The following is a 288,358-nucleotide window of genomic DNA, read 5'->3' as shown; positions in this document are numbered from 1 at the left end:
TCTGACAACAGCCTCTCTATCAGGCTATCGTCTGTCTCACTGTCCTCATCCTCCGTACTTTTCCTCTGTGCATCCCCTGTATTTTCCAGCAACGGGTACAACCTATCCCCTTCAATGGTCTGTACCCTCCATCTCTTGGCCATGGCATCCCATCTCGCATCTTGGACCGCCCTAACTGATCGTTTCACTCTTTCTTGTCTCCTATCTCTGTTCTTTTCATGGGCTGCCCTGATCCATGCGTTTAACGCTTCAAACTGTGTTGGTCTGGGCAAAGGTCGCAACGCAGCCATAATCGCTTTCAGCTGATACAGCACCTCTAGTCTAAATGTTCCATATTTAGGGAATGTCAATTCTTCCTTTCCGTCTGTCATCTTACACCAATTGTCAAGCCACAATATGGTATGTAACCCAACGTTCATTGCCATATAATAAGCTGGAGTATCCTCGGGTGGAGCCTCCTCCCCACCCCGAGGTTCTATCATGTTTTCCCCCTTGAAACATTTTCGCAACACTTTAAAACATTTCATGATGAACCCACAACGTTTCCTTGTTTTACAGCGCTTGTTTACTTCCTGATGACAATCCGCCAATCTCAGCGCGGCTTCACACTAACCGCCCTATCCCAGCGTGGCTCCACGCCAACCGACCAATCCCAGCGCGGCTCATTCAGACGTCACTCGCCTCCGTTTCGCAGCAGTTCCCCTCCTCTCTCCGTTTGTCTCGCGGTCTCGCATGCGTCCCAATCATACCCTGGAATGGATTACTTCCGACCAAGCAACCACTTCTTTGACTGTACGTCCACAGTCTGACTGTAATTGTCACCTGTACCGGCAAATGTCTGCCCGCTAACGGCTAGACAATCGCCTCAACTGATAGGTTACAAACTCACGGCAACTTCCGACCAGCGTCCGTTGCCCACGCTCTCACACATTCGTTCCCCCTATCTCGGTCCTGCGGGCGATCAATGGTACCTCATGACCCCCTTAACAACAGTCGACAATTACTATGGGTGTTCGATACACCCGGACCACTTAGACTCCCCTTGAGCCTAAGATTTTCACTGGTTGCGCGCGCTCACAACCTGTTCCTCTTTCACACTACAGGCACTCAACTCCGTATGACAATACAACACACAATACAACATAACACCGCAATCTAGCAACGCATGACCCTTTTCATGCTCACTCTCCTTCGACCTGCTGCTTTCTGCCGCACTGTCACTCTTCGTCAGTTTCCGTGGAACGCCATCCTCCGTTCGCGATTCTCTGGACACTCATCATTGGTTCTCTATGGGCCTCGGGCAAATCTCAACCTACTTCTAGATTACCCTCACTCCAGAAGGTAAACCATCCTACTCTGCTACCAACTGGAAAGGCGGGATTTTTTCTCTAGAGCCTGCTTACCATTCTCCAGAATCCCGTCACTGGTCGACTGAACCTTTTTACCTGTCATAGAGTGAATTAGGCAACCTATTTACCAATCATCAATACTTGCAACAATTCCCATTTACTTTACCCCAAAAGACCACTGACTAAGAACCAAGTTTAAAGGTTTATTACAGAAATGAAAACAGCTGAAGATACAGACACCTCAACACGAGGTTCAAAATGTAAACGGGCACTAATACAAACATAATCCTACGGAAAAGTCTTAGGCGGATTATGAATAATACGAGAATCAGTTCCAAAACCATCAGGCTAACAAAAATTGCTGTAACTTGGATTCTAGTATGCATTAGAAAGAAAAGTCAAGTTAATCTGTCCCTACACTATACTAAGTGACATCCCTACTCAACAATAGCCCATCCTAACAAAAGGTGTCAGCCGTGGTGACTTCCCAAAGAAGTTCGCCCACTCCTCTCTTAGACTAGAGTTCCTCATCCATGCTACGCTCCTTGCCCAACACGACCGCTCTCTCTAACTCCTCAGCCCATCCGCTCTGCCTCCACCCTCGGGGTGCTGTCCCTAATACGAAACCCCACAATGTGAGCGACACGCCTTCAGGCACGCCCCTCTCGAAGGTGTTACTTCTGGAAATTTTCACCATGGCACTTGTCCATCCTTGTCCGTTAAAACGTCCTTGGGTCTCAGACTCTCCGTCTCTTCAAGTTGTATCTTCAAATTTCTGGTCTACTCCTCCATGTCTGAGTCTAACATTTCTACCACTCTTACACAATGGGCCCTTCTACTCTACTGTCTACTTGGTGGTGCACCTGCAAAGGAATACATACTATTCGGCTCACATTCTATCAATGTTGCAATATTTTCTAAAAGCATCTTCTTTTACCAAACATTTCTACAGTTAAATGCTAAGCAAGACATTTTCGATCAGGCCTGCACAATTTCCATGAACTAGGCCTCTGCTTGGTTATAGGCCCAACGTTTACATGAACACTTTGCTCTGATTCTCTTAGGCCTCTTACTTTAGGCAAATGCATTTCCTAACCTAAACTAGTTATCAAGTACATAAAACACGGATATATATTTCAATAAATGCAGCCTCTATATGCACACTAGTGCTCATTTAAACATGCTTCTTATTAGTGAACCATTTCAATTCAACTATCTCTCTACGTTAAACAGCAAGTGTGGATTTGCACTTTGGAACATTGGTTCTGCACATTTTCTGATACCAATTTCTCTAGTACTCTATCCCACCGTGCATCTAAACATGATTAAAATCCTCTATGCATATACGGGTGCTGACTACTTGAACATATGATGCACCCCTACAAAATTTCACTGTAAATGGCGCTCTCTCAGGCTAACTAACTCCATTTTCAAGCTGTGCTTGCACGTAGCTGCAAAATGGGGAGGACATGATCTGCTCTTCCTTCTGTTTTTCACACTTTACTGACTAGAGAAAACCGGTTCTTATCAGTGGAATGTACATGGTCCGTCCCGAAGCCATAGCAAAGGCCTGATCAACCGATGCCGTGGCCTTGGAGCAGAGAGGTACGGCTCTCATGAGAACGAGGGGGCGAGGCTTGCTAGAAGCTTCGTTATGTCCGGATTTGTATTAAGAAGGGGAGTCTCCACTGGTATGGTGGGAGTTTGGGTGTTTGGATTCCGAGCGAGGGCAGACGTGTCTATCTCATATTGAACCCTGATTGCTGATCTCTGATCCCAGGGTGTGTGAAGGCTTCCCCGGCCAGAAGTGGGCAGTGTATGCATCAGGTGATGTATTGAGTTTTGTGGTTATTGCCATTTTGATGTGAGCCAGTGGCTGTGATTGTTTGAGGTGTTTTCTTTGCGGTGTGGGAGGTGCACATCCAGAGTGATCCTCTACTGTGTGTGTATATATATCTTTCTGATCTCTTGCAGGACATCCAGTGTATCTTATCTTATATCAGTTAATGCTTATTTATTAATCAGTATTATAGTTTGATCAGTTATTTACTCATGCCTTTAGATTATAAATGTGCTACATACATTTGAATCTTAGGAATCTGGTATCTGAGATAGCCTTTGTTTAGAGAGTATTGTGTAATAAACCCCAAGCCTTATTCTGAGAGTGATAGAGTCTTTGCATTTTGTTAAATAAAACCTCTTTTCAAAAGTTGCTGTTTGTTTTGTGTTGAAGGCTTGCTGTGCCAGGGGTGGTAAGACATGATCAAAAGTGTATATTATTCAAAGGTGCAGTGGTATATTTGCCTCCCAGGTGGGAGTGCAGGGATTGGGTGTGGCTTAATGGTGAGAAGTCACATTCAAAACAGTCTCCTCAATACGTTTTGGGCCGTTTCATGTCGCGGGCACTTGGACTACCCACACAAGTGAGGACCATTTTTCTTGGAAGACTTTGTGGAATGTGGAATGAATGGAATTTTGTGGATCCACACAGATTCCAGAACTTTCTGCCACAGAAATGTGAGGAAAATGTGTTTTTTTTTACAAAGTTTGAGGTTTGCAAGGGATTCTGGGTCACAGAACCTGGTGAGACACAGAAAAGTCTCCCAATACTGGATTTCCATGCGTATCTAGTTTTAAAAAATGTACAGGGTTGCTAGGTTTCCCTAGGTGCCGGCTGACCTAGGATTTAAAAACTACAGCTAGGCACTTTTCAAAAAAAGTGTCAGTTTTCACTCTGAAAATGTGGCGTGGCCATTTGCGTTTTTTGGCCGTTTCCTGTCGCGGGTACCTGGCCTCCCCACACAAGTGAGGTACCATTTTTATCGGGATTCTTAGGGTAACACAGAATTAGTAGAACAACTGTTATTACCTATTGATTTTCGATGCATTTCTGCCTTCCAAATGAAAGACAATGTGTAAAAAAGATGTCACTTTGAAAAATGTCCTATAATTCTCATGCTAATGTGGGTACTCGCAATTTCAGAAATGCGCAAATAGTTACGGTTTCTAAACTCTATATTTAGTTCTAATTTCAGAAATACATAGGTGTCTTCCTCGCAATTTTCCATTATATATATTTTCCCAAATTAATTGCTATATACCCGGTACATAATAAAAAACCATTGCAAGACACTGCTCAGGTATTGGCTCTGGATTCATCAGGTTCTTTGTGAACCTACAAGTCCTATATATCCGCACAACCAAAAAAGTCCAGTGGATGTAACGGTATATTGCTTTCAAACATCTGTCATAACTAGAAGAAGTTACAGGTAAAAACGTTGGCACAAATGGCTGTTTTTTTCAACTAATTTTCAATTTTTCCTATTTTCAACTGTTAGTTTCTATAAAGAAACCTTGAAGGATCTACTCAAATGACCCCTTACTGAATGCAGAATCTTGTCTACGTTTCTAAAATTGTATAGCTTTCCATGATCCATTATTGCTTTCATATCCATTTCTACCATTAGCTGGAAGAAGGTTGAAAGCACAAAAAATAGCAAAAATAGGCTCTGTCCCAGTAAAATGCCAAAACTGGTAAAAAATGTTGCTTTTCTGTCAAATGTCTGTCAGTCCTTGAAAGCTAGGAAAATTGTGATTGCAGCCCCACAAACCCTTTGTCGATACAATTTGCAGGGAAAAAACAGATGCTTTCATTTGCAGCTCTTTTTTCCAATTTCCCCTCCCCCCAAAAAAAGTTGACATAGTTTTATATAGCACAAACTTGACCCGAAGGTATCAGGTATCAGAGCGATTTAAGTATCACCAGTTGTGTTACATGAAGATACATTCATTTTTGTTAGGCACAGGGATATTAAGTAATAGGCCCAGAATCACAGGATGTTCAGCGTCATTGCAGAGACTCGAACCGAGTTCCTCAGGCTCGAGGTCGACCCCCTTAGCCGTTAGGTCAACCCCTCTCTTTTGGCTAATATCTGCGCCCCCTCTAGGGGAATCCACAAACCATTGGCACCTTTAGAATACCTGTGATGTTGGAAGAAATGGACTCAAATTTGGCGTGGATACCTTATGTGGTCAAAATGTTACAGGGTCCTAAGAGCAAACTGCCGTAAATAGCCAAATAAAGGCTTAGCACTGGGGGGAAAGGCCTAACAGCGAAGGGGCCAATCTCCCTTTGCCTACCAAAAAATGAATGTGTCCTTTGTAATATTACTAGTGCTCATGTTAAGTGTGCCAATTCCTTCTGGTCCAGTTCGCGCTGTATAAAACTGCAAAAAATGTAAACATTTGCAATGCAAAAGGTCTTGCATTTACGCGAGTTTACGCTATTGGCATTGTAAATCACAATCATGCACATATGGAAAGCAGATGCACACCTTGTTATACTATTTTCTCTTATTTTGCTGTTGTTAATCCTGTTTGCGTGCAGACTGTGGCGTGCCTTACCTCGTGGCACGTATGAATATGCAAACAATGATTGCAGCACTTCTGTGCTGCTTAACCAATCGCACAGCTCCGAAAGAAATAGCTTGTAGACTTTTCACAGTTCCAATTCTTATTTATTCTTTTTCATTCGTAAGTTTTCACAGTTCATTCAGCTTGACTGATTTAATTCACGATAGAACTGTCCAAACTCCCATTGCTTCACACGAGGTGGTTGTGCCAATCCAGGCCTCTTACCATGTCGCGTACGGGACATTTTAATTCATGAAGCACATTTTTAATTTTCTTATTCCCAATGCATTTCGGGCCTTCTTTTTTTAGCCCTTCTTCAGGGAAAGCTGTTAAAATTTAAACGTGACATAAAGACCCAAATTAGTCTTGCATGATACTACATTACACTCTCCAATGATTATATCAATATTTTACACTTGTGAACACATCATATTCCCTAAATAACATTCAAACTCTACCCAGAGCTTACTGCCGCGATAACCTCCCCCACTCCTTCCTCGATGTTAAGCCTACCTATGTACCCGCGTAGCTAAGTAAACAATCTACCCTCCCTCTTCCTGTCTATGAGCACTGAGTGATGTATGTTCCTTGAGTCCCAGCAGCCAAACTTTATGCAATATGCCCGAGCACGGTATCCTCAAAGCTAAACCAGGTAATATCCCACGGTTCCATTATATCTAATTTACCTGCTGATCTTTCATTGCTATTCGCGTCCGCTCTAGATGTGCCCCTCTTTTCGGCTGCCATTACAACCGACTACTCGAACGTATCAAAACACGTGATTTTAAACTATTCATCTGGCTCCAAAACCCAGCTGCTTAATTAACCTCAACGGCATCCAATTAAGGACTTGCAAATGCTTTGTTCCCAATTCGTTCTCCGTTCCCTTTTTACACTACAAATTCCATTATCCCTTGTCCTGGAAAGAATCTCGTCCCAAAACATTTTTACATGGAAATTGTCATCCCTTACATTTTGTTGTGTGTAAACCTTGTATAATGAACCACAAGCTTGCAAAAAACAACTATGTTTTCATGCTAAACACAGCATGCAAATGTCCTTGTATCTATGTAATGTCTGCATTAAAAACCAATGTTAGAACGACAAAGGTCGAACAAACAGTCCATGGGTCCCTTGTATTTCTCCATAAAGTAAGACAGTTTTTCTCGTGAAGATGTTACATGTAAGTTCGAAGGTTGTCCTTTTCATCATTTGTTGGTGCGGGTGCAAAACTGCGTACCCCGCGACTTTAAAAAAAAAAAAAGAAAATGTTTGCCTTGGGGGTCCTTGTGGGACCCCCTGAGCAGGCCTAGGGGGTCAGGGTGCTTCTACTCTGGCCCCTTTGCGAGTTTCACACCTTTGTTTCACTGCTTTCTTGTGCCTTGGTTCCAACAAGGCACAAGATGGCTGCCAACACTTCCTGGCTTTGAGTGTTGACAGACAGTGGCAGCCAATCAGCATGCCTTCCCGAGAAAGCTTCATGGTCATTGGCTGTCAACACTTCGAACCAGGAGGTGTTGGCATCCATCTTGTGCTAGTGTTGACAGACAGTGACAGTCAATCAGCATGCCTTCCCGAGAAAGCTGTATGCTCATTGGCTGTCAACACTTCTAACCAGGAAGTGTTGGCATCCATCTTGGGTCTTAGTAGACTGAGGCACAAGAAAGCCGAAAAACAAATGTGTAGAACAAAAAAAGGGGGCAGGGTAGAAACACCCTGACTCCTAGGGCTGCTCAGGTGGTCCCACTAGGACATTAATATATTTAAACGTTATCCGCTAATAGAATTAGCATTCAAAAAACCTTGCAAATTCACTGAAAAAACTATAGGTTTAAGGCCTTTTATAGTTAGAAATTAGCATTTAAAAAACCTTTGAAATTCACTGAAAGAACCATAGGTTTCAGGCCTTATATAGTTAGGAATTAGCATTAAAAAAACGTTTGAATATATAAAAACGTTATCCGCTAATAGAATTAGAATTTAAAAACCTTGTGAATTCAATGAAAAAACCATAGGTTTCAGGCCTGATATAGTTAGGAATTAGCATTTAAAAAACCTTTGAAATTCACTGAAAAAACCATAGGTTTCAGGCCTTATATAGTTAGGAATTAGCATTTAAAAAAGCCTTGCAAATTCACTGAAAAAACCATAGGTTTCAGGCCTATATAGTTAGGAATTAGCATTTAAAAAGCCTTGCAAATTCACTGAAAAAACCATAGGTTTCTGGCCTTATATAGTTAGGAAATAGCATTTAAAAAACCTTGCAACTTCACTGAAAAAACCATAGGTTTCAGGCCTTATATAGTTAGGAATTAGCATTTTTTTTAAACCTTTGAAATTCACTGAAAAAAACATAGGTTTCAGGAGTTATATAGTTAGGAATTAGCTTTTACAAAACCTTTGAAATTCACTCAAAAAACTATACGTTTTAGTGGTGTTATAGTTAGCTGGACATTTTACTCATACAAAACCATTGAAATTGCTCCTATATAGTTAGTTGTACTAACTATATTTCGAGCACCCGCAATCCACTGCTAATGATGTCACATATTAGATCATTCATGACATGGTCAGTGACATCACTGATGACATGAGTAAAATGTCCAGCTAACTATAACACCACTAAAACTTATAGTTTTTTGAGTAAATTTCAAAGGTTTTGTAAAAGCTAATTCCTAACTATATAACTCCTGAAACCTATGGTTTTTTCAGTGAATATATATATATATATATATATATATATATATATATATATATATATATATATATATATATAAAGAAAAAGAAAAAGAAAAATGACAAAATGCTCAGTGAAAACCAAAAAAAAAGGTTGATCAAAATACCAAAAGTTTAATTTCCTTTACTGTAAATAATGCACCAAAATATCGCCCTGTCTGACAATATACCTGTGAAAAACACAACATATCCACCCATACAAAACAAATAAACCAAAAATATTACATACAAAAAACATTTATTATAAAACAACAAACATATAATATAAATAACTAAGAAACTATGCTATAATACACATAATACATGAAGGCCTGCCACACTTCACTAGGAAAACTCTAACTACAATAGAAGGCAAAACTAGTAAACCATAACAGTATTATAACTTCACTAACCCCAACCACATCCCCTTTGCTCCCAAAATTCCAAAAAGGAATTTAAAAGTAGTCTTACCTGAGCCATAGAGCAGCAGCAGGGAACTGCGACTGACAGGAACCAGGAACGACCCAAATGAAGATAAAAGACTAACAATAAAGGTACCAGTGAAAAAAATGGCCCCTAAATGTAAATAAAAGCAAAACTAATCAAACATAGAAGTCAATGGAAAGCAAAAAATAAATGGTATTTTGTTTTTTATATTAAAAAAACAATTACAAAAGTTTTAACAATGTTCTTAAAAGTATACCAGTACAAAGATGTAGAACATATATATTACAAATTATTACAAAAATATATTATTTATTTTTGGTCACTGAAGGGGTTCTATTTACCATTCCCAGTCCAATCTAAGCTACATTGAGGACAGTGTGGCCATCAAGTAGGTCAGATTCACTAGTTTCACTGCAATATAAGTGCATTGGAGAAGGTGTTGGTCATTGAAGGGGTTAGATTCACAATTTCTTCTCCAATCTGAGCTACATTGAGGTAGGTTTTAGGCATTAAAGGGTTTGAGTTACTATTCCCTCTTCAATCTAAGCTAAATTGAGGAAAGTGCTTGACAGTAAATGTGTTAGATTTACTACTCACACTCCATTTTAATCTGTCCTGTTGTACATTAAACAGGACAGATTAACTTTTCCACTTCAATCTAAACTACACGGGGAAGGTCTTGGACATTAAAGGTGTTACATTTACTGTTCACATTCCAATCTAAACTACATTGGTGAAGAAATTGGGCACTACACATTTTGCCTTTACTACCCACCCCCCTACAATCTAAGCTACATTGAGGAAGATGTTGGACACTAAAAAGGTTAGATTTACTAATCTTACTCCAATTTAAGCTGCACCGGGGAAGGTCTCGGACATTAAAGGGGTTACATTTACTAACCCCAATCCAATCAAAGCTACATTGGGAAAGGGCTTGGGCATTAAAAGGATAACTTTACTATTCCCATTATAATTTAAGCTACTTTGGGAAGGTATTTGGACAATACAAGGGTTAGATTAATATTCCCACTCCAATCTAAGCTGCACTGAGGAAGGTGTTGCACATCGAAGACGTTAGAGTTACTATTCCCACTCCAATATAATCTACATTGGGGAAGGTGTTAGTGATTGAAATGATTACATTTACTATTCACGCTACAATCTAGCCACATGTGAAAAGGTCTTCGACATTGAAGAGGTTATACCTACTATACCAACTCCAATCTAAGCTACATTGGATAAGGTACTAAACATTAAACAGATTACATTAATTGGTAAAAATGTTGTACAATAAAAGGGTTACATTGGACACTAAAGGGCTTACATTTTACTAATCTCACTCTTATCTAACATTTATTTCTGAAGGCGTTAGACATTGAAAGGGACATCATTCCTATTTCCATTCCAAACTAAGCACGTTGGACATTGAAGGGGTAAGATCAGTGCCACTGGAATTGTGTGGCAGAGGACCAAATATGTAGAAGGGTTGACTAAATTATGTAGCAATAAAAAGTCAATTATGTGGCACATTTTGTGATAGTATTACTTCATTATCTTGGCATTTGCACCTCTGGTAACAGTTTCTGGGATGAGAGTTCATGTTATTAGTACCAGAATGACCAGTCAACCATTGTGAAAGGTCTTCTGGTGTGCAGGAACCAGAGTAGCCATATTTTTTTGAATTTTTGATCCATTTGAACTAGAAAAATAATGTTCGTCAACATTTTCAGATTATGCAGTTGATGGTGGATTATGTGGCAAATGCGTCAAATCCAGAACTATGCCAAAGTTGCTGCAGCCACACAATCACATATTTTAGTGGCACTGGATAAGTTTTACCATTCACACTCCAATCTAAGCTACATTAGTGGTGGTAGACATTGAAGGAGTTAGGTTTACTGTTGGTTTCCACTACAATTTAAGCTACTGTTGGAGTCCTGGGCTTAAAAAGGGTTATGTTTAACATTCCTACTCCAATCTAAGCTACATTGGGAAAGATGTTGAACATTAAACAATCACTACAAACATAGGGGCGTATTGACGCCCCTGTCTGGACGCACAGCGTTAATAAGTGCATACCAAAGATGCCAAACTTAATCTATTTTTTCAAATGCTTTTTTCAAATGTTTTATTTTTATTTTTATGTATTTATTTTTTTTGGGTTAAAAACTTTTATTGAGCAACCAAATAAGGAGTACAAGGATGGGCCTACAACCACACGGGCCGGCCGCTAAAATCAAGGCACCTTGCAAAAGCATATGATCACTTCCGTGGTCAGGCACAAATCAAATACCAGATTTACTCAAATATAGAACAGGACACAACAATTTTCTGTTATATATACATAAAAACAACGAACTAAAAAAAAGGCGAATGCATACTGATCAAAGTCAGCCCAAAAGGCGGAGGGGAATCCATTAATCAGGAACACTAAATCACAATCAATGGAACACGGCAAGGCGCGGGGGGGGGACAGCGAGGAGGATAGGCAAATCATACAACAGCATAAAAACTTTCGGGAACACCAGCCTAGGGAGAAAGGGTAACTTCGGGTGTGTCAACCAAGGGAGGAGTACAAATATTCCCACGATATCCGTTCCACTGACCCCAAATCTTCGTCCACGCCCTGGGTCTGCCCCTAGCTACATAGACGGTCTTCTCGCGGAACATGGACCAATCCATGTTGTCCTCCCACACCGAGACGTCGGGAGGTTTAGATGCGCCCCAGCGTTGCGCAATATCTCGCTTTGCAACCATATATCCCAAGGTCGCCCATCTGGTCTGGGCCACAGAATAGTCGGTGGGTTCCCACACATTCAACAGGCATCGTCGGGCCTCAGGCCGTAGGGCAATTCCAGTCACATCAGTCATCACCGCAAGCACCTCAGTCCAGTAGGCCGCCACCCCCGGGCACTCCCAAATAATATGCAGAAATGTAGCACTCATCCCGCATCCACGTTTGCATAGACCGTCCGGGGAAAAACCCATCACAACCAGACGCGGACCAGTAACATACACCCGGTGGAGGATCTTAAGCTGTACCAAACGGAGACGGGCGGGGATGGCGACCTCTTTCGGAGAAGAGAGTGCCGATTGCCAATCCTCGTCATCTAATTCAAGCCAGTCGCCGACCCAAGCCTCCCGAAGTCGGGCAAGTAAGTCAGCGCGATTATTAACCAGCTTTTTGTAAATCAGGGAGATAGTGCTATCGGGAAGGTGGCCATCCAGAATGCGATCCTCGAGGGGGGAGGACTCGGGGAGGGCCACACCAGGCGTCAGAACCGAGGCCAGGGCATGTCTGACTTGCAGATACCGAAAAAATTCCCTATCACTCAGGTCATATTCGGTCTGAAGGGCCTCAAAGGACTTCACTCTACCATTCACACAGACATCACCCACTCTACAAATACCAATCATATCCCAACGGTCAAAGCCCTTGGTAGACCAAAGACATCCCAAACGCTCGGAAGCATAAAGCGGAGTCGCCAGTGTCAGTCGATTGTCCCAGCCCAAACTCACAGTCGCGGCGCGCCACACACTGACTGCAATCCTGGACGGGCCCGTAAGATGGCGACCAGCCGACCTGGAATAAAGCGCTCTATTAAAATCCCCACCCGGCAGCTGGAGTCTATCCATTTCAAAGGCCGGATCCCGACCCGGGGAATACATTGCGTGATTAATGGCGGACAGTTGGGTATCCCAATAATATCTCTTGATATCAGGGAGTGCCATGCCCCCGTCATACCAAGGGATGGTGAGCTTCGCAAGGGCGATACGCGGACGCCCGTCCCAAATCAGTTGCCTCTGGAGACTCTCAATCTCTCGGAAGTAGGCAGCGGGCACGTCATCATAGTAATTCTGAAGTGCGTATAGAAATCGCGGCAAAGACATCATTTTGAAAAGGGCAGCCCTGCCCAGAGGAGACAGGGGTAGCTTACGCCAGCGAGCCACATCCAGTCGCAGTCTAAGAAGCGGGGGGAGAAGATTACGTTCAAACCTAAGTGAGGAGTCCAGCGTGATAAAGATCCCCAAATATTTGAAGCCAGACTGAGCGACCTGGATAGGAAACTTGTCTGGCAACGGGGGCAAAACACCCGAAAGAACATACACACAGGATTTCGCCCAATTAATGACCAGGCCAGAGTTAGCGCCAAACGAAGTGAGAACGTCAAATAAAACATTTAAAGATTTACGCGGGGAAGTAAGGTAAAGAAGAATATCATCCGCATAAAGCGAGACGCGATCCTCAAAATCTGGTGACCAACGGATCCCTTTGAGTGAAGGTTCCCATCGAAGCCACGCAGCTAATGGCTCCAAAGCAAGAGCAAAAAGTAGCGGAGACAAGGGGCACCCCTGTCTGGTCCCCCTACCGAGGGAAAAGGGAACAGAAACCCGACCGTTAACCACCACCTGCGCCAAGGGTTCGGTGTATAACAACTTCACCCAGCCAATAAACCCAGGGCCGAAACCAAATTTCTCAAGAGCCGCCCAAAGATAGGGCCACTCTACCGTATCAAAGGCCATCGAGGCATCCAGCGAAGCCAAAATGGCCGGCTCCGCCAGAAGCCCCGCCCTCGCAATGGCGCCGTGGAGACGACGCAGGTTCAGAGCCGTATTACGATGCGGGATAAATCCGGATTGGTCCGGATGAATCAGGCTGCTAATAACCGTCAGGAGACGGGTAGCCAGGAGCTTAGCCAGGACCTTGGGCTCAACATTCAACAGGGAAATGGGTCTATAAGACGCACAAAGGTCCCAGGGTTTACCTTCTTTAGGAATGACCACGATCGTGGCCAAACGCTGATCATACGGGAGAATACCCCGCTCCCGGGATTCCAAAAACATAGTACGAAGATAGGGCGCCACCTTATCAGGACGTAGCTTATACAACTCAATGGGCAATCCATTCGGGCCCAAAGCCTTGCCCGAACGGAGTGAGCGAATGGCAGTCGCTATCTCGTCCGTAGAGAAAGGAGACTCCAAAGAGACTCGGTCTAAATCGGAGACACAGGGAAGAGCTATATCACGCAACAAGAGGCGAGAGTCCTCAACATCTCGCTCAGACACAGGGGAATAAACCACACGAAAATAGTCCGCAAAACATTCCACTATTCCAACCGGGTCAGTCACTCTCACACCATTCAAAGTCTGAATCACTGGTACCACACGATTCGCCCTCTCCTTCTTGTCCAACCACACCAGCAATTTACCCGCTTTGTCCCCCACATCATACAAACGACCCTGTTGCTCCCGAAACATCATTTTAGCCGCGTTCGTAACCAGAGACCTATAAGCAAACTGTTTCAGACCCAGGGCGTGGAGTCTATCAGGAGTAACGGTCGATTCTAATTCTGCCTCTATCTCAACAATTTCCCTCTCAAGCTCCACCACCTCCCGATTCCTCGCCTTTTTTGATTCAGCAATAAGGGAAAGGGCCTGCCCGCGAATCACTGTCTTAAAGGCCTCCCATAGGGACACCGCAGAGGAGACGAACCCCTCGTTGTCTAGAAAATAATTGTCTAACGACTTAATCAAGAGACCACGGGTCTCGGGGGAGGTCAGGTAGCATGGATTGATAGGAGCCACCCGGCCCGCAGCCTCCACCCCCACCTCAAAACAAAGCCAAAGCGGAGAATGGTCGGAGATGCCCCGGGGGAGGTGTCTAATCTCCCGAACGGCCGTCGATTGTGCCGCTGGCATCAGGAAATAATCCAGCCTAGACAGACTCCCATGGGCCCCGGAATGGAAAGTGTATTGAAGCTGAGTAGGATGCATGAGTCTCCAACAATCCACCAAACGAAAAGTATCCAGGAACCCACCCAGCCACTGTTGGGCCGAAGGGGTGTCCCTAGGGGGGTGACGATCATGTAGACTGGAGAACACCGAATTGAAGTCACCTGCAATGAAAAGACTACCATCTGGGAGGCTCAACAACACTCGGCCCAAATCGGAAAAGGTAGAAGTCTGTAGACCGGGGGGCACGTAGACAGCAAACAGGGAAAGGGTCCGACCCTCATAGCGTCCCACGAGGACGGCGTAACGCCCCCGGTCATCAAGGATCACATCATCAATCGCCAGGGGGAGGGAAGCCCGGACAAGGATGCCCACCCCCCTGGAACCGGTGGTAAACCCCGAATGTGCAACGAGGCGATAGCCCCACCTGTTCATTGCACGACAAGTATTGCCCACCAGATGAGTCTCCTGCAGAAAGACAATATCGGGAGACAAACGTCGTAAACATCGCAACACCACACCCCGCTTTATACGATCCCCTAGACCATTGACATTCCACGAAATAAACCTCAACCCGCTACCCCCCATCCCACACAGTAATGCCGGAACCCTCCCCCAATGAGCATGACATCGAAAGTACCATTAGTAGGATAGAATCGCCTTGAAAAAACAAAACACAAACATCAAACTTCCCATCAACCCACCCCCCAACTACCAAGAAAACACCCCCCACCCTGCACCCCTGCAAAAAGCTGAAAAGCCACCCCAACATGCAGTGTGCCTGTCGCCCAAGAACCCCCATTCTACAAAAAGACCCCGGAGGAGGAAGGCCCCTTCCCACCCGCCACCCCGATCAAGATAAAGAAGAGAAGAACACACAGAAAATAGAGGCACTAAGGCAGAAAATCCCTGAGGAAGTTACGTGACACGGAGACCGGGGCATAGACAATAAGTTCAGCTCTCTACACCACCCTCGGCACCACCCGGGCGTTCGGCAGGTTCAGACCCAGGAGGTCGGTCCGGCACAGAGTCCAGCCAGTCATTCACGGAGTCTGGCCGATCAAAGAAAAAGGTCCGGTCATTGTATTCAACTCGCAGTCTGGTTGGAAAAAGCATAGCGTAGCGCAGTCCCATGTCCCGGAGACGCTTCTTGGCACCACGGAAGCCCATACGCTGTTTCTGCACCAATTGAGAAAAGTCCGGGTAGAAGTTCACCGTGGTATTCTCAAAGGCCACAGGGCCCTTCACTTGCGATGCCTGCAGGATAGCGTCTCGGTCCCTATAGTGAAAAAGTTTCGCAACAATAGGCCTCCGCGGGGCGCCCGGCTTGCCCTGGCCTCCCGGAACACGATGGGCACGTTCCACTGCGAAGAATTTACTCAGCCCAGATGGAGAGAGGTAGTTCTGTATCAGGTCCTCGACCAGAAGATCAACAGAATGCGGGTCCGGATTTTCCGCAACGCCAACCACCCGCACGTTACAACGACGTGCTCTGTTCTCAAAGTCCTCCAAGCGCCGGGTCATGAAATCGTTCACCCTTCGGAGATTGCCAATCTCCGTCTGTATCTCCGAGACGTCGGCCATGAGGCTGGATGACTTGAGATCCAATGACTTCACCTTCTCATTGGTTTTAGATAGGTCGGCCCGAATCAAGTTCACATCAATGGCCACGGTGTCAATTTTGTGAGCCAAAGCTTCGTACTGTTGGCCTATTGTTTCCTTCATGCCAGAAATGGCGGCCATGATGTCCTGCAAGGACGGTTCCGTCGACGAATCCACCACATGGTCAACTGCACTCGGGCCAGGCAAGGCGGCTCCAGGGGACCCCTTCGAATGGGTGTACCGGTCCATGACGTTAGACTGGACCGGGCCCCCGCGAAGGGGCGCTTTGGTCTTCCGAGTCTCTCGGTCCCCTCTGCCCGCCATGATGGAGATCACGTCCCAGGGGGCTCACTCGACCCGGTGAAATGGCCGCAGGAGAGCAAGGCGTTGGAGCCAAAAACCAGTTGCGAGGGCACCTCTAGATGTGAACAAGCCCGGAAGGACAGTAAACCAGCGAAAGGCACAACAGCAGTCCCGAGCCTCTGAACCCAGCAAGGGCCAGACTCCTCTGCCCAACGTCGCAGTCTGAGGGAGAATCGAAACCGAAACTTAAGAGGGGGACCCAAGAGTCGAATCCCCCTGCCGCTGTTGTTCAACTCAGACACGGCAACAGTGCCTCACCCAGTCCCGGGCGCACCTCCAGGGCGGACCCCGAAAGTTCGGGTCTTCGTATCTTCGGTGCCCCTGGTCCAAAACAAAATCCGAAAACAACGGGAAGATCAGCCCAGTGTCCTCCAAACAAATCCTCGTGAAGAATCAGGTTATGTTCAGGATATTATGCCGGGAGTGGCGGGGGTCCGGAGAGCGCTGTGCTCACGCGGCCATCACGGATGCCCGCCAAGCTCCTCCCCCCTCAGATGCTTTTTTATTCCGAATTACTCCACAAATTTTACATTTAGTTCATGTTGATCCGTTACATGTAAGACAGTTATGAATACATGAATTCCTTTAAACACTGTAGGTATGCGTGTAGCCTTGTCCTAAAGCACGGGCTGTAACATAAGTGTTCCTCTAAAGATAATCCTTATCACCCAATGCATTTCGAGCCGTCTCGGCTCTTCGTCAGGGGTTTATCTGTAAGTTTTAAAACATATCTGTTAGACTATGCATTCACAAAATGTTGCCAGTCAACTGCTGTCCGAAGATGAACCAAAGGTAAAACCAATACGATTAATACATATGTACAACTTTCGTTCTTCCCACCATCAACGTTTTGCCCGCTGAATTCAATTACCACTGACTAAATGCTGGTTTCCTACTATTCCCGACTAGCGCATTCAAAATGTATTTAATTAAATGTATGTTTGTTACTTACTTTGCTGAGGGATTTTGGGTGATAGGTGCTTCATTGGAGGAAGAGTAGGGTGGGGTTTGTTACTTTTGGAGAGTGTTTGGTGGGTTTATGTTCTAAATGTATCATTTTCTTTTGTTATTATTGCTCCCATGTATGCCCTACGACATTCATCTTGACTTCTCCGATGGACCCGCTCGCCCTCTCTAATGAACCCCTGTACTGTCCCCCTGAATGAGTTTAGTCTTATCTCCTCCTACTCAACCGTATCAAACGCACTGCAGTCCTCAGGTTTCTCTGTTATCACCAGCTGGATGTTGTGGTCCTGCAAGAGACTCACCTCCAAGGTACCCCTTGCCCCTTCCTGAATCAGTTTTGTTATAACAGTGTTTATCATTTAGGCTTTAGTAGGGGTTCCAGAGGGGTAGTGATCTTCCTCCACATACACTCCCCCTTGGTGGTTACATAGATCATACATGACCTTCAGGACCTCTATGTTGGAGTGGTTGTGACCCTGGAGGGGAAACCCTACAATCTTTTATGCATTTATACCCCTCCCCATTTCCATAAACAGACCTTCCAATATGTCACCGGGGTTGTTGCTTTGTTGCTAAAGCTGATGCTGCTCCTTGGGGGGGGGGGTTATGCCAATCCAGATCCTGACATGGAGGTATGTGGCCCCCCTCACGCAGTCACTGGGATCTGCTGAGGATCGTTGGATCCTGTGTGGACTCCTTGGGATTATGTGACATTTGGCGGGTGTGGCGCCCATGAGAGGTATTCACTCATACTCTGACTTCCACGAAAATTCTATTGTTAATTGACCACATATTTCTCCCAGCTACAGACGCAAACTCCACCTCGGCTGTTACCATAGTTCCTCATGGAATTTCGGATCATTCCACCATACTACTTCATCACGGAGGTCCAATGTGACATACAAGACCCATGTGGTGCCTAAAGGCCTGTTTTCTCACAGATGATAACCTCCTAGACCACATGTCAGTGAAATTCATCCCTATTTTGATACCATTTAGGGGACAGTCCAAAAGGCTGGCAACCTATGGGCTGCAAGCAAGCCCTCAATCTGGGATGTGGCCAAAGCGTACCTCTAGAGCATAGACAGCAACAGTCACAAGCACGTAACAAAGCTTGAGGCCGCATAATCCAGCTAGAGACTGAGGTGGTGCCGCTATGTGTGAGTGGTTGGGACACTGGAGGGGAATTTTTTAAAAGACCGCCCTTCCAAGACATCACCGGAGTTGTTGCCTCATTGCCATATGGGATGTTGTTCCTTAGGGGGGATTTAATTGCCACGCCATATCCGAACGTGTCTGGCCCCCTCTCAGCTGTTGTCGGGATCTGTCCAGCATCCTTGGATCCTGGGTGCATTCCTTGGGATTATATGACATTTGGCAGGTGCTGCACCCCTCGCCCATTTCCCTGATCACTACTGATGTTAAAATCTATGCTAAGATCTTGGCAACTAGGTTGCAACCAGTAACCCAGTCATTGATCCACCTGGATCAATGTGGCTTTATGTCTAACTGCAGCACCAGACACTGTATCCGGCGATTCCAAGAGGCCATGATATTGAGGATGCAACAGCCTTACTCGTGAACTTTAAAAAAGGCTTTTGACAGCGTGGATTGGAATTAACTTGATTCAGTGCTGGAACAGATGGGTTTTGGTTCCCACTTCTTTAATCTAGTGACTTTCCTATAGTTGCAACCCTCGCCCAAGTGCTCACCATTTGGTGTGTTATCTTGTAAATTCCTTATCCACCACGGGACTAAACAAGGTTCCTCTTTTCCCCCGCTCCTCCTCACCCTGGCTAGAGAACCCCCTGGCTCGTATAATCCACTGCGATGCTCAGATTCATTGTTGGAGATGGATTGTGACGCTGGAGGACAGAATCACACTTTATTCAGATAATGTCCTCCTGTTTCTCGCTGGCCCCGCATATCCTTGAAATTCTACGACTTTTCAAAAATGCATTGGACTCCGGGTGAACCAAGGGAAATCACTCCTAGTCCCTCTAAGGTGAGATAATGCTGTCTTCCAATGGCAGTCTGATAATAACCGTCTTAGCTTCAAATATCTGGGGGTTCGTATAAGAATGGTGCCAGAGCTTATGCATAGCCTTAACCTTACCTCCCTACTTAAGGGGACCAAGACTAGCCTAGCTATCTGGTCCGCTCTCCCTCTTAATATCCTGGTATAAGTCACATTGGTCATAAAGATGATACTCCCCTATATCATTTACACCCTGCAGAACTTCCTGCTCCACATTCCCAATGCTTGGTTTACTGAGGTGACAGTATTGCTTAGGTCCTTCCTTTGCTGGGGTCAGCCCATTTCCATTCCTCAAGTTCAATGTTCTCGTTCTGTGTACGACGGTGGATTGGGAGAGGTAGATCTCCATCTCTATTACTGGGTGTCCCAAATTCTATTATTAATGATTGCTGGACTGGTGATTGGAATGATCCTGCATACCAGCTCGAGTTGGCCTGCCGTGGTGTAGATGGGGTGATGCACTATGTCTACGACCAACCGGTTCCCCTTGATATCCCAAAGGTCACCAGAACTATATTTCCGGTATTGTAGGCTGTCAACAGATGTAAAGACAGGGACAGGAAACTGACCCAGAAAGCCATTCTCTGGAAGGGGTGCTGGCTGGAGCACACAGTGCGGTTGGAGGGCTTTCCGATACTGGGGCCTGATTGGTGTCACTGTGCAGGGGGATGCGTGGCATGGTTTTCACATGCACTCCTTTGCAGACCTGCAAACTCATTATACCCCCTCCCAAACCCAATTCCACAAATACATGCAGGTGGGGCACGCACTTGGGCACTACCACACCCGATTAGCTTGCCCAACTTTAGCCCCCTGGAGACACGATTACTAATGGGAAACCTAGGACGAGGAGGTTTTTCCCATCCAAACCCTTCCCTAATCTGTAATACCCGTGAGACACTAGCTCCACTCAGATGGAGATGTGAGCAGGGCCGGACTAGGAACACAAACCAGCCCTTGCAATTCTGCTGGACTGGCATGGGTGGGGGGAATGGGTGTGCTAGCGAGAAGCAGCACTGCTTCCGCTTTAGCATTGCTGCCAGTGTTGTTATAGCAGGCCAATATTGCAGCACTGTTGCAAAACCGGCACCCATTACTTGAAAACCAGCACGCCCTTCTGGCCCACTGGGAAAATGCTTGGTGCCCGCTACAGCCAGTCTGGCCCTGGATGAGAGGGATGGGTGGGAGAGCTGGTGGATGGGGAGTGGCGTGAGGCATGCATCAATCAATCAATCAGGGGAATTGTAAGTGTGCTATTTACCCATGAGGGTCTCAATGGGCTGAGGTGGGGGGTCTGCAGATCTGTTTAGTTGAAGAGCCAGGTCTTGAGGGTCATCCTGAAGGTGTTCAGGGAGGGGGCACGTCTGATGTCTGCCGGTAGTGCCTGCTCTGGCTCTATGGATGCGCGGGGTTTCGGCCAGTGCAAGGCTGGAGGATCGGAGGTTTCTTTTGGGTACGTCGAAGTTGATTCTGTCGTTGAGGTATTTGGGTCTGTTATTGTGTAGGCATTTGTAGGCGTGAGTGAGGATTTTGAAGGTGGCTGTTTTCTCTTCGGGAAGCCAGTGGAGTCTTCGTAGATGTTGGCTTATGTGTGCGTGCCGGGGGATGTCAAGGACAAGTCTGGCGGCGGTTTTCTGTATTGTTTGGAGTTTACGGAGTAGGGACTTGTTGGTGCCGGCGTTTAGTGTGTTTCCATAGTCCAGTCTGCTGTTGATGAGTGCGTGGGTGACCGTCTTCCTTGACTCAAGGGGGATCCATTTGAAGGTCTTACGAAGGATGCGGATGGTGTTCAAGCTGATGAAGGTGACAGCGTTGACCTGTCGATTCATGGTGAGTGATGAGTCGAGTACGATGCTGAGGTTTTTGACGTGGTCTGAGGGGGCAGGTGGGCTTTCGAGGGCTGTTGGCCATCAGGTGTCTTATGTTGAAGGGGTGGTTCCAAGGACGAGGGCTTCTGTGTTTTCGGCATTGAGCTTTAGGCAGCTGTTGGTCCTCCAGACTGCGATGTCTTGCAGTCCTTTCTGGAAGTTGAATTTGGAAGTGGTGGGGTCTTTGGTAAGGGAGAGGATGAGCTGGGTGTCGTCAGTGTAGGATATGATGTTGAGCCCTTGTTGTCGGACAATGGCTGCAAGGGGGTCCATTTAGATGTTGATGACCCCTGTGGGACTCCACAGGTGATTTTCGTGAGATCGGAGAGGAAGGGTGGCACTCTGATCCTTTGGCTTCTTCCAGTGAGAAATGATCGGATCCAATCCAGGGCTGTTCCTTGTACACCGGCGTCGTGTAGTCTGGTGACTAGTGTGCGTTGGGTGACGGTGTTGAAGGTCGCTGATAGGTCGAGAGGAATGAGGGCTGCGGAGTGGCCTTGGTCCAGGAGGGTGTGGATGTCATCTGTAGCGGTGAATAGGACAGTGTTGGTGCTGTGGTTGCATCTGGATCGAGACAGGTTGAGGACAGCGCTCTCTTCGATGAATCGTGCCAGTTCCTTGTTGACTGTTTTCTCTGCAACTTTGGCTGCAAAGGGGAGGAGCGAGATGGGACGGTAGTTCTGGAGGTTGGTGGGGTCAGTTGTGGGCTTCTTGAGCAGGAGCCTGACTTCTGCGTGCTTCCAGTCATCTGGGAAGGTGCCTGTTTTTAAGGTGTTGATGGTGCGTTGTAGTTTGGGTGCGATGGCGGCTGCGGCTCTGTGGTAGATGTGAGGTGTGCAGGGGTTGGTGGAGGCCCCCGAGTGTATGCCTTTCATGGTCAAGGAGGTGTCTTTGGTCATGACTGGTGACCAGTTGGAGATGGTGGGCTGGCTGGTGTCTCTGGGGGGCAGGGAGCCGGCTGTGGTGTCTGGTGGATGGTCGACAAAGTTGTCGTAGAGGTTTCTGATCTTGAAGTGGAAGTAGGTTCCAAGCTTGTCGCAGAGGTCTTGGGACGGGGTGATGTCAGTGGCTTCGCTGCGTGGGTTGGTGAAATCCTGAATGACCCTGAAGAGTTCCTTGAAGTTGGTGGAGTTGGCGAGGATTTTGTTGTGGATGAAGTTCCTGTTGGTGGTTCTGATTTGGTTGTGGTAGTCCGTCATGGCGTCCTTGTAGGTGGTGTAGTTTTCTGTTCTCTTGGTGTTTCTCCAATTCTTCTCCAGGCATCTGCAGGTGCGCCTGGCTTCTTGGAGATTGGTGGTGAACGAGGCGGCTTTCTTGGGGTGCAGTTTGTCGGGGTTGCGTAGCTGGGTGAGCTTGTCTGCACAGTTGGAGACCCAAGTGTGGAGTCCTCTGGCTGCGACGTTTGTGTCAGACCCCAGGTGTGGTTGTCTCAGGTAAGGGTGGAATTAAGTTGCTCGTTGGTGACCTTGCTCCAGTTCCTTCATGGTGGGCGTGGGGCTGGTTTGGGTGTCTTGGGTTTGTCAACGGCGAAGTGAACGCAGTGGTGGTCGGTCCATGGCAGTTGCGTAGTGTGGCTGAAGTGAGCACTGTTTCTTGCAGCGAATATGGGGTCGAGGGTGTGTCCTGCTCTGTGGGTCGATGTGGTGATGAGTTGTTTAAGTCCGATGTTGACGAGGTTGTCACGAAGGATGGTGGAGTTGGGGTCGCTGGGTTTGTCGAGGTGGAAGTGCCGATTTCCAATGAGTATGTAGTTCATTAAGGCGATGGCGTGGAGTGCGATGAAGTCGGTGATGGTGGTGGCAAAGGGTATCTGGGGGCCAGGGGGTCTGTAGACGAGGGTCCCTTGGAGTATGGTGTTGGGGCTGGTCTGGATCTGGATGTGTAGGTGTTCGGCGGAGGGGAAGGTTTCGCTGGAGTTGCACAGCTAAAGTTCATCCAGTTACACTACCTACATTTAACCGACATGACACCTCAAAGACTCTGGCATGCGGGCATTCTCCCTGAGCCTAATTGCACTCAATGCTCCCCCCCGAGCAGATTTTTTCCATATGGTATGGCAATAACCAGCGATCGCCCAGTATTGGAATCAGATATATAGGGTTCTGAACGGTCCTGTTAAGCTGATCCTGAAAGTTGCCCTGCTGGGTCTTAGTGATGATTTTGGAGGAGGTGAGAGGGGATAGGACATTGGTCGGCCTGGCAGCATTAGTGGCAAAAAGAAACATAGCAAGTATCTGGAAATTGCAACGACTGCCTAGTCTGACAGTGTGGAGATCTGACATGGACTGGCGTGCCAAAAAAGAGGAACCAATCTTTTTCACCATGGTTTCTCCAAGGAAGTTCTATAAATGAGTAATACCCTTGTTCCCATCTTAACCATCAACATCAATTCGTATCATTATGTTACAAACCAGTTCTTTAGGCTTTGGAGAAACTGTAATGACATTGAAAATTGTAAACAATAGTCAGGAGAGCTAGCCATAAAATTGAAGCATAGAGATTATCCACACTGGATCTTCTCAAGGAGCTGCAAGCAAGACAAGAATCATAACAGAAAAGGTATTCTTGACTAGACATCTGTGATCCAAGAGACCAATCCCTTAATATGCATCCCACATATACAACATAGCCTCGAATTACTTCAAAAGAATAATCAATAGGTATTAGTGTATCATCAACTCCGGGTCATTAAATCTTGAAATACCAAGGTTTGCCCATAGAAGAGACCATAACATATGAGTTCACTTGGTTAATACTCGTCCACATACACCTTTGAAGAGACCCAGCACGGTTTCTCAATTATGGGGTTTGCAACCAGTCTTGGGGCATTTCGAGTAATGTGTGCCACTTGACTACTCCTACCATGACTATCAATCTAGATTTAGAAAAGCAATGGGTACTGTGAAAACGTATCAATTGCAACACATTGCACTTAGATCACATGACCACTTGGCCATGTGACATGAGATACATTGAGAGGACCGGTAGAAAGATCAGGTTTCGGATAGTAGAAGATAGAAGCAACATTTGGTGTAAAAGGGTTACAACTTAGGGGTCAATTGTGATGTGGTTGGAGAAAAGCATTCCAACTGAATCGGTTCCGGAATGCTTTCTGAACGGCTCGGATCAGGGGAGTCCGACCGTGCAATTTTGATACATCCGGATGCTTCCGGATACGATTCGGTCAGACTACCATTGACTTCAATGGGAGCCTGTGTTCCGAACGAGAACACAGGCTCCCATTGAAAAAATGGGTGTAGGTGAAAACCATGCATCCTGTGACGGGCACCCCATGGTGCCTACAACACTAGGCATCGTTATAAAGGGGGTCCCATGGACCCGATTCGGATGGCCCCTAGTGAAGGAGGGGACTGCTACGGGCCCCCAAAGTCAGATTCCAATAGCTGATCTGTTTTGGAACAACCGATTTGGAAAGGCTGTCCAATTCTGACATCCTAATCGCTCGGCTGAAAACGTGCTCCGTAGACAGCTACGATTCGGATCCGACCGAGTCGGACAGTTCAAACACTTTCCAGCCAACATAATCGCTCATAAGGAAACGTGTCCGAGTCAGTTGGAAAGGCGGATTCTAAATCGGATTCATACAAATCGAATGCCGTTCGAAGTCTTTCCTCTCGACATCATAATGAACCCCATAGATGAGCAATCCTTATTTGACACAAACCACGCCATAAATGACCTACATTGAGTTATCCTTGACAACTCAAATAAGTTGGTAAATGAAATGCTCTTTAAATAGAAAAAACGTTGGATTTACCGCCTCCAGACATTGAAAGCAGGATTCAATGATAATATCCCATGGTTAGCCTTAACGTGATGATTACTAATAGTTTTGCATATTTTTTAGAACATTTTCTAATATTTACCGTACATTTTTTTTACATCTTCAATCAGTAGATTTGGGATGTCTCCCTACAGAATAAGACGAGACTGAAATTAACCGATATTGACATAAAATTAAAAAGATATATATTTCTATACCAAAATATTGTGGCCAAAAAATGGTGAAATGGAAATAGCGGCAGCAAGAATATTGTTGTCAAGAATATAAATTTTAAGTAGGTAATATTGACTTTTTAAAATATCAAAGTCATTAATATTGTTTGTCAAAATATAGTTGTTTGAAATATCGGTTATTAAATATTGTTTTGTATAGATTTTAAATGCATATGATGTACTTTTTATGTTTATGTTTTTTAATATATTTGTTAAATTTTTATTAATTATCAAATGTAATTAATGTTGTGATTTTTAGTGCCGTTGTGGGTTTATAGAGGCAGAGGGTGGGAAGTAATTTAATTATAATACATATAATGATTTTTAGTGATTATTATTTTACTTAATTGATATTTAATTATCCTAATTGTGCTAATATTTTTTTTGTAAATGTGCGGGTTGTGGGGTTTTTAGGGTGAAAGAATGGTAAGTCATTTGTTTTAATTAATTAATAATTAGTTATAAATTAATTAACTAATTGATCATTAATTATATTAATTGTGTAAAAAATGTGGTACAGGTTGTGGGGTTCGTAGGGTATAGAGTAGGAAGTTTCTTTATTTTTGATTAAGTAATAATTAGTTGTTAATATTAATTAATTGACAATTCATTATGTTATTTTGTGTAAAAATAATTTTAGGTATGGGTTGTGGGGTTTATATAGTAAAGGGTGGGAAGTCAAATAATTATAAATGAATTAATAATTAGGGGTCGATTAGGATGTCGGTCAGAAAGCCTATGACTGCTAGTTAGAAGCATTCCGACTGCATTTGGAGGCTTTTTGTACTGTCATGGTCAGTGTGCGGTCCGACCGCAGAATTACAATGTCGGCGGTTGGAGCATAAAATGGCCAGTCATTCCAACGTGTTTCTGACTGACTCTTGGAGTCTTCCGGCTGTTAGGACCCACACCGTAATCCCCCACGGACAGGGTTTCTGGAGTCGGCATTACGTTGTAGGTTTCCAACAGCCTTTTCATGCCGTCCTATTCTGACACAGAAAGGCTGTCAGAAAGTGAATTTGGGGGCCCCTAGCATGTCCCTCTTGCATCTGCTGCCTATGGTTGGTAGGCGAGGGGTTACCTAGGGTGCCCCCCTGTAAATCCCTGTACTGTGGGGTGCCTGCCACAGGGTGCAGGGTTTTACACACACACCCATTTCTTTATGGGAGCCTCTATTACGGCTGATTTACAGCCGTAGCTTAAGCTCCCATACAGAAATGGGAGTATGTGACCGAACAGTATTTCGGTTGCACCCTAATCAGGTGGTCGGGACCGCTGGCGAGAGGTCAGTCGGTCCCCCTTCAGCCATGGTGTCGATTGGAGGAAACTCACCCACATCGTAATAGGCCCTTTAGGGGTCAATTCCGATCTCGGTCGAAAGGGCTCTGGATCAGATTCAGCTTGGCCGAATCTGCTCTGAACCCCTTGTTTCCGACCGACTTGTTCCCAGTTCTGAATGACCAAGTACGATGCCTGGAAACCATTAGGGCTGACTGAATCCATTTCGGAAGGCATTCGGACAGGACAAGCTTTTCCGGAGATGATTCGTACAGTCCTATGGACTTGGTTCCCGAACAAGCGAGTACGATGACCAATTTGGACAGACTTTCCAAATCGGTTTGCCAGGAATGAAACAGCTGTTGGAATCAGTCTTTGGGGGCCCGTAGCAGGCCCTCTTCACCCGAGTCCCTCCTCCAAATCAGGCCCGTGGGGGTACCCATGGGTCCCCCTTTCCAACCATGCACAGGGTGCATGATTTTCCCCAACCACCTAGTTCTTCAATGGGAGTCTGTGTTCAGGTTCGGGACACAGGCTCCTATTGAAGTCAATGGGAGTCTGACGGAATCGTATTAGAATGCATACAGATGCACTGTACTCCTTCAGTCAGACTCCCCCGATCCGAGTTGTTTAAAAAGTATTCCGGAACCTAGTCGGTCGGTATGCTTTCCGAACGAGATCGGAATCGGGGCCTAAGTTGTCAAGTACTTTAAGATTTAATTGACAATTAATTAATTTAATTGTGTAATTACATTTTTTGTAACTTTGATTTTAGGGGTGGGTGGGGCGGGGTTTATTTATAGGGGTAAAGAGTGGGAAATTAATTAGACTTAATGAATTAATATTTTTTTTAATGTAGATGTGGGTTGTGGGTGTTTTTAAGGGTATGGGGGAAGTACATTAATTTAAAGTCATTAATAATTACTTTTTAGATTTAAATTAATTATTAAATTGGTAATTAATTATGTTAATTGTATGAATAATTTCAGTTAAATTTCATGTGTGTGTTTTGTGGGGGTATACTGTGGTAAGTAAATTAATTATAATGAATTATTAATTAGTGATCATTTGATAAATATTTATGTTAATAGTGTAAATATTTTGCTTTTTAAAGTTACGTTAAGGTGCAGTAATAAATATTTGTCATTAATAAATAATTTCTAAATAAAAATATTTATTTGTATAAAAAATATTTTTGGATTTCATTTTGTAATAATATTTGAAGTGATTTGTGATATGTATTTAACATTGTAAAATGTTTTTTTATCATTTTTAATATTAAATATATTTGTAGTTTCTTTGTACATATGTATGTACACATTTTACTTTATTTACTTTGTTTTCTAAATAAGTTTACTTAGGTCAACACATTTTGTTTGTTTTTAATGTTGCTCTGACTTGAGAGGGAATTGTAAATTTAACCCTCTTGAATCCAACACTTTCCCTACTGTTGTACTGACTGGAGTGGGAATAGTAAATATTACCCCTTGACTATCCAACACTTTCCCTACCGTTGTACTGACAGGAGTGGGATTAGTAAGTTTTACCTCTCCGCAATCCAACATTTTCCCTACTTTTGCACTAATTGGAGTGGTAATGGTATATTCTACCCCTCCGCTAGCGCACACTTCCCCTATTGTTGTACTGGCTGAAGTGGGAATAGGAAATTTTACAACTCCGCAATCCAACACTTTCCCTACTGTTTTACTGTCTTGAGTGGTAATAGTAAATGTTACTCCTCCACAACCCAATACTTTTCCTACTGTTGTACTGATTGGAGTGGAATTAGTAAATTTTACCCCTCTGCACTCCTACATTTTACCTACTGTTGTACTGGCTGGAGTGGGAATAGTAAATTTTGCCTATCTGCAATCCAACACTTTTACTACTGTTGCTTTACTGGAGAGAGATTTGTAAGTTTTACCCATTTCTATTATTTTTGGGTTCCATGAAGTGGGATTAGGATTTTTTTATATATTTACTACACTAGTTTGCGTAGTGTTGTATAAATTTAAGTGGGAATAGTATATTTATTACATTTTTTATTTGATCATTTATTTTATTTTTTTATATATTGTATTATTATGTTTTTGTTTATTTACAATTATATTTGTAATTAATAATGTGTTTAATGTATAAAATATTTTAAAATAAATTTCAAGTCGCTTCCTTTTTTAATTTAATTAGAATGGTTTGTTTTTTGAAGATTTTATGCTATTGGAATATGTATATTTATATATATCTTAATTTGTTATATTTTGAAATTAGATAAAAAAAATTGAAATTAAGATATACATTTGAAATATTAGTTTAATATTTGTTTTAAGTAGATATATGTAAATATGAATATTAATTATATATGTGTGTTTAACTTTTTAAATTACGTTTATTTGTTATAATTGTTCAAATATATATGAAATCTATTTTATTGATTTAATTAATGTTAATATTTAATATATTTATCATTTATTATTTTATTTTATATATACTTTAAAATCGCTATTTAATACAACGATATTTATTATAACAATATTTTTTCTCAATATTTCTATACTTACTGGAGTTGGAGGCTTTTTTTACTGTCCTGGTCGGTGTGCGGTCCGACCGCAGAATTACAATGTCGGCGGTTGGAGTCATTCCAACGTGTTTCTGACTGACTCTTGGAGTTTTTTTATATATTTTTTTATTGAAATTTTTTATTTAATTGAAACATTACAACATAGGTCTGCACCCAAACCTCTTCTGCCTTTGGTGCCGGGGATTATAGAGCCAGTCATGGACGTCTTTTTAACCCCAGCGACGGTCAAAGCGGCTCCGGCAAGGATTCTTAAAAAATACAAATCTCCAGAGGAGGATCTGGATATATATAAAATATAACATGTGGAAAAAATACAGTATATTTTGACCGATATTTTGGTATGGGAATATTTTGAGGGTTGATATTCTGTCAGTGAACCAAATTAACCTCTCACTTTCTTTGTGATCTTCTTTTGCCCCCCTTTTTTTCTTTAAAGAAATTGATTCCTACACTGATTACAGCCATGCTATTATAAGTACCATTTTTATGTTAAGTATGTTTTTCTATTAAATTCTCAGTATATGTGGGTATTCCATTACCCCTATGTTGTCCTTTTCACCTCTCTGGTCTTATTGTTGCCTCCTTTAAGTCAACAAAGTATATTTTGAACACAGATTATTATTATTATTATTATTCGGAAGATTTGTCCTCTTTCAGAGAAGGTTTAACCCACCAGTTTGCCAGAAATATAGATTGTTTTTTCTCTTACCTTTTCCTTTCCGGCAGACCACTGTGGTCCTTTGTCTATTTTGATGGACATCTGGATGGCACGCTCACCAAACATATAATGTAACTGATGTATGGACTCATGTCAGGGGCATGGGACAGGTTGCACATGCTGCACTGGTATTTTTTAAGCTCCAGGTGTGTAGCCTTATATGCAGAGCTTGGAGGTCTAGGTCAGACGACCGTGATGGCACCTTTGATAAGACGACTACACCCGTAGGGGGTTGAACACTGTCTTTGAGTGGACAGTTGCTTTACTTAAAACCTTGTCTGTTATGATCCCCGCAGTGCACGACTGCAGAGTTTGCCGGCCTTCATTGTTGCCCTATGGGGCCATAACGGCGCACCCCCGCCCCTATAGAGGTACCATTTTTCTTTTCCGTTTGTCACAATATAAGTCAGTGTCCATGTGCATGAGCATATTTCTCATGTAGCTGAAGTATCAATACCACTTTGGGCATCCTATTTGGTCAACACAGAAATAGTATCTGTAAGCTCTATGTCTATCTTTTTCACCTCATAGGGACCGATTCCGATCTTGTTCGGGAAGCATTCCTACTGAATTGGTACTAGAATGCTTTCTGAACGACTCGGATCGGGGGAGTCCGACCGAGCAATTTGGATGCATCTGGGTGCTTCCGGATACGATTCGGTCAGACTCATATTGACTTCAATGGAAGTCTGTGATCCAAACGAGAACACAGTCTCCCATTGACAAAATCGGTGGTTGGGGAAAATCATGCACCCTGTTGCAGGCACCCCATGGGGCCTGCCATATTGTGCATGGTTGGAAAGGGGGGTCCCGTGGGTACCCCCACAGATCTGATTCGGAAGGCCGTGGGTGAAGAGGGGCCTGCTACGCGCTCCCAAAGACAGACTCCGGCAGCTGATTCATCTGGAGAAGCCAAATCGAAACGCCTGTCCCAATCGGTCATCTAACTCACTCATTCGGAAACCGAGTCCATACAGCTGTACGATTCGGCTAAAAGAGACGCGAGCTGTCTGAATGCCTTTCAGAACTGCCGCATTCCAGGAATCTTACTCGGTCATTTGGAAGTGTGTAGGATTCGGTTAAAATCAAAGGCTCAGGATCGAATTCGGCAAACACGAACCCGATTCGGAGCCCTTCCGTATGACATCGAAATCAACCCCTTAGGTGAAAAATGTGCAGTGTTCATTAGGGGTGGAATGAGTTCATATTTATTGAACGAATTACCAGAGATATTGTATGTTCTATATTTTGTTTATATTATCGCCTGTGCTTCTATTCATTTTTTGCATGTATTGGACAAATGTGCCCTAAGAAGCTGTAAGTTAATTACTTCAATGAGTGATAAGATTCATTCTAGAATTTACATTTAGGTCACTAATATGGATCACTGACACTCTAGGTATTGGACACTTTTTCCATACTTATACTAGGGGTCTGCTTAGAAAGGTCCTGTGGAAAGCCAAGAGACCCGGTTGGGCCTATGTGGCTAAAACATTTATTGTAGCTGTAAGGGAGTATTGATATGTGACCAATTTACATCCTGCCTTATTTTTAACATTACACTGATTCCAGAGAATGAAATAAATCTGATAGGGAACATGAGGTAATTTTAAGACACCCTACACAGATCCAACAAGAAGTGCTCCCTCGCAAGGAGGTCGAGCACACTTAGTCATACTAGGTGTCTCATGTGCCCACCCGATTAAGAAGCATTCCACTAATGAATTCTAGTGGGCGAGTGTTGGACTAGGCCCTTTATGTACGGTCATCCCTGAACTTTTTGCCTTCCTCCTGTATTTTGTCTGACCTGTTTTTGTTGCTTTTATGACTGTGGGAACTTTTTCACTGCTGATCAGTGCTAAAGTGCATATGCTCTCCCTATTATAAATTGATGTATGGATTAGTGATTCCATGATTGGTTGGTTTGGTTTACTTGTCAGTACAGTGCACTGAGTATGCCCAGGGCTTGTAAACCAATTGCTACTGGTGGGCTTGCAGCACTGGCTGTGCCACCCACAGAAGCAGCCTGTAAAAGTGTGTCTCAGGTCTGCCATTGCAGAGCCTGTGTGCAGTCTGGTACTGCCATGTTGAATAGGCAAGTACACCCACTTGCCAGTCCCTAAACCTTCCCTTTTATACATATTAGTCACCCCTAAGGTAGGCCCAATGGCAGGGTGCATTGTAGGTAAAAGGTAGGACATGCCCTGAATGTGTGGCATGTCCTGATAGTGAATTACAGCCATTTTCGTTTTTCACTATTGCAAGGCTACCTGTTCCCCATAGGCCAGAATGGGCAGTTTGAGTATAACATCTTATAATCCTAAATGACCCAGGGAACATGGTAGAAATTCGAGTTTAGTATGCCTGAACTCAGAATGATAAAATGCATCTTTTACTGAAGTTGGTTTTAACATTCTGTGTTTGAAAATACAACTTTTAGAAAGTAGGTATTTTCTTGTCTAACCATCCAAGCCTGTCTCTGCTAGGTTGTGAATTCCTTGTCTGTGTTTTGAGTGACAGGGGCTGGGAGATTCTATGAGACAGGGTGAGTCAGCACAGGGCTGAATAGAGAGATCTGCATGTAGATGTGTGAGAGGAGTTGCACCCAGGACCTGAATAGGGCTGTGCCTTCCCTCCACAATGCTGGCTCCACCTCCTGTGGTGCGTCTGATTTCCCTAGCCTACACTGTGAAAGGAAAGAAGGAGTCTTGTCAACAAAGTGCTCCAGAACTGACCAGAACTGGTTCGGACTAGGCAAAGGCCTCTCTGCCTCCAAATAACAAAGAGAAGATGAGTATAAAAGAGGGGACCCAGACCACAGAACTTTAGATCACTTTTGGGAAACAAGAAGAAACCTTTGCTGAGGAGAGGAACCAGAGAGACTGAGGAGAGATTATCCCGAAGCGTGAGGGATTGGCCTGCAGTGGGTGCCTGACTGCCAAAGGGAGGAGAAAATACTTTGTGCTACTTTCATTCAACTTGTGAAGTATCTCCAAGGGCTTGAGATAGAGCTTGCCTCCTGCTAAAGTCTCAGGGACAACAGACTTCATACACCAGCTCCCCAAGAGTTCTTTGGAAGCGCCTGCAGTTGTGTTGGGCTTTCTGAGGAACTGCGTGTCGCAAGGATCTGGAAGCGCGATTCACGTAGAAGAAGCGTGCCGCCGAACTGCCGCTGTCGCTTCACAATGCGAAAGCGCCTCGCATCGCCAGAGAAGAGGATTGACGTCATACCAGACACCGCTGCATCATCGGAGAAGCGCGTCGCAGCCGCAGCTGCTGTCGTCGCATCGCTGGGAAACCGTGTCACTGTTGCAGCTGTTGCATCATTGCCGAAGCGCATCACATCGCCGGAGAAGAGGATCGCCGTCGCACCAGATGCCGCCGCATCACCGGGAAGCGTGTCACAGGGCCTGTTGCGGCTCAGAAGAATTGTTGAGTCACCGCACGGCCACCCGGCTTGCACGTATTGTGTCGCATCAAGGAGAAGACGCCATTTTTGTTCATTGCACCGGATTTTCATCGCATCACAGCGCTGCTGGTTGCATTGCCACGGAAGCGCAGTAAGAAACCGACGCATCACCTCCCCACGCCGAGAAGAACCGAAGCATCCCCTATGCATCAGTAGGAACCCGACGAATCACCGTTCTTGCGTGTAAGGAACCGACACATCACCTTCCCTGCAACACTTTCATTGTATAGCGTTACGCATCCAAAGGTCCATTTTACAGCTTAAGAGAACTAAGCTAATTCTCCCAATTTTAAAGTACAGTATTGTGGATTTTTGTTGTTTGTAGTCTTGTTTTAAGTCTATATAAAAATACTTCTTTTTATACTACAACTTCTGTGGTGTCCATCTGTAGTGTTGTCACTGGGTTACTGTAAGTGTTCACAAATGCTTTACACACTGCCTCTGAGATAAGCCTGTCTGCTCGTGCCAAGCTACCAAGGGGGTGAGCAGGGGTTATTTTAGGAGTGTACCCCCTTACCCTGACTAGAAGCAAGGGTCCCTATTTGGTCAAAGGTACCTAACTCTGCCAACTAGAGACCCCCAAATCTAACAGTGAAGGTCTATAAAAAAAAAACTAGAGCCTCCTGGTCAACACCGGAATTTCTGCGACCCCCTTTTTAAAAAAATATTTTTAAAATGGAGGGGCCTGTCCCCTCTAGGCCAGCCTGCCCTGATAGCTAGATATAAATTGCATTGCTATTAAAGAATTGTTCCCTCTTTCTTGGGCATATTGTCATTACGCTTGCACCAACAGACCCGTCGAAAACAAATATTGACTACCAGTTGATTGTTGTTAATACGGGTTTATGACTGGAGCAAAACTGTCTAGCACCAGTGCAATATTCACTATTACTTAAACAATTTATGTGAGCTGGTACCTGGGATAATTTTCACTAGATGTTATTGTGAGCAAGTAACACAGTTCAGCAAATTATGGGGTGCCGACAGATCCTAGTTCCAGAAGATATTTCAGAGCTGAATGTATGATCCGACCGACCCAGTGAATGTGTCCACTGTCTGACACCGGGCCACATTTCAGCGGTGCTCGCACGTTGTCTGCTTCCTGTTCAGCGAAGCAACCTGCAGGCGATGAGGGGACTATCTTATTCGCTCTTCCAGCAGGTCTAAGAACAAAGCCTGATTTAAAGTATCGCCAGCCCTCTTTTTGATCGATTATTATACTAGCTCGGAGCCATTTGTAGCCTCACAACTAGATGGCAATGTGATGGGAAGAAACAGGGGCACACAGCTTGTTATCAGTTCACAAGTACCTAGCATAAACTATCATTTGAAGGCTGGTTTTTAACTTTGTTCAACCCCCTTCATATAAGATATGTGCTTGCGCTCTAAGACTCCCAGATGTATGTGTGCGCGAGTAATTACACAAATATTGATTTAAAGGGCACTCACTAGTTTTTTTTTCATTGTTTAATAGCGCTACGCATCGAAGTGTAGGGTGTCAGGGCACTTTTCATCACACTCACAGACAGTAAATCAATGTATGGAAAATGTTACATTTAAAAATGACGGTAATGGGCAAGACGTAGCGCTATCTAGCGCGCGCCGCCATTATGGCGGTCGCGCCAGACCCCGACAGTGAACCAGAAGCCCTTTAAGTGCTTCCGGTTCACACAAACGTCGGACATGGCGGAGGGCTGGTTTAGACAAGTCTGCCTGGGGGGCGGTGGGCGCGGGAACAGTCTCTTGTTCCTCGCGCCCCACCGGAACACACCTGGGCCATCGGCGGCCCGTAATTTGTGTCCCCACCCACCATCCCCTAGGTCAGGCAGTTTAAATGTGCATTACAGGAATAAGTGTTGTGCTTAACTTTTGTTGCAGGTATCTATAATATATTTCAAGGTGAATTGTGATATGTTTGGCAATTTGGTAATAAAAGTGTGTGTTATATGATTATTGTTGTTACAGGTAACTTTAGTGGAATACGTTTGTTAATATGTAATGTGATATCACTTCAATATCGTAGTAATATGGGAAGTTTATAGGTCTATGTTGCAAGCAATTTTGTCGTATTTTAGTAATGTGTCCCTGCTCAGCGGTAAGGTTATGATTGGTATGCATAGTCTTCGGGCCTTAGCGGCCAGCACCATGTAACTCCAGGGGCAGTGACAGCCGGCATGGGCGTCCGCAGGGGGGGGGGCAAGGAGGGGCACTTGCCCCCCCCCTGGAGCGCCTCTCCTTGCCCCCCCCCACCCCCCTGCACAAGCCCATCTGTACAAATGCATCCAGGAGTGAGGCCTGACGCCGGGGCTTTTAAGCATTGCAGGGAACAGAGCTGTTCCCCTGCAAAAGGCCTCAGCTCCCTGATGGGGCGCCTCGCACTCCTCTGAGCACAAGAGCAGCCCCACCCCGCCCATTATCATTCTGCGTGGGGCCCCATACAGAATGACAATGGGTCAGTCTGGGCTTGGCACAGCATGTGGTGGCCTCATCCAGCCTCGGTCCAGGGCAGGGCATTCTGTCACATGAAAGTGCAAAAACGCCCATGCTGCTGCTAGGTGAGAATCCAGTTAGCCAAAGGAAGGCGGTGAAAGAAGTTGAAAGGAAAGGATTATAGTTTTTTTATTTTATTCAACTAACTATCAACTAACAACCATTGACAAAGCCAATAGTTCTGGCTTGTTGTAGGTGTAACGTTACTTGTTCCAAGTGTAACGTTACTTGTATTATATATCTGGATGCAATGACAGAAGCAACAAAAATACCAGTCAGGCGGCACATTATATTAAGCACAGAATTTTTAGCTTATGTGTTTTAAGGCACGCATTTTGTTACATCAAACACCCTTTTGAAGAGACCCCCTAGTTTTCTCATCCCACTTAAAGCTCTGGAAACAACACCATGTCACAGTCGCCCCACGTCAAGGCCCTGCGCATCATGCATGACTCATGCCTTCCACTTTTTCAGATTGCCTATGTGCAGGGGCATAGTGAACCCTGCTCTCCACCCCACCCCTTACTTTAGGAACTACAGCGAGGGTGGAGTCCTTGATGGGTCTCATAATTAATGTGACAAGGTGAGTGAGTAAGTAAGTTATGGGATGAGTGGATGGATGGATGGCTGGATAGATGAGTGAAATGATGGATGGATGGATGGATGAGTAAAAGGGTGGATGACGGGCGAGTGAATGGGTGGATGGATGAGTGAAATGATGGATGGATTGATGAATTGATAAGTGAAAGGGTGGATTAATGAATTGATAAGTGAAAGGGTGAATGGATGGACGGATGAGTGAAAGGGTGGATGTAAGGCTGGATGAGTGAGTGAAAGGGCGGGTAGATGGATAGATGAGTGAAGGAGTGAAAGGGTGGGTGGATGAGAGAAAGGATAGATGAATGATAGGTTCAATGGATGGATTCATGAGTGGATGAGTAGATGGATGGGTAGTGGATGGAAGGATGGATGGCTAAGTGAAAGGGGAATTGAAAGAGGAAGGGGGATGTGTAAATGGATGACTGAACAGGTGAATGGCTGGATGGATGAGTTAATGGATGGGTGTGTGGAAGAGTGGATGGATGAGTGTACAGATGGATGGAAGAAAACGTGATGGATAGGTTTGTAAATGGATGAATATGGACATGGATCGGCACACAGATGGAAGGACAGAATGAATCCTGAAAGACTGAATGATGGATGAAAGTATGATTACACATTGTAAGCCCCATTATCTTAAGCAACATTTCCTATATATTGACTTTCTCATTTATATGAGGGATTGTCTCTATATAATATGTGTGTGTTGTAACGCACTCCAAAACTCTGCCCCACATATTTGGGATGAGTAGCACTATACAAGAAATTAAAAACACATGAGAGAGGGTCTATGTGTGTTTTGGGTTGCAAGGGGGGACATTTTAGGGTTCAGGGCGGGTATGGGTTATGGGTTTTGGGGTGCCAGGGGGCTAATTTCAGGGATTAGGGAATTTATGAGTTTTAAGGGGGCAGGGTGTAATATTAGGGTTCATATGTGTGCTCTAATTGTTGTCCAGTTTCAAATGCAGAATTCACCATTTTTTTTTCTCAGCTTGGCCTGAGCATTACCCGATCCTGATTGTCTGCCATTTTAGCCCCGCCCCTATTGATTAACATTAGCCACGCCCCTTCATTTGCCATGTTAGCGCCCCCCCCCTGGAAAAATTTCTGCGGATGCCCATGACAGCCGGTGAGTAGGCTGTCGGGGTGCGGGGGCCAGGGGAGTCACTCTTTCCAGTAGGCCAGTGGTCACCCATGCACGTACATGCGCATCAGGGCGCAAGTATGCAGAATTGCAGCCCCCGTTTACAGTGGCGTAACGAAACTTGAGGGGGGCCCCCTGCAAAGTTCACGAAGGGGGCCCCCACGATGAGGACCAGTCACGGACCACCAGTGAACAGTGCTGAAGAAGCCCCCTGGAGCTGACGCCCCGACACCCACACACACACCGCAGGTCTATTGTTACGCCACTGCTTGATCTATAAATGTATGTCTTTCATACCAGACAAAAGACATAAGATATCTTACATTCGTGACTTCCAAGAGGTCTGGTTCGTAAACTGAAAGTTGAGATTTATGTTTTATCAATGCATTTGTAAGCAATTGTATCAATGCATTTGGAAGCTGAAACAAAAATATTAATAGAATCAAGAATTACTGAATTTTCGGAATTCTGGAAAATCTATCTGTTGGTGAAGTTTCAACTTTAGTAAATGGTGAGAAAAAAAGTTACCAAGTGGATGATTAAGGAAGATGCTACTATAAATGTTTGAAACATCCACACAATCAGAACAATATGAAAAATGATAAATATTTGTAAAAACATTTGCTACTTAAAATGTGCATGTAATTTTGATGGAAGATGGATGAAAAAAAGGGCTGTAGTCTGGAATATGTGTGAGAGGCAGGGGAAACCCAATCAACCCTTGTAGGCTTGGGCAATGAATATTTCAAGTCACAATCTGCTACAAGGGACTTATTTTTTATAAAAAATGAAACTTAGTTGTGAGTTGTACATATGTAACACACTCAAGTGTATCTACAGAATATCACTCTAAATCATTGATTAGAATCAATCAGAGGAAGGATGAGTAAAAAGCAAAAACACGGAGATAGTAGGTTATCTTTATGAAATAAATGTTTAGTATTTAATGATATGACAATCAATTTCCATCTTGGGAGACAAATACAAAGAAATAAATTCAAGCAGAAGCTGAGAACAGAGGTTTAGGTAGCAGTGACCCTTCAGTTAACAGCTAACTCATCAACTCCTGATCAGAATTTGCAAACAACTAAAAATAATTAATATACAATGGTCGTTTGTTGGTGACTACACAACACTTTAGGAGAAGATGAAAGAGTCGACGTTTCTGTCTAATGTGCAGTCGTCTTGTAGACCATCATCAGGACAGAACATTTCATTGCTGAAAAAACTCCCTGAAACTTCGAAAAAGGATATTTTGGAATTGAGTGGACGGCAAAAAACGTAGAGAGAAATCACCAGTTGGTTCAATCAAATCTTTATTCTGGTATTCAGAGGCAACTTCCGATGTATAATTGTCAAGATAGCTCGAGAATAAATAATCAGCGAGGCTTTGAAGTGCAACGTATTCCGTCAGCATACCGGGTCGTTCATCACTCTGGAATATAGCTGAAGGAAAATCGAGTGGTTACAATATCACCACTAAAATATTGAAAACTAAGATATCCAAGAGGTAGGGGCGCAAATAGATATACTATTGTTAAATTCACACGTACGTACCTTGACTACATATCTTCAAGGTACATAGATGTGGAGTTAGGTATGGAAAATCTATGCATACTTACCTGTTGATATTTGGCCATGATATTATGATCACTCACTATTCCTTCCATGATTTTCTAGACCCACACCTGAAAAAAGACTGAAGCTGCATATTTAGTAAAAATCTGTGTCAAAGTAGGTGTTAGGATTCTTAACCCTTCGTTTGTTCTTGTAAAGGAAAACAGAAAAGGCCAACTTGACTTCAGGGAGGACTTCAAGTGTAATGGAACTGCCAAGATTAGAAAGGAGTAGTATTTTTTGTGTCAGTGGGAATTGTAGCAACGGAAGTAGTCCGAGAAGGCATAAACAATTCTTTGTTCCTTCAGCAGAATCATCATTTTCCAAATTACAAATGCCAGACCAAATATCTAATATATATTTAACAAAGTCGTACTTTGATTGCACTACCAAATAAAGTAAGCTTCCATGCTTACTCTTTCTGTATCCCACTCGATCGTTTCAAGGCTGTGTTTTAAGAAACTTGACAAAATTGTAAAACAAAATACTTTCTAAGCCTGAAGGATGCTTGTCCTAAACAAAAATATATACAGCCAGTTAAAAAATAAAAGAGAGGCTTAAAGTATTAAAACGGAACATTAAATAAAAAAATACAATAAATAAAATAATATTGTAGCAAGGTCTATGTAAAATGGAATTAAGCAGTAATTCAACATAAGCAAGTGATGCAATATGAGACATTTAGGCCAAAGTAAAGGACAATTTGAAAAGTTGAATTTTGAAGGGGTGCCGGAATGTTAAGAAATTGAGTATGTAATAAACGCCCCCATAATAAGCTGTGTAGTTTGTAGGAGCCAGTGCAGGCGGACTAACAGTGAGCATTATTTGAGGTTACAGGTGCTGTGAAGAGGTGCACATGGATAATTCTATGACATTTTGGTTGGCTAGGAATTTCCATGGCACGAACAGTCAAGGACATACTGTTAGCTGTTGCCTCTGAGCCTGAAGCAGTTAAGTAGCAGAATATTTATTTTTGCCTTTCGTGGTTTACGTTGCCCCTGACATCGTAAGGATTTTGGGAGCCCTTGGTCAAACGTATTTTGGGGTCCCCTGTTCAGAACAGCTTTCGATATTTGATCCAATTTCAGCTCTTTCATGCACTTTTTGGCCAGGTCACTGACAGTGTACAGATACACTGGTCCATATTTTAAATGTGTTTACATCTAGTATTCAAGGATAGTGTCATGTGATTTCAATATTGTAACACAACAGCAGCTCGCTAACATTTATGCAAATAATCTGTTACACCTTCCCATGTGAGGTCCTATTTTGATCTAAAAGGTTTTTTTAATGCCCGTTGCTTGAAGAATAAACAGATTTCTCTGCAAATTGTCTGTAATAGACTCACATATCATCCACATTAAAAATAAATTAAAGTAAATCGTATTTAAATCAAACAGGGCAAAACTCTCTGCAGAACAGAACTGGGCCTATCAGGGCCCCCCCTGAAAGGCTGTGGTCCTGGGCCACAGCCCACTTTGCCCATGGCTTAAAAAAAACGTCTCTGTGCAATCTCTGGCACCTTTCCTGTTGTTTGAAGCAGTGTACTAGGTCGTAAAAGTGCCCCAAACCCCGAAAACGCTCCCCCTGGGCATTCACCCCTTCGAGGGGAATACCACCAGATCTCACAGCTCATCTGCTGCCAAATGTCTCTTACAATGTAAAAAGCTCTCACGCCATAAACCCTGCCATATCAGGACCTCAGCGCTATGCACAAGGAAGATATTGCAAGCCCTCCCTTACACTCCTTGGCAAACAAAGTGCGGGTGTTGGAGCGAACAGGCCACTGTCTCTACGGCTGCGTCCCCATGCCTTGGCATGTAAACAAGAGCTCTGCACGGCAATAACCGTAGCCCCTGGGGGGGGGGGGGCTGATACTAGACCAAGTGCCTCAGGTTACCTACCACCTTTTGGCAATATTAAAAAGGTAATTTGAATTGCAAACATTTACGAGAATCCCAGCTAATCATCTCACAAACTTGTGCAATCGTCTCCCGCAGAACCTACCGGGCATATATTTCATTTTCATTAACTCCCGGCAGGCAGCCGCAGGCCCCCAAGATGCCAGATCTCATCCCAGATCCCACCCAACCGACCTCTGCCTCGTTCGTACAAACTCACCTGAGGCGGAGGCCTGGCCTGCAGCTTAAGTGGCAGGCAGGCTCGAGCGGGCAGCAGTCCATCAGAAGACAGGGCAAGGCTAGCCAGGCAGGGACTAGTAAGAATTAAATTATGGCCGGCACTGCACCGTCCTTTCAGTTAGTCTCTAGCTGGGTCCTCGGACGCCTCACCGACACCTCAATGGTCACGAAACACGTGCACCTTTAATTGTGCAATGCGCATGCCTGAAAATAGTCACCAACCCACCACCCCCATTCCCCACCATGAAGACTGCGCAGATGCGGCGACATCTGCGCGCCGCGCATAATTTAAATAACTAGGAGAGCCTCAGAGACTGGGCGTGTTCACCTAATTAAGAGGCCGGGCCAGGGCGTGCCCACCATTTAATTAATGAAGAGGTCGTGGCGTGCGCACACCGGCATGTAATTACTGAAGAGGCCCTGCGCACGGTTAATTAATGAAGAGAAGAGGCTTGTGTCTCCGCTGGGTGAGGGGGCCCCTAGAGTGCGGGGGCCCCCAGCAACGCAGGGGCTGCGGGGGCCTGTGTTACGCCCCTGCCCGTTTATGGAGTTTAAAGCTTAGGGTGTAGGGGAGGGCCGGGGAAAGTATCCATCCGATAAGCTGTACCCCCTACGCAAGCTTACTCTGGTGGAGTAGTATTTGTTGCTTTACCAGGATCTGGGGCTGCCAGTGCCCCCGTTATGGATTTAAGGCTTTGGGCGTAGGGGGGCCCGGGGGAAAGTATCCGTCCGATAAGCTGTACCCCCTACGCAGGCTTACTCCGGTGGAGTAGTATTTGTAGTTTACCGGAATCTGGGGCTGCCAGTCATTGACCTTGCCATAGGCTCTAGAGATGACATGCATAAAAGTAAAGTATCTACATTTGTAGATTACGTTAGGAGTGGAATTTGTATTAGAGCATGTTACGGTTAGACAAGTGACATGTATCTATCAATGCATCTGGACTTTCTGCGTAAAGTGTACATAATAAAAATGAATAATCAATGTTTTTAATATGTAATAAAATACGGCCGGGGGGGTCACTCCCCCTAATCCAAGAACAGTGTGGTTTGAAATGCTTGCCCTGGGGGGGGCAGGAGGTACCTATCCATCCAAGGGCGGATTTGGGGATTTCTTCATTAAAAAAAGGGTCTTAGGCAAGTACCAGGCCATATAAGTTGTAGGAGTCACATATCGTCCATATTAAACGTTACATATTGAGTGAACGGGATGGAGAAACAAAGTCGGGATTTAAAACTTAAAACCTTGGTTGAAGTTGTCTGTACTAAAAAGCCTTTATTGCTACCCAAATTACACTTTTTGGGGCAAACTTAGAATAATAACAGGTTGAGAAAGAAAACCAATCAGGACCCAAGCCCATGACTTGCAATTTCCATGCAGTTCCTCGATGACGATTAAACACTGTGTGATATATATATGCCGCACTGAGTTTCTTTCCACTCCCTCAGACTCCTTTCAGGCTCTGTACTTTTCTATTAACTCAACACCTTCCGTCTCTTTTTCTGGCCTCCTGTTTTATAGGCAGCCGGGCCCTAGATCTTCTTTTAGCCAGGACTTAATCAAGCTGTTAGAGCCATTTATTGAGAGGCCCAATATCACTCTCCTTGACGACTTTAATTTCCATCTGGAAAATACGGGATCTAGAGATACCGAGGTACTTCTGGAAACCCTGGACTCCTCCGGTTTGACTCAGTTGGTGGTAGGCCCCACCCACCTGGCTGGTCAAACACTTGATGGAGTCTTTACCAATGAACTTAGGTTGAAGGTGGGACCTCCGGTCCCGCTAGCCTGGTCTGACCACTCTGCCATCCTGCTGGAGTTGTCATATCAGGACGCAGCCCTTTCCCTTCCTGATGCTAGGAAATGGGAACTAAGAAGGAATTTTAAATCTATTAATAATGAGGTTCTCTCTCCCTATTTGAATAAGTTGACGCCCGTTGATTTGCAGGACGCCAACTCTGCTGCTCTTGAACTCGCGAGTATTATTTCAGGGGCTTTGGATATCGTGGTCCCCCTAAATAGCATTATTCCGCGAGAAATAGTCCCTCGGCTCCCTGGTTATCGGACAGACTTAGGCTGCTGAGACAAGGGTGTCGTAAACAGGAGAGGCTCTGGCGGGCCCAGTTAGATCCCTCGGAGAAGGAACAACATAAACTCTGTTTAAAGGAATACAAGCTAGCTATAGTGGAGGAAAAGAGGGCTTATTTCTCCAAGATTACTACTTACCTTAACTCTCCCTAAGATCTATTTAAAATCATAGACTCTCTATTCTCTCCCCAGGTAGCTGATCCTATAGTGGAATCTCAAGAGCTGTGCGACAGTATTTCGGTCTTCTTTCATTCAAAGATCGTGGATATTTATGGCACACTTGAATCTTTAAATCTTGGGATGGGGCCTCCTACTATTACTGCCCTCCCTAAAGTCAGGAGTTTGCCTGGCGGACATCCTCCAAGTTTTTTGTCCTTCCCCCTTCTTACTCTTGAGCTGAAGATTCAGCTTCTGGACAACACCAAATCGGACTCCCCTTTAGACCCCTGCCCGCTTAAAGTCTTGAAGGCCTGCCGGGAAGTGGTTATTCCCCCCTCATGAATGTTATGAATCGTGTGATCTTGGAGGGAGTTTTTCCCTCTCTATGGAAGATGGCGGTTGTTAAACCTCTTCTGAAGAAGTCCACACTGGATCCAGGGGTTCTGAAAAACTTCCGCCCCATTTCACTTCTTCCTGCCCTTGCAAAGATTCTGGAATCTCATCTTAATCGGCACCTTAGTTCTTTACTTGGGGACTCCGCCCTCCTGGACGTCTCCCAGCATGGCTTTAGGACATCTCATAGCACTGAAACCGCCCACACTGTAGTTGTCAACAACATTCGCTCCCAGGTCGATAAGGGCCATACTACTCTTTTGGTCCTGCTAGACCTGACGGCGGCTTTTGATACCCTGTCTCCTGCTATTCTGGTCGCCCGCCTCAGTGAGATAGGGGTCGGAGGCCTTGCACTGAGCCTTCTGGCGTCCTTTCGTAATGAAAGGGAACAGAGAGTGAAGTTGGGCCAGTTTCTATCTGCCCCTAAGCATGTGCATTGTGGGGTCCCCCAGGGCTCTTCATTGAGCCCTACATTGTTTAATATCTATGAGGCCCCACTTGCCAGGGTAGTTAGATCTTTTGGGCTGGAGGTGCTGTCTTATGCTGACAACACCCAAATAATGGTCTCTCTCACGCAGCCCGTGAAGGACTCTGCCCTGAATTTCAGGAACTGCATGGAGGCTGTGTCTCAGTGGATGGTACAGAACTTGCTGAAACTAAACGGGGAGAAAACGGAGGGGTTGATCTTTGGGGGCAGTCAGGATATCTGGTCAAATGATTGGTGGCCGCCCTCACTTGGGGATTGCCCTCCTCCTCGCCAGTTTGCTAAGAACCTAGGGGTGCTAATGGACACCGCGCTCTCTTTTGACCGTCAGGTCAGCAGGACTGTTTCCACCTGCTGTGGCATCATCAGGGTTCTCAGAAAGATTGCCCATTATCTCTCCCCTGATGCCCGGAAACAGGTCACTGTGGCATTAGTCTCCTCAAGACTGGACTATTGCAACGCCCTCTATGTGGGCATAAATAGGAGTCTTATCCACCGTCTTCAAATGGTCCAGAATGCAGCGGCGAAGATGGTTCTAAACCTCCCTAGACTTGCCTCTGCCTCGTCAGCCCGGAGAAGCCTACATTGGCTTCCCATTCATTCCAGGATCTCCTTTATTATTCCCTGTCTTGCTCATGGGGCTCTTCATGGTACAGGCCCAGAGGGGATCAGGTCACTTGTTCACCCTTACCCCTCTAGTCGATCCCTTCGTTCTTCTAACAAAAATCTCCTTGAGGTTTCTAGGTTTGTAAGAGCGAAATGGGGAGGCAGAGCATTTTCCTCGGTTGTACCCAGGTTATGAAATTCCCTCCCTCCCGAACTCTTAGGGCAACCTTCGCTTGCTCTGTTCCGTAAAGCATTGAAAACCTGGCTCTTCTCTGAAGTGTACCTGTAAAAGCCTACCCTGGTGGATTACACATTAGATGATCTGCTTCGGCGCCTTGATGCCTTTGGGCTAAGTTGCGCGATAAAAGATGCCTGTCATTCATTCATATTAAAAAGATTGCAACTTATGAACTGGAAATAACAAAAGGATTTCTGAGTTAAAAGCAGTAACCCACTTGCATAAAATACAAATCTGTGATATGCCTGGCAGTGGTACACCATTTGCTTTGCAACCGGCACATTAACCATTTATGCTACTTTGAATCAAACTGTGACTAGACAAAACACAGATCTCTACAGTAAGTGCATCAACCTCCAGAGTTAGCGAACCACTATTATTCACTGCAGTTTGCTAGATACACAAAGATTGTTGCAGCTGCCAACCCGTAAGATATTTTATAATGCAGCCTGTTTGTGACCAATTCATTAAGCATAACAGATTTACTGTCACGTTTGTCCTGTATATATATATATATATATATATATCTATATATATATATATATATATATATATATATATATGCCACACAGGATTCAAACCGAAGGAAGAATCGGAGGGACACAGCGGGGAGCCAGGTCGGTGGTTTATTTCCCAAACAGCTTCGGCATGACGCGTTTCGTCATAAGTGACTTTTTCAAATGCCTGCTAACATCACAGCTGCGCGCCAGTATACAGCTAATATACACCCACTTGTTCTACCATTGGTGGTTGTCCCTGGGGGCAGGATTAGAGTCTCTCAGAATGCTGTAGCCGCGTCGGCAGACTACAGATCCCAGCATGCACCTCTCACTGCATGCCGGATGAGGTGCTCCTCTCGTGTCACAGTGTCCATCTTTGGGATCCAGGGAACAGTCAGGAACGTGGTGCTGATGTTCTGGCCAGCTGTGTTGCAGAGTCAAAACCACCCGCTGGGTCCCCAGGACGCCTCTACCGCAAAGTGTCCACATCCGGGCAGGTCTGAAACCTCAGAAACAGTGGCCCTTGGTTCCTCCGTGTAAATTCACAGACAATATATATATATATTGACTGTCAGAGTCTGTTTTGGTGGCCCCTGCCCTCCTGACTCCACCCCCTTTCCTCTGCCACACACTGACCCCACATGGGCTCCCACAATAAATTGCTTCCAGTTCCAGTAACATAGGCAGAAGCGGCTGTTGACATTTGAAAGTGGTGAGGCGTAAACTAATTTGCATATTGCACCGCAGCGATCGAGCGCAGCGAGCGAGCCCGAACCACCTTGCATCCATCCATACATCATTCATGCATCCACCCATCTATCCACCCACCCACCCTGCATCCATACATCATTCATTCATGCATCCACCCATCCATCCATCCATCATGCATCCACCCATCATGCATGCATCCATCCATACATCATTCATACATCCACCCATCCATCCACCCACCCATCCTGCATCCATACATCATTCATTCATGCACCCACCAATCCATCCATCATGCATCCACCCATCATGCATGCATCCATCCATACATCATTCATGCATCCATCCGTCCATCCACCCATCCATCCATCATGCATCCACCCATCATGCATGCATCCATGCATCCATCCATCCATACATCCATCCATCATTCATGCATCCACCCATCCATCCACCCATCCTGCATCCATACATCATTCATTAATGCATCCACCCACCCATCCATCCTGCATCCATCATTCATGCATCCATCCACCCATCATGCATGCATGCATCCATGCACCCATCCACCCACCCATCCACCGAACAATCATTAATGCACCCACCCTGCATCCATCCATCATTCATGTATTTTTATGACCATATAAAAATAAATGATGGACTCTAACAAGCCTTTAGGATCGATGTTGAAGGATGTGCCAGTTTACATATTACATCACCCCTACCTTTTTATGCTGGAAACCTTCTACCGCCCATGTATTTTGCCATCCTGTAAGCCCTAGGTATGTACTATACAAATTCACATACAAACATACACCAACATGCATGCAATAATAAATGCATATATCATGCTATTCCGTCTCTACCGTTTGTTAACATTTTGACATTTTATAACCTTAGTTCAAAGAGTACATTATATTTGTGGCGACAAAGTTGTTAACTCGTTTTCTGGAAAATGTTTATAAAATGAAATCTGTTGAAGGCTGTTGTTGCAACTATCAAAATAGAAATTCTGCCGTGAAATAAACGGGTGACCTGGAATAAATAGACGCACACATTTCTGCAGCAGATGCTTTGCCACACTGAACTATCTCAAGTCATTTGTGCAAGCTAGTTTACTGGAACACCGAAAAACACACACTCTTACCTTGCTGCCGGTCCCGGTCCGCGCCACCTCTGGGCTCTGCTCCCCACACGTCACAGGCTCACAGCGCCCCTGGCCAATCCTGGCATAAGTAGTTTGTGCAGCGCCTCGACGACGCTTATGAGGGCCGGAGCTTTCGTAGAAGGTCAGGAAGGTTTCCAGGCGGGGGAGGGAATGAATCACACCTGTCGCCAGGCGGGAGTGGGCGAAGTTGCAGCGATTCTTACTGGCTACTTCCTCCTCCACCCATACCTTTGCTGCTTTGCCGAAGATTCCTGACGGGCGCCAAAAACAAGGAACTGCACCGGCACCATACTAGCGAGACGGAGGAGAATCGCTTCGAGGGGGTCTGCATTGTGCTTCAAGTCGCTTCAGAATCTGTGGATCATGTGCGCCAGAGCAGAGGTTCGGCCCGTTGTTATTTTAAGCATTAGTTCGTTTTGTTTGTTGTTTATGTTTGAGTAGTCAGTGCGCAGGGCATACAAAGGGGATGATTTATAAAACTGGTCGTAGGGAAGGAAGATTTTGTTTTCGGGGCTCCCTGGTTGCTCCGTGACTTCAAGAGTCGCCCCATGAGAAGGCGCGTAAAGCCTGGACGCTTGGACATGCACATTTCTTCAGTGGATGTGGGCTTCGCTGTGCTGGGATTGTTGCTTCAGAGACCGTCTCTTACAATATTTCGGAAGTATACGAAATGTATCGGAGTGTGATTCTAGGCAACAGAAAAAGCTGCATATTAATCTACTTGAACTCATAATGGTCAGATTACTTACCAGCATTCTTTATTAATCCAATTCTCCGTATTTGTCCCAGTACTTACGTCTTGAATTCTGGTTGATACAATGGGGTATAGTAGTGTGTATTTATAGTTATATGAGGGCCCAGCTTAAGAATTAAAGCACTGCTTGTTGTAGTATCTCACTACAAGGAATACACCGACACAGTAGTGATTATTCAACTCCTTTATTCACTACGTCTGCTCGGCTCCCCGTCCCTACTCTAACTGCCCCTTCCTATCCTGTCCCCTCCTCTTCCCCTCTGCCCACCTAGCTCCGCCCACCCCAGCTACTGAACTGCTAACTTCATCACATCTCCCCCTTTCTTAATAAAGTAACAAGTGAAAGAAATAGAGATTAGTCCATTTCTTCAATCAGTCTCTTGGGAGGCCACACGTGACGGCGTGGTCTCGCCGGTGTGGACACGGCGTCTTCAGGTGAGGGCTCTTCAGGAGGTGAGAGTCCGGTGTCGGATGCAACAGTCTCAGGATTGTCCCTGCACACAGGCGTGGGGACTATGGGCGCACTTTCATGGACTTCAGGAGAGCACTTCTTAAAGTGAGAGGCGTTGCGGGTGATCCTTCTTGTCTCTGATTCCGCGGTCACCATGGTGCCCTTTTGTTGGGTGATTGTCAGGGGCTCATCTTTGAAACGACAATCAGTCTTCTGGCGTTGTTCCTGCTTGACGACGACTCTGTCGCCTTCTTTCAGGGAGGGGGACCGGGCCCTTCGTTTGCGGTCCGCATACTCTTTCATCTTGTCCTTGCGGTGTCGATCTGTGATGGCCATGTCTTTGTGTTGTTGATCCGACGGAGGTTTTTTTAGGGCTCCGTCCCATGTGGGGATCCGATTCCTCATGGTCCTCCCAAGCATGAGAGTCGCAGGGCATTGGCCCGTCGTAGAGTGAGGAGTGGTCCTGTAGGCACTAAGGACCTCGTTCAGTGCTGACTGAAGATATTTTCTTTCGGCCGTTGCTTGTTGGAATGTTCTCTTAATGGTGGACATGAATCTTTCCACGGTGCCGTTAGCCTGAGGCCAGAGTGGCGTGACTTTGCGATGTTGGAAGTCCATGTGTTTCGCGAAGTCGCTGAATTCATGACTATTGAATGGGGGCCCGTTGTCCGTCTTGATGACCCTGGGGACACCCCAAGTAGCGAAGACTTCCTCAAGCACCTTGAGGGTGCAGGCGGCACTGGTGGATGATATGAACTGGGCCACTGGGAATCTGGAGTATTTATCCAGGATGACGACTACATACTTCCCAGACTGCAAGGGGCCATAAAAGTCCATGGCAACTTCTTGCCATACCCCATCGGGCAACGGGGTCATCTGTAGAGGTGCAGGTGGATTACTGTGGCTGGTCAGTTGACAGGGGTGGCAGTCTTTCAATGTGTCCTCGACCATCTGGTCGAGAGCTGGGAACCAGACACGTTCTCTCAGTGCTCTTTTGGTGGAGACGACTCCTCGATGACCTTCATGGGCCAAATCGATCACTCCTTGTCTCAGTGTCGCTGGTATAACTAGTCTGTGATCTCTGAGGAGGAGGTCGTCACCGGTTACAGAGAGTTCGTCGGAGACATGCCGGAAGGCTTGTAGTTCTTTCTTGACAGCAGGGCTTTCCTCCTCCTCCTGCGGGTGGTATCTCCATCTGTTGGTTCGGGTGCGCTTTATTACTTCTTGTAGGATGCTGTCTTGGTTGGTCGCTTCCCGAATGGCATGCATGGGGATGGCTGGTGGGCGAGCATGATTGGCCACGAAGTGGATATATTCCTCCGCAATGGAGGGTGCAGTCTCTGATGAGTCTCGGGGGTGGCGAGACATATAGTCAGCTGGATTCTCATCCTTCCCCGGTTTGTGGATAATCGAGAACGTGTACTAATGCAGCCGCAAGCCCCATCTCTCGATCCTGGGGGGCATCTTGCACTTGGGATTTCCATAGATCGTGACAAGTGCCTGATGGTCAGTTACGAGCGTGAAGTGTTTCCCGAATATGAAGACGTGGAAGTGTTTGCACGCCCACACGACAGCCAGGCTCTCCTTTTCCGGTTGGGAATATCGCTTCTCAGGGTCCGTCAGGCTCCGACTGGCATAGGCGATGATCCTCCTCTGATCCGACTCATGGTCGTACTGTGCCAGGATGGCCCCTAAGCCCACGGGGCTTGCGTCCACGGTGATTTCCGTTTTCCTCTTGGGATTGAAATAGGAGAGGCACTTGGCTGATTCCACGGCGTATTTGATGTCTTTGAAGGCACGCTCACACTCCGGGGTCCATACAAATTGCGCGCCAGCTTTCGTGAGGAGCCTCAGAGGGTGACTTACGGTGGCGTAGTCACGAATGTAGCGAGCGCAGTAGCTAGCCATCCCGAGAAAGGAACGCAAGTCGTTGACATCAGCCGGGCTCTTGGTGTTGTTGAGCGTGGCGATTTTGTCCGGGTCCGGTTTCATGCCACTCGCTGAGAAGATGTGCCCGAAAAATTTCAGGGTCGACTGATGAAATTCGCATTTGTCCTTGTTGAGGGTCAACCCAGCTTCCATCAGAGCGAGGCAGACACGATCAAGGGCGGTGTCATGCTCTTGCGTGTCCGAACCGTAGACCAGGATATCATCGCTGTAATTAAGGGCGTTAGGGATGTGGTGGATGACAAGACGTATGGCCTCCTGGAAGATCTCGGCGGCCGATGACACGCCAAAACTGAGACGTTTGTAGCGGAAAAGACCAAGATGGGTGGCAAACGTCGTGATGGGGCGAGAGCTGTCGTCAAGCTCGAGCTGATGGTAGCCCTTGTTCAGGTCCAGTTTAGAGAACACGGTTGCCCCGTTGAGGGCCGTGATCATGTCGCTCAGGAGAGGGCCTGGGTGTCTCTCCCTCTCAATAGCTGTGTTCGGCAGACGCATGTCCACACAGAGACGGACTTTGTTTTGGGATCCTTTCTTGGGGACGATAACCACCGGGGACACCCATGGAGTGGGGCCCGCAGTGCGTTCAATGATGTCAGCGTCCAGAAGCTCCTGTAGTTCACGTTCAACCGCGGATTGCAGGTGAAATGGCACTCTTCGCGGGTGTTGAGCCACTGGTTTGATTTGCTCGTTGATATGCAAGTGAATTTGACGACCCTTCAGCTTCCCCAAACCTCGGAAGAGGGAAGGGAATTTTCCGGCGCAGTCCGAGATATCATGGACGTTGAAGAGGATGTGCACCAGCTGAAGACGTTCCGCCGTCGGGAGGCTCAGCAGACAGTCAGCCTCAGGACCTTTAATTACATGGATAACTGCCGGGATGGAGAGCTTGCCGTGCGTGAGAGTGGTGTCAAACTTGCCCAGGCATTGGAGAGGTTTCTTCGCCATCCAGGTGTAGACACGGACAAGCGCGAAATGCAGACGCGGTTTGGGGTCCATGCGGTCGTGCTCAGCAACAGATATGTAATTGAGCGATGCTCCGCTGTCCATCATGAATTTGGCGGTATGGTTGCCCACTTTGATGTTGAGGCGTGGATAGCGTTTGAACTGATCATGGTCAGCGAAGTTGACATATTCGGTGGTGTAGGATGAATGTCTGGATGAGGACGATCTTGAGTCTCTTGAGGGGGAACGACGGTCCCATCGGGAGCGCCGAGAGTCGTGACTGGAGTGTGACGACGTGGGAGATCTGGGCGGCTCTTCTTGAACTGCTCTGATGTGATGACGCTTGGCCTCCGATTGAGAGGGCCGCTGCGACCCATCGTGTCTGTCACCTTGTTTTTCTTTGTGGTAGTCTCCACACATGGCCTCAAAGTGGTTGGACCGTCCACATTTTCTGCACCGTTGGCCCATGGCAGGGCAAGAGTCGATGTGAGGGTAGTCGTAGCCGCACCTGAAGCAACGCCTCGTGCGTTCAGGTCGACGATCTCTTCTTCCAGATACTTTCCTTCTGTAGTCCGGGCGTCGCCTGGGCGAGTACTTGGAGCGCGGCGATCTGTCACGCGGGTGACGTCTTCCACTGTCGCGCCGATCCTGTCGTCCTTGTCGTTTCTCAGTGATGCGGTTGGCGTGTTCACGGCTGGTGCCAGGTCCTGTTTCAATTTCCGCCGCATTTTCTTCGGCCTGGTCGTACAGTCGGGAGTTTTCTTCGATCTCCGCCAATTCCTGTGGCTTTCTCAGTAGTCGCCGTCTCAGTGACTCCGAGTGATACCCCGTGATTATTTGAGATTTGATTGCTGCATCCGGCGAGAAGTTGGTAAAGTCACAATGTTGGGACTGCCGCCGCAGCCGATGTATGAAAGAGCTCAGTGGTTCTTCTTTTCCCTGGCGCTGCTGGTGGAACTTGTGCCTCTCATAGTCGACGTTCCTCTTGTGCAGAAAACGGTTATTTAGAACAGTTCTTACTTTATCATAGGTGTCACCATCGGTGGCTGGGATCTCTCGGACGATCTTGCTTATTTCGCGTCCCCCTAGGTTGCGAAGAGCTATGATCTTGTCTTTGTCTGGTTCAATTTTGGACCCTTCAATATAGTCCTCAAAGTCCTCTAGCCATTCCTGCCATTTTAGTCCCATGCTGCTTCCTGTTGTGACTGACAGTGGCTCCGGGGCTCGCAGGTGGGTGCCTCCTTTGACGTCCTTCTGCGCGGGATTCTGCGCGGGAGGGTTGGACATCTTGGCGATGAGTTTTGGCGCCCGCGCTCACTTCCTGCGTCAGCGACTGGTATGTGTTTCCAAGGTTCGTTCTCTTGTGGCTAGCAATGCTTGTTTGTTTCTTGTAGCTATCAATGCTTGTTTTCGTTCCAATGCTTGTTCTTTTGTCAGTATTTGCTTTCTCTGTCTCTTTTTTTTTTGGATGCCTGACTTTAAAATGGCCGCCTCAATTTTGCCCAGGGAGGATGTCCCAGAAGTCGCCTGACTTAAAGATGGCCGCTCCCTCTGCCATACACGAGGTTTTCTCCCTCTCTCCAACCACTCACACCCAGGGCTGCTGGACTCACAGGTACAGGTGGCTGCAGCTTCAACTTCACAGGGGTGGTTTGGGGGTCTTCCGACGCTCAGCGCGACTTTCTCGCTGCGCGCGCCGCCCTGATGTTAATCCTCACGCATCAGGCGGTCAGACTTCAATCTCCGGCAATGTTGGTGCCGGCTGGGTGCTTTGCCGCTTGCTGGCGCGGCGCTTCTCTCACTAGCGCAATGCTTTAAGGAGTGATGGGGCAATGTCGGAGTGGGCTCCCGACTCTCACTCACAGTTTTGTTGGGTCTTCGCACCCATTCGTCTCGCGCGTCCCGCGCGGTCAGCTCCTCTTCTTCTGGCGCTTTCTCCGCGCTCTTTCTTTTCCTCGGCCTCAGTGCGCAGCGGAGCTTGGAACGCTCCACGCTGCGGGACGGGGTTCAGTCTGGTGGGTCTGCTGCTGGATCCCGCCCTCTGTCGCCAGTTGTAGTATCTCACTACAAGGAATACACCGACACAGTAGTGATTATTCAACTCCTTTATTCACTACGTCTGCTCGGCTCCCCGTCCCTACTCTAACTGCCCCTTCCTATCCTGTCCCCTCCTCTTCCCCTCTGCCCACCTAGCTCCGCCCACCCCAGCTACTGGACTGCTAACTTCATCACACTTGTTTATATGCATGTCATTATCTTAATATTGCTTTACACACAATAAAAGAGGCTGCAACAAAGTGTACAGAGATTAGGCTCTCATTCAGAATTAGTTGGAATTTTCCAACCCCTGCCCAAACCTCTAATTGCGCAAGGATTGAAATATAAAATGCCTTAAATTTCAAACCCTTGCTTAAATTTCGGCATAATAAACACGCCAGAGTTTAACAGGGAAAAAAAGATTATGATATTTAATGTACCATGAAGATTTTTGTGTGATAAAAAATCTGCATGCATTCCACAAAAACGAATAATTGCTGGATTATTTACTGGTATTCTTCATTAGTCCAGTTCCCCTTACACATCCTATTACTTGCATCTTGAGTGGATATGTGTAATCACTCCCCTTTATCATTACTTTTCAAGCTACTTTTCGCTACTGCATCCTGGGAGACTCTATCTTAAAGCCCTTCACCTCCTCCAGGGCTTCCTGTTCTTGACCAAGCCCAAGATATCGCTGATGAAGGATCCCGAGGAAGGAGGGAGGGAGGGTCATGAGTTCAGGGGTGAGTAAGGGGAATCAGAGTAAAGAAATTACCATTAAGTAATCTAACCATCAACACTCAATCTCCTTCCTCGACCCATTCCTTATATCTTGGGGTCTACCAAAGCTAAATAATCTTTCATCAGATTTAAATATTTAGACCAGAAGACTTGATATAGAGGTAGACATGAATTTATCGTCATGAATGTCACCCCCCACATGATGGGCTGACGCATCTTTGAATAATATTACAAATTGAGCAAATACAAATAACTAGTAACATATCTTGACATGGAACCCAAAGCTATTTGTGAACCAAATGCCAGTTCAGAATTCTGGGCCAGTTGTAATCAATAATATCTAATGAATGTAGAAGTAGAAGCCCAAGTGGCTGCCTTGCAGCTTTTATCTTCAATTGAGACACTTGCCCATTCCGCCCAAAAGGCAGCCATACCCCTAGTGGGCTTAGCCTTAATGGAACCAGGGGTCTCCTGGTCAGTCTTGATAGGTCAATGATATTACTGCCTTAACCCACCTAGCTGATGTGGACAGTTGCTCGTCTTTCTTCATAGGTCTGAAGTTGACAAAAAGGAAATCTGTAACTCAATATTCAGCTGTTCTGTTCAGATAGATGCCATTGTGCAACATTCCGTCCATCATCTTGTGTGTTTTGCTGTTCAGATAGATGCTCATTGCCCTAACTAAATCCAAGAGATGTATCAAAGGATCTACTCTCTCACTGGCAGTTGCGAGAACAGGGAGAATCATTTCCTGACCTCTGGGAAACTTGGAATTTACCTTCTGTAAAAAAGGGAGCAAACTATTTCCTCAAATAGCTTTACGTTTGGATGTCTACAAACAATTGCCCCTAGCTCACCTAAGCATCTATCCATGGTGAAAGTCACTGAGAAAAAAGCCTTGTATTTAAGGAATTTATCTGACATTTTCTCTAAAGGCTAAAATGGATCCTTACCTCTTAACCTCTAAGACGATAGTCTTAACTAGGCCAGAGTCCCTGGAGGAAAAGGAGGAAATGCCAGAGGAGAAGGGGATGGTGGAAAAATATATTCTGGTCCCATGGATAGGCACCCCAGTAAAGAAGACCATGGCCTCCATGTCCAAATAGGAAGAAAGTACACCATGTCTGCTTGTTATGTTATGTTATATTGATTTGTATAGTGTACTAATCATCCAAGAGGATATCCAGGCGCTTGGTCAGGTGTGTAGGTTTGTGCTCTCCAAGGTTCTTATACGGAGAGGCAGGACTACAGCTTCTTGCGGAACTCAAAAAGTGAGGAGAAGGCTCTGATGAGCTGAGGAAGGTCATTCCATATCTTGGTTGCGATGTAGGAGAATGATCAACCTCCAGTTTTGCTTATGCGAATGCAGGAAATGTGTGAGAGTGAGTAAGAGCATAGGTGTCTGGTGGGTTGGTGAAAGTGTATGCAGCCGTTCAGGTATTCTTGTCCTGTATGGTGTAGGGCTTTGTATGTATGCGTGAGAAGTTTGAATTGGCTGCCCTCATGAATGGAGAGCCAGTGAAGTTTCCCAAGGTGCTGTGTGATGTGGGTGCGGCGTGCAAGGTCAAGTATGGGTTTTTCAGTGGTGTTCTGGATGGTCTGTTTGGAGATTCTGACATTGAGTGTTGCCATAGTCCAGCCTACTGGTGATGAGTGCTTGCATGATGGTCCGTCTGGGGTTCGGAGGCAACCATTTGAAGATATTTCGCTGCATGCGTCTGGATGTGGAAGCAGGAAGTGCACTCTGCGATGACTTGAGCTGTCCTGTTGAGCTTGTTATCTAGGATGATCCTTAGATTCTTCTGTGGTCTGTAGGTGTTCTTCCTAGCCCTGACCGTCACCAGTTGGAGTCCCATGGGGAGGTCTTGTTGCTGAAGACCAGTACTTATGTCTTGTCGGAGTAGATCTTCAGGCAGCAGGTTCACATCCAGTCTGGTACCATGGTCATGCAGTTTGTGAAATTGGTTCAGGTAGGGGTTGTTTTGTTCTATAAGGAGAGGATGATTTGGGTCTCATCGGATTACGAGATGATGGTGATGTCTTGCGATCGATGATGTTGGTGAGCGGTTTCATGTATATGTTGAAAAGAGTGGGGCTAAGGGACGGTCCCTGTGGGACTCCTCATATCAATTTCTTGGTCTCTGATGTGAAGGGTGGCAGCCTGACTATTTTGGTTCTTCCTGTGAGAAAGGAACAGATCCATTTGAGAGCAGATCCTTGTACGGTAATCTTATGGGGCCTTCTGATGAGGGTGTTATGGGAGACAGTGTTGAGGCTGCAGAGAGGTCGAGCAGAATAAAGGCGATGTTTCTTCTCAGTCCAGGATTATTTGAATGCCATTGGTGGCCACGATAAGTGCTGTTTTGGTCCTGTCGTTCTTTCTGAATCCTGATTGAGTGTTGTCTAGAAGATGGTGAAGTTCAGGGTGGGTTGTAAGTTGCTTGCTGATGGCCTTATCAATCTCTTTGGCTGAATAGCGAAGCAGGGAGGTGGGTCGAAAGGTGCTCAGTTGATTCGGGTCTGCTGTGGGCCTATTGAGGTGGTTGCTGATTTCTGCAAATTTCTATTTATCCAGGAAAGTGAAAGACGTGATGAAGGTGTTGAAGATGTGGGTCAGGCTGGTGCTAATTGGTGATGTTCCCAGTCTGTAGATGTGGTGGGGGCATGGGTCTATCGAGCCCCCCGAGTAGATAGTTCTCACGATTGACGCTGTGTTGTATCTGGTTAGGGTTGTCCATTTGGTCACATTGCTGTCTTAGTTGGTGGTGGGTAGCTTAGCATAAAGTTCTTTGGGGTTAGATTGGTGTGTGAAGTTGCTGTAGATGTTTACATTTTGGTGTGGAAGAAGTTTAATAGGTTGTCACAGGGATGTTGGGTGTCAGCGATGTTGGTGACAGTGTCTGAGGGCGAGGTGAAATCCTTAACGATCGAGAAGATCTTCTTGCAGCTGCTGGAGTTTGCCTTTGATACAGGCCTGCTTAAATGCTACCAGCCCCCGTGCCACCTGATCTGAAAAAAATGGTTGTCAGCCTAGAAAAACACTATTATACCTATCTATCGTTCCTCCCTACCAAAATAGCCCAATTACGTGTACAGTTGTCAGGACTGTGCCATTAAACCCAAAATAACCTGAGGGACAGATCTCCTCTTGTCGCCGTCCACCAAACCCCTATGAGGAACCTGTGCTCTCTATTTTCTACAGAAGATTGTAAGATATTTAGGGCCCTATTAATAAATGCTGGTAATAGGCACGTTATTCTTTCCACCCAAGTTACTGATACAGAAGCATCAGTGATTTAAGGGGCAGGGAGTTACCTCACATCGTAAGTGAGACATTGAGGGTCTCCTCACACACAAGAGATTAGCAGTTACAACACATTCATCAGGGAACGCATAATGAAGTCTTTAGTAGCTAAATTGGCCAATCTGGATACTGGAACGCTGCTTGCTATCACAGATTCACAACCTGACTCATTGTGTGACTCTGAACACATGTTAGTATATCTGTTGTTGCCCCAGTTACAACTTCTGTGAAAATAAGGTTGGGAAGGATGAAGAAAAATGGCAATAAATAAATGCATATGAAATTTTACATTGTAGCACAGGACTGCTTGTTATTGAAGGTGGAAAAGCGAATAAATTAACAGGGAGAGCCAAGCCCCGTCTAAAGGTTATACATATGCTCTCTCTAGATGGTTCAGATTTCCCCGTGTTTGCTGTTGACTTTTGAGTAATCACCAATACTTGACTATAAATCTCAGCAAAGCAGACCCAGCCTTTCATCGTTCCAAGCCATTAAATTGGTTAATAGTATCATCAGATATGTACAACACCTCCAGGCGTCAAAACAGCTTATCTTCTCCTGTATAAAAATTATTATCCCTGAATAGTATTAATAGGAAAATCATGAGATTTGCTGACTGACCCTACTTTACTCATCGTCCTTTCCTTGACCCTGATAGTCCAGTGTCGGGGCAGGGATATCCTTCCATGGGCCTGACTTGGAGTTTTGCAGACTGGCTACTCTATTACCAAAAAATCTGTCACGTTTGTAACGGTTATAAGGGTCCGAAAGGGTTTTTACTCAGGTTAAAGAAAAGGGCGCACAGCTAAGAGGTAGCGCAAAAATATTACGGGATTCCAGGTAAACGTGAGGTGCAAAAAGGAAGATGGGATGAGCCCTATAACCCCCCAATGTAGTGTCAGCACAGACTAACACTACGTATGATACAAGACAAACACCTATGCACACTCTAATTATTAAACCGTAGTGTCAGTTTAGACATTCGAGACAAATGAGACAAAAAGCTTATCATTTAGAGACAAATAGGTATTCTTGGAAACAGTCGTCAGAAACAAGGTGTCTTTAATGTTCATGAGAACCAGCCGACACGTGTTTCGTCGCGTAAGGGACAGTCTTCCCGCGACTCCTCAGGGCTAAGAAGAATTGAAGTATCGTTGGGAGAGTCGCTCCGTCGGTGATACTTCCGACCCGACAGGGCCCTGGACTGTTAGATAATTCGGTAACATTTTGAAAATTCTCTTAGTATGATGTATCCGCGGTGTGGGAAAAAAAGGGATAATAGAATCCTGTTTGACACTCCTGGTTGCGTTGTATATGAGAAACGCCAGGTCGCGTGGTAATTGGGGTATGTATAATTTGGACTAATTGAAACTGAAGTAAATCCACGGAGTATATGGGCAATAGTATTCAAAATGAGCAGCCTAGGGTAAAAGGACGGGTGCATCCATCTCCAGCTGCTCAGTCATTGTGCCGGGTAAGGTCACGCGTGGATTTACTTCCGTGGTGCAGTCTAATAAATGTGTACAGTATCAGACTGGGAAATACACTTTTCACTAGGCACAGCCCTAACTGTTTATCATGACATTGCCCTATACGAGGCTGTGTTGTGGGGATTCTCAAGGCTGACTACGTTGGCAACTGCCGAAAACATTTTTTTAAGATCCTTGCTGAGCTTGCCTGAGAGTACTCCCTTGCTGTGGGATACAGGTACATTTACACATAGGCCTAATTTTACTGGGCCGCCCTTTCCTTTATCCCCTTTGGTAGTGGGGAGTTACTTAGATATGTCATGGGTGGTTCTTTGTGTAAATTCACAGAGATTTCTCTCTGTTAATAGGTAAACCGAAACTGTGATATTTTGTTATTTGGTGTACGTCGATGGAGCATAAACCTATGCATTTTAGTTGTCTTGAATCACTTTTATGACTCATTTATCCTATTTAGTATAAGATTTGCCCTAGGACAAAGGAGGATTTCCATTAATCCTGTAGGCCCTAAATACAGATGTTTCGCCTTTCCAATCAACTTCTAAGATATGTGTATACACAATGATGGCAGCTAAGGTTTTGTTTTAAGCTTGTCAATTTTTTGTTTTATGTTGATGGTAGTTCTTTTTTTTTTTTTTACTTGTCTGATTATAGTTTTCTTTTAATGAATTTGCTATTTTGCACATTTAACAAATGCTTTTGCTAAATCATCTTCGAATTTTATGTATTTTGTTTGCTAGTTTTGCCAATCCTCGATGCGAAAGCCACTCATTTGTTAAGCATTGTTTGGTCTTATTGTTTTATCTGATTTTGTAATTTGTTTTTCGTTGTAACCTGTTTTTTTGCACTTTTATGGATATTTTAACCAAATAAAGTCATACGTACTATTACTTAGGCACAGACAGGAGAGACATTCTTGTTCTTATAATCATACACACACCTAAGGTTTGACTCTTCGAAAATATGCTGTAGTGCGTCACATGTGCTTCACTTAACAACTTTCATGACCAGCGGACCCAGTTTGGGGACGATGGGGCGAATTGTGCACTTGTTCTTTAGTTATGAAAAGTTATTGAGGCAAACCAAGTTTGCAAAGAACTTGAGTACATTTAATCTAACTTTCTTCCTCAAACAGATACCTCTTGAGAGGTGTCCTTTAATTCAACCTTGTATTTTATAATTCCACTATCGTTGTAACCCTCACCTCCAATTCTTGCCTCTAAAACGTTGGTACTCGCAAACATTATCCCCGGGTCCAAAAAGTTTGGCATGTGGTGTGACCAAGGACCGCGTTGATGTCAGCAAGGTGGAGGTTTTGGGGGGAGGTGTAACATGTCCATAGTGTGTATATATATATGTATATATATATATACATATTTATATATATATATATATATATATATATATACACACACACATTTCTCTCTCTACCTCTGATTTCTTCCACCATAAGCAAATAACTTAATATAGACTTAAGCATGGGTTTCTGACAAATGTAGAAAAAAATTACATTGAAATAGTTTTTTCTGACTCACAGACATAAACCGATAGTGCTAAATGCTAAATCATATTTATCTTCATAGGGACCAGTTGGACTAGAGATGGATGACTGCTGTTTAATGATTGTTGAACACGATGATGACTTCATTTACGTTGAAGGTAAGCTTATTTTATTGCCATCTGTGTATAGCCCTGTGGCGAAACTAGGGTTTACTAAGGTTTATGGCTACTGATGTGAGTCTTACGAAAGTAAGCTCTTTGTGCTTGTAAGTCAGGCTTAAAGACTTAAATAGCCTTATCGTCCAGATAATTTACATACAGAAAAGCTGATATTACACTTGTAAATGGATTTAACCGCATACATATTTTTTTATGAGTACATTTATCTCATGGGTTTGAAGTGGGAATTACAGGAAGGCTAATGAAGGCCCTGTGGGTCTGTGAACATCCTCAAACTTGCACCTTGTGCGTAGTCAGAAATCTGTCGAAGACCCCCTTTGCACCCTGGAAAAGTTTGAACATGTACTACTGCCAAGGACAGAAAAAAAATATTCTTTGCAGTGTGGGAAATGGAAATTTATAAGCCGCACATTTTGTGGGGAGTAGGTGAAGGAGTTTGATCAAGGACAAAAATATTGTTTCCCAATGTGAAAAAACAAAACGTTAGTAGGCGCATTTGCTTTTGCTCGCCGAAAACTGAAGTTGGATAACCTTTCTTGGAGTGCACGTGGAAACCTGGGACTGCTGCAGAGTCACATGTATTACCTAGAAAATACTTGTGAATTACAAAAAGTCTGAAATCGTTTGCGAGGTCGGTAAAAACCTGCTGGTACAGATTTCTGAGCTTTCATGTTAATGTGGCCACTAGTGTTTGAGCCCCTAGTGGTGACCTACAGAGTCTTTTGGATATTTAATATAATGAGTCTTTCATTGATATTGTAAACAACAACATATTGAACAACGTACAGTACAGCCATATATTTAAGTGATGCTGTTGAAAATACATCTATACATTAGCTGAAAGGGTGTCTGTTTGTGCTTGATACATAGTCCACATACAATTCTGCAATGTAACGATTTTCCAAACATAGAAAAAATAAATACAATTATTTCATGTAGAGTTCGTCACCTAACATTATGAGAAAAAGTCCAAACATATAAATGAATAAATCAAGATACAGGCGACAGTTAATAAAGGTGACATGGTATGTCTGAAGGGACATGAAGATGAAACCGGTTGTACAAGATCCATGATTGGTATGTTATATCATTATGTATGGGGGGTTTACCTGGCATGTGAGGGGAGGGTCTCGGGACAAGCATGCTGATAGGACCGGTATTTCAAACACCCTCACGGTGGAGCACCTATTAATCTGGATTCCACTACCTCCAGATATCTTTACTAGTATTGGGGGGGTGGGACGAAGTTGGTCGGCCTGTCCTTCCAGAGTTGTCTGTTCTGCCATGAAGTGAGCATGTAGATCAGAAAGCCACAATCGAATAGGAGAGGTTGCTGCCGATTTCTACGCTTAGCTAAAATCAGTGCCAGGTCGAGAAATGTGTTAGTGGCCTTGTGCGCAACCCTACGGGAGCCTATCCCTAAAAGATAATGGAGATCATCTATTTGTAGTGTAGTATCAAGGGCCTCAGAAAGTACTTCAGTTATTTATACCAGTAGGGAGTCAACAGGGGACATGTCCATACCATAGGAATAAAATAAGCTACAGTATCCGGCAGTGTGGGCAATTGCTTAAGGCCCCTTGATATATGCACGCTAGTCTATGCAGAGGAAGATAAGTATGGTGAAGATAATTAAATTGAGTATACTTGAGGCTGGTGTTCATGGAGATGCACTTTGGAACTCCTAAGCACTGTTTCTATTGTGTACCCGTTAGTGTAGTGGATAGCGCTTACGGATGGCAGTAAGGGGCTCACCTCTCTCCGCACATAGAGTTTTGTATATTAGAGTAACAGCATGGTGACCAACCCCCTGTATGAGCTCCACCTGAATGAGATTGGATATGTCTGGTTCGGCATGTGTTCCGTGCCAAACAGTGTGTAAAGAATGAGTTAGTGAGGTGTCAAAAAGGAAAGAACCTGGTGTACCATAGTCCTCCCACCAATTTTTCAAAAGAACAGATAATTTTATCGGCGAAGAGAACTCCCCATGTTGTGAGACCGAGTTTATCCAAGTGGCAGCCTTTAACCTGGAGTATAGTTTCGTACAACCCTGCTTAGCCCATAGAGGCAATTTTCAGATGAATATCAGGGGTGAGGGCGTCTTTAAGCAAATAATTTTTCCAGCAAACTCCGGCTGTGCGCATAAGAATATTACCAGTTCCTCTGGTGATCACTTCTTCTAACCCCAATAATCACTCCAGCACCGCCTGGGGAGGCGCATCCTATTTGACCAGTGGCCTCGTTTTGATATATTCTGTCCTGCCAGCCAATGAGTGGGCCATTGTAACAGGGCACGTGCATAGTAATATTCATAATTCAGGACATTCAGGCCGCCTTCTGATAGGGGGGCCTATAATTCATTAATTGACACTTGCCTTCTACCAATACCCCATATTATTGCAATTAGGAGCATTTGCATGTTTTGAAAACATTTATGGGACAAAGAAATAGAAAGACCAGAGAAAAAATAGAATAACCTGGAAAGAAGGAGCTTTTTTTTAAATGGCTGAGACCCATAGAGGAGAGCGGTAGTGCAGTCCAGAATAGAAGGGATGATCATTCGTTAGTGATAGCCTTTCCTATGTTCTCGTCTAGTAAATCTCTTTTGGAGTGATAAACCCAGACCCCTAAATATTTCAACGTATCACAGGTCCATGAATGCCTAGTATTTGGGAGTGCCTGTTATTGTGCTGGAGAAAGGAATGTCAGTGGGAATAAATGAGAACTGTCCCAATTCCCCTTTAAACTGGAGGCATCTCCGAATTGTCTCAGTAATTCCATGAGGCGGGGAAACTCTATACATTCTTACGAAGGTACACCAGGGCATTGTCTGAATACATAGATATTATATGCCATTGGTTGTCTGCCAATATACCCCAACTTGTGGTGTGTTGACAAAGTGTGCAAGCCAGAGGTTCCCTTGCAAACGTGAAAATAATTGGGGCTGGGGGGCAACCCTGACGGGTGCCTCGTCCAATATTGAACGAGTCAGAAAACGTGGACTCAGTTTTTACTTGAGTCGTAGGTGAGTTATATTACAGGAAGACCCATTTGAAGAATATTGTCCCCATTCTAAACCATCTAAGAATCTCAATCAAGTAGCGCCAACCCAGGGTGCCTTCTCAGTATCGAGGGACGCTATCCAAGGGTGCGCACCCATCTCGTAAAAGCCCAGTCCATCAACATAAAAAGCCTACAGTGACTCAAAAATGTCTTCCTAACAGGAATGAACCGTTTTGGTCTTGATGTACTACATGTTGCAATATCGGAATTAAACGATTAGCTAGGATTTTCCTTAGAATCTTGTAGTCTGAACTCAGGACCAATAGTGGACGATACGACCCCAAGAGCAATGGGTCTCTATACGGTTTGGGTAGCACAACCAAAACTGCCTCTCTGAGAATGGGGTGGTTAATACCTTTGGTGTATGATGAAATGTAAACCTTGAGTAGGTGGCGGAAAAGTTATTATTTAAAAGTGGAGTAAAACTCCCATGGCCAGCCGTCCGCCCCAGGGGTCTTACCCTGTGCCATTTATTTGATTGCCTCTGAGATTTCGAATTCAGTAAGCGGAGCTTCCAGATCCACCTGCTGGGAAGCCTGTATACGCAGGAGAGTCACACCACCTAAAAAAGATTGTATAAATGCTGTATCCTCCCCTTGTGGGGTTCTGTATAAGGTAGCGTAGTACATGTGGAAAGCCTCGTTAATTCCGTCTTGAGAATTAAGAATATTACCAGAATTATCTCTAATGGCAGTTATTGGGTTCCTTGGTGAAACAGAGCAGAGAAGCCATGCCAAGGGCCTGCCTTCCTTTTCACCCTCTACATGTTTCCTCACCAAGTATTCCCTGTAGCCTAGGGCGCACAACTTCTCTAATGTGGATCTATGTTTGAGTTTGGCTTGAGTTAGTGGGGATACAATTGACTGGTCTGTTGGAGATAATCGCTCATTACGCCATATTTCAGTTTCCAGGGTACTGAGTTCCCTAGGAAGGGTCAGCTTTGTGCTGTGTACTGCCTTGGTTGTATAGCCTCGAAGTACGGCTTTGAAAGCATCCCATTCAATACCAGTTCCCGAAGCTGATACCTCGTTATCTCGAAAATAGGAAGAGATATTATCTGAAAGAGCAGAACAGAATGCAGTATCACAGAATGCGTGTGAGGGGAGGCGGCTTGTGGGTAATTTCGGTTAATTCTTGCCCCAGCCTTCTAGTTGCAGGGGGCAATTGTCTGAAAGAGTGTGTCGTTGAAATTTGGCGCGTGTACTTTTGGAAAGGGCATCTTCACTACAGTAAAAGAGATCTATCCTAGTGTGCGGGTCATGGAGACCCGAGCAATGTTACTACTCCCTGGACATAATGTTCAGGCTGCGCAAGGTATCCCGCACTTGAGTATTGGTGGCCTACCTTTGTAAATGTTGTGTAAGGGAGATTGTGCACAAGGTATTGGGGAGAGGGCGGAAGCAATCAAAGTCTAAGTTTGGGGTGCAGTTCAAATCCCCACCACAGCTACTGGGAACTAGAGTGTCTTGTAAAAATTCCAGAGTGTAACAAAGAAGCCTGGTTAGTATTGGGGGCATATAGCGATATGAGGGATAAGGGGAAGCCCGTCTAGCAGTCCCTCCAACACTACATATCTGCTGTCTGCATTGATCTTGGTATGTACCACCTCAAGGGGCACTCATTGTGCCACCCAGATTAGAACACCCCTTGCATATCTTGAGTATGTGGTCCCTATCAGTATGCCCCACCAACGCTTTTGGGGTGGCAGAGTGGGCTAAAGAACGGTGATCTTTTGACTGGGTGTGAGTGTTTGATTGGTTCAGATGCTCTGTCCATCACCATCCCCTTTTGTACCACCAACGCTTGCACATTGCTTTTAGGTCAGGGGCAGTTAAGTGTGTCTCCTGAGGTTTGCTATTTGAATCTGGCACCTATGTAAGTACTGGTAAACGTGGTACCGCTTTATATAACCTGCCAGTCCATGTACATTCCAGGACAACAACAGAAATTAGTTTGTAGTCGTTACCACTTTGGTGACCATTGTAACGTGTGTATTGATCATTCCAATTCCGTCACTGCATGTCAGCCCTCCCACTTCCTCCCGCCCCAAGTCCCATCACAGGTCACACTGCACACAGATGCATAATGAAAAACTATATGGAAAATAAGTAATAATATATTGAAGAAATTCCCAACACCCATTTCCAAGCCAGTACACCAACGGGCGACTAGCCATTAGCACTTTAATGCAATGAGAACAAAAGTATATAACCATCTATATCAGTAGTAGTTCACAAGTGAGGGAGGCTAGATGCCAGTAGCACTATCCTATTGCAAACATGCACTTGGTTCACAGCCTATGCATAAACATTACCATCGCTTTCCTTGTCAACAGCAATCATAATTGTAAAACATCTATACCAACAGTTTAGCAAGTCCTGAACTGCAACCTGCACCAAGTCTTCAGCTGATTGAGGTGTAATGAGCTGGCATGAGCCTGAGTATGGCCGGTAATTGCAAATCAGATGTAATGCTGTGTTCTTGAAGGCATTGCTTTACTGCTATGAAGGAGAACCTGCTGTGTTGAACCTCTAACGTGTAATCAGGGCAAATGTGTACATGATCATTTTTGACAGTCCATGGACCCTTAGCCCTTGTTATCTGAATAATGTGATCCCTGTCGCTATAATTGAAGAGGCGGGAAACCACTGGTCGTGGGGAGGCACCCAGAGGGGGAGGTCAGATAAGAAGGACAACTGTTTTCCCTGCAATATCATATTTACAAACCAGTCCTCTAGGTATAGTTCCATTTTTGGGCCCTCTGCCTGTTCCTGGTGGCCCACAATCCTCACATTATTCAGCCTTGATCTGTCTTCTTGATCATCTACCCTTCTACAGAGACATTCTATCTCTTCCTGCATAACCTAAAGACCTTTGTTTGAGTTCGCTACCATGGGCCTCAAAGTTGCAAACAATGACTCTCAGTTTAAAACCCGATCCTTCAGTTTCTTGGGATCTTCTTGGAGGAGGCCCACATCTAGACTCAAGGCATCTGTTTTGGGTTTAAGGGTGGATTTAATATCCAATACAAGATATCGTGAAATTGGCGGGGGTGTTCAGTGAGCATGGCCGCAAGGGATGAGCCTGAAGCTTCAGTAATAGTTCTGGTTTATTCGCCCCCTCGGATGTCAGCCATTGTTGCCTGGGTTTTATCGCTCTTCAGAGGCACCATTTCCTGAGTGATATATGGTTGTTTTTTTTTAGTATTCCGTTGAAGAGCGTTGACTACTAGAACAAAGCAGTGCCTGCGCTTCTATGATTAAAAAAAATTAAATCTTTTGTGTGCTCAGCCATGTGTCACAGTTAATCTATCTGCACAAGCGGGGACGCTGGTCAGTATAGGAGGGTCACAATACATCAGGCAACTCGGCAAGGGCAATAGTCATCCAGGAATAGTATTATCCAAGCAATCTGCCTCCTATCAGTTTACCAGAGTCTCAGGGGCCACATTGGGTTGAAGTAGCTGAATGTAAGTTTACTGGTCCTAGTGGGGGGTTACTACAGGGTATATGTACTCCAGAGTGCTGTACAATAGACCGAATCTGCAAACATCACCAAATTTGAGTGGTTAGTAGGTATTGAGAGCAATAGACTGCGGCTTTACCTTGATGTTGTGTAGGGTTCTGCAGGCATCCACTCCCCAGCACAGCTTTGCCCATATTCAGGTAATCCGGGTCCTTGGGAGAAACCAAGCAGGGAGATCATCTGCTTATTCTGTCCTTGTCAGGGCAGACAACAGGCAGTTAAATGGAGCTAAACATGGGGAACCAGCGGATCTGCTGCTGTGTAAAATGCCACTCCCGTAGGAGGGGCCAGAGATGAAGGCTGCCGCGGCCAGGTGGTTTTCCCCCACCTTGCTGCTCTTCTCATTATAGTGCGGGAGCTATTGTGGAAAGGTCAGCCCATAACGCACCGGATGCCCAGGCTGCTGGCGCAAGGCGCCTCTTAGTTCCCATCGTAAATAATTACCAAATAAAGAGACGGGCACTGGAAGCAGGAAGACAAGAATAGAGTTTTATTTCTCATGAGGAGAGCCTGTCATTTCGGACACTCGCATAGTGTCTTCAGGAGGTGCTCTAACAAGTTTCTCTGAGGCTTTGTCTTTTATACACAGGTTTATGGCACACAAACATCCTTCATTACAATCAAGGCATTGTGAAGTATGAAGATATTCCAACACGTGGCTACAGTAGGGGCCCTTATCCTCCATACAATAGGAGGGGGCTGTCACGCAGCTGAGTGTTCTGCTAATTCCTTTGGAATGTGTGCTCCTGATCGAATCTCAGGGGGTGGGGAGGTCATGATCAATAGTAGCTCCCTTTGAAGAGGGGCGAGTGCATACAGTAGTGGGCAATAAACTGTATCCTCAGGCTGAGGGATGACCAGCGGTCCGTGCAGACAATCCGGCTCAGAGGAAGGGGTCATCAAAGGAGGGGTATTCATGGAAAAAAAGGAGGTGTTGGTCAGGCGCGGGGTGTGATTCCCAGAGACAGTCATGCGGGAGGGGAGGGTTCATGACTTGTGCATGTGAGAGCGGGGGCGGTCAGGGTGCATGGGGGATGCTTGCAGGGTCAGGGAAGGGCGCTGATGATCGATCGCGAACAGGGAGACCATGGCACCTAAAATGGCTGTTGTATATATGTGTGCATGGGTCTATGCTGGCGGGATAACACAGTCAGTGTTTTGCAATATCCATTCTGCTTACGACAAGAGGTACAGTGAACACAAATGAACGCCGCTTATGTGCATATACATTGCTATTTTCAACAGTCGCCGCTTTTTAACGTAAGCTAGTTCTTTTGTGTTTACCCTAACTGACGGAGTGTACATATAGCCATGTGTGGCCAATGAAATAACGTTCGTCAATGCTAGCAGATTGAGTATAACCATATGTAGTCACAACGATTGGCGAAATGTGGTACGTATGAATTTACATTTGTTGGGTTATTCATGCAAGTCTACAGATCGGCATAATACTTTAGTCGGGGTCAATCAAGGAAAAATGTTCCGACACATTATAAAATCAAGTTCTTATTTTCTCTCCAGTGACATCAACATACAGTAAAAAGTGCTATATGAGACTTTTGGACTTGAGTGACCGATGAAACATTTTTGAAAGCAATAAAAAAAATAGTTGAGGGAGGAATTCAGTTCGATGTAAGCAACTAGTCAAGGGGTGGGTAGAAAGTTCAGGAAAGGGGGGGGTCTTTGTCGCAATGTCTTTTAACAGAGTCCGTCTTCTTTTGTTGGCGCTGCTGAGCACCGGCGGTGGAGCTATAGGTCCAGCTCGGATTCATCCTTACACGTTGCAGGGTGCGATCAGTCCTCTGCTGTTAGATCACAGTCCTGTTTCCTAACTTATTTTCTTAGGGGTGCCTCAAGCTGGGCACCTGCGTGTCTTTCTTTTTCCGTGGCAAAACCTCATTCTATAGTCAAAAGTTTATGCGAAAAGGGTGATGTTGTTGAATAATCAAGGGAAGAGAGGGAGGAGTGGGATCAGATCTCTGAGCACACCAAGGGACCAAATGGAGCAAAGGATGACGAGCAGGCAGACCCATCAGTCGGGCTCAAAAAGGGACGGGGACTTCAGGCACGAGTGGGTCAGTAAGTCGAGGGCTTCAAGGCAGCCCTTCATTCCTTAATCTGCCGAGTTTTGAGAGTGGTGCCTCGTCCCGCGTCTTGTTGCTCTGTGACTCCACCTTTGGTCGCGGTCACACGTGCTTCATGATCTGTGGCCAGGCTGTGCGGCACGTCCAGCTCCTCTCCTCCGGTGATTGTATCTTTGAATGGGTAGAAAACAAGGTTTAGAAAAACTGGCAGGAGAAGACATTTATACATCTCAATTCCGTCCCCAATCCTATGTAGGTGGGGGATAAGTTCATCGGTCACAGTCAGAAGTCGTCATTTATGGAGTCTGTAGGAGTGCATTGCTATTGAATTCAAAAACCTGTGTGGCGTTCATTCGCGACGTATGGTGAGAGAAATTGGACTTTTATACATGGTGTATTATATCAAACTCAAAATCGAGTCCTTATGTAGAGACTCGCCCTTTTCTTTTTTAACCCAAGTACTGACAATCTTACATTTCCCTTCGGAGTCGGCCAACTCTTGCAAGCAGGGGCGTTATCGTCATGAAGAAGGGGGAGGGGGGGCAGATGTAAAACATGCGTTTCTGGGGGAATGACCGTTAATCAAGGTCATCAATTATGCTTCGAGGGTAGCTGACATGAAGCTGGGGTTAATCGGGGGAAGCGGGGACGCTTTGGACAGGGAGCTGGGGTCAATCGGGAGAAGCGGGGACACTTTGGACATCCGCACTTAAGTGCAGAGGGGTGGGACAATCTGGGCATTGGGGATCGCATTTCTAACGAACTGAAAAACAGAAGACCATTGACGTTATAGTCCCCCTGTAGAAGGCCATATTAGGGGACATCAGTCGTCTCACCTGTCCTTTCTTTTATTACCAACTCGGGTTCTATCGTTTTGCAGAAAGGAGAGGTAGTAATATGGCAAGTTACGATCGTTTTAGTTCCTGTCAATTTTGCCGAACACCTCTGTGTTCGAAGAGACCCAATTAGGTTTGTGCCGGTGGGGCACAACGTTACCACAAGGGAGGAGGGAACAGGGGGACCCTCAGAGAGAGAGAGAGAGTCGCCCGCACTCTAAACGAACCATTTGGTACCCCGTATGACGTGGAGAGAGAGAGAGAGAGAGAGAGAGAGAGAGAGAGAGAGAGAGAAGCGTGTACAATAATGGTCCATTCAGTGCGCACATAACACAGAACAGCGGGGGTTAAGCAATACGGAAACACAGGCAGAGGGATGACGTAGATCTATACATCACGTACACAAACTCAGACGGGGGAGACAGTGCATGCATTATATACAAAAATCCAAGACAAAACATAGAACAGTTATTGGCCAAAATGATCTCTTCCTGTACGCTGCGCATTCCCAGCATCCTAAGCTCTTTTACCTTTTTCTTCTCTTTTATTCGTCGGCTGCCTTTACTGGTGGTTTTGATTGTACACACTTACACCTCTGCCAATTGGTCATGAACTAACCTGGTCGGGCTAATGCTCACGGTGGCATTTTCGAGTCATTTTAGCAAATGTGTTTCCAGGCTGAGACAACAGTTGGTGTCAATTGGAGAACAATGGGGCAGCTTTGAGTTACATGTCTATGAGGATGCGAAAAAGGACGTAGTAGGTTTTTAAATATTGGCAATATTCCTAGTCCTCTCGGCGGAGGATACTTGTGTAAACCTTACCTCGGAATATTCCTTAAACTTTCCCTATTTAGTTAAACGTAGGAATGTATTCATTATTGTACGTCATTTTTGGTTGCATTATTCGGGGTTTGTCGCGGTTAGGTACCATAATCAAACCCTCTTTCCCGTCTCTTCGTCCGCTAGATCACCATTTTCGTACATTAATCGACATTCCGATGTGACCTGCAGAGAGAGGGAAAAAGAAGGGGGCAGGGGCTACATTGATAGACACATTAGCGCGCATAAACCCAGAAAGGCTTTTACTTACTGCATACTCGGCCTATCTCCACAGGATGCAGTCCCTGCCAACTGGGCGTTCAAGCCCAGGTGGACCGTTAGTGTGACTTTTCTTATACAGGTAGCATATAAAGTATAGGCTAAATACTAGGATCTTTAGCGGTTGCTTTTGGCTGTACAAAAAGGGGAAAAATACACAACTAAAACTTGGACCCTTCATATCTGCAATATCGCTATATATTATACCTTTTAACCCTTAACTAATCGAGCTGAGTCATTTCACCTGTATTTTAGTTATATCGGAAATAGTGATCATTTATTCGAAACTTATCAACCTACGCGTGACAACTACGTTTGCTTTTTCCAAAAATCTTTAATAAGAATGTCGGTGCACAAATACGGGCCTACAACCCCGTGGGCCGGCCACGGAGCAGGCTGGAACTGTAGATGTGGGGATACTTTATTAGTGAAAAACTTAATGGAGTCGGTGGTCGTTAATTTCATAAAAAGTGCGACAAGTGCAATAAAAATCATATCGAAACTTTAGTGTGAGCGAGTATCATAAGCATTGAAATTCGAACTTTCAATAATCATGATGCGCCAAAACTTAACAACAATTTATTGTCCGAATGTTCAATCGGTACCCATCTCATGTCAATTCATTGTCCGAACACATAATCAGTACCCATCCCATATCAATTCACTGTCCGAGCTGACAGTATACATCCTATATCAATCCATTGTCCGAACATTTAATCAGTACACATCCTATATCAATCCATATGTTTAAAAACTACATACATATCCCATGACACCAAGGCTGAGCAATCGGGGTACAACAAGGAGTTGAAAGTTTCATTTGTACCGGCGCCATTTTGGGTGCAACCAGGCAGATCCAGGCATAGTCTAAATCTCCACTAACTCGTGGTTGGCCCAGAGCTTCTTTTGGCAGTCCAAAAAGTTCCGTTAAAGGGCAAAAGAAAGGATCGGTGGTCTGAACCATCAGTCAAAGGGGGAGGGAGGCAACAATTTTCCTACCGGGTCATACTGGGTTTTCACCGGAACTGATCCAAACTGTAATCTGCAGGATTCTAGTCATTCAAACTGAAGCTGGCGTCAGCATGGGAGCGTCGACGTCTTGCGGCTACATTTTCATTGTTCCGTGGGCAATCATGGCAGTCATTCCCCATCGGGGGTTTCTGCGGGGGTCGGAGGCCCCCGCGGCTCCCATAGAATCTTCAAGGTCGTGGAGAACTTTTATGATGGTGGAGTCAACAAGTGACCGGGCCATTCCTTCATGCTGGGCCCGCTCTTGCAGGGTCGACCGCCATTTTGAGAGTTCGGCAGCCACCGGCAATCGCGGGGTCAAATGAGCAGACGGGCTCCAACCTGCCGGGCGAGGCGTCGCAGCAACGCCACAGTGGACGAACCCTTTGCCGGGTGCGAGGAGCGTTGGGGGTGCAGCTGGGGAGCCTTCACCTGGGGAGGTGGGAGAGGCTCGTTCGCGCCGCCTCTCCCTCCCGGTGCACCCCACGGCGTCTCGCTTGACATTTGTTATGGCCGGACCAGGTGATGAGGACGGGGGGGGGGCGGAGGCATGTGCAAGCCACCCCCCCCAGTGTTGTCGCAGCCATTATAGAAGAAGTGGCGCCTAGTACGTTTCGGGCCGGGCCTCCGGTTGATGGCGGCCGGACGCTCTTCGCCACGGGCCCAGGAACGGGTCCCTTGGTTCATCCTGGGGACAGACCTTGGCGCGTGGTGCCGTCTTCGGGCTATTCGCATAGTGGCCTCTCCACCCCCAGGCCTCTTATGGAAGCTGGTCCAGACTGTCTGAGAGAGGGGGGGTCGGGGGCATGGACATTCCCCCCTACAACTCTCCAGTGTTGTCGCAGCCGCCACCGCGGCCGGATCCCGTCGGCCCCGGCCTCTCCTCAGGTCCACCTCATGCGATGACCTCCGGCCGACGGCTGGCAGCAGGACCCGCCCTACATGTGTTGAAGATCTCGTCTTCCGGCTGGGCGTAGCCGCAAACCTGTTGCACTTTGGGAGTTTCCAGAATGGGGGCGGATGTCTGCTGACTTGTATCTTTCCCAGGTTGACGTTATTGGGGCGTGGCAGGCGGTGGGACAGACATGTTTGGAGGAGTGAGGGGCGATGAAGCCTCGTTGCCTCGTGGCCGTCGCAATGTCAAGCTTGGCTTCTCTTATCATTTTCATGTTTCTTATTACGGGCTTATTTCTAACGTTTCTTGTTTCTAGGACAATCATATGTTTTATCATTAAGCATTGTTATCGTTTCCTTATTCGTTATTTAATAAAAATTTCATCAGTGGCCTACTGATTTCGTTTTCCTATTCCTTTCTTTCTAGTTTGTTTCATGCTAAAGTTTCTGTTAACAGGATACAGTGATCACTTCGTTATTATTGCATATGTCCTTTTCACTAGGGGTGCTCTCCGGTCGGGCCAGATGACCTACCTCTAGTAAATGGTCCAGGTGGAACTGGTTTATCAATCAGTGGGGAGTAGATAGGCATGACAGATTACAACGGGGGACAAAGGTCCGCATTACCTACCCTTCACTACTTGCAAAGACTAGACAGAGTATTTCTTTTCTATGTTATTTGCAAACAGAGAATACCTCCAAAAAGAACAATTCCAAACAGTCAATGTTCGGACAACCAATCAATCAATGAGGAACGAAATAGGCACGACGGGTTACAATGGGGGCAAAAGCCTGCGTTACCTACCCTTCACTATCTGCAAAGGGAGAGAGAATATTCCTATTCTTCCCCGTTTGTAGGCAGAGAAGATCCTTAAGAGAACCAACTTCGAACAATTCAATGCTCGATCAAACAATCAATCAATGGGGAGAAAAATAGGCATGATGGATTACAATGGGGGACAAAAGTCCGCATTACCTATCCTTCACTATTTGCAAAGAAAGAGAGACGTTCCTATCTGTCGCTGTTTGCAAACAGAGAATGTCTCCAAGAGAACCAATACTTCAAGTAGCACCCAAGGCTAAATGAACCAATCAATGAACAATACCAGTATCTAAATACCGTTTCCAATATCAATAATCAATCAATCAATTAGATGGATAAAGCCATCCTACCAATTAGACGTAAAGACGTCCTACTTAACCTTACCAGGACCGGACCATGTGGGCAATTCTTCGCCTTCCTTTTTCCAGCGCCCGATCGTTCTCTTTCTCCATGTTTTTACCGCAGCATTCCTGTGGGATTCCAGTCAGGACATTAGGTCACTTGAGAGAGGTCCGTTCGGAATCGGTGAAGTTCATTCAATCGGCAGCCGGACGAGGGCCCTCTCAAGGCAGGTATACTCCAATCATTTAGATGTTCACCCCATCGTCTGGACCTCTCTTACCGGACCCTATGTCGCTGATGGACCCCGCGTTGGGCGCCAATTGTGGAAAGGTCAGCCCATAACGCACCGGATGCCCAGGCTGCTGGCGCAAGGCGCCTCCTAGTTCCCATCGTAAATAATTACCAAATAAAGAGACGGGCACTGGAAGCAGGAAGAAAAGAATAGAGTTTTATTTCTCATGAGGAGAGCCTGTCATTTCGGACACTCGAATAGTGTCTTCAGGAGGTGCTCTAACAAGTTTCTCTGAGGCTTCGTCTTTTATACACAGGTTTATGGCACACAAACATCCTTCATTACAATCAAGGCATTGTGAAGTATGAAGATATTCCAACACGTGGCTACAGTAGGGGCCCTTATCCTCCATACAATAGGAGGGGGCTGTCACGCAGCTGAGTGTTCTGCTGATTCCTTTGGAATGTGTGCGCCTGATCGAATCTCAGGGGGTGGGGAGGTCATGATCAATAGTAGCTCCCTTTGAAGAGGGGCGAGTGCATACAGTAGTGGGCAATAAACTGTATCCTCAGGCTGAGGGATGACCAGCGGTCCGTGCAGACAATCAGGCTCAGAGGAAGGGGTCATCAAAGGAGGGGTATTCATGGAAGAAAAGGAGGTGTTGGTCAGGCGCGGGGTGTGATTCCCAGAGACAGAGTCATGCGGGAGGGGAGGGTTCATGACTTGTGCATGTGAGAGCGGGGGCCGTCAGGGTGCATGGGGGATGCTTGCAGGGTCAGGGAAGGGCGCTGATGATCGATCGCGAACAGGGAGACCATGGCACCTAAAATGGCTGTTGTATATATGTGTGCATGGGTCTATGCTGGCGGGATAACACAGTCAGTGTTTTGCAATATCCATTCTGCTTACGACAAGAGGTACAGTGAACACAAATGAACGCCGCTTATGTGCATATACATTGCTATTTTCAACACTGTCAGGTGCTGACAACTCTACATTAAAGTAGGGTGAGGCCTACTGTACACTGGGACAGTCCCAGTATCACACCGCTGCATCTCCGGTGCCACAGATTCACAGCAGCTGTGATCAGCCGCGGGGGAGGGGCACCCGCTATACTGCACAGACTCTCATTGCCCTTGGTAATGTTCAGATTGAAGCAGGAAAGGGTCTCCACATAAGGGGACAGTAAAAGCAGGCCGTCAGGAACCACATGGCCCTCGTCCTCAAGCTGCTTTCTCATATCACAGCCCCGGTCTAGAGCTGTGGTTGCGCCGCAACAGGACCAACTTCTACCTCATACCCCGAGCAGAGCACCTCAGGCCGACAGCACAAAGACGGGGATATCCCTCATGCTGCACCTGCCACCGTCTTCCTACTTGCAAGCAAATGCGGCCTGGCTGGCAATTAATGACGGGACACTGCCAGCGTGACTGTCCCGGTAACTCCACTATTCACCAAAGGCACAATGGTGGGTGGTCAGGGTACATGGGTGCACAGACAGCAAGATGGGTACACAGACAGCAACCCTGGGCTTTCTCCGTCTCCATCTCGCCACAATATTGTCTCTCACCGGACTCCTCCCCACAAATCCAGGCATCCTTAGCTGGGCAGCCTTGGCTCTGATGACGTCACTCAGTGTACAACTCCACCTCTGCGTACACCGGGGCTCGCAATCTCAGGCGACTATAATGTTCAGTGCAGAGGTTTCACCGGGAGGTTACCCCTTATAATGTTGGGTGATTCTGGACCAGGTTGAATTATTATAGCAGATTTCTTGGTAGGCCCAATACTGAGCTCACTAGAGTACGTCTTATATGGCCACCATCTTGGCCACGCCCTTGAACAACCAATACTTAACTTCAAATTGAGGCTGTAGAGCCAATATTACATTAGAATTTCTGCATTTGCTTTGAAGCACTCACATTCTCCATCACACCAAGCAAGCACTTTTACCTCACTGCGTCCTTAAAGTCCAACCACTGGATGTTCTCATGATCTTTAAACACTATGCTTAATGCTACATTTAACTAGTCAATTAATTCTTTGTCCTACTGAAATTAATCCCAGCTGCACTAATGGGCATTGTACATTCTTCATTTTACTTCTACCCTTGAGCACTGGCTATTAGACTAATTTATCTTCCTTGCTTTAAACTGTATTTGTTGCTTGCAGGTCGTCTTATAGAATACAGTGTGGTTCAAACACATAACAGTGCAGTCGATTATCCTTTCTTTGATAGGACAGTTCAACACTGTGTTGACAGCACCCCCAAAACTGTTTTTGATTAATGTATGGTCCATTCACAACAATAAAATCAATCTGCATGATTTTATCATGGAACATAAGCTGATGCACTTTTTAGGTCGAGCCTATACATCTTTTGCGCTGTCTGGAAGATCTGTTGTATGTACTTTGTGTGGGCTTTGGAGCATTGCCCCAGGATTTGTCTGCTTCCTCTTTTGCTTAGGGACAACTTATTTTCTAGCAACTGCCTCTATTTAACCGTCTTGATAGAAAACGACTAGCAGAGGTCAGTAAAATGCCCAAATCGCTTTCTGCTTATGGAGTTTATTTTTTAATTTTTCTAGCAACTGCCTCTGTTTAACTGTCTAGAATGCAAACGACCAGCAGAGGTCAGTAAAATACCAGAATCTCTTTACCCAGGACAATGTGTGTCATAGCTAAAAACTTACAAGGTCCTAAAGGCAGGACCTCCTGCATTGCAAATGCTTGTTCTTACAGATACTCGGCTCCACAAAGCGGTGCTCCCGATCTTGCATAAGCCGTCCCTCATGACTACTTGATTACATTAGGTGACTGCCCACAGGGCAGTGCTGGCGGAATCCCTATGGGGCATATGTAGGAAGGCGTCTGCGATTCGCAAACGCCGGAATTCACAGAATTCTGGCGTTTGCGAATCGCAAACGGCGTTTTGGTATGTAGGTGCCACTTAGCAAAATAAGGAATCGCAAAAATGCAATTCCTTATTTTGCTCAAGCATTTAAGGAATCGCAATTTTGCGATTCCCTAAATGCTATGTAGGGGTGCCTTTAAAATTGCAATTTTGGCTTAAGGAATCGCAAAATACCACCTACTTCAAGTAGATGGTATTTTGCGATTTCATGTCAAAATGCATTTTTTTTTAAATTCAAAGTGTCATGTGGCGCACAGACATGCCCTTAGAGCATGTCTGTGCGCCACATGTACTTACAGGCACATTCCAGGGGTGCAACAGGTGTCCTTTGGACTCCCTGGCACCCTTGGAATTGTGATTCTCAAATTGCGATTTTCTCATAGAAAATCGCAATTTGAGAATGTATCCCCATTCATTCCTATGGTCCTCTTGGCCCATAGGAATGAATGGGACACTCATTCCTTAATTGCGATTCACAATTTGTGAATCGCAATTAAGGAATGTTAGAGATTCGCAAAAAAAATTGCGAAATATTACCTACATTCCATTTTGCAATTCTCAAATAGCGATTCCTTAAAAATCGCTATTTGAGAATCGCAAAATGGAAATTACCTACATATGCCCCTATAATCTTTATTTCCATTTCCTCTTGCCTACTATCAGAGTCAATAACTTTCTGATGTGTGACGGTCTTATATTCAGTCTTCAACTAAGGGTTTCTTCGACCCACTATAAAGCACTAATAAACAGGACTCCTGGCACCACAGCCAATTTCAACTCCTAACCAAATTTCTTGCTCCTTTTATTCTCAAAGCCTCTAATTTTTTTATCCATTGAGACCTTAACTTCCTTCTGGATAACATATCCTCCCACCACCCCATCATGCGTTTCGAATCGGTCATTCGCGGCCTCGCTCAGGTAGTTGTGACTCCTGCCCATGCAGCAAGCCATTTGTTAGGCCATGTTTTACTAACAGCAATCTTACACCCATTCCTCTCCCCTGGTCGGTGCAATACCATGTCAAAACTCCATCCAAGGCACAATTCTCAGCCACTCTATATCGCTGTTGGTTCAAATTTAACAAAAAATGTCTTCTTACTTCACTCCAAACCCCTCCTGAAATTGGACTTGACATTAAAAACGTTGCTGAAAACTGTGATAAGTGGATCACCAATGCCCAAGACGCATCCTTTCGCTCAAGTCACTGAAAGAAGCCTACCACCCTATGGTACTCTGATACCTCATGCACTTCTAAATGCCATTGTGAAGCACTGGAGCGCCTCTGGCGGAAAACATAGTCTCAAATCGAAGTTGAATTCTTAGAAGGACCTTAAATCCTGTCAACATCAGGTCAAGAAGATGTGTTCCTCCTACTACACCTCTGCCTTTGAGACTGCCAAACACTCCTCTAAGACTTGTTTTTCTATTGATGAAGGCCCAGCACTTCCCAGTACCAGTTACATTACATTATACTCCAGGATTGAAGAAAGTAAGTAAATTGTATTATGGTTAATAAAAACCATAAACAACTGCAGATTAAACGTACATAAACCTCTTACTAATGCACCAACAGCCCAAAGCGCCGTGCAATTATCTTTACAGTCGTGTGTAACCCCTGAGCGTCCAATGATATACAATCCCTGCGTCCGGCGAGCTCATAAGGGACATAAAGTCCATTGCATCAATTTAGCATATATATTTAAGATTCTAGCAAAATACCAATGTATGTGCCGTGATATATGACCACTGCAAAAAACACAGTTGATGGACAGAATGTAGAACAATGTCATACATTCACCCCAGTACAAGGATCTGGGCCTAAATCCATCGTTTTTTTGCACCTCCACACCACCCTGGGTTAGACACTGGCTATATGCAAATCAGCTCTGACCCTGTGCCTCATGGGAACAGTCCAGTCCGAACTACCAAGCCATGTCTTTCGCAGACCGGAATCAAGCATCCAAGGACCGGTTTCTGGCTATCAGCCTTCATCAGCCTGGATAGCTTGACTCCAGTGGTGTGGAGAGCCTGGGACTCACGTCTGAGCATACCCAGCCCACTCGAGGTGAAAATTGCAAAAAACACAGTTGATGGACAGAATGTAGAACAATGTCATACATTCACCCCAGTACAAGGATCTGGGCCTAAATCCATAGTTTTTTTGCACTCCATTTGTCACCCCGAGTGAGACGGGTATGCTCAGACGTGAGTCCCGTGCTCTCCATGCCACTGGAATCAAGCTATCCAGGCTGATGAGGGCTGAAAGCCCGAAACCGGTCCTTGGATGCTTGTTTCCACTCCAGGGAGGACCTGGCTTGGCAGTTCGGGCTGGACTGTTCCCATGGGGCACAGGGTCAAGACTGATTTGCATATGGCTGGGTTCAAACTGGAATGGCATGGTGAGCAAAGAAACGATGGATTTAGGCCCAGATCTCTGTACTGGGGTGAATGTATGACATTGTTCTGCATTCTGTCCATCACCTGTTGTTTTTTGCATTTGTCACCCCGAGTGAGACGGGTATGCTCAGACGTGAGTCCCGTGCTCTCTTCCTTATCTCCCAAAAACGAGTCACGCCTAAATTGCTTGTTCGCTGCTTATTTGAACAGATTGGTTTTGGTTCCATATGCCATATACCTGGAGATCTTTCAAGGCAGATGTCAACTCAATCATCCAGGGATTTCTTAAAATCCCTGTCTGCATCTCTTCCCATTTGTATGCTTTAAGGGCCTTATGTATGAACACATTTTCCCATAGACACAGAATGGGCAAAACCCTTTGATACATCTGGCCCTTAGTGTACAATCCTACGCTTTCTACAGACAAAAAACATACTTAATTGGTGAGGCCTTCTGGACTGCCTGTTGATCAATGAGCCCAAATGTATGTGTCACCTGTGCTTGGGAATACATTATTGGAAAGATGAAATAACCAGTATACCTTATTGGGAGACATTTAAAAAATATCCCATCTTCCAGAGGAAAGCTAGAGTCATAAGACAGCGTGGGTATTAATTTTGCCTTAAATTACCTTTAAGAAAGAAGCTAAAGAAGGTTTTGGAAATTAACGCAGAATCTTCTACACCTCGGAAATTAGTGCTGCCGGCTTGGGTTTCATTGCATTCCCTTGCAGCAAGTGTGAAATCACGGTCTTGTAGCCACATTCCCATGTCTTTTGATCTTAGTCTCACCTGGATGCCAAACACCTTTTTTGTTCACGTTTTTCCCAAAGATTACCACATTTGTTTAATCAAAATTAGCTGTCATGAAATTTTCTTTGCAGTATTCATCTATGACATTTGGAGTTTGGCTTCAAACTCTCTATCTTCTTAAGGCTTTTGCGCCCTGCATAATAATGAAGCAGCTTTTTTGGCGACCACTGATAACATTAGAATGACCTTAGATCATGTTGGCTTTACCACCCTGATCTTTTTGGATTTATCAGCCGCTTTTGATTCATTGTTTCACTTTACTCCATTCCCCAGGCTCTTCAACCTGGGAATCAGGAACACAGCTCTTCTCTTTCCTGATAGAAGGAATGCGATCTGTATAAATCGATCCTTTTCTCTCAGATTCTACCCATTTTAACTGTGGGTTACCACAGCTTTCCCCCTGATCCCCATTTTATTTATTCTTATGACTCCCCTTTAGTCTCAGTAGGGCACAGTTATGGTTTCAACACTGTATAATATGCTGGCGACACTCGGATTATCATCTCTTCATCTAATAACCCCTACTCACCAAAGCTCAGTGCCCCAGTTGAATGTCAACCTTAGCCAAGTGGATACAAGAAAACTACTTAAAGCTCAACGCAGATAAAACAGAATTACAAGTTCTCAGAAAGCCATCCGTGCCTCAGGCCCCTGCTTGATGGTCATCAGAACTGGTCCCCACCCAAATTCAAGTCAAATGTGCAGAAAATCTTGCCTTATCCATTTATGATATTTCCTTTTCTAAACAACGCACTTCTTTATCAGCTGTTTGCTTCAAAATCCTGTGCAAGATCTTCACCCTACTCCCACCCACAACTAAGAGAACAATAATCCAGGCACTGATTACTTCTAGACTATTCCATGCTGCATTACAGCAACTCTCCATGTCTGGGTTTACCTGCCTACAATGTACGGCACCTTCAATTGATCCAAAATGCAGTAGCACGTTTCGCTCCCAACCTGCCTCATAAATGTACCAACTTTCATCATCTTGGGAGCTTCTCTGACTGCTGATTCGGCAATGGTCCATTTTTTATTAATCACTTATGGAGCAGTTTGCAGAACAGGACCCATCTACTGATGAAAGAAAATTGAGGTACGCCATCCAGTATGTACTCTCCATTCCTTTTCTTCCCTGCAAATTGTCACTCCATGTGTCAAGTGCACTAGACCAGGGGGATGTACTTTCTCTTATCATACTGCCAAGCTGTGGAATAAACCCCTTCCACAGCTCATACTTGCAGCTCGTTCATTACGTTTTTCGAGAGTAGCTAAAGACCTGGCCTTTGAATCTGTAATCTTCTTCTGAACTCGGGTCTTCAGAGCGACTGCTTCAATATGCAGAAACTTGCACCAAGACACCCTTTTTGGGTATTTTCTTTGCTCTACAAATTTCTAACATAACATATACGACATGTCTCTAAAGGACTTAATCAAGGATTCTCCTTCTGGGCCAAAATACTTTGACGGAGAGGAAAGACAGCACATGCACACACGAAAATTACCCCTGGCCTTCTTTGCAGCTCATAAATTCAAAACTCCTACTTGGATATCAATCAGAAATATCCGAGATGGAGATCTACTTCCAACTTTTACCTTTCCACCTTGGGCTAACAACGCAGCAATCAAAGTGAAAATTACTGCAATACAAAGCAATGCTACAATTACTTACTAGTAATCCAGTTTCTCCATTTCTACTTCCTACTCAGGTGTCCTTAAGTCAAAAGGTATGTCCACATCCTGAGACAGTCTCCCATTGAAAACTAAAAGAAAACAGTTCAAACTCTTCACCAAGTGTTCCTTTCAAGGGCCACTTCTGTCCATAAATCCCCAGAGTCAACTAACAAAGTGTCCTAACAGACCACAAGTTTACTTGTACACTGCAGGAAGGGACATAAGAACTGGGGTGCAGAATCTGTAATGAGATTAGCAAGAAGTAATCGTAGCATTACCTCCTTACCACTTCCTCATACTGATCCTTACATCATCATGATCTACCATAGCAGGCAAACCAGCATTGATCACACTCCAAGATAGCCAATGAGAAAGGGAAAATGTCTAAACACCACAAAGGAAGGACTGACACTGAAGAACAACAAAGTCCCTGTTGCCAGTGCCAAGGAAAGTAAACAAACACTGGAACCCCCATAAGTACAAGGTATTATCACTACACCAGTGGCAGCTCATCCATAGGGGTTGCACATGGGCGCCGACTTACCACCTCCCTCTGCGACTAATTGCTTTGCATGTTGCAGCTTTTACATGAAAACAAATGTTCTCCCTGATCATTTGTTTGTATGTAATAGCTGTAATTTGATCTTGGAAGCTGAAGAAGGATCTACTGGCTTTATTGCCCCTCGTGGACGTCGATTCATAAACATGCCAGAGGTAGCAGAAGTGACATCACATGCCATGTACCCACCTGAAATCAAAGGAAGCGCCATTGCATGACATTTGGCTTCGTGGTATCACAAGACGTGATACATCTAACGTTTAGTTACTGGCATCACATACAGTGGCTAGAAAATCTTGACAGATGAAAAGAAATGCCTTATAAACAGACAAACTTTAAATACTATTGGAAATGCGGCTACATATATTGTTTCGAATAGTATCTTCAGATATACAATTAAGATAATGTAGCATTGATTAAAATAGTGTACAACTATGGAAAAAACACTAGAAATCAGCCATTATCAATATCAAATAACTTTTTTATTGGGAAGGCTGATGGGCCTATAATGTTCAAAACAAGTTCACGTTATCATTTGTTTTGGAAACAAGAATATCATGTAGTTGAATCTCAGTCTTGGAATGTAGAAACACTTTGTTGGTTCCTGGAGGGTCCTTGCTTCATGCTGGTGTCCTGCTGTGCCCTTGTCCTCCCGCCGCCGCACACACCATCGCGGCTGCAGCGAGGAGGACTACGCCTCCCAGGCTCCTCAGCGGATGCCGCGCCCACCAATCCCCGCGCCCGGAGGCGCTTTAAATTGCGCCTGCCTCCGGTGGAGCGGGTTGCTGGAAACACTTTTGGGGGCATTTCTTGCTGTGTCTTTTGGCTCCTGTTGGCTCCTGGAGGGTCCTTGCTTCACGCTGGTGTCCTGCTGTGCCCTTGTCCTCCCGCCGCCACACACACCATCGTGGCCGCAGCGAGGAAGACTACGCCTCCCAGGCTCCTCAGCGGTTGCCGCGCCCACCAATCACCGCGCCCGGAGGTGCTTTAAATCGCGCCTGCCTCCGGTGGAGCGGGTTGCTTGAAACACTTTTAGGGGCATTTCTTGCTGTGTCTTTTGGCTCCTGGAGGGTCCTTGCTTCACGCTGGTGTCCTGCTGTGCCCTTGTCCTCCCGCCGCCGCACACAACATCGCGGCCGCAGCGAGGAGGACTACGCCTCCCAGGCTCCTCAGCGGTTGCCGCGCCCACCAATCACCGCGCCCGGAGGCGCTTTAAATCGCGCCTGCCTCCCGATTCGCGGGAACACGCGTGGGACGCGCCGGGAGAAGCCCGGGACAAGGGCGGGGCCGCCTGTGGCCGTACGGGGTCGGAGGAGGCCGGGACGGGACCCCCTCCCCTTCACCTACGATTCTGGATATTCACCTGTAATGTAAGACTCTACGATATTCTTCTTAGTGGGACTATTGACTGGAACCCTTGCTTCTTTTTTTAGCTTGAGGCTGGGTCACATTCTCGTATGTAATACTAAGTCCTGTGCATTACTCCTGCTCACATTAACGTGTGATCTATTTTGTATGTGTTTTTAAGTAGCTTATTTTTTATATTTTAATACCTACACCCCACGTCCAGCAATGGTGTTACATCTAAGAAATGGGAGGAAGATTGTACAGGGCTGTGTGGGGGGCTCCGTGTCAGGAACGCTCGATCAATTTATGTCAAGACCAGCTGTTGTTCTTGAACACGAAATTGCACTTACAGAAAAAAGGTTGTCTCTAGAGCTATTGGCGAAGAGATCCTCTTTGGGCAAAATTATGGCAGCTGTTTCCCCAAAGACGATGCAGTTAGACAGTGAACCCAGTCCGGGCCCCAGCTCGGAGAGGGTAGGGGAAGATATTTCTAACAACAGTTCTTTTTTAGATTCCACCTCAGATAGTATTTCCATTTTAGGGAATAGATCTTCTGTACCAAATCCCACTGTTATGTCCATTCCGCCACAAGTAGTTACACCATCGGCACCACCAAAAGGGAAAGAGAAACCCATCCCAGTTGACTGCTGGTAAAAGAAAGCGTGGGGGAGGGCCACAAAAGGGGCGAAGTGCCAAAGTCTAAAAAAATACCACCCAGCTACATCCTATTCCTCCCGTAGCACACCACCCATCACCCACAAACGATTCTAGATGTAGGACCCATAAGTCAACACCTTCCCAATCTGTAGAAGTCGATCTACCTACAGGAATACTGGAAACCCTGGAACAATTATTGAAATCATTATTGCTTCCATTACTCGAGAGAGTTAAACAACTAAGTGAGAACGTTGGGAAGTTGGAAAGAATTGTCCTAGCAAGCACGGCTATCTTGGAAAAAGCCGTAGAGTCCCCCTCTGGTCCCAGGGCCCCTCCGCCCCCAGGTATGGTTGTACCTCCTAAGAACATAACGATCGGTACACCCATTACCACTCTACCTAGTCAACTTGTTCAACACCACCATACAGCTACCCCCAAAGGCAGAGAAATCTCCTCTGTCACTGTTTCCACTAGGGAGGCAGCTGTACCTCCTGCCAGAGAAGGCAGGAGGAAGTCGGTTACCACAGTTTGTAGTAGCGATCACAATAGAGAGAATAAGCCCCCTGGGAAAGAGGGATTATCATCAAAGCTCCGATGTATAAACCTACCCCCAGAGTCAGCACCCTATACGGTAATTATGACAGGAGTCCCAGAGATTAAACAAGACCGGCTAGAGTCCCATAGTGAGCTCAAGAATAAGGTCATCTTTTGGCTAAATGAAAACAGGTCTCTCCCTCCCTATATAAGCGCAGAAATTTTGCTCTGTAGAAGGGTGAATTGGTTGGGTACCAGACCAAAGGATTTGGAGGGCGATTGCATAATTATAAACTTCAGGGACCCAAGAGTGGTTAGGCACATCTGTTACCACCCTAGAAATCTGGGTGTTAGAGGAATTCTTACTCTTGATTGGCGCTTTTTTTACCCTAAATCTTTCTGTGGTGAGCATTATGTTCAGAGTGAGGGTTGGGAAACGATCCCTGGACACCCTTTTGGTCCACCCAGACAGGTGTCCCACTTCCCTCTGTTTAACCGATTTGAGCCATTGAGTAATCTGGAGGGGGTGGACTGACTGGCCTATAGCCATGAGCGTATATGCCCTGTTAGGCTTAGGGGGAAAGGTTGTATTGTCGTGGAGGAGAACTTAATTAGTAGCAGCTTGGGGCAATTGTGTGTAGGGAAAGAGTGTCCTAACATTGCTCCGCAACCACACCCTGTGTTGCAATTAAGACTGGGACTTAAATCCAGCCCTGTTCCCTCAGTGAGCGCTCTGGGCACGAACCCACTTTGCTCTTTGTCTCTGAGTCCCGTTATAGCTCCACCGGTCGGGGAGGACCCCTTGGAAATGGGAGAGTGTATGTCCAAGGAACCCAGTTCTTGCGAGTATGGGTGCCCAAATTATGGTAACACCGACGATTCGAATAGTCAACACACTACTTCTCTGCCCCAAGAACTTGTTGACAGGGACACGAATTTGCTCACTGTGGTTTCATGGAACATAGCAGGGTTAAGGAGTAAAATCCCCATAGCCGAGTGGTCTGCCTGGGTGGAGAATTACGACATTCTAGCCTTCCAGGAGACGTGGGCAGTGGATCCCGTGTACCTACCTGGTTTTCTTAACTTCCACAAAGCAGAAGTTAGAGGGGCAAAGGGCAGACCCTCAGGTGGCCTTAGCATATGGGTGAGGCAAAGTATTAACTGCGGACCCACCAAATTAGTCATTGACAGTTTGGATCTCTTAGCTATTCTGTTGCACTTTCAGGATTGTCCTGATATCCTTATTGTCAACGTATACAATAGAGGCCAACCCGGAGGGCGTTGTACTGATACCTTCTTAAAATTGGATGGGTTTTTGGATTCAGTTAGCCCCGATATTAATGTAATATTAGTAGGGGATCTAAATTGCTCTTTTGAGCCTCTGAGTGTAGACGGGGAAACTCTGCAGACCGAAGCGGATGCCCAATGGAACATCCCTATTCTTATACCTATCAAGAAATGGACCGAATCGGCCCTACAGTGGATGGGCCTCGGTTTAGAGCGCGGTTACAGGGCCGACAAAACTGGCAGGAACACCTTTGATAACGGCCTACGTAAAAGCCGAATAGACTACGCCCTCCTAAAAGTTGAATTCTGGTCAACTCTAAGGGATATGGAGATCTTGGACCGCCCGGAAAGTGACCACAACCCGCTTGTAGTTAGCCTTCAGCTAAACAGTGTCCCCAGATGTGTAGCTCATACAGAGTTAGTCACTGCAGATGCCCTACTTACTAACAACTTACGTAGGGTGCGCTGGGCAAGGGTCGCTGTTGACCCTGGGGCATTAGCGGAGATTAGTACGGAAGTCACACGGGCCCTGGAAGTTTTGCGCTCTCTCCCAACCCAGGAAGATATTGATAGAGAGATCACAAAACTCCATGAAGATTTATTTTCTGGCCTTAAAACACACTTTTCCAAACCCATTAACCCAAATAAAAAAATCGGTCAACCAAAGCGCAAACATTGGTACAATAAACTGTGCCGGGATTCCTATGGTAAACTGGCCTCTGCAATTAAATCCAAGAACATGGTCGATATCAGACTTGCTAGGTTTAACTACCGTAAAACTAAAAATCAAGCTAAACTAGAATGGGATAGTGAACACTGGCAGGACCTTCTTGTTGCTAGCAAACAAAAAAACCTGACCAAGTTCTGGCATATTGTTAAATGGGGCAATTCCTCCAACTCTCAGGTTCCCATAAACCATGTCCCGGCGGAGACTTGGGTTGAGCATTTTGAGTCCCAGTTTAGTGGCCCTCAATTGGAAATTGAAGGCTTTCCTTTAGATTCCTGCCCTACGGCTAACACGCACGACCTCGTATTTGACTGTAGAGAAGTCGAGGAAGCCTTGAATAAGATCCCCAGTGGAAAGGCTCCAGGTATTGACTGCATCCCGGCGGACCTCTTCAAACATGATCTAACCAACTGGGTGCCCTACATTGCTTTCTTGGCCACCGCCATTGCCAGGGGGGCCGCTATCCCAGACACATGGAGAGGAGCCGAGATACTGCCAATATATAAGAAGGGTGATCGTTCAAGCCCGGGGAATTATTGCCCAATCAGTCTAATCGACTGTATTAAAAAAACTGTGGCCAGGATGGTCCTGGCACGAATACAGAGTTGGATAGAGTTGGAGGATATCCTATCACCCCTACAGGCTGGGTTTAGATCCTGTATCAGCACCATCGAGCAGGTACTTAGGTTCCAGCTGATATATTGGAAAACAGTCAGCCTAGGTGGTGGCACTCTGTTTGCTGCCTTCGTTGACCTTAGGTCAGCATTTGACCTAGTTCCAAGGGCCAAACTGTGGGGGGTCCTAGAAAGCCTGGGGATGCCTCCGGACCTTCTAAATGTCGTAGTTAGGCTCCATGAGGCAAACTACGCCCAAGTTCGTTGGGGCAAACAAGGGCAGGTAACTAACAGATTTGCAGTGTCTCCGGGTGTAAGGCAAGGATGCGTCTTAGCACCAACCCTTTTTTTGTTATTCATAAACAGGGTTGTGCAGTATTTTTCTACCTTTCCGACGGACGCTCCTTCTTTGGATGGCACAAAGTATCCGGTACTAATGTTTGCGGATGACACCCTCCTACTCTCGCAGACACAGAGGGGCCTGCAAGCTGCCTTGGATAGGTTTGATGTTTTCTGCCAAGACCATGACCTTCAGGTTAATGTCACTAAAACCAAGTTTATGGTCCTTAGTAAGGGGAGACCGGTGGTAGGCCATGTCACGCTGAACATCACCAAGCTTGAACAGACTAATGTAATGACCTACCTTGGGATAGTTTTAGAGAGCAAGATGAGTTGGAAGCCCCAAATTGATACTCTATCCATCAAGTTTTCCCAGCTTTCAGGGTGTTTGGTTAAAGAACAGAGAATGTCCCAGACCAAAAGGATTGGCCCCGCGTTGAAGATTTATAACTCCAGGATAGGTTCAGCGATCCTGTATGGTGCGGACCTTGGGGTTTCGGGGACCTATCCTCTCTGGTCAAAATTCAAAGCAAATTTTTAAGGACTCTCACTGGTCTTCCCTGTTTTAGTCCCACTGGTCCACTATTAATGGATTTAGGCAGTCACTCTATTGATGACGTTGCACGATTCACACCAGTGGCCCTATGGAGGAGGATCTGGACCACGCCTGAACTAGCCCTCTTCGCTAAGGCAATACTCGACGTTAGATCTATTTTGGGTTCGGGAAATATACCATGGTTTAAGCAAGTCAGGTTGCTCTTGGAGTCTATGGGCCTGGGTAATCTGTGGTCTGATCCCGCCAATAATCCCTTCCCCTCCAAAAAACTATATAAAAGCCTATACTGGTCCTTGATAGGCCAGAATCGCTTTAAAGTATCGTCAGCTACCTCGCTTACTGGTATGTTCTTGGAGTTTAAAAGTGACCCTTCGTTAGAAGAGTACTGGGACATTATTACCAGGTCCAGCGACAGGAAACTCTATCACCAGCTAAGGGTAGGCTCCCTACCCATTCGAACTTTAACTGGAAGGGTAAGGTGACCGAATTCTGTCGTTGGTGTACTGACCGTAGGGAATCCATTGGACATGTATTCTTTGAATGTTCGGCTTATGAAGCCCCACGTGTTAAATGGCTAAAACCGATTTGTAGAAATTTGGGCACAAGGGTGGGGTCAGTAGCTTTAAGGATCCTGAGGTACGATACGAGCGAACTGATAGTAATTGCTGTGGCAAAATTCCTAGGCTGGGTGTGGATCATTCGGGCGAGGCCGTAGTTGTGTAGTGATTCCTTTCAGTTTTATTTATATTCTAACTACTGTATTTTTACTATGTTTTTACCGCATTAATCACACTTTTTAAAGTTAGTGCTTTTTTAATGCTTATGAATTTGTATCTTATTCTATTTTAATGAATCATTGTACTCCTTTCCCTATGGATGTATTTTTAAATGTATAAAGTCTTTTATGATGAAATCATCGAAATAAAGACAACTGAATTGAATTGAGATAACAGTGCTGTTTAATGCATGTCAGGTCCTCCCAGAAACCTTCCTATCCATGACATGGTATACATACTTCTAAACCTGTGGAGCCACCGAACCGCTCCAGGTTTACTGTCATTAATTTCATACTTATCAGCAACAAACATTATATCTAACAGCCAGAATGCCCAATGGCATGAATGTTTGCTTTGCAGATGCAGCTGTTACAGTCCGTATTTAAAAATGACTCGTTAATCACTGCTCCTAAGCAAAACTTTCCACATTTTCAAAATCCATCACATGCACATACAAAGACAATAAATCATACATGTGTAAATCAGTGTATAGAAAATTGTACATAAGGCAAGGCGACTACAAGGTGTAGAATTCGCATGTCATCCATACTGGTAGCCACTTTTTAAGAGTACTTGGTCTGGAGAAGCACAAACGTAGGATTCAAAACATAACACAGGGGTTAGGGTTGACTTAAATAACAAGAATTTATTTCTACCCAAACAAGCATTTCTTACCAACATCCGGTTAGAAAGACAATTTTTTTCATGGATCTGTAGTTTCTCTGGGGGCCTATCACGGTGCCTAGTGGAGGACAGATCAGGGGCTGTGGGTAATTTTTTTTTTTTGAGGGGGGGCACATTGGTATGCCCATTCTCAACAATTAAGGGAAAAATACGGTTACTGTTACTGTTATAAATCACATTGGCAAATCAAAAGGCCAATTTCCGAGATTACAAGCAGATTTGATTGATATGCCACTTTGCATGGCCTCACGTGTGACTACGTAGTAGTCTGTTTGTTCTCTGAATGGTTTGAAGCATTTCCTACTAGGATAGAAGAAATCCTTCAGGCCTCGAAAAATCCTAAAAATGTTAATAGACCTGTAGGTCTAGAGACTTGAATAATCTACTCCAACTAATTATAATGCTCTTGACCCATAAACTGTTTTCAAATTGTGTGATCCTGGGCAAGTATTTTAATTCACTGAGACACCATTTTCTTCTTTATCACATATGAGGGCACCTTCAAACACTCTAGTTCAGCATGTCTGCTGTACAGAAAACTCTTGTTTAGTTTAATAGGCTAAATGTTTCCTCCATATATAATACAAATACAAATCTAGCCACATATAGGATACACATGACCGCTGACTTGCCTGAGTTCATTAATCGCATTGTCATCAGTTCAGGGGCAGGAATGTTTCTGAACTTATGTTTAAAAACTGTCACTTTTAATAACTACATAACTAAAGCATAGAAGCAGCACACTGCCGTTTGCAATCAGCAGATTTTACATTGAAATGCCCACGGAATTTCCCACTGACGTGGTTTTAAAACTATATAGTTTACAATGTCTGGAAATCGAGTTTCTGCAAATATTTGTAAAATTGCACATCACCAAGTAAAGTGTTGTGATTTGTTTTGCTCCTATGTAAACGTTATTTGCATCACACTTCTGAATTACAAAAAAGTTATTTCCTAATTCCAGATATATTTTGAAATAATTGTACTATTCATTGACAAGCTGTTTAAATGTTGTGATGAAAATAAAACAAGGCATTTTTCAGCCTTTTGTTTCACAATTATTGTCAGGTAACTCAGTTGACAAAACACTAACTATAATAAGAGAAAGAGAAGTAAAAAACACTTTCCAGGAACAGATAAGCAACTATTTGTAAAAAGACAAACAGACCTCTGTCCTTGAAGAGAAAGCAAATGTGTCAAGACAAAAAAGGTTTAAAGTTGTCTTTATTGCTCATTCACTTTCTGAATTAACAGCACACCTGTTCCTTCCGGTTTGAATTAACTGGCCAGCACGGTCGAGTAAATGATAAAAATAGCTCGACCTAATCAAATCTCACTGGACATTGCAAGTGTTTTTTTTTTTAGCTCTGGCATTACAATAGCCAAAGGGCTTTTGAGGGCGTTCATACCAAGATTTGGGATCCGGACTTCTTTTGAAACTGATTGTGACACTCATTTTAAGAACGATTGGCTACAGATAATTTGTACATCTTTGGAGCTCATGCAAAGCTTCCACTGCAGTTATTGACCATAATTCTCTGGTGTGTTGGAGAGAAGGAACAGCATGCTCAAAAATAAACTGGCAAAAGTCTGCGCCTCAAAAGGCTTGAAATGGCCTCAAGCGCTTCCTTTTTTGATGAATATGAGAAATACTCCATACAGGAAGACCGGCTTTTCACCCCATGAAGTAGTCATTAGAAGGGCAATGAGTATTCCGCATGTACCTTCAGCTGCATTTGTTTCAATAAGAGATTATATTGTTCTGGGTTATTGCAAAGGTCTGGCCAATGTAGTGAAATCTGTCTCTCACCAGATGAATGCAATCCCAAAAGACTATAGAGACACCTCTTGTCACACCCTGAATGAAGGGGACTTTATTCTCATCCATAAGCAAGTCCGCAAGGGATGTTTGGATGAGCATTGGAGTTGCCCTTTTCAAGTTATTTTAACCACCAATAGTGCAGTAAGTGAACGGGAGTGCCCATCTGGATCCACACTGTTCATACCAAGGAAATGAGAGCAGTTGAAACTGTGGAAGAGGCAGAAGTTGATGATCAGGTTGCACAGACTGCTTAACAAGGTGACAGTTCAAGTGATACTCTTGGCCAAGTTTGCAGTCTGTATCCAGAGAGAGGTGAAGAATATTTTGATGTTGAAAATTATTTTGTAACTGGTGAAGATCAAGTTGAAAATCGAGTTGAAAATGTCAAGAGAAATTTAAAGAGACCATTCCAAGTGAGTGAGAATGTGGAGCATGAGTCTGAAATCTCAGAAGTCCAGATTGAAGGGCTGTTGCCATGCAAAAGAGCAACGCATAGGTGGTAGGAAGAAGAAGGCGGCTCTTATCAAAGAGACAAGCTTGATAAGTTGAAAATTAGAGTTGAGAAGACCACCACTGGGATGAGAAAATTTGCTGTACAAAGAACTGACAATGTAGGAGATCAAATAAGAGCCAAGGTTCTGAGAGAAGCTGAGCACTAGAGACTGTCGCTGAAAAATAGCTGAGGAAGTCCCCAGAAAGAGAACCTGCAAGCTTAAACATTGTGGCCAGATTTGTAAACAAGAAAGCAGTCAGCATGGGAAATTGATGAACGCAAAGCATCGACTGGCAAAAGACCAATCGCAAGGAGAGCTGTTAATCAAAAGTATGTTTCAGTAGAGTAGGTATATTGGCTACAATATCCGAGGATGACACAGATGAGGATGAATATTTCCCACTGAACAGATCCTGTGATTAATATGAGGATGACCAGCATCTGCGATCTGGAACTGATCTAGAGGAAGAACCACCTTGAGAGTAAATAGAGACTTGGAAATGTTGTTTTTTATACAACCCAAGATAAGACAGGGAAATGCTGTTTAAAGATTGAAAAGACTGAAAGAGACTACTATATAGAGAGAAAATCTTATGAACTGATTTAGTGGAGCTGATTGTTTTTAGTTTTTAGTTAAATTTTTCTCAGTAACAAGAACTGAGTATTGAAGCTGACCAAAAAGGAAATAAGAGATTTCTTTGGGAGGAAAGTTGAACTACACATTTTTGTTATTGATTTTTCCCTTATTTATGCTTTAGAAGAAGATAAAGAAAACCTGATTTTTGCTAAAATAATTTAGTTTTATATCTGTTGTTGTTTTTTTTGTCTCTAATAGGAGGATTGAATAGAGCACTTGCTGTAACACTTTAGGGATGAGATTATTAACTTTATTAGTGAAGTTAATTGGGCTGTTGGTGTGCTTACTGACTCCTGTGGGACATGTTTCACAGCATGTAACTAGTGATGTTGAAAATAGAGATAACCATAAGGAATTAGAAATACCAGTACATGAAAAGGATTTAGTTAGTGGTTTTAGGGATACTCTATGTACAAGAATGATCAGAGAATTTGTTAACAGCATGCGAGTTGGTTAATGTTTCGTGTGAATCTTCCCAAGTCAGCTGGGGAAGGGGCAACTTACGAACAACTGGAGCTTTCCTGCTTGTTCTCTTCAGTGCTTATTGCTATCGTTAATTATTAGGAGTTTCTTTCACCATATCTGACTAATTTCAATGTGACACAGGAAAATGTATTCATTGGTGAAAAGGATAAAGAGATAAAATATTAAACATATTTAAAAGCGATTGTACAAAATAAAGCTGAACCTAATATGGATGCTACCTATTTGTGTTTAAAATAAAATCAGGCTATGCCTTCCTTAATAGACTATAATGAGAGAGGTATAAAGGTTGTAAGAACTCAAGAAGATCTTGAGACTGCCATATAGAGGAGATCAGGTAAGAAGAAGAATGTAGGTTTTTGAGTTTACTCCCAAGATTGAGTATGGAGCGAGAGAAGAGAGGTGAAATGTGTGCGGTAAGACATAGTACCATGGAAGGAGATAAAATGGACTTTGTTAGATAAAACCTATGAGGTTAGTGAGAAGTTTCTAAACGGGGAGAATATCTGATAAGGGAAATTTATTATGATTGTAGGAAAACTGCTTATTTTAATTTGCCAAGCAATTGGATGGGTTCATATTATTTGGCATTTGTTTTTCCTAGCATTTATCATGTAAAATAACGGAATGAAGGACGTAGTTTAGGAAGAACGAAGAGAAGTTTTGGGCAAGTGGTTTTGGACATATTGGGTGATGTTATACCTTCTATGGGAATAGCTGTGAATGATGTAAAAATTAGACATTTGTCTAGAGTTGTAGGTAGTCTTACTATTGATACAGCAGGGTCTTTCAAACTGGTGAATGTAGAGATGTTGGCGATTAGGGCAATGGTAATGCAGAATTGTCTCGCCTTAGATATTATCATGGGTGTGTTCTGTAAGGTATCAAAGGGCAAAGAAGTATTGTACTTCTATCCCTGATTATAGTGAAAAGAGTGATTCATACATTATTAACATAACTCATCTGACATATGAGGTTAATTCGTTAGAAGAGCCAGGTGCCTGGGAAACCATAGGGTCCTGGATAAACAATTTAGGGAATAGTTTTGAGAAAGTAGGTGAATGGCTAAATAGTATTGGTAATAGAGTTCAGCAAGCTGTTCTAACACCAATAATAATAATGCCGGCTTGTGCAATTTCTTTGTTGTTACCATTAAAACTAATAAAGTGTACAGTGAAAGGATGTAATATTAAGGTAAAGAAAGTGATATAAGGTTTAAGAAAAAAAATGTAATTGAAGGATTATCTGGATAAACCAACAGATGGGAGGAATGGGGGATGATGTGTGGAGAGCTATAAAGCTGAAAATGTTAAAGACTAATGCTTGAATTAATAAAGATATTCATGGGATTTTTGGTGATTATTAAAATAATCAAATAATCAGAGGGGGAAACAGTTATGGCATTTTTCAAACTTTGCAAAACGTGCAAATATTGTGTGAAAATTATTTGTAGAATGTTTTAGTTTTAATGGTTTGGAGAGGTGTAACCAAAGAATTGATGAAGTTGCACCAGAAACAAGTTACTTAGATCACTGTTAGACCTGTCAGTCTTAGGGTGGTCTTCCCCCAAACTTTCTGCCTATTTGCCTCCCATTTGTGCTGCAATTCATTTTTGTTGGCCTTAGGAATCTGTGCACTTTACTACGGCTAACCAGAAAGTGTTTGTGCTCTCTCCCCTAAACATGGCTCAATTGGCATACTCCTAATTGACATATTTAATTTACTTATAAGTCATTTGTAAAGTGGTATACCAAATACCCAAGGCCTGTAAATTAAATGCTACCAGTGGGCCTGCAGCAGTTTTCTTGCCACCCACTTAAGTATCACCTTAAAACATGTCCCTGGCCTGCCATTGTAGACTGACTGCAGTGTCATACTGCCATGTTGACTTGGTATTTAAACACCATTGCCAAGCCTTAACCTCCCTTTTTTATTACATATGTAACCTCTAAGGTAGGTCCTAGTTAGCCCAGTGAGTAGGGTTCTCTGTAATTAAAAGGTTGGACATATATGATTATGTTTTACATGTCCTGTTAGAGAAATACTCATAATTCGTTATTCATGACTGTGAAGCCTAACCCTTCAATAGGATAACACATGGAATTCCTTATTACATTTAATAAGTGTAGTTCCTAATTGAGAGGAGGTGGATATGTCCTGTTTTGTACCTAAGAAATTGTATTTATAAATCCTCTTTAGTGGTAAAGTCGTATTTTTCATTACGATTTTGAAAATGCCGCTTATAAAAAGTTATTTATCTTAATGGAGAGTGATCCGATTTAGGACTTAGGTGGATGGGATCAATACATTTTGTATGTCTAAGTGTGCTCCCTATACCATAAATATTGAAGATTTACATAGAAGAAATGTATCACCTTTGCTTCTCCAATAGTCAAATTATAAAAGCGATAGTGTTTTGTAAATTGTACAAAAGTGTACACTGACATTACCATGTGTCGAATATGAATACAACATTGTTGCCCCCAAAGCAAGAGAAGACAAGGGTATGTGTGTATAGTTGGATATCATTCTTCTTCATTGATGTACAAAGAACTATTTAGATGTGATTTGCAAAGCAAGCTTATATACATAACAACATAAATCACAGGGACATATGCATACAAAGTTTTGGTTAATTCAAAAGACAGATATTGACAACAGTGTACTCTCGTATAACAACATTAGACATTTTATGTGTTAAATCACATCAAACAAACACAAATTGATGACAGTGTCCTGTAGGATAATAATGTAAAGGTTGCATGTAATTAACTGTGGGTACATGATTTAACCCTCTGTGAGTAGTCCAAATGATACTCAGTGGCCCTTTCTTTAGTGGTGTGAGATCTTTAGCTGCAACACTCTAAATGTTGCTGCTCACATCGCCGTTTTGAGGATACAATGAATTTCTTTATAATTATAGATAACTCCTAGCCACACCAATATGTACGCCGACCCGTTTCGACCTTCCTATTGGGCCTTTTATCTTTATTGATGATGGTCTTCTTCAGGGTTTGTAGGATTGTATTGGGACACTATATTCAGGACACGAAGGAGAAAATTAAATCCCTGTCATTCTCTTGTGTGTTGAAAATATAAATATTTACATTTGTGTGTATTCACAGTGGAAGTGAAATACGCGCGCGTACCTTTCATGTGGGAAGATCCTACATCTTCATGTAGCTTATGAGTCCGGTCCTATCTTGGGGCCATCGCATTCAATAGATGAAAGGATTCAGGCATTGAAACATTGGTTAAAAAAACCTAGGTAGTAGATATTTCTCATTGAAGACATTTAAGTTTATTTTTATGATGCTGCATATGTTTGTGGGGTGAGGACATACCTGAAAATCTTAGATCTGCTACTTGTTCCCAAATTATGCCATAGAGGTGCTACTGTCCTCAACAAAGCAGAAAAGGGATGCAAGGAAATGTTTTGTTAAAAGACGCAACAGGTTTGGCTTGGCGAGTGTGCTGCCAGGAATGCAACTGTTCCTGGTGGGTGTGTCTTGCGGCCAATATAGCTGTGGATAGTGGCCGTGCACTCTTTAGGCGTGTTAGCATTGGGACATGATCTTCTTACTTCCACTCACATGGGTGACGAATGGCTCTTCACCGTGGTGTATTAATCCCATGGGTGAATTTTGCCTTGGCAGGGAAGAGGGGGCATTTCTTAAAAATAATTACAGGTGGCCCGAGTTATAAAAAGTTGGCATGTTCCTGTCCTTTGCTCTTTTTGCCTGTAGCCTTTCTTGGGTCACATGACTGGGTGTGGCTGACAGTTAGACTTTGTGAATTCCTCCCAGACAGTCACACAATAGGGGGTTTAGTGTACCTCAATGGGCCATCAACTGGCAGGATGAGGGGTGGAGCTGAACACAGCTCCACTTACACCTGAATAGGCTGTGTACTGTCTCAGCAAACAAAATGATGGACGGAATGCTGACAATGCAAACATTCTCCCCAGTCAAAAGATCTGGGTTAAATACATCGTTCATCCATCCATCCATGTACTGTCTCCACACAATGGGTTTAACAACCTTGTATTATAACTTCAGCCAGCATAGAGCCATGGCAGGGAAGTCAGGAAATTCCATGCTGTTCAAAGAACCTTTCCAGAAGCATTGTCCACCTTCCAGACCTGCCGAAGGACTCAGAGGACTGCCCCATGCTGTAAACTGCTGTGCATTTTGCCAGACTGCTGGAAGGACTGCTTGCTTTGATGCCTGGAGCCTGCCTTGAACCCTCACAGGCCAGTCCTGCTATTGTTAGGATTTGCGGCATAAACATGGCTCATCCTCATACTGTGCATTCATTTTGGCTGAATAGGTTAATTATTGTGTATTCCTTTTTTTGTGTTTTCTTGAAGCGGTACATATCGTATGTATACTCATTGTGTGAGACCTTCTGTTATTTGCTGCAACCTATGAGCTGACATTAGGAAAAGCATGGACAGGCAAAATAAACAGCAGTTGACACGTGCCTGCTTCCAGTTGCTAATTTACATAGGCAGCACACTGGCTCTGTTGCCATTGAGCCATGTGCAGCATGTTCTTGCCACTCCACCCAAACTGGAATCCCACCCAACCTGAGACAATAAAAGACTCGCAAACTAAACGAGACGCGCTTGCGCTCGTTACTACAGTCCCCGCATACCTGATATCCTTCATTGAAGTTATGCGCTTGGATGCCCTATGGGTAGCCATGCGCTATATAAGTGCGTATTCATTCATTCAAGTTCCCACACCGGTCCAGTCTTCTCTTCGGCTTCCGTCCCATCTTCAGTCTCCAGGGCAATGCAGCGACTCGGCGGTTCCTTGAACACCATACCGGCTCAAAATGTGTTCCGACCTACAACAAAAGAGAAAATTATTTCAAGTAAGGCATTTCCAATTCTGGTGCCCGTAGAGGAAGCACGTTCAGGATAAAGCAGGTACTTTTCATTGTTTTTACTTATCTTTGTTTCCTGTATTTGCAAAAGGAAGCGTTTTTGGCTCCAAGTAAACTGAGACTTCTGAAAAAAGTGATAAAAACTTTTGACGAATGAAAGCAAAGACTGATTTGGACATTTTCCCATGTAGACTGTCTGTTTAATTATAGTTATTCTGATTATTAGGAGACACAAGTGTCATTCAATAGTAAGTGAGATTTAATATAGCAAATAAGTACTTGTTGGTGATTGTGCAAGAGGATGACCAGTATTCTTTTGTTTCTGCAGAGAACCACATGCAACTATTAGATAAGCATCAATCATCTGATAAAGAGAAAAGTATAGTGTTGTGTGTAACATAAGAAAACAGTATTGAGAAGAAAGTCTTATAATTAGTCAGTTTAATATTATTTATTCTTTACATATAGATGTTTGATCGCTGAAGAACTCCAGTATGCAGTGTGTGTTCACGATTCTCAAGCAGAGAAACAGTCGCATCAATCAAGAACTGAACCCAGCACAGTGTTTTCTTTCTGTTCTTTTTTTATTTTGTCCCATTTTTTCCCTTCCCCCGGAGATCTGTTCTTGACAGACTGTGTTTTACATACGGTGTGGACAGGCATAGATTTTTGGGGGCATAGAGAACACTTGTCTCATCTCTCAAGTTGAACATCCTGGATTTCAGGCGAGTGAGACTTGACAGCTGTTGAGCCCTGCATCTTCATCTGCACCCAGGACTACCAGAAGTGACTCCAAGGACTAGTTTGTTGGCTTCCTGTTCAGAGCCACAGGGATATAAAAGGCTACGGCCATCTTTGAACCACAACTGGACCCAGCCTGAGTGAGTCCTGAACCCCCAAAGGTGTCCCACCAGTCCTGGACCCTTGGTTGTGGTGCTAAAGGTGCCCATATGGCCAGTTTCCAAAACTGAGGACTTGGACGAAATAAGACCAAAATGTGCTCTGAAAACCAGGAGAAGACTCGACCAACCTGCACGCTTATCTGCCGGAAATGCACCACCAGTCCAATTAAATTTGCGGCTTTCCCCGCTACGTTTTCTCTACAGCAGCAAATCTGTTTCAGCAGTTCTTCACTGAAGGGATACCCTACCTCGTTGAACTGTCTTCAGCTACAGCCCTCTCTCTTGTCCTGCTGGAGATTTTCGACTTCGACGACCAAGTCCAATGGTTAAAACTTCACCGCAGCTTCGTTCTGAGGCTATCCGATGACGACCATCCCTCCTCGGACACTACTGTAGCCTTGCCCCGTTGAACTTTTACCTTCCGAGACATTCGCAGAATTGGCCTATTTTTGAAATATACAAAACCCTTTTTGCAATTTGGTAACCTATTAACGAATCGAAAATTGGATTTGCGACTCGTTATTAGGAAGGGGTGCGTTTAGTGCGTCCCTTTCTAGTATCGAATCTCAGTGGCATGTGTGAATGATTTGTGACCGAAATGGGGTCACAAAACATTAGCATTTTACCCCTACTTCAAGTAGGTTGTAACTCATTCGCAAATGGGAAGGGACCACTAAGGGACCCTTTCCCCTTTGTCTCACGGACCACTGGCCTGCTCTTAAAAAAATTTAATAAAAACTTTTCCTTTTTCTTTTTGAAACGCATCCCGTTTTTCCAAAACCAATTTACAACAAAAGAGTACTTATTAATAAATGAAATGGGACCAAAACAACAACAATTCAATCGGTAGAACTGGAGATATGCAGTTTCCAAGATTTAGGTAAGTATATCGCCTTAAAGCGCAAAGCGAAACTTTCGGTCATCAGGTCTTGATAGATCAGGGAAAGTCACAAGTTCAGGCCGACATCGATGGAGCATGGGCTGGATACAGGGGCAAGATTAGTCCGGCTGAATATATTACTGTGTTAAAATCTGTCTCGAACAGTCCAGTTTGCGGTGTAGGAGGTCGTGACGAGAAGGGAGATCTTCATGGATGGTTGTCACTGTAGCATGAAGAGCAGGCATGGTGTTGCTGTCGGTAGTCACTGAAGGGCAAAGATCCTGTTGAATATTATGGTCACTCATTGCTGGAGCTTTACGTTGGCAGTCACGGCAATCTGTCATTGCGGTAACGCAAAATGTAAATCTTGGGATGCCGGTAGTCGCTGGCAGGTGATGTAGTGTAAAGAGTCGAGTTCACAGGAGCGTCACATTGGTGGTCATCGGGGACGGCATAGTCTCGGAGCATATGGGTGTGTTTGCAGTCGGAAAGAGCATAAAAGTTCAGGATTTCTTCTTTCTTGTAGAGATCTACATTCTAATGCCAGCCATGTATCCAGGACCTAGGAAGGCATCTCAGGAATTCACTCTAGCAGAGGCCGGCAGATTCAGTTGCAGTTCCAGGCATGTCCAGTTGCAGCAGGTCTCTGCAGCTTGTTGTGTCCTTGTAGCTTAAAACAGGAGTTCAGCCAACTGACCCTTGCAGTCACTCAGGTAGCATGGGATGAAGGGAGCAGTTCCAGTCTTGCTGCACAGAGAACAGGCAGGCCTAAAACACCAGGGCAGTCCTCTGCGGAACAAGTCACACCTTGAGCAGAAGGACAGTGCTCTGGGGAACAAAGCAAGCATCAATCTGCAGTGTAGTTCTTGAAAAAACAAGGCAGTCCTTCCACTGTAATGTCCGCAGGTCCAGGAGGGCACTGAAGATGTATCTGAGGGTTTACTATTTTTAGCTGGTGCCAGCCTTTGAAGTGGTGGAATTTCTTACGCTACCTCCACATCTTGTTAAGAAAAATTATTTGCTTCCTTTTTTTTAAAATGTTTATTTGACAGGCAAGTCAAGGAGTGCAACATTTTTCATATACATATAGAAAGAAAGAGTTTTTCGGTTATTACATGTACATATCAACGTACAAAAGTCAAAAAGAGGAAAAGAAAAAAAAGGGAAAAGCATAACAGACAGACCAAAAATAAAAGTTCTTGACAAAATCAATAGTATCCACTAAAACACAAAAGTTCCATTAACCAGATTCGTATACAATTTACAAAAAGTTAACCCAAATCTTTTTAAACTTAGCAATTGTTTTTACGCCTCTGCTCTTGGCCAGTGCCCTTTCCATAGTATAAATTTCATGTAGAAGATTCCACCACTCGATCGTGTGAGGGGGGTTCTGCGAAATCCAGGCCCCAGCTATCACTAATCTGGCGCAGGACAGAGCTATACTTAACCAGCTCCTATTAATGGTGCCCGTAGGATATATAGATAGTAGCGCCAAAGGTGCAGTAATTGGAGTATTAATCAACTGTTTTTGAAATAGAATATTTTCAATTTCTGACCAATATTTGGTTAACAAGGGGCATGAGTATATCATATGTATGAGGTCTGCTGCCACCAGACCACATTTAGGGCATTTTGTACGATCGCTACTTGAAATATTTTGTGACCATTTAGATATTTTTAATGGAGTATAGTAAAGTTGACTAACCGTCCTATAAAGTTGTAGTTTCAGGCTGGAAGAATGGACTACTTTTTTAATGTTAGCTAAGGCGACGGAAACATTCTGGGGTGTCACATTACATCCCAAATCAGCAGTCCATTTTGACGCCAATCTAGGGCAATCGTCCAATTTGTTTTGGCCGAGACATTTGTATCCCAGGCTAATTAGAGATTTCTTTTTCGTAGAATAGAAGCAACTCCATATACCTGAGCTATTCATTTGTTTCAAATTCATCTTGCGTATCAAATAATCCTCGATTTGAAAATATTTGTATATCATTACTTCAGGCAGGTTATACAGAGTTTGCAATGTTACAAATTGTAGAAAACCATCTGAGCCATATAAGTCTCCTAACATCTTAATTCCATACTTGGCCCAGTCCCGCCCAGTTTTATCACTAAAAATATCAGGAAGCCCTGGGTTGTCCCAGAGTGGTAGCTCAGTATGAAAAAAGGAAGTGTCACAGTTCAATATCAAGTTCCAAATACGTACTGCATCTCTCGCGGTCTTAAATTTTACACGTTTAAAATAGTTTGGTTCTTGCACTTTTGCCAAGAACTGTTTTGAGTTAGTACCAAGCATAAATTGATAAAAAAAGTATTGATCACTAACTATGAACAAACTACGAAGCCGGCCCAAAAAAGATGCAAAAAAGTAAGCTCTAAAGTCCGGGAAGTTCAAACCCCCTCTTTCAAGTGGTAATTTTAATATGGACATAGACCGTCTAGCCTTCTTATAGCCCCACATAAAACTGCTAAGGATTCCATCTAATTTTTTAAAGTATAAATTATTAACCCGAAAAGGAATGGAGCGGAAGAAATATAAAAATTTCGGCAAAATGTTCATCTTGATTAACCCTGGGCGAGCAACTTCGCTACACCCACGGAGTGGGCGTAGTGTTGCCTACTTCGCCCTTTGCAAAGTAGGCGAAGCAGGCAACACTACGCCGTAGCGAAGTTGCCCGCCACCCGCCTCCCTCCCGCCCTCCCTAAATGCTTAAATAACATTATAAATGAATTATAAAACCACTTATCTTGTCCGCCGCGTCGCCGGGGCTCCCTCTCATCATCGCGCCGCCGGCGCCGCCGTCTTAGATACTAATGCGCATGCGCGGCCGCCCGCGCATGCGCATTTCTCGCGAGAAATGCGCATGCGTGGGCGGCTGCGCATGCGCATTAGTATCCTAGACGCGCGCGTCGGCGGCGCGATGACGAGAGGGAGCCCCGGGGACGCGGCGGACAAGGTAAGTGGTTTTATAATTCATTTATAATGTCATTTAAGCATTTAGGGAGGGCGGGAGGGAGGCGGGTGGCGCGTATTTTTTTTCCAAAAGAACATAATTTTAGCTGTTCTCCAAAAGTCTGGGGCCTTCCCTGTAGCACCAATTAAATTAATTACTGAACAAAAAAGAAGCAGAATTTCGTCGGCGCAGATTTTGTATAATTCTATCGGAAGTGTATCTTCACCTGCCGCTTTGTTGGATGGAAGAGAGGAAACCGCCAGACGCAATTCTGCTAGTGTATACTTCTCCTCCAGTTGGTCGATGCTTTCCTGGCCTAAATATTCTCTCAACTGTAGTTTCTCGTTTATATAAGATTGAATCTGATCTTCCGTGCTCCTACTCTCGGGGGTATATACATTTTCGGAATATGAAGCAAACTGTCCCATAATTTGTGCAGGTTGGGAGTATAAAATATCGTTGGGGCCCCTTATGGATTTAATAAAAGTCGTTGCCCGATCATCAGCAACTTTGTAAGCCAAGAGCTTCCCTACTCTATCCCCACATTCATATTGGGACAGTTTATATTTAAGTATTTTACGACTATTTCTCCCTAAGCTTGTCAGCTAATTGGTTTTCAACAAGTAAAATATTAGCGGTTGCCTCCTTGGTTTCTTTCCTACGCAATGCATTTTGTTTAAATACATATTGTTGTGCAAGCCCCCTAATTGAGACTTTGCAAGCATCCCACACTGATAGAAGGGTAGCCGTATTAATATTATTTTCAATAAATTCTTTTATGTGTTCCTTAAGGGCTGCTACAAAAGCTAGATCTGTTAATAAATATCTTGGGAACGTAAAGGGTCGCAATTCTAATAGCCTTTGAGCTGTACGAAATGTAAAAAGAATAGGGTTATGATCAGAAGATATTCTTGGGATAATCTCCATATGTCCTGAATCAATTAGTTCGTCCGATGCCCATGCCAGATCTATTCGAGAGCATAATTTGTGGGGGGATGAATAGTAGGTGAACCCTGGTATAGCAGGATGGAGATTACGCCATATATCTTTTACATTATGTATCCTTGCTAATTCCAAAATTGCAGCCCTGGTTTTACGCATGCGTGGAAATATCCCTCTCTTCGTCACATCCTGTTCGTAATTTAGCACACAATTAAAGTCCCCCATCAAAATAAGTTCTCCCTCCCAAGATAATAATTCTACGTTCAGCCAATCAAAAATGCGTGGTTCGTCCCTATTCGACACGTAGATGGCACAGAAGACATAATTGCAATTTTCTATCTGCATTTGCACTATTGCCCATCGACCCCCATTGTCTGCAGCAGTTTTAATCACTTCTCCACGCACTTGTCGCTTCTTCAAAATTGCCACTCCCCGAATAGGAGCATTTAAGGTGGTGCATACCACCAACTCATATCCCAATTGGGCCAGAAGTTTTTTGTCCTTAAAACATATATGCGTTTCTGTTAGCATAACCAAATGCGCATCATACATTTTCAATTCCTCATAAACCAAGCTTCTTTTAGTCTTATTGTTCAAGCCTGACACATTCCATGCTAAGCAACTAAAGTGCGACGTTTTGAGTAAATATTAAATCAAAGTGATCTGTCCCTTTCCTTAAGTTCCTACTCTTTTCTAATCTAATAACTATCAAGTTGCTCTCACTTAGACTTGTCATGTCTTTTTTTGTTTTTTTCCCCTCCACACCACCCCCCCTCCCTCTACTCCCCCCTACCCTACCCTCCACCCCCCGTACCATGAGGAAAAACCCCCCTTACGCACCTGCTGCCGCTGGATAGCTGCACCTTCAGGTGGCTGCCTATCTATAAAACCCTCACCCGAAAATGTATAAATCTAAAACCCCCAAGTACAATATCTATCAATCCTCTCCTAGTCCGCCACCATTATATTTCAGAAAGTTTGTGCATCCTAACATCTTTATACATTAGTCATTTTTGCTAACACCGCCTCCGCTTCCTTAACCTGATTGAGATAATACGTATGACCTGATTTGATGACTTTTAGGCAGGCCGGTTCCTGGAGAAAGACCTGTGCCCCTGCCGCTTTAAAAGAATCAATTAGTTGTCGTAGATTCCAGCGCCTCTCCATTGTGCTCTTACATAGATCTGACCTGACAAAAAAGGTTACATCTTCTGTCACTATTGGGGAATTAGATCTTGCTTTCAAGGAGACCGCCTGTCTAAGTAAACATTTCCCAAAAAAGATCAGGAAAGGACGAGGGAATCTACTTCCCTTGTTTCTGTTTACTAGCGGCAATCTATGAACTCTCTGTAATTGAGAGTCCCAGTCCCAATCCGCCAGATCGGGAAAGGCACGTTGAAAGAGTTTGACAATGTAGGCGCGAGGGTCTGAGCCTTCTGAACCCTCTGGGATCCCAAAGAGTCTAAGGTTCTGCCTTCGCTGTCTATTCTCCATGTCCTCGATTTTATATTGCAAGGCTTGTATCTCTTCGTCATGGCGGGCAGTCTTTTGCTCTGTACCTGCTGACTGTTCTTTTACCTGCACCACCCACTGCTGTAATTCTTCTACCTCTTGAGTGATACCACTCATTTTGCTATTAACCTCAAGTAAATAATTTTGCATCTTAGTGTTGTCTTCTTTCAATTGTAAAAAATGTTGTTGAGCTTCATGCCGCTGTTCGGTCAGAGTGTGCAGTATTAGAGCTAGAGAAGGATTCTCAGACTGTGGTAAGCCAGGCAGGATATCCATACAGGACGATGTCTCAGAAGATGATTTTGAAAGGGTATGCATGCCCATACCAAGGTGACTATTCTCCTCGGCCATAGAAGCTATTGTAGGAGAGGCTGTGTTAGCAATGTGAGTAGGAGCTATATTATTTGCTGTGGTATTTACTCCCTCTCTTCCATCAATTACTACATGCGGGCATCTCCCCTCTTTTGTAGTAGTGTCCAAAGGTATGTCTGCAGGAGGTTGATTGAGGGAATTAGGAGAGATGGCATTGCTACTTACATCTTGTAAGGGGAGAAGCAACTCCGTTGGGCTATTTCCTGATAGCCATAAAGCCATAGTTTTGACCCCCCCTTGGCCTGGATCCACTTTCGCAGTGGACTCTCGTCTAAGATAGGTTTGCCTCTAGTGTTCGAGAATGATATAACCGTAGAAAAAGTGGAGGGGTTCATATTTTTCTTATCCTTAACTTTACTTTTGGCCTTACCCCTTCCTTTTTTCCGACCGAGCTGCTTCACTACATCCAAAGAAGAGTCCGCCCCCCCCATCCTCTTCTTCATCAATCAATTCCTCATATTCATCATTAGAGCCATCAGCCTTTTCCATGTTCCCCAAAAGGAGATCGCCAGGGGGCCTGTTTAATTCACTGTTATCAATGGCTTTTTGCGCAGCAGCGACCTGCATAGGCTTAGCCGGTTCCAAATTATTAAGAGATGCACCGTTTATTGCATTGTTGAGTTCAGAGCCACTTAAATCTAGCTCTGCATCTGCATCTAACAGCTCCAATTCCAGCTCCAGCTCCTTTTCTTTATCTGCTGCTGAAACCGCTGATGCCCTTGCTGCACATTTAACCCCTTCTATAGGGCCCTCAGCACTAACAATCATCTCAGTCTGATCAATTGCTTCTTGACTAAGGACTTCTCCCACATCCCGCTGTTCATTCTCTGTGGTATCCGTGTTTAATTTATCATTTGGCTTAGTACCAGTTTGCCTGTTTTTAATGTAATTAACTGCAACAGTAGCAGTAGCCGTGGCCGTTTTCGACTTGATCAATGTACTTTTGTCAGTGACAGTCAACAAAGGGGGGGCGGATGATTTGCTGCTTACCGGGTAGAGGTGCTGCCTTGTCCTGTCTCCCCGTAGTCTCCATACTTTGTAAGCTTTGTGGACTCACTCCTGCTGTTGGGGCTGGTGCACTCGCAGGGATTTTCGCGGAAATCTTTAGTGTTTCCGCCGGTGTATTACTCACAGCGGCCGCGGCGTTCCCCTGACTCCCGCCCTCCTCCGCCGTTGCTACCAGGGCGCCTTTCACCGCCCGTGATCCCCTTGGAGGATTCTTCGGAGCCATCGTTCGCGCTACAGGTTTAAGCGCTGGGCTCGGTTTCCGCCGCGTATTCTCCGTACCAAACACACCAACTGCCCGCCAAGCGAAAGGGCCAGAGCCACGACCCAGACCTGAAGAGCCGAGCCAGGAAAGCAACGTCCAGCGAGCCCAACGAGCCCAGCCCGCTCCAGGACAGAGGCCGTCCCGCCCGGCGCATCCGCCCAGGAACAGAAGCTGCATCCGCCGCCCTCCCGAAGGTGACCGCTGTTCTCCCGAGGTTAGTTGCCTCCGTGCAGAATTGTAGAAAAAAACGATTTTGTAGGATTTTGTTTTTTTTGGTCGTTTGGAGCTAGGATTAGGGCTAACTAGCCGACATCAGAGGGTATATTCATCAGCTAAAGCATCGAGGTGAGGGAGCTACAGACTCGAGCTGCACCAAGTGGCGTCTTCAGTCCGCCATTTTCCCCTAATTATTTGCTTCCAATGCCAAGGTTCCAAGAAATCTGGGGTGACAGAAGATTAATGTCAGGTTCCTTTGCTTTTGAGCTGGAGGCACCCATTTCAAGTGTAAGTGGGACAGGAAACAGTTCCGCCACTTGCCATCCTGGCAACACCTAGTACCCTATTCTCTCATTGTCTTGGGGGAAATACACGAAGCCCACCAGCAAAGCTATTTACAGTCATGTGACCCGGGATACTGGGCAAAAGGCACAAAATATTTAGTACAAAGAAATGGCAAATACTATATCCCTACCTGTTCCAAATCAAAAGTTAACACTTACTAAATGTAATAAGGTAACCCAGTGTTATCCAGTGGGACATATTGGCCTTACAGTAGTGAAAAATGTAAGAGTAGTTCAATACCAGGAGATGTAAAACTTAAAAACACGTGTCCTGGAGACTCGCGTGCGCGCAAGCCAAGATGGCGGCTCGATAATCAGCTCCGGCTTACCCATCTTATCAACAAGGTTAAATAAGCCGATAATGCAGGATTAGCATTCTTCCTGACAACAAATACCTCTTACCTTGCACAAGGAAAGCTTTTAAGAGGTTCATTCTGCGAATTTGACGACTTTGGACCCTCCGGACTGCAAATTCCTTCCCACTGAGACTTCCCTCAGCCTGCTCCAGGATTCCTGTCAGGGATGCGGAGTTCTACTCCAAGAGAGGGCGCGGCTTCAGCTTTGGTTTTCTCCCACAGACAGTTTTAGCTGCTGCACCGATTTGAAGTACTTTTCTTTACTTTTTACTGTAACTTTGATAGTTTTGCTTGGGTTTAATTTATTTTATTGAAGATGGAAAGTAAAACTGCAGCAAATAAGCGCAAACAAACTGTTTCTCCTCCTCATTTAAAATCAAAAATGGTTGATTCTTCGGAACCCTCCGTTATTACTATCTTGGAAGAATTAAAAGCTGTCAGATCAAATACTGACAATATTGCCGCAGAGATTAAAAATTTACAGAAAGACATGACCAGTCTTCCAATGAAAGTCGCAGATAATGAGATCAAACTGCATGATACTATTACCAAAACAGACAGTTTATTGCCAATGGTTAAAAAAAATCCCCTTCATAGAGACCAGGTTACTTGAATTGGAGAACAGGAATAGACAATATAATTTACACATTTTTAATTTGCCTGAAGATATTGAAGGCAATGATTGCAGGCGCTATCTAGAAAATCTGCTACCTAATTTACTGAATGTGAAATTTTCAGGAAAATTTGAAATTGATAAAGCACATCGCATTCCATCGCACAGTAAACCAGGTCAAACTAAACCCAGGCAAGTCATCTTCAAAGTTTTACGCCATCATCACCTCGTTCTTATCAGGAAGGCAGCTCGTGAGATTCCTTCTTTGCTTGTCAATGGCTCAAAGACTTTCATCCATCAAGACTTCGCCAAAGAGACTTTTGTGATACGAAGAGATTTTGCAGTGATGTGACCTCGACTAAGAGACTCTGGTTTCAAATATGGACTCTTCGATCCATCCACAATGCGTATCTGGAAAGGCGACATCTCCAAATCCTTTCATCGTCCGGAGGACCTCCAAGCGTTTCTAGACAACCACTCTCCTCATTCAATGGATACACATGATTTCCCAACCTGAAGTTATTCTATTAGTACTTCCATTTTACGATTCACTATTGATATGACAACTCGCGGGTATATTTAATGTTCAACTAGTAATACTCCTGTTGTTCTCTTGATAGTCCTATTGGCACGGGTGTACTATCTTTATCCTTTACCTCTTCTTGGATGCACAGGTGTGTCTCTTCATTATATATGTATTTTCCTTCCTATCTTGTATGTATATTTGTCGTTTTGCTTTTCTGTCCTCTATGTCCATTGGCTACTCCTCCTTTTCTTATCTACTGTCTCTGTTGTTTCTATAACTCTACCACTCTTTTTCTATCTTCCTTCTTTTAATCTCATAAATTATGAATAGTTCTGCTAAAGTTAATATTGTTTCAGTCAATGTCAAAGGTTTGCGTCATCCAGTTAAAAGATTGAAGATTTTAGATTATTTACATAGGCAAAAAGCTGATATTTGTGTGTTACAAAAAACCCACGTTGACGACACCATTTTAAAATACTTGCAAAAGAAATGGTTTGACCAGATAATCTCCTCCCCTGCGCAAGGCAAGAAGAATGGTGTGGCTATTTGTTTTCTCAAAAACTCTTCAATTACAAGTCCTAGACAAAAAATCCGACTCAAATGGTAGATTTCTTTTGGTCAAAGTTAAAATTGGAGATATGGTTTTACACCTAATTAATATCTATGGACCGACAGCAGATGACCTTAATTTTTGGTCTAATATTACATCTGAGATTCTCCAACTTGGGAAAGATTCCTTAATTTGAGAGGGTGATTTTAATTTGAATAATGACCCTCTTTTAGATAGACTATCTTCTGCTAAATATGCTCCCCCTAAAGCATTTTATTCTCTCAGAACTTTATTTAAAAACACCAAATTGGTTGACATCTGGAGACTACATTTCCCCACTCAAAAGGAATTCACATTTTTCTCCAATCCACATAACTCTCGCTCACAATTAAATTATTTACTAGTGTCTAGAGATCTAGTGAAAACTATAACCTAACCTGCTATTGGTAATATTGAAATCTCAGACCATGCAATGATTTTATTTCATTTACAAACAGGTAATTTTTCAGCTTCTCATTCCCGTTGGCGCATGAATGTTGATCTTGTTTACAGGATACTCGCAAAGACACCATCTTAAAAGGTATTCATGAATATTTTTTGCATAACCTTGATGATGTTACCTCCCCTATTATCAAATGGGATGCTTTTAATGCCTATTTAAGAGGAATTGTTATTTCTACAATGGCTCATGAAAACAAATCATTTAACACCAAGTTGTTACATCTTGAAAAGCAGATTGCGGTATTTGAACGATTGTTTATCTCGTCTCAGAATTTTGTTTTTAAAACTACACTTCAAAAATGTAGATACAAGTATAATTATTTGTTGAGTCAGAGAGCTGATATTCAGATTACAAACCAAAGAGCTAAATTGCTTATAATGCTAACAAGTCAGGAAAGCTCTTAGCGAACTATCTCCGTATCAAGAAAGAAAAAAATCTAATTCAATCTATTCATAGACATAATGATACAGCTACTGTACCTACCCTAGAAATTATAGACACATTTCTTAAATTTTACTCTTCTCTATACAGTAGCCTGAACCTTTTAGTTTCTCAAATTATTGCTAAATTTTTAACCAGCCTGATAAAATTAAATTAGACATCCCTATCACAACAAATGAACTTTTATTAGCTATCTAATCGCTTAAGCCTCAATAATATCCTGGCCCTGATGGTGTTCCTGCAGAATTTATAAAAACCTTTGCTAACACACTTATTCCTCACTTCCATCATCTATTCACTACATTTGCTCAATCTGGTGTGCTTGGTGGCTCTTTTAAGGGGGCATTAATTATAGTATTACCTAAACCAGATGAAGACCATACCAAAGTTTCAAATTATCTTCCTATTTCTCTGATCAACCAGGACTGTAAAATGTATGCAAAAATCCTTTGCACCAGTTTAGCTAAAGTTTTGTCATCCCTTGTTCATATAGATCAATCTGGATTTATGTCAAAACGTTGCTCTGTTAATAACACAAGACTCCTTTTTCATGTCACTGATAAGGCCTCTACCCTTACCTCTCCTGCTGGTTTACTAGCCGTAGATGCAGAGAAAGCTTTTGATAAGGTTCACTGGCAATTTCTATTACGAATGCTCTCTTTTTTTAATTTTGGTAATAGTTTTATAAAAATATCAACTTTATATGGCTTCCTTTTCAGCCCGAATATTTATTAATGGTCAATTTTCAAATCCCTTTTTTCTTTATAGAGTCTCAAACACCAACTGTACCAGTATGTTTTATAGAGATAACATAAACGATTGGGGGCTTTGCTCGTTCTTTCTTCCCCCCATTGATATATGGGTGCACAGAGTAGCTGTACGAGAAGCATGTATAACACAAGTTTCACGTGGATTTCCACACAGTTCTATTCACTTTTTTGAAATTCACACAAGTCACCGAAGTCACCTTGTCAATAATTTGAAAAGTACTTTGTTCTTACTACTGTTGCATACACGAATAAGTACCTGTTTATATATTCCCTTAGCCCTGAAGAAGTCGCAGGGTAATCCCCTGTAAAAGTGACGAAACACGTGTTGGCTAAGAAGGCTTAAAGATCTTGAATTAAAGCCAATTGAAAATATAAAGACAAGCATCATTGTGAGATTTAATGTAACTTCATGTATGTACTTTGAACATGTGCAAAGGATTTGTATATATGGGAAATATTTTTAAGCTGCATATGAAAGCAATACTAGGCATTACCCACCTATACAAAAAGGAGTGTTAAGGTTTCATAATGAACCTCTTGAGAGAAAACGCTTCTCTACCAATGCATCCAGCTTTGAATCTATGGCGTGAAAGGGAAGGAACACTTTGCTTTGCCCGCAGGGGAACCTTAAAGGTGGTTGAAAGTAACTACACTCACACTTTTAACATGTCAGACCAATTTATGCACTACAATGAGATGAAGAGTGACTGAGATATGCATCATGTTTGTGGAACGAAAGCCTACTTCCCACTATCATTTGGGTAGGAGGTCTTTTGTTATCTAGCTTTATGCTTATATAACATTAAAGAACTGAGCGAGATACATTTCTACCACCAAAGGAGGTGCGCAGGGGAAGACGGTTTTGCCATTTTCTCTGTGATGGTTCTTCCAGTAGGAGTATCACTAAATGTAGTAAGAATAAGAACGCAAGCTCAATTCACAGAGAGGCTGGCTAGTGATATTGCTGCTGCTTTAGTAACATTACTGAAGAAATGATTACAATGCCTAGCATGATTTTGCACAACAGTATGGATTTTTATCTAATTTTAGCAAAGGAGGGCGGGGTCTGCAAAGTAATCAAAACACAGTGCTGGTTCCTAGGCCTTCTGGGAACAGTGTTTCTAATATTTCTACTCCTGTTTTAGGTCAATCCTGGGACCGCGCATATGCTGCATGTGCTGTCACTTGTGAGACACTATGGTTTACAATAAAGGGCTTAGAGACCTTCCATTGCTTACCATTTTTGGCTTTAGTGTCACTTTTCTTATCTGCCTACTAAATGACCAGCTCAGGTCAAGTGTCACATCCGTTCCATTCTGTGGAGCATGGACTGGACCGAGTACAGATTAATTCAATGTAATTCGTGCCTGTACACTACTTGCACTGTGATTAAGGTACTATTTCTTCTTCAAGTCTCCCACTCTCCTGTGCCCCAGTCTGGTCCTCTTTACCTACTCCCCTACATCTTCATTTTTTTAGTGCGGCCCTTGCTGAAATAGTCTGGCAGTTGCATACAAACGTGACATATCCCAGTGCCACTTTACCCTGTCTTTTCAGTGCTCGGAAATTCTGATGAAAGAATGTCTAAGTCTCTGTGGGTGAAATCTCAAAGTGCCAGCAACCTGGAGGGCCAGAAGCCAAGACATTTTTCTGGCTATATTTATTATAAATTATATTTGGAGGAGCACTCCTAATCTTTGAAATTATAAACCAGTCTTTAAAGGGGTGCTGCAACCTGCGGGAGTTGTCTGCTCCGGTGGTTCATAAATCCGTTTATAACAGGCAGCGAGGACGGATTCAGTTGCGCACACTGCACTTGGTATTAAACAACACCAAAACTTAAACCTCTATGTTAGGTATCTCAATATTTATTTGTGTTCTGTCACACTTATTCTTAATTTTTCTCAATGTATTGTTGTTATATTTCTCAATGCACAACAATTATTGGTTCATAAAAAACAATTATGATGCACAATATGAAATAACAATTCTATTCATATACAAATAAACAATTTCAATCAACATTCAGTATTGGCCCCCAATGAATTTTGGAACCAAGCATGGTTCCTTCTTCAGGGGCTCATCTGTGGAGTAAACAAGTAATGACATTCTGTCAGTGGTAATGGAAGGTTCAATAAATGTATTATCAATAAACTGTGTCTTTTGCATTATTTACCATGAGTCCGCCCTATGAGCCCATGTGATATATTTAATCATGCTAAACCTGTGAAAGTATATAATGATATGTGGGTTGCCCGACCTTCCTCGGTCTCAAACAGTCTGCCACGTGCAGTATACCTTTGTCATCAACTATGAAACAGTAATAAGTCTCCGTAAATAAAATTGATCATATGCAGATTCAGATCTCTCTTAGCAATACACTCTGTGAAGTGTCTTACCTCTTTAAAAAAAAGTGATCCAAATGACTGTAAAAAACAAACAAACAGTGACAATACACGTGAGTGCTACTTTGCAAAAACGCCACAAAGACGATCCATAATAATGGTTTAGCCGAGGTGGGCTCTTACCTCCTGTTAAATGTACATGGTCTTATCTGCAGAAAACGAAAAAGCCAAAGTAAACCCGAGATATCCTATAATCCAACCTTAAAAACGCTACTTCCGTGATGGAAAAACAAACGTTTTAGCGCTACTAAATACAAGTGGTTACCGGTAGAAAAAACGATATACCGGCACACTCGAACGCCACTTCCTGAAACAGTATCAGGGTCCCATTGCGAATACGCGCAAGACCTATAAGCAAAGCTCCCAAGTGATGGTACTCGAGGACGGACTATCGAGTCCCGTTCTAAAAAGCATCCGCCATGTTAGAACAGTGAACAACCCGAGAAAATGTTCATTACCACTACATGTGTCTAAAAACGAAATCCAATATTCCAAATGCTCATTAGACGACGAAGCTGTCTGGTGATAATTCATTCAATAAATTGCCACTTGAAATAAGAATGTCTATGAAAACGGGTCTCCGCTGCTGTAATATGTCCTAAGTATGCAGATCCAACCAGAAGGTGCAATGTATCCAAAACGCTCAATAATTTACTAGTGGCATAATACAAATCTTAGAAAATGTTCTGAGATGATGTCGATAGTGTTGCTAAAGTTGGATTAACTAATATGTATACGAGGAGATGGTGTACCTCAACTACATCCTTAAGTGTGAGTTATACATACCTAAAATGAGTTGTGCATACATGGAATGAGTATAAAGCAGTTGCATTCATATGTGGTTCACTATTACATGTTTTTATAATATTAAGAAAACTGACAATAAGCAAACATCATAGTGTGAATAATCACAAAACATATAAAAATGTACAAGTCCTTGATTAATGAAGAGCTAATGTGCTGCTTTACATATGAGTACTTAATCATAATATGAAATTAAAGACTGTTTTCTAGCTGTAATGCCCTAGTGGCCTAAGCGATCTGTTGCTCTGTTAGTGTTTACTGAGGTTGTGACTTAAATGTTATCTAGTAATATAAAGCAACCCAGTGGTGTGATATTGTAGTGTATAACTGAAGTAATTTTAATAATTTTCTGTTTTAGATGAAGCACGACATATCCAATCTATCATTAAGTCCTTTAGGGATCATGGTGTCAAGCGATTTTATCCAGTAAACCTCTCGTTGAGGTAATTTCCTATGATTGACTATGCCTGTCTTTAATTGTACTTGCTCTATCACCTGGATCCTTATCTGTGAGATTGGATGGTGTGCTTCCATCCAATGGACCGCTAGTGCTGAACTGGTATTTTTACAATGAATCAGGCTTGTGTGCTCGGTAATTCTAATTCTGAGTTTTCGTTCAGTCTTTCCCACATATGCCTTACCGCAAGGGCACTTAATGCAGTAAATCATGTTTTGTGAGTTACAATCCGTCGAGTGTCTCATCGGTATTTGTTTACCCGTTAAAGGATGTGTCCAGGTGTTACCTAAGGTAACATTATTGCAGTAAGTGCAATTGTGACATTTGGTGGTTCCCTTCCATTCTGTATTTAAATCCGTTGTCGATGGATTGGACAATATTTCACGTAAGTTTCTTCCTCTTGTGTAGGCATGAGTAGGTATGTTTTTGAAAATGTTGTTAAAATCAGGTTCATTGGCCAATAATTCCCATCTGGTGTTAATTATTTTTTTGATTGCTGATGACATTGTAGTATACTTTGAAACAAAAACTAAATTGTTCGTTGTTTTTACTGTTTTGGATCCAAATAATTCTTTGCGCTCTATTTGTGATACTCTTGAAGTGCATTCCTGTATTATATTTTCAGGATAACCTCTTTGTTTGTACCTTTCTTGGTATTCATTGATTTTAGATTGGCAAATTGAGGGTCCGAACATATCCTGTAGTCTTGGTGTATATCTGAGTGCTGAGTTTTTCCATTATTGGTTTTGGTAATGGTAACATCCAAATATTCAATTTCCCTCTTGTGGATTTTATGAGTAAACTAAATTCTGGGGTTGAATGTATTGAGTTGTTCCAGCATGATTTCTAATGAGTCAAGGTCAGCTATCCAGATTAAGATTACCAAAACCAATAATGGAAAAACACTCAGCACTCAGATATATACCAAGACTACAGACCGCAATAATGCTTTACAATACACAAGTTTTCACCCAAGAAGTCTCGTCAAGAATCTCCCTTACTCACAATTTGTAAGAATCAAAAGGATATGTTCGGGCCCTAAAATCAATGAATACCAAGAAAGGTACAAACAAAGAGGTTATCCTGAAAATATAATATAGTTATGCACTTCAAGAGTATCACAAATAGAGCGCAAATAATTATTTGAATCCAAAACAGTAAAAACAACTAACAATTTAGTTTTTGTTTCAAAGTATACTACAATGTCATCAGCAATCAAAAAAATAATTAACACCAGATGGGAATTATTGGCCAATGAACCTGATTTTAACAACATTTTCAAAAACATACCTACTCATGCCTACACAAGAGGAAGAAAGCTATGTGAAATATTGTCCAATCCATCGACAACGGATTTAAATACAGAATGGAAGGGAACCACCAAATGTCACAATTGCACTCACTGCAATAATGTTACCTTAGGTAACACCTTGACACATCCTTTAACGGGTAAACAAATACCGATGAGACACTCGACGGATTGTAACTCACAAAACGTGATTTAATGCATTAAGTGCCCTTGCGGTAAGGCATATGTGGGAAAGACTGAACGAAAACTCAGAATTAGAATTACCGAGCACAAAAGCCGGATTCGTACTAAAAATACCAGTTCAGCACTAGCGGTCCATTGGATGGAAGCAAACCATTCAAACTCACAGATCAGGATCCAGGTGATAGAGCAAGTACAATTAGCTTTATATTACTAGATAACATTTAAGTCACAACCTCAGTAAACACTAACAGAGCAACAGATCGCTTAGGCCACTAGGGCATTACAGCTAGAAAACAGTCTTTAATTTCATATTATGATTAGGTACTCCTATTTAAAGCAGCATGTTAGCTCTTCATTAATCAAGGTCTTGTACATATGTATATGTTTTGTGATTATTCACACTATGATGTTTGCTTATTGTCAGTTATCTTAATATTATAAAAACATGTAATAGTGAACCACATGTGAATGCAACTGCTTTATACTCATTCCATGTATGCACAACTCATTTTAGGTTTGTATAACTCACACTTAAGGATGTAGTTGAGGTACACTATCTCCTCATATACATATTAGTTAATCCAACTTTAGCAACACTATGGACATCATCTCAGAACATTTTCTAAGATTTGTATTATGCCACTTGTAAATTATTGAGCGTTTTGGATACATTGCACCTCCTGGTTGGATCAGCATACTTAGGACATATTACAGCAGCGGATACCCGTTTTCATAAACATTCGTATTTCAAGTAGCAGTTAATTGAATGAATTATCACCAGACAGCTTCGTCGCCTAAAGAGCATTTGGAATATTGGATTTCGTTTTTAGACACACGTAGTGGTAATGAACATTTTCTCAGGTTTTTCACTGTTCTAACATGGCGGACGCCTTTTAGAACGGGACGCGATAGTCCGTCGTCGAGTACCATCACTTGGGAGCTTTGCTTACAGGTCTCGCGCGTATTAGCTATGGGACCCTGATACTGTTTCAGGAAGTGGCGTTCGAGTATGCCGGTATATCTTTTTTTCTACAGGTAAACACTTGTATTTAGTAGCGCTAAAACGTTTGTTTTTCCATCATGGAAGTAGCGTTTTTAAGGTTGGATTATAGGATATCCCGGGTTTACCTTGGTTTTTTTCGTTTTCTGCAGATAAGACCATGTACATTTAACAGGAGGTAAGAGCCCACCTCGGCTAAACCATTATTATGGATCGTCTTTGTGGCATTTTTGCAAAGTAGCACTCACGTGTATTGTCACTGTTTGTTTGTTTTTTACAGTCATTTGGATCACTTTTTTTAAAGAGGTAAGACACTTCAGAGAGTGTATTGCTAAGAGAGATCTGAATCTGTATAAGATCAATTTTATTTACGGAGACTTATTACTGTTTCATAGTTGATGACAAAGGTATACTGCACGTGGCAGACTGTTTGAGACTGAGGAAGGTAAGGCAACCCACATATCATTATACACTTTCACAGGTTTTGCATGATTAAATATATCACATGGGCTATAGGGTAAACTCATGGTAAATAATGCAAAAGACACATTTTATTGATAATACATTTATTGAACCCTCCAAGACCATTGCCAGCATTTCATTACTCGTTTACTCCACAGATGACCCCCTGAAGAAGGAACCATGCTTGGTTCCGAAATGCATTGGGCGCCAATACTGAATGTTGATTGAAATTGTTTATTTGTATATGAATAGAATTGTTATTTCATATTGTGCATCATAATTGTTTTTTATGAACCAATAATTGTTGTGCATTGAGAAATATAACAACAATACATTGAGAAAAATAAAGAATAAGTGTGACATAACACAAATAAATATTGAGATACCTAACAACATAGAGGTTTAAGTTTTGGTGTTTTTTAATACCAAGTGCAGTGTGCGCAACTGAATCAGGCCTCGCTGCCTGTTATAAACTGATCTGGCTATATTTAGCCATCTAGTTAGAGTGAGTCAGTGCACCGAGTATGGGGGGGTGGGCGGGGGGGGTTCCCATGGCCCAGCCTATGTATGTCACAAAGCATTTCCTTTTCTCATCTCAACTTGCTTCCCTTGGTGAACACTGGTGGGAACAGCATTACCTCCTTTCTGGTCACTCCATTCTATGAAACTTTAATCTACTCAACACCACTAAACACCACTTCATTCTGCTCTACACCACTCCACTATACTCTAAGCCACTCCACGTTACTCTACTTGATAACACTCTACTCTATGCCTCTCTATGCTGCCTACTCTACCCAACTCTACTCTACACAACTCAATGCTTTGCTACTCTGCGCCACACCACACCATTCTATCCCACTCCACTCCACTCTACTCAACACCACTCCAGTCTACTCTATACCACTCTGCTGCACACCAACATCACTATTCCCTCACTCCACTCCACTCCAATATACTTTAAGCCACTCTAGTCTACTCTATGCCACTGTACTCTGCTCTACTCTACACCACTCAATTCCACTCTATGCCACTTCATACCACTATACTCTATGCTACTCCATCACTCCACTCTATGCCACTCGACTTTGCTCCACTCTACTCTGTCTCTCCTCTATGCCACTCTGCACCACTCTACTCTGTGCCTTCTACTCAGCAACACTCCATGCTACTCCACTCCATTCTTCGCTACTCTACACCACTCCGCTGTACACCAATTCACGCCACACTACCCACTCTACTTTACACCACTCAACTCTACACCATTCAACTGCATGTCTCTCCACACCACTCCACTTTAATCCTCCCCAGTTCCACTCTATGCCACTCCACTCTATGCCACTGAATTCTACACCACTCAACTTCACTGTACGCTACTCCATGCCACTCCACATCACTCCACTCCACTTTATACCGCTCTACTCTGTGATTCTCCTCTCCATGCCACTCTACTCTATGCCACACCATGCTTTGCCACTCTATGCTTTGCCACTCTATGTCATTCTACTCCAAACCACTTTACTACATGCCACACCACTCTACTCCACAGCACTACGCCACTCTACTCTGCGCCACTCCACTCAATGTCACTAACCATTAGCCATTCTGAGCAGCAGCCATTCTGTACAACATGGCTAAATGACAATGGAAAGCCAATAGTTCTCACGTAGGTGAGACCTTTTGGCCTTGCCATCGCTTGTTATGAATTTGTGTAGGGCCTAGCTTATTCTCCACCCGCCGCCACTCCACTTCACTCATTGCCACTCAGTTCTACACCACTGTACTATATGCTACTTCACTCTACTCTGTGCCACTTTACTCCACGCCACTCCACTCTTCACCACTTTACGCCACTCTACTCCACGCCACTCTTCTCCATGCCACTTTACTCTATGCCACTCTACTTTGTCACTCTACTCTATGCCACTTCAATCTATTCCAATCCACTCTATGCCACTGCACTCTATGCCCCTAACGTGTAGCCATTCTGAGCGGTAGCCATGCTTCTGTACAACATGGCTAAAAGACATTGGCAAGCCAATAGCTCTTGCATGGGCAAGAGTGACCTGTTGGCCTGTTCATTGTCTGTTAATAATGTGTGTAGGGCCTAGCTTACATTCAGGGTGTCCGGCTATGGGAAAGACATGTGATGGTTCAAGGGTTACAAGTAGGAATTAGGCAATAAGGTGGTGGAAATGGAGAAGGAATATAAATTCCAGAAGGAGGCTAGATGTTTGAATGACAGTAAGTGGTTACAGATTTGGCAGTAAGTGCCAAAACAAGGGAAATGTAACGCCTTGACCGCGATAGAAGAAAAAAACGAAACCGACTCCATCTTGCTTTTGTCATATTAACATATTGCCTCAGCCCTATTAATGCATGTTTAAGCTTCGAAGACTAATAGTGAAGTGTATTTGCAGAGCTCAGCTTCGGATGTTAAGGGTAGATTTAAGAGTGGGATATGATGTTCTCGTTCTAGCATTTGTAAGTATTTTTCAAAGTTGCACCACATGCAGTAGGAACAGTGCACTGTTTAACATGTGTTTTGAAATGTAAAAGGAATTATTTTTTATACGTATAATAAATGACCTGAACCACTGAGTAAATTTCCATTTCTGAACGTGGGTATATCTATGTGTGGCTACAGTTTTTGTCAGATATTTTGCTGGAGTTCAGATGAATAAAATCTTGCTCTCAAAGCGATCGTGCTTATTAATTTTATTAAAGATTCAGGTGTTGACAACACATTGGGCCCAAATTAGGGGCATGGTCCTACCCTTTACAGAATTGTTGTGCCTAGGAGGGAACTGCAGGAAAAATGACAACTGTGTACCGGAACGCTTAGGTCCTGCTGAATGAAATACCCCAGACTTCCACCAACAGAAAGAACGCATGGGAGATTTTGGCCAGTGTACCCAAAATTCCTCTTCCTTTGCTGCGTGCGCCTGAAAACTCTAGGGGTAGCTGTGAGCACTACAAATCTTTCAAATAACTTAAAGCACATGCAAAGACTTGCTGCACTGCTAAAATTTACTTTTACACTTTTTCGAAATGTATAAATATTCGCAGTAGACCGCCTTGAAAACAGCATTTGGATTAGATTTCCAGCCATACTTCTTGGAATCTTCATTATTTTTAACCCCTCCGACACTTATGACAGAACCGCTCCGTCATGGCCCTCACGTGGGCTGTGCTGGTGACGGAGCGGTTCCGTCATGGCCCACTCGCCGCGCCTGCGCGGCGCTGATTTTGCGCCTGCGCTGATGTTCTAAAGAACGGGCGGGGCCATGACGGAACCACTCCGTCACAAGCACAGCCCACCCGAGGACCATGGCGGAGCGGTTCCGTCATAAGCGTCGGAGCGACGCGCGGCCGCCCCACCCCCTTAGCACTGCGGCGGAATAGCCGCCGCAGCGAAAGGGTTAAACAGTTTCTTAGCTGTTGCCATATTTAGGGTACAGTCATGTTTAAAAACGGCGAATCATGGTATAAGTCCAAAAGAGCATAACAAGGAATGCACATCATAAAGTAACATGCTACACATGTCCAAGTAGGTGTGGTAGCGAATGGAATTCTTTAGCCACCCAAACCAGTGCTTTAAGTCTGATGCTGTAATATCAACAATTGCAGGAAGTGGGTGGGGAAAGCCAATAAGCAAGTAACTAATTTGTAAACCCAACTAAGGGCACAAGGGACTGCTAATTAGGTGGGGAAGGCCTAGCAGCATTAGTAATGTACTGGGAAGGAAGGTAGAGGCAAGTTATGTGAGCCCCCGGTGTGCTCAGCTCTGGTCAGTGTATGAGGTGTATGTGGTACGTGGCCTTGTCGGTGAGGGATAGCAGCGCAATCCTCATCTGATACCTCTAATGAGACAGAAAGTAAGTGACCATCAAGAGTTATCATGGGACGATCATGCATGATCTTATCCCATGCTTGAGTATGTTCAGGGCTGTGTTGACTTTTCTACACCTCTAATGTCATATTGTCACCTTCACATTCAGCCCACCTTCTTGGGAGAAGCGCGATTGATCATTTCTGCCTGTCCTAGTGCAGATAGTTTTAAGACAGTTGTGTTCGGCAGGTTCCAGCCCGGCTCTACCCAACTTCCACTTAATGGTGACTACCATTGCACTGTAAAGAAGGAAATGGTGTGGGGGCACATCAAACTCGGTCACCAGGTCTGGGAAATCACTCAGGTGGCAACCAGAAAACCAGTCTCCAATCGTCACCATACATCTTTGCTCCCAGTCACGTGACCAAGTCCAGTCCCCTGTATGTTGGAGGTAGAAAAGCATCAACAGTAGGAGATTTTAAGCATAAGGAAATTTTGTCCTAGTGCATTGCAGCGCAGGGAACCACGCAACCCAATGCGAGCACAGCAAGGACACCTCGATTCCTGCTCGGGGCAGAGGATGTGGCATAAAGAGTAAAGTGTGAGGATAAATCGCCCTCTAGTACTGCTTGGAATGTTAACGTGACATTTTTCAACTTGCATTTTTCACTATGCTTAATTGTACAGAGTGCATATCTGTAATGACATAGTAATTGTACTATGCTTAATTACCGACTGTTGAAAGGCTGCTTCATTTGCAAATGCACATTTTTCACCATCTATACCCCACCACTTTTGAGGTTGATTGACTCTTCCTAGCCTGGAAAGAACTTTACTGCAGACCATTAGTGGATTAAAATATCAACTGGACCCAGTGTGGAAGAGTTTTGAATCAGTTTAAAACACAACTTCATGAGTTGGTGGGTTTTAACAAGCTTATAAGGCCACCCATGCCTTGTTCCTCGTGATAGCAAACCCAAGCATGGGCATTACTACTGCATAATTCAGTGCCCGTGTAACACAGATTTACTTACTAGTAAACCCATTTACACCTCATAGCTGTGAGACATAAATATAAATTTACAGTTGTAAATGGCTTTGTGTGTGTATCTACAGTGTTTCCACAAAAGGGAATGGAGAAGGGTGTAAAGATGAGAGCATGGTACTAGTTCTGGACTAACATAAAGAAGTTCTCAGCAGAGAGTTGGTTAAATGCATGGCCTGCCTTCCAGCAGAAGTGGTTGTTTACAATTATTTAAAGAATTAAAAAACCAACAGCCTTGCTATTTGGACCGGATGCCACACATTTTAATGTAAGCAACTTCATATTATCTCTTCAGGCATAAAACGTGATGCTTAAATTTAAAATTATATTGTCTTGTGTTGATTATTCACACACTAATTGCATGTTTCAGTGTACAGCCGAAAATTGTGAGATTTTGAATTTTGCACTGCATTTTCTCATAATTGTATTCTTTCTTTTTTGGATTGGACTTCTCATTAATAAACAGAAGAAAATAAAGGTAACGTTTAGTCAGTCTCTTGAAAAATAAAACAATACCTGAACATTACCCTTTTAACAAAGAACTAAGCAGTAGATTACATTTTCTGATCTTATTTTCTTTTGGTTATTGAAAGGTCTGGACTCAGATGCTTGGAGACTTGGTGACAAAAGCTTCTCATGTCTAATTAGGAACTATTTTAATGACATACTTGAGGCCTCACCTGAGAATTCCTGTGCACAGTTCCAGGATCTGACAGCCACACAATCTCAAAAAGGTAAAGAACACTATTTTCGTTTCACTTTGCGACTCCCACGGCCATGTCAAAGTATCTTGCCATCACCTGAAACGTAAAAACATTATCTCCAAAAATATTTATATGACATCTACACCTGACCTAGTCAATTGAGCATGCCATGAGGGAGCAGAGAGAAAAATCAGTTTCTGGTGTGCACTATCACAGCATTCTGTGTTAATCATTTTTATGAGAGTTGTATGGGGAAGGCTATTCTTTGTAGTGCACGTTCTGTGAATTGACTTCTGAAATCAAGTTTGTAAATTAAGGAAAAATAGGTGCAGTGAAAGATGTGCCCAGGAATAGAAATGTGCACAAATGAAGAAAATTGAGTGTCCTGGCTCCATAGTCGACAACTTAGTCAGGATACTATGACTATGTGATTTTTAGTTTTAAACATACGGATAAGGTTCTATTCTTGTAACTAAATTACTAAACTTGGAATAAGAAATCACTCTAAAACTACTCTTCTATCTTGTATGTGCTGCTTGCCATGAGGACTCCTATCATATGGCATAGAACATAAAACAATATTTAGTACATACATTCTAGTTTGTTATTGAAGTGTTAATTATTGTTTGGGGTATTTGAAGATTTTTATTTTAAAATAATTTAAACTTATCCTATCTAAAAAGAAAACCATTTAGTCATTTAGTGAATATATTCCAGCATTCGCCTTTTCATCAATCAAACATTTAAATCTACTGAAATGTTCACCCTTAAGCGATGAGACTTATGACCATTCAAAATATTTGTATGTATAATTAAATTATGCAAACACTAACTGATATATATTGAAATTGGCTTTCACTAGGGCAGCATCACTAATAAGACTGACTAGTAGGACACCCTAGTAGGAACTGGTAGAAATTATAGTTTAATGATCATATCGCTATAAGTTAGTCAGTGATGATTAATATTAATAGGAATAGTGACTTAAAGTATGGTACATGTAGACATCAATAAGATTATTGATAATAATTTGGCCGTATAAGTATCGGTTTTTAAGTTGAGTCATATTAAAAATTTGTACTAATAATTGTATTTAGATTGTGCATAACAGAAAGAAAATGTTTGTAAATAGTAGTTGTTTAAAAATTGTACACAAAAAGAACCAAATGTTTTTAAAACAGAATCACACAGCTTTTTTTGTGTTGCTTTAAAGTATTAGTTAATGTGTTTGTTTTTCTGTTTTTCCTTAATATGAGTTTATTTTAGGCATTATCAGTTTATTCATTTTCTATCATGTGTTCTCTCTGTTTTTGAACCACAATTGTTTGATGAATTTTTGGATTTGTCTTATTTCTAATACTTGTGAAACGGTTGTCACATTTGAGTATTTGTTAGGCATTATTAGAAAATACTTCGTCTCAGCATGCAGTGAGAAATAATATCACTTGTCTAAAGTATCTTAAAATAATGAATTATTGATTGTAACCTTTATAGTCTTACCCAGCCTTGAGAAAACAGAATCCAGTGAAATCTGCGAAACACTAGTTGACTGTAGCTGCATAGTTGAACAACTCTATTTGTCAGCTTAATGCCTGCATACTAGCAAGATTGTGTATCAGCAGTATAATTAAATATTGTATTTGAGTGCCTAAACAAAGTTATTGAGAAAATCAATCTCTGTTGAAGAGGGCTACACAGTGGCTGCAGATATGCACTACAAATACAACAGTAACTAACAACTATGATTAGCATTTTGGTAATTGTAATAAATTGGGTTACTACTTGAGGGGGTAGGTACTCTTCTCAAGTAATAATTACAATCCTTATCAGTGGGAACTAGTAAAGTCACTACCTAACTCTGAGTTCAACCCCCTAGTATCTGTGGCACAGAGCAGACAGGCTTAACTTGGAGGTAATATTTTAAGTATTTATGCAGTACTTAAACAGTAATAAACTTGAAATGCAAAACAATAAAAATCCCCAAATGAGTTAGAAAAATGGAGTAACATTTAGTAAACAAAATTACAAAAAAATAACAAAAATCAAATAAGGGGATCCGGAGATAGGATTTTTTAAACCTTTACTTAGAAATAGCAGCAAGAACCACAAAGTGCCACCGATAGTCAGTGGTTGCAGTAGAACAAGACCTAATTGGGATTTGACGTTGACCCTGATGGAGCACAGGTCACTTACATTCACTAGGTTCGTCCTGGTCAAAGATTTTACCTTTTGACTTCAGTCCTTTAAGTTCCAATCCACCATAGGGGTACACTTCTAAAACCGCCAGGGTTTCAGGGGGAGGCACTTAGAGACTCAGAGGGTGACATACAGATGCCAACAGGAGGGTCCAGTCCAGGACTAGTTGCCACTGGTCAGATGGGCAGTTGCAGGAAAAGGCCTCTTGTAGCTTGTTATGTTCCTTTAACTTGAACCGGAGGTCAGACCAATGACTCTTGAAGTCCACTTCTTTGTCCTAGGCGAAAGAGGGAGAGCAGGTTTTTATTACTTTAGGACTTGTCTCATGTCTCAGACAGCCGGTTCATTCCTCTTCTAAAATTCCATAGGTCCAAGAGAGTTCTGAAGTGGGTGCCTGGACATGCCACATTGATGCCTGGCATGAACTAGTCAGTCGGAATGGGTTAAAGGTTCCCTAGGCTAACCCTACCCTCTTTGGCATTTTCAAGATGTTGAACGTTTTTGACAACACTAAACTTGGGCTCTGAAGACTGGTAGTGTGTTTGAGGAGTGTACTATAATAATACTAATATTCTGCCACATCTAACACTAAACACTAGTTAGAGCAGGTACTGCCCCTACAACAAACTCAGAGATAGTTGTCTGATAGAACAAAAGAGTTTTCAAGCAGCCAAACAGTGGATTCACAAAAATTGTTTTGCCACCGTTTCCCTTATTTGGACAGTCAGTCGGAATGGGTTAAAGGTTCCTTAGGCTAACCCTACCCTCTTTGGCATTTTCAAGATGTTGAACATTTTTGACAACACTAAACTTGGGCTCTGAAGACTGGTAGTGGGTTTGAGGAGTGTACTATGATAATACTAGTATTCTGCCATATCTAACACTAAACACTAGTTAGAGCAGGTACTGCACCTACAACAAACTCAGAGATAGTTGTCTGATAGAACAAAAGAGTTTTCTAGCAGCCAAACAGTGGATTCACAAAAATTGTTTTGCCACCGTTTCCCTTATTTGAAGTGCACAACAGTACAAACAAAACAAGCATAGCTGTCAAACAGCCAGTGACACTTTAATGTCAAAAAGAAACCAACTGAGATTGGAGCCTGCCTGCAATGGGAGACCAAGGAAGAGCGCTGAACAGGTGTAAGCTAACATTTGCCTGAGGCAGGGGAGGCTTCTTTGAAGTGTGCCTAAGGGCCCAGAACACCGTTTGTACCATATCTTCCTTGATAGAGCCTAGCATTAAATTGATGGATTTTTCAGTGTAAGGGCACTTTAAGTTTAATCTGGAGAATACTGAGGACAAAAATACTATCTTCCTGACATTAATAATGACAAGTGTAAGGCTAAATCAGTTAGTCGAATCTGGGACACATTCTGCAGGACATACACTGGATGGCATTTTTTATAGCAACCCATATCTCAAGATAATAGGTTTCCTCCATCTGGTGTGGTCTGATCTCAAGGCCATGACCTTCACCATCAATTTACCACAGCTCTTGCCCAAAATGGACAAACATCTTCAGGCTACAAAGAGTAGTGCATGGCAGAAGATCAGTTCCTCAGATCTTATTTCAGTTCTACCTGAAACCTTACCAGAATTCAGCCCTAGTCCTATGTCAGATACGGATACAACTATCTGGAATTATTCTGCTTGGATGAAAAAAGCAATCTACATTTCTGCCCCCGAAAAAGTGTTCTCTAATCGCCGCAAGTCCCTCTCAGAACCATGGTTCTCTGAGCGTCTAAGAACTCAGAAAAAGCTGTGTAGGAAAAAGGGGCGAATCTGGAGATTTAAATGTGATTCATGCGTTAGAGAGGTGCACAAGCAAACAACTGCATAATACAAAAATTTAATACTAGAGGAAAAATCAAATATTTTACTGACAAGATTTTTCAATCTGACAATCAGTAAAGGAGCTTTTGTACACCGTGAAAAATCTAGCAAAATTGCCTGTGCCTAGCAATAATAGTTGCCGCCAGATGTTTTACCATACTCTTGCAAAGATTTTCCAGAAAAAAGTAAAGGAAGTCTTTGACACTTTCATATCCAGTAAACCAACAGTGTCTATACCTTCAATGAATACAATACAATTCTAACCTAATATGTTTGATAAGTACTCCTCACTTAGCACAGAGCAAGTTTTAAACTTAATTGGATGTATCAAACTGGGATCACCATTAGATCCATGCCCTCCAAAAATTGTTCACCTTTCCCCTGACCTCTTTAGTACTCGACTGACTATGATTCAGGACCGGATATTTTCCTTTGGGGTGGAAGAAAGCCTCCATTCTACCTTTGCTGAAAAAGTGACTTGGATCCTCAAGAGCCCAGTAGCGACAGGCCCTTCTCTAGACTGTCTTTCCCAGCCAAACTATTTGAGAAAGCTTTGAACATTGAGCTCATGTTATTCATTGACGGTAACACCCTTCTGGATTCTAGCCAGTGTGGCTTTAGGAAAGCACACTAAGACAGCACTCATAGCTTATCAGAGGAACTGAGGCTCATATAGAGGAGGTCAGGCTGCACTGATTTATTAGAACTCTTGGCAGCCTTTAATGTGGTCAACCACAATATCTTAATTGACCGACTCGCTGAGCAAGGAACAAGCAGGACTAGTCAGATTTACAGAGCAAGCGGCCTTACACTCAAGTTGTTAACCTCCTTCATAACATATGGAACGAATCATGATGCTAAAGGCAATTTCATCTCTGAACACGTATATGTTTGCCATGTGGAGTACTCCAGGGCTAATCATTGAGCCCTACTCTTTTTAATCTGTACATTACCCCACTGGCAAGACTGATAAAATCTTTTGGCTTTTCTGTGGTGTCTTACATCGACGATGCCCAAATAGTGATATTCATCCCAAGCTACTCTGAGGACACTGCCCAAAAGTTCAGCTCTTGTATGTCCCAGGTAGACTGCTGGATAAGATCAAATTGCCTGAACCTCAACTCTGGGGAGACTGAGGTTATTTTTGGCAAAGACAATTCCTTTTGATCACCATGGTGTTTCCTCTTTAGTATTCTTTACTTTAAGAATAATTAGAAAGATTTGTCCTTTCATCCCTTCCTACCTTTCAAAAACTGGTGGTTACCACCTTAGTCATAACTAAATTGGATTATGGAGTGCCCTTTTTATTGGCATCCGGAAAAAATCCCTCCTTAAACTCCAGATGCTGCAACATGCCTCAGCTCGGCTTCTCACCGAAATACCAAACTACCAATCCGTCTCACAGGTCCTGATTAAGCTACATTGGCTTCCTGTGGCAAAAATTATTGAATTTAAGGCGCTCTGTATTGCTTTTAAGGCACTACATAATATTGGTCCACAATATTCATGAAACATTTGTCTGGTGCAACCCTCCTAGGAGACTGAGTTCCTCAGAAGCAAAATACTTAGTAATGCCCAATGTTAAACAAGCTGCATGGAGAGGCAGGAGTTTTGTTTGGAAAGCTGTAAAATTTAAGGAAGTGCCCAGAACTTATGTCCTTTCAAAAATCACTGAAGACTTGGCTCTTCAAGCAGTAGAGTAGCACTTGACCTCCCTGGTCTTATTCCTCCTCCTTTCACTCATGATAGCAGCAGCGCCAAGACTCCTCAAGGCACTCTGGCGCTATATAAAACTTAAAAATCAAATCAAGTGTTATGGGAAAAAACATCAGCAGACCTGTCAAGCAGGATTTAACATTCAAGCAGAATTTGACACTTTAATGTCAAAAAGGATATTCACAGACCCATCTTGCATATTCTGTTAGGTTTAAATGGGTCATTGCTGCCCATTCAGGTCAGCCTTTTGTTTGCCCCATTCACACCTATTCAAATGTTAAATACTGGCTTGTTGATGTGGGAGAGCACATGCAGAGTATTATCAAGGAAGTTCTGGCAGGTAAAATGTAACTTTCTAAAAGTTACTTTTCCTTAATATTTAGTAAAAATCTCGCTTCACCATTGAATTCTATTTTAGTAACTATTACAACTGGTTGTTTATTTTTTCCCTGAAAGTTCCTTTCCCAAGATACAGTTTAATCATTTAATATTGCATCCCAGTTGGCACAGTGAAAACAGCTTTTTGGACCTTTTCATTGCAAGGACATGTGTAACATTAACCTTTTACATGCCCTAATTTTAAATACCATGCATCTTGCTACATGGGCAATGAGTCCTGGTAAGGGGTGACTTATAATTATTTCAAAGAAACATTTAGGCCTGTCAAACGGCCAGGCTACAGAGGTTAGGTCTGCAGTCATGTTTACACTGTCACTGTAATAGATAGCACAATGGGTGCTGAAGTCCACCTAAATTGGACATTTAAATTACAGGCCCTGGGTACACTTTTATACCATGTTCGAGGACAGAGGTCTTCAAACTTTTTTAATGCCACAATGCCCCTGTTAAAATTCTTAAAGAGAAAGGACCCAATCCTGACAAAAAAGTCTAGAATTTGGTACTCTGAATCATCAACAGCCCTCACCGCCATAATTGCCTGGGCAAATCATTTTTATGGTGGGGAAATAATACTAACCAATGTTTAGGTACCAAAGGTTTGTGGGTGACTCTGGTTAGTTGTCAGAGGCTTACTACTCAGTTCAAAGTGAAAGTCTCCAATGGTACTTCATGTTTCACAAACAAAACATAATTTGACAAAATGTATTTGGATGTTAACACCTTTCTGAGCGAATGTGATGTGTGTGTCTGTTTTTCTCTATAGACATGGTCAATCTGTGATGTATTCTTGCTACTGCCCTCCTCAGGTTGTGCTCCACAAGTTTTCAACTGTACTTCATCTTTAATACTGCCAATGCTGAGAACCCAGTCTCAGATAAATAGGAGCTAAAAGGCAGAAGAGTCTTGATGGCAATGTTTGATAAATCTGAACGTTCTTCAGACGTATTCAGCCAAAATTGTCCCAATAAGATTTTGCTGGATTGCATCTGCAATGTGCGTCACTCATGAGCTCAATTAGGTGTTTCTGAGGGTACACTGGAAGATGAGCACCTGCATCCACTAGAAAAGTTTGAAATACCCAGACAATGTCATGATTTCTAAACTGTCCCTGAGCGAAGTCAAGCAATTTTTTATAACCTCAGCAGCACTGTCAATGTCATATCCTGTGTCCTCGAGCGTCTGCTAAACATGCGAATGCTTCAAGTAGACCACCTTTAATTAGAATTCTCCACAACTCCAGCTTCTTCTTTAAGGCACTTATTTTTTTATACATAGAATTATACATTATCCATTTCAGCTTCTTGCAAAGACAGATCCACAGAAATTAATTTATCACAGATGTCTGCAAGTCTCTCTAAAAGCATAAGCCATTAGCTGTTCTGCTTTTTAGGGTTTCAAATGTAGGAGGAATTGTCATACTTCATTTCTTGATTCAAAAATGCAATTCAGCACCTTCCGTCTGGATAATCACTGGACTTCCTTGAGGAAAACCAACCCATCATATTATGTTCAGCTACCAGTTTTGCGCATAAAATTGCTAACAGATGAGCTCTATTGGTTTGAGCCTTTATCAAATTAAGCGTTTTCACAGCAGAATTCAGCATATCCCCAAGTTCTCCATCCATGGACTGCAAGGGCCTCTGTGTGTATCATATAGTAGATTCATAGAATATGTGGAGCCACTTTCAACACTTTGGCTTTTAAGCCTGACTTAGCACCACACATGGAAAGAACACCATCTTTGCAGATCCCAATACAGTTCTCCCAATACAGTTCTCCTATTATACGCTATTGTAGCACAGAAGGTGTTGAAAATTTCAAATAGGGCTGATGCTCTTGAATGTCTGACAAAATATTGACAGAGAGAAAATCGACCTACAATAAATATTGACACAGAAGTATTGAAGTAAAAAATATCGAAGTCCTATCTACATAAGGGTGAGTACAAAAATATCAGTGGAAAATATTGTTGTAAAAAATATTGATGTTAAAAATATAATTTTTAAAAATGTTTTAATAATAATGTAAATATAAGTAAATATTACATATAATTAAAACAATTATAGATATAAATATTAAAACATATTTAAAAAATAATAACTAATACATATAATGTTAAAATGAATTAAACATTTACATATAAATTAATATATATACTTACTCCACATATTGCAACATTAGGGAAAGCGTTGGATAGTGTCAGGGTAAAAATTACTATTCCCACTCCAGAGAGTGCAACAGTAGGGAAAGCGCTGGATAGCGTAGGGGTAAAAATTACTATTCCCACTCCAGTGAGTGCAACAGTAGGGAAAGCATTGGATAGCGTAGGGGTAAAAATTACTAGTCCCACTCCAGAGAGTGCAACAGTAGGGAAAGCTCTGGATAGCGTAGGGGTAAAAATTACTATTCCCACTCTGGTGAGGGAAGCAGGGGAGAAAGCATTGAATAGCGTAGGGGTAAAAATTACTATACACACTGCAGAGACTGCAACAGTAGGGAAAGCGCTGGATAGCGTACGGGTAAAAATTACTATTCCAACTCCAGAGAGTGGAACAGTAGGGAAAACGCTGGATAGCGTAGGGGTTACATTAATATACTTAGGTGTCAATTAGGATGGCGGACGGTTCTGCGTCCGTCCGCCACCCCCGAGATGGAGGGACCGACCGCAGGGGCAGCGGCGGTCCCTCCGTTGCAATTAGGATGTGACTGCCACCCTGGCGGTCACATACCGTATATATTACATTGCGAAGGGTGCTGCTTTAAGCAGCACCCGCCGCAATGTAAAATATGCATGTTTACCTTTGGCATGCACAACTTGGCAGGCACCGCGTGGTGCCTGCCACCTTGTGCATGCCAAAGCAGGGGGGTACCATAGGTACCCCCCATGTGCACCCCCCACCCCCAACACCCTGGGGGCTCGCAACGGGCCCCCAAAAACAAAAGACCACATGCTTTTCCACGGCGGAAAAGCCGCTGTGGAAAAGCATTATTCCGCCTGCATCGTGATATGGCTGGCGGTGTCTTGCAGACACCGCCACCATATTTGCGTACACCCACCGCGGATCAGCGGCGGACGGAATTGCCGTCCGCCGCTGATCCCAACGCCATCATAATCTGGCAGTGGGTGTGTGCTATGACCGCAGCGGTGAATCCGCATCCTCTGGGCCGGCGGTGGCTTCCACCAGCCCGGAGGATGCGGATTCACCGCCATCGTAATTGACCCCTATATACTTAAATTAATTTTTATAAAAGATGAACATATTTATAATTTATTCCCCCTTTAACACACAACACACTACACATACAAAAAAACACAATTATTTGAACTATCAATTAATCAATTGATATCAATTAATAATACATTAATTATAATTAATATACTATAAGTAAACTAAGTAATAAATATTAATGACCAATTATTGATTAATCACCAATTAATTATTAAATAACAATAAATTAATTAACAATAATAATAAATACAGTTTATTAATAAAGTAAGTATAATTAATATTAACTAATTAATAAAAATGTATTACCAATTAATAATTAATTAACAATTAATTAATAACAAATACCAATAAATAAAAACAATCTCATTAATTAATTTAATGTAATTACTTTCCACCCTATTCCCCTATAAACCCACAACCCACTACACAAAAACATCACATAATTAATTTAATTATCAATTAATCACTTAATAAAATGTTATCACCAATTAATTATTAATTAACAATAACAATAAATACAAATTAATAATACATTAATATAAATATAATTAACTTATTAATCAAAATTAATTACCTATTAATAATTAACAATTAATTAATATTAAATACCAATAATAAAATCGGATTAACTAATTATAATTAAATTACTTCTCACCCTATTCCCCTACAAACCCACAACCCGCTCTGATACTAAAACGCAAAATTTACTTCAACAAAATTACTAATTTCTAAACATTTACTTTGAAATGTATGAAAACACATTAAAAAAATGTTTAACATATAGCTCCAGGAACCCCCACAAGTGTGATCGGCCGCTGGGAGGTGTGCCATGTCCCTGAGCGCCGCTGTCCCCCAAGGCCTGGGCCCCTCGACCGGGGTGAAATCGGCACCCAGGCCCGAGTATTGGCGGCCTGGGCACTCGTACAACCCCCCTGGGTCAAGACTTGGCTGCCTGTGATACTTCCATCCACTTGGAGAGCCATCTGGGCCCAGCCCTCACGGCGAAGATGGGTAGAGACGTGCCCCGAAAACGCCGGCGCCACAAACCAAGACCAAAATGTACCAGTACACTACCACCGACCGGAGTCCACCAAGGGGACCGTCCGGTGGCCTCTCAACCATCCTCCAGGCGATTGGCACCTCTCAAGCCTCTGTGGAGAGCAAAATCGGGGAGGTGCGGGTCAATGTGACCCTTATCCACCAGGACCTCCGCAACGCAACAGCGCAGTTTTCAGAGGCGGAGTCGCACATCTCCACCGCAGAGGATGACTTGAGCCAGTTAAAAACACAACTGGCCCGCCTGCAGACCCAGACCTCAGAGCTACACACCGCCGGACAGAAGACACAGAACATCGCTCGAGGCGGAACACCCAGGCGGAACAACCTGCGACTCATCGGCTTCCCTGAAAATGTTGAACAAGGCCATGCAGACACCTTCATTTAGACATAGATTAAGTCATGGATACCCGCTGAAGCCCTCTTGCCGAGTGTGCACACCGTTCTTTGGCGGCTGAACCTCCCACCGGAGCACCCCCTCGTCCTATTATCATCCGGAACCTCAATTTCTGAGACAGGGACGCTGTCCAGAGAAAAGCCCGACTCCATGGTCCCTTGAAATGCCAGAACAATACTATCATGATTTTTCCAGATTACACACAAGATGTTCAGGCCCAACACTGTCCTTACGCAGACGTTAAGCAGAAACTCTGTAACCTGGGCTTGCGTTATGGGCTCCTCTTCCCGGCTCGGCTCCAACTCATTTTTCAGGACAAGGCAATCTTTTTCGACACACCTCAGGTGGCCTGGACATGGCTCACGGAGGAGGGGCCTCTGAGAGTCCATCCTATCTTTCCCCCTCACATGTCGGGCCCCTCCTGACCACCTCCTCCTCTGCCCAAGCAGCAGCGGAGGCACAACTGCTCCCGTAGGAGGGGAGAACGACGAGGAGACCACTCATGGTCACCTGGGAACAGCCCACAACAGTTGCTCTCCACTGTAGTCCCTTCGACCCTGGGCGACCATAGCCGGGCCAGCTCCCTGCAGAGCCTAGCACAAGACTGAGATCCCACCTCGACTCTGTGCCCAGCTCTCACCGACTCAGATCTATCTCGAAGCCTGGCACTCCGGTAGTTCGGAGATGAGGCTGGGCTCTGACCAGAAAGTCCCATGGCAACAACCTTGACTTGCATATCATAGGGCTTGTGGCAGTGTTATTTAAATGCTGACAGTGTATTATCCGACTACATGGAGGGGAACACCACTGTCGCCACAACTTGCCCTGCTATCTGTTTTAGGATAGCTTTTTGTTACTAGTTAGGGACAACAGATGCTTCAGGTTTGGAAGTATTGGCTGGGGGTGTTGGGTGGCTCAAGGGGGGAGGGGCGTTGCCCTCCGTTTAATGTTTCGTTTGTTTCTGTTTGAGTTATTATATGCAGCCCTATTTTGTCATTGCTTTCAATACTTTTATGTCATCTCCTTCGGCAGGAGCTACACAACCAGGCATCGACCCAGTTCTTCCCTTATGACCATGCTACGCCCTAATGCTTTGGGCCTAGATCCCCTCTTGGCCCCCTATGCCTCCCATCAACCACTCCACAGATGCACCTGCACGGTAGGTCTCTCCAGGTCCAGTCCTGGAACGTCAATGGGTTGTTAGACCACATTAAACGCACTGCTGTCCTTAGGAGCGCTCTGCGTCAGTCCCCTGATGTTCTCCTCCTGCAGGAGACACACCTCTTGGGAACCTAATGCTCCTTCCTTGCCCGATATGGGTTTGATAGGGCTTGGCATTAAGGCTGCACGCGGGGATCCTAGGGGTGGCAATATTGGTCCGATGCAGGCTCCCCTTCACTCCTCTCCAGGTCTCGACCAATACGCAGGGATGCTACATATCCCTCTCTGGCTGGCTTGAGGGAAAGGCCTTTAATTTCCTCTCCATCTACATTCCCCCGCCACGCTTTCCTCCACCCTCCGCCGCCTAACGAAGGTGATCACCGCCTGACCCACGGATATACCATAATCGGCGGGGACTTTACCGTGGTACTGCAGCCAGCCCTGAACACCACAGGGGCCCCTTCCGCCTCACATCTCACCTGTTCAAAACGACTCTCGGACTGGTCATCTGCACTTGGACTCTGCGATGCTTGGAGGCTATGGCACCCCCGAGAGGCATAGTACACTCATACCTCCGTAGCCCATCATACCCACTCTCGTATTGACTTGCTATTTCTCTCCGCCACCGACTGCCAACTGATCTCCAGAGTTTCTATCCTTCCACTGGGAATTTCAGACCACTCCGCTATCTCTCTCTGCCTTGGTACTTCCTCTGGGGGTACACGTCCAGTCTGGCGGTTTAATACCTGGTTTCTGCAGGACACAGAGACTGAGGCCGCGCCTGAACTAGAGTTGACAAACTACTTCTTGGCCTACACAGGTTCAGTTCCCTCTGACGTCACGCTGTGGGAGGCACGCAAGGCCACTAAACGTGGAGTGGATAGAGGTCTAGTCCATTCAAAAGAGGTGGAGCACACCGCCCACCTGACCCAGCTCGAAGAACAGACCGTGCGATTAGAGGCCGTGTCTGGCGCTGCGGCGGACGCCCACTCAGACAGACAACTTGCATTGCTCCGCTAAGAGATCCGTCAAATCTCCCTTGACTCGGCCAAAATACTGTGGTATTTCTCTGTGGCCCGTGTCTATGGGTGGGGAGACAAAAATGGTAAATTGCTTCATAAGCTGGTCTCCTTTCCTAAAGCTAACAGAATTGTCCCGAGGTCCGAGATGCCGCTGGCGCCCATTACTGTACCTCCGCAGCCATAGCGCAGGCCTTTGCTGGGTATTATGCCCAGCTCTACACGACCCGACCTCCCGCGACATCCTTGGCCGCGGTACTGGGGCATGCGGAAGTCCAACTTCCCTGCCTTTCCCAGTCTGACTTGGTGGACCTGGACTGTCCTTTCACTCCGGAGGAAATCCAATGTGCCATATCCTTGTTACACTCAGGGAAGACGCCAGGACCGGATGGTTTCCCTCAGGAATACTATGCAGTGTATCGAGATCTACAGGTTCCCCATCTCACTAATCTCTTCCAGCATGTGATCAAGAAAGGGCAATTTCCTCCCGAGACTGATATGGCCACCATTGTGGTCATTCCCAAGACCCAACCACCCTCCCTCTCTTGTGCGGATTATCGTCCAATCTCCCTTATTAACACCGAAATTAAACTTTTCACCACAGTCCTAGCCCAACGTCTTCGCCCCTTGTTAAACGACTTGATCCACCCCGACCAGTGCGGCTTCATGCCTGCACGCGGCACCCAACACTGCATATGACGCCTCCACTTGGCCCTAGCCCATCGCCAGTCACTCACCTCATATTTGGCCCTGCTGCTTATAGACTTTGAGAAGGCCTTCAATACCGTAGACTGGACCTATTTAGGGAATGTTATGACCAAGATGGGCCTCGGCCCCGGTTTTCAGAGCTTCATTCAGGTCTTGTACTCAAACCATCGAGCACGGGTCTTGATTAATGGTGTCCTTTCTGAGGCGTTCCCCATCCGAAGAGGCATAAATCAGGGCTGCCCCCTTTCACCACTTTTATTTGCTCTGGCGATGGAGCCGTTGGCATGCCTCATCCGCGACGATCCTAAGATTCAAGGGTGGTCTTGGGGTTCCCAGCAGACTGACAAATTGCCTTATATGCGGATGATGTTCTGCTTTTCTTGGCCGATCCGGATACCTCCGGTCCGCGCTGGTTGAAGGTGCTTCAGTCCTTCGATGATGTCTCCGGCCTGATACTCAACCCTGCGAAATCCACTTTGGTCCCCCTTCACTATTCTGCTTTGATTGGCAGTCTACAATCCCTCTGTGAAGACAGTCATTTAAATATTTGGGGATTTGGCTAACCCAGCTCCCAGCACTGGAATGAGCTCTCAACCTCACCCCCCTGGTCACAAAAGCCAAATCTGATCTCAAACGTTGGCGATCCCTCCTGCTTAACCCTCTCGGTAGAGGAGCCCTTTTTAAAATGAGGATCCTTCCCCATTTCTTATACATTCTCCAGAACATTACTTTTCACCTCCCAGGTAGTTGGTTTCGTGAATTCAATGGAGTTATTACAACGTTTTTGTGGGGGAATGGTAGTTCACGTATGTCCCTGGCCCGTTGACGGATACCTCCCTATGATGGAGGTATGGGAATGACCAACCTCCATCTCTACTATCTTGCTACCGGCTTATTGTTATTCATGACTAGTTTGCTGGGAGCTGGTCTGATCCGGTTTACCGGGTCGAACTCGGGGTAATGGACTTTCCTAAGCTGCAGGCCTACCTATACGGCTCCCCTATCCCATAGACTATTCCTCCCATCACCAGGGCGGTCTTAACGGCATGGCGCGCGGCCCTGCGCTACACATGCTGGGACAAGAAACTCACCCAACACGCCCCCCTGGGGCACGGGACCTGTCTGCCGGAGGTATCGACCCTCAGTGGGTTTCACCAGTGGGACCAAATTGGAATCACACTTCTCGGAGACTTCTGGGTTGGGGACCACATGCGAGCCTTCTCGGATTTGCAACAATGTCACTCCCTCTACCCGACACAGTTTTACAAATATTTGCAACTTCGCCACGCTCTCCATGCACATGTTTCCCGCCGTACCTCACTTATTGAGTTCAACCCGCTTGAGGCGCAGGTCATGATGCGCGACTTGGGGAAAGGGGGAGTGTCACGTATCTATCGTTCACTGGTGAATAACAGTCCGGCTACCCTAGAAGCGCTGCGCACACGTTGGGACGGATGGGTGGGCCCACTAGAGAAAGCAGACTGGCGAGACGCCCTCATGGCACCCAAAAACCTCCTCCAAATTGAACCTTATTCAACTCAAGTCAAGTCAAATAAGTCTTTATTTCGACACATGTCATAAAAGACTGGACAATTTAAAAAACGATACATTTGTTAAAAGCCAGGGACGAGCTGTATTACACTGTGATATTAGAAACACATCATTCCTACCAGATAATCATGTCTTCTGGTTATTCCATTACAATTAATTAATTATAACCGTTTTGCATCAATATGTTAAAAATAAAGGATATACAAAGTTTAAAATCTAGTCAATAATTTAGGTTTAAAAAGGTGTGAGGTCATTATACCATTCGCATCACATTGGGGATAGTGCTTAAAAAAATGTAAGATGAATATACTTTATTTATTTAAACGTAACTTAACTTTCTCCTTCGTATGGCCCACATCCAGTGCAAAAATATAGAAACGGCAATTATTATACTTTCAGAACTGTCCGTTTTAAAGATCCTTAGTGCCTCTGTCCCGTTAGTAATGCCCTTCAGCAAACATATAGGGCCAGATGTAGGTAGGCAAATACCGGTCGGTAACGGCCGAAATTCGGTAATTTCGGCCGTTACCGACCAGTATTTGGAAAATGAGATGTAGGTGGGCATTTTACTGATTCGGTAATTTACCGAATCGGTATTTTAAGGAATCGGTAAATTACAAATTCCTTAAAATACCGAATTGGTAAATTACAGATTTTGCTATGTAGGGAGCACTCAAATGAGTGCTTTTCCCCTTTTAGGATTTGTTATTTACCACCAACTACAAGTTGGTGGTAAAAAATGAAAACCTTGGAAAAAGCATTTTTTTTGCTTTTCCAACAGTGCCATGTTGCAGACATACATGCCCTTAGGGCATGTATGTCTGCAACATGTGCACCCATACACAATTGAGGGGTGCAACAGGGTGTCAAAGTGACACCCTGCCACCCTTCAATGTTTACCCCTTTTACCGAATCGGTAAATACCGATTCGGTAATTGGCATTCATTCCTATGGCAATTACCGAAACTTACCGATTCGGTAATTTTTTCGGTAAAATTACCTACATCCCATTTGCCTGTTCTTAAATACCGAATCTGTATGATTCGGTATTTAAGAATCGTAATCTGGGATTACCTACATCGGGCCCTTAGACTTTAACCACTTAAGAAGTGGGAGTTTGTACTCTGGGCAGATAAAAAAGATGTGGGCTATGCTCTCTGGTTGGGTATTACAGAATGGGCATGATACACTGTTTCCGGTCGACCATTTGCCAGTAAAAGAATTAATGGGGAGGGTACCCACTCTGTACTTATTCAACTCTATTATGTCCACACAGAGCATATCTGACTCCGGTCCGCCTACATAGGGCGAGCTTGCATCCCCTACCGGACTGTACCCCATGCGATCATGCCCTAGCCGATTTCTATCACATGGTCTGGCACTGTCCCGGTCTTACCTCCTTTTGGACGGGTGTAGAATCTAACTTACACAAACACTGGGCTGGCAGGTCCCCACGACCCCCTATATTTCCTCCTAGGAGGCTTTGATGGATTGGATGGCTCTCGGGCCGACAAACGCTTCCTGGGTACGGCGGTGGCGGTTGCCAAGCGGGATATTGCCGGTGCTTGGTCCCAAGCTAAGCCTCCTACTGTTCGTCATTGGGGCAGGGGGGTGGATTGGTTGTGGCCCAGGAGGAGCCCCTCTTTGAGGCCAAGGGCTGTCAGGCAAAGTTTGAGAAGATATGGGGCAAGTGGTTAAATCTTTTGTGGTTAAATCTTTTGTTTTGAAGTATGTGTCAGCTTCTCCTTCCTACGATTGTTTTGTTTTCCCCTTTAAAAGACACATTGTGCTTATGGGCGATTTTCATGGCTTGTGCCTCCTAATGTCCGAAGGTGTTGAGTATTGCTATACTGAGTACTTCATGGCTGCTTTTCTTTTGTTCTCAGTATTGAAAATGTCAATAAAATTTGATTATCAACAAAAAAAACTCGATATTGATATAGGTCGATGCTTACAAATCGATATTTTGACTGACAACCGATGCTGTTGCCTATCCCTTGATTGCTTTACAAAATAAAAAATCTTCCAATATTACAATTTTGTGGCAGTATCGGACCTAAGCAATGAAACTGAATTCCTTTGATAAGTCAGTAGCTTAATCCAATTGCAATGCAGTCAAACCTGATTTCTAGTATGCAATGAGCTCCCTGTGGATATATACTGACATGCAGCCGCGGTCCCTGCAGGTAACAGTGGTGGGGCCGCGTTGGGGGGGATTTCGAGAGAGGGCTACCATTTTCAACTCCTCCGTCACTTTTTCACCAAGCATCTGGATACGTAGAGAAATGCTGGGAGCATCAATTTTTTCCAATTGTGAAAGGCTTTTGTTTTTAGCAATGTGGTATGCCACTTAGTTAGATACTTTCAATGCATTTGTTGGCTTGGAGACCACATTTTCCACAGTGTTTTTCTGGTGGATCATGTCTTCCAGCTTCCTGGCAAAATAAATTCTACTCCTTCCTGCCAGCATCGTATGGTAAGTTTCCAAGTGGTGCGTTCATTTTTTCTTCAAGTTTTTGTTAACCAGGGCCATGCCACAAACTGCACTGAGGCCTGCTTTTGCTGGTTATGGTGAAGCAGGTGGAACCAAAGTCCATGTAGGAGGCATCATACTTCCTAATTTTGGCATCTTTTTCCTCACCACTTATATCGTCCTTTTGTTTGAGTGCCCCACCATCTTTTGGCAGCAGGAAACGATCCATGTCAAATGTATGTTTGACTTATGAAACAAAATTCTAAGTTCAATATTGATGACACCACAGACATGCTGCTGCATGCAGTATAGCTATCTTTTCTCTTTTTAAAATCTTTGCAGTTCCAAAAGTGTCTTAACAATATCTTCCAATCTGAGATGCTTAAAACACAAATAATACATGAGGTCCATTCCACATGCTTAAAACAGAAATTGCAGCTGGTCCTGGCTTACTTATGTAGGCAGGCCTTGTGAGCTATTACCAAGGGTGCCCTTCCCTTTGGCACCAGAACATGTATATGACTAGGTAACATTGGTGTATGAGATGCTTGGAATCCACTGCCTACCTGCTAATAAGATCGAAAATCCTTGCATGGCCGACTTAGCTTTCCATCTTTCCAGTAAAGTGAGTACTGTTAAATTAATTAATAGTAACCTTTGTTATTTGCAACTCTTAGAAAAAGCAGAACTGAAGTATATAGCACTATAGAAAATATAAATATGATATAAATCTACTTGTAAATACCACAAAGCACTGCACTAACATGAATCCACCACACAATGCAGAGAATAAACAGTGAATGGTAAACCTGGGCAGGGCCCACAATGCAGCTACTCAGCACTTTTAGGTGGGTGGCCCCATGCAAACAAGGGAAGCCCCTTGCCTCTCCTTTAGAATTTGCCGAACAGGGGCACTAATATGTAAAGATCGCACTTTTCCTGTTTGTGCCCGGCGCACCTTAAAACAGGTGCTCCGGGCGCAAACAGGGAAAGTGTGCCCTATTACATGCAATCCACGGCCCCAAGTGCAGCCAAGAACTTATTATTCCCTGTGTCTAGGGCATTCATGTGAAAAAACTGAGTGGCTTCTTTGAAGCCACTCCGTGTTTTCACAGTGCAAGAGGCAACCCGCCTACACTTTCAAAGGGGAATAGAGATCCCCTTGCAGGCGGGTGCAGTCAGTGACTGTACCCACCTGTAAGGGGATATCGGGGGGGGGGGTCCATGGGACCACCTTTCCTCCCTCGTGAGGGCTGCAATCAGGTTGGCTGTTTCAAGGTATGCCAGGCGCGAACAGGAAAAGTGCTCCCTTTACATAATAGAGCTTCTGTTTGGTAAATTATTTTTGTACCCCAGCTACTCACTTGACTAGGTTATGTACTCTTGGGCAATAATCTTTTGAACTTATTCCTTTGTGTCCATAATTAGGAGTTTATTAACCTAAAAGCTGTTAGAAAGTTTGTGGTAAAAAACAAATAGACAAACTTGGACTTGAGATTACTTCAGGGGAACATGGGTAGACAGTATCCACTCTCATGGCACTCAATAGGCTTTAGAAAAAGCAGCACTACATTATAGTCTTGAGTCTCAAATGTTACCAAATCGTTTAATCCTGGGCAAATCATACTCTCTCTGTGCCTCTGTCCTCTGCTCTAACAGTATGTGCTGGACCTGTGACAAAAAAGGCTTCTGTGACAAAAAAGCTTCCCTAACTTTTTTACCAAATTTCCAAAACTGTGTGTGACTTAGAGATACAGTGTGTGAATGAAGCCAAAATTGGGCCAAAGATTGTGCATCTCCATTGATTTGCTTTAGGGAAAAGCAAGTGAGCATATGAATGTGCCATAGGAACAAACGAGAAATTAAAATGCTAATGTAAGTTGTAGTTTGGCAATTGTATCCACCTGATTTGCAAAACTGAGGCAGTCCCAAGTGGGAGGCCCCATGCTATGAAATTTCACATAGGGGGCTGAACATAAAGTCGTTTCCCTTCTCATAGGGCACAGAAATTAATTCAACAATGCCAATCACCAAGCAGATTCAGATATCCATTGGGTAATAAGCATGCAATTGTTACCCCTTGGAAACAAGTAAAGTGCTTTATATGAACTGTCTCTCTCAATCAGGGCTAACTTTAGTGCCACCACACCTGGCCCAAGCTCGGGAGCTGTATTTTGAAATTATTTTGGGCACCCTGCAATATTCAGGCAATAATAAAAACATAAAGATAACTCTGGTGATTAATGTACCTGCTGGAGAGAGATGGGGGTTTGTCTAGTCACAGTTTTGACTCACCCGAAAGTAGCACAAAGGGTTAATGAGCCTGCTGCAAATATGTGTACAATACAGATCACAGAATTGTACTTTATGTATATAGCACAGTGGGTTATTGCGTTTGTCACAGAGATCCTTACTTAAAGTTCATAAGTTAAAGTCCTAGTGTAGCACAGTGAACTATTAACTCGCAACAAATAGCTGCAGGCAGACTATAAGACATAAATTAGAAATGTATGTTTTTCCTCTGTCTTTCATTATCTCAAGGTTTATATAAGTGTGTTTGGGTGGAAATAAATTATTATTGTAAAACCAATCCCAACCATTTTAAATCTTGAGTTTGTACTTCTCCTAATAAAGCACTCTTAAAATATACTGCCTACCAGAATGGATGACATGTGACTCCTACACCGTGAAGTTCTCATTGTTTTGTGCAATATTTCTTATATGTTGATTTACACACACATGATTCATTGTCTGTATAATATGTGTGTGATGGTAAATTTTTCTGACACGCTACATTGTTATGACTACTGCTATAAAAGAAATTAAATCCATGTTAGAGAAGGGCTATGGTGAGCTGAGGGGACCTTTGGAGGGTGATAGCGAGCAAATAAAAGGAGGTCATTGGCGTCACTGACCAAGATTGTTGCACTGGGCACGACCAGACCTAAAGCTGGCCCTGGCAGTGGCGTAGCGAACCTTGAGTGGGGCCCCTGCAGGGTAAGTGAAGGGGCCCCCTCCGGACTCAATCTAGAGCTCCCCAGCAGAAGTGCGGTGCTGACGGGGCCCCCTGGAGGGTGAGGGCCTGTTTTACGCCCCTGGGCCCTGGTCTCACTACCCAACCTCCCACCACGCAATTCTGATCAGGTGGCAACTAGGATTGCAACCCGACTAATTTGTTACTCTCCTGGGTGTATGTTTATGTCCAGGCCAGTAAGAATAATGGGGAAAGGAGGGCAATCCAGTATTTTCTCCATCTGAAACAGATCTAAAACAAGAAAACATAAAGAAATCAAGTTACAAGTATTTAAGAGCTGGCCAGACCATTCCAGCTTGATAATTTGAGCAAGTAGATGGATGACCGCCATGTTACAAAATGGTCCTAGCACTTTTACATGATTTATTTTTCAGCCACCAGCCCCTGGCTGTTGCTAATAGCAAAAGTAAGCAAATGCCCGGTATGTTTTTCTAAGAAACGTGGCAATGCTACAACTCACAAGGGTGAGCATTTCCACCCAGTTATGCTGTAGCACGCTCTAACAATTTTAGGACAGGATCAATTAAAACGACCTATACAAACAAGCATTTGCAAAAGCCAATAGATCTCACCTATGACAGAGCTATTAACTTTGTCAAAGTTTTTTGTCATGTTGTACAGCAGGATGGCTGTAAGCAAAAAATTGCTAGGCAACATGGGTGGATGGGTTTGGAGGGTATGAGTAGGGGACAGCATGGGAAACCAGAGGATGGTGCAAGATAGGTGGTGGGGCAAACAACTATAGATAAAAACAAAAGGAGAGAGGGTGTATTGCGGAAAGCAACACAGATGAGGGAGGGGGGAACATAGAGGGGGACAAGTACTCAAGGGAATAAGATGAAAAAGAGGCACTCTGGTAAATTGTAAAAAGTAGTGTCTAAACAAATATGAGCTGGATGGACAAAAGTAATGCATCTATGCTCCAGGGGAGGAACAAGCATACAAAGAGGAAGAAACCTGTTAATTTTTCAACTTATCAGTAAAAGCTTAAAACGGTAAACATAAGAAGAAATGGAGTGTCAGCAGCCATAGTGCGAGGAAGGAAATGAGCCCCCTAGCCTCTGCTTAAACTGTGAAATACAGCAATAATCAGGGTTCAGTGGGCTCCTCAAGCCTATGGAACCTGGTTCCACTTCACCTGGTGAAGCAATGGAGGCTACACCTGGGGACAGCATTTTGCAAGTGTTCTAGAGCTGCCATACTGGTCCTTGAAAGATCATGAAAGTAAACAAAGACATAAATGTTTTGTTAAAAATAAATACAGACCATTTTATAAAGAGTTCTATTTAAATATCACAGACAGGGTGGCTTGGTAGCCAAACATGGCGGACGTGCTCTGAGCCGGCTCCGTCTAGCCTATACAATATCCTGTATTAATCCTGCAATCTGGTAATATTAACGTGACTGACCTGCCGCATTGAACGCGGTGGGAGTCCCTCTGTCTGGCGGTGTCCTTCCTGGCAGCCGGGACTGTCGTGGGGCAGAGTTCTGGCGGAGGCCTGCGGAGGAGTGGAGGCCGGGCCGCCGCTGGTTTGACCTGCGGAGGGAGGCCGCGCCGGGCTGAGAGACCCCCCGCGGGAGGCGCAAGGTCCGAAGGGCCCCAGGGGGACTGGCTGGTTGCTCAGAGGTCGCGGGCTCAGGGAGCGACTGGCATCGAAAGAAGACTGGCTGAGTGGAAGATGGAGGCCCGGCGGCATCTTGAGCCCGAGGTGCGGAGGAGCGGGGCCTGGAGCCCAACGAGTGCCTGGAGGGGGCGGATGAGGTGAGCGGAGCTGGGCGGCCGGCGAGAGGGGCGGCGGGCCTGGCTTTCTGCGAGCCCTCTCCTTAGCGGGGGCTGCCGCTGTAGGGATCGGCGGTGTGGTCGTGCCGCGGGGGTGCCCTTGGGAGAACTGTGTGTGGATTTGGCCCCTGGCGTCTCCCCCCCCTCATGCTGGAGAGGGGGCATGGCAGCTCGCATTGAGGCTGGTGGAGGCAGATACTAAGTGGACGAGGCCCCCCCCCCAAGATACACGCGGCGCCTGGAGGGTGGTTTTGGAGCATTCCCCACCTGCGGGTCGAGGTAGTCCCCGTGGGGCTGGCGTGCTGCGCCTGAAGGAAGTAGAGCCGGGCGTAGTGTGGGCCCCTCCATTGGGCGCTGTCCCCCCTTTGGCAGCCGGGACCGTCGTTGGGCAGAGATCTGGCGTAGGCGGTAGTGCGGCCTGCGGCAGTGTAGAGGCCGGGAGGAACGTGGAGGCGGGCCCAGATTTACTTCAGCAGACTGACCTGTGGTGGGCCGCCAGGTCCAGCTGTGTCGTGCTGTGGTAGATGCTCCCCCCCCCACGCGGACTGTGCCGGTGTGGGCTGGCTGTGCGGCTCTGGTCCCGGGACGCGGGTGGGGTCGCCCGCAGTTGATGGAGCGGCGGAGGAGACAAGGCCCGGTGGGGCTATTGAGTGGTGGGGTTGGAACCCCACGGTCTGGACTGCTGGCCCGCCCTGACTTTCGCGCCTTGTGGTGCACGTTTGACCCCCTCCCCGTGACTGGACATCGCTGCAGGACAAGTGGCTGGCCGGGCCTGTGGTTCAGGGGGAGTGCAGTGTAGACCCTCCGGAGCGGGGTAGACTGGCTGAAACATCCGGGTGGAACAGGGGCCAGGTGGACGACTGTGCGGCCGGGCCAGAAGCTATGACCAGGGACAAAGGGGGCCGTGGCACGACCAAACAAGGACCCATAGACCAGTTCACTGGCCCGAGTGGGGGGTCTGGAGCGACTGGGGATCAGCTGGGAACGATGCCGGACAATGCTGCCCTAATGGCCACCATTACCCAGGCCAGAGATATGTTAGATGCTAAAATTGGAGCAGTTGGGGCGGACGTTATGTTGCTGCTCCAGGACCTACGAAACGCAGTATCCCGCATCTCAGAGGCTGAGACGCGCATCTCGGGGGTCGCGCATCTCGGGGGTGGAAGATGATGTGACGGAACTCAAGAGGAAGGTGGCGGCGATGGAAACGGTCCAGAAGGGCTTGGTACTTCGGGCAGAGGATGCGGAGGGCCGGGTTCGCTGCAACAATCTCCATTTTGTTGGATTTCCGGAGGGCTGCGAGGAGGGAAACATGGAGCATTTCCTTACAGCGTGGCTGGAGGGCTGGCTGCCGCCAGAGTCGCTGTCAAGGTTCTTTGTGATAGAAAGGGCCCATCGCGCACTTATGCAAAAAACCCCGGTAGGGGCCCGCCCGCGGCCAGTTATTGCCATATTACTTAATTATATGGACAGGGACACGATCCTGAAACAGACCCGGGCTAAAGAACCTCTCCTATACAAAAATGCTTGCATCCCGATTTTTCCCGACTATACGCGGCAGGTTCAACAGCAACGCCAGTCGTTTATGGCCGCAAAGGCGCGGCTAAGGGTGCTTAAACTTCCCTATGCCCTCTTGTTTCCTGCGTGTCTTCGGGTGGTCTTTCAGTTGCGCACTCACTTCTTCGACAACCCCGAGGAGGTCTTTCGATAGACGGACGAGACGGTCCGGATACGGCCCCACACTCCACCGGGTAGAGATCCTGACCCCTCGGCGAAGGAATTGCCCCGGGGGGCATCCCGGTCAGCGGCAAAGAAGCAGAGAGCGGCGGTCACGGTCCAGGAGGAGGCGCTCGAGGTCCGGGGAGGTGGTCTCCCATGAGGGGCTGGTCCTGGAAGAGCGTTTCTTGGAGAAATGATGGGAGCAGCAGCAGATATTTGGCGAAACATTTGTGACACTTGCCAGATTGCCATGAACTGGGCTTGTGCTTTCACTGGTAAGGGACTGGCGGAAGGTCTACTACATGTTTTTGGGCTGTGAATTGGGGATCCATTGGTTGGGGCGGGCCCGGTCCTCTGGTTGGGGACTTGGGTTTAGCTCCTCCGCGACAGATACTTCAGAGTTGATGTTGAGGTATGGGTTAGGGGGTTGGTTGGGTTGGGGCAGTTTTGGTCACCAGGTCACTTGTTTACCACAGGCACGATGGAATGCATACTCACACCACCGCGGCTTAATGTCTGCATTACACGACAACAGTCTCTCGGATGGCTAGCCTGAATGAAAGGGGGCATGGTCAGCAAAGGGGTCTTCGTATTGTGAGCTGGAATGTTTGAGGGATGTTGGATTAGGTCAAGCGGGGGGCGGTACTCCAGGATGCGAAGCGCTTGCGAGCGGATGTCCTTATGTTGCAGGAGACACACCATATCTGCACGAGGGTCCTGTGCTTGCAGCGTTTTGGCTTTCAGCAGGTGTTCCATTCAGGCTTTAGCAGGGGGTCGAGGGGAATGGCTATACTGATACACCAGAGGGTTCAATACACACATGAAGAACAATGGTATGATCTGCAATGACGCTATGTGCTCATTCGGGGCAAGATTGGTGACTTCCCCATAATACTGGGTAGCAATGGACTCTAATAGAAAAGCTGAGGTTACTCTGGGCGGAGATGCCAGATGATATGTCAGTCCTGGGTGGGGATTGGAACGATGTCATGCAATTGGCGCAGGATAGGTCCGGGTGTGATGTGGGGGCCAGAGGAGGCCTTCCTACGAAGCTACACGCATTGGTGACGGGAATGGACTGGGTTGATGTGTGGCGTCGGGCGCACGGCGTGGCCACGGAATACACCTATCTATCGTGGTTCATAAATCTTTTTCTCGGATAGATTATCTATTTGTTCCTAGGGCTGGGGCGGGTAGAGTGCTGGCGGCTGAGATACTGCCCCGGGGCCTCTCTGATCACTCCCCAATTTCCATGGAGTTGGACATTGGAAGGACTAGGCAGCCATTCCATTGGCGCCCAGCTGTGTGGAACTTGCAAAAGGCGGAATATACGACCCACATGGGGGAATCCATCGCTCAATACCTGACAGAGAATGAGGGCACTGTGTATAGTGCGGCCACGTTATGGGAGGCTCTGAAGCCCACGTTGTGGGGGGTGGACATATCGTGGTGTGTAGCTGCCCGCAGGCAGCGACGGGAGGCACTGATCCGAGCAGAGGCTCACATAGAGCAGCTTGAGCATCAGACCCGAGAGTCAGGTAGCGAGCTGGGAGTGAGGCAATTGCTTCTGGCTCAACAAGAATGTGCGGCTCTGCTAATGGAGGAGGCGCGCTTGGCCTGGCTGGCTACACGCAGTAGGGTGTACCAATGGGGGGACAAATCGGGGAAAATGTTGCACCGGTTATGCCAGGGTACCTTACACGCGCAGCCTCTGCCTGCAATACTGGACTTGGCACGGGGCCGGGTTACAGATCCCTTGGCTATTGCGGAGAGCTTTGCCGAATACTTCGCCGACCTGTATGCCCCTCTGGAGTACCTGGAGCCTGCCACGATAGAGAAATTTATAGCGGGCCTGCCACCTAGGGCGCTGTCGGATGACCAGCGAGACCAGCTGGAGGCTCCCTTCTCGGAGGAGGAGCTGGGGGCAGCTCTGGGAGAGCTGAGAGCAGGGAAGACTCCCGCCCAAACGAGTTCCCGAGTGAATTCTTCCACCGTTACAATTTGCAGCTGGCTAGGCATTACAGAGCAGTGGTGGAGGAGGCTCGGGAGAGGGGGGAGCTTCCTCTGGATTGGAGACATGTGGAGGTGGTGGTGTTTCAGAAACCCGGACGCCCTCCGGAGAGCCATGCGTCCTACAGCCCCATCTCTCTTCTAAACGTTGAAGCCAAGGTTTTGGCGAAGGCGTTAGCTAATCGACTATTGCCACATATAACATCCCTGATACACCCGGACCAGGTGGGCTTTATGCCCCAGAGGGCTATGCGACATAACATCAGGAGGGCGCAGGTGGCAGCTGCGGCAATCCGGCAGCTGGGGGAACCAGCAGCGATGCTCCTGGCGGGCATGGATAGGGCGTTTGACTCCCTGAGTTGGGTCTATTTATTTGCCCTGCTGCCTAGGCTCAATCTGGGTCCGCGCTTCCTCTCATACATAAAATTGCTATACACTGGCATCACGGCAATGGTCAGGGTTGCGGGGGCGGTCTCCTCTGCATTTGAGATTCAGAGGGGTACGCGGCAGGGGTGCCCCCTGTCGCCTTACCTGTTTGCCCTAGCCATGGAGCCCTTGGCGGCGTGGGTGTGCATTGATGCGCAGTTCAATGGGTTTGAGTGGGACACGGGTCTCTCCGACAGAATAGCCCTATACGCAGACGATGTTCTCTTCTTCTAAAAGGCCCTGGATAGAACAGGTCCACGGTTGCTGGAGATCATGCAGACTTTCGGGGAGACGTCGGGCCTATACATGAATCCCCGCAAATCCACACTATGAGTCCTAGATGGGCACACTAAGGTGGGATCGTGGGCATCCACGGTACAGTTAGCGGCCGGGGGATTGAAGTATCTGGGGGTGGTGTTGTCGGAGGTTCCAGCTGTGGCATGGGAGCGTAATGTGGCACCTGTGTGGGAAAGGACGCGGGCAGACATCAGGTCCTGGTCTCGCATGCCCCTGACGCTGTTCGGTAGATCGGCAATTTTTAAAATGGTGGAGCTTCCCCGTCTCCTATACCAGTTGCAGAACCACCCATTCCCGATTCCAGCTCGATGGTTCCGTACGGTAAACTCCGTGCTAGGGCAGTTCTCGTGGGAGGGGGGAGGGTGCGGGTGGCGGTGCGTACATGCTTCCTCTCTACATACAGCGGGGGAATTGGCTTCACCTGACCTCCTATCCTACTACCAGGCCTTGCACTTGCTGGTCCTCAATGACTCGTGGTACGGGGACAGAGGGGATCCAGCGTATGCGCCAGAGCACTGCCTGATGGGTCAGCACACGCTACACACTATACTATACTCGGCCACGTTGCGTGGCACACTGCCGCCTGCTATGAAGGTGGTGTTCATGATCTGGAAGCAGGCGCTTCGACGCATGGGTTGGTGGGGTGTCTTAACTCGGGAAACCCCCCTGTGGAATAACGGGTCGGCTGCCTCAGTTGGCGGCTCTGTCGGACTCAGGGGGTGGGATGCCATTGGCATATCCACGCTGGGCGATGTGGTGGCTGATAACACTATTAAGTCCTTTCGGAATTTTCAGGAGGAGTACCAATTGCATCGGCACAGTTCTATGAATACCTACAGCTGAGACACGTGCTATCCCCCAGTTTGCGGGGTCTGGAGGACATCCCCGAGTTTAGTCCCATAGAGGCCAAACTTTTTTTGGGGGATCTGGGAGAGAGGAAGATTTCGCGCATATACCAAACCCTAATGAGGCACTGCTCCCCCACACTTCAGAAGCTTTGGTGGATTGGGAGGCTGATGTGGGTGTGTTGGAGGAGGAGGACTGGGTGGAGGCTCTGGTGTCTCCGCGCGGGGCCGCCAATGCAATGCGACTTCGTCTAGTCCAATTTAAATACCTCCACAGGGTGTACTTTACTAGGATGCGCCTCTGGCGGGCGGGGATGATTTCCTCACCGATCTGTTTGCGTTGCGATCAGGCGGTTGGCACATTTATCCACACGATCTGGCACTGCACCTCACTAGAGTGCTTTTGGGGGGGGTCTTTGCATGCCTCTCGGAGGTCCTGGGGTGGGAGCTAGCACGCACACCGCAGTTGGCCCTTTTACACGTAATGGAGGGGGTGGGTGGCAACAGATACAAACGACACCTCTTATTGTTAGGGCTCACCTTAGCAAAGCGAGATATTGCACAGGCATGGAAAGCGACGAGGGCACCCTCGGTGGCGGCCTGGAAAAATGGTCTTGATTATTGCATGGGTCTGGAGCAGCCTATCGTTGTGGCAAGGGGGTGTCCTTGCAAGCACTATAAAATTTGGAATAGGTGTGCAGAATATCGGGGATTGTGGCTGGACCCCCGGTGGCAGATGAGCAGCTACTGCTGGGCTAGGGAGAGATTGCGTGTGGATACTACGATCTGTGCCGATGGGGTGGTGGGGTGGACCGTGTGTGCCTTACTGTATATGGCTATTTTGCATATCTGTGAATATGGAACTGTGGACTTGGTTGACCAGGGGAGGCTAGGGGGGAGTTGGGTGAGGGGGGAGTTGGGGGTATGGGCGGGGGGCTTTTTTATATGCTCTTGTTTTTTGGGGCAGAAGTTCCTGGGGGCTGAAAAGACTTTGAACCGAACAGTCAGGGGCAAATGTGAATTTGTTGCAATGTTTGTGCAGTTGCCTCTGGATTGCAGGGTGCTGCTTGATATGTGCCACTTGACTAATAAAACCTGTTTTAAAAATATATATCACAGCCAGGCTTTTGAAGAATTTTAAAGCCTGCGCAAATGGCTAGTCCTTTTCTTTGGTGAGGGTGGCACCCATAGTTGAACAAAGCATAATCTGAACATGCTGCTACAACAACAAAAATGAAAAGACCACTTACAATTCACCAAATTGCAATGCATTGCCCCAACCCCCAGACATGAGCCAATTCCTTAAGTGAATAATCAATTAGATAAACAAATAAGAGTGAGTGCTTGTGCGTGCATGTATGGCAGTTTGAGTGTGTGTATGCAAGGTGAACAGCCAGAGCACAGTGGATGCGGCGGGGGAAGAGGAAGCTCACCTTCGAGGTCTGGGAAGCTTCCGTTGCCTTAGAAACTAGCAGTGGTGGGGACATGGCTTGGACGTCAGAGCTAATGGCTGCCTGAGTACTTCACTCCGTTGGATCGAGGAAGAAGAACACCGATCCCGAGAGAGATCTACGAGCAGGAAAGGCGCACTTAATGTAATTTTGTGCGTCAGAACTATATCTGCTACTCCTGGCGCCAGCACAAGGACCTCCGAGGCCAGAGAAAGGAGGAAAATCGTGATGAGCCCGGAGTGAGAAGCCTGTGAAGCACAAGCAAAATGGCGACCCGGGGAGCATAAAAACAAAACTGAAACTGAAATCCAGAAGAAAAGCATCTGTAAACAGCACCAGTAAGCCAGGAAACCGGACAGTGTACCTGAAGCAACGGATGAGGAAGATGAGCGGGTACTTGGGGGCACACAACACCAACTTTGGCCGGCCCTAACGAGAAGGAAGTGCACATGAGAACTTCTGCACTCTGCATCTGTCTGCACTCTGAACAGTAAAATCACAGAGGGAGCAAGCACCGACAGGAGAGAGCGCCCGCTTAACGGGAGCACCACTGTCAGGGGCTCTGGCTCTGGCGGGTCTTTCAGTGGAGCGAAAGCGAAACCTTCACCCACTGCCGAGCTCCGCAGCAAGAAATCCCCCAAAATGGCGACATAGAGACCAGCGCGCCAGACATCACACACGTTCAAGGGAGGGGTATCTCCTGTGCCATGCCCTAATAACCGGCACGGCCTAATTACCGGCAAGACAGCGATAGGTGTCTATACTCTGAGTGGTGATTAAGGCAGTAAAGGGAGAGAGCAACCGCGCAACGGGAGCACCGGTGTCAGGGGCCCCTGCGAATCTTTCAGTGAAACAAAAGAGAAACGTCCATTCACTGCCGAGCTCTGCAGCAAGAGATCCCCCATAATGGCGACATAGAGGCCAGCATGCCAGATGGCACGTACCAGTCCAAGCAAGGGGTATCTCTGGTGCCACGGACGTGGGAGGAGAGTGCAGCATAGTAGCAGTGATGACATCGGCAATGTTCGGCTAACTCTTACTCCAACATGATCTCTATCCAGAGCACGCAACAGAGAGATCTGCAGCACGGCTACAGAACGCTATCACCGGCACCGTCAACGGACGAGGGGAGTGGCGAGGCCAAAATCTGTGGGGGCCAGGAGCAGACAATCACAGCAGACAATTGCAGGAACAGATAGCTGGGATAAAGAAGAGAACCAAGTCAAAAGCAAAACCGCAGCGACTGTCCAAATGGCGATTGCCACGCAAAGGTAGGAAAAGAACCCAGACCCTTATCGCGCCAGACCCCCCAAGATAAAGAGAACGCTGCCCAGATTAAGCGGAGTAGCACCCACAACCAACCCAATGACGCTGCAATTAAACCTACGGAGAAGGCCGGCTGTAGAGATCTAAGGGTACCGCTCAGTGTGCTTCTTTAAAAAGAAAACCAGCAATAGAGAGCAAACACCCGGTAATAGCAGGAGAGAAGAGCTTTCTCCCCCACCTGGCTGCCCGGAAGCGGAGTTGCACCTTTAGTGGCCCAATAGAGAGGCAACAGGGTGTACCAACAGTGTACTAACAAGGAAGGAGGCACCGGTGGGCAGAACAAGAGTTGGGGATGACACCATACAGGCCACCCTGGTCTAACACAAGCCCCAGTGCCAAGCACAAGAGACCCTAGAAAGGGACGCAGCAGAGCAGAGTTGGGGATGACACCATACAGGCCACCCTGGTCTAACACAAGCCCCAGTGCCAAGCACAAGAGACCCTAGAAAGGGACGCAGCAGAGCAACGCTACACTGGCAAATGGGCACTGGAAGGCACCCTCCCAAGCACATACGGCTGCGGAATGCTGCGCACGCTCTGGATAGGATAGGAAAAGAGCTGCGGACTGATACATGGGCACCCCCACCACACAAGTCCACCAGAACCTACGGGGGCATCAAAGTGAACCCACAGGAAGTTACCAAGCAAAAGCGGGCCACGGGAGACCAGTAGATAGATAGCAACAATGCCATTGAGAATAGGGGCAACAAGCGCAACAAGCACACCAAGAAACAGTGTAATACCAGGGTAATACCAGGAGAACCCACGTGACACAAACATGGCGGAGAGAGCATTGAGGCTACAACAACAGCTAATACATAACAAGGGAGAACCAACGATACCGGACTCCACGTCAAACAGAAGCCAGCCATCAACACCACCCTAGATATGATCCTAAAGAAATTTGCAGTTGTCCACGACTTGGCTAAAACAACAAAGCACACCACAGACACGATCCAGCTCGAGATCGCAGCAGTCAGAGCCGACCTGAACACAGTTAATAACAGACTCGCTGCAGCAGAACAAAGAATCAGTGATGTAGAAGATATTACCCACAGCCCAAATCAGGAGATGAAGGCATTAACAAAAATTACATTGTCACCCCAGAAACTGACAGCGGAGCTTGAAGATCGGTATCGATGGGGGAACATTCGAATACTTGGGCTCCTGGAGGGCTCAGAAGACACAGCAGGCTCTTGGGTAGCCTTTCTCGAGAACTTGATTCCCAAACTTACAAATCTAAAATTTGACCGCCAATTTGAGCTAGACAGGGCGCACAGAGTCCCCACCTTTAAATCTACAAAAAGGAAAGCAGCCCGGCCTATCATTTGCAAGCCTCTGAGATCACAGCACACGGAGGCCATCTTTAACTTTGAACCAGATCACCTGGAAAGGACATAAGATCATTTTTACGCAGGACTACTCTAAGCCCACGGTCGATACTAGGAAGGGGTTCCTTGTCCTACGCGATAAGCTCAAGAGCAAAAACATACACTTCTCATTTGTTGCCCCTGCCAAATTCAGGATAATCGACACCGGAAGACACCACCACATCAACGACCCTAAAGAGCTGGCTGCATACCTGGACGAACCAACATCTCAAGAAATGGAGACGTCACAAGCCGGGTCCAGTAACAGGAGAGCTTCACCGGATGCGGTCACTGGTTGAACACATCTCACTTACAGGGCCAGGTTCCTGTATCTGCCTTTCTTGTTGTTTTGGAAAGAGCCAATAAGCACACCGACCTCACTAGCTATCCCAGTGTGCTCTATAGTGCAAGATGGGAATTGCAACCACTATCTACCTCAGTAAGCTACACATTTCTACCTCAATGGATTTCTCAAGCTCCATTCGCAGGCCAAACAGACACCCGACGACGCCGGCGCAATGACATGAGATGCCTATGCTCAACCTAAGAGACATAACCTCGTATCCTTTATAGATGCTGATTTGGTATATGCACTCCTGACGATACGTTGTTTTGGGATATATCAAGGGAGGGCCTATAGGCACAGAGATGATACATAGCTAATAGGATCTCTTTGGGACTACAGCGATATAAGCTACACAACAGTTAATCTCCGAGAGACAGGACGACGATCCTGTCATCGCAGGTCCGACATACGAGGTTTTGCTGTAGGGGGAGGGGCAGATGGGATGGGAGAGGGGTGAGGGGGGGGTTGCTAAGTTCTTTGCTTTCTATTTTCTCTATCTTCCTTTCCATTTTCACCTCTTTTTTCTCTGCAAACTGTATCTGGCATGCCCTGTTAGTCAACATATTTGGGAGACCTGGCATATATGCATACCCGTAGACGGCACTTACATTACTTAATGAACACCTGGGGGCTATAGACGTACTCTACCATGGGAGGAAGGAGGTAGAACAAATAGTGCCGCCTCTCAACTCCAAATTGCGAGATAACAAATTTGAGAATTGGGTATATAGAACGGAGGCTCCAGCCACGCTACACCTAGATGATGGCTCACAATAACAAACTCAACCTGGCAACGGACCTGAACATAGTGTCCCTCAATGTCAAAGGTCTTAACCAACCTATTAAGCGCCGGAAGATCATAGATTACCTAGCTAAAACTAAAGGTGATATAATCCTGCTACAAGAGACCAAACTATCCATGGACGATGCCAAACTAGTGAGAGGTAACTGGGTTTCACAGTTGCTTGCTCACCCGCCGACAAAAAGAAGCAAGGAGTTTTGACACTGATATCCAAAAGAGCCAACATAACACTAGACTCAGTCCCACGATAGCGAGGGTAGACTTCTAGTGACAAATTTGAGATGGGGGGAGGAGCTAATCCCCATAGCAAACATATACGGCACCAACACGGACGACCCATCCTTCTGGTCTGAGGTGTCACGCACGCCAGATAGCTTCCTTCAAAACGACCTCATGGTGGTGGCAGGGGATTTTAACATCCAATTGGACCACATAACCGATAGATAATCCTCCTGTCAATATCACCCCACAAACTTGCATGCTGCACTCCAAAATGTCTGCTCCAAATGTAACCTTAAGGACGCATGGTGCCTCCAGCACCTGGACACTAGGGACTACACATTCTACTCTAACCCACACAATTCTAACTCCAGGATAGATTGTATACTAATTTCTGGGTCTCACACACATCTAATCGAACACTCAGACATAGCTACAAGACTAGTGTCAGACCACTCATGTATTAGCCTAAAACTGAGCGGGTGTAAATGTAAATGTAAATGGGTGTCACAACGAAGCCGTCCCCCGAAGGTGGTGTTTTAACAGCGATATACTATCTGACCCCGCAAACAAAAAAAAGATTGAGAAGACCATAACAGACTACCTCAAATACAACGACTTCCCGGGGACTAGCACCAACACACTCTGGGATGCCCTGAAGGCGACCGTCAGAGGCACAATAATTGAAATTAAGTAAGAAATAAACAAAAGTATAAACCTGGACTAGCACAGCTTGACCAGGAGATCAAAAGATTAGAAATGGCCATGCAAGATAGCGAGTTCCTAGCAAAACTAACACAAAAAAAGTAAGAATACAACAAAATTCTGAGTAAGAGAGCGGGACTGTGGATTAATTAACTCAAAGCCCTTAACCTATGCGAAGCCAATAAAGTAGGGAAAATGCTTGCCTCCTACCTAAAACACAAACGCAACCAGTTTGCCGTCTCATCCATCACAGACTCGAACAACAAAACCCACACAAGACACAAATGCTTCCTCAAGACCTTTCAGGAGTTCTATCAAGAACTTTCCAAAAACGATCAGAGCCCTAACTTAGAGGAATGTACAAAATAGTAATACCTCAATAGACTAGGCTTACCACAGCTAAGCACTAAAGATACACTTAGGTTAGGTCAGGAAATTAACTATACCGAAATTGAAATGGCAGTCAATTCATTGAAAGAAAATAAAGTCCCGGCCGGACGTGTTTACAGCCGCTTTCTACAAGAATTTCTTAAACAAGCTGAAACCAACCAGGTCTTTACCACTCTGCATCTAGAGGGGCAGTGTCACAATCCATGTCAGAAGCTAACATACTAGTCATTCCAAAGGTGGGTAAGGACCATCGGTCACTAAAAAACTACAGACCCACATCGCTTATTAACGTGGACTGCAAAATATATGCTAAGATACTGGCAGTCAGACTCAATTCTGCTCTCCCGAAACTAATAAACAACTCCCAGGTTGGATTCCTACGTGCTCTAATGTCTAATGACAACACCCGACTTCTCTGCCACATATTGGAGCATGCGGACACTAAATCAGAACCAGGAGGTAGCTATCACCTTAGATGCCGAGAAGGCCTTTGATAGAGTCTCCTGGGCTTTCCTGGAACGCAGCATGTAATCGTTCAACTTAAGGGAGGGATATATACGGATGGTTATGGCCCTGTATGGGGAATCATCAGCCCGTATAGTCGTTAATGGGTCACTCACTGAACCCTTTACACTGCAACAAGGTGCGAGACAGGGTTGCCTACTGTCCCCTTCTTTATTCTTACTGGCACTGGAACCCCTTATCCAGGTTATCAAGTTAAACAGGAACATAAAGGGGGTCGATATCAATGGCATTGAAATAAAACTAGCCGCCTATGCGGACAACATACTAATAGTAACGTAACAGCCAAAGACTTCAATCGAGGCCCTGGTGGATACGATAGCAGAATACTCCGGGCTTTCATGGTATAAGCTAAGCAAAGACAAATCAGAATGCAAACCACTACATATTCACTGCACGAGAGACATCCTGGGAAGGGTCGAGCTTAGCCTGGCAAGCAGGGTATATCAAATACCTAAGTATACATTTTGGTAGCGACCTAATGGACACGCTACATCACAATGAGAAACTGCTACTAGAAAAGATTAAGAAACTTCTGGCTTCCTGGTCTCCAAAATTCATAACGTGTTGGGGCAGAATTGAAACTATTAAAATGATGATCACCCCAATGGTTAACTATTTGATCAGTATGCTCCCACTCCTCCTCACGGACGAGTTCCACCGCAAAGTCGATATTCTGATCTCCAAATTCCTTTGGCGAGGGAAGAAAGCACAGATAAGCCTCAAAAAATTAAGACTGGATAAAAATGAAGGAGGGGTAAATCTAGCAGACTTCAGAATATTCCAGTTAGCTTTCCTGGTAGAAAGTTCTATGTATCATGTGGACTTGTGAGACTCGTTCCATCTCAACATTAACCACTACAGGAATCTTCAAAATATTATGAAGTTGAGTTTAGCTTCGTTTTTACCAACTTGGCTCATTTGTTAAATTTGTACACAGGGATGCTATTTATTCAGTCACTAAATAAAGCATGATATATATTGAACTTTACACATTTTAATTCTCTCAACAGATCGCTGCAAGTTCAAACGACATCTGTATAAAGACACAAACCCTGGAAGCGGGTTATCTGTATCTTTCTCTGTGCAAGTCGAAAGCAAAACTTATCATATGTACTGCACAAAAGATAAATCTATTCAATTCAGGGTAAGACCATAAACTTCAACTGTTTTTCCTGGTGTCTACCTTTCAGAATGTTTACCTGGATGTGCTTGTTCTGCATAAACTCTTCAGTGTAACTCCTCCTCCAAATATGTGGAAAGCCTGGCAGTACTCGGTAAAAGAGAAATACCAATGTTATGATCACACAAAAAGTGGACCTGTTTTGAGGTACATAGCAGCTATTGTACCTTTTCTATGTTCATGGACGAATGATAATTGTAAATAGTTTATATATGATCAACCCGAGTGACCAATTTTTTTACAACATTTTATTATCCCTCTGCACTCTCTCCGCTGCCCCCACACTGCTACCTTTACTACCAACAGATGCATCTCCTTGCGCACTTTGCCCTTTTTAAGCCGAGCCCGACTCAGCGCGTATACGCTGCTCTGCGAGACTTGTTGTAGTGGAGTATGGAACAGAAGCCCCACCCACTCTCCCCCCATATTGGTCATTGGGTTGTGTCATTGTCCTTCGTAAATGCTGGCTCCTGATTTGTAAATAGGCTTGTTAGTCCCTCTTTAGTACTGCCTTGTCTTCATCTGCAACCTCCCATGGTAACTGGCCCTTTTACTTCGGTTGTCACACAGTACATGTTCTTAAGTCTGTAAGCACTATTTTCTTTATTGAGTTTCGCTTACAACAGGCACGACCTGCTTTGCTTATGTTCAGCGCGCTGGTTGTATGGCACCAGCATGGAAGCTGAAATGCACTTTTAAAACAAAGGTGTTTTCACGAAATGGCAGTAATACACCAGTTTATTTCCCGAAAATCATTTTCACGGTGTGCAATAAAGTACCTCTGTAAATGTGTGTGAATGCCATGAATACGCGTTCTGTAATTCCGAAAACCATTTCAACGCCATATATTCAAAATGCCCAAAAAGGTTCTACCGAGCAATATGCTGGAAAAGTACAATTGTGCTTACTTTTGCAAGAGGTTGAACGGTCCAAATATGCAGAGGCTGAGCTTCACACTTTGCGCTTTGCTGCTCAGTGCAATGTGTATCTCGTTCCCGGCGGTTCCTTTTAGTCGTCCGCAGGAGGACGCAGTGCCTATGTACGCTTAACGAAAATATAATCTGCGCATGTTCTGATACGTTTGCTGTGATTGTGACAATCACTCATCTACTTCTGTATGTCCGGTACATACTTTCTGTAAGAAAACTGAAGTATTCCAATAACTGCTGGCAGGGCTTTAAGTGTGCAGGGTCTTGCCAGTGCTGATCACCAGCAGTTTTTAAAAGGGGGCCTCCAAGCGGGTCTCTACCGGGCTCTGTTTTGTGCCATTTTTTTCCGGACTGCAGTGACAGCAGGCATTGATGAGCGCATGCTCACACATCTCACTTGTCACTAGTGGAGAAGTTATGGCATGACATCATGCCAGGTGAGCGTTGTAGGGGAAGGGAAATCCTTTAAAGAGAGTCATTTTCTCTCTAGATTTCCCTTCTCTTTTTGAAACGCAGGAGCAGCAACATCGTTGTAGTGTCACCACTGCTTTGAGTGGAAGCTTTTTCAATATTGCATACAACAAGTCATAGTTGCTGCTTATTTATCGTATGCAACTAACAACCACTGACACAGCCAATAGTCCTGACTTCTTGTAGGTATGATGTTATTTGTTGTGTCATACATTTGGATGCAATGACAGAAACAGCATAATACAAGTCAAGCGGCACACTATGCTAGGTCCCAGATTTCTAGCTTACTGTTTTTAAGCCACGCCCTTAATTACATCGGCCATGCCCCTATGAGAGAGCAACTCACATCCTGCGGTAGTCGCCTACAACATACCGGGCAGCAGGCACAATATACAGCATGTTCTGAGTTTGACTGCTGTAAAGCCTTATCTTCAAATGATCCGGATTGTAGCCCAAGGTGTGAATGTATAGTGTGCAATTGTAGTGCTTGAAATGTGACACGATAAGACACACCTAAACCCTGCACTCCTGAGAGGAGGCAAATGAACTACTGTACCTTAAAATAACACACGTAAAACAGCACTCCCAAAAAACAGACGAGGCGATAAAACAAGACCCCGCACTCTCTTAAGGCAAGGCAAGAAAACAGATTCAGGTGCATTTAAAGTGGCACACACACACATGTTTATGAATTAAATATTTTGAAAAGGAAGGCAAAATATATCGGTTAATGCAGACTCCCAAATATAAAGTAACTTAAGCACAAAACCAGAATAACCTATATCATATAAACATGTAGCAGAGAGCAAAGAAACTTAGAAATTATATACAAAAAGTAAGTAACACCTCACCCATCGTTAACTCAACATCCTTGCCAACTCAAGCTGGGGAGCCCGTTGACAGCTGGCCTTGGACTATCAATCGGGACTCAAATCCAGATTCTTTTTGTGGCATTGTGTCTACTCCACAAATGAGCTCCAATCCACCTGTCTGAGCTCGTCATGAGCGTAACGTGCCCTACGCTGATGACGAGCTGAGCTCGTCATGTAACGCGGGGTTTTTCAAATCGCAGCGCGCAGCGGGAAAACCGCTAGCGCGCATGCGGTTAATACGTTTTACTCAACATGAGACGACGGTTCTGGAAACCTCGCCCCCTTTCTTCTGTTACGAAAAACCAAGCTGACCTTACTGGTCTGTGCCAAGGTCAAGCTAGAAGCTGGCCAGGCCCTTGTAGTTTGACTCTGCGACAGAGCTGTAAATTCCACTCATTCCGCTGGCAACAACAATCTCTGCCCTGAAAGGTACCAAGCATGCATCCCACACAACATGTTCCAGTTCGCTCTGATCGGTGAGGAGCGAAAACAAGTGAAGAGCAAAAACATCCCCTCCCCACTTTGCAGCTACGTGTGAGCACAGAAAATCGAGTCTCTTACACAGGATGGAGTCAGCACAGAAAATTGAGTCAATTATGCCAAATTGAGCCAATATATCATTATTAATATCACTACAGCACTGCTGTCAGACAAGCATTCTCTGCTTCTGCTAAAGGGGAGCGTCGCCGGTGAGTGTCTGTTGTTCCGTTTTCTTAAGGACAGAGAGTGCAAAAAACAATCAGCCATGTGAGCTCTGAGAAAATATCATTTTAGGGAGGCAAGCCACAAGTTGTAAGTGTTAATCATTTAGTTTTTGTCAGCATTCAAATCTAGATTATCTGACTGTGACAGAGCACATGCACTTTTACTTAAATTCAAGCAAAACCGAAAAGAATTGCTATAGGGTAGTAGGTACCTGCTCTTTATGTTTGAATATTTAGTGCTGGCTCTGACCCTCCTAGAGGTGTGCCTTGGTCAGGGTCACCAGCATATTTCGTTAAAATTGCAGGCGTCATATTCAACATGTCGGTCAAAAGACGGCGTACTAATGACGCCGTTGTTATGCCGGTTTCGTTAAAATGACATTGCGTTCCTAAGTCTTTGGGAAAAAGGTTTTCTCATACTGCTTGCCTACTGCCGAGAGAGAGGACTGGTGTGCACATCTCTCTGTTCCAAAATGCTGAGTGAGGGATTTCCACGCGAGAGGAAATAAGGATGGGACTGTTGGCTCACTGTGTGAGGGATCTTGTATAGCGCTGCACTGTGAATGGAATCGGATCTGGGCACTGAAGGAAAGGGTTCGGGATTTCATACATCACCATCCGAGACCGTGCATGTTTCGAAAAATTGACGGCTTGAATTTGAAAGGGAGAGCACCAACACTTCTCAGCAGTTTTGCAATACTTTTAAAGGGATAGTACCAGCATTTCTATATTTCAAATTCTAACACTCTGTATCATTATTCAGTTTCTGATGACCGGTCAACAGATGGAGGGCATATTCTGCAACCTTCAGTGCCAACAAAGGAACGCAACAGGGCTGTCGGGCTAAGGCAGGCCCACTGAAATTGTGCAATTCTACAGCCGCTTTATTTTTACCACATAACAATGGATTTTCCACCTAATCCATCATCTGCTGCATACTCTGCAGATTTTATAAAATATAAAAAATTAAGATTTGTCTTGCTCAGTTTCATCTAAAGTTACTAAACGTGGCGACACTTGGTACGGCGCAGTGGGAACCCCCTACTAAAGATAGACTTGTCAGCTTTCAGTTGTTTATTGCTGTGTTTGGTTGTTAAACTGGTAAAATCTTTGCCTTTGTGTGAAAATAAGAATGAAGCAATGCCATCACAAAATGTTCCACATTACACCGCATATTTTGCCTTTTCTTGCCCCATAATTTGGTCCTCACCTGCAGCATAATTCCAGTGACCCCGGGCATAGGTCATGGCAATATTTCTGGGTCCGTGGGAAGCCGACCCTTAGTACAACATTTTCTCTTGGTCTCTTTGCTGAGACTCCAACCCCTGGCGTTTGTTTTCTGAAAACCAGAACTAGCTGTGCTGATAAGGTTGTGCGAAGAACTTAGGACCCACTACAGAGAGAACTTCACCTTTTTACAAGGTGCACAACCCCATGACAATTAGTTAACCACTGTTGTTTGGGCAGTAGTGTCTCTATATATCATTTTAATTGATATGAAATACCTTAATATTTCCAATTAAGTTCAGTTGCTGGTCTGAAGCGAAAATAGCATAGCTGTCATACATCCCGTCAGTTGACCAGGTATTGACACGTATGAATCCCGTACCAAACGATTCAATCCGCGAGTGGAGGTACACAGGTCTGCATATGTTTTGTGGGAATTGGCTGAGGAAAAACAAAGCTGAGTCGCCAGGTCCCTGGTGAATGTCAGCTTTTGGCTGCTGTCTCCAGCAGCCTGAAAGATGACAGTCCGCATACCGGTCACCCTTGCCCAAGAGTTGGTCTATCTATTAGGTGACACGTGTGGCACTTCGCTAAATACATTTAAGACAATTAAATCGTCGAGAGTTCTGCAAAATGTTACTAAGACTTGTGCTTAAATATGCAAATAACGCTGTCTAAAGAGTGTACCTTTAGATTTTTTTTTTCAAAACTAGGAAATTGCAATCCTAGTTTATTAATTCTGAACAGCAAATGGGTAAACTTTTTAAGTGGCTCTTTTGAGCAGTGAGGGAACAGGCCTTTATGAGTTTAGATCTTTTTTTAGACTCCTGGTTGTCATTGTAAGATTATATAAGTGTTTTTCCTGCTTCACAGCCATGCGTGGGATATAAACATATACATAGCATGTATCTGATACGATGTAACATTATCTTTATTTGTGGATAAAAAACAGGGACAAATCAGAATAAAACTCAGTGTGCTGCTTTCTTTAGTAGCCCCCTCAGAATGACGTACATGGTCAAAGTGGCCTGTGACCGTTATAGGCCACTACCCATCTCTCCCTGAGCGATGTTGGACGGCACACTCATTTACCTCGCCGACCCGGCAGCCCAGTCACCCACGGAGCACTCGCGGTGACGGTCTAGGTGCGAACGGCGCCTCATTTTCCTCGTACAAATCGTAACGAGAATAAACGCCGATCCCGGAGTGACTCATGGAGCATTGAATATAAAAGCTCCTAGTTTTTTCAACAGACTAAAGAAGAAACCCTTTTTTTATTGGAGATTCATTTTGTTTCTCCTATTGATACCTACGTGGATAGGGTGTGCCTTAGCGTGCGCATACCGTCCCGTAAGTACCCCACGGTCCTGACGAATACCTGTTAATTTGACACATAGGTAGAAACATGTAGACCAAACCTTTTTATCCAACATGCCAATTAGTTTTCACCGACAGCTCTCCTAATTGGGCAACAGGTGCCTCCTTCTTTTAATCATATCCGCTACACCCCAGAATAAATTACGCAAGTGGGCAGTTCCGGATATTTTTAATAACACTTAGTTTTTCCCTTTCACACATAAAATACAAAACCAGCTCCACTGTAATCAGGTGTCGCAGCACACCTGGATGGCATTCGGCTGTCCGGGTGGGACCCCGATGATGAAGCATGTCACCAACTAGGTTGGTGAGTGAGGGGTCTTCTTAAGGACAAAGGACGTCCTTCCTTTGGATTGTGGCTAACACACAGACTCGCCTCTATTGAGGCTGAGTGTATCCCCCAGGTGTAACTCCCTCATTGTTGTTTATTGATATATCTAAGGGGACAGGGAGTCCCTCTCCTGCCTTTTTAGGCAAATACCCTTTCTCTCCTTACTGGTTACCTACGATGTTGGACTATACCATGTTGCCATCTCTTCACCTCGGTGCACGTGAGCTGCTCCAAGATCACCAAGTCTGGAACCTGATGACGCTCCTCGCCCTGCAATAAAGAAGAAAGGACTGGTGTACTGGCTCCCTGTACCTTCCCGGCTCCTATCTCCTCCACTTCAGGTAACCTCTACCACTTACCTCGCGTAGAGTTGAGCCCAGTCCCCCGATTTGGAGCCAGTCCCAGTATCCCAACCAAGATCCCTGACTTGAGTGGTTCTCAGCCTTGTCCTCTATTTATGGTTGCTGCCCTGGACCTGCAAAATCAGGACCTAACATGCTGTTCCAGTTGGCCCCTCTCCTGAAACCCGCTCCTTTCCCTGCACGATGTGGCCCTGCCCTTACCCTTGCTGTGTAGGGCTGCTCGCCTCATCGCAGAGCAGTCCCTGATACTCATCATTGCTCCCGTAGCCGCCACCCTCATTTTGCGAGGCGGCGAACCGGCTATCCCGGCTCCAGGCCCTGTTCGCCAGGCAGGCCCCCCTGATGCAGGCTCCCCACCGACAACCAGGTCCATTCGCCCAGCTACTCTCAGAAGGTGCATTGCCTCTGCAACTGTATCTTCCGCTGATGCCATCACCATAGTGAACCCGCAAGGGCAATACTTTTTTGACAAAATATTTGCTCTAAGGACTCACTGCCACCAGTCACCACATCATCTATCCCTAAAATGGAGCCCAATAACAGCTCTTATATAACCATTTTGCTCCTGTGGGCTACGTTATAGCCCAAAGCACAAAATGACAGTCCCTGGACTGCTCAATTCTCCCAAAAACCCTAGGGGACATACCTCCCTGTGGTTGGCTGCAACCCAGACCCCCATTTGCATGCCTGTCCCAGCAGCAGCAACAGCCCAGGGGGTCACCTAAAGCTTCCAATGTCATCCTTTGCACCCCATACCCCCTTGCCTAGTGGCCCTGCAGCTGGATCCAGATCAAGGCTGTCTCTAGGACTGTGCGACTGGTACTACCGCACCGCAAACTAACTTCAGGGTTACGCCGTGTTGGTAAGTATATTATGGTTTGTTGCCATGTTCCTTGCCTCCCTCAATTTTCAGGCAACAATAAAAATGTCAAGATCAAGCCGGTGATTACTGTTATTCCTTGAGAGAGATCGGAGTTTTGTCTAGTGGAAGTTTTGACTCATTATAAAGGTGTACAGAGGGCTAATGTGCCTGTTGCAAAGAATGTGTACCATGCAGATCACAAAGTACATACAATGTAAATAGGTCAGTGGGATAATACGTTTGTCAGAGAGATCCTTTTGTTACTTACAGTTTATAAATTAAAATCCTAATCCTAATTGAGCTGTTAACTGTCTCAAAGAGCTGCATGCAAACTGCAAGGTATAGTCTAGAGCGTTATGATTTTTCACCCCAGCCTTTCATGATCCTAATGTTGCAAAAAGGGTTCATTAGGTAGAAAGCAATTCATATTATTGAACAGAACCCCCATGAGTGTGTGCTTTTTCAGACCAAGCACTCTTAAACTATAGTGCCTACCAGAATTGATGATGTGACTCCTACACCTTGTTGTCCTCTGTCTTACGTAACATTTCTTATACACTGACTCACACACGTATGATTGATTGTCTCTGTGTAATGTGTGTGTGATGTAAAGTGCACTGACACCCTACACTGGTATGAGTGGTGCTGCAAACTAATTAAATGCATCTGAGAGAAAGAGTTATGGAGACTTGAGGGTCACTAGTGGTAGTGAGGGAATCCATGGCGAAGGTGGTCATTGAGGAGCGCCAACAAACATTGCCGCACTGGATGCAACAAGCGCTAAAGCCAGCCCTGATCCGGATGGCTCGGCGGACACTCGGGGTTCATCCTACTCTGTCATGTCTAGGCCCTGCCCCCCAGTGGCGTCACTAGGGGGGTGCGGGGGGTGCGGACCGCACCGGGTGTCACCCCATCTGGGGGGTGACACCAATTTACACTGACGAGTCTACCTGCGTCCCGGTCCTGCTTTAGTGCAAGAAGCGCGCCACCACCGCAACCCGGCCCGCCGTAGCTACGGGCACCATCCGCCATCTGCATTCTGCACGTGCACAGAATGGATGGGTCACAGAAGTCAAATAGTCAAGGGTTTGGGTTTGCATTGTTGTTCTGTGATGAAAGTCGAAACGAAGCCGAAGCCAAACCAAACCCAGTTATGCATATACCGGGCAGGCAGGCAGGCAGGCAGGCAGGCAATGGCATTGTTAACTTGCAGTTTGGTTTCACTGACACTTGCCCAGCAGTTTGGGTCCCAGGGCCAGAGGGAGTAAGACAGCGAGAGAGGGAGACAGAGGCAGCTAGTGCCCCCATCCTGAATAACCAATGTTTGACCATATTTTAGGTTCTACTTTTCATGGAGTAGGTTAGATGTGACAGGACCGTCCTTAAGAAACTCTTAAAATAGTTCAGTTACATCTCTGCTTTAAATCGAATTGAATGCTTCATTCTACTCTGCACTCTGCAGTCACTACCAATTGAGCACCTATTTGAAAATTCCAATAACCCCGAAGGAATAAAATCTCAGTGTAACTCTGGCAATCTTGCATTGTGAGTAGTAAAATCATTTTGATCAAGCATAAGAAAATAACTTACCAAAGATTCATACATTTTGTTTTACTCATTTGGTATAACACAAGTCAAGCTATAAGGAAAAAGGAGCAGAACATTTTCTTAGAGGTAGTTAACCAAACATGTTTTACTGTATGTAAAATAATGTGACGTGCAAAGGTTCAGCTAAAACCGCATTACAGAAGCCAGGATGTACCGGGGAGAAGCTGGGTTTTGAGCTCACACTGCAGCTGGTTTAACATATTCATATTTCACCTATTTCCAAATTGAGGTATAAGAAGAGGTTTCTGTGTTTCGTCCAATGGTACATATCTGTTTTTTGTTCAGGCAAGTCAGCTTCGAGTCCATCTTCTCCTGCAGTAGGAGCTGCACGGAATTGTGCTTAGGGTGCAATAAGAAGAATGACAAACCACGCAGACGTGTCTGGAAAGCAGAAGGGTTAAAGCATAACACAATTTAATAACAGCATAAATAATATAATCTGATTACAGAGCTCCTCTGCCTTTCAGTGATTCGGTGACAGTCTTTAATTTATACTGGAGATAAAGCGAAGGGAAGGAGGTAGTGAGGAACCAAGACACAGTAAACTCTCATAGTCTGGTAGTAAGTTCAAGGAGAGCCATTTAGGGACCCTTATGTTCCTTTCTTTAAAACGTTGAATTGGGTACCACCACATGCCTTTTCATATCCCCTGTGCACCCTCTCTCTTCCTCCATCATCCCTTCAACCCCAGAACATGACCAGTAGGTTTAACCGCCTCACTGATGTTGCGATATCCATTTTTATGTTTTTTGTAGTTTTATATAGCGCAAATTTGACCCGAAGGTTTTGGAGCGCTTTACATGAGCACCAGTTGCGTTACACAAGGATATATTCATTTTTTGGTAGGCACAGGAATATTAAGGGGCATGTGTACAACGACTGGCAAAAACTACCGCTAACTCTAGTTAGCAGCAGTTTTCTTGCCCCTGTGTACCGCTGAAAACTATCGCCTTGTTAGCAACGTATCTACAAGACGTCGCCACATGGCCATAGCTTCAGGGATCAGCAGTGAAAACTGCTGCTAACATTAGCATGATGGCGATAGGAATTCCAGCGTTAGTGGGTGAAAACCAACAAAAGGCCCATTAGCTGCAGAAAATGCATGTTAGTCAGTTTTTTTGCCAAAAAAATGAAATACAGAATGAAGCAGACAGGGCCAAGTGCAGCACACATCAACAACCCCCTCAAGTCACCCAACATCCAGAATGACCAGGATGAGAGCCTGGATGCGTCACTGGACCTGCGTCTGGAGCCTGGATGCCTCGCTAATCCTGCGTCTGGAGCCTGGATGCCTCGCAGGACCTGCGTCTGGAGCCTGGATGCCACGCTGGACCTGCGTCTGGAGCCTTGATGCCTCGCTGGACCTGCGTCTGGAGCCTGGAGTGGGATGCTGAGGAGCTGTGGAGTGGATGAGCTGTGGTGGTAGACATTGGGGAAGTCTGGCCGGTCGCATGGAGACACGTTGCTGACCTGTGTGAGAAGACCGCCTTGCGCCCCTCAGAGCTGTGAATGGTAGAGGCGCTCCTGCGCACCAACGTAGGGAGGCCTGCAACGCATACTATGATCCACCACTACACCAGGGTGCACAGAGAAGATTACCAACAGTGGGCGGCACCTCTCTGCATCACAAGCCGGATGAGGTTGCGCTGGCTGGACGCTGTGGAGGGTGAGGCCCCTGAGCTGCACCAAACTTGTGTTGCTGGAGCGCTGCAAGTTCACCCCTAAGGGGGCGCTGCTGCATCAACTGTATCAAGAGGTTCACCAGCTGACTTGGCAGCAACTGCTGTACCCACGCTAGTGAAATCCCACCTGGCTGAGGCTCCTGCTGGGTGAGTCACAGATTTGCAGAGAGTGCAGCGGATTGCGCCACGGTGTCAATGTCCAGGTAAGGAGAAGATGGGACACGTAGCGGAGGAGGCCCGGGGGTTGAGTCGCCCAGGCTTAGCACTGTAGGAAGGTGGATACCTGACTATGGTTACCCAGATTTCTTGCCTTGTTTTTAGCTGGTTTTCGACTTAGTTGGCCTGGGATCCTGCTAATCAGGGCCCCAGGCTATCTGCTCTCTCTGTAAAATGGACTCCATGTACCTTAGGTACATCACTAATTGGATATTGGGTCACCTTATGAGCCCCTGTATAGAGTACTATAGGTACCCAGGGCATAGGTGCATCCAAGGCCTACCAGGGGCTGCAGCATATATTTTGCCACCCCTAGCTGGCCATCCAAACTGACACATCTGGCTGATTACTCAGCTGGGGCAAGGTCGTGTAATCACCCCTTGCTTAGGTATAGTATTCCTATATCTAACCTTATATCTAGACACATATACACCTATACGTCACTCCTATGGCAGGCCTTAACAATCCTGAAGGCAGAGTGCTTAGTTTTATGTGAGATGAGGCTCTATCATGAGCTGAGCCTGTCTGCAGCTTTCGTAACCATGTCCTTATAGCTGTTCTAGGATATAGCCATACCATATACACTTAAGTGCATTATGAACCTTGCGGTTAAATGCTAACTTTGGTTTGGCTTTATCAGGACATGTCATGTAAGGTGTCATACGCTTTCGAATACTACCCCCTCACCAGTTTTGGCGACGGGGTAGCATTCCACCCTTCTAGAGGGAGAAGACATGTTGTTCCTACTAATCCCGGTTAAAGTTAACCAGAGCCTCAGCATCACAAAATGGATGCTGCTGCCACAGACACAAGTCTGACCTCCTGCTGTTGGGATTCCTTCCAGCGAGGGAGGCTTGGACAATAGGTTTCCTGTCTGGGGAGGTGCTAGCACCTCCCCAGACAGGCCATAGTGTATTGGGGCAGGGAGGTTTGAATGAAATGAGACACTGCTTGGGGCACACAAGGTGTCCCATGCATAGTCCAGTTCAAACCGGTGCTGGGGCACTCCAGCCCCAGCTCTGGCACGAAACTGGACAAAGGGAATGGGGTGTAACCACCCCCTTCCCTGGTCCCACCCATAGGAGGGACCTAGCAGGTAATCCAGCCCCTAAATTTGGATATAGGTAGGAGCTGAGTCCCAAGACTTGAGATTTATCCTGACTGAAACTTGAAACAAAACTCTGGACCTTTGACATTCTACTCGACATAGAAGACTGAAGAATCTCCCTTGTGGTCAAGGAGTGACCACCCTGTGCAAGCAGGCACCACCAAGCGATCAATGGTTTGCTATGTCGACGCTCCCGCCGGAGCCCGAGCACAGAGCCTGACAAGACCCGGACTTCCAGACTTCCAACAGCCCGATCCACAGTCACAGCAGAGCTGAGACCCTTGGAGGCGACGAGAGACGTGGGACTGGCTATCTTGGAAAGCCAGCGAATTGCTTTCCGTGCAACTTCTGAGACACCCTCATGAGACACCCTCAAAGTTGTTCATTGGGGATTGAGAATCCCCAGCCCCGAGCACCAACTGCACTGAAGATCAGCCCTCCACACTCCACGAGTTCTGCGTGGGGCCCTTCTGCATTTTCCTGCTTGACGCGTCTGTCTGGTCACTTGCCCGTTGGCTAGTGGCCTCTGGGACGACAAACCCTTTGATTTACACCACTGGTCTGGTTGCTCCAGACTGGCCCCTGCTTCCCTGAAAAGGAGAAGCTCATCAGACCTTGCTGGACTGATCAAGAAGCCATCTTCGATTCCTGCGTGGGTTGCCTTTGCCAAGGCTTGTTGACTCCAATCCGGAAGCCGACACCACCGACAGCGAGAGCCTTCGTGGGACAGTGTGTATCCAGCTCCTGGTTGTCGTCGACACCTCCTGGTCCACGTGGCTGCACAGACCAGCTTCACGACATCACCTGATTGCTTCGCGACATTGCCTGGTTCCTTCCTGGTTCCATCCTGGTCACTGGCTAGTGACCCAGACTCTGTCCCCTCTGCTTTCAGGTACTCCTCATCCTCGAGCCGCCCTTGGATCCAACCGGACACTTCCCTCCTGGTCGCCTGCAGCATCATTTTCCAAGGCTCCATAGGAATCAGCGACGAAACCCGACACACTTTGACACCTATGCACCCACTTCCTGTGGGTGAGGTAACGCGAGTACTTCGGTGCTCTTGTGGGCATTTACTATCTTAGTGTCTAACTTTCAAGTAGCTTTCTCCTAGTCCATCCGGAAGTGACCAAAAAGAACTAGTTTCCATTTCTTTCGTTCCCATTCTAACTCTATGGTAAAGACACTGCACGCGCATACTGTGGGCCTCCCGCTCCCTATCCTTTGGTAGTACAGCGTAGCCCCAGCGATTCTCCAGGCCCTAGGGGAAACATCCTTTACAACGCAACTTTTACCACGCAGTGCTAGTACAACGCAGGTTTTACAACGAAAACCATTACAACGCATTGCTCTGGGGGGCACTCTAGGATAGGGAATAGATTTAATTTACTATCCAACACCTTCCCTAGTGTCCACGGGGACTGGAGTTGGAATAGTAAATTAAACTATTCACTATCCAGCACCCCAAAGCGCTATGCATTGTAATGGTATGCGTAGTAAAACCTGCGTTGTAACAGCATGTGTGGTAAAAGCATGCGTTGTAACGTCATACATCCGGCCCTAGGCCTATCCTTTGTTCGTGACATGGTTCTTATACCACTATTTTAGTATATGATTCGAAGTGCCCCTAGGGCATTACTGTATTTTGTGCAACTTATTGTATTTTGATTAAGTCTCTTGTTATGTGCTTGTGCCTCTGACCTCATAAAGAGTTCAGAGGATTAATTTAGTAATAAATACACATATATTTTATATATATATCCTGTGTGGTGTCCTTTCATTTGGTATTAAAGGAATTGCATATGGTAAAACAGCTGGCTTCACATGCCCTCTTGAGTTTAGCCTAAGACTGCTTTGTCCATGCTACCACTAGGATAGCTGGTCTATAAGGTTGACTTTACAACCATCACCATAAGGGTTGTTTGGACTGGTGCAAGGTGCTCACTAGAAGAGTGAACATCATATACCAGGCCAACTTTTCACAAACACCAGTAGATAACGCACCCCCAGTATGAAGGAAGAGCGTCGCCCCACTTCCTGATGTTATCGTGCTATGTTTCCTTTGCGGGCAGGAGGGTGGGTAGGGCTGCTCCACTCACAGAACAGGGCAGGGCCGTAGTGGCATGCCCACTCAAATGTGCAGTGACTGTTTGATCGGCCCGCTCAGCCTGCACAAAGCAGCCATGCGCACTGTTCGCAATGCAGGCTGCATTACAGCCTGCATGGAGAACATGCCCACACCTCCAGCCCCTGGCTGAACGCCTCGTCCCGGCGCCAAAGACCAATCCCAACAATGCATTGCAGCATTGTGATTGGCTATGGGGAGGGAGCCTGGCTGCCTGTTTCTGGAAGCAGACTCAGGAGAGCAGGAGCAACGAAGACACAGGACCCGGCCTCAAAGTAAGATTTCTCTCATTCAAATATTTACAACACCTGCTAACACACACACCCCGCGTCCTATGCCCCATCCAGTGTTCTTTCCGGCGTTTCCCAGCTCCCAGCTATCCAGTCCCCACCTCATCACTTCTCAATGGCGGCCGCAGTGCGGCCATGCGCAGCGGGCATACCACTGGTGTGCCAAAGGTATATATGGAGTTACGAAGCATACCATTATATCGCATTCCATTACAATGCATACTAATACTAGGCATATTGCAACAGTAGGGAAGGCGTTGGATTGCGGAGCTGTAAACATTACTATTCCCACTTCAGTGGGTGCAACCCTAAAACTGACCGTTGTATCCCAAAGCAAACCCTGATCCCTAAATTTCATCTTTGAGCTCCCAAAATACACTCTGGAAATCATATTTGACCCAAATGCACACCCCAAATTTCATATATGACACAAATACACACCCCAATGTTCATATTTGACCCAAATGCACACCCCAATTTTCATGACTGACCCCACAACCCACCCCAAATTTCAGATTTTACCCCATAATACACCCCACATTTCATCTCCAACACCCGAAACCCATATCCATCCTAAAAATTTGAAATACCCCTTTACTGACCTCACAATGCGTTGGAATGGAATGCGATATAAAGGAACCTGCATTGTTGGATTTGCGTTCTAAAGGCATTATGATGTAATGGACGTCTCCCGTGCTAAAGGCAAGCCCGTCTGCCCCTGGACCGCGCTCAGCACCAAGTACCCTTCCTCTCGGACACTCCACCCCTACAGTGCCAGCGCCCTCCGCGCCATCAACCCTGGACGCCACATCGCCTACCGTGACCAACATCTGCTCCAGACCGGACATCGCCATCGTCATCACTGACAGCTACTAAATCACCCGCAAGGACCACCCCGACCGTCCAGGAGGAAGCATTGCCATCACCTACAGAAGCACACTCCAACTGACCACGTACTCTTATGACTCAACTGTAACCATGGAACACCTCAACTTCCAGATCTGGAGCAACCCCAAGCCCATCCTCTGTGGCACCCTCATGTGCAGGCCCCCTGGGCCATGGACCCCCATTCTCCGATACCATTGTAGACCACATTACACACCAGGCTCTCCCATCCACCGATGGCATCCTACTCAGCGAACTCACGTTCCACCTGGACAACCCCAGTGACCAGAACACTACCCCCTCCTGGAGTAGCTCCCCAACATCAGACTCAAGCAGCAAGTCACAGAAGCAAGCCACATAGCAGGACACACGGTCGAGCATGTCTCCTCCGCCTTCGGGACCTTCAACTGCAGCCACACCACCGGACTCTCCTGGACCGACTATCATTGCCTACATCACAGCTTCACCATGCCCACCATACACAACCGCCATCATTGCCCCCCTTGCAGCTGGATCAAGGCCCCCGAAGTACGTCTTGTCAACTCCCTCAGCACCACCACTCCGCCAACTCTTACAGATGATGACACTGCAGCGCGCAACCGCCACCGATGGATCTCCAACTGCGCCGGCACCCGGGGCACCCCTCAAGAACGGGACTGCGTCAGTACCTTACGCCTGCATGATATCAGGCCTAAGGGTGACACAGTGCCACAGGGATAGGCTGGCCCCATGAATTGCTGGAGTTGCGTCATGGTTGTGACATGACTGCAACAATGGGTGACTTTAGCGCAGACAGATACGTCAGGATTCCAGACGTCTCTATCATGACTTGTGCCATGGAGCGCTGTCCAGTAAATACAGCGCATCCGTGGTGTTGCAAGAAGGGGATAGTGAAAAGTGTTAGAGGCAATCTTTTGGGTCCTCCAAATTTAAGGAATCCCCTTGTACATATCGCGAAGTGTGGTTAGCGGACGTTTTTGCACTGGAACGCCTCCCTTGCATGTCATTATCGCAAACAGAAGTGGCGATCTTTAGAATGGACGTTTTCGCCGGAAAACTGCTGCTAACAGAGGTTAGTGGCAGCTTGTACATATGGCTATAAAAATATCGCCGCAAAACCATTGGAAAAGTGCCACTACGCAACGTTAACTCCTTGTACATATACCCCTAAGTTATTTGTCTAAAATCACAGGATGCTGAGCCAACGCCGAGGCTCGCACTTGGATTCCCCAGGTCCAAAGTCTACAGCTCTGACCGTTACACCACATTCTCTTCCCAGCGATCTTTGCAGTGTCATGATACTGCTTGGAGTTTCTATAAATGCCTTGCTGAGTGTCCACCGAGCCATTCCATTTCATCTGGATGCCATGGATGCCATGGATGTTATTGTAATGTTTAAAAAAAATTCCTAATGACCATGTGAAAGTATTACTTCTATTTGTACCCATTAATAATGTGCACGTTGTTAACATTCGTTTTTAATTTACATCACTTTATTTGATTTGTTTATTTGAAAAGTGATCTCTAACAATTGCAAAAAATATTCATGTGATATCTTCGATTTCATCAGTGGCACCCCTGCAGAATGTGGGGAGAGGCCCCTGAGCCACTCCTAGCTCACAGATATTCATTAGCTGTGAGTTGAATAGGGGCCCCCAAACCATTGTGGGGTCTTCAAGAGTCGGGGGCCACCCTACAGCACACGGTCTGCAAGCGCCTGCGTTACGCCCCTAGTTTCATACCATAAATACAGTCAATTAATGTAACTATAATCGCAAGATGAACATACCAATCTGATAACCCAAGTGTAGGGTGGCCCCGACTCTTGAAGACCCCACAATGGTTTGAGGACCCCTATTCAACTCACAGCTAATGAATATCTGTGAGCTAGGAGTGGCTCAGGGGCCTCTCCCCACATTCTGCAGGGGTGCCAAACAAATCCATATTTTTTTATATGATTTCTATTTAAATCTAAATTAAAATATATCACAAAATGTTAGTCATACATATACTGTTTCTATACAAATATATAATGAGGACACATTCAGCTGTGGCGTTTCCAAGATGGCGGAGTGAGGACGCGAGCCGTCGGCGGCTAATCCTGGAGCTCCTCACCCCCTCCGAATGAGACTGAGAAACGGCTGTCTCTCTCTAGACACAACGGAGCATGAATAAAAAACCCTAAACCGGACTTCTGAACACAACTATTTGGACAATTAATCAGCTTCTAAAAAGTAAATTCGCTCACCGGCTCCCGCGGATGCTTTGGCTTCCAAGTCTCTCCAGGACCGTCGGACGCTCGGTTGCACGGATCCGCAGCTTGTTCTACGGATCAGAGATCGGCTGGAAAGGTCTTCAACCTGCTCGCACCTGGTGGCTGCGCGCTATGTCTCCCAAGAATCCGCTGCGAATCACGCGAAACACTAAGGCCACCGCTGCACCCCCCTCTATGGATGCTAGTACGGGGGGTTCAAGCGCAACGAATCTGGCAGACGCGGCGGTGATCCCAACAGCTGTGGGAGCGGGGACGGGAACCACAGGTGCAGCAGCTGCACCAGGGGAGGTTTCGGTTTCGGTGCCTAACTTGCTGCTGGCAAATGGAACCTCGGACCAAACAACTACATCTGTGGGCGCTGCTGCATCATCATCCACCTTTAAGGCTCCAGAGGGAGAGACAGCGCCCCATGGCCTCAAGGAGTCCTCTTCTATGTCCGAGGCACCGGCTGACAAGAACATGGACAAAAACACTGGAAAATCAGCTTCTGGTAAGCCTCCATGCTGTCCTTTAAAACAAATTGATTTAACTGACTCGAGCACTTCCTCGTAAAAAAAAAATTACAAAAAATGTTACTAAGCAAAAATTTAAGACAGGAGCGGGGAATTTTGGACTTAAAAACAATGTATGTAACGATACTAACAACTCCGCAAGTCCAAGCAATATGTCCAATATGTCTGGAAAAATAACCCCGGAAGTCATTGAAATAACCAATGGGTCAAGTGATACATTATCTAAAAATCAAGAGACAGAAATAAATAAAGCATTAAAGGAAACTACAAGGAAAAATGCCAACCCAATTGCCAATTCAATTGCACAAACTACTGATGAGGCATCTAACTTCCAAGCCACACAATCTATTGATCCACCATTAACTTTTGAAACCGTGCAAATAACTGTTGATGCAGGTCGCGACAGTACAAGGCCACAACAAAAGGAGCTCAATTCCATTGTGGTGACAGGCGAAGAGAGTACAGACCTAGGTTCTTATGACGAATATGAAAACGAGACAGGAGAAGAAGAATCAGCTGATCCATCTGAAAATGTAACAAAATCTTTGGCGACCAGAAGACTCAAAACAAAAGGCAAATTTAAGACCAAAAAGGGGGTGAAAGTTAGCACTACCTTAAATCGAACTGTTATCAACAACATAGCGTCTGCTAAGAAAATTCTGGTCGATAAAAGTCCTCTCAGAAAATGGATTGAGGCTAAAGGGCTGGTTAAAAACATGACATTAAGGTTATCTGGAACAAGCCCCATGGACCTTCATTCAAATTCCAGTCTGTCAAGCGGCCTAGTTCTTCCAGATAACAGTATTATAAGTGAACCAGTCAATGTAACTGCCAAGGCTACATCGGAACAAAATACGTCTACATCTATGCTACAGCATACCTCAGTAACCTTAGCTGGCGACTCCACGATATTAACCAGTTTAAAACTGGCAGTTACAGATGGAGAGAAGAAAGACAACACTACAGATCTAATTATCGATGATAACACCCCAGCTATATCCATCGTCTTACCTGCGCCAAACGCGAATACTCTACCATCCTCTTCTTCTTCTTCTCCAATGGCCAGGAATAGTATCTCATATTCGAACCCACAAGGGGGGGACAAGCAAGAATCCAATTCTACTCAGCTTGATACAATACTTCAAATATTAACTAACCAACGCACTGAAGCACAAGAGCACTACTTGCAAGTACGCGAAGATAATAACAAACTTCAATCTGCCTTATCTGATCTAACCTCCAAATTTTGTGGGGTCTCACAAGACATTGAAGAGCTTCAGCATAGAGTATTAGGCATAGAGGAAACAACAACCCGTACACACTCAGTGGTAAATCAACATGATACTCAGATAATTGCACTCCAACTCAAAGTCGAGGATTTAGAAAATAGACAGAGGAGATCAAATCTGAGACTCTTTGGGGTTCCGGAAGGTTCCAAGGATCAGACCAGAGAGCTTATCTGGTAGGTCTACTGCAAAAGGCCTTCCCGGATTTAGCTGATTGGGACTGGGATTCCCAAATCCAACGAGCACACCGTTTACCTCTAATTAAAACAAACAAAGAAAGCAAATTTCCTCGTCCCTTTATTATTTTTTTGGGCAACTTCTTGCTGAGACAGGCCATATGGCAGAAAGCACGCCCTAACACTCCCATAGCAATAGGGAATCTGTCTCTATTTGTCAGGTCTGATCTCAGCAAAGCCTCAATGGACAGACGTTGGGAACTACGTAAACTGATAGACCCAATTAAATCTATGGGGGGGCCAAGCTTTTCTCCAAGAACCGGCGCGGCTGAAAGTTATAAAAGGTGGGCGCACTCACTTCTTCAATGATCCTAAAGAAGCTGAACATTATTTCTCTGGACTAAGTAAAAGCTAAAGCGAAAGCTAAAACTATAGAGATCTTACTATTTAGTTAAGATTATTATGTCCTTTTCTTTTGTTCTGACTGTGTCGACTCAAATAGGCTAAAGTCAAAGAGATTAACTCTTCGAGATGCAAAGTTACTTGGTGGGGGGTGGTGGTAGGACTCTTCAGGTAGACTGCTGAAGAAGCTGCCTCTCCAACGGCAGTAGATCCTGAAGGGTGGTCCCTTCCCGTTGTGGGTGGGTGAGAGGGGGGTGGTGGGTGGGATCCTTCGACTCTCCGAGGGGTGGGGGGGAAAAAAACCTGAAAAAACATGTTTGCAAACTAAGAGGGAGACTGGTAAAAATTGACAAAAATATAAATAAATATTTACTTATGCACGATTTTGAATTTAGGAAATACCATTTGGTTTACTATTATGGTGGCTGTTTACACTTACAATGCATAGAATAAAATGTCTGGCTTGGAATGTGGCGGGGCTAAACAGTAAAAATAAGCGACGTCTGGTGTCCGAAGAAATAAGAATTTATAGCCCTCATTTTATACTACTTTCTGAAACACATCTAGCTGGCAAAGACAAAAAAATACTACGTCAACTAGGTTATGACACTGTCAGCTGTACTACATTTGGGGCATCAATAAGAGGGGTCGCGATTCTCAAGGATAAACGATTTAAAGCCGAAACTTTACAAACTGCTTCCGATAAAAATGGCAGATGGGTAATAGCTCAAATGGATATCGAAAATCATAAATATGTTATTTGTGCAATTTACGCTCCAAACCAAGATGAACCTAAGTTTTTTGATGATTTGAATATAAATTTGTTGGGTTGGGATGGGGAGCTTATTATAATGGGTGATTTTAACTGTATTATGGATTATCAAATAGACCCTACCAGGCCAGGGAGTTTCCAGCGGATGCGCAAAACTAGAGCGTCAATCTTAGATCTATGCCGCACTCATAACATAAAAGATGCATGGCGATATTTACACTTACATTCTCCAGGTTATACATATTATTCTGCACCCCATAAACTCTGCTCCCGGTTGGATATGGCTTTTGCTAACACAAATTTTTTAAATACTTGCCTAATGGAGGTCTGTCCTCGAATCTCTTCTGACCATAATCCTGTAATACTAACTTTTGACATTTCATATAGAAACACACGCCCTAGATTATTTTCTTTTCCTAGACATCTGATAGAGCCAAGGGTAGGGGGGGGGGGGGTGGGGTGGCGGTGGTTGTTAAGAAGTGTGCCTCTTGCTCGATTCTCCCTTTGGATAACATCGCGGGTTCTGAGTCTCTCGCCTTTACTATTAGGCTGTCCCCGCATCAAGCCCTGAAGGGGCTGCTGGTTTATAGACCCCCGGATCGGTGGGTTCCTTTTTTGAGGACCTCCAGGCGGCCATATCTGGCCTGGCGTTATCTGCTCAGCACTGCTTGTTGGCAGGTGATTTCAATTTCCATTTGGATATGGCGGAAGACGTGAATTCTAGCAAATTGCTTGACATCACGACCCCTCTAGGTCTCGTTCCCTCTTTGTTAGGCCCCACACATGATAAGGGACACACCCTGGATCAGGTGTTTTCATCGGTCCCTCTTGTGAACATCGAACTTCTCCCGGTGATCTGGTCCGATCATAGATTGGCCAGATTCTCCATACGGGGGACTGAGCATTTGCTCAGCAGTGCTCCTACCCGGTCGGGAGCAGCCTCTAGGGCTCTTCATAGAGTGACGCCAGAACTGTTAGACCAGGCGTTTGCCGACCACCCATGCCCTATTGTGGGTGACCTGGAGTTGGATACTGCGGCCTTACAGGCGTGGCTGACAGAGAGGCTTGATGATCTGGCCTCTATAAGGGCCTCTCGATCTCCGGTCAAGCGGCAGTCTGCGCCATGGTTTACTGAGGCGTTGCGGATTGAGCGCAGCCAGTGTAAGGTGGCTGAGAGGGCATGGCGCTCTCGGTATGAGGGGGAGGCTAGACTCACCTATAGGATGGCGGTCAAAGCGTACCATAATAACATTCTTGGGGCAAAAAAAGATTATCTTGCTAGAAGGATTGAGGCGGCTTCAAATTCATCTAAGGAGATCTTCACGGTGGTGAGGGAATTCACAGCTCCTAGATCTCACCTCCATCATGTAGTGCCATCTGAGTCGTGGACCAGTGACCTCGCCAGGTTTTTTACGGATAAAATTAGAGCTATCCAGGCTTCCTTCCCAGAAGGATCCGTTGAAGGGTCTCCTAGTTTCGGGGTGGGTCGTGTTCCATCAGTTACGCCAGCCGTTGTTTTGGCGGAGTTCCCTCCTGTTACCCCCGAGGCCTCTATTATTCTTCTGGCCAGTCTTAAATCTGGCTCGACATTAGATCCTTGTCCGGCCAAATTCTTGGCCAGGATGGCGCCGTCGTTGAATCCCCTGGTGAACCCCCTTCTGAATTTATCCTTGAGGGAGGGAAGGCTCCCTTGGCCCTGGAAAAGAGCGATGGTGGTCCCTCTCCTCAAAAAGCCTGGATTGGACACCGAAGTTTTGGCCAACTATAGGCCAATCTCTCTTCTCCCGGCCCTGGCGAAGCTTACGAAGAAGCATGTGCACGGCATTCTCGTGGGCTTCCTAGAATCAAATAACCTACTGCACCCCTCGCAATCCGGATTCCGGCCCAATCTGAGCACGGAGACGGCTCTTCTTGAGGTGTCAGAGGTTATCCGGGAGACATTGGACGCAGGAGGGAAGGCCATGCTTGTCATGCTGGACCTGTCGGCGGCCTTCGACACCGTCCCCCATGAGGCGCTTCTCGCCAGACTCTATGACATCGGGCTGAGGGGGACGGTGTTTAATTGGTTTACATCGTTTCTGGAGGACCGTCGACAAACGGTCTGGGCCTCCCCTAGCTCCGCTGAGATGCCGCCATTGGGAGTCGGAGTTCCACAGGGCTCTGTGTTGAGCCCGACTCTCTTTAACATCTTTATGACCCCTCTGGCGGCACTGGTGGAGGCTTTTGGGGCCCAGATCGTGTCCTATGCAGATGACACGCAACTTCTGTTCACCTGCAGGAAAGATCAGCCATTCGATGGGGAGAGTATCCGGGGGTGCCTGGAGAGGGTCTTTGACTGGTTCCAGCGGAACGGCCTTAAGGCCAACTCCAGTAAATCGGAGGTTCTGCTCTTCGGTTGCGCCTCGGATCCGGAATGGCGTGAGTGGTGGCCAGCGGACATGTGTCCTCCCGCTCAGTCATCTATGGTTGCCAAAAATTTGGGAGTCCGGTTTGATAATAACCTTTCGTTCAAATCGCACATTTTCAGCCTGACAGGCACCTGCTTCGGCATCCTAAAGATACTCCGGAAGTTCTTACCACTACTTACGGAGGAGCATAGAAAGATCACTGTCCAAGCTCTAATAGGATCTAGATTGGACTATGCTAATGCCCTCTATCTAGGGCTTCCGGACTACCTGATCCAGCGGTTGCAAGTGGTGCAGAACTCCGCGGCCCGCGCCATTTTCGGCCTTCATAGGCGGGCTAGAACATCCGGGTTATTGCAGTCACTTCATTGGCTGCCCATCCGAAAGCGGATTATGTTTAAAGCGCTGACTCTGGTGCATAAAGCACTTTGTGGCCAGGGAGCAAAGTATCTGCAGCGCAGGCTGGCTTTCTATCGCCCGGCACGCTCGTTGCGCTCGGAAACTCTGTTCATGGCCGTGGTCCCACGAGTGAGGAAGGCTCGCACCGGAGGTCGCTCTTTTAGCCTCAGGGCACCCCAGTTGTGGAACTCCTTGCCCCTTGCCCTACGCAGCACTCCCAGTTTGCTTCTGTTCAGAAAAAACCTTAAGACTTGGCTTTTTAATCTGTAGGCTGTTTTGTTTTCTCCTTCTGTTTTTGTTCTTATCACTGTTATGTTTTTTAATTGCTGAGTTGCCAACATAAAGCGCCGGGACACTCTTACTGAGTAGCCGTGCGCTATATAAATAAACTTATAACATAACATAACATAACATAACAGACCCCGTTTATATTTCACAGTTGAAAATACATCTTATTGAATTTATAGAAACTAACCAAGACTCTACTATATGTAATATAGTCTGGGACGCCTGCAAGGCAAGTATTAGGGGGTTCACACAAGGATATGTGATTAGACAAAATTTCGAACGCCAAAAGGCTAATCAATCTCTGACCTCGAGTATTTCGGCTCAAGAAGCATTGTTGTCAACCGCACTACGTCTTAATATGCCAACGGTTGTAGAAATAGGCCTCAAATTAAACCAGTTGAAATCAGAAATAAAAGCTGAACTTATTAAAAAAAACAGTACTAAACTTCACAAATATAAGATAGAACAATATGAGGGTGGGGATAAAATTGGGAGAATCTTGGCGTATAAAGCAGCAGAAGATAGAGCCAGTACTATAATAGCAAGCATACGGGGCTCTGACAATTTACTACATGATCAATCTTACGATATACTAGAACAATTTGCAGAATTCTATAGGACTTTATATACTCCAGAATCCACTCCAAACGAAATAGCAAATACAGAACTACCTAGATGAGCTTCCTATAGTTTCACTTAGCCAATCAGAATCAGATCTTATGTCAGAAAACATTACTGGACAAGAACTACGTCAAGCTATTACCTCTCTACCCTCTGGAAAGGCTTCCGGAGAAGACACAATCCCGCTAGAGATCTATAAAATCTGTCTAGAGGAACTTGCACCTCTGTTATTACGGGTAATGCAATTGATTGGGGAAACCAGTAAGGCACCCAAATCATGGAATAGAGCCAAAATAATATTCCTTCTCAAAAAAGGCAAACCAAAACAGGAAAGAGGGTCATATAGACCCATTTCTTTAATTAACACAGATGCAAACATTTTTGCAAAAATTCTAGCTACCAGATTAGCTCCTTTTATGCCTAAAATGGTTAATCCCCAACAACATGGGTTTGTTACTGGGCGGGATACCACCATACACGTCAACATGGCTATCACAGCATTTGATGTGGCTGAGATTGAGTCCACCCCACTTGGTATGATATTACTGGATGCTGAGAAGGCTTTTGACCGGGTGGGGTGGGACTACTTATGGCACGTTATGACCAAAATGGCGTTTAACGGATATTTTCTAAAGTGGATAAAAGCGCTATATGACAATCCCTCTGCATGCATTAGTTATGGGGGTTTGACCTCTACTGATTTTTTGATATTGTGGGGCACTCGTCAAGGCTGTCCCTTATCACCGTTATTATTTGCCCTATCACTTGAACCATTTTTACACTCCCTTCAAATACAACCCAAAATTATACCGTTTAAATCCAATGAACAAGTGCTAAAAATAACAGCATATGCTGACGACATTGCTGTATATTCTTCTGACATTATACAGACTTTAGAAGGAATTAATATAGAGGCTCTCAAATTTGGCAAAGTATCCGGGTACAAATTAAATACAAATAAGACACAAATCATAGCTAACTACTCACCAACAATAGAAGTCCCTGAGATATGCAAGACCGCTACTTATCTAGGCGTTAAAATTACATCAAAAATACGAGAAATAAACAATCTTAACTACAACGATTTAATCAAATACACTATTGTCACATTAAAAAAATGGCACAGATTACCTTTGAATTTAATTGGCAGAATTAATATTATTAAAATGAAGATACTCCCTAAATTTCTATATCTATTTCGCTCCATCCCATTTGCTTTAAATAATTCTTTTTTCAAACAGCTTGACGGGATTTTTAGTAGTTTCATATGGGGATACAAAAAAGCCAGAAGATCGCTGAAGCTCCTCAAAAACAATACAGATAAAGGCGGTTTAAATTTTCCAGACTTAAAACTATATTTCTGGTCGTCGTTTATCAGGCGCCTTCGATCCTTACTATACAAGGAAAATACTTTTTTTTTCATTTATTTATGTTAAAATCCGAATCTAATATGTTTTTACAGCGAGTTAACGACCCTAATTATTTTAAAAGGGTGAAATTTAAGACCGCCAAAGATATTATTAGGATATGGAATAACATCTTGGCCTACTGCAAAACGTCTTTTTACCACCCGAAATTACAACTCTGGGACAATCCTGGCCTCCCGGGAATATTTAACGATGGAACGACCCATAGATGGTCAACCCATGGTATTAATACTCTGGGGGACCTATACGGGGCACAAGGGTTTTTAGATTTTCATACCCTACAAATTCTCTACAATTTGACGGAAAACATGAGGTTTAAATATATACAAGTACATGATTTCCTAATTAGAAAGAAACAGTTATTTAACATCTTAGATTCTGATATTTGGAACTGTTTATACTCTACCAAAAATAAATCAGTGATAAGCGAGGCATATAAACATCTATGTGCTGTTAAAATCGATGACTGTCTACAACTAGCTCAAAAATGGAGCAGTAACACTGGTTTAAATATAACGTCTAAGCAAATTAGATGCTCTTTAGCTAACATAAATAATGCTGTACGCTCATCTAGCTTAAGACTACAACAGTTCCGCACAGTTTGTATGTTATACTATACACCGGAAAAGATCTCAAAGTGGTCTCCTAACAACACTCAAGGAGATCGCACTAAATGTCCCAAGTGCCTTGCCTATGCAGCAGATCTAGAACACATGCTGTTTTCTTGTCCAATGTTAAAGGACTTTTGGGGGGAATTAACTAAAATCTTAAAAATCAAAAAGATATTTCTGCCCACGCTTACCTCATCAACTGTATTACTTGATCTATATCCTACTATTCTATCTCAACCCGCTCTGATAACAATCCTCATGTCCTGTGCCAAACTCACATTGGCTAGAGCTTGGATCTGTCCCAAGCCTCCTAATATCTGGGAATGGTGGTCATTAGTTAATGAAACTCGCTCTATGGAATTTGGGTTAGCCAATCTTAAAGGAACTCGTTCACGAAAAAAAATTGAAAAGATATGGGGCGATTTTATCGAGGGTCCCGGGTTTGCTTAAACGTTTAGAATGTTTAAATGTCTGTATCATATATGTACAGATATACTTTTTCTTTTTTCTGAAATGTGTTCCAAATGGAAAACTGAAATCAGCTTTTGTGAAGATCGTGCTACTCACACTTTGTATTTCATTTTATGGATATTTTGTTATGTCTCTCTCATCAGATTGCAAATAAAAAAGATAAAAAAAAAAAAAAAAGAGGACACATTCAGCTATCATTTTCACACTCAATGTTTTGCATTCATTTTTGCACTGTGCAAATATTGACTAGTTTATTGACAGTAAAACAGGGAAAATGATACCGGTTTTCTGTTTCTTCATAGGACATTTGGGTTTATTAACCTCAAGGGGCCTTCTGTTTCTTTCTGGCCCGAGCTATGCCTTGTATGGCAAAACATTCTCTGAACAATTCTCTTTCTACTCGTTTTTAGCTTAAAATACTCCTTATAATAGTGGTTTATTTCATTTATCCATGACATGTAATGATTTAGTTTGATTTACTGGGAAACGCTGTGCTTCTTTCCTTGTTTTATTATTTTGGTCTATTAAAGATATCCGTTTCCAGAGCGTTGAGGCAAAATAATAAATATTTGTTTTAATGTGTTAACTTGATGTTTTACCAAACGTTTAGAATGAACTGGATGTGCATTGCCCCCCAAAATCCCCCTGTTGGCCGTATGTTTGTTGAGCCTTTCAAACTACAAAAGTAGGTTGAACAATCAGGATTTTAGGCGAATTTTGAATTTAAAATAATGAATTCTCTTTGAGTGTAAACTTATGTGATATATTACCTAAAACGACATTAATTTTCTACATTTATTTTGTCTTAGGAAGGGGGGCCTCTCAAATCCATCCCTGGCAACACCAGTGATATCATTTTCTACCAACAGGCCTTCTCTGTGGGCAAGTCTGATATTTTCAAGTTCAGGTCGCCGCTCTTTAATGGGTGCTATCTCGCTTGTGAAAGTGGCAGCAACAGGCTGTACCTGAAGGAAGCCGCTGATCAAGTGGATGAAGCATGCCAGTTAACGGTGGAAAATCTCCCATAAGAGACACTAAGGCCTGATGGATTGTTTTAGCAATTTATCCTAGGCTGGCGCAGAATTATAGAGTGGACTGCAGGGTGTAAAAGGGTACATCACATTTCGCTCTGCACTCCTCCTTTGCCATTGATGTGCAAACTTGTATTTGATAGGTTTCTCACAGTCAAGTACTGAGCCAGGGGTGGATTTTCCATTAGGGCTCTTGGGCTACGCCCCCCTGAAATTATTTCCTTCATATTCCTGTACAAATATTAAATTGATCGATTTGTTTAGAGATATGATCGTATCTCTAAACAAATAAATGCATTAAAGTCTGGGCTATCTATCCCAGGCTGGCCCTTGCTCTGAAGCAGGAGACGGAAGCCAGGCAGTAAATCAACTTTCGGAACTGTGCTTCACGACACAATGCTAACTGTTCCTAAGCCCTTCATAATGAATCATTGCCATTGAAGTCTATGGCTGTATCCACTGTAGAGTACTTTATAGGGGTAGGGAATGCACACCATTTCTTATTTTCAAAAGTCCAAATTCATCCACATAGGTTAATGTTGCGTGCTCCTTGGAAAAGTGCCATGCCCAGTGTCAAGTGGGCATGGCACTTTTCCAAGGAGCACGCAACATTAACCTATATGGATGAATTTGGACTTTTGAAAATAAGAAATGGTGTGCCTTCCCCACCCCTATAAAGTACTTTACAGAAATTGGCCTAGTTTAGGTCTGCACCCGCACCAGCTAAAAGTAATACATTGTTAAAACTTGTAATTGTGACATTTTCCGCAAGCTCAACGGAACATCGTGTTCAGATATCAATGTGTTTATGATTGGCACTAAACATGCACAAAGTGGTTAGATCGTATGAGAGACAACAGTAATGGTTTATTTGAATGATATGGACAATTCACAACGTTGTATAATATTTTTTGCTATATCTGCATAATGGCATTTTTTTTAGTACATTTATTGTATTGTGGGTATTGTAGTACTTAGCAATTAACGGCAGAATGTGAGCAGTAAGTGAAACCGGGTGTCTAATTAGCATCATAGTAATGTGGGAGGAGTTTATAGCACCAGCATTGGGTTTAAATCGGAGGGAGGCAAGGGATGGGAAACACTTCTTTTTCCAGAAAGATGAGGACAGACTGTTTTATGAGCAGGTACGTGAGGTGAAGAATGTGAGGGACAGCATAATTCGTGACCTTAGGGGTAAACTAAAGGATGCAGGTTTGTGATTAGAACAGAAAAGAATGATGCGCAAGATTTGAGTTGTGCAAGGAGAACAGAGAGGCGTTTGAATAATAATGGCGTGTAGGAGTCGTTACGGCAAACGTGAAGAGTTATGCAGATGAAAGCTGGGTAAAGAGAAGGGCTGTTTCACAAGCAGAGGGATTAATTTTGGAGGCAATTTCTGGAGTAAATGAAGTGAATGGTTAAATATGACGGTAAAGGGTGCTCACTGTACAAGAGTAGTCTTTTTTAAAATAATAGTCGTTAGAGGTTTCCTGCTCTCAAACACACGGGGAGAGACTGATTATGCATTGAGTAAAATATTTGACTTTTGAGTAATATGGCAGGTATTAAGGAGAGGAGGAGTGATTTGTACTTTTAATCAAATGTTTGTACACTTGACAATTAATCTACACATTGGTGAAATGAAATAATAAATGTGTGTTCTATTGTTCATTTGTAATGACCCCTGACGAAGGGCACCAGCAGCCAGAAATGCATTGGGTTTTTAATAAACACTGCTTCTGGATAAATATATGCGTCAGTACGTGTTTTTGAAGCGAGGTCTGGATGCGCACATCAAAAACACGAGAAACCTTTGAAAAATGGCATCACTTTAAGCTTGTGGAATCAAGTGGATTAAAAAGTAAAGATTGAGAAAATGGATGTTTACGTAGAGAAAAATGGGAGAAACGAGGTTTGAAATGAGAAGGCAAGATGCACTCAGAAAAGCAGTGCCTTTGGGATGGGGCAAAAAGTCGCCCCAAAAATAAAGTATCCACTGTACGCCAGTGACGCTGTCAGCATCATGGTTTGGGGTGTTGGAATCTCTGTCCCTGCCTGAGAGCAGCCGTCGGTCATTCACAAGCATAGATCCCAACCTTTTCCATTCCTCACAAGTAGGAGTGGATGCAAGCACCGTGCATGTGTTTTTTGGTGCCTTGTCCTCCGTAATGGTAGATGTTAGAATGCTAATCTTCTATTATCTATTTTGTTCTAAGACCCCTTCCCCACACTAACCTCCCCCACTGTGACAGCCCAGTCCCTGGCTGCACGTCGCTGGCTCAGTTAGAAGCGGAGCTGCAGCATTTGTTCCCCGGGGAAAGGGATGCAAAAGACGAGCAGGCCAGTGTAATTGTTCCTTTGTGCAGTTGATACAAATATCCCAGTTAAGGGCAAAGACAAGATATTTGCTTACAATTGACAGTTATCTTTTGTATGACATTAAAACTAGCCCAATGTTCATGCCCTTAACAACATTAATGTCAAAAACATGGATTGATTTATGAACAATGTGTGTTAAAAACGTTAATGCAATGCATGTCAGCGATTTAGTTCCTCTCTTATTTCAAGTTTTGATTAATCTTGCCTCCCTCGAGAGTTAGCTATTTAATCATATTGTGGTTCTTTGTGTATTTTTTTCCGTGCATACTTTGAGCTGTACAGGTTTTAATGAGATGCTTTCATTGGGAGCTCTGACACTGAAGCCAAAGCAAAATGCCTGTTGGTTGGCCTCTCTGCAGAGCACACAGAACAATGGTCATGTATTCCATTTGTAATTGCAATTTTGTGAAAATGTGTGTGAAGGGAGTGCACAGATAGCAAAACATTTACAGGGCAAAAGCAAAAGTAAATAAAGTGCTTAAATGTGAGTGAGTGGCAGTGTATGTTTGGAAGTGTTGAAGTGAGGGAGATGCAAGGAAGTGCATTTGGGGAAGAGTGAAAAGAAGGTGCTTAAGAGGAAAGAGAGATAGTTGAAGATGTCAGATCTTTTCTTCAATTTTTCTTCTGGAGGAGGGTCCAGCCTGGACCCCACGTTAGTCCGTTATACTTACCTGTGTCACTCACTACATAAAATTCATACCAAACCTTTACCCCTCACCACTTTCAAATGTCACTAGCTGCCACTGAAGTACTCACTGTCTAAACTGCTAGACATGCCCTGCTCAATATGGATATAAACCCTACAATTGGCTCCTGGTTGGTGAGATGATTATCACACTGGTAAAACATGTATGCATGATTCCCATTAATGTGTCTTATAGTAGAGTTGATGGTGACCTTGTCTTTGATTTATTATTATTACAATTTTTTGCTTGAACTCATGGAAGCGAAATATTGGATGCTCCTACCGCTTGTGTGAATCTGAAATCTGGTGGGTAACAGTGTACTGTACAATGATTAGAGTTTTTCTGCCTTATTCTCAACAGACAATACATTTTCTACACAGTCATTACTGCACATCAAGGTTGGAATTTGGCCCCTCCTTTTTTTTTTTACTTGCTACAAAAGTTCAAATATGCTTTACTGAGCTCTTGGAACCGAGAAAACTGGTTTCCGGATTGGGCTTTGGATAAATGCTCCTCGATGCATTGACCGGAGCTTCGTAAGCTTCTGCTATGTAAGGTGCATCTATATAGAATACTGCAGCAGGATGCTATCTCCTGGGTGCCAGTGGAATGCAAAGAGGTCCTTACACACTCGTTTTTCTAAGTCATCGACCCTGTTGACTGACTGCAGCATGTGTGGGACTACTGAAAGACTGATATCACTCATAATGTCTTGAGGGTGATGCCTACTGAGATGCAGATTCTCTGCTATCCCCTGCCCCCTCGTGTGGTCCTAGTTGTGGCAGGGCAGGGTATTGCAAGACCTCCTTTGGGGTAATGGGATGAAGTGGTTCTGACCAAACATTGGGGCAACGCATGCTGCTCTAGAGTCTGATTCTTGGGCATATATCTTGGTGGGAGAGGATTTGTTACCATTGAACTCTCCAGGGTCGTGCGAGTAGACATCTTAATGTTCCTAATTATGTTCTCAATTATTCAGCAGCATATGCCCGGGTTAGTATTCAAACAAGAATAGTTCCCCTGCAAAACTTAATATGTTGTTCATCAATACTAACCCTCAAATTCCATAATCTCTATCCTGCCTCCACTAATGTATGTATGTTATATGGCATCTATAATAGCTGACTACAAAAGGTTATCATCTGTTAATGATGACTTACCGGAAAAGAAATCTAGATTAGCTCTTCTCTCACAACCCAAAGTGTTAATGTACTAATACACTTAGGTGGTTGTTGAACCTCAGAAACGACAGTTAGTCGTTGGCTTGAAGGGAAATCAGGCAGTGTTTCAACAAATACTACATATCAGAAACACCAACTACCACTGCATCTAATCAGCTTATTCCTACAGATGGATCACAGATGGAAAGGGGATGTAAGGGGACAACGGAATCGACGCGGGAGGGGCTCGCTCCCTGTCAAGAACTGTACTCACCTTACAGGGCTCGGAGTCCGATTCTCCTACCACGGACTGTACTCACGCCCCTTCCTCTGTGTACACAGGACGCTGCAACATCCGGCGGCGGAGGAGACGGGAGGGACTCCGGAAGGGCTACCTCGGAGGCGGAGAAAAGGGACGAATCAACAGGCAGCGGGGTCGAGGACGCGAGGAAGCCGGAAGAGACGGAGCGAGGAGACGCGGCGCTGAAGGACCACGACGAACTTCGAGGTGAAGAAACCGAAGAAGACGACGAGTTGTGGAGCGAAGATTGGTGGACCCCACAGGAGGAGGCTGGAGAGCGGCCGCAACTCACTGGAGAGTTGCAGCAGAGCCGGTGAGTCACTCGGGACGGGGACGGGGAGAAGGAGGGAGGGAGTGGGCTTGGAACAGGCCACACAATCACAGAACCGTGTATTTGTTTAATCGTGTATTTGTTTAGAGGCACAACCTCTCACCCCCTCACCTTGTATGCTATTTCCTCAACCCGGACAGTCCCCTGGCCATACTGACACCCTCACTTCCTCGAACAGGGCACAAAGGACAAGGACCCTTATAGTTTTGGTTTCATACCCTTGCCTCATCTAGCCAACCCCCCCCCCCCATATAGCTGAGGACCGAAACTGCGTCACCGTGGTGTATTGGTGACGGGAGAATATAGTATCAGTTATAGCGTAGATAGAACTGACGGCTCCTTCTTTCTTTCTCTCTCATGAGCCTCCGTGGGAGAAACCAGGACGTAGAAGCAGACCGGATAGAAGAAGACGATTCAGACAAGGACCCCTTTGAAGAGACTGAGGAACCTGCTGAACCCCTTTTCCGTGTGCCTGTCAGAACTGTTAATAAAAACACCCAACTGGCCCACTACATACAGCCTCCTCGTCTGTTTATCCGGCCCGCTCTCCCACATTGATATTGTGCAGGATTGTATCATTATGCAATTTGCTTGGACTTTACAAACTTTAAAATCTGGGAAAGTTCTTTGGGACTACATGAATACCTCTTCTCTATTTTTACCATTTAATTCGACTGTTAAACAACAGTTCATGTCCATGAAGGATGCTGCATATTCACTTTTGCATATTGAAAAATTGGAACCTTTACCATTTTCTGTTGCCGAATCTAATTCAGCTGTATGGATGGCTCATTCATGGGTTAATAACACTGCTGTTACCCTTGTTTAAATTCAGTTCATGTATGAAACACAATGCCATAGGCAGATATGAACCATTGGGAAGAGCCCATCTCCATGAGGTTTGGTCTCTGCCATTCACATATCGGTGCCTGAGAGAGGGTAAAGAAGTTTATTTAAAGGGCGAAGAGTGCACTTCCACACCTGATCACTCACTGTTTTGCAAGAACATACAATTGCACAGCTCATGTAACACGCAAGCTCTGAATTTAGCATGCATTTTAAAGGGTATTCCAGTGCCAGCTATAACACCAACGTTCACGTTGGTAGCTAACAGTAGCTAATTACTTTTAAATAATAAAGATTGCTGCGGTATGCTGGCAGGGATTCCGTACATTGTGACCGTCTCCCAACGTATAGTCTGCTGTAAGAATGTGCTTTTCCCACCTCCGCATTGGATGCTCGATGTGTCCATCTGGCATTCCGTTCCGACCATGAAAGCAGAGTTCAACAAGATGAGTCGAATAAGGGCTCTATTGTCCCAGAACAAAGTTGCCCTTACTTCTTCCCGTTAAATATTTGTCCTTCACAGGGCTAACACTCACACCGAGGTGCATGCGCTTTTAAATACTGATCTCCCACTTCATTTTGGCATTTTGATTCACACAATATTCAATGCCTCATCATCAAATGGCTTGGCACACTTTTGCAAAGTAGTAAGCTCTGGCCTTGTAACTTCACTCCAAACTATATTTGGTGGGATACAGGCATTTTTTCATTCTATTTTTTCCAGCATCTTCGGCGGTTTACCATTAATTCTCGCCTTGGCTGCCGTGTACTACTCATGATTTGCTTGATCTGAAATGGCTGCACAGACTGTGTCACAAGACAACCCCCCTCGGCTGCTCCAGCTTCGCAAACGGATGCTTGAATACTATGGAACGCTACCTCTTGCCACCTTGAGTGTAGCATATGGATTATCCTTCCGGTTTTCGTACTTTACCTGCGTGCAACCTGTTTTCCATTGCCTGGATTGCTGTTTTGAAGGGGCTCTGGATTTGTGTCTCTGCAATACGGTGTCTCCTGACCCGGATTAGGATCAACTGATGAGTCCCTTAGTAGCTCATGAGTTGGACTGTTCTGGTATCTGGATTATGGCCTGTGCGGCGGCGCATGGAGTCCTAGAGAATTGGAAAATATGTATTGATGAACACCCAGGTTGTCCTCTGATGGTGCTAGAGGCTCCAGCTATCGATGAACATGTATGTTCCTTCACGTTATTAAATTGGATGGCTGAATTGTTTTTTGATGATAACGACTTCCTCTTGGGGGCAGTTGCAATGTACTGTGCCTATACGCTGATAGATTGAACTGACATATGTCTAGCTTCAACGCGTACTGAACTCGAAAAATGTTTGAACTTTTTTTTCCATTTCCATGATGTGCTGTAAACTGCCCCATATTGGCTTTTTGATTTTCCCTTACTACTTCGAACTTATTAATATTTCCAATTACCCAGTTTGGCGATTTTTGAACTTGGTTCTGTATCACTCGAACTTAAACTCTGCGTTCCTAAATTGCCTCCCTTCTTGTACGTGTTCCGGTCAGGGGAGGATGTAGTGAAGACAGAGCCCTGCTTGCACACATTGCTATGTTAGCATGAGCTTCTAGAAGTTTAAATGCCATTTTGCCACTTTGCTGCTTTGCACACAAGACTACATGTAACTGTTGTTGTAAGTTAGACTGCTTGATTTTCCAAGCATGAGAAAGGCTTGTTTTTAACATCCCTAGACTTACGTCGCGACCTTAGTCTGTACACTGCGTGCAGAAGCCTTCAAAGTCACCATAACAATGTATGCTGTTATTCAGGTTGATCGGCCCACACTCTAGACACAACACAAACACAGTTGCAGCTAACTGAAATTCTAATGCCTTTAATATTGCACTGCATACATGATTTGGGCACTTGGAGAAAAACCTTTTCCATTGAGAGCACTTTCATGATCCTATGATGTGATTCACTACTGTTGATCTTGGTGGTATGGGTGGAGAAGTGTGGCTCAATGGTTAGAGTGGCAGACCCTGATGCAGAGGTCTAGCCCGGGACCAGGGTTCAATTCCCCGCCTCGGCGGGTCTTGGGCTCAAAATTCCACGGACCTGATAATTCTCGCCTCGGTGCCTATTCCAATCATGGAGTCCCACTCTGCAACTCTGGGCAATAGCTTGCTTAATCTCCACAACAGCCCCCACAACGCTAAGGATACCTGGTCTCCACCTTGGGGGTGCCCAGGAGTGGACACCTCACAGGGAAAGCCAGGAAGGGTTCCACAGCGGTATTCGTACAAGCGCCTTGAGACCCTTGCGGGTGAGTAGTGCGCTATACAAGCATCAATTTACAATTTACATGGGGTTCCCCATTCAAGCCTAAGAAACCTTTTATTATTATAAAACCTAGTTCCTAGCAGGGAAGGGTGGTTCAAAAGGCACTATATGACCTGTTTCCACTATCATTATAACATGATTTCTCCCTTTGTGTTTTATGGAATTGTAACAATACTGATTGTATTATTTTTAATCATATGCCTGCTTATGTTAGCAAAAATACTGCATCTTAGAGCACGTTGTTAAAATAAACATTTTAAACTTTTCCGTATCTCTGATTACTCACGTTGTGGACTGGTATTAGAATAAAAACAAAAGGGTGTTCTTGATTCCCACCATTCTTGAGAGTACCCTAAGTCGCATGTTCTGGGTTGTCTATTCATTGGTAGCTGCGCTGTAGGACGGAGCGCTAATGACACTGATGCTAGCCGCATAGGGGTTCTGGTTACTGAGGTGAGTTTCTGGTGCACCACAAGTCATTGAGATTTGGTTTCCTGCCCACAGTTCTGTGCCTACACAGAATCCCTGCAACACCACTTCAACTCAATTATCTGGCAGTGCACTGCAATGGTTTGAGTCCTTCCTGTTAAATCGTTCCCACCAAGTAAACTTAAGCCCAGTTCTCTCCAAGACTGCAAATATTCATTTTTGTGTTCCACGAGGCTCTGCCCTCTTACTATCGTGATACAGTATTTACACCCGCCTCACACCCCTAGAAGATAGAAGAGAGATTTTCATATGTATGTGGAAGACACATAGCTCCACCTCGGGCTGGATGGTGAACTGGAATAACAGCTTAATTGCCTCACCTATGTGCACTGATGGATGGGGAACAACTGATTGTGTCTTCCCAAAAATATGGGACGCCCTCAGCAACACCCATTGCCCTCCCCTTTCACGCAAAGCACAGCTTGAAGGGGGGGCGTGGCCACGGGGCCGACCAAGATGGCCGCAACCGACTGAAGCTCCACCGTCCGGGCGGCCAATTTCCTCCATCCTGCAGGCGTACGCTTGACCTGATCCCGCCCAGCACCTCCATCCTGCAGCAGCGGCGATTCGCCGCCATCCGACTCCTGTCTGGGGCTCGGGGGTGCCCTGTGCGGGTCTGATCGGCGGAGGAGATGGAGCGCCACCCCACCGGCGTCCTCTCTATCTGCGCCTGGCCATCCGGTGAGTTCTGCGCCGGGGACGCGTTGCCTTTTGCCGTGGTTTACCTGGGGTGTTGGGCGGCCTGGTTGCGCTTCTGCTGGTCCGGCCTGGGGGCTGCCCGGTGCTGGTTCCGAGGATCTGGGGCGCACTGTGGCCTTAGGGGCTGGAGCGCAGGCCGGAGCCGGGGACTCGGGTGGCGGCTGCTCATGGCCGGTTCCGGGGGGTGGCGCGGTCTGGCCCCGGTGCCGCGGGGGTGGCGAGGGGCGTTCGGGGGCTTGGACTGCTGCGAGGCTGGGTGGCCCCGCCTTCCCTCGGTGGCTACCCTTTGTAGCTACCTGATGAGCTGAGCGCTGTAGAGGCAAGATCGATTGTTCCTTACCTGCCGACACAACAGCCTTGGTCCGCCATTTTCTTGGGGAAAGCTTCCATAGCGGCCTGGAGCATTCTGAACCCTGGAGACGGTGCATTGCTTTTCAACCACCTGCGAAGTAGCGGGGGTGTCTCTCCTGGTGTGCGGCCTGCCCTTGTGTCTACCTGATTTAATAGGGGCCAATACATTGCCTTTGTCCGCCTGTTCTCTGCAGAGCCCCTCTCCTTCAGGGGGTTTCCACGTCTGTTGCTGTGCCTCCACTCTGCGCTCCCCCCCTTTTTTTATTTGATCACCTGCACAACGTTAACTCGCCTCCTCCACACCTGTCCAGCGGGCTGTTACTCCACGACAGACTCCCCACTGGTCAACATGGGGAAAAGAGACCCTAACCAACTAAAGCTCAGCTTTGACAAGACCTCCCTGCTGGATCCTCATCGGACGCGATGCCGCCCCCCCCTCAAGACTCCACCACATCTCTGGTCACGGCCATGATGTCTGAAATGAGAGCTGGATTCAAGTCCCTAGACAGCAGATTTGACACCTTAGAGCAAAAATTGGCTGACATGGGCTCCAAGGTGCAAGCGCATGATCGCTGGCTGGATGTTGTCGAAGCCCGTGTTTCCGATTTCGAGGACGCGGGTGCCAAGGAACTGAAGCGACTTGAACAAGTTGAGAAGATCCTGAAGGAAGTGGCCATTAAAAATGAGGACTTGGAGGCCCGCGAACGATGCAACAACGTTCGAATTTTAGGAGTGGCGGAGTCTACCCAAACTGGTAGGATGGATGTCTTTGTTGAAAAACTACTCATAGACCTGTTCGGCAGGGATCTATTTACCCCGGAGTTTGTGGTGGAGCGGGCCCATCGGTCTCTGGGACCCCGACCGAAACCAGTTCTGCCACGGCGCCCCATCATAGCCAGGATCATGAACTTCAGAGATCGTGATGCTGCCCTCAGAGCGGCTCGTGAGAAAGGGGAGATACGATGGCAAGGCGATTCCCTGTCCTTTTACCCAGATTTTACCCTTATGGTGCAGGAGGCGCGCCGGAAATACACTGGGGTCAAGGCTGCTCTACGCAATTTAGGTCTTAAGTATTGTATGCTTTACCCTGCATGCTTCAGGGTGGAAGTCGCTGGCAGAACCCGCATCTTTGACACCTCGACGGAGGTCCAAGAGTTTTGTCACTCTTACAAGTCCAGAGACACGCTGGCCGCTGCTAACTCCAGAACACCCTCTCCTGCACAGGAAGACTCACAGCACAGCATGGAACTGTTTTCGAGCTCCGGCCCTGGCTGACACTTTGACTTTTACCCTTGATTCTCCTCTAATGGCACAGACTTTCTGGGAACTGCCTGAAGGCCCCTTAGTCTGACTGTTGCACGGATATTAGTGTTGGTTTGCCCGGATGTCGAGGCGTTGCCACTCTCCATGGCGATCGCCTTTCTTCACTGGAAGTTTGTTGATTTACTTACTGCGGTGATCTTAGTTTACAATGTTCTTTCTCCACACATAATGTTACATTTCACCGCCATATTGGGTTGGGTTTTCCTCTTCTGGGTTTCTGAGAGGTTGGGTGGGGGTGGGAATGGGGTTTTGTTTGGTTTTGTCCTTTTCGAAAGTGTCACAGCATTTTCACTACTGCAATCTGCGCGCTGAACTGCTCATGTCATAAGTCGCCTTTCCTTCCCCAGTACTCATGGCCAGATTAGGGTTACAGCTCGGCCCCTCTGACCTATCGTTGATGTCCTGGAATGTTAAAGGACTAAACAATGCCAGAAAATGTAGACAGGTCTTCAATTACATTGACAGACATAGAGTTGACATGGTTTTCCTACAGGAAACTCATTTATCGTCAGATGCTGCTTCAACAGTTGCCAGGAGTTGGGGTCCGCACCGCTTCTTCTCCCACTACAGCAGATACTCCAGGGGGGTCGCTATTTGTATACATAAGCGCCTACCTTTTGTACTATCTCATACGGTAATTGACAGTGAGGGCAGATATGTTATTGTTGCAGGGACCCTCTTGGACCACAAAATCACACTCGTTGGTGTCTATGGCCCCAACACAGACACCCCTGCTTTTTTCAATGAGTTACAGGTACATCTGCTGAACTCGGATCCGGGGCTGCTGATGATTGGAGGCGGTTTTAATCTGCTGCTTAATCCGTCCAGAGACAGTACATCATCGGCCCCAGACATGAAACCCCACTCCCGGCCAATCCTTCTTGATATGTGCTCCCATTTTTCCCTCCTTGACATCGAGGCTTCTTTGCATGCCGCTTCACCTGCTTTCTCGCACTACTCTGGGTTCCATGACACCTGGACCAGGATCGACTATTGGCTGATTTCCCAGGAAGTGGTCGGGTGGGTTGATGACCTGCTTACACTCCCACGCACTCTGTCGGATCATTCCCCCATAGTGTTGAGACTGAAGGTTCTTATGGCGGGTGGTTATGAAAGACAGTGGCGCTTCCCCGGGAAAGCTTTGTCAGACCCAGTGTTCACGGAGGACATCAGGGGGGCCATAGAGGAATATTTTGAGCTCAACACGGGTACTGTAGACACATGGGCAGTCCTGTGGGAGGGATTTAAGGCAACCATCAGGGGAGCATGCATTGCTAAACACACTGGAGTGCTGCGCGATATTCGCGCTACTCTGTCCCGGACTGAGCGCGACATAGCTGCACTAGATGCAGAACAACTTCAACGACATACAGGGGAAAGGGAGACCAAACGCTTACAATTGATGATGGAGTTTAGAGATGAGGCTGAGAGGGAACTTAGATTCCTGGCTAGGTCACTCACAGCTAGGCAATACGGTGAGGGCGACCGACCGGGCAAATTGTTGGCACAACTACTTCGCCCCCCACACAAGTCTTCTTACATCACTGAACTCACAGGCCCTACGGGAGACATTCTGCGCACCACGCCTGATATCTGAGATGCCTTTTTGACTTACTACACATCTTTGTACACATCCACGTTAACTGACGACGCTGCTGACCGAGGGGATTACCTTAATGAGGTAGCGATGGTGTACCTGGACAACTGGATGAAAGACTTCCTGGCCGATCCCATCACGTCAGACAATATCATTGAGGCCATTGACTCCATGAGGGGGTCTTCAGCCCCTGGTTTAGATGGCTTTTCGGCTGATTTTTACAAGGCCTATAAAGACCTGTTGGTCCCCCGCTTAGTGGAGGTGTACGCCGAGGCCCTAGAAACGGGATGTCTGCCCCCCACACTTAGGGAGGCGGTCATAGTACTTCTGCCCAAACCGGGAAAGGATCCCACACAGTGTGGATCTTATCGTCCTCTCTCTTTATTAAACCTGGACTACAAGATCCTGGCGAAAGTCAATGCCATCCGCCTTTCGTTACTAATGGAGTCCATTATTTCCCCGGCCCAATCTGGCTTCGTACCGCACCGCTCCACTTCGCTCAATCTCCGCACCCTGTTTTCCGTCCTGCACCGTGTTGATCCTGCCACTCCGGCAGCGGCAATTCTATTAGACGCCGAAAAAGCGTTTGACTCTTTAGAGTGGCCATTACTTATGTCTGTGATGTGCCGTATGGGAATACCTGAATGCTTGGTAATACGGTGGAGTTATTGTATACTCTTCCTGTGGCACGGCTGCGCCTAAATGGTACCATCACTAGCCAGTTCCGCCTGTCGCGTGGCACGCAACAGGGATGCCCCCTGTCGCCATTATTGTACATATTAGCGATGGACCCATTGGTCCGCCACTTTCAGGAGAAGCGTCTCCAGTTTCGCACGGGCCCCCTTTTGATTTCGCTTTACGCGGATGACACCATCCTCTATGTCAGGCATCCCCAGATTAACCTTGAACCTTTGCTCTTGGAAATAGCCCGGTTTGGCAAGTTTTCGGGCCTGCGCATAAACTGGCATAAATCTGATATATTTCCACTCACACCTAGCACAGCTGAATGGCCCTGCCCCTTTTCCCTCACATGGAACCGGGACTCAGTAAAATACTTGGGAATCCAAGTGCACTTGGATACCGAATCCATCATTGGACTGAACTACGGCACTGCGCTGACTGCTCTTGAGGGTCAGATTGAGCGATGGAATCGGCTCCCATTGTCCATGGCAGGGCGCATCGCAATAATTAAAATGATAGTACTTCCACGGTTTTTATATTTGTTCAATAATATACCTGTGCCCCTCACAAAAAGTTTCTTCACACAGTTACGTTCCTTACTATTAAAACTAGTGTGGGGAAACAAGATCCCACGCGTGTCTTGGCGCTTGCTGACGCTCCCATATGAACGCGATGGACTGGGTGTCCCCGATTTTTATCTTTATTTTTTGGTGGCACAGTGCTCCTACGCATACCCCTGGTTCCACCCCGACGCCCGGATGATTTATTTAAAAACGGACGCCGACTTGGTTTGGCCGGGGTCTTTGTCCACAACTCTACCGTCGGGCTTCCCTAGAGACCCACGGGACATTCAGACTGTTTCATCAACCTGCTGGGCGTGGGGAAGACTACCGCGCCTTATTGGTCTGGACCAGCTATATTCTCCGGCCCTCCCATTACCCAATCCCACCTGGCTGAAGATAACGGGGGAATCTGTGGTGAGGCAAACATTGACCAAATTCCACTTATCCACCATTGGAGATTTGTTCCCTGACGGCCATGCCTTTACCCTTACAGAAGATCATCGCTTTGCAGAGAGAACGTTTATGGATTCCTTTGTATTGTCCAGGTTGCGCTCCTTGCTGCGTGCCTCATTCCCCTCGTTCCCCCTTTCCCCCGAAGAGATGCTCCCCCTCACCTTTCTTATCCAACACCCATCAGGGAATCATTTAGTCTCTAAATTGTGTCAAATGTGCTGCGACCTGCTCCCCTCCCCGGACCAGGGGGTGCGGGCCGTGTGGGAGGCAGATTTAGGCTACCCTATCACAGATGAGCAGTGGCAGTGGTGCTGTAGGGCGACCAAAGACATCTCTCTCAACAGTAAACATAAGCTCCTACACTTTAAGTTCTTGCGTAGATTGTACTACACTCCAGCGCGACTGCATAAAATAGACTCAGCAAGACCCCACGCCTGCCCTAAATGCGGTGGGCCCTATGCGGACTTTGCACACCTCTCATGGTCGTGCCCAGTGCTTCAGGACTACTGGCCCAGGGTGCACCGCACACTTAGTGACATGCTGCACCTGAATCTGGTTCCCATCCCTGAGATTGCCCTTTTGGGTTACATGGCCGAGTTCCCGAGGGCGGTGCGTAGACTAGTGGCGCTTGGTTTTTTACTGGCTAAATGCGAGGTGGTGTTGCGATGGTGTGACCGTCGCCCCCCGTTACACAATTCATGGCTCCGAAGCATGGCGCATTGCAACGCCAACAATGAGGAATACTCCAATATGGTCCCTTCTACCTCAAGGCCCAGGGATATTTGGGGCCCCTATCGCTCATATCTTGCGGGCATCATGGCCGAGGGCCAGCCTACTCCCGCCAATGACATGGATCCCAAGGGGATTGGTTGAAGGGCTACACAGGGTTACTAACTGAACCATTTGATTTGTATGCCGCATTGAACTGTACCCCTGTTTCTTTTAACCTTCCACACCTGTTGCTTAGGGATCCCAAGCGAAGACTATATCCAGTTACTACTGAGGTGTGGTTTCGCACACTCTGAGATCCGTTATTGGAATTGCGTCCCCCCAGGTGTCTTCCACTTTGACCTAAGACTGATATTTGAGTATGTTTGGATTATTGTATACTGCATGTATGTGACTAGAATGGCACACTATGAACCAGCTGTATGTTTCCAAAATGTATGCGCACCTTTATTTGTATGTTTCTTTTGGAAAATGGTAAATAAAGTTTAAAAAAAAAAAAAAAGTATAGCTTGAAAGGGTGCCTTATTTAAGTGGCTTGACGCTACCTTGTAAATAAGGCAAAGCCCATATCGCCCCTGGAATGTCATTAAAAGTGATTTTCCTGTGGCAATAGGGGCTTGTAAATATGCCCATGGATTCCTCTCCAGTACCAACGGATATAGTATGCAACCAGAGAGTTCTTCTTTGACAGTAACCTTTCCTTTATCTCCCAAACAAATAATGCCTCCAAAAGTACTTTCCACCATTTCAGTCTACTGAATGCAGTTATTCCTTTGTTACATTGCTCCCTGATAACCTTTTTAAAGTTTAGAAGTGGTACTGTCCCTTTTTAACTTTTATAATAGCTTATAGATTGTACACCTTATAGTGACCATTTCAAAGCTTCGAGGAGTTTAAAACTTAGCCGGCTTTTGACTTGATCTAAATAGGCAAAACCACATCACACCTTCCCTGAAATCTCTTCATTGACTCCTAGAGAGATCGACCTTCAAGACTCGCTGTGCAATGTATAAGGCACTCTATTGCCATGCACCCAACTACCTCATAAAACTGTTCACCCCGTACTTTCTGTACAGTATCATCAGGAGCCAGTGTTATGACCCTGTCCCTCAATGCAGCAACCAAAGTTCTTGGGCTGCATTGCGTGACAGAGAGATAGAGAGGAGGAAAGTCCCATATCTGCAGAGACATTGCACTCTCCTCCCATCTCCCTAGCGCTGGCTCAAAATCAGGCTGCCTTGCGACACACACACACACCTTTTCACCCCGGTGCAAGGATGGCTGTGTGAGTCTAGCATAGGTTTTGTACTGGGAGAATATCCTTCCAGTACAAAAAACTATGCCTAGACAAACTGTGAAATTTTTACTTCTTTGTATCTGTTGTGCAGTGCAGCACACATGCAAAGTCAGAATAGGACAAATTAAATAAAAGTATTTCTCCTTTTAATACCGGCTTCAAAGTGCCAATATTTTTTGGTGCAAAACCCTGTCTACTATTGTGTTTGCGTCAAAAAGCAAGGGTGGTAGTATGGGAATGCCCATGTATCAGCCATAGAATGCCCCATAGACGCAGAGCAACGTAAATCAGAACGTTGTGCTACTTTGTGTTACTTTTAGGCAACTTTCCAGCACAAAATAAGCTGGAAAGTAAATAAAAATGTTTTGTGCGGATTTGGGTCACTATTGTAAATCAAACCCAGCCCAAAAGGTTTGTATATCCGGTCTGGGTCTTCTAACAGAGAATTCCTATCGACAAACCTGACCAGTTACAAGAAAAATGATGGATCATCCTTAAGTGTGCAGAAAGCCACCTTGTGGAATTCTCTTCCCTTGCATCTACGACTGTAGCAAAATTACATCACGTTCTGCAAACATTATAAGACTTGCACATTCTTCAGGGTATTTGGACAATTCCACCTCTTGCCTTTAATGATCATAGGCATTATTGTCAAACGCAGTACAATGTCACGCTTTCACTCTGGCTCAAAACGTCTACTTTTGAATGCTTTTTTATCTTCAGAATCTTACTTTGGCAACTTCATTCACCGAGTTCCACTGGCTATACACTGCCAGCGGTTTGAAAGCACAGCCTGGATTCCTGCCAACTTCCATTTGTTGCTAGACTCACAGCTCTCTGAATGCACTGTTGGCTGGTTAGCAGCGCTTCATTTAAACATTAAATAAATGCTGTACAAAGAACAGTATTATTCAAGACTCTGGCACCACATCTCTGATTAAATGATGTGTACACTCGGAATCACATGTTTGAGCTGTCTGCTCCGGATACGGAGCACTATGCATAATGTTTCTTTCTTCATCTTCCATCCTCTGAGTGCGTTGCTATCTCAGGAAGCCTTCTTCCACTCTACTCCTAAAACCCTGTATGAACAATTGATCTTGACCTTACTCCGCTTGATTTCTCTCCTTTCTTCAGAGTGACCCTCTCCTTACATCCCATTCCTCTGCATGCCTTCTGTTTCGCAATACAGCCTCCTCTCCGTCTCATGCCTGCCTTAATCCTTCTTATTGTATTTCTGTAATTGGCTGATTCCTCAATTCATAGATAACAAACTCTCGTCTTTAAAACCCTTACCCTGTAACCTAACATTACCTGCCAGCCTATCTATCCCGCCAACCGTTCCCCAGAAACCACATTGCCACCACCAACGATCACACCTCCCTAGTATTAATATATGCCTGAGTAACTGGAATAAATGCAGGCACTTTATTTTCTTGAGAGCAGAGCACACAACTAATCACAACAACCACAAGATTAACCACTAACCTTGGGTTCCAAAGTAGCGCGCTACTCGACTCTCAAAGCGCTTAAGTGCCTCGTCCGGGGTAGTAAGCACTATATAAATCCAATTACAATAGACTCTAAAAAACTAAGATGAAAGGATAGGTTGTCAATTGGAATTCTTGACTCGATTTAGAATTAAAAATCTTGGCAGACATTCGCTGGAAGGTTTTTTATTGATGTAAGGGAATGAACTGAAAAAGCTGTATACTTTGATACCAGTTTTATTTTTGTGTCTCTTTTCAAAAGTCAAAAACTTATATAACTTTAATACTTTTAACAGAGGGTAGGAACAGAAACACTGAGCATAATATAAAGCATGCCATATAGAGGGCCTAGGAGAACTGTGGGACAGTGTTTAGTTTTTAGGAAACTAATGAGTATTGCCACATGATGCATATTAATAATAAAAACTAGCAAGTTAAGAATGTGTGTGTGGTTAGAGTAGGTTGAATGTTACTGAGCAAATAATGAAAAATCAATCAAAGTGGAGGAAAAGTCATGAAGATATAGATGTCTTGCATCCCTTTTACAAGACGTCACAACCAAGGGTAAATAAAAAGGTTGTTTATTAAAGTACTTTCCCTACAACTCAAGCGCAGCTGTCTCTCAGCCAGTCAGACTCCAACTGACATAGCTGGAATGCTAACTCGCTGATTGGAACACACAACGCAACCCCTTTCCTAGTTCCAAAGGCAACCTTAGCATAGCTTACAACATATCTCCCCCCCTTACAAATGCAAACAAGGATACAACAGAGTGCAAATACATTACAGAGTTTTATGTGATTATCTCAACATTGAACAAACTTAAAAATGAAGACTAAATAAAAATAAAAGCACATTTTAACAGACATGGGGCCCGATGTAGGTAGCCCTTTACCGATCGGAATCGGCCGAAAATACCGATTTTCGGCCGTTTCCGATCGGTAAAGGGCTATCGAGATGTAGGGGCACATTTTCGGTAATTTTACCGAATCGTTATCATTACCGAATCGGTAAATTTACCGATTCGGTAATGATAACGATTCGGTAAAATTACCGAAAATGCAATGTAGGTAGCCTATGTTCCATCAGCACATGGCTTACAGAATCGGTATTTTACCATGGAATACAAATCCATGGTAAAAAACCGATTCCTGTGTACATGCACATCTGTGCATGTACACATGTGCCATGTGACAGACAGACGTGCCCTTAGGGCATGTCTGTGTGCCACATTGCACACATGCCCGTTTTGGGGGTGCTAGAGGGTGTCAAAGTGACACCCCCTGCACCCTTGTGAATTCTTTAATTACCGATTCGGTAAATACCGAATCGGTAATGCCTAATCATTCCTATGGGCTTCAAAGCCCATAGGAATGAATGGGCATTACCGATTCGGTATTTACCGAATCGGTAATTAAAGAATTGTTAAGGATTCGGTAACGAATCCAGATGTTGGGACCTACATCCCATTTACCGATTTTGAAATACCGATTCGGTAAAATTCGGTATTTCAAAATCGGTAAATGGGATTTACCTACATCGGGCCCATAGTCACTTAAATACATAGGTGGTCGTCAGTCCCTCCTGCTTCTCATTCTATCCACAGTAAGGTTTGATGGGTTAGACTTAAGAGTTTCCATAACCACATCTTCCCTATCCCGGGCAACCACCAGAGTGTTTTCAGACTCTTGTGTAGAGTGACTCATTTCCTCATCTGACGTTAACATGAAAGTATTGCTTCCCTGTCTCTTTTTGCTGACCGTACATTAACCACCTCTTTGATACAAGGCTACCAGTCTATTGCTCCACTCCTCACAACTGTCGTCCAAGACTACTGAATAAAAATAAACACTCACAACCTTGAACGGGCCTCTGATCTTCGTTAGACTTTGATCTTTCTGACAGAAACAAAGTTTAACCCAATGTCCTCATTGATCCGTCTGGAGAGCTTATCCTCCACCATCTGCCCTCTACCTAGGCCTCCCTTTTGAGTTCATTCTACTAACTCCTTTATCCATGCAGGGACCAATTTCATTCCTGCCAGGTTCCCTCACATCATCTCAAATGGGGTTTTACCTGTCACCCCATGAGCACTTTTATGATAAGCCCACACCATTTCGGTGATCATTCTTCCTACATTACATCCACTTGTCACAGCCATCTGGATTGTCCCTTTGATCATTCTATGTGCCATTTCCCCAACACCATTACTTTGTGGGTAGTACAACAAGGTGTGATTGCGCCGAATACCAAATGTCTCCAAGAAATCTACCATTTCATTTGAAGTCAATTGTGTGCAATTATCTGTAATGATGACTGAAGGAACTCCCTTCTCACTTAGGATGTCTTTCAACAAAGCAACCATTGCCCTGGTAGTGATCCCCCTCATAAATTTGTCTGTCAGACTGTCAACCATTTGGTAAGTACATCCACCACCACCATGGCATACCTCAGCTCACCTCTTAATTTACTCATGGGCACGATCAAATCTATGCACAAGGTGTGCCATGCTTTGCCCGAATCAGATATCTGTCCTAAATCTGCTTGTGCTCCTACCCTCAAACACTTCTCACCTTCCTTACCCACATTACACTTCTCCACCCACTTCTCCACATAATCATCTATACCTGGCCATCACCACTCAGCTCTCAATCTTTTCTTAGTATTAGATTGCCCCAGGTGCCCTTCATGTGCCACCTCTATCAATTTTAACCACAACCCTTGGGGAGGAACACATTTTTCTCCCCTCATAATCACCATATCAACGCACACAGACAATTCCTCCAAGACCTTAAGATATGTTCTGACAGAGTGTGCCACAGAACTCTCCCTCCAACCACCCAAAAGAATCAAACGCTTGACCTCCTTCATTGTGGAATCAGATTCCATTTCCTTCATTCACTCTTGTGTGGTAATTACATTCGCACCCCCAACATCCATTACATCCTGTACTGATGCCACCGCACCTTCACTCTCCCTTGCCACAACAGCAGGACCAATATCATCCAGCCAGTCTAAAGACAGCCTCAACAAGCAGTCAACTTGACAGTTCCTCCACACCTGAATATGCTCCAATGTGTAATAATACTCTTGAAGACGATCCACAAGTCTGGCTAACCTCGCAGAGCCCTTTCCAGACCCACCTGGAAGCAGAGCTTTTACTAATGGCTTATGGTCTGTTCGCAAAACACACTTGGTTCCCACATGTAAATTCTGAAATACTTGGTTTCCCAGGCTGCTGCAAGTGCTTCGGGCTTTATCACGGAGTAATTCCTCTCAAAGGTGGTCAAGCTTCTTGAAGCAAATGCTACTGACTTTTCTTGCTTGCAGTGGAACTGTGCAAGAACAGCCCCTATGCCTGTGGCACTGGCATCAACCATGAGTACAGATTTCAGTTTGGTGTCAAACCGCTTTAAAATCCCAGCACTACATATCTCTTTCTTTATGAGCTAAAAACATTCTTGCTGTTCAATTCTCCACACAAAGCTGGCTCCTTTCTTTAATGATAACCTCAAGTACTTAGCCTTATTAGGAAATCTTTGAACAAACTTGGCATAATATTCCATGAGGCCTAGGAAAGTCCTCAAATGATCTTTGCCCATAGGCGAAGGAGCTATCCTTATTGCATCTAATAAATTATCTTTGTGTTTCACTCCATTTGCCATAATGTTGTAGCCCAAGTCTTCTACTTGATTAACCAAGAACTTGCATTTGTCATTTCGGAGAGACAAACCAGCTTCTCGTATCCTGTGTAGAGACTGTCTGAGAACCATGTTATGCTGCTCAATTGAGTCACCAAATATCAGAATGTCATCCTGGAAGTATAAGATGTTGGTCATATCTTTGAACACCTCATTCATTATCCTTTGAAATACGTTTGATGCTGAACATAAACCAAACAGCATCCATGTAAACTGGAAAGTCTGCTCCATAGTGATCAAAGCCAAACATGTAGTTTGATCTGGTGGTATATTCGGCAACAGGTATGTGTTTACACCACATTCTGATTTAGGGACCTGAAATCCACACAAAACATATACTTCCAATAAGACTTCTCAGTGATTACCACTGGAGATATCATCTCCAGTGGTTCGATCGCCCCAGATAAGATCATTTCATCCAATTACTCCTTCACAGCAGCTCTGGCAACTAAGGAAATCCAGTGTATCATATGTTGCACAGGTATGGCATTGGGCTTCAACACGATTTTACGGATGTAACTTTCAAATAGCCCAATTTTTCTCTAAACACATCCTGGGCCTCATCCAAAATATCAGCCAATGGGATGTCCCAAACTACCATCATTTGATTAGGCGCCCTTGGGTTGACTACTAGGTTAAGATCATAGTGAGGCATCCATCCCAATATAGGTGGTTCATCCTCCTATTTCTCCATCAAATTCCATCATGGTCTCCATGTAACCCACCAAATTAACAAACCTTCCCTGTTACCGTCTAGGGTTAATGTCTTTGGGCAACATGTTCATGCCTGACCAGTGCTTTGAAAATATTTCTTTAGGAGTGATGGTATACATGGAACCTGAGTCTTTCATCAGCTCAACTGTTTTCCCATGAATTACAAATTCTGCTTTGGACCTCCTTTTCCTCCCAAGGTCAGTTTCGGTATTGGTTTCTAAATTGGCCACACTAGGGGGTAGGTTTTCAAACATTTTGCACTGGGTTAGAGTCACAAAAGTGAAGCTAACCAGCACAAAATGTGTTTTACCAATTTGCTTTCCAGCGCAAAACTTGTTTTGCTTTGGAAAGTACCCTACAAGTAACGCAAAGCAGCGCAACGCATTGCTTTGCGTTACTTAGCGCCAAGGGAGGCGTTACATGGGTGTTCCCATGCAGCCTTCCATGCCTTTTGATGCAAAACCCTATCTATAAACAATTGTAGAAAGGGTTTAGCGCCGAAAGTTAGTGCCATCTGAAAGGAGGCTTTAAGAGAAGAAATGTTTTAATTTCTGTTTTCTTTTCCTACTTTGCATGTGTGTTGCACAGTGTTGCACACATACAAAGTGGGGAAAGTGTTTGAAACTAATCTAGTCATACTATTTTGAACAGGAAGGGTACCCTTCCTGTGCAAAACCTATGCTAGACTCAGGCACCTACCTTAGCGCTATGGCGCTAAGGTTTGTGTCTGGCGCACGGCAGCTGAAATCAGCACCGGCACTAGGGAGAGGGGAAGAGAGCCATATTGCTGTACATATGGCTCTCTCCGGCTCTCTCCCTGTGCCGCAGTGCAGCATTTTTGGCTGCTGCGCTGCATTACATGACTTCTTTGGAAATCTGCCCATAAGAATTCTGGTATGGAAGGTGAGGGGGTAGGGCGGATGTGTATTATTACTGCACAGGTGGGGGGGGGGGCAAAGGCTCAGGCAGAGGGAAGCGCACTTTGGTAGCCTTGGTGGTCTTGACAGCCGCTAAAGCACTTGTGAGCTTTTGGAAAAGTGGGGCCTCGTAGGGGAGATAGGTCTCAACCCCTGGCAGAGACACTCAGCTGGGTTTCCCGTGCAGGCTTTGTGACTGTGGAGGTGTAATTTCGGGCAAAATGGGGCATTGGCGCACCCGGCATTCTTCCTCGTTTCGGAGCACGTCTTCCTCTGCAGCGCCCCATTTGTGCACCGCTCCTGTCCAGGCCTCCAGTGGAATGCCCGTGGGCATGCACTAACGTGTTGTGATGGCTCACTTGGCTAAAAGGAGGGGCAAGGTCGTGAAGCGTGTCTGCACCTTGTGTTGCTTCCTATGCTTAAATATGCCTAGCGAACAGGCTTCCCAGGAATAGCTGTCCGGGAGTCCTGTAATCTCGCGCAATGTAGCATTAATAGTGTGCCAGTAATGCTTTAAAGTTGGGCAAGCCCAAAACATTTGTAAAAGTGCTGCATTAGGGTCATGATAATGAGGGCAGGCAAATTGTGACTCCAGGAAGTGTCGATGGAGCTGTGCGAGCATCAGATAGGTCCGGTGTAGTATGAAAAATTTTATATTTTTGAAGCAGGAGTTCCGATAGACCTTCGTTGGAAATTCTAGAGCTCACTCCCATTCTTTGTCATGGTGCAGCCTCCCGAATTCCTCCTCCTATTTTAGGTGAAGTGGGGCGAGTGGCACATACAACAGTTATGGCATGGTCTGGGTGGGTGGCAGGCTCCCCTCCACATAGGTGCAAGAGGCGCTGGCAAGCGTGTATGAGCTGCCGATGGAAGAGGAACTGCCCCGGAGGGAACCAACTCTCCTGTGCCTGCTGGTCAAAGAGAAAAAGTTGGCCTCAGAAAAAAGAGCCACCACCTCCAGGTTCCTAATTCCCGGCCATTATAATAATTCCTGCCGCCAGGCAGGCCAACTAATGGCAGCAATGGGGTGTAGAGTGGAGTCCCCTGGGAAAGGCGATGGATCTGAAGCATACTTGCCCTTGCTATAGTCACTTGTATGGGGTGGGTCTGGACGGGCTGTGCTCCCGGCAAAAGCATGTGTCGAATTGCCAGCAACTGCAAGGGCCCAGGATCTGAGCAAGTCACCCCGAAATAACGCCCTGCTGTCCAGCGGGGCAGCCACTGGAACTGCGCCACCAAAAGTATGCCTCGAAGGATGGGGCCATGAGGCCCCCATGGTCTACCGACGACAGCAGCTTGGATAGGGCAAGTCGTCGGCGTCCATTCCCCCATATAGGGAGTAAATCAATGTATCCAGTTCTTTAAAGAAGGAGCCGGAAGGAATAACCCGAAGATTCACAAAGTAGCATAGGAGGCGTGGAATGATGACCATCTTCGCCAGGTCAATCTTTCCTGTAGGAGCTAGCGGAAGAGTCACCCAAAAGCCGACCTGGGTGTGTATACCCGCCAATGCCCTACAGTGATTGCCCTCGTGTAAATCACAGGGTGTATGATACAGACGAACACCTAGGTAGCGAGGGCCAAGTGAGAGTCACCAATGCACACCTCCTGCGGGGAGTGGCCCAAACTAATCCGGGAGGTGGTGTTCGAATACCATCCCTAGTTTAGAAATTGGCCCATAGGAAGTTAACAGGGTCGAATCTCTGTCTGATTTTGGGATCGAGACTAAAAGGGACTCGCGAAATGAGTGGGGAAGCTCGCCTTCCCTCAAGGCTGTCTTATACATTGCCACCAGCTGAGGCACCAGGAGAGCTGAAAAGGTGCTGTAGTATTCTAGAGGCAAGCCACCCAGACCTGTGGTTTTATTTTGAGCCAGATCTAGGATCACCTGCTTTACATTAGCTGGAGTGATCTCCACATCTAGGGAAGTACTCGTGAGAGGGGGGATCTGGGGCAAGACGAGGTCAGCTAGGAACTGGTCTATTACTTCCAATTGACAATTCAGCAGTGCCCAGTATACAACGGCATAATAGTCATAGAAAACTTGTAGAATGCCAGTTTGGGTGCGGATCCTGTTGCCGGAGGTCCCATTACCACCTCGGTAATAGGACCTCCAGGCGGATAAGCCATGCCAAGAGTGCATCAGGTCTATCGCCCTCTCGGTGCACCCTGGTGGCGTGAGCCTTAAAGTTAGAACGTCTCAGGTCTTTGAGAAGAGCTGTGTAGGTGGTCTTCACCTCCACCAGATGGGCTGCAGATGCCAAGATAGCATCCGCAGCCTTGCTAAGAGTAGCCAAATTGTGCTCTGCCTCCTTCAAGTCTCTCTCAAGCGCTCTGCGGACTTCTGCTATCTTTCGGATGCAAGTACCTCTAGATACAACTTTAAAGACGCCCCATTTCAGCATCCTGGCGGATGCTGTGTTGTGATTTTTGGAAATGGAACGGTGGATGCTGGTTTCCTGCTTCTGACAGAACACATGATCCTCGAAACAATCATGTGGTAGCCTCCAAGAGGGAGCGGGGGTTAAGGAGGGGCTCCACTTAAAGGTCATAAGGTGCGGGTCTTGGTCAGAAAGAACCTAGCCTAAGTAATCCACATGCTAGAATAAGGGGACATCTGTAGGAGAGCATACAAAGCGGGACACCATGGAAAGAGTGATCAGTGGTGTACCCAGGCGTGGAAGCGTTCCGTCTGCGTGTAAGGCAAGGAGCGAGGAGGGGGAAGGTGGGACCTCTCTAGGGAAAGGTCAAGCACACAATTATAGCCCCACCCCAGTATCTATGATGTCGCTGTATAGTGGGCCAACGTGCCAGAAAGGGAATCCCCAAACTTTTCCAGATCTCTGTACTGGGTGCATAAATACTACCTAGCAGGACAGACTGGCCATCCAAGTGTCCCTCGTGGAGTGCATACAAACCCTCCATGTCAACCACCCTACGAGTCTCCTGAAAAGAGACCCCTGGTCGAACCCATACCATAGCCCCTCACACGAATGCTGAGTAGGTGGTGGCACAAAAGATACCCCTCCATCGCTTGTGAGGCTGCCTAGCTCCCAGGCAGTGAGGTGCTTCTCTTGCAAAAAAGCTATCTGCAGGTGCCAGCGGAAGAAGTCATGGCGAGGTGATAGGAGTGTGAGCGAGGTGCTGCACCGGAGGGCCTTTTCTCAGTGGGGATGCACCTGCTCCCGGAACTTGGTGTCACCCGCCCACCAAAGTGTTGTGGATGGAAAGAAGATAGGGGTAAAAAGGATGTGTAATAACTAGGGTGGAAGTAATACCAATACCGGGGACCTACTGCAACTGACGGAACGTCCAAACAGAACATGATGCGGGTGCTCTAATGTATCGTGGGGGGAGAGCACAACATATGACCAGGGCAGGCAAGGTGAGCCGCCCTTGAAGAACCAGGATGAAAAGGGGGGTCCGGTAGCATCAGGGAATCACAACGTCAATGCTGTAGTAGAACTTAAGCTGTGGCACAGGTGGGAGAATCTCGGTCAGTTAGATGAGAGTGTCCGCCATCTGGGGAGTCACAGCTGGAGGCGTTAGCGATTTGGCCCGTGAGGTGCCCGAACTGCTGGGGTCCTCCTCGGAGGTGAAGATGTGGGGGCCCCTCTCCTCATCGGAGGCAGGCCCCAAGTCCACTGCAGCCTGTAAGGCTCGCCTGTGGTTCGCAATGATTTGTTCCAGGTTGAGAAAGCTAGCCAGGGATACCCAGGGCAAGGACCTCGTGCATGACAGAGTTCCCTTCTTGCGTCGTTACTTGTTCGGGCCTTAGGGGCACGGCTAGTGTCTGAAGGCCTAAGATCTTCTGAGTGCTGGTGAGTCCAGTCCCATGTTTCAGCGGCGTTAGGGAAGAAGAAGGTAGCACCTTTGAAGATTATCGTTAGGTGCGCTGGGAACAGCAACGAGTATTGTTTCCTGTGCTGGCGGAGGTGGCGTTTTACCTCTAGGTAGGATGGGCACTGGCGCTGCATGACTCTGGTGTAGTCGGGGAATAACATAATATGCTTGTTCTCCACTTGGAGAGGTCCACTCTGCCTGGCGGCGCAAAGCACCTCATCCCTCTCCTTGAAATCAAAGAGTTTCGCCAGCATTGGACAAGAGGGAGAGCCCGGAGGTGGGAGGCGTGCCAGGACGTGATGTGCTCTCTCAAGGGAGAAAAGGGTTGTGAGGCCCAAGGTTGGAGCGAAGGACTTAAACCAGGTCTCTAGGTAGGCAATGGGGTCAGTCCCCTCGATTCCCTCTGGAAGTCCCAAAATTCGGATGTTGCTCATCCGTGAACAGCCCTCCAAGCCATCCACCCTGCACTCTAGTTGTTTAACCCGGCCCTGGAGGTTGTGGATCACTGTCTGATAGTCCTTTGTGAGTGGTTGCAAGGCAGAGAGGGTTTTCTCACCATCCATGACCCTGTCAGCAAGCTTGCGGTGGTCGTCTCGGAGAAAGTTAAGGTCAGAGGTCAAGGCTCCGTATATGCCCGCCATGGTGACCCTAGAGTGCTCTATGGGCACAAGCACTTTGTCCAGCTTGTTCAATGTGGTACGGGCCGGTGCGTTTTCGTCCTCTCCCTTGAGGGTGGTGGGGGGCAGAGAGGGTAACCGCAGAGGGGCTGGCATCTGGGGCCCAGTAGTTGAGCGTAGGCTGCCTATAGCGTGTGGCAATCCCACGATGCCAGCCGGGGGCCCCGTGGGGGTACCCGAGACTTAGTAGCTGACATCGCACCCCTGACCTAGAGCGCGCCGATGGAACGGTAAGAATCAGAAGTCCTGCGCACCCAGGATGAAGTGCAGCCCCGACCTTGAGAAAGCCATGGGATGAGACTTCTGCCCCCACCCCCTTAGGTCAGGTGCTCGTGCCGGGCGAGGCCCCACCAGGTGTCCATTAGGGGCTACTGCCCTGTGGGGCTCGGCTGGGTAGCAGGCGGAGTCAGGGAAGGAGGAGACAGGAGCATAGAGCCAAGCCACCCTGGCGAGGCCTCGGTCAGGTTTCATAAAAGGCCACTTCTGGTGGCTCTACAGGGGTCCCCACCCTGCGGAGTCAGGTCCAGCCAGGCAGACCAGGCACAGAGTCAGCAGTGATAAATCAACACCTTTATTACCCTACGTCTGAAGTGGCGGCTGCTCCACTAAGACGGCGGAGCTTTGCCCCACTGCTTTCAGCAGTGTAAAGAAAGGAAAAATAAAATGATAATGACAAGTTATTATGATTATATTTTTTCCTGCTGTGGCAGCTTGGCGGGCGGGGCTGCTCTGCTCTCAGAGAAGGAGGAGGACTGGTGGGCACTCTGTAAGTGCACATGAATGTTTTTTCCAGCTGTCTTGTGTTGTATTACAGCCTGAGTGGAAGACATGCCCAGGCTCCTAGTCCCTGGCTAAGCGCCATACAACAGCGCTCAGACCAATCACAATGTTGCTTTGCAACATTGTGATTGTCTTAGGGGAGCCAGGGTGCTTCCTGTTCCTGCCAGGAGAGACACTGAGAGACGATGGAGGAGAGACGTGGCAAGGAGTTACATTTTTACTCCTTCCTCCAACATACCCTTGCGCTCTGCCCCGCCACCCCCGATCTGTGTCAGCCACCACTGTTCATCTGGTATTTTCCGTGGAGTGATTCTAGTGTCTGCAGGCTCCACTTTACAGTTTCCCAAGCAGTGATGAATCCAGATTCAATATTCTATGAGGGTTAAAGGCACAGACGTAAGAGTTTTCAGAGTAAAATCTGGCAGAGTTTAAGCCCCCCAACCCCAAACTGGATCAGCTGTGTCATCAGGTCATGGTGAATCGGACTCGTGTCAAAATGAATCTTTTCTGTTTGTCAATACCAAATGCTTCTGCTGAATCGGGAGACAAGCAATACAGGCCAAAGTTCGGGGGAATGGCAAGAACAGCATTCCTGATGTTTGCACGTTAGGACACAAATAAATCATTTTCCATATCTAGCCTCCTAACACTGCAGAGCAGGACCATGTGTATCGTTTTGTTGTTGCCTGGAAACCCTGTGGATATTTTATAAACTAGAATTACTGTAGAGTCTACTAGTTTCCTTAGATGTTTGTACTAATTTACACCCACTGTGAACTAAAATGACCACTCGTTAGCAATCAAGAGAGATTGTTCTTTTAAAGAGTACATTTGGCAATCACTTGAGCAAAAGATCATGTGACATCACTTCCTATGATCTCAAGTCCTGTGACTTAATTGGTGGTTAAAGTGTATGAACATGGTAAAATGGTAGAATCAGGATTGTCACATTTAATGTATTCACAAGTCTGTAGTATATTGTACCAAGTGTGCCTAGGGCCTGTAAATTAAATGCTACCAGTTGAGTGCTGCACTCATTGTGCCTCTCACTGCAGTAGCACTGTAAAGCATGCCTCCAGCCTACTATGCTAGAAAGGCTTTGCAGTTTTAAAACTGCAAATCCGAGCTGTCAAAATAACCCCTTTGTGGCAGATTGAAACCTTCTTTTTAAATATTAATATGTCACCCCTAAGTACGCTTTATTGTCCACAAGACAGGGTGTATGGCACGGCTATTCACAAACATTTTCCCTGGGGCTAAAAAGTATGGTCTGTGGTGTGCCCAAGGGCCACATTGATGCCAGCATGGTGGGTGTGGGGAGTTGGAAGGGGGTGGAAGGGAGCAAAGCATGCACACAATGTGCCCTCTATATTAAGTTCTTAGACTTTTGAATAATCATAGATCTGACAATACTGAGTTATGCTGTACCTGAATCGTTACCCCTTTACTGCACCTTGGAGTAAGCCTTCTCCGCTTGCTTTTGCTACCTTGGGACAGTTAATTGTAGAGAGGATGTGACTTGCTTATTGACCGGGAATGAAATAGATTTTCACACTGTCAAACCACAAACTCTGTGATCAATCCCAGCTTCCCTATTAACCGTGTTGTGGAATCCCAGGCAATAGATTTATTTCACTTTCCCCTTTTCTCTTTATTCTCGCATATGAGATCACCATGAAATAAATGACTTCAGGATAGGGCCCGCTTTAGTGCTGTTGGCCCCCGGTGTGACAATCATTTTTGGCACCCCCTCCCCCCTCACCCCTCACCCCTCTCCATGACCTCCTCCTCGGAATCCCTCATGACCACTGGGCAAAAGTGCCTCTCATCTCTCCATAGACACTCTCTCACATACACTTAATTTGTTTTAAAGCACTGGTAATGGCTGACTTTACTAATAAGAATATATATCTACCCACACAAACCCTTTTCAGCAACTTTAGGAATAGTTAATGAAAGACTGGAGAGGGGGACATAACGTCCTAACCTATTTTATGCAGTTTGCATGCAGCTCTTTGATTACAGTTCATAACAGTCACTGTTCTATATTAAGGTTGTATGTTATGAACTGTGGTGACAAAAGAATATCTGTGACAAAAGCAGTAATCTACTCAGCTATCCACATATAGTGAAAGAGACACTTTTGTAGTCTGGCACACTATGATGACCTCCAAATATCACCATTTTAATTGATTTTAATGTGTTATCTTATCCTAGCCTTAATGTACGATGGTCCTGCATTTGCCTGCTTCTCTTCTGTTCTGTAATCTTGCTGTCAGTGGGAGCTGTTCTGATTGGAACAGTCTTGCCAAGAGCAGAGGGTGTGGGATGTGTATTTGAAGGTGTGCAGTTGTGCAGGAATGTGTATTGTATTGTGCATTCGTGCGAATTATGAGTTCTTACTATTGGCTTTGACCATTCAGTTTTCTGACTTTATCTTGCTTAATGGCAGGGCTTGCCTATTGGCTTTGGCATAATCTTATGCCATCTTGCATTAGTGGCCTATGCTTAAGCGACTCCATCTTCTGAGCCTTTCTAGGTGAGAAGTGATGTTTTGCTTTCACTAGTTTTCTACACTCTGTGTGCTAGTAGAAACTGGCTCTTATCAGAGGAATGTACAGGCTCCTTCTCGAAGTCATAGCAAAGGCCTGATCAACCAATGCTGTGTCCCCGGCACGGAGTGGTATGGAATCTGATGGGAAAAGGAGGCCAGGCATGCTAGAAGCTTCGACCAATGTTTCCACTTGTATTCAAAGGGGGAGCCTCCACTGGTCTGGTGGAAGTTGGAAGTGGAAGTTTGGGAGTTTGGATCCCGAGTGAGGGCAGACGTGTCTATATTGGATTGAACCCTGATTGCTGAGCTCTGATACCCGGCTGTGTGAAGACTTCCCCAGGCCAGAAGTGGGCAGTGTATGCATCAGGAGATATATTGAGTTTTGTGATTATTACCATCGTGATGTGAGCCAGTGGCTGTGATCGTTTCAGGTGTTTTCTTTGTGGTGTGGGAGGTGCACATCCAGAGGGATCCCCTACTCTGTATATATCTTTCTGATCTCTTGCAGGACGTCCTGTGTATCTTATCTTATATCAGTTATTGCTTGTTTATTAATCAGTATAATTATTGATTCATGTCATTTAGATTATAAGTTTGCTCAGTTATTGATTCATGCCTGTAGATGATAGGTTTGCTATATATTTGAATTTAATGCATTTGGTATCTGAGACAGCCTTTGTTTAGAGAGTATTATGTAATAAACCCCAAGCCTTATTCTAAAAGTGATAGTCTTTGCATTTTGTTAAATAAAACTCTTTTCCATAGCTGCTGTTTGTTTTGTGTGCCAGGGGTGGTAAGACATGCTTAAAACTGTATATTATTCAAAGGTGTACTAATATATTTGTCTTCCAGGTGGGAGTGCAGTGTTTGGGTGTGGCTTATTGGTGAGAAGCCACATTCAAAACACTCCATAAAATACAGATCGTTGATCTGCATGGTGCGAGTTCTTTACAGTAGGTTTTAACCCTCTGTGCTACTCTATGGCAAGTGAATTCTGCCACAAGACAAAACTCTGATGTCTCTCTCTAGCAGGAGCATTAATCACAAGAGTTATCGTGACATTTTAAATGCTGCCTGAAAACTGGAGGCACAAGGAACTCTGCTGCAGATGTTTTTAAATCATAAGTTATTGCTGAACACAGCACTTACCCGAGGTCAGCACTCCCCTCCCCAGGTCAGCACCCAGTGCGACTGCACCAGATGCACTGCCGTAAAGCCGGCCCTAGGTCAGGATGTGCAGTGTACAAAACCTTCTCTTGTTTTTGATTTAATAAAGCATGATTTTTGTCATGTATAACAACAACCCAGGACACCCAGAGGGGTTTGCAGCCGACAGCTGACTTGCCTCTTAGGTCACTATTGGCTTTGTTGTCAGAGTGGGGGGAGGCATGAGTGCTCCTACGCTTATTTTTCTTTAAAGCTATCACTTTTAGAAAAAATACTTCTCAATGCACTGGTATAATCTGATGTATTGAGGTGAGATACTTGTGCAGATTAATTTAATACACATTTTTTTAATTGTGAAGAGATTTTATCATATTTTTACACCTTTGTTCCAAGATGTTTTTAAATATGAAGGTGTTCCTAAATTTAAATGATGAAGGACACCTTCTATGTTTCTTTTCTTTGGTTCAGTTAGGCTACGAATACATGCTCTCCTGTTTATTTAACATCTTTCTGAATGTTAGTGCTCTGCTAAGCGAACAGAAGCTGTGAAAGTCGAAAGGCCCTGGGCCATACTTTAAGTACCACTGGTATATCGTATTTAAAAGTAGGATATGTAAAAGCTTAATGTTAAACATGTCCTTAGAATGGAAAAGCCCTAAAATCTATTTTCACTGCAGCAGGGTTGGCTGTTCTCTATGAAAGCCTTGGGATACAATATTAAGTTTTAATATATTTTATCTCCTCCTAAAAAACATCAACATATTTAATGTTTGGACTTTTAAAAATATTTATTACAAGTCCAATTCAATCAAAGGCAATTTGTAAAGCACGCGGCTGCCTCGTCTGAGGTGTCCCAGGGCTCAAAAGCATAGACTGAAGAACAAGACTAGATACTTATATCAACACATTCTTAAAGAGGCAACTTTTTAGATCTTTCCTGAAGCAGTGCTCAGACTCGGTCATATGGAGTTTAAAAGGCAAGGTCTTCCAGAGGTTATCTGTCAGTACCGTGAAAGAGCAGCCACCACAGCGAACTCTGGCAAACCGCGGAATGCGCATGAGTCTATGATGATTGTATCTCAGGGATCTACCCTGTTGGTAACGGCAGAGTCCATAACTCAGGTATAGAGGGCCTTTGCCCCCAATGGCTCTGAACATCAATGTCAGGGCTTTGAACTCAACTCTCTTAGCAATAGGAAGCCAATAAAGCTGCCTCCGGTGAGGTGAGAGGTCGGAAGGGGGCCCATTAAATAATCCTGACCACTGCATTCTGTACAATTTGAAGTCTATGGATCAGGAAAGAAGGAAGACTCAAATATAGGCTGTTGGCGTAATCGAAACATGATGTAACGTGTGTAGATTACCATTTTTCGGGTCCATTCCGGAAGCAAAGGCAGTAGCTTCCTAACTGATCTTGGCTTCAAAAAGCAGGACAATGAAATTTGCCTGATCTGAGTAGCAAAGGAAAGGTCAGAATCAAGCATGATTCCTAAATTTCTAGCCAATGCGGAATGTACTGGCAGTGGGCTCAGTTTAGCGGGCCACTAGAGACTCAAGGGAGGAGAAACATTCCGGCTAAAAAAGAGCACCACAGTTTTGTCTGCCTTCAGTTTTTTAAAGTTGGCATCCATACAATTAGCAAAGCCTTTTAAGTATTCTGTAACCTCCAAAGTGTTGCTGAAAATAATGGCTATACCAACTCCCAAACTATCTCCACCCCATGTGGCACACAGGATCCGATAGCCATGGGGAATGGCCAAGGAAAGGTCTGGATTAGAACCGTCCTTGAGCCACATTTCAGTAAGAAACATGAGTTCCCAGGTATTGTCAGATAATGAAAACCAAATATCAGAGGAATGTTTCTGGAGTGACCTACAGTTGATAAGGCAGGCTCTCAAACTGACCGATTGAGTCGATGCCATGTTGGGTGAGGAAGCATCCTCCCCAGGCGTAGCTGGCACCTCTAGGATGAAACCACATGCAGTACACATAAAGGTAGGGTTGCTCTCATCAGCAGGGTCATAAAGTAAGGTGGAGCTGCATGGACTGCAATTTAAGGCAAGGAGCGCTTCTCTAGTAAGGGGCAAGCTTTGGGGCTAGAGAAATGGGCAGCATGGTTGCCACTGGATGAGGACTGGCACACATGGGTTAGCCGTTGGCGTGCCAGCGCCGGTCCTCGGCATGGGTCTCATTAAGTAAGTGCTGGGTAGCTTGTCTAAACAATTAGGCCTCTAACCCAAGCAAGATGGCACCCAGAAAATGATCCAGTGGGGCATAGAAAACAATTCACTCTGGTTAGCTACCGCAGAAGAAATGCCCCAAAAAGTGCAGTGGGCAGAATGGTCAAATTAGCAGCAAAGGTACAGTAACATCAAAAGTTCTCCCTGGATTTCCCCCCACCCACGTTTTGTGGCAGAAATTTTGTATTATATAAAATTCAGCAGTCTAGGGGTTCTACTGTATAACATCAAATTCACCAATCAATTCTAAAAACTGTTATTAAATTACTCATTCAACATACATTAAAACAATTTTACAAGCTGCCTGGCAGTCATTTGCAAAATTAAAATAACCGGCTGTTCAGGAGCGTGTCTGGTGAAGCTGGATTTGTAATAAACAATTTGGAAAGATGGCTTTTAAAAAGTTACCTTTGCCCAACCTGAAGTTCCTGGAAGCTAAATCTCTATTTTGTTTTCCCACTACTGCCAGCCAGTAATTATCATTTCAATAGTAAATGAGGTGTGAACTGTCTGCCAGGACTAGGACAAAAGTCCTTGGGTGTGGGAAGGTGTTGTATCCTTGACAGGATGGCCTGTGGGCTGGACCCAAGGGCTTGATTAATTTCAAAGAGGCCTAAATCTGTCACAAGCAGATGTAGCTTACTCCGAGCCTGTACTATTCATCTGCCCCACCCTCCGGGCCAGACCAGCCTCTTGTTGACACCACATTGTCATATCATGCTTGAGGGTCAAAACCTCCTTGAAAGTTCTGCTTGGGTTTTTCACATGACATATGGGGGCGCATTTCAAAGGATGGTGATAAAATACCAAAACAATTTGTGTTTGTCCACTGTACGGTTGCTGGACTACACTTCAGTTCTATCAGAGTTCTGCCTTGGGATTTTGGGGTGAGACAGGGACTGCCTCAACTGGGCTTTAAGATTAGAAGTAGGAACACACTAGGATTAACATCATACTCTCTCCACACACACGCACCTAGCCCTCAGAGCCCAAGTTTAGTGTGGCCGAGGGGTTTGGTTATCTTGAAAATTCCCAAAGTGGATAGGTCTAGTCACATGAACCTTTACCCCATGGATTAGGGTGTCCCCAGGGGTCATTTCCATCCAGTAGCTCGTGCAAGGTGCAAATGTGGGCTCTCCAGGCACCCACTGAAGAACACTCCTGGACCTCTGGAAGATCGGAACTGAACCTGCTGTCTGGGACTTGAGAAGAGCCCTAAGGACTAAATCTATGCTCCCTCTTCTACCCAAGATTCAGAAATGGTATCAAAGTGCCATAAGGCCAACTTCCTGTTGTACTAAGTTCCCTTCTGGACCCACTTTGGTTCTCCCTTTGTTTCACATATTTCACGTTTTAAGTTGCCTTTGCTTTGTACAGCCTCACATAACTTGCTTAATTTGTGCCATGATATTATTTTAGCAATACGCTGCACATTTTATTTGTTATTCAGTTTTTCTTGAAATTCTATGTGAATATTTCCTACAAGGTCGAACAAGGTGTACTGTTTTCTTATGCCAGGTCAGCAACAGCTCCTAACGTTTTAGACACAACACAATAGCACAGTGGCTGCTTTCCAATATGGTAGTTCTCATCATACATACTATGACTTGCCCCCTTGGAAAATAGAGAGGAGCATTTCAGAAGACAGACAGATGTTGGATCTGGTGCACCAGCCTTGCGCAAACTGAGTTTACACTTAAGATATGGGCCACCTGACTACAAATATCAGGTATGGGGTCCGGTGCTAATCCCAGAGATCTCTGATATATCCGTGTGCTCGAATAGTGAGGTTAGGCCTAGACAGATATAGCATTTACCATGGTAGGGCTGTTCATTGAATACAGTTTGCTAGTAATGTTGATTACTTTGCTTAGTTGTATATGTTTTCTAATTACAGCACAACTGCTTCATAATAGACGATAGTTTCAATAAATATTGCAAATCTTTCTGTGTTGTTTTGTATGGACATGCAGGAGTGAGAAATGAAAGGTGTTGATCTGTTTTCATTGTTCCTTTGGTTAGGAGATCAGGTGAGGCACTGTGAGCTAGTTGGATTTTGACCTGCAGTTACTGATGTGGTAGAGAGGCTCAGTCCCTACATTCTGACGTCCTATTATCCCATGGCACAGTTCTGTTTCCCAGAAGAATCCCTGCAACACTGTTAAAGTATCATGTTCCTTAGGCCAGGCCTTTCATGTATACCTCTTTTTACATACATTGACCCATCCATACGACAATAACGGTTCTGAAGGGTGACCTTTTACCTAGTAGTTAGCTCTGTCCCTTCATGAGCAGGCTCTTGGTATATTATGATAATAATGCTGTACCTGACGTAAATAAAAACTTCCCCAGGCATGGCACACTTATTCTATATAAGGGTCACCACTTTTTTTCATCCTCGACCAACAGGCTCGCTATGCATAAGCATATTGTTTTGATAAACATTTAGGATTGTTTGAAAAACATTTAGGATTGTTTTCAAAACATATGTATTCTACAAGAAATCCAGGAGTGACCACTCCAGTATATAAGACCATCATTCCCCCCAACAATGTAGAGGAGAATTCTTCCCAAGCTCAGCTGGGGTCCTGCATGCTGAACCTTCGACATGCAGCGGTCTGACATCCCTTTTGGGGTGTCATCCTCCATGCAGAGACAGGGTCCTTCATCCTCAACCATCAGGTGAGTGGTTTCTTGGCTACATACCCATCTACACATATACATGCTACACCTACACATCAAGGCTACGTACATTTTAGGCAGATTACGTAGGGCACGCATTTTAGGAGTATGGAAATGTTATTGTTTTTATGAACTATCCATGTTCATTGTTTTAGCATTTTGGTAGAAATGTATCTACTGTGTACTATATAAGCACTTGCCATTTCTTTTGTATGCTTCTGTCTCCTGATTGTCGCAGCACATATGTTTTACACAATATTGTCGCTGGACCAATAAGTACTTATTGAAAACGTTCCAATCGTCATTCTATGTGTTTTCTCAGAGTAAGCAAGCACGAGTGCCTGAGCAAAATGGACTGTACTGTTTTCCACGATCCCTGAGAAATCAGGTTTGTCATGTTCAGTGGTTGTCAGAAACTATGTACACCACTGTAGAATACATAGGGATGGTAGTGGCACTGTAGAGCTAGCTGGTCTATTGGCTGATATAGCCTGTGGGGGTGACCAGAGTCTGTTTGTACACCAATCCCTCAGTTTATGTCATCCAAAACGCGCATGTCCTGTGGGACTCCTAGGATCTACACGACATGGCGCCGCCAATGTTGGTTTGGTTCTTATATTAACAGTTAAAATCTAAGTAGTTCAGTTGTGCTTTCTCAGAAAGTCCTACTCACACTTTTCAGAGATGTCTGAAGTGGCAAGGAAGATCCGCCACAGCTGAATGGAGATACGCTCTGTATTGACTGAAGGTTTTAAACAAGCTTGTAAGAATAGAAAGTTCCCTACACTGTGCAAAACCCTACTTCTTAACACTCGTCGATTATAAAAATGACTGACCCTGCGAGTAGGCCGGGGGATGACGAATTAGCTAATGCTCTCAACATCACGGAGAACTGTAGAAATGCAGTAACTATTAAATTAATAGAGCATGGCGTACCGGCAACGAGTGGCTATATTACCTTTGTGATTGAGGCACACAAGTTGTTTGGATCAGAGGTATTCTGTTAGTGGGTTCAGTTCCCACCTGCAGAACTGGTGACTAAATTATTTCACACATACCTTGTAGTTGAGTCACTAGCAGAGTACATTCCATACGAAGGCATTGAAGTCCAGTTAACTTACCAGGAACATAAAAACTGGTTTAAAGGTACCCTCCCACACACAACATTTGTCGTGAGACTCAATCCACTCAGAATAGAAGGAGCGACATGACCGGTCTTAGCGACATACACTCAACATCCAGAGATAGATACACTACCAGTGGATGAAGTCCGACAATATATAAAGACATAGTCAGACTGTACAGACGCATTGACCAGTTTATCATACGAACGTTAACAATTCAACCTGCAAGAAATGCTCCAGTTGGTCCACACCTACGATTAACCCACAAACACTGAAGTCAGTGGTAGGGACGATCCTATCCAAACTGGAGCAAATTCCGTTCTGGATAGCACACAAAATTGCACAGCTGGAGGCAGTATTTCCCCCTATGGGTCCGCAGGAAAAACAAAGAATGCTAACCATTTGCTTGCCAATGGGAATGGGTCCCTCGATCGAGAATTGTACCACATGGGAAACAATCTTCGCTGCCATATACGTTAGAATACACGGTACCCCTTCCATAGCAGTGGTTTTGGATGTATTGAAACAGATACAGATTGAGTACGGGGCAGGACCTGCCCTGAACTTGGGAATGAAACAGATGGGAAACTTTGACCAAGTCTCTGCAATTATGTTGAGCAACATAAAGGGGGAGGCAGCAGCAGTAGCCATATATCAACGCTTGAGAGAAGTAGCTCATATAAATAAAATGCGAGATTTACAAAAGTTTGTTGAAGAAACCTATGCTACTTTAGTTAGAGATAATTTGGGTGCAAAACCAGGGAAGCCACAAATTGCGGGCAATCCCAAGAAGGACAACTCAAAGCAAGCCCCCTTTTCTTCTAAATAGAAATGGGATAAACAATCTAAAAATAATAACACAAAAAAGAATACACAATCAAGGGGTGGTCTTCCCAAAGGGAGTCCTCTGAGAAGAAGTACAACCTCAGAAATCGTGATAACATTAGGAAACCTGATAAGTATCAGGGTAATGATACACGCTCCTTTCATGGGTCATCAACAAACTCGGGGAATGACAGGCTATCAGGAACAAGATCGGAAGATCAACAAAAAGAGAAAAGGGAAACACATCGTAATTCATATCATATTATTAGACAGGGAGAAACCCTAAAGCAAAACCTCGATTCAAAAAGAAGAAAGTAGCTGGCTTGAAAATTAGACATGCAGAGGATACTGAGATCTCAGCTTCTGAACGGGGAATGGGCTCTGACGATGCTAGACAGCGCGGCAGAAGTAACAATAGCTTGCCAGAACCTGAAGGATTTTCTGGTGACAGCAGTATAGAATGAACACATCACAGTGGAAACACCTGATACCAGAGTGAGTGTCCCGCATAGACTATACGAAATTACACTCCAAATAGAGGGGGCATCTCAAGAAAAATTAAGGGTCTCTTTTGGGAGTACTTAACATATGTATATGACATCCTCTTAGCTGAAAAAGATTGGCTGCCTGAATTTGTGATGGATTGTCCAAAAGGTGAAAGCATCATTTTGCCTGCTTTCTCTGACCTCGTTCCAATTTCTCTAAAACACTCATATGCGCAGGTGTGGGCACTAGTGTAAGCACCGGCATTATACCGTAAACATGTAGGGTGGGACGTGGAGTCTAGTCACCACAAAATCCCATTAAAATCTACTCCAAATCCACAGAGACAGTATCCTATAAAATACAATGCAAAAAGACAGGTCAAAGAAATCTTAGACCAACTTGAATACCAAGGTTTAATTGAGATTTGCACCTCCCCAATGAACAATCCTCTATTTCCCGTTATAAAACCTGACAATTCATTTCGTCTAGTTTTAGATTACCGTCACTTAAACACTTGCACACGAACATTTGCAGTTCAGAACGCATACAGTGCCTCATTGATTAATAACATTGTGCTGAAAAAATACAAAACAACATTAAAGTTAAAGTCAAAGTTATAGTACATAGTACATTTGGAAAGATACCATATTAAACAAACCCTATTGAGTGGATTAGCATCCAGACATTGTGTTCACACAGGTGTGAATTCGACAAATTTGGTGATCCGGGTGGTCCCGGGTTTAGCAGGATATACTTATCTCACATTTGATGAAGGTGAGACGGTCCCAATTTCATACAAATCACATTTGCACACGACTGAAAAATATTGACCGCAGTACAGACTGCTGCAGTAAAAGAAAGAGCACTAGCACAGGGGAGACGCATAATTGTTGTGGTACCAACTTTAGAAGCGGTTACCAAATTGGGCATTCCAAATGCGAAGGCACTGCATCCATGATGGATTCAATGGGCTAATTCTCTCACTGCAGCAGATGTACATTACAAATATGATCCTACACTAAAAACACAAGCATTCCGGCAGTACGAGCAAGAATACCCCCTCCCGAATGAAATCTTGCCTGAATACATCATTTATACTGATGGATCTGCTCAGCCTGCCATAGGAAGTAAACAGCAATATGGCGCTGCGTGGGCTATAGTGAAAGGACGTATGCAGAATGGCAAGTTCCAACCCAGCAATAGAACAACACAATCTCTAGGAGATTGTGCAGAGCAGTTGGCAGAGCTGAAACCCCTGATATTGGCACTACGGTATATGGATCGGGAAATCCCCACACTGATAGTGTGCGATTCATTCGACTGTGTGCAGTCTTACAATGAATATCTTCATTACTGGGGCCAGAATGGGTATAGAGATTCCAAGGGTTGCACAATAACACATAAATTGTTATGGGAACAAGTGGCAAAGCTGAAAGCATGCCTGCCACGGGCTCAAGTTGTTGACACCTTAAGTCATCAGCATGTCGGCGTACATGTTGAAGGGAATTCACTGGCTGATAAAATCGCCAAGGCGACAGTGTGAACTGCTGCTGTTGCTCCAATCACTCGTTCTAGCACAAGAATAGCCGGAGACATACTGATAGCTGTCAATGCCTAAAAAAACTGCTCTGCCGTTCCGAAAGGCTTTCCACTCAAATACTCCTATAAATTAGATGTGCAAAATACATCGTATGATCAAATTCCAGGAGTGGGGGATAGAGTAATACCAAACGCAGATTGCAGATTAGGTTTAATTCTAGCTGCACACAAGTGTCTGGGATGAGCACATGCAGGAATCACTGCAACAATTTAAATATTGAAGCACTGATATTGGTGGTCAGGTTCATCTGAACAGACCAAGCCTTATGTCCTAAAGTTTGACATCTGTCAGCAGATGAAAGGTTCTAGCATTGCACGACCACCGCAAATACCATTACTCAGACCACTCGCATTTGTCTATTTGGACCTCTGCGGCCCTCTGAATTCAGATGTGACTTACAAGTACATCTTACTGGCAGTAGATTCATGGTCTAGATTCTTATGGGTTTGGCTGACACCCGCATTGTTATAAAGGATTTGCGAGTCTTTATTGGGACATACGCAATTGGCACGTTACATTCTGACCGTGGTCCAGCGTTTTGCTCATAGGCTTACAAGGAAGCCATGGAAAATATGGGCGTGGTCTTGCGGTACTCCTCCCTCTACCATCCTGAGGGAAATTCGGTGGTGGAGAGGAAAAACTGGGACCTACAGCAATCCTTAACAGCAAGGGTATTAAGTGTGGGCAGTGGTTGAGTCAATCACCTATATGGGCTCCAGAGGGCACTCAATAATATGCCAAGGAAATCCTTGGGAGGACGTACCCCTATGAGATCCTGTTTGGGACAAGAATGTGGGTACCTGACCTCGATAGTGCCAGCACAGTGGCAAATGCAAAACCATTCAATTTGAATGATCGTTTGGCTGTTTTACAGGAACTAAATGACTTCCGGGCATTACAAAGCAACGCCCGAGTAAAATGAATGTATGATGATACCACGCATACCATCACAACGTGGTATTTTACATCGCGGTTTTGACAACGCAAGTTGTTACATCAACTTGTGTTGGAGGGCGCTGGACTTAGGAATAGTGTGAATTACTATTCCAACTGCAGTCTATGTACAGTAGGGAAGGTGTTGAAATAGTAATTCACACTATTCCTTAGTCTAGAGCGCCCTCCAGTGCAAGTCGATGTAACAACTTGTGTTGTTAACCATTACGCGTTATAAGTGTTGCGTGGTAAAGGATGTTTCCCAGTAAAATGCACTGCCACTGGGAAATGAAACCTGTTCCAGCAAGACCTGCCTAGGTCCAGAAAATTTGTGACCAGGTCAGATAAAAGATTGTGGACAAGATGGAATTTGGGCCATCCTACAGAACACCTGTATCTGTCCTGGCTGTGGAAGGAACGAGAACAGTACTTCTTCTGCCTCTTGCAGGCCGAAAAGAAAAGAGATTTGTAGCCATTGATCTGATCAAACCACACTAAGTGGCGATTCTCAACAGTAGGCCACGTGGGGTCCTGAGTAGCCGCAGATCTTCTCTTGCCACAATACAGGAAGTTCAGCTGTAAAGACTGATAACTTTTAAAGACTCTGCTGCACAAAGCATCGGAATATCCAATAATGGAGTACGAATAACAGCAGTTGAAATTGCACATACATCCAATATAACTGAAACACAAATTGCAATTAGGCCAAACAATAAACTATACGTTAATATGACTTCACAAGAAGCACCTACAAGTTCTACGAGCGCAACAGAGTTAGCAAGGTCTCACCTGAGTTTCCGCAGGAACGTCAAAGAACTGAAGACTGATCCACTACTTCTCCTTATCACCTATGATGCTAGATTAAATCTAGTCAACAAAGGTAACATGGGGAAGAAAGGAGACAAAACAAGGTAAGAAGGTAGGTATCTTTCGTAGTCCCAACCAGCAGAGAGCTTCAACAAAGGCAGTGTGAAGATAATCATCAGGGATGAACTCAAAGCTGTAAGAAAATAGGACACATATTTAGAAAACCACCTACTTTACTACACTTTACTCTCTACATATATTACACTCCAATTTCTACATAAAACATCATGTACCTTAAAACTCCCTTCTTCAGCTAGGAGTCTATGTAGTGTGCCGCTTGGATTATGAAGCTGAAAATAAAAGAATAATTATTAATGTGATGGAGACTACTCAAGGATTGCTTAATGGGTGCATTGATTTACTAATTTGCTCACCTATTCAAAAAACGTTGAAAAGGAGATGTGAAAATAAACCTTCTCCATCTGCGGCTCTCTAGGTTAAGGAGACTTAAAAGACAAAACTGCTACAGAAAATTCCAGACTCCTATCATATCAGGAGAGTAACAATATAATGAAAAAACACAAAAAACTAGCACAAAGTGCTATCACCATAACCCCGGTAAGATAAAGGCACAAATAACAAAAAGACAGCGCAAAAGCGCTATTCCCAGTTCCAGCAAAAATGTGTTATATTTTCTTTGCAACCAGGACAGGAGTGCTGGGGAAGGAAAGGCAGCAGCGGCATCTCACAGAAGACTGATGATAAATGCCAGAGTGTCAGCACAGGGAGAGGCACAAGAATGCCCTAAGAGGAGATGAGGGACTTAATGCTGAAAAGACGCAAAAAAAGAGGAGAGTGGCGTCACCAGACGTGGATCCCTAGGCAGTCAGCAGAACCGACCTGTATGAGGAGACGTGTAGCAGCTCTCGACGTAAGCAGACGCGGGACCACTCTCGATGTGAGGAGACGCGGGGCAGCTCTCGACGTGAGGAATCCAAACACTGAAACCCGGAAGTGAGGCAGGACGTTGCAATACCCGAGGCTACTCTCAACATGAAGACCGGCTCCAGGTACGTTGCGGCTCCCGACATGGAAACCCGGAAGTGAGGCAGGACGTTGTGGCTCCCGACACAGAGACTCGAACCTGCTCGAGGATTTGCAGGTAATAGGTGCAGCGACAAGGTACACAGGAAACAGGAAACAGGAAACGAGAACGCGAAGCGCTGACTATGCAGGGGGCTGGCCTTTTAATTTGCCTGACTGCCCATGCGCTTACGTGTATGAAGGGCGGCCATCTTGGTAGTTCCGACAATCCTGACAAGAGCTACCAAAGATAGATCGCACTACATCTGGCTACTTCATCAACTTCAATGCCTTCTCTTCAGATCAAAGTGAACCTGAGCAAACGCCGACCCTTTCGAAGAAAGAAAAATTTCCACAAATCTATCTCTGGCTGAAAAAGACTTACTTTGTGTCCCCTTGGTTGCATCTTTGGGATCCTGTTCCTGTTCATTTGGATTGGTATAGTAACTTTCTTTTTCCTATTATTGAATGGACATTATATCCCACAACGCTCTGCAGTACAACCTGTGACTTGGTCCTGAAACGACATACATCATCTCACCGTACACAGAGAGACTTGCCCCTAGTAAATATTACAGCAGTTCCAGTAATGGATGGTGTAATATGGGATAGAGCTTCACATGATGTATTTGGTCCCACCGAACATTTGAAAATGCCACATGTATTCAACATTTTTATGAGTGAATTCATTACCCCAAGTACACTCTCTGATGATTGGGATATTGAGACTGTAAATACTATGCTCTTAGATTAAGAACAATCTGCTGCATTTTCTTACAGGGAATTGTACAAAGATACACCTGACTTCAAAAGCATGTATTTTTACCAGCACTATGGTCACCAATTTTTGCACAGAGCTAGTGTTCCACGCACTGTAAACACTTACCATCAATGGTAATATTGCCCAACACCACCGAAAGGTAGCCCTACCACATTTGCACAAAATTGTGCATACTTTTCAGGGTTCAATACATCAGACCCGATGTCATACTACTATAAGCTAGTACAAACAAATGCAACTGTGAAGAAAATTACGCGGACTAACACCAAGCTCATATATTCAGCACCTTTTATCTCCCAACTGTACATACAAGGTTTCGACTATTGAAGGGACACGATAGACTCAAAATCCATCTGAGGGACGAAAGAGTAGCAGGTTCCGGGAGCAGAGGCTTTATTAAGAGCTTGCCTCATACCATTACAGATAATTTTCCTGAACAGAACAGTGCAGCAGACTATCAGCTATGGGTTTGCAAAAATAAAAGACCTGAAAACACCACGTATTCCCTCACCCACACCTATTGAAGGTATATCAGACGAGACACTAACAAGTGAGTAAGTGCTGGGCACAATGATACAGAATGGTACAGACAATTCCTCAACCTCCAATTGGAAGGGGTTGTTGGTTTGGCCTATCGACACGAATAGGTGTCAATCAAGATTCAAGGGTAGCACCGGAGGGTTTAGTATCCATAGGCCTGACCCGCGCTATGTACACATAGACGACCCAGAGGTAGTGACTTCTTATAGTGTTGGGAAGTTGTGCCTAGAATTTCTAAAGACCTCAACACTATCACAAGTGAAACAACACTTGACCCTTCTATCTGACATCATGGATCTTAGGGATTTCTTGCTAGGTCCCAAGAAACTGCGTACAAAACCCTTCTTATATGCCATCTATAATGAACTTTGGAAAGTCTCCCAACAGAATAATAATAATCCACATTTGTAAATGCTGCTGAGAGATTATGTGAGATTGATTGAATTAACCTAGAAAAATCTTTGGCATGTGGTTGACAACGGCTTGACCACACTGTCTTCACACATTTATTCTAGGCCTGGGCGGTGAACTTCGCTCCGTTCACAGAGTTTGTGGAGTTTTCTGCACTCCGCACTTCGCGGAGTGCAGAAAACTCTGCTTTGCGATGTGCAGCAGAGTGTTTTCCCCATTCGCGATCACGAACGGTAAGTTCGGGATCACGAACAGTAAGTTCGCGAGCTGCAGCTCGGGGAAAATTTCTACCCAAGCGGCAGGAATACCAGCACAAACTGCAGTACGCACTGCACTCCGCCACTCACGGAACTTCGCAGAGTTTTTTGTAACTTTGCGGAGTTCCGGGTAGCAAAACTCTGCGAACTACACCCAGGGTTAATTTATTCACTGAGCAACATTGTGTCCTTAGCAATTGACATAATGGAACAGGACTTGTCTATTCTTCAACATGGATAATCTCAACTGTGCTCCCTTATGCTGTTAAGCTGGACGCTACAATCATTGCGTTCTGGCCAACTGCCATGGCAATATATTAACGTCACTAATTTGTTTTCGGCATATAATCTGACCGACAGACAACTGACCATGGCACACAGAGATGCAAAGTACTTCATGCTGCTCACTGAGAAATTTGAAAAGTTACCTTTTACAGTAGCAGAGTCACCATCTACCGACTGGTTAACTCATGGCTTATTCACACTACCCATCATGACATTCCAGTTCCAATACAGCCTAAAACACCATCTGGCAGGCAGATATGAAGCATTGGGCGAAGGGTACATACAGGAAATCTGGGATTTACTGTATAGATATAGGTGTAGGAATAAGTACAGGTACCCCCTAATCCTCACCTTGCTTTTTCAGGGGCCCAGCGGGGCTGGCTGGCAGCTGATTCCACCTCAGGCGCCTAGCGGTAGTGGCCGCCATCTTGGATCGGGCTGGTTCGCCCGACCCCACCCACGCCACTCCCCCCACGCTGCTCCTCTACTTAAACGTCCCCCATGTGTCAGCGCAGCGGACGAGCGCAGCGGGCGCGCCATAGGCGCGCCGGAGTCAAGCCAGAGTCCTGCCCGTCTGCGCCCGTCCGCGGCAGGTCGGGGCAGGGGGCACCTCCTTATGCCCTCCCGTTGTCATATACCTCCTCTGAGCTCCTCTCTCATTGGATCTCTGGCACCATCAGTCCTACTGTGTCTAACTCACTACAACACTTTAATCTCCGTACGAGCCCCCCCGCTGCTCCACCCGCCCCCATTCAAAGTTGTTTCCCTCGGCCTTGGGCCGCCGCTCCCATTCATTCCCTCTCGTCTGTTCCCCACACGCCGTCTTATAATATCACTGCCACGCTCCTCAACACCAGATCCGCTGTCAGCCATCAGCATGAGCTATATGACTTTCTTGACACCCACAACCCGGACCTCTTGTTTTTAACAGAGACCTGGCTCAAGGCAGACTCCCTTCCCAACGTCCTAGCCGCACTCCCTCCCTCATATTCCATCATTCGAGCGGATCGCCCGGAGGGCAGGAGAGGCGGCGGAGTAGCTTTGATAACACATACTGACTCCCACTTTCAAATACTCCCCTCTCCTCCTATACCTGAGGTAGACTGCCTAATAATTCGTGCTAGCTCTCACTCGACCCCCCTTACTGCTGTTCTCATTTACCGACCCCCTCACGCAACTTCCAACTTTGTCTCTTGCCTTCAGGACATCCTCGCCACACTGGTTATTAACAACTCTTCGGTGTTGGTGTTGGGTGACTTTAATTTTTGGCCTAACCATCCCGCTGAAAGCCCCCTCTCTAAAGAATTTACCTGCCTCATGACCAGTCTTAACTTTTTTCCCCTCGTCCACAGCCCCACCCATGTTCATGGCCACTTGCTTGACCAGGTTTGGACCCTAAATATCCCCACTACTGCCCCTGTCATCTCCCCTTGCTCTTGGTCGGACCATTTTTTTATCTCCTTCTCTCTTGCGTTAGCCCCAGCGCCTAAACTTCCTCTTTCCAAGAACACCTGGGCTAGAAAATGGGGTAAGGCTGACATGCCATCTTTCTGCTCATCCCTAGCCTACTCCTGCCCTGACCTCTCAGGCCTCGCCGCCCCGGACCAGCTGACTACCATCGATGGCTGGTTGACCCGGGCAGGCGACGACTTTGCTCCCCTGAGACGGATCACGGTGAAGCGTGCCCATGCTGCCAATCGCTGGTTTACCCCCGACCTTAAGGAGAAGAAATTAGCCGCACGCAGAGCGGAGCGTGCCTGGAGAAGAGAATATTGCCCCGGCAAAAAAACCATCTACCTTTCTGTGCTCAAAGTATATAAACAAAGCATACTTGATGCCAAGACCCTGTTTTATTCAAACAGGATACTAGCAGCTGAATCTCAATCTAAAGAGATTTTTGCCACAGTACATGAGCTTGCCTCATCTAACAGAGCCACGGCCTTGATCCCTCCTTCTCAACCGCTCTGCGACTCCCTCAACGATTTCTTCGTTGATAAGGTCGCAAAAATCAAGGCTAATATCTCTCCCCCTTCCCCTGCTTTCATCAATCCCTCCCCTCCCGCCACTACTTCCAAATTCACTTCCTTTCCCCCTCTGACCACAGCTACACTTTTTCCCCTGCTCCAAAAGGTAAAGTCAGGTTCCCCCCTAGACTTTGCCCCTGCCCGCATTTTGCGAGAAGTCTTCCTACACTGTCCTACCCCCCCCCTCACACTTTTAAACGACTCACTCAAATCTGGAGTGGTTCCCACTGCCCATAAATTTGCGGCAGTCATCCCTATCCTTAAAAAACCCGGTGCCGACCCCTCAACCCCTTCCAATTACCGTCCCATCTCCCTTCTACCTTACTTGGCCAAGGTTCTTGAGACCTATGTAACCAGCATCCTGAGTACCTACGTGGAAACCAACCACTGCCTCTCCCCCCGGCAGGCGGGCTTTCGCCCCCTCCACTCTACGGAGAAGGTAGTGATCTCAGTGATGGACAGCCTACGCGAGGGCATTGATACCAACCTCCCCAAGGCCCTCATTCTTTTAGATCTATCCGCCGCTTTTGACACGGTGGACCACTCCATCCTCCTTACCCGTGTCAAGGCGGCGGGCATAGAGGGCCTGGCCCTCGCGTGGCTTAAGTCCTTCCTGAGTGATAGGGCTCAGGCTGTCCACCTTGCCGGTTTCACCGCTGCCTCTCGTAAGGTTGTATGTGGAGTCCCCCAAGGTTCCTCCCTCTCCCCTCTTTTGTTTAATTTATACATTTACCCCCTTATTTTTATGTTACAGCAGCTCGAGGTCACGGTGTTCAATTACGCCGATGACCTCCAGCTAATTTTTACCCTTTCCCACTCTTCCTCCTCCGCTTCAAATGTCCAATCTGTTATGCTGCTCATCCAAGACTGGATGAACTGCAACCACCTCAAACTCAACCCGGACAAGACGGAGTTAGTCTTGACCAGAGGTGGTTGCAGTCCCTGGTCCCCTTCTCACTGGCCCTCCTCACTTGGTGTTCCCCCGCTCCCAGTCCCCAAGGTCAAGACCCTCGGCATCTTCTTGGATCCCTCACTTTCTGTTCACTCTCAGGTTAATTCGGTTGTTTCCTCCTGTTTCTTTTCCCTCCGAATCATCAGGAAGATCTCTCGTTTTTTTTCTTTACCCGCCCTAAAAATTATAGTGATGGCTATGGTGCTTTCGCGCCTCGATTATGGGAACATCATTTATAACGGCGCTCCAGCTTACGCCATTCGCCGTTTGCAGCTGGTGCAGAACCAGGCTGCCCGCCTGATTCACGGCCTGCCCAAATACCATCGAGTCACCCCCCTATTGCAGGCCTTGCACTGGCTGCCGGTGAAAGAGCGTGCCCTGTTCAAGCTTGGTTGTACCACTTTTCAGGCTAAAATGGGCACCGCCCCGGAATTTATTTGTTCTGCCATCACCCCCTACATACCTGGACGAGAGCTTAGGTCTACTCATCAGGCTCTGTTAACCATTCCCCGCTTCAGCAAGAAAAAGACTGGCGGTACGAAATTCGCAGTGCTTGCTCCTGCGTTTTGGAACTCCCTTCCCTCGGAACTCCGTATGTCATCTTCCTATATCGAGTTCAGGAAGGGCCTCAAAACTTTCCTCTTTTCCCGAGCCTACAATGCTTAAATCCCCCTCCGCTCCTGCCTGCTTCCTCACAATCCAACAGCGCCAAGAAACCGCATGGTAAAAGTGCGCTATATAAATGTTTTTAAATTCAAATTCAAGTACCCTGAAGTGTGAGAGGGCTTTAAGTGGTTCTTTGGGGTGCAAGGAAGTCACGCTTCATGGAGCCTGTAATGCTTCGAAAGCAAATTTATTTTGCTACTTGAAAGGCTCCCCAGCTGCAATGATTTATCCAGTTTTTGGATTACTCTCGAATGGGAGTTATTTAATGCTGAATGATCAAGACTGCTGTGGTATGGCGCCAGGCATCGCATATCTACTCACAGTAAACTTGAGGTTTGTTTGTGGTAAGCAAGTATTGTTCCACTAGCTCGCACAGTTAGAGAGGCACCACTGTGGCCTTCATTGAATGTTTCCAGTATATGATTTGATTAGCTGAGCAGACAGAAAGGCATGTTGTTTCAACAAAATGTGGCCTTAACTTCAGCCAGAGAGATTTTTGATCTCCAAGTTGCAAGGACTTCGACAGAGATACAAGCCCTGGTCCGTATGAACTTTCCGATCCATTTCGGGGAAATGGTGCATTGTATCTTTAACCCCTTCGCTGCGGTGGCTATTCTGCCGCAGCGCTAAGGGGGAGGCGGGGCCGCGCGGCGGTCCCGTGCTCGTGACGGAACCGCTCTGTCATGGCCCGCGGGCGAGCTGTGCTTGTGACGGAACGGTTCCGTCACGGCCCCGCCCGCTCTTCAGAACGCTCAGCGCAGGCGTGGAATTGGAGCCGCGCGGCGAGCGGGCCGTGACGGAACCGTTCCGTCACCAGCACAGCCCACCCGAGGCTCGTGACGGAACGGTTCCGTCACAAGCATGGGAGGGGTTAATATGTCGGATAAGTGTGGGATTGTACACTTATTTAAGTGCCTTGGATCAGGTCTCTTAACTACCTTTCAGAACATCTTCGGAGTAATTCCAGCCTTTATACACTCCATACTCGGAAGAATTTTTGGAGGGCTTTCTCCGGTCCTGCTATCAGTAGCGGGCATCCTGATTTTCATCCTATTGCTTCGCAATAGACGTCTCACTTCCTCAAGACATGGAGAGAATACTGCTGGAAGGACGTTATCATGAGCATATGGGGGCATATTATCAAGGGGGTTTATCTCCACTTTTTTGGCTTTAAAAGCCAAGAAAGCGGAGATAAAATTATCTCCCTATTACCTAGCTGTCGCTAACACCAGTTAGCGACAGCTAGTAGGAGATAGCGACCATCTTGGGCCCCACTTTGCATGTCAGTGATATTTATCACTAATGACATGCAAAGTGGGCGTGCCAAGATGTTAGCGACTGGAAACAGTCGCTAACATCGCTATCTCCTATTACCAACTTTTGGAGATATTTGCGCTAAGCGCGAATATCTCCAAAAGCTAACACCTGCCCTGAGCAGTTCTTAGCCATGTTATCCAATGGGAGGTGGATAACATGGCTAAGAGCATTAGCTCGGTAATGCATGAATATCGCTGACTTTTCAGCGATATTCATGCATTGCGGCCGTTTTTTATCGCATTTGCGATAAACCTTGGTAATACCAAGGTTTATCTGCGATAAAAATCGCCGCAGCTTAGCGGTAAATTTTGTCTCTAACCAAGCAATAGCGATAATTATCGCTATTGCTTGGTAATATGCCCCATGATGTTCTACTTGTGTACGCCTCAGCTTCAAGAGCTGAATGAGCATTGGCTCCTGTCGTTTAGACCGATATGGCTAGACTGTGTCCTGCCTGTGTTCCACTGCCTCTTCTGCGGATCTGAATGCTTGTTGGACCTGTGTCTAACACTTCCATCGGTTGCGTCACCGGACATAGCTGTGCTCCTGGAGCCATTGCAGGCCAACATGTACTGTTGTCCACATCGTATTCCCATGTTGATGATGACATTCCCAGAGCCTCCAAGGGATGCTTCAGCTCCTTTTGGAAGGAAAATCAACACTGCTCCAGATGTACAGCCAACGGTTCCAGGCGTGCAGGCATCTAATTCTCCCCCGGCGGCTGCTGTGGAGTCCAGAGATTACCATCTTCATGGAGGACAAGGAGGGGCGCTTGACCCTCCTTGCCCCCCCTGCGGATGGCCATGACCTGCGGACGCCCATGAAAACCGTGGCTTCAAGACGGGGTTCTCACTCTCTTTTTCTCTCCTTTCTTTTATTTGCTTCCCTGTGAAATGGATCCAAAAAAAGAAAGACGCTTTTGCTGGAAATGTCGTATTTTTCTGACATTTTAATTCCAAAGTGCAGCATTGGGAATAAAAGGCTAAAAATATGATAAATAGATAAATAACTAAATAAAGTAAGACAGAGTGGTAGCAAACTGGCCAAACTGATTTTATTCACACTGAAACACATTAGCACCTCTTTTACAGAGTTTGCCAGTGAAGCTCTATTTTGGTTTTCTTGTCTTTGTTTTCCCTGGACTTGGAACTAGTGCACCGATCCTGGAGGTACTGCAATGTGTGGATTGGAAAACAAAATGTGTGCTGCGGCTCTGCGTCCAGGGATGTGGTCTTTTTACCATACTGCTTACGTTTTGTAAGGATATAAGCAATGGCCATTGAAATGGGTCCATTCAGGGCCCTGTAGTTGTGTCCTTAACTTTTCAGGCAAAAGCACTCACTGATTTCTGAATAGTTAGTGTAAAAGCATTATGGTAGCCATGTTGTTCCTGCTTACATTTCCCATGGTTTGCTCAATTTTGCATTCCCTATAGGTGTTTTTTTTGTAGGCCGCATATTGCTCTTGTCTAGTGCGTAATTTAAATTGCGCATCCAGGTGTTTATAGCGGGCAACAATTGGGTTGTTGTTAAAAACAGTGGGAGTTTTTCTCAGTGGGGCAGTACGGTGTTCAGTGGGGGAGAGAATGTGGCACTATGGTCAGAGCTGCTGAATTTGGAACTGAGAACCAGGTTCAGCCTTAATAACCAGCCCACCAGACCACTCTCCTGCGAGAGCACAATCACATGCTAGACCTTAGAAGACTTCGCAACACCTTAGAAGTCCTGGTGTCTTCGCACCAGCAGGTGGACCCTAGTATGACAAGTAGGTTAACCTTCAAGGCTTGTCCACCACTATCCATACTGAAGTTCACCTCCAGTCTTGCGGGTAGGCCTATGAAGCAGCACACCATAGGACAACAGTCACTGAGGGCACAGGACCCTTGAGAAGGGCCAGCTCTAGGGCGGTGCAACCAGTGTGACCGCACCGGGTGCTGACTTTAGGTGAAGGCATCATGTTTGCAAGTATATTATGGTTTTAAAAAACGCTTGCTGCCTCCTTCCTGGCCTCCAGCAATTTTTGGCAACAATAAAAATGTCATGATGACTCTGGTGATTAATGTTCTTCCTAGAGAGAGATCAGAATTTTGTCTAGTGGAAGTTTTGACTCATGGAAAGGTAGCTCAGAGGGTTAATGTACCGGCTGCAAAGAACATGCGTCGGCAGATCACAAAGTGCACATAATGTAAATAGGTCAGTGGGCTACTGCTTTTGTCAGAGAGATCCTTTTGTTACTTGCAGTTTATAAGTTAAAATCCTAACTTAGAACAGTGAGCTATTAACTGTCATCTAACAGCTGCATACAAACTGCAAGGTATAAATTAGAGCGTTATGTTCCACCCCGTCCCCCAGTCTTTGATTATCCTAATGCCCCAAAAAGTGTTCTTTTGGACAGAAATCAATTATGATTATTAAGGAGAACCCCCAACCATGGTATTACGTTTTAAATTCTGGGTATTGTGTTTCTCCAGACCAATCACTATACAACTATACGGGCTACTAGTATGGTTGTCATGTGACTCCTACACCTTGTAGTCCTTAGTCTTATGTAACATTTTCTATACAGTGATTTACACACATATTGATTGTCTCTGTGTAATGTGTGTAATGTAAAGTGCTCTGACACCCTACAATGGTATGAGTGGCGCTGTAAATCAAATTAAATGCATCTGAGAGAGAGTGGTTATGGAGACTTGGGGGGCACAGTGAAAGGGTGATAGTGAGGGAATCCATGGCAGAGGTGGTCATTGGGGGGCACTAACAAACATTGATGCACAGGACACCACCAGTGCTATGTCTGGCCCTGACCTTGAGGCCAGTCTGCCTCACCCAAAGGTACCTCCATTGGCCTTGTTTCAGCAGCAGTAGCTGCAATGCACCAGGGATTGGCAATGCAGGATTTGCACGCACACCAAACTAAGTTCGCAAACTTCACAGTCTCCCTGCTTCATTCACAAGCACTTTTAACATGTGCTGCCTGCTCTGGGGCCACTGGAATTAATTATGCAGCAAAGGATGACAACATTATGCCGTAGTGTTGACTAGATTATGCATTTAAAAAAAGGCTGCAGCGTAATGCGATATATTCTCAGATATTTTATTATTTTGACGTGTGTACACATGCTAACAGTCTCTGGAAAGATTTTGCCTTATTAGTACCAGTGTAACATACAAACGCAGCAGTGAGAAAGGTGATCAGTCAACCTTTACAATAGGCCATCAACTCCGCAGCAACACAAGTCACATTTTATATTAACTTTTGGTATGTTTGAGCTACAAACAATTTATTAGTTTAAATGGTCAGATCATGCAGCAGATCTTGCATTATGAGGTAATAAGGCAGAGCCATAATTTTAGAGAAAACATTTGCAAACTAGGATATGTTACCATTCATGTTTGAACTGCTGTTGTTGAAAAAGGGTGAAGTGCTGATGACAGAAACTCCATGGCTCGGAGACAAATGGCTTGTGTTTCCACATTTTATCGAATTTGGTACATTCTGTGATTAGAAGCATATCCCACTTTGTGAATATATTTTAATGTCAATAACTCATTATAACCTTAAATAATCATGTGTATCCATTGGTTGATTAAACTGGGCAGTGAAATGCCAAACAAATACTAAAAATTGGGATGTCTGCGCATTCTAGCCACACCTCTGGCTCCACCCACAGATCCAATCCTTGGGTTATTCCCGCCCTCTGATTCTCCGCCCACTGTTCCCCATTTTTTTTCCCCCACTTCGACCATTGTGTAAGACTCAGCATCCCTGGACCTGTGATGTGGCGCAGCGGGCGCCGCATGTGCCACATATTTACGGTGCCAGGCATCCGCATAAGAGAGCTGCCCATTATTGTATCCCTAAACGTCCGCGCACGATGTCAGTTTGACATTGACTACACTAGAGGGACTCTACGTTTCTTTTCAAAAATATAGCTAACATTTGGACCTATACATTTTATTTTGTATAAATTAATTGAATGTGTGTAAAATTTAGCAATGCCCGGGGAATTCTAGTAAAGGGAGCACCCACTGGCAAATCACTAGCGTGTATGATTGCTGCATTTTTTACTACTAACTTTTACGTTGTGCTTTAACTTTGGATAAAAGTTATCATGAATTCTAGCACCAAGAAGCCAATATGTGCTACAAATAATCCCTAACATACACTGTGCATACAGTATATTTAATCTGGTGCTTTAATCATAGGCTGTATTAAAGTATTCTGATAAAAATCGAATCGTGTTGAAGACAGCCTTGATTTGGTGTTGGATCGAGGACCCAGAAGTCTGCACACCTAGCAGACAGAGATAAAGCACCTTGTCAGAAAGTTTAGCGTTTTCCCTACAGGTGGTGTTTGTTGGCCTGCGGCAGGGCCAGTCACATGTCCTGGATTCCTGGCATTTAATTGAGCCTATCCTAGTTCTGTGCCCCAGTGTTTCTTGTGCCCCACCTGGCACACATCATGTCGGAGGATGGTGATGACGTTAACAATTTGCCCCCCCACCCCCCTGGAAAAATGTCTGCGCACGCCCATGACCATCTTTGCTCACTCGACATCATACTGGAAGTTTTGGAGAGACTCTCACCTGCGGATGCAATGTTCAGCGATGTTGAGTCTTCAATACAGGATGCATAAAAAATCTGGCCTTTCCTGTGCTGGGAACAATTCGGTGATTTTTTAAATATTTACCACATTGAAGTTCAGAACTGACTTTGTTTTCTTTTTCCTTCTCTGCTCTAACTAAGCATTACGGCTTTCAAGGTGCTCAGTGTGATAATAACCAACGTACATGTTAGAGGACCTTTTTTTAAATGCTTTTAGGGTAAAATACTTTTTTGGCTTAGATTTTATGCTTTTTGGACAATTTTTAACAAGCTTTTAAATTACTTTTTAGTATTTTTTTATGATTATATGCTTTTTCTGATATTAGCTTTATAAGTACCTGGCTAACCCTGTTGACCTTTTGATGAGGAGTGGGTGTCATGTTTGTTAGTCTAGGCCTGTCTTGTGTACCCCTTTTTACATATATTGTCCCATCCACTCGACAATAACGGTTCTGAAGGGTGACCTTTTACCTAGTAGTTAGCTCTGCCCCTTCGTGAGCAGGCTCTTGGTATAATATGATAATAATGCTGTACCTGACGTACATAAACATGTCCCCAGGTATGGCACACTTGTTCTGTATAAGGGTCACCGCTTTGTTTCAGCTTCGACCAACAAGCTTGCTATGCCTGGGCACATTGTTTTGAAACAATCTGTGTTATCCCTGTGCACTCGTTTTGTATTACACTTTAGTAAAATTTTCAAACGTTCTGGTTGGCGCTACGTCTGTTGCACGTCGTCAATCCGTGCCTTAGAACAACAATAACATGGAGTGAGAAGAAGCTCCCCTCACAAAGATGTGCGCTCAGTGACGTGTGGAACCGATTGTTCCTTTGCGTTTCAAAACTGGTTATAATCCAAACAATAATCCACTTTTTTGATGATTTAAACGTTTATTTTCATGTTCCAAATATTCATAATGTTCATCTTATAATATTTTCATACTTTACTTCATTTTCCCAATCTTCCAAAAACCCAATGCATTTCGGGTCAAACCAAAAGGACCCTTCCTCACGGGTCTATAAGGAAATCATACAGGACCAAGTTAGTTACCTGCGATATAACTTGCGCGTTCACCATTATAAGTGATGTCATGCAAAAAAGAAGTCGTTTCTCCGCAGCAAGAAAGTGATGATATAAACAGTGAAAGTTAGGAACCCTCAGTGTAGAAAGAGTATAAATCAAAACATTGACCAGTTACACCCTCAGTGTGCGACATTAAACCACCGAAAGTAAGCTTGTGATTGTCTAACAGCGTGAAAAGTCAGGATATATAGTGGCAGAAATGAAGTAAAAAAATCACCGAAATACATCGTAAGTTCACAACACGAACACCAGACACCAGTATAACACGAATTAAGCAAATTTTAAACCAACATTGGGCATTAATTTCAGGAGAACCAGATTTGAAAGATTTATACAGCGAGAGAATCACGTTTGCATTTAAAAGATCATGCAACTTAAAAGAAATTTTGAACAGTCCTAGTAAAGAAATAATATCATATAAAGTAATGTCTAGATGTCAAAACTGCGTTCACTGTGGTAATATGATATTAGGCAACCAGTTCACTCATCCCACGAAAGGATATCAAATTGAATTACATCATTCGGCCACATGTGACACTTACTCCATTGCTCAGAGGCTTACCTGACAGACGTTCGAGGATACAGAGGATACCGAGGGCAGTTCCAGCCAACTCCTCGCAGCACCCGCTCCGCGGGTGCCGCTTCGCACGGGAGTGCGCTACATACTAATCACCGCCAGCAGATCCCGGAAGGTAGAGGTAAGGGCGAGAGGCTCGGCGGGGCTGCGAGTGTGCGGGGACTCCAGTAACCAGGAGTCCCTGCGAGACCACGGAAACAGCATCCGGTCCGCTCTCCCTCCCCGCCGGCCCGCCCCCCGCCGGCCTAAGGCTCTTAAGGGCGTCTCCTACCACTACTTGTTGGGACACTTACTCCATTGCTCAGAGGCTTACCTGACAGACGTTCGAGGATACAGAGGATACCGAGGGCAGTTCCAGCCAACTCCTCGCAGCACCCGCTCCGCGGGTGCCGCTTCGCACGGGAGTGCGCTACATACTAATCACCGCCAGCAGATCCCGGAAGGTAGAGGTAAGGGCGAGAGGCTCGGCGGGGCTGCGAGTGTGCGGGGACTCCAGTAACCAGGAGTCCCTGCGAGACCACGGAAACAGCATCCGGTCCGCTCTCCCCGCCGGCCCGCCCCCCCGCCCATTACGCCCACTATATTACAGCATTACACTCCCGCAGCGCGGGACGCAGCTCGGGCGAAGACCGGGCTAAGAGCGGGCCGTTTGAGGCCGTTCGAGGACTGAGCGGACTGGACTGGCCCATCCCTTTTCGCCAACTATTTCTATAATCCTCTCTAAGCCTATAAAGGTAAATAAATATTCATACTATTCCATCCTGCCCGTTTGACTAGCCTTTGTCCTTCTGCACTAAGCGCCATGAGTATCAGGGTAACACGTAGCAAGGCTTCTAAAGGTGGGCAACAAATTAGTGGCCCTATGGATGACTTTATTACCCGTACTAATATAGCTATAGACGAAGAGATATCCAAACTCCAAACCCGGGTTTCCTTAGAATTGGTAGCTGCGAGAAGGCTATCCCAAGTCATTGCACTTTCAAAAAGATCCTCTCTAGGCCACGTAGCTGCTTCGGTTACTCCGGAGCGTCCTGTCCGTCCCCATTGCGTAGTTACTCAGGTCGATGTCCATCAGTCCCCGATCCCTGCTATTTTTCCTCTAACCTTAGAGCAACCATCCAACATAGATGAGCTAACTCTGCCTACAGTTTCTCGTGTTCAGAATTCTACCCTTAGCCCACTCCCTCAGGCAGTTCCGATCACTACCAACACTAGTGGCAAACAACCAAAAAGAAAACGCCACTCTCGCTCTGCCTACTTTCGTAAGAAGGCAAAAATTGCAGTTTCCCAACATCCGGCAGTGACTAATGTCGCAGCAACTAACGCTATAGCAGAGCGTACTCCGAGTACACAGCCACTAAGTGAGGGATGTGGAGAGGGCCCAGTCATTCCCCCTACCATCATTTTAGAGGATGAGGGCCCACAGGCAGGGGGGCTGGGTAAGAATAACAAGGAATTCATAGATATGGTTTGGGAAACCCTCAAAAAACTTCTCTCACCCCTTGACCTTAGATTGTCAAGGATAGAAAACAACTTGCTCGAAATGGAAAAGAGCATTATTGCTCTGGCCACTCTCGGCCTGAGAAGTCTTGAAAATCAGGGCCTCAGTGTAGCTGACCCAATACCACTAGCTCCTGCATCCCAAGCCCAGCAACCTCCCCTCCCAGTACCATCTATTGTAAGGCCGGTTCCAAAACCGAGGACTGTGGCTGTGGACCATGCTTCCGCTACCACTAAACCTCAGGCTCCTAAACGTAGTCCTACGTGCCATTCAGCAAACCCTAAACCTGAAGTGCTTCCTAGATCTAACCCTAGTGGAAATCAGGGCCTCCCCGCAAAGGATAACTTCAGAGGGGGTTATATCGACCTTCCCCCAGAGGCCAATGACGAGAACCATTGGTCCTTGAAAAACAAGATAATGTATTGGCTCAAAGAGAATAGACCGATTCCTAATGTCCGAAGAAGCCGAGTCCTGATGGTCCGTAGAACTCCTTGGGTGGGTCCAACGAAGAAAACTAGTCCTGGGGACTGTATAGTGGTGACCTTCGAGGATCCACACACGGCGCATCATATCTGTTACTGGCCAGGTAGTGAAGAGTCCTCTGTCATACCTAGGCCGCTGTCCTTCTTTTACCCTCCTCAACCAAGACACAACCAGGTGGATGACTGGACATTGGTACAACATCATCCATGGATGAGCCATCCCCGGAGACCCAAGGATATCCTCCCACATTGGAATGGCCTCTCAACCTACAATAGATTTGGCAGCCTAGAGGAGGTAGACTGACTTTCTATGCAACTGGCCCAACAACAACTAGGGAAAATAACGCCATCACAGGCTCAAGGTCAAATTGCATGCTTAACTCGCGACCACTCAGCAGGCCCAGCAGGGCCACCAAACAGTTTATTTATTGATGGGGGGCCATCCTTACCCAATATTTTAGACCATTGCGGAGAGGAAGAACAGATAGACCTACTTTGTTTGACTCCCCTTCCATTCACCTCTACTGAAGTAGCAGGGACCAATCTGCCTGGTACAGCGGTGGTCCCGAATTACCAGCAGATCGAGCCATCTCCAAGGTCCTCTAAATTGATCGTGACCAAACCTCCCATGCCTACCTACTCTTCCAAGGATTCTACTTCTGGTGATCCTCCATTAAAGATTTTAAGCTGGAACGTGGCAGGGCTCGGACGTAACTTTGACGCTCCTGAATGGAATGCTTTTCTAGAACCTTATAATATCTGCCTCCTTCAGGAAACCTGGTGCCAAGAACCCAGACACAGAGTAGGCTTCTCAACCTACTTTGTTCCGGCTGTTCAACATCAAGGATCCAAAGGTCGTCCGTCTGGCGGCCTTCTCATATGGGTCAGTATTGCGCTAGGTCTTAGTGTAAATCAAAGGATTACCCAATCACCGGATCTCCAGTGGATATCAATACATTGTAAAGGGGGAAGAAACTTGGAAGTATTTAATCTCTATCTGAGGGGTGCCAAAGGCGGGGCTTCACGTTTAACCTCAACAGGCCTAAGCAGCAATCTAGCTGCCTGTAATACTGACTCTTATGTTCTTCTTGCAGGCAACTTCAATTGCTGTTTTGAGCCACTGGCCAGGGAAGATATTTTGGATACCTTTGAAGAGGACACTAGGAGAGGTATCCCTATCCTGACCCTTGACCCGATCCCTAAATGGACACAAAGTGCAATAGACATCAATGCTCTTTGTATGGAGTTCAATCTGAGACCAACAAATGGCCGCTCCAAATCTGACTGTATGGGTGCTCATACATATAACAGGCCGGGCCACTCCTCCAGAATTGACTTTATCATGCTTAATTATAACCTTTGGTCATTCCATCAAGACATGGAGGTTATAGAGTCGTGTGATAGCGACCATAACCCACTTTCGTTAACCATCACCCTTCCTTGGCAGGTTGGAAATCAAGGCACGTCCGATTACAAGTGGAAAGCTTCACATGAAATCGTTCCTACAAACTGTGGCAGGCGCCTAAAGTGGGCTAAAGTTTCAGCAGATGAAGCAAGGATGGCGCAAGCCGGGACTATTTTGTCAGGGGTGGAGCCTCGGCTCGATGCCTTAAGCCCCACCAGCAAAAAGGTTTTACCATTATTTACAGAGACTATAGTGGCACTGAGTAACTTGTTCATCGTCCCCCAACCCACTTTTAGGGCTGCCTCGAAAGGCGTTCCCAAAGCGAGAGTTAAGTGGTACTCCACCAAATGTCGTGCAGCTAAGAGGGATCTTATCTCTGCACTAAAGACCAAAGACCCAGTTAACATCAGGGCCGCGAGGAAACTTTACAAAAAATCCGTGACTGAGGCCAAAGAGGCTCATGATTCCAATTTTTGGGGGGAGCTAGTAGAGGCAAGTAACAGGAAAGATGCTAAGGGGTTTTGGGATTTATTAAGAGCCAGGGAAAAGCCTATTGACCAGCAGTTAACTTGTAATATCTCTGGCGATGTATGGCTTGCCCACTTCTCGAAACTATATTCTGCTCCTTCTGGGGCATCTCACTTAGTTCGTCTATCTTTGGGTCTATTACCCAGCCCTACAGCTGACCTCTCAAGTCATGATGGTTTATTTACTAGCCTGGAAGTAGAGAGGGCAATTAGGTGTATCGTACCAAATAAGGCGGCAGGTCCTGATGGGATTCCGGGTGATTTGATAAAGAATCACCCCTCTTTTTGGAGTAGACTAATCGCCTCTCTCCTAAATGAGGTTTTGTTGGGAGGGTCGTTCCCTGATTCATGGAGGGGCGCTGAGGTCGTCCCTATCTTTAAGAAAGGCTGTAGGGACGACCCAGCAAATTATCGTCCCATTAGTTTACTGGACTCAACCCAAAAGGTAGCGGGTAAAGTGGTACTGGGCAGGATTATTCAGTGGGCTGATGAAAATCAGATCTTGTCAGATTTTCAAGCAGGCTTTAGAACAGGGACAGGCACAATCGAGCAGACATTTCGCTTTCTAATGATTTATTGGAAAGTGGTGGTGCTGGGAGGGGGCAGTTTATATCTAGTCTTTATTGACTTACGAACAGCCTTCGACCTGGTACCACGTGCATTATTGTGGAATGTCCTCGATGGGTTAGGTCTGCCCCCATATCTGCCCGCCTTGCTTGAAAAATGTCATGATAGCAATTTTGCCCAAATTAGATGGGGCGTCCAGGGGGAGAAAACACCTCGTATCCCTGTTGATAGGGGCGTCCGCCAGGGGTGTGTGCTTGCCCCCACTCTGTTTTCTCTTTATGTTAACGGAGTGGTGGAGCACCTCCTTCAACATCCATCAGACGCACCCACCCTGGCTGGAAGGAAAATTCCGACGCTCCTATTCGCGGATGACACCCTTCTAATTTCGAAATCACCAATGGGCATCCAATCATTGCTCTCTAGTTTCAAAGCCTTCTGCGATACAAAGGGTCTGGCTATAAACATAGGTAAGACTAAATTTTTAGTCCTCAACCCGCCCAAGAAATCTGTCGTCCCCCCCGCTCTAGATTCTGTTCCACTCGAAAGAGTCAAAGAATTTGACTATTTGGGCATACGCCTTAGCGACACCATGAGTTGGAAGGCACACCACCAAAAGGTGTTTCTGACTTACAAGAGGGTTGCAGGTGCCCTGCTTAAAGAACAGCGTGCCTCTTCTTTAAAACCAATTGGGGCACCCCTCGACATTTATAGGGCAAGGGTCGTGAGTGCGGCACTGTATGGTGCCGAACTGTGGGGCATCCAGAGAGTTGACACCTTGGCTCACCTTGAGAACAACTTTCATAAAGATCTTATGAGCCTACCCCACAGTACCCCCACTATCCCCCTTTTGCTAGATGCAGGCACTCGACCAATATGTGAGCAAGCCAAATTACGCCCCCTTCTACTATGGTCCAGAATCTGGAATGTCCCTGAACTCAGCAGTTATGCAGAAGCCTTAAATGAAATTTTGTCCCTTCCGGGTTGCCATAAGGTCATCTGGCTTAGGGAGGTTAAGAGGCTGCTTTACAAACTGGGCTTGGGAGATGCTTGGGTCAACAAATCAGCACCCTCAAAACAATTATTAAAGAAGGTTTATTGGTCATGGGTGGACAACGAGAGAGTATGTAACACAAACCATTGTAAATCTGTCGCCCAATTTTTGTTAGCTAAGGAGATCCCTTACAGGGAACCCTATCTGGATTTTATCCATAGCTCAGGCGACAGATCATTGTACTTTAAATTTAGGGTGGGGGTGCTTCCTTTATGCCAGTTTACTTCCACCTGGAAACCGCCCTTACAAACTGTACCCTACTGCCCTTTTTGTGATCTAAGGGTAGAGTCTGTTGCCCACTTGCTGTTTGAGTGCAGCGTTTACGCAGCGCCTAGACGGAGGTGGTTGAAGCCTCTTTGTAGGAGTTTGGGAACCCGTTCACATCTGGAAGCCTTACGCATATTGCGTACAGATGCAAGACCCTTCTTTGCCTCTTGTATGGCAAAATTTTTAGGCTGGGCTTGGCGTATAAGAACTGTGAAAAAATTGCTGATCCAGTAATGTGTTCCCCTACTATCTTGTTATTCTTAAAGATGTTTCTCTTTTAATTCTTAATGATGATTATGTAGGATATTTTGCACTGTCTGTGATAAATTGTTTTAACTGATGTAATGTGTTGCTTTTATGATATGTTTTTTATATCGAATAAAGCTTACTTACTACTAAGAACATCATATATGCTATAAAGTGCCCTTGTGGCAAAGTATACATGGGTCAAACTGAACGGACACTAAAAGTGCGTATTACTGAGCACAAAAGTAATATTAGACTTTCAAATACAAAATCTACTGTAGCTAATCATTGGATTGAAGCACGTCACCAAATCTCACAATTGAGATGCACGATTCTTGAGGTTGTTAAACAACGCCGCGACATGGATCCCAATAAACAAAGATTACAGGCAGAGTTCTTTTGCATCAAGAAGCTTAACTTCCTCCAACCGGTTGGGATGAATGACAGGATTGAATATACTTGCTTTTTATAAAACCATTGATTATGTATGGCATTGGCAGATGGACTGTTCTTTACCCAGGGTCCTTTATTGAGCATGGATAATGTAATTGTTGATTTCATTTATTGCAATATGAATCATTCCGCTTTAAATTGTTTGCATAGTGTGGGCAATATATTGCTGGTATCATTGTTCTCGCAATGTTCATGATTACGAGTGTTTGTGATGAAAATGTACAATTTTTCTCCGCTTCATTTATTTCTTTTATATTGAGTATGATGTTGTTCTTATTGCAATTACAACGCATTTACGCTGTTTGCATGCATATGTTTATTTATTTTCTATTTTATTGAGGCAGCCGCACTTTGAACTTTATTTAAACCTTAGTTGTGAAGCCGATATACTCATGTCATGTGACCGGCATCACATGCAAAGTTTCTGGTGCGTGATTGGTTAAATGTTTAGTGAGGCTGTTTAACATGGCTCCCGAGGCGTTTACGGAGACGCTTTGTTCCCAGTCTTTAAGTAAGTTTTAAATCATGCTCTTAGGCTGCGGCATGTTATTGAGTGCATTGCACTTCAAACTGGCATTTCTAATTGCGTTATACTGGTGTCTGGTGTTCGTGTGGTGAACTTACGATGTATTTCGGTGATTTTTTGACTTCATTTCTGCCACTATATATCCTGACTTTTCACGCTGTTAGACAATCACAAGCTTACTTTCTGTGGTTTAATGTCGCACACTGAGGGTGTAACTGGTCAATGTTTTGATTTATACTCTTTCTACACTGAGGGTTCCTAACTTTCACTGTTTATATCATCACTTTCTTGTTGCGGAGAAACAACTTTTTTTTGCATGACATCACTTATAATGGTGAACGGGCAAGTTATAACGCAGGTAACTAACTTGGTCCTGTATGATTTCCTTATAGACCCCTGAGGAAGGGTCCTTTTAGTTTGACCCGAAATACATTGGGTTTTTGGAAGATTGGGAAAATGAAGTAAATGATGACAATATCATAAGATGAACATTATGAATATTTGGAACATGAAAATAAACGTTTAAATCATCAAAAAAGTGTATTATTGTTTGGATCATAACCAGTTTTGAAACGCAAAGGAACGATCAGTTCCACACGTCACTGAGTGCACATCTTTGTGAGGGGAGCTTCTTCTCACTCCATGTTATTGTTCACATTGTTTTGATAAACATTTATGATTGTTTGAAAACTATTTAGGATTGTTTTCAAAACATATGTATTCTAGAAGAAACCCAGGAGTGACCACTCCAGTATATAAGACCTTCACTCCCTCCTACAATTTAGATTAGAATTCTTTCCAAGCTGAGTTGGGGTCCTGCATGCTGAATCTTCGACTCGCAGCGGTCTGACATCCCTTGTGGGGTGTCATCCTCCAAGCAGAGACCGGGTCCTTCGTTCACAACCATCAGGTGAGGGGGTTGGAACTTCCCTAGGGTTTTTTTGGCTACATACACATATGCGCATATACATGCTACACCTACACATGTAGGCTAGGTACATTTTAGGCAGGTTACGTAGGGCGCATAATTTAGGAGCACAAAAATTCTATCGTTTTTATTAACCATCCATGTTCATCATTTTAGCATTATGGTAGAAATGTATCTACTGTTTACTATATTAGCACTTGCCATTTCTTTTGTATGATTTTGTCTCCTGATTGTCACAGCACATATGTTTTACACAAGATTGTCACTGACCAATAAATACTTATTGAAAACGTTCCAATTGTCATTCTATGTGTTTTCTGAGAGTAATCAAGCACGAGTGCCTGAGCAAAACGTACTGTACTGTTTTCCACGATCCCTGAAGAATCAGGGTTGTCCTATTCAGTGGTTGCCAGAAACTACCTACACCACTGTAGAATACAGGGTATTAGCACTGTAGGGCTAGCTGGTTTATCGGCTGACATATCCTGTGAGGGTGTCCAGAGTCTGTTTGCACGCCAATCTCTCAGTTTAGGTCATCCAAACCGCATAGGTTCTGGGGGACTCCTAGGAACTACAAGACAAAAGCTACAGGAACACAACAAACTACAAGAGGCCTTTCCTGCAACTTGCCAGTGGCAACAGGACCCCCCTGTTGCCCTGTGCCTGCCACTCTCCGAGTCTCTAAGTGCCTCCCCTGAGGTCCTGTGGGCTTTAGAAGTGTACTGCTGTGGTGGATTGGGACTATGAGGACTAATGCCAAAAGGTGATCTCTCGACCAGGATGAAGCTGGTTAGTATATCCGACGAGGACTTCATCACAGTCAGCCTAGGTCCTGTTCTACTGTGACCATTGACTCTCATGGGCACTTTGTGCTTTTTGGTGTTATTTTTACTTAATCTTTAAAAAATAATACTCTCTTATTGCCTCCAAATTGAGTCTCCAAGTTTGCCTCCAATTTAAGTCTGTCTGCTCTGTGCCATAGCTGACAAGGGGTTGAGCTCAGGTTAATTTATTGACTTTCAGGGAACACTCTGACAAGGGTTATGTGTTATGGGAAGAGGGTACCTACCCCTCAACTCATACCCCAATTTCTTACACTCAAAAAGTAATTTATCTTAAACTAAACCTAACTTTTGGTGAGGTTAAGATCTCTGGATTGTAGATTAAGATAGTATATCACTGTACTGGAGTTTTGTGAAGTTAATGGAGTTCAATATTAGTCCATGAGGATGGAATTCACGTTAGAGTTTCAGGACATCCATAAGAAGTAAATTTACATATAACAAATCTAAATGGCAATCATTTACTTTGAAGGTGGTAGCCCTGAAAATTCAGTAGGGCTCTTGTGCTGATCCAACCATTCCAGGATCGTATTCTTGGAATCTTTACATTAGGAAACGTTTTGGTTGTATCTGTATGACCCAGGCTCATATGATCAGCATAATCCATGCAATTAGATCATCCAGTTCAGACAGGCAAAAAGCAGCTCTGCAACAATTCCTTCTCATTGTCTTTACCATCCCTCTCACAAAGGATATTCCATTTCTTCTGTGTGATTGCCATTCAGAAGACCGTGCTTACTGGCATTCAGGAAGGCATGGTTCTAAGAAGTACATCTCTGCAACACTCATATCCAGGCAGTTCTTAATTTGTAAAAGAATAACTGCCATGGCCCCAAGTTATTTATTTTTCAGAATCCTGCAGAAGGCATTATCGAATGACAGGGTGCTGAATACAAAGGCTTTATGGTCTTGATTCCACTTCAGGCCTTTTTCATCCGCCACTACACACTCCCTGCCCCTTTATTTCACTCTTTCAGGGTTTTTTCATTCCTGCTGCCTTTTTACAATATTTCTCTTCCTTCTTTTGTGTTTTTGTATCTCTTACTTGGATCAAAGACTGATAATGAAGAACAGGAGCCTGTCAGCCCCACCTGGAACTATGGGCTCAAATTAAGCACTGTGTCCAGTTAGATATTTCTATGGCTTCAAAGGAGAAGGTTTATTAAAGTACATCACTTGGTGTAGTGCTTCCACAAAGGTGTGCAAAACAGTTGTGGAACAAAGATTTGTAAAGACTGTAAGTTAGGATTTAGTGCACACTCACTAGCTTACAATGACCACCCATATCTGCTAGACTTCTAGCCACAGATTCCTTACCTTAGAATTTCCCCAGGTCTCAGACTTGATCCGGAAGCTTTTTCGTGAGCAGTACCCCTGCATGGCTGTAGGCAGCACCGGTTGGCTCCGCAAGGCATCATTCTTTACGCAAATGACGTCCACGTCGCCTATATAGGCGCCACCTCGCAGACGCAGTTTTTTTCTTTCCGTGCCACCCAGCACTGATCTAAAAGAAGGGCATCCCCTCTGTCAGTTTTTGAAAGAATTTTTGCAACATTTTGGCAACTCTTTTTGAAGTTTTTTCCTCCTGATGTGTTGAGGATGTCATTGAGGAACACAGGTTTCAAACCCTGTGGCGCCTGTCACCCCGCCATGTCAGTGACGGACCCGCAACCCATTTGCTTTTGTGGTGTCTGGAGCATGACCACGACTCCAAGTCATGCTCCGGTTGGCGGGCCATGGCATTGAAGGGTTTGAGGGAGCGGTCTCTAAAGCTGCTGAAGCCATGGTCCCAGTCATAAGGAAGATCCCAGGACCATTCCAAGAGTCCGAAGTCCTCTTTGTCCCATTCAAAATTGTCAGGGCACTCAGGTAAGACGCATGCTTCAACTTCTCCTCGTACGCCGGCTGACTTGACGAAGGAACATTGGCGTTCGAGGCCTGGAACATGCACCTGGGCAAACTCCTCGCTCCCTAGTTTTGTGGGAGCTAGAACTGCCTAAGCTCAAATTAATGAGTTTTAAAGGGGCTATGTGTCTCATATTTGAGCAACCTAACCCGACCCCTCCGGAGCACATTTGGGCCTTGCAGGGTCAGAGAGGGCACCATCTGGTTCCACGTCGGCTGCTCCTGCCCCAGCTCTGATGGACACCCATGGATCCGGATCGGTGCCAGTTGAGGCATTCTGACCTACCCTGGCACTGGCCGCACTGTCGATGCTCCTGGGGCCCAGAATCCAACACACACCCGGAGCCGCATCAACTGACGATAGGGCCTTGGGACGAAATAGGAGGAGTTGCTGGACCCTTTGGAATACCAACCCTATGATCAGAATATGGACTGGTGTGAGGAACTGGGTGATGCCAGCAGACTGGATACGCCTCCAGATACTGGCATGATTTCTCCCTCTACCATGGCCACAGAGGAGGGAACTACATACGCAGTGGTGATGTGCAGGGCGGCTGAGGTCCTTGACTTTCAGTTGACCTATGTGGCAGTCAAGACCAACATCTTGACAGAAGTGCTGCAACTGGGATTCTCCTCCTCTGAACCCCTACTCCCGTTCAATGAAGCCCTCACTGACATCCTTCTGGGGACCTAGGACAAACCCAGCACAGGGGCTCCTGTAAATAGGACGATTACCCACTCCAGGTGACCCAAACTTGGTCCAAGCCTCCAATTCCCATGCAGAATCTCCTACCTCTCCCCCGGACAGGGAATCCAAGAGGCTGGACACCTTGGGAAAGAACATATGTTTTCCTCCATCAGCATTGCATTGCGGTCAGTGAAGACTTTATGCTTATTTGGCCTCTACTCCCACACGCTGTGCAAAAAGGTTGCACAAGTGTTGTCACAGGTCCCGAAGGCGGCCAGGGCCTTTCTCTCCAAAGCAATCAAAGACAGAAGAGATGCAGCAAAGTTCACTATATGCAGTGGATTGGACATGACTGACTCGCTGGGCAGAGCAGTTTCGTAAACAGTGGAACTTAGACGCCAAGCTTGGTTGAGAACGTCTGGCTTTCAGGGGATGTCCGAGCTTCCCTCATGGACATACCCTTCGAGAGCACCCATTGCTTCGGTGACAAAGCAGACTTGGCGCTGGAGCGCTTTCAGGGTTCATGGGCTACGGCCAAGTCCTTAGGCCTCTTGACTGCCCCACGCAATCCCCAGCCTGCCTTTCGCTCCTTTCGTGGCCATGGAAATGTTTCTTAACCACGCAAACCCTATCCCAGCCATTTAGCCGCACAAGCTTCCCAGGCTCTGCGTGGACAAAAGGCCGAAGAGCCTGTTCCTACAGGCCTTGTGGGTCAGGGAGCCAGTGATCTTCCCTAGTCACTCCCCGCCCCCACCCCCAGCAGCTGCAGCCTCCAAACCATCTGAATCTTGCCCTTTTAGATTATGGGTGTGCAGTTGGTGGCAGGATCCGCCATCACCTCCATCACTGGCAATGCATAACATCGGACAGGTGGGTTTTGCAGATTATCCGAAGAAGCTACTCTCTCACCTTTGAGACTACCCCTCCCTCAATGCCACAATCTGACGACCAGCTGACGGAGGATCACTTGTCCCTACTCTGTGATGATGTCATGGCTCTGTTGGCCAAGGGAGCCATAGAGAGGGTTCCAGTGCCAGAAGTAGACTTTGATTGCTATTCCCTCTACTTTCTGTTCCCCAAAAAGGTCATGGGTCTTCTACCTATCCTAGATCTCTCTAAGCCCTCAACTACTTCCTCAAAAAGGAGAAGTTCAAGATGCTCACATTGCCTTAGGTCTTGTCTGCCCTGGACCCAGGAGACTGGTTGGTAGTGTAGGACTTGCAGGATGACTTTTCACATCCCTGTCCTGCTTGCCCATCAATGCTACCTGCCGCTTACATTAGGCCACAAGCATTTTCAGTTCACCATGCTCCCTTTTGGCCTTACCGGCACCCCTCGGGTATTCGCCAAGGTGATCGCGGTGGTCGAAGCTCATCTTTGCAGGTCAGGGGTACCAATCATCCCCTATCTCGATGACTGGCTTCTGAAGGTGGGCTCACCCCAGGCTGTCGTCTCCCACCTCCAGACTATGGCAAACCGCCTATATTCGCTGGCGTTCACTATCAATGTGCCAGAGTCATACTTGCCTCCCTCTCAGATGCTTCCTTTCATTTGAGCTGCTCTGGATACAGTGCAGTTTCTGGCTTATCCTCCGGAATGGCAAGTCGAGGATATTCATGCTATGATACTGATGTTTCAGCCTCTATCCTGGGTTTTGGTGAGACTGACTCTGAGGCTGCTGGGCATCATGGCCTCCTGCATCCTGCTAGTGACACATGCCAGATGGCATATGCGGGCCCTGCAGTGGGACCCGAAGTTCCAGTGGATGCAGCATCAGGGGAATCTCTTCAACATGGTCCAGTTCTCGGGAGGAACTGCAAAATACCTGTAGTAGTGGCTAACGAACAGTAAATAGGTCAGAGGCAGACCCCTCTCCCTTACCCAACCAGATCTCACAGTAGTGACAGATGAGTCACTCCTGGGATGGAGCTGCCATCTGGGAGAGGTGAAGACCAGAACTCTGGTCTCCGGTGGAATCCAGACTCCACATCAACATGCTGGTGCTCTGTGTGATCCGAATTGCATTAAAAGCCTTTCTACCCTTCATCAATGGGAGGCTAGTGCAAGTGTTAACGAACAACACCACTACCATGCGGTACTGCAACAAACAGGGCGGGCTGGGTTGTGGACCCTTTGTAAAGAGGACCTGCATCTCTGGACATGGCTGGAAAAGAAGGGCATTTACCTGATGGTTCAACACTTGGCAGCTTCCCTGAAAATCAGGGTGGACAAACTCAGCCATCGATGCATAGCAGATCATGAATATCATGAATGGCATCTCCACCCGTAGGCGGTGCAAGATATCTTTCAGCAGTGGCAAGATCCTTATTTAGATCTGTTTGCTTCCACCGAGAATGCACAATGTCAGTCGTTTTGTGTGCTGGAGTTTTCAAGGCGGCTCTAGCTTGGAGATGCTTTTCATCCTCCTGTACCCCTTTCCACCCATGCCACTCCTGTCCAGAGTTCTCAAGAAGATTAGGAACATCCAGGCCCAAGTCATCCTTGTGGCTCCGGACTGGTCACAGAGAGTCTGGTATCTGAACATGAGTGTCGATCCTCCGATCAGGATGCCCCTTCTGGAGAATCGTCTGTCGCAGCAGCAGGGGAGGGTCCTCCACCCAAATCTGTCCATTCTCCAACCTCACTCCCGAAGTCTGTGATGTGATCCTGTCAGCCAGGCATCTTTCCACTGAGATGGTATATGCCTGTCATTGGAAAACCTTTGTGGCATGGTGTTCATCCAAACAAATTGATCGCCTTTATGCCTCTCTTTCTGAGGTACTGTTATGATTCTTTTCCTTGTCCAGCAGGGCTCTGCTCACTATCAAGGGCTATTTTTCTGCCTTCTTGCGGCTGCCAGACCAACTCTTCATTTTCAAGTCCCTTATTGTAAACAGGTTTTTGAAGGGTCTTGTTCATTAGTTTCCCCTTCCCCTTTCATTATGCCTCTGTGGGAGCTTAACTTGAGACTCACATTCTTGATGTGCGCTCCTTTTGAGCCTTTACACAATTGTCCCTTCAGGCTGCTCACCATCAAAACAGCCTTTCTTGTGGCGATTACATTGGCCCGAAGGGTGAGTGAGTGCAGGCTTTATCTTCCAAGCCTCTATTCTTCTCTGTTTATCTGGTCAAACTGGTGCTTCTTCTGCGGAAAGGGGTTACACCATTTCATGTGGGCCAGTCTATCACCTTGCCCACCTTCTACGCTCCTCCATATCCCTCTAAGGAAGAGGAGCGACACCACTGGCTGGACCCAAAAAAAGTGTTGTCATTCTACCTTGACCACATATGACAGTTGCGGGTGGACGACCAACTCTTTGTGGGGTATGTTGGTGCAAAGAAAGGTCGGGCGGTCAAGAAAAGCTCCATCTCTACATCAAGATCTGTAGGCACTGGCAAAGTAGCAGCCTCCTGAAGGCTTACAGGCTCATTCCACCAGAGCTAAAGCTGCAACCACTGTGTTAACATGTTGGGTCCCAGTCCGGGACATCTGCCAGATAACAATGTGGTCTTCCCTGCGGATTGGTGTCAGTACAACGCGGATTTTTACATCGCATTCCGTTACAACGGAGCTATTACAACGCAGGATCCATTACATCGGATGCCATTACAACGCATGGCATTACATAGCAGATGGTATTACAACGCATGGCATTACATCGTAAGTATAGGTAAGTATACCTTTTTTTTAAAATGTTATTAAGTTAATTTAATTAATTTAATTTAATTTAATTAATTTAAATAAAATACATTTTAAAAAAGCCATTAATTTAATTTAATAAAATAATATCTATTTAATAAATGTAATTTTAATAAAAAATGTGAATAATTTAATTTAATTAAAATAATAAAATTAACTTAATGTACATATTTTTATAATTGATATTAAATTAAATTAATTGAAATAATTTATTTAATTTAATTAATTTAATTTAAAAATGTAATTAATGAAATAAAATTAATTTAATTTATTAAATATATTTTAATTAATTTAAAAATGGTAAATATAATTTAATTAACCCAAAACACAAACCCCTGTACCCCAAAACCCAAACCCTGCCCTAAAACCTAAAAACACCCCTGTACCCCAAAACCCAAACCCTGCCCTAAAACCTAAAAACACCCCTGTACCCCAAAACCCAAACTCTGCCCTAAAACCTAAAAACACCCCTGTACCCCAAAACCCAAACCCTGCCCTAAAACCTAAAAACACCCCTGTACCCCAAAACCCAAACCCTGCCCTAAAACCTAAAAACACCCCTGTACCCCAAAACCCAAACCCTGCCCTAAAACCTAAAAACACCCCTGTACCCCAAAACCCAAACCTTGCCCTAAAACCTAAAAACACCCCTGTACCCCAAAACCCAAACCTTGCCCTAAAACCTAAAAACACCCCTGTACCCCAAAACCCAAACCCTGCCCTAAAACCTAAAAACACCCCTGTACCCCAAAACCCAAACCCTGCCCTAAAACCTAAAAACACCCCTGTACCCCAAAACCCAAACCCTGCCCTAAAACCTAAAAACACCCCTGTACCCCAAAACCCAAACCCTGCCCTAAAACCTAAAAACACCCCTGTACCCCAAACCCAAACCCTGCCCTAAAACCTAAAAATACCCAAACACCCCAAAACATATACCTCAGTACCCCAAAACATATACTCCTATACTCATACTTATTTAAAAAATTACTTAAATTAATAAATTTAATTTATAATATTTAAAAACATAAATACATATTTTTATTTATTTTTATTTATAATTAATAATAATTAAATCAATTATATAATATTAAATAAAATTAAAAAAAATTATATACTTACCAATACTTACGATGTAATGGTATGCGTTGTAATACCATCTGCTATGTAATGCCATGCGTTGTAATGGCATCCGATGTAATGGATCCTGCGTTGTAATAGCTGCGTTGTAACAGCATTACGACGTAAAAGTTGCGTTGTAAGTGATACACACCCTTCCCTGCACATGTTTACCAAGTATTACTGCCTGGTTGGTCAGGTTTGCAGGGACAAGCATTTCACCCATTCGGTCCTGCAGGACTTCCAAGTATGAATTTGTCCGCAGACCCACCACCGGGTATGGTATTGCTTAGGTATCTATTCAAAGGTAAGAAATATGCACCTAGAAGTCTCTATCAGATGAACAAGTTACTTACCTTCGGTAAGACTATATCTAGCTGCAGACTCCTTACTGACCGACACCTCCTCCCTGCTCTGCAGACAGCTCTCTAGAGTCAGGGCTGACCCCTTTTAGGGCCCTAGTTGAGACACCCCAGTGTCAGTGAATTTCATGGCTCCGTGCTTCTGGCGCGGAAAGTCATGAAATGAAATGAAAAATGTATAAAGCGCTACACAGACCCAAAAGTATCTAGGCGCTGGATAGACATGCAGGCAGTAAGGTCGATTAGTAAAGTAAGTTAGTAAAGCCAGGTCTTTAAGCGCTTCCTGAACCGTAACAGGTTAGGTTCATTTTTTAGAGAGGTAGGCAGGGAATTCCAGAGTTTGGTGGTGGTATATGCAAAGATTTTGCCTCCCCACTTTACTTTACACATCTTGGAGACAACCAGGTTGCCACTGCCTGAGGATCTCAGTGATCTGGCTGGGATGTAGGGCATGAAACGTTGAGATAAATGCCTGGAGCATTTGCCAAGTGCAGCCTTGAATGCAATACATAGAGCTATGAACTGAATGCGTTTGGTGATAGGTAGCCAATGGAGCTCGGCAAGAGCTTTAGAGGCCGAGTCAAAGCGGGTAAGCCCAAGCAAGACTATGACAGCGGCATTCTGCATCACTTGAAGTTTATGTATACTGCGCTTGCTGGCGCTAGTAAGAAGGGTATTGTAGTAGTCCAGCCTAGAGTCAACTAAGGCCATGACCACTGTTTTCCTTAGTTCAAATGGGATGAACGAGAATACCTTTTTTAGGACTTTAAGAATAAAAAAACAAGCAGTTGTAGTCAGATTAATCTGGGATTCAAAGGAGAGCTTTTAGCCCAAGAGAACACCAAGGTTTTTTACCTTGCTGGCTGGTATTGGAGGAGAAGCCATGTCACTTGGCCACCAGCTGTCTGACCAGATACTTGGTGTGATGCCAAACAGCATGACTTCTGTTTTTGGTGCATCAAGTTTCAAACAGTTAGCCTGTATCCATTTCCCTGTATGACCCATGCAGTCTTGAAACCGGGAAGCCGTATCAGTAGCCAGGCTGTTGATAGACACAATAATCTGTGTGTCATCAGCTTAGGACGCCAGCAAAAAACTGAAGCTTCTTATCAGTTTGGCCAAGGGGGTGACGTACAGGTTAAAAAGAGTGGGGCTCAGTGACGAGCCTTGAGGGACTCCACAAAGAAGTGAGAAATCAGGGGAGATGAATACATCATGAGCCGCTGATTGCGTCCTGTTGGACTGGAAAGATCTAAGTAGGAGGAGTGTTTTATCTCTGATCTCTAGCGAGGCAAGGCGTTCGACCAACATGTCATGATTGACCGTGTCAAATGCCGCTGAGAGATCTAAAAGGATAAGGGCATCACTACCTCCTCTGTCAAGAGTTTGCCTGAGTTCCTCTGTGGCCGTAATGAGCACCAATTCGGTACTATGGTGGGCCCAGAAGCCATACTGTGAGTGGTCCAGACTCGGCAGCACGCAGCCACATCAGCCAAGGCAAACTTACCGGAGGGACGCTCCTCGCTCCTGGGGCCCTGACGCTGTGGTCTCGCCGCCCTCCCACACCGCGGCGGCTGGAGACTACAGCTCCCAGAGGGCTGAGCGAAAAACGACGACCACTTCCTTCCTCCCGCAGCGCGCCCGGAGGCACTAGAAAAACTGGGCATTTCCTTTGCTGAGCGGGGACCAGACTCGGCAGCACGCAGCCACATCAGCCAAGGCAAACTTACCGGAGGGACGCTCCTCGCTCCTGGGGCCCTGACGCTGTGGTCTCGCCGCCCTCCCACACCGTGGCGGCTGGAGACTACAGCTCCCAGAGGGCTGAGCGAAAAGGGACGACCACTTCCTTCCTCACGCAGCGCGCCCGGAGGCGCTACAAAAACTGGGCATTTCCTTTGCTGAGCGGGGACCAAACTCGGCAGCACGCAGCCACATCAGCCAAGGCAAACTTACCGGAGGGACGCTCCTCGCTCCTGGGGCCCTGACGCTGTGGTCTCGCCGCCCTCCCACACCGCGGCGGCTGGAGACTACAGCTCCCAGAGGGCTGAGCGAAAAGGGACGACCACTTCCTTCCTCCCGCAGCGCGCCCGGAGGCGCTACAAAAACTGGGCATTTCCTTTGCTGAGCGGGGACCAGACTCGGCAGCACGCAGCCACATCAGCCAAGGCAAACTTACCGGAGGGACGCTCCTCGCTCCTGGGGCCCTGACGCTGTGGTCTCGCCGCCCTCCCACACCGCGGCGGCTGGAGACTACAGCTCCCAGAGGGCTGAGCGAAAAGGGACGACCACTTCCTTCCTCCCGCAGCGCGCCCGGAGGCGCTACAAAAACTGGGCATTTCCTTTGCTGAGCGGGGACCAGACTCGGCAGCACGCAGCCACATCAGCCAAGGCAAACTTACCGGAGGGACGCTCCTCGCTCCTGGGGCCCTGACGCTGTGGTCTCGCCGCCCTCCCACACCGCGGCGGCTGGAGACTACAGCTCCCAGAGGGCTGAGCGAAAAGGGACGACCACTTCCTTCCTCCCGCAGCGCGCCCGGAGGCGCTACAAAAACTGGGCATTTCCTTTGCTGAGCGGGGACCAGACTCGGCAGCACGCAGCCACATCAGCCAAGGCAAACTTACCGGAGGGACGCTCCTCGCTCCTGGGGCCCTGACGCTGTGGTCTCGCCGCCCTCCCACACCGCGGCGGCTGGAGACTACAGCTCCCAGAGGGCTGAGCGAAAAGGGACGACCACTTCCTTCCTCCCGCAGCGCGCCCGGAGGCGCTACAAAAACTGGGCATTTCCTTTGCTGAGCGGGGACCAGACTCGGCAGCACGCAGCCACATCAGCCAAGGCAAACTTACCGGAGGGACGCTCCTCGCTCCTGGGGCCCTGACGCTGTGGTCTCGCCGCCCTCCCACACCGCGGCGGCTGGAGACTACAGCTCCCAGAGGGCTGAGCGAAAAGGGACGACCACTTCCTTCCTCCCGCAGCGCGCCCAGAGGCGCTACAAAAACTGGGCCTTTCCTCCGCATCGCGGACGCGCGCGGACGGCGCCGGGCGGAGCCCGGACAGAGGGCGGGCCGTCTGTGGCCGTCCGGGGACGACGAGGGACGGGACGGGCCATCCCTCTTGGCCCTTACGCTTCTGATACTACATCCAGGTACTGTACTGTGGGCATAGGGAATCTGCTCAGGGTAGTGAAGCCCTTTAAAGCCACTCATTAAACCTCTACGGCAGCACCCAAGAGGATTGGCAGAAACTTCGCCGTACATTGTTGAGGCGATAAGGAAGGAGACCTCAAGGGAACGATGTCCACCCACCCCAATACCCGCTCGACGGGGAACAAGTTAAATAAGAGAATAACCCCTAAGTTAACACGGGGGGAAATAAAGGAGGCTGACCATGCAAAGGGGAACAAACCCACAGCAATTGACTTAATGTTAAAGAAAGTCACAGGGGAAATTGAACGAATGGAACGGAGTTTATCCTCCTCGCCCAATCTCAATGCCATCACTCAAACACCCTCTAGAGACATTCTACTCATCGATAGCTTAAACACCCAGGGCAGTGCATCACAAACAAATAATGACACTGTGGATGTCCCTTGTGCACAAACCTCAGGGCCAGAATCCCCTGAACTTAATGACACACCCCACAGGAAATCAAGGAAGCGTTTGTGGAGGAATAAGGGTCAGCAGAGGCAGAGGAAAGCACTCCCAAGAGTCAATTCCCCAATATGCCTTCACGAATATAAATCATTAGAAAATAACTCCCGAGTAGACACTATTCCCCCAGGGTGGATCGAGACAGTAGTCATAGATATTAAAAAACAGCTAGAAACCTTCATTGCGGCACAACTAAAACCCATAATAAGCAAGGTGGATAAAATAATGTGTGAGCTCTCCAAACAAACCAAGGCATTAGAACACACACTTGTAAAAACTTCCGCTGACCCACCCCATCTAACGGAGGAAGCCTTAAATGATAAGGCAAACACAAAGAGGGCCCAAAATAACAACTGTGTTAGCCATGTCCAACAAGCTATAGTTCAGATTCATGAGGCCCCCAAATCTGACCAAAACCCCAAAGGGGGTACAAATGATAACTCTAGAGGGAGACACCAGCAAGGCGTGAATAACACTCAGAGTGAGAAACCTCCCATACAACCACTAATGCAATGGAGACAAGACGACCGCCCGCTGAGAGAAGGGAATCATAATCATTGTTACACAGACCCTGACCCCTTTCATAACATCAATACTCAGGCACCACACATAGATTTACCGCCCGAGGCGAGTCCTTTTGTAATAATTTTTGCAGGAGTCCCAGAAAATAGGCCCAATGAGAGAGAAACACACTTACAACTGCTCTCCAAAATTTCTAAATGGCTGAATATCCACAGACCCTTAAATACTGGGGAAAGAGGAGAAATATTAAGCGTAAGAAGGGTAAACTGGGTAGGGGGGAGAAAGAAAGATATCAGAGGAGACTGTAGTTGCAAACTTCACGGACACTAGCTTGGTGGAGTACATCCTGAAGAATCCCAACAGGAACCAAACCAGCACAATTTGCGCTTTTCCACTTGGGTATTTTTACCCAAGGACCCGCAACAACAATCGTGTGGATGATGAGGGAGGATGGACGCTGGCTAGACCACAGCGCCCATATAGACCCAGACTAGCAAGCCACCTCGAACAGCCCTACTCCCAGGGTGATTTCTCTCAATGGAGAAACAGATTTGCCCCATTCCAATCACTAGAGGACATAGATTGACTCATACCCACACTAAAGAATATTACAGGAAGGCCGGCCACTAGTAGTTATCTTGGACCACAAATAGGGAATATAGGGGGGAGCGAGGAGAGTATACTAACTAGGGATCTAGACGCACCCCGGCCCCACGAGGAAAAGGGAAAAACAACCAAATTAGATTCATCATCAGATGGGGAGGAGAGAGTAACTGAAACCCATACGGTAAGCGGCAAAGAAAAGTGGGAGGGCCTGACCATTCTATCGTGGAATGTCGCAGGGCTGGAAGCCAAATTAAAAAATAAGGAATGGCTAGAATTTATAAAATGTTTTCATTTGATAGCGCTCCAAGAAACATGGGCAAGGGATTCGGGCCCATGCCAACTGGAGGGTTACAAATGTTTTTTTAAACCCGCACAGGGCACAAGCTCGGGCAGAGCAAAGGGAGGCTTAGCACTATACGCAGATTTAGACCTGAATGGAGCGTGGTCATATTCTGACTGCCCATCAGATAACATACAAGCAGTTAGACTCTCACATAAGGGGGAGAGTCTACTGTTCGTGAATTTTTATAATTCCGGTCCGGTGGAGGGAAATTTCCCAATTTTAGTGCAGCTGGAGAACTGTCTAAATGAAGAACTAGATCAAAGAACGACGGGGTCAGAACCAACTGTCCTGTTGATGGGGGATTTTAATTGCCACCTATGCCCCAAATTACTGCCCTTAACTCCCGATTGGTCAGCTTGTCCTTTAGAAAAGGGCCCCCACTTCTCACATACCAAACAGGGTATACTACTGATGAAGTTATTAGACAACTTTGCCCTCACTAAGGTCATGGATCTATCCGCTCACAAGGCAGGTGATTCCCTAATACCAACATTTAAGGGTAAAGGTGGGGGTTCCATAATAGATTATGTGATGATATCCGCCTGGGCTAGGGAAAGGATCCTAAACACCAGGACAGAGTGGAGTCCCTTTAGTGATCACAATCCCATTATAACAGAAATTAAAGGGAATGATTTCATTAGAAAAGATCCAGGGGTGATTCATCAAATAGAAATTCAACCAACAGACCAAGGGAGACGCCTAAGGTGGTCAGTGATCAACCCCCAAGAATTCTATGTTAAATTAGTCGATGAAGGGAAAGCCCACATAGAGACCTGCTTAGATCATACAATAGAGGGCAGAGGAGTAGTAGAGGCGTTCGAATCCTTAACCAAAACTGTAGAGAAACTCCTGACAACCAAGAAGCCCGTAAACCTGCTATCCATGCCTAGATGGTTTGACTCTAACTGCTCTAAAGCGCTAAGAGATTTTAAACAGAGTCTGAAAAAGACACAGAGGGACAAAAATGAAATCACTCGCTGCAGACATTATTATAAAACCCAGGTTAAGATCAGAAAAAGCACCCTCCAAAAAGAAGTCTGGGCAGACTTAAGAGAGGCCGGCGAAAACAAGGACTACACCCTGTTTTGGAAAATTATAAACAGACCATGTTTTCACGATGCAAGCTCCCCAGTCATCAGCTCAAATATTCTGCCGGAACAATGGATTGCCCATTTCAAATCCTTGTACAACCAGCAGGATGTAGACATTGGTGATGGTATTTGGAGGGGGCCAAGGGCGGAAAGATTTGAATTATCCTTGGATGAAGTTCTCAAGGCAATCCTAGGGTTAACACGAAACAAAGCCCCGGGCCCGGATGGAACCCCCCCTGATCTATTTCTTAGTAATACGGATCTATGGGCCCCACTGGTAACGAGAGTACTGAACGCAGCCATCAAAACAGGTCTGCCGAGATCATGGTCCACTGCGGTGATTGTCCCGATCTACAAGAAAGGCTGTAGGGACAGCCCGCAGTGTTATAGACCAATCTCGCTCATCGACGTCTCTGCCAAGGTACTGGGGAGGGCACTCCTAAACCGCCTATTGGATTGGACCGACACCCATAACATCTTGGTGGACACCCAGTATGGGTTCAGAACAGGTAGATCAACCACCGACCAGTGCCTCAACCTGTACCTTCTCACTGCTAAGTATACCAAGGCGTCTGAAGGTACCATGTATATGGGGTTCATGGACTTAGCAGCGGCGTTTGACAATGTTAACAGAGCCAAACTATGGTCGCTCATGCTCAATCTGGGAATTGATCCGGATCTTATCAACATTCTGAGGGAACTTCACTGGAACACCACTGCCAAGGTCCGCTACAGCGCGGGGGGGGGGTGAGTACCGATCCCTTCCTGTGCTCGGGCGGGGTGAGGCAGGGGTGTATCCTGGCACCATTCTTGTTTTCCCTCTATATAAACGGCCTGGAGAGCGACCTGATAGCATTGGGAACTGATTGTCCAAAGGTGGGTTCGCGTCACCTGCCAGTACTTCTGTACGCCAATGACGCGGTCCTCCTAGCTCGAATGGCGGTTGGCTTGCAGCTCCTAATCAAGGGTTTCGCAGATTTTATGAGGAAACTGGACCTTTCTGTAAACATGACAAAATCCTTTATCATGATAGTGGGGAAAAAAACACAAAAGAAATTTGTATTCAAACTGGGGGATCATGTCTTGGACAGTGTTAAAACATTTCCATATCTGGGTCTTTTATTCGATGAGAAGCTAAAGTTCGCCCCGCTGATAGAGGAGAGGGCGAGGAGACTTGTCTCAGCCAATGGAGCTATGCTAAACTTTGCTCGTCGAATGGGACGGTGGACCCCAGAGCAGGTGTTGACTTTGTACAGATCAGTCAGCATCTCAAAGACCATTTACGGATCAGAAGTCTGGGGTTTCAGAGATGCACAACTAATCTAAAGCGAGGAAGGGAAATTCCTAAAAAAACTGTTAAAACTTCCGCTGAGCACCTCTACAGCAGTAATACACAAAGAGCTGGGAATCACATACATAGCGGACTTGATCAGACTGAGACCCATACTGGCCTGGATCAAAATTTGGCTAAACCCCAACGCGGAACTATCCAGACTGATTATCCAGGATTGTCTGACGAAAGACAAATGCCTCCAAATCCCCTGGCTGAAATACGTTAAAGATACTTTGGGGGAAATAGATGAACAAAAAATTATTTCTGGACCCATCCTTGGTGGATATATACTCCAGTCACTCAGTAAAGGGGCAATTGTTGGACAAATTTAATGGCAGGAGGAGGGAGCTTGACTCTATTAAATCCTCGGTAGTCGCTCATTCGCTAGTCTCGAATCAAGTTGGCATGGAACCATACCTCTTTTTATCGTATAGCCAGCATGAGAGGTTTTTAATGACTCGTTTTAGGCTCAATTTGTTGCACCATATTTTAGCTTATCCATCGGGGTTCACTCAAACAATTGACCAGAAGGGTGCCTGCGGCTGCGACAATAGGTCTCCGCAGGACACCCTTCATTTTGTACTATTGTGTTCTTTTTATAAAATACCGCGTCAAAGATTTTTAGTAGGGGTTTTAAAAGACTCTAATATCATCCATGCCAAATCTGCCTTACTGTTCCTGCAAAGAGCCACTGAAATGCGCACTTTATGTGCCACTATAAGTTTTCTAAAAATTGCTTTTAAACTGAGAAACACAAGGGGATGTTGAAAGGGGTGGGTAAGGGAGGTATCTATCTTGTTATGCAGGGTTTTGTACCTCATCGGCACTTTGGTCCTATTACTTTTTTTAACGTGATGTCCCTTTTCCTTTTAAATAATGACACGTTGTTCAGAATGTTTGCACTTGAGATTATGTACTATAATTATTATGTATTTTCATGATGGTTTTTAACCTTCGAAACAAATAAACAAACTGAAACTGAGTGGTCCAGAGTGTCCCCTTCGGTAAGAAAGGAGGACAGTTCCTCATTTAGGAATCTTTCGATGACCTTAGCAGGGAATGGTAGCCTAAAGATGGGTCTATAATTGTCAGTGTCCTCTGGATCAAGATTCTTTAAGAGAGGCAAGATGGAAGCTTCTTTCCAATCTGTGGGAAAATACCCCATGGTAATAATATGGTTAAAAATAGGCCAGAGGACGGGTGCAATGGTTTCAGGGACCAGATGCAGGATTTTGGGTGGGCAAGGGTCAAGGGAGGATCCATACTTGATTAAAGAGACTAATTTGATGGTCCGATCGAGAGAGATTGACTGAAAGATAGGAAGTGTGGTAGTTGAGCAGCCGTCTGCTTTGGTGTGAGGAGAGTGGCTGCACTTGGGTTGTTTTGGGGCACAAAAGCATTGAAGACATGTTTAACTTCTAGTTGAAAGGCATCAGCTAACTTATTACAGAACTGCTGGCTGCTCTCTTGGAATTGAGTTTCCGGAAGCTTAGAAAAGTAACTGAGGTCAGCGCACCGAGTGGGGCCTTTATAGATGATGCGGATGTCATTTCTGGTGCATACGATGCCGGGCAGAGCCGACCGACGCCACCTACCAGCACGTAGGGGTACTGCTCACAAAAAAACTTCCGGATCAAGTCTGAAGCCTGGGGAAATTCTAAAGTAAGTAATCTGCAGCTAGATATAGTCTCTACCAGGTAAGGTGTTACCAAAGGGAAGTAACTTGTTCTACACATTCCCAGCAGGTGCACAACACAGGTCACTGTAGCCCCTGCAGCACCGAGAGGGGGTCCCTAACCCTTCTAGTGGGCCACTTTAGGCTCAAGGTCAATTAATATCTGTGAGCTATGGTAGGACTCAAGGGCTCATTTCCACATATTGCAAGGGGGTCACATCACTTTGCGTTACTCCACTGATTCCCAGGGCAGACCTATACACCAACAATATAAATAACCGTACAGCTTTGGAGCTTCTGACCTAGTGTCAGGTTTGCCACGGCTTAAGGTGCTCTTTTGAGTGTATATGTCTATAAATTTGCCATTTCTGATTGCACATGATATGTTTTCTCATGCCTAAGTTACACTTGAAAATGCACCATTTTTAGCAACACGTGCCTACACTATGTACTTTTATTTTTCCGTTGGGAAGTGAAACATTACTTTTCATTAAAATATTTTTTAAATGTTGGACTTCTATGAGAAATGTGTGAAAAACAATGTTGATGCCAATGGTTATTTAACAAGAATCAAGACTTTATATCAAGAAAATTGAGAGCCCATACTATTCCTATGCCAAAATGTGGAAGTTTTAAAGGTGCATGTAGGAACTTACAAGAGTATTGTACACAAAATTAATCTCCTTAAATTTGAAATCCTCCTGAACGCCAGATGTTCAACTTAGTTAATCGGAAAAGAACACTAGGAGTGAAGGCAGACTTTGAAGCATAAACATAAACCTAGACTTTTGTGATCTGATTTTGTAAATACAAATACGTTTTAAGAATGATTTTGATTAACAGATAGTAGTGAACACTGCGCATGCACAGTTGTTTTTCTGTTCCTCATTTTTAATGGAATTTGAGATTATTCATTGCTATATCTGTATGAAATATAAAACTTATAAAAAGCAGAAGAAATATCTTTAACTTCTAATTGATGTTTGTTCTCCGAATAAAGTGATACTTTGTATTGTATTTTATAATGCACTTACTACTCCAATGTGGGGTGCGGTTAGAAATGGCGGACTCTAGTTGGCAGTGGCTTGCACCATGTCCAAGAAAAGACCCTTATTCTAGTCATGGTAAGGGAGTTACACACCTAAGATAACCCCTGCTCACCCCCTTGGTAGCTTCGAACGAGCAGTCAGGCTTATCCCAGAGGCAATGTGTACAGCATTTGTGCATAAACACAGTAACACAGTGAAAACACTACAAAAGGAAACCACACCAGTTTAGAAAAATAACCAATATTTATCTGAATAAATTGGACTAAAACGACAAAAATCCAACATACACAAACAAAGATGTCACTTTTAAAGGGGGTCAGTATAGTTCAGATTATAGGAAACCATGGATGTGTCACTTATTACAAGGTACCTGGAATGCTTCAAAATCAAAGATGAAAACAGGCGCAGGGGAGGTGAGGCACTGGAAAAGCAAAGCGATGCATCAGTTCCTTATTCCCAGGGAAGGTGATGTGTCAGTTCCTTACTGCCAGGGGAGGTGATGCGTCGTTCCTTACTGCCAGGGGAGGTGATGCGTCGTTCCTTACTGCCAGGGAAGGTGATGCGTCGGTTCCTTACTGCAGCGCAGGGGAGGTGATGTGTTGCTTACTTACTATCAGCGGAGGTGAGGCATTGGTTCCTTACTGTCAGGGATGGTGAGGCGTCGGTTCCTTACTGTCATGGTAGGTGAGGAGTTGGTTTCCGGACTCGCCACCACGGTTCTTTAGTGCTGGGCAACGTCAATCAAGAACTTGCCGCACAGGTGTGATGCAACGAAAATCCAGACGCGCTGGGTCGATGCAGCAGGGGCGAAACAGGCACTGCATCAATTTTCCAACCGCGAGCAGGTGATGCATTGAAGCCACACAGCAGGACCGGTGTCGGAGCGGGTGCCATGGACATCGGTGACACAGTGCTCTGGGACTCGGGCTGCGGCTATCTTTTATCTGCACAACAGGCACTGAAGGTCAACGCCTGGACTTTCTCCAGTCCTTTCCAATGCCTGAAATTGGAACCACTTTGCAGGTCAGAACTTCCCACCAGAGGTGTTCAAGGGCCGTAGGGGAAGTCTTTGAAGGCCCTGAAACTTCTTAACAGGCCAGCAAGCACACACAAGCCCTTGCAAAGCAGGATACAGAAAGCAAAGTCCAGTCCTTTCACTTCTCAAGAGAGAAGCAGCAAGCAGTAGGCCAGCAAAACACGGCAACAAGAATAGCAGTTCCCCTTCAAAAGCTTCTCCAGCTCTTCTTTTCGGCAGAATCTCCTGTTAGTTCAGAAGTTTTCCGTTTTGAGACTGTCAGAGGTCCAATACTTATACCAGTTTCGGCCTTTGAAGTAGGCAAACTTCAAAAGAAAGTTGTTGTAGTGCACAACACCTTGTCTTTCCCGGACCTGGCTCCAGGCCCACTACGGGGGGTAGAGAGAGCTTTGTGTGAGGACAGGCACAGCCCTCTCAGGTGTCAATGACAACTCCTCCCACCACTCTAGCTCAGGAAGACCCATCAGCGTGGTGATGAGCCATCAAGGTATGTAGGGCACACCTCAGCTCCCTTTGTGTGACTGTCTAGAGTGAATACACTAACAGCCCAACTGTCAGTCTAAACCAGACGTGGATTCCACTGGCAGGCTGAGCAACAGAATGGTAAAGCAAGAAAATGCCCACTTTCTAAAAGTTAAAACAAACATACAATACGCAAATACTGACTTCTAAACTACAAACTTTCATTTTTGTTCATGGTCACTATATTTAATAACAGTGATCAACTTTTAATGTCTTCTTCTTTTTTCTTTACAACAATTTTAACAAAATAATAATTTCTACATAACACATTGAAATACACATAACATACAATGTAAAGATCTCATCACTATTCAGTGCAATGCATTATCACTCGCCGCACACATAACAAGATACAATTACAAGCACAAACCATTACAAATCAACATATAACACAAATCAAACATTTCTGAATGTAAATGCCCAAGAGGAAATGTTCCTTTTTTCACTACTACTACCAAATACATTCCTCCTGAATGTGCTTGCTCAACCCTACAGTACAGTGTGACTCTTCAATACCATCCACCAGCGTTCCAACACTCGTTAATATCCTGCACTTTCAGCTGAATATGTTAACGCGTTTTGAATCCTTCACACAAAGGTTCTCATCAGGACTCAGAACTGACGTGAACTCATGTCTATTTCATCCGTACGTCATGAGCATCTGTTAGGTGTGCCCCTTTATGAACTATTTCAACTCTAAACATCCTTAGTTCTTCTTTGAACTTCAGAGAATCCCATTCCTGGGTTGCATTAGATGGACAAGTTGGACTATGTTCACCGGGAGCAGGAAGCTTCGAATTATAGGACCGGTAATCTCTTGTCTGCAATCTACGGGCACAGCTGACTGCTGGCCGAAATCAGAGCGTTTTTGATTTCGGCCAGCGTTCCACTCTGCCCGTAGATTGCAGACAGAAGATTCCTGGTCCTATAATTTGAAGCCGTCTGCTCATGGCGAACAGAGTAAACCTTTTCCATCCAATGCAACCCATGAATGGGATTCACTGAAGTTCAAAGAAGAACTAAAGTTTAGAGTTTAAATGGCTCATTCAGGGGGGCAACTAACAAGTGATTATGATGTATGGATCAAATAGACATGAGTTTGCGTCAGTTCCGAGTCCTGGTGAAAACCTTTAAGTGTTAAGGGTTTGAAACGCATTGACATATTCTTAGCAGAAAGTATAAGATATTAATGAGTGTTGGAAGGTCGGTGGATGGTACTGAATAGTCACAAGGCCACTCCGTTGTTCCTAATCAGCTTTGCACTGTAGGGTTGAGCAAGCCCATTCAAGAGGAATTTGTTTGGTTGTAGTAGTAATGAAAAAAAGAACATTTCCCGTTGGGCATTTAAATTCAGAACTGTTTGATTTGTGTTATATGTTGATTTGTCATTATAATTGTATTTTGTTTAGTGTGGGGTGGGTGATAATGTATTGCACTGAATAGTGATGAGATGTTTGCATTGTTTATGTGCATTTCAATGTATGTAGAAATTATTATTTTGCTAAAATTGTTGTAAATAAAAAAAAGAAGAAATTAAAAATTAAAAAGTGATCACTGTCATTAAATATAGTGACGATGAACAAAAATGAAAGTTTGTAGCTTCAAAATCAGTATTAGCATATTGTATGTTTGTTTGAACTTTTAGTGGCCTAGCCTTACTGACTGCTTAAGGGGCCATTCCCCAATATAGGTATTCACTTTCTAAAAGTGGCACTTTCAAAAATGTAATTTAAAAACCAACTCCACTAAAAGATGTATTTATAAATTGGGAGTTCAGGGACCCCAAACTCCATCTCTTCCCTAGTGGAAGTTACACTTGTAAGAGGTTACAAGGCTGTTCCAATGATAAACTATGGGAGAGATTGCCCTTGCAATAGTGCAAAACGAAATTAGCAGTATTTTTGTATCAGGGCATGTAAAACACGCAAGCACATGCCCTACCTCTCACATATACTGCACCCTGCCCATGAGGCTACAGTGGGCCTAACTTACAAGTAGAAAAAGGGAAGGTTTGAACCTGGCAAGTGGGTGCACTTGCCAGGTCGACATGTCAGTTTAAAACTGCAATCACAGACACTGCAGTGGCAGGCCTGAGACATGGTTGCGCAGCTACTCTGGTGGGTGGCACAATCAGTGTTGCAGGCCTACTAGTAGCATTTGATTTACAGGCCGTGGGCACACACAGTGCTCTTTACTTGGGTCTTACCAGTAAATCAAATACGCCAATCATGGAGAAATCAACCACAATTACAATTTACACAGGGAGAACTTGTACATTAGCACTGGTCAGCAGTGGTAAACTGCTCGGAGTTCTAAAACCAGCAAAAACGAAATGCAGCACACAATCAAAAACTGGAGGCCAGAAGCAACAAAAAAAAGACAGCGGAAAAAAACACACCAAAGATGTCAGGTCTAAGAGGTGCTGAAGCACTTACCTAAATGTGCAGCATGGTACACTGTGTAGGATGTGTGGTTGGAAGTGTGTTGTATCCATTTTGATACTATGTAGGAAGTATTTTCATACCATGTGTGACGGCCACCGAAGTACGGTTATTTTTCTATTGGGCACAGCGCTTAGCAGTGTGAATGATGAAGTCCAAAAGAGCTGTATAGTTAAGTTTTTCAGAAATCTGGGCACTTTGAAAAGCTCTGCATGTCTCTTTCTGGGTGTTATGATCATAGTTCACTTAGCTGGTTACTTCACTGTATTGTCTATTCTGAGATATTGTATTTTTGGTCCTGACGACTGAGACTTGAGGGAGAAATGATCCAGAGATATCTGCTAGGGTGAAGTTTGCTAATATTCCAAATCTGATTGTCATGGTCTGAAGTTAAGAAGCAGTCTTAATATGTGCCTTGTTGGGACCTGCAGTGGTGGACTAAATTAAAGCCCCCTGTTGATCAGCCACATGTGACAGATTTCTTTAGTTATTCCATGCCTGTTCACTTGGTGATGGCTGGTTTAATTGTAGGGGACTGACACTGTGTGTGATGGATATATATCCTGCAGCAGTTTGAGATTATGTGATTGTAAGAATGTCAAGGAGTGTAAGGTAATTATTAAGCAGCATGTATGAATTACAATTGACTTCTCAACTGCTACGGTATTAGGATGAGAGTGGACTAGGAGGGTTATATACTGCTCTGTATTGTAATAGCATATATGTCGTTCTTACTACCCCTGATAAGGTAAAACACAAGGCTTTTTGTTGGTGTTGGAATCAGTGTTGTGCTCTTAAGGGAACCATTCCATGCATATACTCCAGTTTCTATATGGTGGATTAAATTAATAGGAGTTAGGTGTAGTCTTTAGTGGAGCTGGGGGTATGTGAATCCATGCAAATGACTTGCAGTATTAGTAGATGAGCTACAGGAGATTGTAGATGTATTGTTAAGTGTCAAGGGTATGACTTTTAAATAAGATGTTGTGATCTTTGAAATGAGGTCTGGACAACTTGCAGAAATAAAATAATAGAAATAAAGACATACATGCATGTGACCTATAGTAAGTTTCCCCATAGAAGGGAGGCATGCAGAGGGGGTAAAGTAAGGGGAGGTTTATTTGATAGAAAAAGGAAAGGCAACAATTAGAGATTCTAAGTCAAGGTCAATTTTCATGGGAATTTAGATGCTTTTTTAGATTGCATGCAGCAATATGAGGCTGCAATAGAACAAAACAAACGCCAATGCTAAGACTGACTCATATAACTATTTTTGATCGACTTCATGAACCAAAGATAATAGTCTGCTTATCAAATTGCAACAATCAAATTTTATTATGCTTTTTTTGCCTTCATTTATCTTTTGCAAACACGTAATTCCTTGTGCATGACAATACATGGAAAACATACAGGAAAAATATACATATATATATACAGTTTAATTCAAAAATCACAAACTGACACACCATCACTTTATCCACACAATTGGCCAAAAATCATTCGTTCCACATTCAAACTTCCCACACACATCCTACATAAAAAGGTCCCAGTGTCAACAAAACAAAAGAATAAAGCAAATATACAGTACAATTTTTTTTTCCGATTTTGTGTTTTCTTTCAACCAAATTTGATTTTTTTTTTTGCCGTCCTATTTCCAACAATATATTCTATGTGACCCGGGACCGGGTCGGTCGACGCGTTTCGAACCCAGGCAGTTAAAGGGTTCTCCTCAGGACCAACAATTATACAAGAAAAACAAGACAAACTTTAGGCTTATTCTGATCTCATAAACTCTGGCCATCAAACTCTTAAACGCCCTCGCAAAAAAAAAAAATGTGTACTGTATATTTGTTTTATTCTGGATTCTGGATTTATCAAGCAGGAAGTGAGGAACTTGGCAATATTCTGGACTAGATTGTAAATATATGGTGTTCTGGTAAAGACTTGGGGATTCTAGAAATAGTACTGTCCAGATTTCTTACATGAAGCTCACTAAGAAAAGAAGTGATTAAAAGAGAGGATGTGTGCATATAATGAAGATGGGGATCAGATTTGGGTGCTAAGAAGGAACTCTTTTATCTGAGATATGGTTTAGTTGTTGGAAAGTGAACCAACAGGAACTAAGAGAGTTTTTAACATTTGGGACCGATTCGTTGCAACAGAAATAAGACTCAAGGTCCGAAATCGACCTGTGGATTCAAAGTAGTTGGAGCCCTGATGATGTCCCAGATTGGGACGAAACGCGTCGGCTGTTAATTGTATTAACTGTTTTTCGAGTTGGCTGACATTGATGAATTGACTGAATAAAGAATAAAGAAAAGAACTGCACATCATACTACTGGAAGATTTTCTTTGGGACTTTTAGTATTTTTATAACAAACACAGTATGAAGTTCCTAACAAAAAAAGCAGGCGGAGGTCAGATTGAACAGGGGGGATGATGTACCCTGATGTGCGAAGGAATGTAAGAACAGGAGAAAGGGATTCCTCTTTTGCAGAAAACGACGCTCAGACACCCAACATGCGGGTGTCTTGCTTCATCATCGGGCCTGCTCCAACTCGGGTCGGCGGTGCAATACCCGATCAGGCGCCCTTGAAGGGGCCTACTTGGCGGAGATCTTTTTTCAAGCTGTTGGGTGTAGTGCGTATGAGGGCCCTTAGTGTAAATGTGAGTGTAGGTGATGATAAGCTGTTGTGTGGGCTAAAACAGGAACAGTGGTCCACTCAGAACAATTTTAATGAAATGTGGCCACTGCCCTGGTTAAAAACAAAAGACGCACCCTCCCACTTTAAGGTGTGTGGGGACGTGTGCTGTTGAAATAGGTCGACATGTTTCTTGCCTTAAATCAAGTGATGGCAATTCCTCAGGACCAATAATGAATTGATCTACCTACACTTTTTGGTAGTGGTCATGACCCCATTGAGGTGAATGTGTGACCACCTATACAGCACCCTAAAAAGTGGCACTAGTAGATCTAATTCAAAACAACTGGAGTTGAGAGCATCTGGCAACCAGTGCTGGAGGAGGCAGACACTAAGAATGTAGTGTCGGTTTCGCCAAATAAGGATTGTTTATATCCTACCCCGGTGCTCCTTCCAGCCTGGGACTTTTAATATTTTGAAATGTGATAACAATAATTTGTTGTAAGACTAAAACGCTCCTTCTGGACTAGGGTGTATTGCCAATACCTGCACATTGCAATTGGTACCTGCACATTGCAATTGGCTGTACCGGTCCGACTTCAGTATCTCACTCCACTCTTCTCAAATGGGGAGCTAGAGTTTTGCTCTGGCCACTCAACGTAATGGCCACGCCGCTGCAATGGTTTGAAAGCCCTTTGGAAAGGTTCTACCACCTCAAAGAGTGTCCATGTGATAAAGGTCCACCTGTAACTGCAGCACGTCTCTAGAAACGGCAGAGTGGAGCTCACTTTACACAGATCCCAAGAGATACACAAGGCTTGCTGAGGAAGCTAAGAGAAAACAATCAGCACCAGCAACACCTCTCCACTGCGAGCCAGCTCCAGCTGAGCACCATTTCACTTCAGTCTCCAGATGCAACTTTCTGACCTCAGAGCCGACACTCAAGCTGTCACCCGGGGCTGAAAGGGAAGTGTGGCTTGTAAAAACCTTCATTATAATACTTCCGCTGTGTGAAAAGTTAGCCTGGCATATGATGTCCACTATTCTAGTGGGCACCTTGCACCAGTCTAAACGACCCTTATTGATGGTGGTTGTAAAGTCAACCTTAAAGACAAGCTATCCTAGTGGTAGCATGGACCAGCAGTCATAGGCTAAGACTTCAGAGAGCATGTAAAGCAAGCTGTTTTACCAATTATAATCCCTTGAATACCAAATGAAAGGACACCACACAAGGTATATATCAAATATATATGTATTTATTTCTAACACAACCCCTCTGCACATCTCAATGAGGTCAGAGATCGAAGTACATCACAAGTTACTCAATTAGCATAAGATAAGTTCCACCACTACAGTTTTGCCCTAGGGGCCTCACAAACCATGTACTAAGTAAGTGGTATAAGAACCACATCAGGAATAGTGAATAGGCCTAGGGCCTAGGGAATCGCTGCAGCTACACTACACAACCAAAGGTTAGGAAGTAGGAGACCCACGGGAGACGCGTGCAGTGTGGGAACACAGTCGCGAGTTACCATTGACTTATAATGGAGAACGAAGAAGTTACAAAGTTACTGTTTTAGGGCACTTCCGGATGGACTACGACAAAACCCCTTTAAACTAGGACACTTGGATAGTCAATACCCATGGGAGCACCGGAATACTCGAGTTACCTCACCCAGGGAAGCCGAGTACATAGGTGTATTTTCGTGTCAGGTTTCGTCAATGCTTTCAATGGAGATCTGCAAAAGAAGTGCTGCAGGCGGCTAACGGAAGAGTGTCCGGATGGATCCAAGGGTGGATCGAAGAACTGAAGAACCTGAAAGCACAGGGGACAGAGTCTGCGTCACTAGCCAGTGACCAGGAAGGACCGAGTCGCAATGAAATCAGGTGAGGGGGTGAAGCTTGTCTCTGCAGCTACGAGGACCAGGAGGTGTCGACGACAACCAGGAGCTGGATTCGAGCTGTCCCACAAAGGATCTAGTTGACTGCGGTATCGGTATCCGGCCTGGACCCAACAAGCCTTGGCAAACGTAATCCACGCAGGAAGTGAAGATTGGCCTTGAGTCAGACCAGAAAGGTCTGGGGAGCTTCTCCTTTGTAGGGAAGCTGGAGCAAGCCTGGAGCAACCAGGAAAGCAGTTTAGTTTCAAAGGTTTGTCTTCAGAGGGCTCACTAGCCAACGGGCTAGCAACCGGGAAGACGCGTTGAGCTGAAATGCAAGAGCGGGCCACACGCGGCACTCGTGGAGTGTGCAGGGCTGAGCTTCGGTGCAAAGGCGCTCGGGTCTGGGGCTTCTCGTACACCAATGCACAACTGCGAGGGTGCCTTGGTAGTTGAACTGTTAGCAAAATGCAGGGTGTCCGGTCCCACGTCTCTCGTTCAGCCACGGGTCTCAGCTTTGCTGGGTATGTGGGTCGGAGTCCGAGAAGTATGAGAGTCCAGTTCCTGAGTCGCTGAGTCTTCAGGATCCGTCGGGAGCGTTGACAAAGCAGACCGGCAAGTTACTGGTGGTGCCTGTTTGCACAGGGTGGTCACTCCTTGACCACAAGGGAGATGTCTTCAGTCTTCTAGTCGAAATAGAACGTCGAAGGTCCAAGAGTTTCATTTCAGAGTTTCGTTCCAGGATAATCTAAAGCCCTGGGGACACAGCACCTATCTTTATACTAAGAAAATGGGCTGGATTACCTACTAGGTCCCTCCTATGGTTGGACCTGAGAGGGGGGTAGTTACGCCCCTTTCCCTTTGTCCAGTTTCGCGCCAAAACATGGCTGGAGTGCCCCAGCAACTGGTTTGAACCGGGCTATGCATGGAGCACCTTGTGTGCCCCAGGCAGTGTCTGGAAAAGCATCTTTCCATTCAACCAACCCTGCCCCAATACACTACAGGCTGTTTGTGGAGGTGCTAGCACCTCCCACGACAGGAAACCTATTGTCCAGGCCTCCCTTGCTGGAGTTTCCCCCAGCTGCAGGAGGTCAGACTCGTGTCTGTGGCAGCAGCATCCATTTTGTGATGCTGATGCTCTGTTTAACTTTAACCGGGTAAAGCAGTAACATACATGTCTTTTCCCTCTAGAAGGGTGGAATGCTACCCCCGCTGCCAGAATTGGCGGGGGGGGGGGGTAGTATTCCAAAGTGTTTGACACCTTACTCGACATGTTTTGATAAAGCCACACCAAAGTTAGCATTAACCGCGAGGATTATAATGCACTTAAGAGTATATGGTATGGCTATATCATAGAACAGCTATAAGGACATGGTTATACTTTATCTTAGTAAGGGGTGATTACACCACCTTACCCAAGCTGAATGATCAGCCTATGGTGTCAATTTGGATGGCCAGCCAGGGGTAGCATAATACATGCTGCAGCCCCTGGTAGGCCTTGGATGCACCTATGCCTTGGGTATCTAAGGTACACTATACAGGGGCTCACAAAGGTGACACACTACCCAATCAGGTATGTACCTAAAGTACATGGTATCAATTAAGAGAGAGAACAGCTGGGCTGTGGGTCTGATTGGAAGGCCACAGCCACACTAAATTCGAAAAACCAGAGAATCACAGCAAAAAAGTGGGGGTGACCATAGGAAGCAGACCCTATCCTCCTACACGCTGCAGGCTAAAAACTAGAAAAGTGAGAGACAATATCAACAAAAGGAAGAGAACAACCTATAAAAGTCAAGAAAAAAGAAGCAATCAAACATGATTACTAAGCATGTGTACTCACTGAACTATGCCCGCACTGTTTTATTGCTGCAATCACATGTTGTACTCTTTTATGGTCGAAGCTGTCAGTGATTAACTGCTCAATACCACTGTAATTCAACTCACTGTAGGATTGTTATCAACAGAGAGTGTGGGAGAATAGATCTGCATGCAGCGTCATTCTTTTTTTCCACTGCTGAACCAACATTACACCATAGAAGAAAGCATCGGGCACATCCTGAAACACTGTAGCAATAATGGTATCAGCTAAATCTCACAGTGCCCTGGGACACTGTTAGACCCGTCTGCTTCTGAGAGTCCCCTCACCACTATGATTTCTTTTGTTCCCCTGTACCTCCCAAAATTTGTCGCTTTTTATTTGTCTACCAGGACTTTTTATGTGTTGTCTCATGGGGTTAGAAGTTCCTTGATGCCCAGTTGCTCACAAGGTTTGTGGCACCTATTTACAAGGCGCCTGGCCCAAACCTGTGGCATTACAAACTGGGGTTGTCAACCTGTGTAAATGAACTTAAAATGGTGGACACCCTTTTTCCTCATGTGAAGTGACTCCCATTGGAGCCTTCATGAACCCTGGCCTTTTGAGGTTTTGGCGCCCTTTGGTAGGCGCGCATTTCTGACAGGAATTCCTTTATTTTCCTCAGGTACACAAAATGGCTGCTCTAGAACCCCAGTACGGTGGCTGTGAGTGTCCTAAATACCCCTCAAGAGTGCCTTGTCATTGTCACAGCCAGAGAAGGTTCTAGAACCTTCTGGCTCGTGCCAGTACCCCAGGGCACTGGCTATATAAGGCCCAGTCCCTGGTGGCCATTTTAGATGATGATGAAGTTCAGATTAGAGAAGAGATTCCAGACTTGACACCAGATTGACACCTGCCCTGTTGACCCCTGAGGTGGCTGGTAGCGCAGGCAGTAGAGCAGCAAAGGGTTGCTGGCGTTGTGTCTGACTGGCGTTCCAGTCAGCTACGTGAGAAGTGATCTAGCGCCTACAGCGCCAGCCCAGCGAGTACCTCATTGTCCCCAAAAGACTGTGGCCAGATTCGTGTGCCTCCCCGCCCCCCCGGTGGTGAACTGTGATCGATTTATCGAGTCGCGAGGCGAGAGCAAGTTCGCCGTGACCGCGATCGTCAGCTGTGCCCCCTTCGCGACAGGTGCCTCTAGAGGGGAGCTCGGACGTCTCCGAGCCCCACCAGCGTAGAGCGCTTCCTGCGCAGATAGAAGGTGAGGTGGTGCGCCGGGGCAGGGAAAGGCCGGCCTTCGTTGGGCGGGACTAGCATCTCTGTCACTCCCCAGTGACCCGGGAGCTGTAGCTGTGGGCGGGAACCCCCCTGTATGCGGAAGTCGGAGGGAGGTCCGTGGAGCCCCTGAGAGCCCCGTCGCTAACGAGAGAAGTGCTGTGCCCGACTGAATCGTATTTGGATTGCAGCCGATGTGAGGTGGGCCCGTTTCCTCATAGTGAATGCAGCGTTGTGAAGGAACTGTGAACCGGCATTTACCTGACTGTGCGCGAAGGTTGTGTGACCTCTCCGGCAACCCGTTCGTCAGTCTAATGACTTTGAACTGGTGCCGCATGTGCTCAAGTGGTGCTAAAGCCCATAGGCGCGCATAGACTTCACCGGCAAAGCAGAGATCCTATCCCGGTGACCGCCGAGTGCAAATGATGTATTTACAGTGTTTCCTTGCCTTCTAGATATACGCGCATACGCCTTGAGTGATTATTAAAGAGTCCCAAACCTTATTTTGTGCTCAGAGAAGCCGTATACCTGGTCATTGAAAACAGCATAAACTGTAAGAGTTATCTTTCCCATTTGAAACGTATTGCAAATGTGATGAACCTAAAGTATTTAATTGGTGGCAGCGATACCAGAAGAAACATGTGGCTGCTTATTTAAATGAACCAATATTTATTCTGATATTTATTCTGATATTTATTTGTGGTATTCATTCCTAAAGTTTATTCTATTGATTGATGCTATTTATTCCTGACTTATTTATTAATACTATTTATTACCGAATTGAAACCCAGAACTGTATGACCAAAAGAAATGTATATGTGCTTTCAACCCTATTTACAACAAAGAACTTTTATATAAAGGAATCGTATTTTTCTACAGCAGTGGTGTGGTGTCCTTCTTTTTGGTGTGGATGTACAAGGAGTTATTATTGGGTCAGAGCCGGCTTAACACTACAGCCTTCACTTGCCTTGTCACTTGAGCCAAGCTACCCCCTTTGTGCTGGGCTTGCCCATCGCAGGTCCAACATAAAATTGGTGCTCAGCGGGTGGGATTGCGAGCCGTGCTTGTTTTGAACCCCATAATAATTCAGTGTGCACCACAGGTACACACCCGGAGTTTTCTCCTAGCGGCCCTCCAATTCAACGTTTTTTTTTTTTTCAAATTCTTTCCTGGAGGTGGGTGGAAGTGACCCTCAAAGTTCTTATCCTGCTCACCTACTTCGGGGTGGTTGTCCACACTTTTCACTGACAAGATGGAATTCGAAATGTCAGAGCTGGAGACCTATACTGTGGCACAGCTCAAGGATTTCTGTCAGGAGAGGGGAGTGTTTGTCAGGCGAGGGGCCAAAAGAGAGGAGCTCCGTACTAGTCTGCGAGCATGGGTGGAAGCACACACGGAGGGAACGGTGGAGGAGGAGGAATCGGACAGAGGTACTGTCATTGAAAGGACTGCGGAATGTCCCCCGGGGGTGGGTGAGATGTCAATCAGCCCCAAGGCAACCTCACGGGAGGGCAGCAGTGTGTCATCGAGAGGGTTGTCAGAAACCGAGTTAGTTGACAGGAGAGAGGAAAGACTGTTAAGGTGGGAAATAGCAAAAATGGAGTTGGAAGAAAGGAGGGAGGGGAGGAGGTTGGAACATGAGTCCAAGCTGGAGATGGAAAGGAAAAGGATGGAACACGAGTTCAAGCTACGAGAACTCGAATTCCAGGCCCCTAACATCACTCCGAAGGGTGTCGAGTCAAAGGAATTCGCCAGGGAGCCCAGGCCCCATTTACCCAAGGACGTAGTCGCCAGTTATACCACTGGAGACGACATAGCCAAGTGGCTGGCAGCCTATGAGGTCTCCTTAAGAGCCCATGGGATCCATGAGAAGCATTGGGGTGGTGGATTATACCGGTACATGCCTCCGACAGGTAGGGATGCCCTATTGGCCCTAGACCGGGAGAAACAGGTTAATTACCCCGCCATGAAGGTGGCGCTCATCAGGAAGTTTGGGTTGACCCCCGAGAAATACCGGCAAAGGTTTAGGGGCAGCCACAAGCTGAGCTCACAGAATTGGGTTGACTTCCTGGATTTTGCCAAGAAAGCCCTGGATGGGTGGGTCCAAGGTAATGAGGTGGAGGACTATCGAGGGTTGTACGACTTGATACTCAAGGAACATCTACTCGAGAAATGTCTTCCCGAGCTGAGGCAACACCTGGTAGACAGCAAACTTACTTGCCCCCGTAAGCTTGTTGAGGAGGCGGACATTTGGGCAAGTACCCGAGTGTCCACGAAGGGGACGGGAGGAGATTCTCAGAAGTCCGGACAGGGCGCTCCCCAGAAGAAAGAGGGGGGAGATAACAAGAAGCAGGAGTTCTCCAAAGGCCCCCAAAATACCTTTAAGGGGAAAAGTTTCTTCTCCACTTCTAAGGCTAACCCGCAGAAGAACCCTAATCCTGGCCAGAGTCAGCAGCCAAGGGTTATCCATTGCTATGAGTGCGGTGGTATTGGACATTATAAGGGAGACGTGAAATGCCCAAAGAGACCACCCCCTCCCACTGGAGGAAAGGCCCCGGGAGTCGCTAGTGTAGCGCTCGGGGAGGAGATGCCCTTAGTTAAGGGGGGGGAGTGGGCGGGTGTCACCTTAGTGTCCCTGGGTGATCGGGAGATGGTTCCAAAGATCCAGGTGCCTTCAAATACTACCAAGTATGGGCAATGGGTCACCATCAATGGCCATAGAGGGGAAGCTCTGAGAGATACAGGAGCCAGTATGACTATGGTAAGGAGTCATCTGGTGTCCTCAGAGCAGGTGATTCCAGGCGTACTTCATCCAGCCGCGATGGCTGATGGCAGAATGGGCCACTATCCTGTGGCCGAGGTTCCCTTTGAGTGGGGAGGGGTTGCAGGTTAACTTCGAGTTGCCGTAAGCCCCGCCGTGCCAGTCGATTGTCTGCTGGGCAATGATATGGAGCACAATGCTTGGAAGGAGGTGGAATACCGGACTCATACTGAGATGCTGGGTACACCTGATTGGGCCTGTGTGAGTACCAGGTCTGCGGCTGCTCGGGAGGAGAAGTTGCGTGGGTTGGAGCCTGGAACAATGGCCCACCCAGCTGCTGATGAGGGAACATTTCGAGGACAGGAGGAGCCTGCCTCGATGTCCATGCCCCGTGAGATGGATAGGCCACCTGTGGAGGTGGACCCGGAGTCCGCGGAGGAGGACATGGTTCCGTTGGAGGACTTGCCTATCCCCGCTGAGTGGCGAGTGGAAGGAGGACCATCCAGGGAGGAACTGAGCAAGGGACAAAGGGAATGTCCCACCCTCGAGGGTCTGAGGCAACAGGCTGAAGCCCAGGCAGCAGGTAACGAGTCTGGGAACTATCGTGTTTACTGGGAGGATGGTCTCCTCTTCAGTGAACCCAGGGCGCCAGTGCACGGATTGTCACGGGCCCTGGTAGTCCCACAGTGTTACCGAGCCTTCCTATTAGAGTTGGCTCATAAGATTCCCTTGGCAGGACACTTGGGTCAGGACAAGACCTTTGCCCGGCTTGTCCCCCACTTTTATTGGCCTCGAATGAGGGTGGCGTCCGACACATACTGTCGGTCGTGCGTGTCATGCCAAGCCAGTGGGAAAACAGGGACGAAGCTGAAGGCTCCCCTGGAACCACTTCCCGTCGTTGGCACCCCCTTTGAAAGGGTGGGCATCGACATTGCTGGGCCCCTAGATCCACCTACATCATCCGGTCACAGGTTTATCCTGGTCCTGGTGGATCACGCCACAAGGTATCCAGAGGCAATTCCTCTGAGAACCATTACTGCACCAGTAGTGGCAAAGGCCCTGATGGGGATCTTTACCAGAGTGGGATTCCCCAAGGAAGTTGTATCTGACAGGGGGACCAACTTCCTGTCAGCATATATGCGGGCCATGTGGAAGGAGTGTGGAGTGACTTACAGGTTCACCACTCCTTATCACCTCAGACCAATGGTCTTGTGGAAAGGTTCAACCAAACCTTGAAGGGTATGATCAGAAGT

General features: G+C 45.3%; 1 protein-coding gene across 2 annotated transcripts; it reads left to right on the top strand.

Annotated features, from left to right (window-relative positions):
* Positions 1–47,945: 47,945 nt before the first annotated feature.
* On the top strand, positions 47,946–190,338 carry LOC144823383 (interleukin-18-like). 2 transcript variants are annotated; one of them, XM_078681845.1, is made up of 6 exons: positions 47,946–48,272; positions 61,141–61,216; positions 124,463–124,474; positions 124,590–124,730; positions 160,699–160,832; positions 188,369–190,338. In XM_078681845.1, the coding sequence occupies exons 1-6, from the start codon at positions 48,255–48,257 to the stop codon at positions 188,585–188,587; spliced, it is 600 nt and encodes a 199-aa protein (XP_078537971.1). In that variant the 5' UTR covers positions 47,946–48,254; the 3' UTR covers positions 188,588–190,338. The 2 variants fall into 2 exon arrangements, with proteins under 2 accessions (XP_078537971.1, XP_078537972.1); XM_078681846.1 differs by lacking the exon at positions 124,463–124,474 and having other exon boundaries at positions 48,055–48,272.
* Positions 190,339–288,358: the final 98,020 nt, after the last annotated feature.

Source organism: Lissotriton helveticus, chromosome 3_1, assembly GCF_964261635.1.
Source record: "Lissotriton helveticus chromosome 3_1, aLisHel1.1, whole genome shotgun sequence".
NCBI lineage: Eukaryota > Metazoa > Chordata > Amphibia > Caudata > Salamandridae > Lissotriton > Lissotriton helveticus.
Note: the sequence above shows the minus strand (reverse complement) of the source record. Positions and strands in the feature narration are given on the sequence as shown.

Coding starts and splice junctions, on each gene's coding strand:
- LOC144823383 (XM_078681845.1), top strand. Junction 124,731..160,698: donor AGCCACACAATCTCAAAAAG/GTAAAGAACACT, acceptor TTCTCTCAACAG/ATCGCTGCAAGTTCAAACGA. Junction 160,833..188,368: donor ATAAATCTATTCAATTCAGG/GTAAGACCATAA, acceptor ATTTTGTCTTAG/GAAGGGGGGCCTCTCAAATC.